Raw genomic sequence first — 270,321 nt, forward strand, 5'->3', positions numbered from 1 at the left:
AAACCCAGGTGGCGCTGTGTTTGCCTACTGGCACTGCCACCTGAGTGACTCACCGGAGGGACGGCCAGGTGCGAGCGGGAGAGAAGATGGGAGGAGGTGGACTGGGCCCGGCAGCGCTCTGACCCCAGGCTGTCAGGGTCGCTGTTGCTGCTTCCAAGTCCCTCTGGTTGTTGACCACCAGCTTTGCTGTCTCACCACCGACGCACCCCCCACCGGGTGCCCTTGTTGGGGGCCCCCGCCCCCCCCCCGCCTCCACGCCTCCTCTGGAGCCAGTGGACAGGCTGTTCGCTGGACAGCCCAGGGCTCAGGGAAGAGGCCAGGCCCCTCTGGCAGCCTGCCTGGCCCGGGACCCATGGGGACTGTCGTGTGCAGGCGCTTCGGGAGATCGCAGACCAGGAGCACAACATTGCCGAGCTGAAGCAGGCCATCAGGGACAAGGAGTTGCCTCTGAAGGTGGCGCAGACCCGCCTGTACCAGCGCTCGCAGCGGCCCAACGTGGAGCTGTGCCGCGATACCGCCCAGTTCAGGTGCAATCCTGGGCGAGCCAGGCCCCCGCCCCTACCCCCACCCAGGCGCTGCCCAGGCCCCCTCAGCCTCTGGGACCCCCATGAACACCCCTTCCCTATGCACACAGACCCGTAGATGAGTTCAGGAGACACTGGGGTCTCACACGGGCACAGCTCACGCAGGCAGACATTTGCACACCCCACTCCCTCCCAGCACAGCTGGACACTGCATGGGCCACGGAGGGGCACTGTGTCAGGACTTCGAGTGCCAGGGACCGCGGGGCACTTCCCCCTTCGCCCGGTGCAGAGCGATCTTCCCAGGGAGGAATCTTGGGGTCTCAGCGGCTGAGTCCTGCCTCGCAGACCAGTCCACACCTCTGGTGTCTCAGTGGACCCTCGTCCTGGGCTGGGGCCAAGGGTGGGACCATGCCTTTTGTTTTTTAACTTACTGAGCTGCCGTTGTGAGTAAAACCACCCCCACCCCACCCGCCTTGCTATTCCTCCCTCCCTGTTTTTTGATTTTGTTCAGAAAACTGGGGGCTTCATTCTGCTCCAAGGGTCCGTCCTGCTTCCAAACGTCAGGAATAGGAGCCTCAGGGAGGCTTCGGGCCTCTCACGGAGCCCTGGCCCCAGCCCATGCCCCAGCTCAGCGTGTGGGCTAACGTTTAGGACCTTTGAGGTCCTTTGATGGCCAAGCATCTTGGCCAGGACCACTCTCCAGGGTTTCCAGCCTTTGACTCTCAGGTCCTGCCCCTCCCAGCCCAAAGGCCTGGTGTTCTGGTGCCAGCCAAGCTCATACCTCCTTCCACCAAATCCCCTAGGCTGGTGAGTGAGGTGGAGGAGCTGAACAGGTCCCTCTCAGCACTGAAGGAGAAGCTTCTAGAAGCGGAGCAGTCGCTGCGCAACCTGGAGGACACACGCATGAGCCTGGAGAAGGATATCGCTGTCAAAACCAACAGCATCTTTATTGACAGCCAGAAGTGCATGACCCACCGCGCCCACTACCCCACCATCCTCCGACTGGCTGGCTACCAGTGACCAGGGCTGGCACCACAGCACAGCTCCCCAACTGTCCTTGGCCGGATTGGGGCAGGGACCCGCCCCCCCCGCCCCCCCGCCCCTCAAATAAAGAGCACGTTTGCTTTCTACTTGTGGCATGGAGCTCAGAGTGGGGCCTTCGCGAAGTCAGTTCCTCACGCCCAGGGCACGCCCGGTTACCACCCGGGGAGAGGGGTCAGCCAAGGAGGGGCTCCACCTCGTCACTCAAGCTGACCCCGTGAGGCCAGGCCCCTCCCCGGCTCCCAGCCAGAGCCCAGGCACAGATGGTTTCTCTGCCCACCGGGGCCACCTGCATGGTGCCTCTGAGTAAGGGTCATCTCTCGTCCCATGGAAGCCACACCTCTCGTCACAGCCTCTGGTCACTGCCACAGTGACCTGCTCTTTGTCCCCCACGGGCCCGGGATGCTGTCGTGCTGAGGCCGGCTGGCTCTCCCCTTGTTACCAGGAGGTGAACTGGGGCAGAGCTGTCGGGACACACTGCCAGCCTGCTCTCCCCTGAGTACTTGGCCCGGGGGCTGCTGGGGTCAGGGGTCCCCAAAGGTGTGGACGGAGTCAGCAAAGAAAGAATGACACGGAGACAGCATTCAGTTGATCAGCAGCCTAGCCAGGATCTCTAGCCAGGATCTCCAGCCAAGTTCTGGTCTGGATCTCCAGCGAAGTTCTGGTGTTTATTGTCTTGTTACATCCGTATTTATACCAGTTGATTGATTTTAATCCTGTCAATTTCTATTGCAAAGGTTAGGGCGTTTCTTATCTCCATTCCAGGGAGTAAAGATTATGTAGCTTAAGCGTGATTGTTTGTAGTTAAAGTGATTAACTACCCGCCTGGCACTTAGTTAAGGAGTTTTATCCCCTCCCTGACTTCAGGGAAAAATCCCTACCTGGGGAAACAACCTTTCTCGGAGAGGTGACCTTAGTTAAAACACACAGCGCTAAGGGGAGCAAACATATTAAGAACAGTATGCCATATACGCCAGGTCCCTTGAAACATATGCTGTGCAGATGTTTCTTTCCTGCAGCGACTGTGTCAAGCAGCAAGGATGGACCGGCTTCCGGCAGGGGGCTTTGGGCATCCATGCAGTGGCTCAACATCCCCGGGGAACCCCCGGCCAGGCCAGGCCAGCCAGTGACCTCCTGGGAAAACCCCTGCCACCCCCTCCTGGCACAGGGTGGGCACTGGGAGGCAGACCCTGAGCTGGGAGTGGGAAAGTCAAGGCTGTGGGTAGCCTCCATGCCCAGCCACCTCGGCCACCATTAGGGGGCCAGTCTCCTTGTCCAGCCCCCTCCTTAGCCAGCTAGTGTGTCAGGTGTGGGTGTGGGTGTGAGGAAATTGCAGGGCCCCTGCTGCCCGCCTGGTCCCACGCCTCCTGCACCCTGTGTCCACGGCTCTGGGCAGAACTGCAGTCCCCAGGGAGGGCCAGGCACTTTGTGGAGTGGGTGGTGGCAGTGAAGCCCCCTTGCTGTGCCCACAATGTCCCCCCACCCCCGGCTGCTGTCTCTTCCCCAGCGGCAGCTCATACACAGGACTCTCAGGGGCATGTCCATTAAGAGGCCGGGAGATAATAACTCCCACTGTGCAAACTGCTGCCACTCAGACCCCCATTATCATCCATGGCCAAGGCAATGTCCCCATCAGCACCGAGGGTCGTCTTGTCCTGCCTCCTGGAGGGTGGCAGCTGATGGGAGCTAAGTGAGGGGGGCTGTTTGAAGCTTATTAGCTCTACAGCCTGGTGGTGACACCAGGCAGGGAGGGTGGCAGGCGGAGTCCCGAGGCGGGGGGGGGGGGGGCGGGTGCTGTCTGGCTGGGTCCCATTGTCTGTAGTCCCCTGATGCCATCTGTGAGGCTGGAAATTTTGTCGCCTTGTAGAGACCAATGACCAGGCCCTGGGGCTGAGCCATGGCTCCAGGCCACACATCGAATGCCCGAGGCTTTCTGTGGGGCTTGGGGTGGGGATAGACAGCGAGGTCACCCCAGGCTGGCCAGTTGCCTCCAGCAGGCATTCAGCACCCCCCAGACCCTCTGTGGTCAGCTGACCCCGTGGGGCCACAACACGCAGCCACCTCTCGTTGTCACGGAGATGCGGGGCAGCATGTCCAAGCGATGGCTATTTCTGTCCGGGAGCCTCGTCCTCGTCCTGCCACCCGCTGAGTCACCCTTGGTGCTTGCTGACTCCCTCCGCTCAGAGCCTGGCCTGCCCGCCTGCTGCAGCCACACACCCCAGCTCGTGTCGCAGGGGCCTGACTCAGCCCAGGCCCACCCCCCACATGTCCTGCCCCCAGGGGACTCACAGTGAATGCCGTCACTTTTGGGGGGCTGCTCACCTGTTGGAGTCAGGGTGCAGGGAAGGCACGGGGAGGGACATCAGCCCTGCAGCGTGGTGAGGCCTCTGGCTTCACCCATGTCCATCTAGTACACTCCGGCCTCTCTGAGCCCATCGGTGCCATTTGCAGGCGGGGACATCAAGGCTCAGATGCAGAGCTCCAGGGCCCGCCTTTCTCTGGGAGCCTCAGAGGCCATACTTGGGTGGGCAGGGAAGAGCCCCAAGCCTGCCCTGGGCCCATCGACTCCACAGGGACTGGGTGATGAGAGGCAGGGGCCTAGGCCAGTGGCCGGCAAACTGCGGCTCGTGAGCCACATGCGGCTCTTTGGCCCCTTGAGTGTGGCTCTTTCACAAAATACCGACTTCTGCGCATGGGCCACGAAGTTTCAATCGCACTGTACATGCGCGTCCGCACGTGGTATTTTGTGGAAGAGCCACACTCAAGGGGCCAAAGAGCCGCATGTGGCTCACAAGCTGCAGTTTGCCAACCACTGGCCTACGCCACCCACCACCCTGAGGCCGCCGCTGAGCTGCCTCGAGTCTCAGAGCCAAACCACCGGGCACTGGGGCTGCAGGGGCTGCAGGGAGGGCGGCGAGCCATCGCTCAGGGTCTTGGGTCTTCACAGCCCCTCTGTCTGTGCCACCCTCCAGGTGAAGACAGCTGTCCCCAAAGGGAGTCCCTGGGCCTGCTGGAGTGAGCTGTCCTCTCCTTGGGGTGGGGCCAGTCTGGGAGCCAGCTCCAGCTGGTGTAGACCCGTCCGCACCCCTCACCAGCCACACTCACCCTCATCCTGCACAAGAAGCCCCCAACCGGTGGGGCACCTCAACCTCAACCTCCCCCATCCTTGCCCCTCCCTGTCATCAGTGAGGAGGGCTGGAGCAGCAGGACTGGGTGAGCTGCCCTGGCCGCCCACAGCCCGCCTGGTTCCCAGGCCACGGCTGGTGCCTCGCCCACAGGTGGCCGGCTTGGTGTGTGTGGGGGTGCACTTCCCAGGCATCGCATGTCCCCATGTTCAGAGGCCAAGGTGCAGGGTTCTGCACCTGGACCCAGTGTCCAGCTGTCCAGACCCAAAGCAGGGATGAGGCCAGGCTCTGGTGTGGGCTCAGCTTTAGGCTCACGGTGGGCCCAGCCCTGCCCGCCACTGCTTGGGGGGCCTTATGAGTCATTCCCAACAGTGGGCATAACAGGGACACAGCTTCAGTCACAGCAGGCTTCTCGCTCTGCTGGGCACCTTGACCTGGAAGGGTGCAGGGGAGGCCGGGGCCGACACCATGGGTCTGGCCGGACACTGCTCTCCTGGGCTCCATCCACCAGCCCCAGACCTCGCTTCCCAGCCAGAGACGGAAGGCTGTGACCGTTACCCGGAGGGCCCTGGTCTGCCCCAGCCCACGTTGGCTCCAGGCCCTCTGACCAGTCTCCTCCCAGCTGCGGCTGCAGCCTCCCCACCTCTCCCCTAAGTCACTGCACCCCAGATGGAGGAGGCAGCCAGCCCATGGCACCACCCCCCAACCCACCAGTCAGTTCCAAATGTTCCTGTACTGACACCGAGACCCACACGAGGGCACAGGGCTGGCAGGAGGACCCAGGAGCCCCTGTGGCAAGGCTATACACCCTTCGGCAGGTAGTCAGCTGGTGGGGGGCAGACTGATGGCAGGCGGCAGGGCCCGTGAGCTCCTGCAGAGGCTCTGAAGCTGGCCCAGGACCTGTTGGTCTTGGATGGCCCAGGGGAAGCCGTGGGCGCCTGGTGCGGGCATGAAAGGGCTCTTTCACCGGCTGCTGGGCAGTGACGCTGGAGGCAGCCAGGCAGGCAGCAGCACCGACGGTGAAATGGTAACAGGGAGCATGGGGGAGGGTGGGTATTCACAGCCGCCCAACCCAGGCTGGTCTTGCAGGGGTCTGTGCTCCCCCTGAGACCCCAGCAAGAAGGAGGCTCCAGCCCAGGCTGTCTTCTGGGCAGGCCAGGTGGCTAGGATGCCCAAGACCCCAGACTGCCAGCGGGGCGGGGTGGGGTCCCCTGGAGACACCCACTCCTGTCCGGTCCCTCCGTGGGAGGAATCCAGGAGGGTCTTGCAGGATCCAGTGAGGCTGGGAGGGCTAGTCAGGGTCTCCTGGGCGCTAGGGGAGGGTGGATAGAAGGGGGTCCCATCTGCCAGGGAAGCTAAGCCTGAAAGTGGGTCTCAGAAAGAGGAAGGACCTTACACTGGAATGCAGCCCCAGAGGGCTCCCTGGAGGAGGGTGCCTGGGTCTTTGCTCAGCAAGGTCGGGCTACAGAGAAGAGAGAAGACCCTTACCTCACTCGCCTGCCTGTGGCTGAGCTTCCCAGATGCAGCCTCTGGGGAGACCAGGGCCCACTTGCTGGGGGAACTGAGGCCCAGGTGCTTGTGGGACTCACCCAGGGGCCCCAGCAGCGGCTGGTTGAACCAGGAAGCGGTGCCCTACCTGGCACGGGTGCCCTACCAGGTGTCAGGCAGGGTTTCCTAAGGGAGGGTGTTAGGAGGCAGGAGGCCCAGGACTGGTGGGGGTTGAAGACCAACTTCTCCATCACAGAGTGGGGGACCACATGGGGCAGCCTTCCAACAAGCCCTCCTCCCCTCCCCTGGGAGCTTGGGGCTAGAGGGCTGCTCTCTGCCCCGCTAGGCAGCAGGAGGAAACTGCCCCACACAGGCCCCACCCAACCAGGACCCAGGCCCAGCCTCAGGGGCTGGGGACCTGCGCTTCCTCGAAGCTGCCCCCCGCCCCCCAGGGCTCTGCCTGCACAAGAGGGTGGGGGCTTTGGAGGGTGGAGTCAGAGCCCCACCTCCGCCATCTGCCAGGTGCAAGGTCCCCAGCCATGGGGGCTTTGGGCACCAGGACTCCCCGGCTGCAGGCACTTAGGGTGCCTGCTACAGCCCAGAGTTAAGGCCCTGGGAGGGTGGAGGTGTACAGGGGGAGCAGCCCCTGAGAAGGAGCCGGCAATACCAGCTCGGACTGGGCGGGGCTGCCTGGGCCACTTTGCCAGGGGCTCTGGAAGGGCCGGTGTGAGCTGTCCCCCGTGCAGGCCCTCAGATTGGTGGTGGCCCTGGTGGTGCTGTGTGAGGAGGATTCTGAGGCCACATCCAGGTCTGGGTGAAAGAGTGTGGGGACTGTGAATGATGTCTGTCAGGGGCGGGGGCTGAGAATCTGAGGAGGGCATGCAGGCCTCTGTCGGGTGCAGAAGGAGACTCTGGTCCTGCCCACTGTGGCATCTCAAGGGCCCCAACTGTGTACCCCTCACCGATCCCATCTGCTGGTTCCCCAGACAAGGGGGCACCGCCGGCTGCTGTGGGGTCTGGGGGCTCAGCTGGGTATCTCTTTCTCAGATGCCCTCCTCACCCTTCTCCTAGGCTCCAGCCCAGATGGCAGCCCCTGGCCTTCTGCTCCTCCTGGCGCTGCCTGCAGGGGCCTGGCCCAGGCTGGGGCCGCCCCATCAGCCATGTGTGCACTGCTGCCACCCGGCCTGGCCCCCGGCTGCCCCCGGCTCATACGCCCCTGAGGGTGAGGGGGAGAAGTGGGTGCAGCTGCCCCACGTGCGGCCCACCATCGACATCTCAATCCTCAAAGGTGAGTGTCACAGAGAGGTGGCCCCACCCTGGTCCCTGCCCGCACAGGGACACCACCCTGAGGCAGAGGAATGAAGGGGCAGGACAGAGCTCTGAGGCCCTGACTGAGCAGAGTGGATCTGGGAAGGCACCTGGGGCCCAGGTAGGACACCTTGTAATGGTCGTCAGCCCCCAGCCACCCCCTCAAGCGGGAAGCAAGGTGCTTGGAGAGGGGCTGTGAAGGGAGGGGAAACTGAGGTTCCCTTCAGTTTGCTCACCCACTCTGCATCGGCCCTCCCAGCCCAGCACCCACGGGGTGGGAGGGCTGGGGCCCCCTTGAAAGAAGGCAAGAGAGGCTAAGCTCAAGAGGGCCTCCTCCTGGGGTGGACAGCAGGCCACCAGAAGGTTGGACTTGGGTACCAATTTCCCAGCCTCCTCGTCTTTCAAAGCCCAGTTCAGCTGCCTGGACCCCCGTCATCCCCACTGCCCCTCCGTCCCCACGTGATCATCTGTACAGGCTCCAGAACAGCCACAACTTTGGGGTGCAGCCTCTCATTGCCCGGTGTGAGGGGTGGGTTAACACCCATCGTACGATCAGGAGACTGAGGTTCGGGGAAGTGAGGTCACCCACTAGGCCATGTGGCCAGCAAAGGGACCCCAAGCCTTGACCAGAGGCTTCTGCTTGCTCCCCTGCAGGTGAGAAGGGTGAGACGGGGGTCAGAGGCCGCTCCGGCAGGAGCGGGAAGGAGGGCCCACCGGGCTCCCCGGGCCTCCGGGGCCACAAGGGCCAGAAGGGGCAGGTGGGGCTGCCGGGCACCCCATGCCGGCGTGCCTATGCAGCCTTCTCGGTCGGTCGGCGCGAGGGGCTGCACAGCACCGACGCCTTCCAGGCTGTGCCCTTTGACACGGAGCTGGTGAACCTGGATGGCGCCTTCGACCTGGCGTCGGGCCGCTTCCTCTGCACGGTGCCTGGTGTGTACTTCCTGAGCCTCACCGTGCACACCTGGAATTACAAGGAAACCTACCTGCACATCATGTGCAACCAGCAGGCCACAGCCGTGCTGTACGCGCAGCCCAGCGAGCGCAGCGTCATGCAGACCCAGAGCCTGCTGCTGCCGCTGGCCGCAGGGGACGCCGCCTGGGTGCGCATGTTCAAGCGTGACCAAGACAACGCCATCTACGGTGAGCACGGCGACCTCTACATCACCTTCAGCGGCCACCTGGTCAAGCCTGCCACTGAGCTCTAGCACTTGATGGCACTCACTCCCCAGACCCCTCCCTCCCCCTCGAGCCTGACCTCGCCCTCGCAGCCGAGGCGGATGCCAGTATGTTCGCGCAGACTGTGTAGTGATTGAACACCAGTTGCATGCAGACGCTGAGCTGAGGGGTGTGGCGGGAGCAAGACAGGTCTGGGGGTCTGGCCTGGTGGGGGTGGGGACACCAAGTGTTCACACTGAGAAATTGAGATGGAGACTGTGGGAGTGGGTGTTGGGCAGGGTGGGCGGGGCGTCTCTACATGCTGTGGCGTTTGCCTCCTGGTCAAGCGATATTTTGCTTATTAAAGGCTGTGCCAGCACCACTGCCTTGGAGACATTCGTAAAACACCTACTGGGTGCCGGGCTGGACACAGGGGAGTCCAGAGAGCAAATGCAGACGTCAGCCCTCTCGGAGCTGATTCTAGCAGGAAACATGCTAATTCCATGGGTGTTAGAGGCTGGCAATTCGGCTGGGAGCGAGAGTTATGCCCACAGGAACATCACCAGGTCTGGTGAGCTGATTTTCTGGGGTTCCCGGCATCCCCTCGTTTCTCTGGAATGAGCTGGATGGTGGAGGAAGACCACACCTCGATGTGTACCAGGGCCTGCAGGAGCCCGGGGAGCCCCACCCCTCACCCTTAGATGTGGCTGAAGTTGGGATGGGGCAGTGATGGAGCAGTCACACCTCACTCCCTGCAGGCATGGGCCTAGGGCAGTGGTTGGCAAACCGCGGCTCTCGAGCCACATGCGGCTCTTTGGCCCTTTGGTGTGGCTCTTCCAGAAAATACCAGCTCTTCCACAAAATACCGACTTCTGCGCCTGGGCCACGAAGTTTCAATCGCACTGTATGTGCACGCCCGCACGTGGTATTTTGTGGAAGAGCCACACTCAAGGGGCCGCGGTTTGCCGACCATGGTCCTAGGGGAACAGAAGGGCTCCATCCATCCCCCAGGTTGGAGCCATCAGGCTGCCCCACCTTATACCCCCCTCTGAGTCTGCTTCTCTCCTGCCATGTGTCCCCTGGCCACGCAGAACCTTCTGCCCAGCCCTCTGACCCCATCACCGCTGCCTCCTCCATGGGGCCTTCCCTGGCGTCTCCTCCCGTGGCTGCTTCCTCCTGAGCAAGGATTCTGGGGGAATGAGGCCTCCAGGACCCTGGCAGGAGCCCCGTCTGGAATCACCAGAGCCTGGCGAGCTGGCTGAGGTCCTGAGTACGTGGAGGTGGCTGGAGTTGCAGGCTGGCCGGCTGAGCAGGAGATGCCGGGGCCTCATAGAAGGGGTACAGGAGGCGGTAGAAGGTGGCTGCTGAGAGCCCCAGGGCCCTCTCTCCCAAGGGTGCGCCAGGAGCAGGCTGCCTGCCAGGTGGCCTGGGGCCTCTTGGCTGCTGGGTGGGCACAGGCCTCCCTCAGTCCTCATCCACCTTTGGGGCGCAGCCTGGCTGGTCCTCCTCTCCCTCCACCCCTCCCATCAGGACCCCAGCCCATTATAAGATGAACCCCACATCCATCTGGCCCTGGGGCTGGAGAACCTTCTCAGGACAATGATCAACTGATGGGGGCGGGGGTAGAGGCAAGAAGAGGGTGGGGACCCCTCATCCCTTTTATAAACAGGCACCTCCTGCCCCTGCTCCGGGGAGGGGATGTGTGGGAACACGGCAGCCCTCCCCTGCCACCGTGGAGCTCCGTTATCTCACAGGACCATCAACCTCCAGCTGAGGCCGACAGGGACCTCCCCACCACCGGGGGGGGGGGGGGAGCACCGAGGGAGGGACGGGGTCACAAAGGCTAGACAAGTGGGGAAACGGAGGCGGGCAGGGGTCTGCAGAACCCCCAGGTGTATGCGGCGCTGGGAGCTGGCACTCTATCGGCTGGACTGTCCCCCCTAAGAGCGGCCTGGACAGGGGATGGGCGAGAGGTGGGGCCCCTTTGCTGTCCATGCAAGGGCTGTCTGAAAGTGGAGGGCTCCCTGCCAGCCACCCCCCTCCCCCCCAGCCCAGGCCTGCAGCCTCCGGAGCAGCGGGCCCCCCTCGGCACACCAGGGGGCCTGCCCCATGTGTCCCTTCTGGCCTACCGATGGGTGAGGAGGGCAGGGGCTCCTGGGGTCCCCACATTCAGGCCCTACAGCTCCATAAGGAAGCAGACCTGGATGGTGCGGTGACTCCAGACCCTTATTGCCAGTCCGGGCCCCCTGCTGGGCCCTGGGTTCAGACAAAACAGGACTCTGCCCTGAAAAGTCACAGATACAGAGGTCGGGACAGACAAGTGCCTGTGCCTGGAGACCCAGCCCCTCAAGGGGCTCAAAGGGGACCCCTGGCCTGGGAACCCAAGGCTGGACCAGACCCTGCCATGGTACATGGCAGGCAACAACAAAATTGGGGGGTTGGGGGGATTCTTACAGTCAAGGATGAAGGGCAGAACGTCATGGGCTGCTGCAGCTATGGCCCCACTACAGGAGGGGCCGCGGGGGCTGCGGGGCCCCAGGGCCGGAGTTGCCGAGCCTCAGGCTGGACTTTGTGTCCTTTTATGGCTGGAATCGCCGGAAACGCCCGGGGTGCTTGGCAACCTGTGGGCACATCAGGAGCGAGTACTCATGGGGGACAGCGTGGCAGACAGGGTTCTGCTGTGAGATAAAGGTGCCTGAGCAGGAATGGGGGCTGTGGGGGATTGGAAGGATCCCGCCTCCCTCAGGCCTCCTGGCACCTGCAGTCCCCTCCCACCCTGACCAGGAACCCCAGACCCGCTGTGTGTTGGGGGCCAGCCTGGCCAGGAGGGGCCGGGAGGGAAGCCCCTGTCGGCCAGCTGCAAACGAAGCCTGTGTTCTCTCCAGCCGCCTGCTGAGGGCCATGCCAGGGCCCCCAGAGCAGCAGAGGTGGGGTCTAGAGGCAGGGCCACGAGCGGCCATTGTGGGGCAGGAGAAGTCTGCAGGCCTGGCAGCCACGCTACCTCCTTTGAACCTCATGGCGTGAATCCGGCTGTTAGAGCAGCCGGACAGGTGGACACTGGGGCATCCGGGCCGAGCGTTGAGGGACAGGCCCTGCTCCGCTGCTGACGCAGGAGGGCAGAGTAGGTCAGGTGAGGAAGGGCGCCTGACAACCTCCAAGTGCCAAAGCGACCACGTCCTCAGAGACCCCGGGGGTGTGGCGGCGGGTCCCGAGCGAGGCCAAGACCCCACCGAGAGCCTCAGTACTTGTCAGGGAACCTGCCAGAGGGCACTGCCCATGAGTCTAGGATGAGAAGGCACCCCACAGCCTCCAGGTTTATTTATTACAAAACAAACAAACAAACAAAAAGTGACTGAGAACTGGGGGCAGGGTGGGGCCGGAGGGGTCAAGGTCACCATCTCTGCGAAGTGATGAAGGGCCCAGAGACACAAAGGTCAACGGGCCCAGCTGCCCTGACACCTAGAAGACGGACGAGGAGTTGACCCCAATCAGAACAGCCAGCGGGCAGCCGCCACAGTGTGCTTCGGTCGAAATCAGGAACGACACGCATACGCCGAGGGAAAAAAGCCGGAAAAACACTCGAATACCGGGACAGCCCGGCGACCTCTTGAGAGACAGGATCCTGTCCGGGAGCCAATTACCCATACTAGGTCTCTTCGTTTAGCGGAATTCCAATAAAACATCCATTTACAAAATTTAGGTGAAATTCATATAATGAAAGTTACCATTTTAAAGTGAACAACTTAATGGCATTTTGCACTTTCACAGTGTTGTGCAACTACCAGCTCTATCTACATCTAGAATATTCTCATGATCCCCAAGGAAACCCGGGACCCCATTAGCAGTCACTCCATAACCCCTCCCCCAAATATCAAGGAAGAGATCCTCTGATCGCCCCCAAGGCAGGGGTCATGGGAGGGAGGTTTGCTCAGGTGGAGCCCCTGCCCCCCCCCAACTTTGGGACCCATCCAGGCGCCCAAATGGCACCCTCAGACCTCCACCAGCACAAATCTGGCAAATTTATAGCTGCCACCGCATCTCCAGACACACAGCCTGAAGGAGGGGAGAAGAAGGGCCAGGCACAGGGGGAGCAAGGTGCCTGGAGTGTCATGAGTGTCCCAGGACAAGGAGGGGCGGGGGGCACCCCCTCAGGCTCCTGGGCAGTCTAGGACCCTCAAGGTAAGGTCCCCATCTGGGCAGAGACCCCTTCATTCAATGTCAGTTATTCATTCAACAAACACCTTTCAGAGCTGTGGTAGCTGGACCAGCCCTCAGGAGCTGGGGGATGGCATCGGCCCGTCTATACAGGGCAGGACAGTGCCCATGGGCCTGATGGAGAGGAGGTGGGGGGGGGGCTTGGGGAGGACCCCTCGACCCCAGCAGCCAAGGTGGAGGAGGGGTGGTGGGTCATGGATCCAGCTGTCTCTCCAGGTCCTCATCTCCATCCAGCCCTGGGCTCCGCGGTTCTGCGGGAGCCCTGATCAGTATCTTTCAGTCGCTAGGGCACCCCCCAAGGACATTACTGATCTCCGTGGCCCCGGGTTCCTGTGGCAAGTCCTTCCTGATGTCTCCCCTTCCTCCGCTTGTTTTTCTGCCCTGGACCCCACCCGGGGCACCCCGACATAGCTCCTGCTGATAGGGGTTGGGCCGGGAGTGCAGCCTCGGTTAACCACAGGGCAGATCGACCTTGGTTTCCCTCATGGTGAGGATGCAACACCTGCTCTGCGTGCGGGGCTATGCTGCCGTCGCACCACACGCCCACCCTGTGCCCAGCCCCGCCAGGCAAACAGAGCCCTCCTGCTCTGCACCCCACCCCCGAGGCAGCCGGATTTCCTGAGCAAGGTCATTGTGGAAGCCACTGGAGCCCATTGGCCAATAAAACCCATCGATGCAGAGAGAGAGCCCATAAAACAGGTCACCCTCCCCAGAGGGTACGTGCTCTGTGTCACCCCCACCCCACTCAGGGCTGGAGCCAGGACCTGCAAGCAGTGTGGCTCCGTCCGCAGCCTGTGCTGGGTGTGGGAGGGCAGCAGGGCTCCCACCAGCTCCCAGGGCTCATGCTCCCCTGGGGCACTCCTGCTCTGCCCCTCGCAGCCCTGGGGCAGGGTCCTCATTCCCTCCCACTCAGTGGCCCACCCTCACCCAGGCACCTGCAACTGTCCACACTGGCCAAGCCTCTCCTCACTCCCACAGACCCGGGGTCCACAGGCTGCCCGGAACCCCCTGGAACATCCCACAGGCTCCCCACCCTGGGTCCCTCAGGCCCCAGGCACAAACACACACATACACACACTCACACCCCCACACCCCCTCAGGCAGGAACAGATCAGGGTGCTGCTGGCATCTGTACACCCCACATGGTACTCTCAGCTGGCATGGCCTTGGGGAGGGAGCTCGTGCAGTTGAATCAATTGGGGGAAATTGATCTGGGCAAGATTTCCGAGCCATCTGCTCACTCCCAGAGTCATTTTGATCCCAGGGAGGCCTGATCATGGGGTGGGGACGGCAGGTTGGGCTGGCCTCAGGTTCTCCTGGGGCACCCACCCCTCCCCGGGATGCCGGTCCCTAGAGTGGGTGATGGTGGGTTTGGCCACCAGCTCCCAGTGATTCCAATCCCAGGCTCTGTGGACCCCACATGGAGGAGCCGCCCCCACTCCTTGGAACTGAGCCCAGGAGTGGGGGAGACTCAGCCTGGGTCCCTCAAGGCGGGCAGGTCCCCACACCCAACAACCATGAAGGAGCTGACCCCCAGCCCCCACCCTTAGAGGCCAAATTCAGATCCCGCCCCTCCCAGGAAGTGCGAGGGGCTGCCCCTGCCCAGCCCAAGGCAAAGGCCCATCAATTCTTTTAATCCCTATTCTTTACACCTTCCACGATGGCATCATCTAAGAGCCCACTGATCACTTCTGGCTGGTGTTTGCCCACCCCCGTCCTGCCTCCTCCGATCCACGAGCTCTGATTTGCATTGGCTTCTTGGCTCCGGCCACAATATTTGCTTTGGGAAAGAGTCAAACCTTTATTCTCTAATTTATTCAGGAGAGTGGTTGTCAAACACCAGCGCCCTCATTACACCGCCGTGTTTCCAGGGTTTGGCCTCTGTCTGGGATCGGTGTGGTCGGTGGGGAGGCCCAGCAGAGCTGTCTGGCCTTTCCCTGCCCAGCACAGCTCCCCCTGCCCCTGGTGCCCTCCTGAGGTTGGGTTCCTGCTCTGGGCTGGCAGGGCTGTCCCAGGCAGGGGTCTGCTGGTTGAGTCAGTCCTGTACCCTGGTCCTTTTCCTTCCAGCCTTGGATAGAGGCCAACGGCACCAGGACCCCAGCAAGGCTCGGGCAGTCCTCTCTGGGACCCCGTTGTGGGCCTGAGTAGGGGGAGTTGCTGGTACTTCTGGAGGGTGGATGGGGCCACTCTAGTCTGGGGGATGCGGAATTCCTCAGGGGCCTGGCATTTGCTGGCATTTGCATCTACCCACACAGCCTTTCTCCGCCGGCTGCTATTTGCACTGAGAGGCCGCTCCCCGCACTGCTGTCTGGATATTTCTCCTCTTCTGCTTTCATCCCCTGCCTCTCCAGCCCAAAGCCGCTGCTGTCCTCACTGGCCCCTCCCAGGACAGCCCCTCCCAGGTCCCCTGCACTGAGCCCCTCTGGACACCTGTGCCCCCACCCACAAACCCAGAAACCTGGGGGCTAACAGTGCACCCCCAACCTCGGCTCCTCCCTCTCCCTCTGTACTTGCTGCCTTCCCCACCCAACCCCACCATGGAAGCCATGGCTCCGCCCCTCGCTGCCCCCAGGGGACTGTGGGTAGCAGGAAGGGAGGTGCAGCAGCAGGAGTGGGCCAGCTGCTGAGTCTCCTCTGGCATCCATCACCCTTTGTCACTGCCTGGGGCATTTGCAGCTTCTGTTCTTCACACCTGCCATGTCCAACGTCAACAAGCTCCTAGAAGCCGGGAGCGGGGGGGGGGGGGGGGTACAGGCCAGAAGCCAGCACAGCGGAGTCTTTAATTTCATGGTGTAGCACTTGACGCTGACCAGGTGGCTGACCAGGTGGCACTGGGCTGACAAGAGGGTGGCGGCTGCAGGGGGGGCAGGTATCACCCTCTCACACTCATGACCACTCCCCTGGCCTGGGAGGCTGACACAGGCTGGGGCAAGACCAGAGGGTCGAGATGCCCTGACCATTGCCTGGAACCCCTGGGCCTCTGCCACCCACCCCCTCAGGCCCCGTGACCCCAGCTTGCCCAATAAGAACGGACAGGTGGAGTGACAGCTTGTCACGGCAGGACCACCCACAGCCTCATTCCAGACAGCTGCCCTCACGCCTCGGAGAGTATTTAGGCTGCTGGGGAGCACCTCAGCAGGTCCGAAAATCTCAGGGAAGGGCTCGGCCCAGCAGGAAACCCAGACCGGGCGGGGCAGGGGTGCCCGGCCTGGCCCATCAGCACCCCTCACAACCTACTGGTCTGCATGAGCCCGTTGGCCTCTGAGCTGCATGCAGCCAGCGTGGCCTCCTGTAGCCGGCTGCTCTTGTCGGGCCGCGGCTCCGTAGCATCCACGTCCTCGGTGCCATAGCCCTTTCGGAAGCACAGAACCTTCCGGAAGCTCTGGCGGAAGTTGTCAGAGAGGAAGCCATAGAGCACAGGGTTGGCACAGCTGTTGGCGTAGGACAGGATGACCACGAAGAAGTAGACACCCGCAGCGGCGGGCTCCTCGGGCAGGACAATGGCCAGGTTGACGATGTTGATGATGAAGAAGGGCAGCCAGCAGCCCACGAACACCAGCACCACCACCACCACCATGCGTGTCACCTTGCGCTCCGAGCGCCGCCGCGTGGAGCCCACGCGCACGCCGGACGCCTTCACCTTCACCACGATGAGCAGGTAGCACAGGCAGATGACCAGCAGCGGCCCGAAGAAGCCCAGGACGGACGTGTAGATGATGAAGACGGCGCCCCACAGGCCCACGGGCTCCGGCCAGCTGAGGTTGCAGGTGTCCCAGCCCTCCTGGATGTCCGCGAAGACCACCAGGGGCAGAGACATGAGCAGCGAGAAGGCCCAGACCGCGGCGCTGGCCAGCTTGGCCACCCGTGGGCGGCGCCACTGCGTGGAGCGGATGGGGTGCACCACGGCCAGGTAGCGGTCCACGCTCATGATGGTCAGGCAGAAGATGCTGGTGAACTGGTTGATGCCGTCCAGCGTCATCACCAGGCGGCACAGCACGGGGCCAAAGGGCCAGTAGGAGACGGCGTTCTGTGTGGCCAGGAAGGGCAGGCCCAGCATGAGGAGCACGTCGGCCACCGCCAGGTTGAGGATGTAGATGTTGGTGACGGTCTTCATCTTGGCGTGGCGCAGCACCACGTAGATGACCAGCGCGTTGCCGCCCAGCCCCACCACGCACACCAGCAGGTAGAGCACCGGCACCACCACCGCTCGGGCCCCTGGCGAGGACGCGGGCCCCGCCATCGTCCCGTTCTCCCCGCCGCCGCTGGTGGCTGCTGAGGTGTTCCAGCCGGCCGGTCTGGAGGTGGGGAACAGCAGCTCCATCGCCACCAAGGGCAGGGGACTGTCCTCTCTGCAGGAGCAGAAGGGAGGATGCTGGCAATTAATCGGACAGCCAGGCCCTTCCTCCCCCCGGCCCCGCCCGCCTGCCCCAGGAGGCGCAGGATTACCCCACGCCGCAGGGTAAACACGATTACTCATGTTCAACTTGGCTGGGAATCACATTAAGCAAATTGTTTGGAAAACAAGCTGGGAGAGGAAGGAGCAGGGAGATAGCTGCCGTGAGCGGAGACATTGACATGTCGTCCGATGATACTGCAATGACTCGCAGAGACCTCATCACCCCTACGCCCCCCACCTCCCTGGATGGTTCCCGGAGTCTGAGGCCAGCCCCTCTCCCTGCAGCAGCACCACGACCCCACCTCACAGGTAAGGGACTGAGTATGGCAGGTGTCACCTCCTCGAGGACTTTCAGGGACCCTCCTCCTCAGGGACAGAGGGAGTAATTAGCCAGCCCAGACATCGGCTGGGCACGGCAAGTCCCTCACACCCAACCGGTGCCACCTGGAAGTGCAGCAACGCCTGCCGAGCCCTGCTCTCCAGGGTGACCCCAAAGCTGAACTCTGGGTGACCTCCTGTGACCATCAGGAAGGTGCCAGGCCTCGCCTGTGGCCAAGAAGCCAGACCTTGGGCTGCAGAGGCTTTGCCAGTGTCCACCTGGCTCCCAGGAACACTGTCCTCTGGTAAGCAGCATCCGTGCCACCACGGCCCAAGAGGAGTTGGTTTCCCTGCCCCCACAGCTGCCAGCCAGCCCACTCGCTGCAGCACGGATGTCACTCTGCGAAGGAAATGACCCGAGAAACCGCTGTACAATGTGCTAGCATCGCGGCCGTGAGGGACACACTCCGCGTGCTCTGTGGTGGGCCCATCACCTCCACGGCAATGGCAGCATTTCCTCAGCCTCAGGCAGAGGCCGCCATGCTGGAGCAGGCAGAACGGACCCCCCCCCCACACCCCCACACACACACGTTGTAAATAGGGAACACACAGTGGACAGAGTACTAGTAAATACCGCTAATGATAGCTTGTGCCGCAGGGCAGGAGGAAATGCATGTGTGGGCGCGCAAGGCACATGTGTGTAAAGGAGAAGACAGAGAGAGCGAACAGGGAGAGAGAGTGTGAAAGGGGGCGATTCGGGGAGACTGCGTGGAAGGAAAGACTTCAGCTGTGTGATGGGTTTTGTAGAAAAAGAGCTGAGGCAAAGACGGGGAACATGAGGCCCTGCTGCTCAAGGTGATCAGCGCGTGCTGTTTGTTGTAGAGTTTCTGTATTTTTCTGTGTGTTTAGGGTAGTTCACAACAATGGTGATGATGACAAAATAAACACCTCCATTGACAAGAGGGAAAGGAGAAAGGGGACACAGGTATAGCGGATGTCTCAGGCCCCCAAGGGATGGGGAGTTAGCAGGGACCAGACAAGACCCCGAAAGGGGCTGGAAAAGGGCTATGATGACCCAGCCAGGGCCGCTCAGGCCCAGCAGCCCCCTGGAGCCTTGCTCAGCTAGCCCAGTGCCCCCGAGTCACCTCAGAACAGAGGATGCGCCCAGCAGCTGCTGATTCTGAGTTTGGGGAGGCGGCTGAAATCTGATAGACAAGTGTTGGGGGCAGGGCAAGCCCAGGATAATTAACATCGACAACGACAGAAAGAAACCCTGTTCTCTCGTGAGCAGCACACTAGCCTTGCCAAGTCCACTTGGCTGACCGACGCTAGGAAGCATGACCTAGAAGATCAACAGGGGGAAGCTGGCCCAGCAGATTCATTTCAGGTGAAATAATAATACTATGACTGAATAATCATGTCCAAACTGTGTTTGACATGTGTAGGATCCTCCATGAGGCCTGGATAAACATTGTGAAACAAATGTGGCTTCCAGTTAAGAAGCAAATGAACAAGTGTGCTAGGTATGTTCTTGAAAATGACAACTCTTGGATGTGGAAAATCATCGTTTTGGGGGGGGAAAAGTGTATCCAGTCTGGATACAGTTGAAGAGAGAATCGGGGAATTGGAAGAGGGGCTGAGGGAGTTCTTCAGGATGTGGTGCAGAGGGGAGGCGATGGCAGAGGGCTCTGAGCCCTAGGTGGGGGGGGGGGGAGGGGAGGGCACAGGACCATCATTCAGAGGATGGCTGGGCCCCTGTGGAACTGACCAAAGGCAAGAGTCCTGCTCAGAAGCACAGACCTGTCGGGAACAGAATAAAGTAAGTGTAAGATAGTGTCAGAGCGTTAAGGAGAAGGAGAAAATCCTGAAGAACGCCCATAGGGAGGCAAGAGGAAACCTCGAGGCGTGAGGACCAGGAGGGCTGTGCGGCTCAGGGGCCCCAGGAGCTGGCGGGAGAGGGAAGTGTCACCCGAATCCTGCACCAGGAGGGGAGAGAGACATTTTCTGTGTTTTGCTGGATTGGTTGCTCCTGGTGCTAAGCACCGCTTGCTGTGTGTTGTGCCCTGGTGGGAAGCATGTGACCAAAACTCTATGCAAAAAGGGCAAAAGTATGATGTTTGGGGACAACTGCGTTTCAAGACAAAGGGGTCCCTTGGGCGGTGCTCCGAGCCCTCCGTCAGAGGGTGCTGCCAGGTGGGGGGAGCCCACACTTCCCCGGGGTGTGCCCACCTGGGAGGAGGGTCTTTCAGACTCTCAGGGCTGCCTAAGGCGCGCTCCTGTAAGAAGGGACTCAGCCTGCTGAGGTTGGCTCCCCATGCCTGGCACAAAGGGCCCCTCCTCACATTTAAAAGAAATACCCAAGGGGCTTTGAGCCCATTCTACATGGGACCAAACGGGGCGCTGTGGGGAGAAGGAACCCCCCAAAGGTGTTCTGTTCACCCTGTCAGGGGGTGCGGGGCTCAGATGTATCTGGGGTCTGGGTCTCCAGGCTGCTGTGGCTGAGTGTGCCTTTGATTCTCAATCAGATACACATCTTGTCTTCACGAAGCTCTCAGCAGCTCGGGGCTCCTCTGAGGCTGCTGCCAGGTGCCCAGGCCGCCCAGAACCCAAAGTGGGCAGAGCAGACTGCCAGCCCCCCCACCACCACCCTCCCAAACACCCCACCTCCTGGTTAGACTCAAGAGCGATGCAGAACAAAATTAGGCCACTGTTACTGAGTCTGCCTCTTAGAACATTATTGCACAAGGGCCATTATTCAGAAGTTGCCATTTTAGTCACAGAAATTACACGCTCATGGAAAAATTGTCTCTGAGACCCCTTCTCCTGTGGATGGGGGACTCAATGGCGGGGAGGGGCTGTGGAACTGACCATGAACCAATGCTGGGGGCTGACTCAGACCTCCCACCAGGAAGGGAGCGCCCAACCCACTCATGTGGCACAGGGAACAAAGCGGTCCCTCCATCCCCCGCCCCAGTATACCCACCGCACTGCCCCAGCGATCCTGGGTAGTCATGCCCCTTCTCTGAGCCCTGGCTTCCTGTAGCAGGTGATCCTATAACATGCAATTTCGCTGAACAGAGTCAACACGCTCAGGTGTGCAGGATGCTGCCTGCAGTGGCGGCACACAGTGGGTTCTCCAGAATTGCTGCCACTCGCCTGCCCCAAACAGCCCAGCATCCCCTCCCCAATGTCAGGAAAGGTACCTGCCCAGAGCTCCTTGGAGAAGTGGGCAGAGCCTTCCCAGGGGCCTGGGCACAGAGATGGGCCTCAGAGCTTCAGCACTCCATGCCAGAGTGAGGTCCGGCCTGTGCCCGCCCCCCAGCCCCGCCCAGGCGGGCCCCTGACGAAGTCAGCCGCATCCTCCACGCGGCATGGAGAGCCCACGCTTCACCTGGGAGGTAGCAGATTCGCAGGCGCTGCCCCCCCCCCGCCCCCCCTCCCGCCCCATGAGGGCAAATGTGGGGACAGCTAGGCTAAGAGGAGGCCCCCGCCTCCTCCAGGAGGAGTTTCCAACCTCTGCTCCAACTTGTAGAGGGCGAGCTGATGACAGCCTGCCCCCACCCCGGAGGGCAGCCCGTGGCTCCTGCCCTCCTGCCCCCCACATGCTCCATCTGTCCTAAGGCAGCCTGAGGTCGGGGCCCAGATCCCTTCCTCATGGGAGGGGCACTGAGGCGGGGGTGGGGGGCTCGGCAGGGTCTGCACGCCCAGGACGGTCCCGCACGACGGTCCCGCACTACCTTCTGCTCCGGCACAGGGCACCGGGAATCTAGGTCATTACTTCACCAGGAGCCGACGGCGGGTCATGGTCCTTGGGGCTACCCACCTCCTGCTGCCTGGGAGGCTCCCAGTCCTTCCCGAAGGGACCGGCCACCCTGGGAACCTGTTTTCAGAAGAGTCTGAGCTGCAGCAAGAACCGCCTCAAACTCTGGGCAGTGCCAGCTCCTGGCTCTCGCCCTTGCTGAGGGCCCCAGGCTGGCGGGCTGGCCAGGGCAGCGGGCCAGCCAGGTGAGCAGGGGAGGGCACCCTGGTCCCTGGCGGGGGCGGGGGGGGGGGCCTGGGGGGCGAGGAGGCAGCACCCAGGTGGACTTCCAGGGCATGTGCTCCCTCTGGGGAGGGGCCAGGAGGGCTCCAGAGCACAGGTGCCCAGACCTGGAGGAGTGGGTGCTCCATTTCCAGTGGGCAGGGACGGCACCCCCTCCTCCCCCTCCCCTCCCCTCCCAGCGCAAAGCACCTGCTCTGCCTGAATCTTCCCACCAGGGGTGCCTCCTCTCCCCAGAGTGGCAGACCCCAACGCCACCGCCAGGGCCCCCCTCACACGCATTGGCTCCTGCTCCCTGTGTGTTCTGCTCTCCCCACCCACCCCCAGCCACAGCCTTGCAGGATCCGCCCGCCCTCCGCAGCCCCAGGGTGAGCCCACTGTGGTGAGATCAGGCCGGGAGAGGCTTGGTGGGCAACCTCCCTGGGGCCCTCTACCCGGCCTGGCCCGGGCACACCAGGTCCCAGGCCGGCAGACGGCGAGGGTGGGGAGTGAGGGAGTGGGTGGGGATGCGGCTGAGACTGGGAGGGAAGGGGAGAGGCTCCAGGCAAAGGTAAGTGAACCTCAGAGGTGCACAGGGGGCGCCTGGGGGGCAGGGGGAGCCACAGGTGGTGGGGGCGGTGCGATCCTGGGCGCAGGGTAATGAGACCCCCCCCCCCAGAGGATAAGTGATCTGTGCGGGACCCCTCCCCCCAGGATGGGGATGTGGGAGGGGCGGGCGGAGGCCGGGGGAGGGGCAGGGGCATGGCACTCACCAGCAGGGCGCCCTCTGGCCGGTGGAGCCCAGTGCCTGCTGCTGTGCCGTCAGGGCTTTGGGGCGCCAGCGGGAGGCAGGGTGGGCGGGGCCAGCAAGCAGGCAGGTTGGGGGGGGGGGGGTGGCGCGGGGCTGGTGCAGGATGGGGTGGGGGCTGGGGGCAGGCACTAAGCTCCCTGCAACACCAAGCCTTGTACATCTGTCCCTCTCTGTCTGTCCATCTGTCCATGCTCCTTCTTCAAGCCTTCGCATGTTATCCTGTAGTCCTGGTGCCTGTGGGGCAGCCATGTGGGATGAGGGTAGCAAGCAAGGGCCAGGATGCGTGTCCTCCCCAGCTGGGAAGGCGGCCTGCGTGTGCACACGCATGTGGCCTGTCACACACCCAGCTGATTCACACAAACCCTCTGGGTGTGTGTCAGTGGGACACTCACAGTTGCTGGCTTTCCCAGGTGCCCAGCCTGAGCTGGATGCTGCAGACGCTGCCGGGGACTAAAAGGAAAGCCCTATTCCAGGAGCTCTGGGAGCGGCAGAGAAGGTGATAAACCCAAAAGAATTTGTTGTTGTTGTTCATCCTGACCCGAGGATATTTTTTACCATTGATTTTTTTAAAGAGTGGAAGGGAGGAATGGGAGAGAGAGAGAGAGAGAGAGAGAGAGAGAGAGAGAGAGCTGGCACTGGGGCTGGGAATGAAACCCCAACCCAGGTATGTGCCCTTGACTGAGAATCAAACCCATAACCCTTTGGTTTGTGGGCCGACGCTCTACCACTGAGCCACACGGGCCACGGCAAACCAAAAAGAAGTGTTAACGGAGGTGCTTCCAGATTGTCATAAGTGCCGTGTGGTGAGAAGGATACTGAGGAAGAGAGAGCCATGGGGACAGGAAGGCCAGGCACAGCCCCTTAGGGAGGGGCCTGACTGCACTGAGGGTGGCCGGGGAAGGAAGACTCCGCGGAGGGACTAACAGACGCAGAGCAATGGGGCAGGAGTGAGCTCGGCGGCCCATGGGGCTGTGCGGTGGGCAATGGGGCAGCCGTGGGAAGGGGGCAGAACTGGTAGAGCCAGGCCAAGCAAGGGGTGTGACCTGACCTCGAACTGAGGAAGGGCCTTGGGGGTCTGAGCACACCGGGGACCACTGGACTTGTGTCCTGAGAAGGCCGTCTGGCCTGAGAGGTCCGCTCTGTCCTCCACGTGCACAGAGCTCAGAGTGTGTCGAGGTCGGGGAGTGGTGAGCCTGTGGAAGCTCTCACGTCGCCTGGGCGTCCACCTGTGGGCAGTGTCCGTGAGCTCTGGGTCCTTGGCCCTCTTGCCCTATACAGGGTTTGCCCCCTCCATGGTTTTGTCGGGATTCAGGGGGGACAGGAGCCAGTATGAAAGCCCAGGCCCATTTTTCTGGGGCCTGGTTCTGGGAGGCAACACACCCTGGTGGATTAAGCTGTGCCCTATTCCACACCCTGTCCCTTCTCATACTCCCCACTCCTCTCTCCTGCTTCCTGGGGTCGCCTCCCAAATCGCACCCCCAGACCCAGGCTCTGCCTTGGCAAGGCAGGCAAGTGAGCTTGCCACATGGCTGCCCAGGCAGGGGCTGGGCGGGGAAGCCTGGTGTGCACCCCTGAGCCAGGGGCTGTGCTGGCCCAGTCCCCACCCTCTGGATGCAGCGGCCCCATCCAGTTCCGGGGCTCCCTGAGCAGCTTCTGTGATCCCACCATCCGGGGGTGCGGGGTCCTATATGAGAGTGGGCGCCCCATGCTGTCCCTTGAATGGAGAAGCATTACAGGGGTGAGGAGGGGCAGGCATAGGCTGTCTTGTCCATAGGCCGTGTCTTTGCACGGCCCTGTGGGTGGGTGGGTGCTTGGTCCAGCCACAGCCCAGGATCAGGCCGGGGCACCCCAACACCCTAACACCAAAGTGGTCTCACCCAGGCCCTCTTTGACAAAGGAAGGAAGGTGCTCATTCAGGGGCCACCTTCCCCTGCTGCCCCAGGCCTCTGGCAAGAGCCCCCTCCCCTCTCAGCCCCGAGCCTGAGCCCCAGGAGGATCAAGGGAGGTGACGCCCGGGGACACTGCAGAGGTCACACCAGCGCTGGCGGGGAGGAGGGCGAGGATTAGTGGCAGCCAGGAGCCATGGCAACAGGACAGGTGGCCCGATGGGCTCCCCAGGGACGACCCCTGGACCCCTTGCCTGTGGACCCCCACCCTAGCTGTGAACTCTTCCCTGGCCTGGGGTCCCCCATTTTCAGAGGCTGAGGCCAGAGGCTGCTGGACAACGTCTGCCCCTCTCACAGCCACCCATGCCAGGCTCAGCCATGCTGTGAGGCTCCGTGATTATTCAAAAGCAACGGAGGCAGACTCCAGTCTACCTGGAACACCCAGAGGCCCCCTGTCTGTGTCCCCAGGGTCCCCAAGCTGGGGCGGGCCTTGGCAGCTGCGAGGCACTCTCTGTCCTCTGGCCAAGCTGGCCCTCCCCCCCCTCCACCGACGGGCATGCTGCCTCTCACCTTTGCCCTGGCTGTGCCCCTGCCTGGTGTCCCCCATCTCCCATTCCCCATTTAATGCACCTGTCCGTCTGCATGCCCCTCTCTCCAGGAAGCTCCTCAGGCTGCCCCACATGGGTTGTCTGCCCCTTGGCCACCCACTACTCCCAGACCACATCCCTTGGCAATGTCTGTCCTGGTTGCAGGTGTGAATGCTGGTGAGCAAATGTCTGCAAACGTCTCACTGTGGGTTCACAGGAGGCAGGGGCCTTCTGCAGGTGCCTGAGCCCCTGAGGGTCTGGGGGAGACAGGCTGGCCCTGGTCTTAAGGCTTCAGTGGGCACCTCCTTAAAACGGAGGCACATTAACATGCAGCTTCTCAGGCCGCCCGGCCTTCAGCATGGCAGGGCTTCACCCACGGGGCTCACTGGGCACTGGGCCAGGCTCCATCTGGGCCCAGGGGTGGAGGTGGGACCAGAGACCAGCCCCTGGTAAAGGGGCCACGAGTCTGCCTCAGCTGGGAGGGCAGGGGGGAAGGGAAGAAGGAGGGATTTGGGTAGACTGTACCCTGGAGACTTGGCATCCAGCACCACCACCTCCATTGCTGAGACCCCACCTGCCCCCCCCCAAAAAAAAACAAACAGCTCTTTCCTCACTGGCAGGCTGTGTACCACCCAGGGACACTCTCATGGGCTCAGGGCCTCTCAGGTGTGCACTCCCAGGTGAGTCCAGAATGTCTAGACAGCTGGAGCCCAATGGCCAAGCCCCAGGTAGAGAGCCTGTGGCATCAGACATGGGGCTTGTGAAGGAAGAGGGAGAGGCCAGACACCAGGTGGGGGCGCAGCCTAGGAATGGGAGAGGCAATTCCTAGATCTTCATTTGAAAATGGGGAAACTGAGGCTCCGAGAGGGCAGGAGCTGGGCTGGGCACAGAGCAAAGGTGGGCTGAATCTGAGTCTCTGGACCCCAGCCTGGGACCTGCTCAGGACACCCTGCTGTCCTCGAATAGAGGACCACTGCAGGAGCGGGGAGGGCACAGGCACAGCTGTCCTGTCCTAGGGGGGCTGGGGTGTCCTGGGTGTAGCTGTGCAGCCCAACTGGGACCAGGCTCATCCTAGAAGGAGAGCTCCTGGGAGCCCAGGCCTGGCCTCTGCTCTGGCAGGGCCTGGATTGTCCTGGGAGAGCCCTCTAGGAGAATTTGCAGCCCTCCCCCCATAAAGCAGAACTGATATTCCCCACCTCCCCACCGGCTATGCGTGGCCCTCAGGCCACTATTTCTAGGGGCTTTGGGCCTAGCCTGGGCAGGGTAGGTGGGGAGCCCTGTCTAGAGTACGCTGGATGTCCCAGGCCACTCTGAGCGTGGGAATCTTAATCAGGGTGTTAAGGCTAAGATGCTGTACGCAGTGCAAGGACACAGCACTCTATGCACTGCGCAAGCGTGCCCTTCTATAACCCAAAGGACTGAGGCCATCATTTGGAAGGAAGCCTCTTTTGTCTAAGTAGCAGGAAGCATGGTACTAACCAGCAGGTAGCTAGCTCAGATGATGGCTGGCGCGGCTGCTTGGTGAGGCCGTGGCTCTAAGGATGGCTCCCATATAACTAGCTTCTATGGAGGAGGCTACTGCTTTGTAGGAGAGATGTATTGTCACCAGGCCGGCGTGCGGCTACCTACTGTATGGGACTTCGCTTTGAAGAGCTGTTTTATCTAGTGGCTCCTTGTTAGCAATGGCTACTTGGCCACTGGCTCTCTTATACATCCAGGACTTCTCATGGCTTCTATGTCAAATACCCGGGGTCCAAGAAGGTCCAGCCCCTGGCAGAGGGACTTGGACCGACAGTTGGTGTAGTCGAGTAGAGGATGAAGGAACTGAGTTCCCAACTGTTAGTACAGCTAGCAGAGGAAGGAACTTGCTCTGACAGTCGGGAAGGCAACTCATTCATTTCCAGGCCTGCCCTCCCGCTCCCCTCCCCCCCCTCCCCCCCCTCCCCCGTGTGAGACACTGGCCCTCAGGCAGAGCACTTGGGCAGTGTGGCATCAGGACAGGCATTGGCCCTGACTCAGCATCGGGTGTGAAAACAGGACACGGGAGGGAGGAGGAAGGCGGCGAGCTTCCACATTCAGCCGTGACATGAAGTGGGGCTCTTACCGCCCCGTGTGCAGACAGCATCATTGATCCAGCAGAGACCTGCCAAGTGCCTGCCCTGAGCCTGAGCTGTTCCGAGGGCTGGGGCTTCAGGGACAACTGCAAGCGCTGCTCTCCTGGGCACACAGACAGGACCAGAGTGACTGTCCTTCCTCCTGAGGGCACTGGGAGCAGGTGGCAGAGATGGCGTCCAACCCTGCCCAATGCCAAAGTCCATGGGCTTCCTCTGGCCAAGGGGGTAGAGCAGCGGTTCTCAACCTGTGGGTCGCGGCCCCTTTGGCGGTCGAATGACCCTTTCACAGGGGTCACCTAAGACCATCCTGTATATCAGATATTTACATTAGGATTCATAACAGTAGCAACATTACAGTTATGAAGTAGCAGCGAAAATAATTTTATGGTTGGGTCACAAGATGAGGAACTGTATTTAAAGGGCCAGAAGGTTGAGAACCACTGTGGTAGAGGGAGGTGGAGGCGTGTAACCCAAGGTTTGGAGACCATGTGACAAGGAAAAAGCAGTGTTGTGACATGGAGGGGGACGACAGCCTGTTTGGAGATGCTGTGTCCCAGGGCCTGAGCCCCTCTGGGGAAGAGGCCAGGAGGTGGCTCCAGAACATTAGCTGTGGCCAGACAGAGCTGTGGCTCCCCGACCACTGCAGGCTGCAGGAGCCAGCGTGGGTGGGTCCGCGAGCGACTGGGTTGGTGGGTTTGGGTGGTGTCTACCTTTATCGCCCTGAATCCCCAGGGCAGGGACAGAAAATGCTCAGAGGGGGTGGCTGGGAGGGGCGCTCCAGGCACAGGGAGAAGCTGGTCGGCAGGGCCATTCTTCCAGGGCCTGGGGGTGGCCCGCTGGGGATAAGAGACGGGATATACACATGAACAGTGCCAGCCACGTGACAAGGGGACTCTGAGCCACAACATGCAGCAACCAGCCCAGGAAGCCAGACCACAGCCTCTGCCCAGAACGGTCAGGATGGTTCGGTGACAGCAGCTGTCTGTGTCCCCCCCATTTCCAACCCAGGGCCAGAGGAAGCCCGTGTGCTCCCCAAGCCCACCTCACAGGGCCCCGCTCTGTGAGAATTGCTCCTGCATTGGCCCTTCTTCCAGCTAACGCCTCCCCCTCCCAGCCCGACTTCAGTCTCTAGCAGGTGTGTTAACTGGCTGACCCCTGGCTATAGCAGCAGACCCGGTATTCAGGTGGGTCTATAGCTGGTTGGCCAGAAGCACAGGGAACCCCCTGGATGGCAGCTGGCCCTGAAGGTGCTTCCTGTCTGAGCTGTTGCCGGGGTCCAACCCCAGCAGGTCCAGGGGTCCCCAAAGGTGTGGACGGAGTCGGCGAAGAAGGAATGACACGGAGACAGCGTTCAGTTGATCAGCAGCCTAGCCAGGATCTCCAGCCAAGTTCTGGTCTCGATCTCCAGAGAGGTTCTGCTTAGGATCTCCAGCCAGGTTCTGTGTCCATGTTCTCTTGCTAGGTTCTCCAGATTCTCCAGCCAGGTTCTGTAGCCATGTTCCCTCGCTAGGTTCTCCAGCCAGGTTCTGTCCAGGTTCTCCAGCCAGGTTCAGTCACCAGGTTCTAGTCAGGTTCTCTTGCCAATTTCTGTAGTCAGGTTCAGTCCAGGATCTTTGGCCATGTTCTCTCGCTAGGTTCTGTCTCTAGGTTCTGAGGCCAGTTTCTGTCCAGGATCTTTTGCCATGTTCTCTCCAGCGAAGTTCTTCTGTCTCTAGAGAACGTTCTGTGTAGGTTCTGTGCCTAGGTTCTGTCTCTCTCTCTCTCTCCTAAGTTCTGTGTCTTGTTGTCTTGTTACAACTGTATTTATACCAGTTGATTCAATCCTATCAATCTCTATTACAAAGGTTAGGGCGTTTCTTATCTCCATTCTAGGGAGTAAAGATTATGTAGCTTAAGCATGATTGTTTGTAGTTAAAGTGATTAGTTACCCACCTGGCACTCAGTTAAGAGGTTTTATTCCCTCCCTAACTTCAGGGGAAAATCCCTACCTGGGGAAACAACCTTTCTCAGAGACCTTGGTTAAAAGACATTGTGCCAAGAAGGTGAGCAAACATATTAAGAACAGTATGCCATATATGCCAGGTCCCTTGAAACAGCAAGCATGGACCGGCTCCCGGCAAGCTGTCCCAGGGACCAAGCCTGACCCAGTGGGATCCAGCCACCCCCAGGGAGACAAGTCAGGTGAAGTGGTAGGGCTCCCAGCTAGTGCCTGAGACTTGCTCCAAGGTTTGGAGACGTGTAGCTACACCTGGTGCCTGAAGTGAAGCGTGGAGTGTGCTGAGAGCAGCGTGTTGCGGAGGAGAGTTTTCCCACCCAGCATGCAACCCTGTGGTCACCCCAGGCGCCTGGCTTGGCTGAATGCTCTGGTGTGGCCATTCAATATTTCTAATCATTTGACCTTTGTACCAGCGTTTTGTAAGCGAGTTTGATGGCACAGTGGTGAATGGGTGGGAGCAGGGGTGATGTGTGCGACATGCGTGCCCACCACACCCGTGAGCACGCAGCATTGGCGAGCACAGCCCTGAGCACACAGCTCTGGTGGGTCCAGCAGGCACGGAGTTCAAGATCAATAAGGTCTAAGGCACCCAGGCGGCCTGCCATGACAAAGGACCGCAAACTGGGGCCTTAGCACAGCAGAGATGTGGTCTCTCGCAGGCTGGAGGCCAGAAGTCTGAGGTCAAAGTGTTGGCGGGGCCTCATGCCCGCCGAGGCCCTAAAGGAGAATCAGTTCCTGGCCTCTTCCGGTTTCCGGTATTGAGGCAACCCTTACCTGGAGCCACATCATTCCCACCTCTGCCTCCCTCTTCACTCAGCCATCTCCTCTGTGTGTCCGTGTCTCTGAATGTCTGTGTGTCTCTCTGCGATCGCTTCTCATCTTATAAGGACGCCAGTCATTGGACATAGGACCCCCTAAGACCCAGGATGGTTTTATCTTGAGATCCTTAATTACATCAGCAAAGGCCCTATTTTCAAATAAGATCATATTCTGAGGTTCCAAGTGGACATGAATTTGGGGGGGGGGGGCGGACACTTTTTAACCCAGTACACAGGTGAGGGTGTTATGTCTACAGCTGAGTAAAGAGGCGGGGGGGGGGGGGGGCGGGCAGCTGACAGCCAGGGGCCACCATCTCTGTCTGAACCAGGCGTGCAGGAAGAGGACAGGGGTGTCCTAAGAAGCACGCGTGGCCCGGGACCCGTCACACCCTTTCTCACTCGTGTTGCTTCCTGTGGGAGCCAATCACACTGAAATGCTGACGCACCACAGTGCCCGGCCACCCAGGCCTTCCTCACTCGCCGAGGCCTCGGGCTGAAGGGCGTGCGAATGGAGTGAAATCAGAACAGCTGCGCTAGGCCTGTGCCATGTTTTCGCTAATCTGGTAACACAATACACGTGTGTCTACTCCCATGCAGCACAAATGGCGCAGTTTGGGCGATTTTACTGATGAGTGAAATGCTCCTGCAGTTGCATTTACAACTGGCATCATACAACATGGAGACACATGAGGAAATTCATAACTTCAATCTTTCGTTTTTCTTCCCTGAGAACAACATTAGATAACCGAATGAGAACACTGCAGCCGGGGGAGATGGCAGAAGAAAGGAAAACACCCTCCGTGTTAGGTCCACAGGTGGCACCTTTCCCTGAGCTTTGAACGAGGGCCCTGCGTTCTCACCTCACACAGGGCCCACAAACTGTGTAGCCAGTTAGTCCAGAGGAAGCTGAGAGTGAGGAGGGAGCAGGTCCCGGAGCAGGAGACATGCAAAGAAGACAGAAAGTGTAGACACATCTCCCAGCCTGGGCACTGCCTGGTACCTGCAGGCTCTTGACACGCCATGCAGAGCTAGCCTTCCTTACAAACCAAGACAAGCAAACAGGTAGAGGAATTAGCTCCAAAGTAGGATTCACACACCCCCTTATATGCCAACTGCCCCTGCCCAGTTAACTCAGTTAACAGACTCCATCCAGGGTGGACCTGTGCCAGTGGACACTAGCCACAGATGGCCTGGTGCCGCCTGTGGGTACCTTTCTCCCTGCACCGTGTCCTCAACCTCGCCCACAGCCTGGCTTATCTTGGAAGGAGACGCTGGACCAGGAGTGACCATCCCTCTCATGCAAGTTGGTGGCCTTGGCTAGACCAGTGGTCGGCAAACCCATTAGTCAACAGAGCCAAATATCAACAGTGCCACGATTGAAATTTCTTTTGGGAGCCAAATTTTTTAAACTTAAACTATATAGGTAGGTACATTGTTATTAACTTAATTAGGGTACACCTAAGGCTTAGGAAGAGCCACACTCAAGAGGCCAAAGAGCCGCATGTGGCTTGCAAGCCGCAGTTTGCAGACCACAGGGCTAGACCTCAGAGAGAGGGCAGAGCTGTTGGCTCCATGTCTGTGCCAACCAGATGGCCGGGCCAGTGTCTGGAGCAGGTATGACTGTCAGAGCACAGCTCCTTCTCTGCTAGGGGCAGTCGTAGGCACCTGGGAGAGACTTCATTGCAGACCAAGTAGCCATTGCCAACAAGGAGCCATCACACAAGAGAGTTCTTCAAAGTAGCCCCACAGAGCAGCCACATCAGCTGGTCAGTAACACATCTTTACACCAACTTAGACAAAAGAGGCGTCTTGCCAAATAGTCACGTCCACATTACAGGGACCCTGGGACCTCACAGAGGCCACAAACATATCCCACCACAGCAGGGGGCCTGGGGTCAGGCCCTGGAAGGGATGGGCTGCCGGAGAATGCCTGCTAATGGGTACACGCCCTGCAGCCAGCAATTCCAGGTGACAATGGAACCAGTTTTGTGCCCAGCCAGGTCCGAGTCACCGGTTAGCTCCACACATGGAGGCCACAGCCTCTCAAAGGTGACTAATGTCTTGCCCAGCTCAATGAGAACCCGAGTGGTGATTGGAGGCCCCAGCGAGGGCAGCCAGTGGGCAGAGGGCCCAGCTGCCCTGAGACGCCTCGGTGGCGGGAGTGAGAGGAGAAGCACCAGGTTGAAACCAGGCTTCCCCACCGGCCACGGCAAAGACCGAAAGGCACCTGGTAGGGCTCTGGCTCCAAGTGCCTTCCTGAATCTCAGTCACCCCGTGTCCAAGGGGCTAGATGGGGAAACCGAGGCTCTGGGGCTGCACACCTGCTCACAGTCACCTGTGTTACCTTCCCACAGCTGCTGTAACAAAGGGCCACAAACTGGGGCTGGAAACAACGGGACTCTATTCTCAGTTCTGGAAGCTGGAAGTCAAAATCAATATGGGGCAGGCCTGTGTGTGTGTGTGTGCAGGGGGTGGGGGTTGGGGTCCTTCCTGCCTCTCCCCTGGTGCGTGGCCTGTAGCTCTGTCACCCAGCATCACCTCTGCCTCTGTCGTCCCACGGCCATCTCCCCCTTCTTGCCAGGACACCCATCATTGGACTGGAGCCCACCTGCTCCAGTGTGGCCATGACTTACCTTGATCACAAAGACCTTATTTCCAATACGGTTACTGGGGTGAGGACTTAGACATATCATTTTGGGACCACGATTCAGCGCCCCTCCCCCTGGCTTCTGAGTACCAGGGCCTCTGGCTGCAGTTCCCCAGGGCTCAGGGCAGGTCTCTCCACCCCTCCCTGAAGGGACCACTGGAACACAAGGAGGCGGGTGGTACCAGCCAACCCCCAGTGGAGACGGAGCCCGGGACTGGGGCTGTGCCCACCCACCCCACCTGCCAAGCTGCTGGGCTCCTAGGGGGACTTCTCTGAGGGTCCCTCAGGAGAAGGGGTAACCCCTAAGTGCCAGGCCACTCAGCAAGAGTCAGGCCGTGGGCTGGTGGTTGTGAGTGAGCGGTGTCAGCTCCTCCGGGTGGCTGGGCAGCGTCCCTGGACGCTGATAAACAATTCATTTGCACATCAGCTGTGTGAGCCTGGAGCTTCCTGGGGGCGTTTAAGAGCCACTGTCTCTACTTCATTAGGGGAGCCTGGCCCAGAGGTGGCCTGGAAGCCGAGCCCTCCTGCAGGATGGGGCTGAGGACAGCAGTGGTCACGCGCCCCCTGCCCACCAGTACCCCAACCTGCCCCAGCTTTGGAGCCCTCCCCTCTCAGGTGGTCAGGCTTTGGGAGGGGTTTCTGGCTGCTGAAAAGTAACCATCAATGTCCCCAGGCCAAGGCACCCCTCACACCAAGCCCCTGGCAGAGACCGAGCAGCTGCCACCAGGACTTTGTCCGCTGCCCCTCCCTGGACAAGAGGGCAGAGGGGCGCATTCACAGACAGCAGCCCCCTCTCTTGGGGTTTCCGCTTTGAGCCCCTTCCCTTCTCCCCAGGCAGCCAGGGGAGTGGGTAGGCCCCCATGTAGAGCTGAGGGGCTCAAGCTCAGTAGGGAATGTTCTGAGCCGCCTAGAACCTGAGGCCCAGCCTGCGCCTCCACATGGGTCCGCAGAGCATCAGGTTGACATTGTGACAATTAGCTACAAAGACAAGTTAAGGCATTTAGCCGAGGACACATCAGAGGCTCTCCACACAGCTGGGAGGGAAGTGGGGTGGACCGATCGGAGCCCAGGTGATGAGGAAAGGGGGAAGGAAAGGGGATACAGACACAGGGGGTCAAAGGACCCTCTACCCCCATCCTCTTCTCCTCCCAACCCCCCCACTCAATCCAACTGGTGGGTGTAGGGCGTGAGCACCCCCTTGCCCCTCCTCTGCACCAATCCCCCATGGAAGGTCCTCTCCTGGGACCTCTATGTCCCCTCCATGTCCCCTCGATCTGTCCTGGACGCCAGGCCGTGGATGACCTCCCAGCTCTCCCCTTCCTCCCACTTCCCTCCCTCCCTGGACCCTCCCTGGCAGTGAATGGCAGCTTGTGAGGCAGGGACAGCAGAAGGAAAGGCAACAGGATGCTCAGGACCCACTCCCCCCCTCCTCGCCCCCCCCCCCCCCGGCTTCTGGGAGGAGTCAGCCCCCCTACTCTACCCGCCTGGAGGGGAACCGACACCCCTGCACAATCAGGGGATGCCAGAGCCAGGATCTGATCCCTGCTCCACAGGGCCCCTAGGCAGGGAGTGTCCCCCCGCCCCCCTGCTCGCACCCCTTCTCTCAACCCTCCCTCCACCACATCTCTCCCCTGCCAGGCCCTGGGGACAGGCCAGGGAGGGGTTGAAATCAGACACAGTGGGTGATCACACACCTGCCGGTCTCTGGCGACATCTGCTGGGCACCATGGTCACTGCGGAGCAGAGGGGCTGGGGCTGGGGGCTGCGTGGGCATTGATGGGCCACAGCTGCCCCTGCCACGGTCCTTCCTGAATGAGGTGATGGCAGGGTTAGGAGAATGAGGCCAAGGGCACCTGTGGCCCCTACAGTCCCTCCCACAGCCCCTCCCACAGCCCCTCCCACAGCCCAGTCCCCCACAGCCCCTCCCACAGCCCCTCCCACAGCCCAGTCCCCCACAGTCCCTCGCAGGGCCCCCGACCATGGCCAAAGCTCAGGCTCCCACAGTCCCATCACAGTCCCTCTCATGGCCCTGCCCATGGCCTGGCGAGGACTGGGTTCCCAGCAGCTCCGGCTGTGTGGCCTCAGCTGGTCACTCAACCTCTCTGAGCCTCAGTCTCATGGGCAACATGGGGTCATAATTACTGTCCCTCCTGCCCACTCCCCCGGAAGTTTCCCAGAGAGCCCTCCCCTGGGCCTGCCCCCAGGCCCAAGTCCGTCCCCTCTCAGACCTGCTGAAGTCTATGCTGGGGTCCCTGGGGGCCCCTTAGCTGAACAGTCCTTTCCCCAGGGCTCCCACAGCCCCCCTCCCTGCCCCACAGCCCTCTGTGGGTGAGCCAATCTCTTGGGGATCAGTGGCAAGAGCCTCAGCGCGCCCACCCCCACCAGGGTTCCAGTGGCGTAGACAGAACAGGCGAGGGGGATGGGGGCTTCCTTGAGGAGGGCACTCCTCTGCCCCCTCCTGGGGACCAGCTCACCATTCCTGCTTGAAGAACAGCTGGGGTCACCTGGGTTCTGGGTGCGCCCACAGGACAGGCCCGGGGCCATTAATACGCAGTAAAACCGCCCGGCCACGGCCAGAGGATGTGTAACGCCGGCTCCTGCCCGCTGCCCCCCGGGGCCCACTGCTACGCCCCCCTTCCTTCTCAGGTTTCCTGCTGGCACTGAGAACCTTGTCTTAAAGCCTGATTTAGGAACCCCTACCTGAGCCGGCCACTGCTCGGTCTGCTCCTCCACTTCAGCCCCCTAAGCCTGCCCCTAACACGGGAGAGTTCAGATCACTGGAAACAAAGCAAGTGCTGCCACTGGGGGGCGCCAGCAGTTCACAAATGCTCTGACACAACCAGGGGGTGTCCAGCCCCCGCTGAGACCCGACCATTCAGGGAAGGGGGTGTTCTCCCTGTGCTTCCTCCCCAATGGATGGCTAGTATTTCCCGTGTCGGATCGAGAACATGGGGCTTCAGGCCAAGACCCAGGTCTGGCCAACTGCCCTGGCCTGCCTCGGGGCCTGGAGGATCTGGGCTGCCCACTCTGCTCTGGCAGGGGGGGCGGTGGTGAACCACGTGGGGTGTCGGCCCTCCTGCAGCCCCCAGCCCAGTCCACCCTCTGCTGGCTTTGCTGCCTGGGCCAGTGGCCAGCACAGCCACCCCACACCCTCGAGCAGCTGGCTGGCGACCTTCCCGGTGGCGGGTGGACTTCGCTCAGCCAGCCTGGCCACACCTGCCACAGCAGCTGGTTCAAAATCCCCAAATTCTGCAAACCGGCCCCGCTTCCCCCAGCCAGGGAGTCCGGGGTCCTGACGGCTGGCCTGTCCTTCGCTGAACTGGCTGCCGGGGGCTGTGGCCAGGCAGGCAGGCGAGGCGGACGGCTCCCCAAGATGCCAAGGGCTGCAGGCAGGCCGGGCTGTGTTGACCCCGGACCCTTGGTGGGCAGGCGTGTCCCCACTGGAGTGAAGCAGGACAGTCTGCAGACTCACTTTTCAGCAAAAGGAGTAGCAGAGACTTTCACACACGTCTCACCACCGGGTTGCCCCGGATCCGAAGGAGGGGGAGTTGAGGTGTGATCCCTGTGCAGTCAGATGGCCACCGGGGAAGCCCCAGGTTGTGGCCGTGAGGGTCCCTGTGGTGGGAGGGGAGGGGCACAGCTCCCCAAGGCTCCAGGCACCCACCAGAGCCCGGTGGGGGTGCGTGCTGCCCTGACCTCTGTCATCTCAGGCTGCGGGAAGCAGGACGGGCACCCACGGGAGTACCTTTGTGTGGCTGTGCGGTCAGGGCCTTACCACACTAACGCCCAGTTGCTCCTGGAGCATTTGCTGAGCACCTGCATACGCCCGTGCATCCTGGCAAGCAGCACATGGGGCAGCCCCCTCCTGGTCCCACAGCTCCCGGCAGTGTCCCTCACCGAGGCCACATGGCCGCCACCTTGCCCCTGACCTGCTGACCCTCCTGGAGGCTCCAGGAGGCTGGTCTCATCAGGACAGGTCAGCCTTTGGAAAGGGTAGGGGCAGCTTCTGGGTGTCACTGTGACGCCCAGAGGGGTACCTGGACTGGGGACACCCTAGTCACTGAACAGAGGTTCCGAGCTGACCAGGGACGCTGGACATCATTCCTGTGAGCAGCATGACCCCGGGAGGGGGGGGGGGGGGGCAGCCCAGGAGGCCTGTCTAAGTGGCCTCCTACCCAGGGGAGCCCTAGTGCCACACCCAGGGGCTAGAGGCCAGGCGGGGGCTCACTGCGCTCTCCCTCACGCTGCTCTCCCTCCCCTGCTTCTCTCTCCCCTCCTACCCTTCTCTCCTCTCCTTCCCTGTCCCCCAGCATCTGCAGCCCCTGTAACTGATCCCAAGCAGGGCTGGCTTGGGCTCTGGGCTCTCCTGGCTCTGGAGCCTCCGGCCCAGCTGTTGCTGGGGAGGCCATGTCTGTCCTGGGGACCAACAGCTGCAGGCCCGGAAGCTCCCCACCCACCACAGAGCAGGTGTGCCCCAGGGCCCAACCCAGCCTGCCAAGGGCGAGTCCCAGGGCTCTGGGGGCCCCTTGTCCTCATCTGCTCAGCTTTGGGGGGTCCCTGGACCTGGCATTCAGCGTCCCCAGGCTCATGGCAGCAGAAGCCAGGGCCCCTGTGGCCAGCCTGTGGGCGAGGTCAGCCTCGTGCTCACGGAAGCCAGTGCCAAAAGGCCCTGCCAGCAGCCACGCCAGCCTGAGCCTGTGAGGCCGGCACCACAAACTCGGACAGGGGCCTTGTCTGAGGTCCCCAGAGCAGGGGGCAGGAAGGACAGGTCCTCTGAGCAGCGGTGATCAGCTCAGGGGGCGCACCCCTACCCCCCCATCCAGACTCAGCCTGGGTCCTCCGCCATGTGCTCCCCTCCCCCAGGCCCTGGTACTCAGTACCCTCCCTGGCCCTCGAGTCTGTCCCCCCTGGCCACTCTGATTCCAGGAGAGGGGGCCCCTGAGCTGTCAAGACCACTTGTGAACATTTGTCAAGGGGTGTCCCCCTGCCTTCGGGTGCCTCCAACAGGTGTCGGGCCCTGCTCCATGCAGCCCGTCTGCACGCTTCCTGAGCCGTCATCCATGGCCACGGCAACAGGAGTCTGAGGCTGCAAACCAGGACCACCCTGGATGCCCTCTCCCCTGACCCCGTGCCAGCTCTGGGCGCTGACTCCCCTGGGGCTTCTGCATCTGCCCCCAACACCCTGGACCTATGCTCTCTCTCTGGCTCTCTGAGCCCCTCCCCGACCTGTGTCAGGTCCACCGCCAGTGACACCTCTGAGGACAGGGAGCAGCTCCCAGTTAGGGTACAGGGCAGGACAGGGCCAGCTGGGGGATCCCTGAGGGCACCTGACCCACTCAGAGGAGGAATCCGAGAGGGGGCTCGCTCCCTGGGTGGGTGTGAGCCAGCTGGCTGCCCCCTAGTTCCTGTACTGGATTGGCTAGTGTCCCCCAAAATTCATGTCCACCCAGACCCTCAGCGTGTGAGCCTCTTTGTAGGTGGGATTAAGTTAAGAAAAGCTCAGACGGGATTAGAGTGGGCACTGAGTACAGTGAGTGGTGTCCTTAGAAGAGAGGGGAGAGGGCCTGGGGAACGGCCGTGTGACCATGGAGGCGGAGGCTGGACTGGTGCGGCCATGAGCCCCCAGGCGCTGGGTGAGGCAGGCAGGACCCTCCCCTGGAGCCTCCATAGCGAGGCCCTGCAGCTCCTGGGTTTCACGTTGGCCTCCAGAACTGTGGGGAATGCGCTTCTGTGGTTCGCGGCTCACCGCCTCCCACCCCCCGCCCCCCACTCCCACAGTCCCTTGTTATTCTGGCCCCGGGACACTGACATGGGCCCATTCCTGGATGTGGCCCGGGGTGCAGGAACTTCCTGAGCAGCTTCTGGGCTGTGGTCTAGCTGTGCTCTTGGTGGTGCCCAGTGCCCAGAAGGTGCCCGGCAGACCCACCTCTGGGCACCCCACCAGCCCTCCTGTACCCCTGACTTGGACATGTAGTGGCCTCAGCCTCGTCCCCCACGCCTGGGCCCTCCCCGACAGGGCTGAGCTCTGGACAAGGGGAGAGCGCACACAGCAGGCTCCAGGACAGGCCTCCCTGGAGAGGAGGAGGTGCGCCAGCCCCGAGGGGCTGCAGGGTCAGGACTGGCAGTGCTGGCACAGGGAGGTGAACTAGTGCCTCTCTCAGGCCAGAAACACCAGATCCCCGTGCTGCCTGGAGCGATCTGCCACAAAGGGCGTGGGGCCGTTTCTGCCAGAGTGCAGGGCTTGATTAGCGATGTCTGCCCTGGGCCCTGTATGGACAATAGTCTTGGGCATGCCAGGGTCTGCCATGCTGGCCGAGAGACACAGAATGAGCCAGGCAACCTCTAAAGCAGTGGTCCTCAACCTTCCTCATGCCGCGACCCTTTCATACAGTTCCTCATGTTGTGGTGACCCCCAATTTCCTTGTTACAAATGGAACATAATTAAAGCATAGTGATTCATCACAAAAACAATATGTAATTATATATGTGTTTTCCGATGGTCTTAGGCGACCCCTGTGAAAGGGTCGTTTGACCCCCAAAGGGGTCGCGACCCACAGGTTGAGAACCGCTGCTCTAAAGTCTTCCAACCAGCCCCCAACCAGAGCTGCTCGAGGTCTGACAGGGCTCCAGGCCACTCCCGGAAGCAGTTTCTTCCCGGTCACTGTCAGAAGTCCAGGCGGGAGTGGGCTGGTCAGGACCGGAGCTCTGCTGGTCTCCCCGGGCCGCCCGGCAGGAAGGGGACAGAGTGGGCATGCCGGCTTCCACAGCCTGGTCCTCTCCTGAGCCCCCCACGACAGGAAGCCTGGGCCAGACATCGCTGGCCAGGCAGACAGGGCCCCCAGACCCTTTCTGGGCCCCCGGCATTCCCAGCATCGCTTACTGTGGCTCCCTCCTCGGCACCCAATCCATCAGCTGCGCTGCAGGCACAGGCAGGGCCGGCCCGGCCGGCGCAGGGTGGCTGGCTGGCTTCACGCAGGTCATTCATCTGGGCCTCGTTTCTCCCCAGCATCTTCAAACGAACATCGGATGACTTTATTTCGATGGGGCGGCGATCCGCAGGGTCTGGATTTCCCATCTCCGGGAAACTTTTCCTTCTGAGAGCCTGGCGCTGTGGATGTTTATTTTATCACTTCTCCCCACGCAGGAGGTTAATAATTTAGCAGTGGGTCTGGGGGCAGCTCCTCCGAGCCATTTGCTTCCCCAGATCTCCCCTCTTTTCCAGACCCCCAAGTGTCTGCACCGGCTGGCCACATATCATGTTTTCTCTCTAAAGAAGTGGTTTTGCTATTAAGACCTTTATTTCAGCCAGATTGTTCTACCATCCCTCACCCTGGACCAGCTGTCCAGAGCCGGCGGCAGCTCCATGGGGCTTGGCCGCACCCCCTGGTGGGTCCCAAAACCGGTTGAGGTGCAGCTCAGGAGCCGGCTCAACGCTCAGGCCCAGGGCTCTCAGGAGCAAAACCTGGGCCTTCCGTGGGCCCCTGGGGTGTCTCACCACCCAGAAGAGCAGACCCCAGGCAGCGCTGTCCCACAGGCTACTCGGCTCTGGCCAGGCTGGTGCTTGCCAGGAAAGCTCCAAAGAAAGATGAGCAATCAGTAAGCACCTTCTGTGTGGTGTCTTACCTCTAAACGTGATTTTCGTGGCCTTTCCCTCGCAGATAGGGCGTGAGGCCCCGACTGGCAACATTATTTAACAAACTCTTAGTGCATTCCCTGTGCCAGACGCCAGCCAAAGAGCTGCATGAACCTGTGCTCTGTTCTCTACCCTGAAGTCTGACATAGACGGATTGGTATCCCATTCCCAGATGAGAAAACCAAATGAGCACCCATCCCGGGGCCCTGAGCTAGCGGGTTGGAGAAGCAGGGACCTGGCGCGCACCCGCTGAGCCCTCCAGGCACCACCTCCACAGTGTGTGTGCCCGGCGGGGTCGGGGGTAGGTTTTGTTGGAGCAGGTGACTTCAGGCAGACCCTCTGCAGAAGGCGGTTTGGGGCACCCGGGGGGCCAGGTCTGCCCCTCCTGGACATGCACGGCCTTGTGGGGCAGAGAAGGCTGGGGGGACTGTTTCCCTTGTAGATACCCCAGCTGCCAGCCTGTCCCTGTTCTGTGACATGCTTGACTACCATCAACGTCGACTCATAAAGCTCTAAGTATCAGGTCTCTGTGTACCTGGCTCAGCCCTTCTCAGGGAGGCTCCTTGATTTAATTCAATCTTGGGGTCAGGCTCCTGGCCCCCCTCGGAGCCCCCTGGACATATCTGAGGGGCCCTGGGATTGGATCTGGCCTCCCTCCTCCACCTGGCAGACTGGACCGCCAGCCTCATTGGAGCCGGAACCCCATGCAGGAACCCCCAGGATGTGGGGACCGGGGAGATGCATCCCAGTGGCCGAGGAGAACAGTTGTGGATGCTTAAGTCTCGGGCTCCATTGGCTCTTCCAGAGGCCGGAGTGAGGCCAGGCTTATCGGGGTGCCATGATGGGGACGCCCCCTCAGCCCTGCTGAGATAGCAGCAGCTGCAGCCTGTCTCTGGCACCCTGACAGCATCGGGCTCCACACCACGCGGACTCGGGCTGCGAGCCTGGGGAGTGACCTGCAGGGGCTGCAGCTCCGGGACCCTGGGCCGCTGGGGCGAACACGTCCTGACCCCTGGCCCCCACTTCCCGGACAGAATGCAGGTGGGAGGAGCCCCGCACAAAATGAAAATGTTCACAAATGGTTAAGAACCCGAAGAGGTGGCCCTGTGTCGCCCCCGCTGAGTCCCGCGGATAGTGAGTGCCAAGTCTCATCTCAGATGTGCACATGTCCCCAGGTCCCTCGACACACTGGCCCTCAGCCCCACAGATGCAGGTTCTCAGGCGTCGGGCTTGGGGACCTGCGTCAGCCCAGCCCACCTCCCTCGACCCTGGCTGCAGCCTGGGCTCAGTTCCCATCTTCTCTCACATCTGTGCGTGCAGCTGTGGCCCCGCCAGAGGAAATCCTTAGCTTTGCACAGCCCCAGGGGACACAGGGCTGCCCAGAACAGCTGGGAGGGGGCGGCTAAGGGGGACGCCGGGCTACTCTCCTGCTCCAGGAGGGCTGAGCCCCTGAGCCCCTGGGCCGGCTGTGCCCCAGCCTCTCGATGGCCCCGCACAGGGACAAAGTCCGCCTTCCTCAATCTGACGGCTGTCCCAGAACTACACCCAGAGGTTCTTTGCGGACCACCTCCCCCATAGGATGTGTCCACAGGCTGCCCTGGGCCACTGAAAGCAGCAGGACAATGCCCGGGGCGCCTTAGCACCCACAGCGCACCTCCCGCCACAACCTGGCCGTGAGGAGGCTGCGGTCCAGGGGCTGGGGTGAAGCCAGGCGTGGACGGCGGCACATGGCTGTGCTCAGCTCTCGGCTGCCCCAGATGCCTGAGGAAGGGACCCTGGGCACGGAACGCTCAGGCAGGACAAGCCCCCACCCCAGTGGGTGCTGGCACAGGAACGGCAGAGGGCTGGGGCACAGGGCCAGCACCACTCTGGCCCAAGGTGGGTTGAGCAGCCTGTTCGGCTCCATGCTGCCCAGTCAGGCAACCGCCCCATACAACGGAGCTCTGAGCCCGGGGTGGGCCGGGCAGCGCTGTCCACACGCCTGCCTGCCCGCCCGCCCGCTCACAAGGGCCCCATTGTGTGGCTGCGGCTGTGGGCAGCAGGTGGCTGCCCGGACCCACACGAGGAGGCCCTGCCGCCAGCCGCGCAAGCGGAGGAGGGCACGGCGGGCACCAGTGGGGTGGGGGGCCTGGGTGGGCCGGGCTGGGCTAGGGTGCGGCACACACAGAGCCGGGGCTGCAGCATGAAGGGGCCTATTCTCCCAGGCTTGGCCCTGCCCTCTCGGCCTGGACAGCATGTGGTGAGGTGGTCCTCACCCCACCATAGGCCCCACGCCAGTGCCTGGCCACGCCCAGGACTCAGATGCCGACACCGCGGCCTGGGCAGGAATTGGGGCTGGAAACACAAAGCTGGTTCTGAACAGGGCAGTCCGGGAGGCTTCCTGGAGGTAGTGAGACGAAGGAGGAGCAGGAAGTGGGCCCAGAGAGCCGAGTGGGCAACAAGAGGGCCGAGCATGAGAGGAAGGGTCCCCCGGGGCTGGCAGGACTTTCGGGCAGTAGGACAGGCTTTTGGGAGAGCACCGATTGTGCCTGGTCACGCTCCCACTCAGCTACCTAGAGTGCAGGCAGTGCACATCCCTCTGCGCACCCCCATCTGCAGAGGGAGGAAAGGTGGCAGGAGCTGACCCGTGGACAGGCCAGGCTGGGTAAGCTCCACACCAGGGCTGGTCAGCTGGTCCTCTCAGAGCCAACACACATGCTGCCAGAAGACCTCCGCAGCCTTCGAGCCCGCCCTGGCCCCCCAGCCCCCTCATGGGAAGCCCCTTCCTCAACTAGCTGGGCCTGCCCTGCAGCAGCTGACAGGGAGGGAAATGCAGACAGTCCCCGATTCTGCTCCCAGCCCTGCCCCTGGGCCTGGCCCCTGGACAGGCTACTCCGAAGAAGGAGACTCCCCGCTTGGCCCCCACCCCACACTGGTCCCAGCAATACACGTGGGGGCAGGCGCCCGGCCCCCTCCCCGCAGCAGCATTAGGGAAGGACAGTGGGAGCCAGCCCAGAACTGGACTGCCCAACCGTCAGGCAGACGTCTGCCAACCGGACACTGGGCGTTTCACAGCGGCTCCCTGGACGGCCTGGGGGTCCGTTCCGGCCCCACTCGCTGAACCAACAGTCAGAAGGGGAATGCCCTGTGCCCAGACCCGAAGACAGGCCGCCCTCCATCCCCGAGCCAACAGGGGCCTCGAGGCTGGTGTTGGCACGGTTGCTCCTCAAAACAAGGGTTTTGAGTTAATGCTGTTTTAATGTGCAGGATGTGACAGAAATAAAAGGTGGGACCAGTTGGCCCCAGTAACGGGATTTGAGTCAAAATAAAACTTGGCCCTGAGCCTGGCTCCCCTGGGACTGCGAGGGTGTGGATGCTAACTCATGCCTTCAGCCGCCCGGCTCCTGCCGTAGACATAGCCATAGGGAGTATGTGTCGGGGAGGGGGGAGGCGGGGAGGGCCGCGGGGATGTGGGTCAGGAAGGCCCCACAGCATGCCTGCGAGTGCCCACATGGGTAGGGGCTGCCTGCCCATGCGAGCTCCACACAATGGCCTTGGGAAGCTGAGCAGAGCCCAGTGGCCCCATTTCTCAGATGAGAAAACTGAAGCCAGAACCCACCGATGCCTCAGTGCTAGTGCTGACAGGGTTGGTACTGGATGGCCAGCGCTGGACCAGGCCTCCCTGCAGTTTCCTTGCAAGGAGGACACTCCTAGGGACCTAAACTTCAAAGTCGTCTTCCTGAGCCGCCCAAGGGGCCAAGGTCTCCACAGAGCATCCCTGCCTGCCAGCCTGAGCGAGGCGGGCAAACTGCTCGGCTCGGAAAGCCAACGCTCTGGTGCCTTTGCTTCCCCAGCATCTTGGCGGGGCCTCCTGTGGGCCCCCTGCTTGGCCGCCTGCCCCAGGGCCTCGGTGGCCAAGGAGGCGCCCTGGGGCTGGCACTCCTGAAGGGGCTCCCCACACAGGGCAGCCTGTTGGAGTGACTCCCTCGTGCTCAGGGAAGCCCAGTGTCAGGAAAGATGTTCCAGGGGACTGAGAGTACTCAGCCAGGCACGAGACGGTCGGGACACTACAGGGCTCATCGGGAAAGCACGTTTACTCCGCTGAAGCTGGAGCCAGACTCCCAAGCCAGGGACAGGCTCCCCACCAGGGCCTGGCCACCGAACTCCCTTGCTTCATGGCCCTGTCAAGGCCCTGCAGGTCTCACCTCCTGCCAGGTGTCCTTCCTTCCTCCTCGGCCTGCTCACCAAGCCCTGCCCATCCCCACGGGCACCAGCTCAGGGTCACCTCCTCCAGGAAGGCTGCCTTGGGCCACCCTCTCCTTCCCGTAACAGCTCCTAGCAGGGCTGTGCAAGAGCCCAGGAAAGGGGCCTGGGGCTGGAGCTGCCGGTCTGTCCCCACCTCGGCTCCCCTGTCTGGGGGACAGAGTGTCTTGACCAGGGTCCCTGGCCTCTGAGGTGTTCCTGTCCTCAGGGTACTCAGGCCAGGGCATCCAAGACCTGACACTGTGCTGGCAGGCAGACAGTCCCCATGTCATGAATGTCGCCCCCAGAGACTTTGGGGAGGGTGATAGGACCCCCAGGGGAAGGTCTCAACCACCACTTCTGGCTTCACCGCTCCTGGCACCAGCAGCTGGCCAGGAGTGCATGGGGAGGGTGGGGAGAGGGAGGATGGGGGAGAGGAACTGGACGGGGACTCCCCGCCCGCGATTGCCTGGATGTGGCACAAATCAATTCTCCCCCAATTTCTTTCTGGCCCAATCTGGAGCCGGATCAGACAAGGAATTCCACAGCCGTCGGAGTGGAGCCAGGCTTAATGCCGCACAAGCCCACCCCACCCCTCCAGAGCCCGAGTCACAGCCAGAGCCCAATTACCCTCTCCCGTCACGCTCTGTGGCTCCGAGGGGGCAGCCTGACGCTCCCAAGGCCTGAGGGTGCCTCAGCCCCACTGACCGCAGCTCCGTGGCCGGCCGCCCACTGTCTCTGTGCCCGGGAGAGGTGGGAGCTGGACCCCTGAACAGTGACCTCATTGTACCACTGTGGCCCGGCCCGGGCCCCTCCCTCAGGCAGGTCTTCGGACAGCTGCCCAGAGCCTCGCGCCCCAATCGCTGCGGGGCCACAGAGGGCGCCGTGCTGTCGTCAGCTCTAGGCGGACGGTGTGTGTCTGTGCAGACACAGTGTCCCCTGAAGGGTGGGGCTTCAGGGCTGCAGGGAGACACACGCTCTGGCTTGCCCCCAGTCCTCAAATTTAAAACATACTCTGTTGGGGGAAGGGTGGGTGCTGGGTTTGGCTTTCCAGGGAGAAGATTGGGTGAATGTCCTGGGCCAGACCATAGCCTTGGGAAACCACACATGACCGCGTCGTGCGCACATTACGGGCTGGGCTGGGGTCTGACAGAGCTGAGAACACCAGGCTCAGGTGGACTTCACTGGGCAGCTGGAGGGGCGCTGCTGGAGGCATCTCTGCTGGGGGGGGGGGGCAGGGGGTGCAGACTCAGAGAGCTGGCTGCCTTTGTCCCACTTCTGCCCTGTCTACAGGGGAGGACTTCTGGGCCAGCCCAGCCACACGTGGAAAGTAAAGGTGAACAGGCTCCCCAAACTCGCTGCCCTCCACACCCCTCACAGGGTGTCTGCTTCACGGGGTCGGCTCCTCTTGCTTTTCTGCAATCTCCTCCCCTCAAGCCACACGGGCCACGGCAAGACATGAAGCCGCAGGGCCTGGAACTTGCTCTCCTGGGATTTCTACACCCCAGGGCTTGCAGGCGTGCTCCGGTTTTGTCCATCAGATCCAGACAAAGAGGCCGCCTCCCCTGCCTCAGTCCGCTCAGGCTGCTCTAATGAACACACTGGGGGCTTCACACAACAAACATTGACGGCCTACAGTCCTGCAGGCTGGGAAGTCAGCGTCCCGGCGGAGTCGTGTCTAGTGAGAGCTCTCTTCTTGGTTCAAGAACGGCCAACCTCTTGCTGTGTCCAACTCCTAGAAGGGGTGAGGGAGCTCTGGGGGTCTCTTTTATAAGAATGCTGATCCGATTCATGGGGCTCATGACCGAACCACCTCCTGAGTCCCCACCTCCTAACACTATAACCTTGGGGGTTAGGATTTAATATTATAAATCTGGGGGGGGGGGGATGAACATTCAGTCTATAGCATGCTCTGAGAAGCCCCCGCTGACCATGTAATCTCCAAGCACTGTCCTTCATGGAAGTGACCTTGTGTGTGTATCTATCTGCCCTCCTGGTTGACCATCTCTGTCTTCTAGATTGTCTAGATCAGGGGCTCCATTCCCTGCCAATGGCCCTCAGAGCCTAGTCCAGTGCCTGAAACTACGAAGATGTTCAACACATATTGCCGAGTGAAATGGTGAATGACTAGTGATCAGAATCCCCCTTGCAAACTGAAAATAGAGAACCAGCCATTCAGTTACATGATCTGCCAACATCTGGCATGTGATTCTTTTCACTGAATTAACCAGCTGTTTTGGAGTCACGCATAAACAGGCTGATTAAATTCATTTCTGTAGGTTGACTGGAGTTGACAGGATGGCAGAGGTCAGTAACAGACCTCAAAAGTGGGAGAACTTAGCAAATTGGGCACCAGTGGAAGAAGAGCAGGGGCTCTACAATGACTGGTGTGGGGACAACTGTCTGCCTGTAAATACATGTACAGTCAGATCCCTACCTCACACCGTACACAGAATAAATTCCAGGTAGATGGAAGCTGTGAACACGGGCAGTAAAAACATCTGTGAGCTTGAAGATAGTAAGAGATAACATTGTAGTAAAATTGTGGTGGGGAATCTTGTGTGAGTCTGACACTACGACAAAAAATCAAGGAAAAGGCTGACATAGTTCATTCACAAATACATTAAATCTCTCAGGTACTACACAGCAACATATACTGGATAAAGTTAAAAATTAACAACAAATGATGGTGGGGTGATATCTTCCTCAGTAACAAAAGTTATAATGCAGGAAGGAGGGGTCTTAATTTGGAAGGTATGTGGGCAGGTGGATGAATAGATAAATAAAATGTGGTCCATCCATACAGTGGGATATTATTCACTCTCAAAGAAAAGGAATAAAATTCTGACACACACTACAACGTGAATGAACCTTGAGGATATTATGCTAAAGGACAGATACTGTGTGATTCCACTTCTACGAGGTTCCTAATTCATAGAGACAAAGTAGAATGGTGGGTGCCAGGGACTGGGGGAGGGGGACGCGGAGTTAGTGCTTAATGGGGTCAGAGAGGCAGTTTGGAAAGATGAACATGTTCTGAGATGATGGCAGCCAGAGCTAATGATGCCTGTTCATGTGCCAGGCCTGGTGGAGAAGTCTGCCTGGGGGCCCGGGGCAGGGAGACAGCCCAGGAAAGGAGCCTCAGAGGATAAAGGGAACCAGTAATGAGGGGCGGGGAGCCCTCAGGGAGAAAGTGGGGGCTTGGGGTTCTCAGGGAGGCGAGGGCTCAGGCTAGGTGGAGGAGCTGGGGTGGAAAGGCTCGAAGTCACAGGGAACCCAGGTCCGCAGGCCCCGTGGCTGAGCCACCCGCGCACTCGCTCCTTAGCTCGGGTGTCTGGTGGAAACACTCGGGGCTCGGCAGGGCGGCTGGCTGATGTCTTCTTTACGGCACCAGGGCTTCTGGGCCGCATGGTCCACCCAGGGCTCTGCGGTCCCCAGCTGAAAGCCCAATTCCCTAATTACACGTTGGGACCGCGGTGGGGCCAGCCTGGCGGCAGTTGCAGGCCTGGCTGTCGTCTCCACAGGCAGTTTCCAGCCTCGGGCCCCAGGAGACCCGATATTCTCCAGGCTCCTAAGTGGCTGTGGTGTCGAGCACGTACACAGCCCTTTGTAGAGTGGGAATGTCTGCGCCCACGAGGTCCCAAGGCCGGGCCCCATGGCACAGGCTGGGTCTCCTCTCTGAGTTATGTTTCCCTAAGACCCAACGATGGGAGCTTCACTGTTCTCGGTTAACAGACGGACTATTTAGATTTGGGTTCGATGTCTACACATCTCCTAGCTGTGCGACTTCGGCCAGGGCACTTCCCCTCTCTGAGCCCTGCTTCTGCATGTAAAATGGGAACGATAATACTCTCATCTCTGGGGGACAGCATGAGGATTGACAGCGAGGATGTGTGTGCAGCAATGGCCACATCACGTGGCTGAGTGCGCGGCTGCCACCAGGCCACCCTGCCCCACGCTGGTGAGGGCGTGTGGGCATCTCCGCACAGAAGGCCGGGATTCCACGTCCAACAGCAACGCCGCACACGCAGAGCCTTCCTCTGGATTCTCTTCAGCCTCTCCGTGATCCGCAGAGAAAGTCACGGTGGTAGTGGGGTGCCTGGCGCTCCGCCCCCCATCTTAGGGAGGAAGAGCAGGTCTCGGGCCCAGAGCCCCCCAGGACGTAGCAGCAGCTTTCATCGTGAGGTTCAACCTGCACAAATGTGGGGTGCTCCACACCCTCCAAAGGCCGTGCCAGGAGCTTCTTGGCGTAGTGAGGAGCTGAAGACTCCAGACTCACCGGCCGCCTGGTTTGAACCCTGCTCTGCTGCTTTCTGGTCCTGACACTGGGCACATCTGCCTCAGTTTCCATTTTGCTACGTGAGATACTCTAGTCAGTAAATGAATACATCCCACCTTCACTGATAGGAAAAGTGTCTGGAGGGACATGCACCCTGTTGCCCTCCCAGCACAGACGGGATCATCTCGTTAGTGCGTCACAGTAGAAATCTTTGCAGTTTCTCTGCTGCCACGGGCATGTTCTAAGGCAGTGATGGCAAACCTATGACACTCATTTTTTTTGGTTGATTTTTCTTTGTTAAATGGCATTTAAATACATAAAATAAATATCAAAAATGTAAGTCTTTGTTTTACTATGGTTGCAAATATCAAAAAATTTCTATATGTGACACGGCACCAGCATTAAGTTAGGGTTTTTCAAAATGCTGACACGCCGAGCTCAAAAGGTTCGCCATCACTGTTCTAAGGGTTTTGCAACAAGCATACCTGCTTGGTATAATGCTTTAAACTATGCAAAAGAGAAAGAAAGTGAGCAGGACCAGAGATTTCTGAGTCCCGACCTGGACGCTGGAGGCTGCCTGGCAGATCAGACCCCCACTCCTGGGGTCCCAGGGAAAGCGAGAGGAGATGGAGTGCAGGAGTGGGGCCCCACTGGATCGGGCCCCTGCCCACCGTGCGAACACGCCACAGGTGGGCACCGGCTGCTGCCCCCTTCACTGCTGAGTGAATCAGGGTGTTGTCTGCTGTCACCTGGACGCGTCCACCCACGGGAGTGTTGGCTGAGCCCTGCTCCCAGCAAAAGTCATGAACAGGAGGGAGAGGCTCAGCTTGGTGAAGGCTCAAGAGCCAGGTTTGGGGCTGGCAGGCTTGGGCTAAGCGTGGCTCCTCCTGCTGCAAGGACATCCTTCTCCCTGCAGCACAAAGCACGCCCCGCCCCGGGGTGCAGTGGGGCTGCACAAGGGGAAGTCTGTCACAGTCCAAGGGCACCACGACGGCAGAAGCAGAAGGCAGGCTGAACACACAGCAGGCTCACTCACCGTCCCCTGGCCCCACACAGAGGCTGTGCAAGGCCCGTTGCTACTGCCACCTCCACAGCCCCGAGGACCTCTGCCAGCTGCTGGCCATGCTCAGGGAGGACACAGGCGCCCACAGAGGTGACGGGGTTTGTTGAGGTCACCTTGCTGGTGGGGATGAAACAGGGGATGTCCTGGGCTGAGCCTCCACCAGCAGCAGAAACCGTGCGCATGAGGCCAAGGCCTGAACTGGGACCCTCTGTCGTGACGGACTCCAGTGCCATCCTGCCCCGGCCTCAGTCCCTTTTCGGTCGTGGCCAGAACTGACAGTTACCAAAGAAAAGCCACTGATGACATATGTAACTGTCCCAAACCTCAGAGCAGCAAATGCACAAACCACGCGTGAGGAAGGCTAGGCTGCCCTCGGGGGCATCTGTCTCCAGGCAGATCCCTCTCTCAGCTAGGGGATATGTCGGCTGGTCCCTCCGGGCCCCCCAAGATGCTGCAATGGCCGCCCTGCCAGAGGCATCCTGGGGGCTGGACCCTTGCCTTCCTGCCCCTCCTCGTTTAGGCACCTCCAGGATCCCCAGCTCTCATTCAGGAAGCCGCGCTGTTCCCGAAGATGACTGGCCCGGGGGCTTCCTTCGGAAGTTGCTGGCTGGAGCCTGAAGTTGGCGCAGGCGAGGGAGGGAGCCCTCCTAATTATGAGTGTGCAGAATCGCCGGGCCATCGGAAATGCGATGATTACATGCTGGGGGGGAAGGGGGGTGGGCCATGCTGGTAGATGAGCAATCTGAAATGAATTATGGCCACTGAGCGGCTTTCACCTTAAAATTTGGCTCTGGGGGTCCTCTCTGCGGGGGGGGGGGGGGTAGCTTCTGGACACACATCCCCTGGCCGCTGGGATCTGACAACCCCCTTCCCAGCCTGACCTGCTCCGCCTCAGCTTTGAGGTCCACAAGGGTCGGGGGGAGGGGGGACACTCCAACTGAGCTCAGGACAAAGCCCCATCTCTCACACCTCCCTGACGCGGCAGGTCCATGGGCAGGAGGGAGAGGAAAGCAAGGCTTCTAAGCCCCTTCTTGCCCCGAGACCCATGAGGAGCAGTCAGGCCGGTGACAGTGGGGACTCTCACTTGGCCTGTGAGCCTGCCAGTGAGGGCTCCAGAGTGGCGTCCGCTCCCCACCCAGAGTCAGACCCCAGACAAGGCCCAAGAGCCTGGAGTTTGTCTGCGGGGGCATGAGGAGGCAGAGCAGGGGCAGCGGGCATGGAGGGGCCCTTGGCACTGCATCTGGGGGGCCAGAAGCTGGATGTCCATGCACCAGCTCCTGGGGGCCTTCCAGCGTCCAGAGGGGACCCGGGTGGGCAGGCTGCAGGGGGAACTGGGCTGTGGCCCCTGGGGGTCCCCTGTGTAGGGAAGAGAATGTGGCCCCACACACAGAGCTAGGGGACAACTCCCAAGCAGCCAGCACACCGGAGGCACTTAATAAATGCAGACACCCTCCTGGGGGGGTGAAGCAAAGGGAAGGAGGGAACCCTGTTCCCCTCCCGGCACAGACGGTAAGAGCCTTGTGGAGACACCCCTTGTCCTGGGGACCTGGACCAAGCCCCAGCACAGGCCTGCCTGCACTGCGCACAGTAGGTGGTAAGCTAGGACCTACTGTGTGCCCAGGAGCACTGAGTGCCTTCTGTATGCTGGCTGCTGAGGAGTTGTCCTCTAGCCCTGTGTGTGGGGCCACGTTCTCTGCTCCTCCCAGACTCTGGCCCCAGCCTTAAGGGGTTAATGATAGGCAGGCCGACAAACCCTCACACTGGCCCCTCCTGATCCTTAGAGCTCTTTCCATCCCCCTCCCCCCGCCTCAGTGCCCACTCGTCCAGCTCCAAACAGGGCCCTGTTGTCCAGGGTGGCCCACGCTGGAGGGAGGAGGGGCGTCCGGCCACTGCCTGGAGCACATGTGTCCCTCCTGGCAGGGCTGCTGGGAGAGGCCGCTGCCTGCTCACTGCATCTGTAGGGCTGGGGGCCAGCATGGGAGCCTCCAGGACAGGGCTCCGGCTGGCCCGATTGCCCCCACCTCCTTGCTGGCCTCTGTCCACAGTGTCAGCAGGGGCCAGGCGAGAACGTGAGCCCCACCACTTACCACCTGTGTGGCACTGAGCCTCGGTCCACGCCCTCCCACCCCCCAGCCCTCAGGGAGCTTGGCAGCCTGAAGGGGTAATGTGGGCTGTGCTGGACAGGGCGAGCGCTCCCTACAGTCCCTTCCCTCCCCGTGTCTCTCCTGAAACCAGGGTCCCATTAGAAGCCAAGGCCCCCAGACTCCTAGCAGCTGCCTGTGGCCAACCCTGCCATCATGGCCCCAGACTGGCTCTCCAGCTACCCTGAGGATCACCTCCGTGGCCAGCGGCCTCAGACCATCCATGTCAGCTGGGAGAGGTGTCAAGCCGGGGTCAGAGGGTGTCGGTCACTGCGCCCTTGGCAGCATGCACTTGGGGCCAGGCCCCTCCAGGTCTCTATCCCGATGCCCCAGTCACGTGCCCTGCCGTGAAGCCAGTCCACCTGGGACCCGTGCCCTACTTGCTGGGTCGCCAAGGCCCTTGGTCAGCAGCCTGCCTTCCTCAGCAAGCCCAGGCAGGCCGCCAGGCCCCAGGCCCCTCCCTTCCCACCCAGGTGGGCACTGCACTAAAAGGCCCCTGCAAAGTCTGAACAGGTGGATGCTGGGGGCACAGGGAGCTGCCCACCTGGAACCCCAACCCCTTCACAGCCACCTCCTCAAGCCCTTCCATTTCTGCCCAGGCCACCCTGCCCAGCCTCTCTGTCCGCTCCTGCTCAAAGTCAGCAGCTTCCCCCACCCAGAGCGGGAGTATTCATGCTGCTCTAAACTGGAAACACGTCTCCACTCCAGTGACCGGAGCCAGCAGGTCCAGGTTCCCACCCGGACCCCACAGCTGTGGGCTGGGCCGCCTGTCTGGCAGCCGGCAGGAAGGCCAAGATCCCGGGCATGAGGATGGGCTGTGAGCAGCCAGGGGCCTGGCTGGCACTCACCTCTCCTCCCATTCATTACTCATGCAAGGTCAGACACACAGAGGATGGATGAGTGGATGAACAGATAGATGGACAGACAGGCAAATAGATAGTTGGATAGAGTAATGGGTGGATGGATGGGTGGAAGGATGGATGGATGGATGGAGTTAACAGAGCCTGGGAGGGCAAATGGAGCCTTCAACTCCCTTCTTTTGGCTGTTGGGGGCTCATGGGAGCACAACCACCAACTTGGTGGGTGGGGGTGGGGTGAGCCCAGCTTTAGTCCTCACCTTAGGGGCTCACAAAAACCCTGAATCACCCTGCCCCTGCCCTTTTAATTTGGTGGATAGTTCTAGATGTGGACACATCCTGTGTGATCCAAATGCTTGCTCTGGGCTTTTCTTGCAAAGACTTGAAGGTCATACAGCAACCTCTGTCCGGTGATGCTAAGGGGCGCCAGGGACAGGCCTCCAGCCAAGCTGCAAAGTCGCAGGTCGAGTCCAGTCCCAGTCATCTCGGGGACCGTCTGTGTGCCTGGCTGTGGTGGGCTGAAGAGTGCCCCCTCCCCCCCTAATTCATGCCCACCAGAACCTGTGAACATGACCATATTTGGAAAGGGGGTCTTCACAGATGTAACTAAATTAAGAATCTCTAGATGAGATCATCCTAGATTACTCAGGCGGACCCTAAGTTCAATGGCAAGTGTCCTTGTAAGAGACAGAAGAGAAACACAGACACAGGAGGAGGCACAGATCAGAGTGAGGCAGCCACAGGCCAGGGAACATCAAGGACTGCCAGCCACCCCAGGGAGCCACCCCTCCACCCGACGGTCTGCCCCCACCCCTGCGGGGGCCCCTGGGCACCTGGGCTCACCTTCCGGCCGCACTCGGACACCTGTCATGGGCCCCTCTGACCTCTCTGAGCCCCAGGCCACCAGCGCACCCCTCTCCCCTCTCTGCAGCTCCAGCCGAGGCGTGGCCATGGCAGCTGCTGCCTGCCCCTGCACGCCTCACCTCTCTTTGGGCCCCGCTGTGGGACACTCAGCACCCGCCTGTGTAAATGCCTGGGGAGGTGGTCTCCTTTCTGGCAGCTACTGACTCAGGGCCCTTGGTATCAGCATTGCCATCATTCTATTAAGCTGTTTGGCTCTCACCCTTGGCCCAGAGCTGCAGCTTCTGACCCCACTGTCCGCCCGACCTGAGTGACCACAGGTAGTCCCGCGGAGTCTATGAGCCTCGTCATGCCCCCGTGCCAGGCCCTGGCCAAGTCCTCCTGCTCCATGCGGCTGGTGCTCAGGTGTCCAAGTGGCGGGAGTGGAGCCCACCACCGGGCCCTGCCTCGCCTCCTCCCGGTTAGGCCTCCATCGGAGCCCAGGGTGAAGGGCCAAGCCACAGTGGCAAGGGGTCTCCTGATGAGCTGCGATGGGAGTGCCCCCTCACAGAACCCTGGGTCCCTGGGCACGTGCTCAGAGCAGTCTTCCCACTAGCACACCCCCAGCCCGGCCCCCCAGGACACCCTCTGAGCTCCCCCAAGCCTCCCGGCCACCCCACCCTCTGAGGTCATTTTCCACCCCGCCCACGCCTGCTGGAAAAAGAGACCAGGACACCTCATTGCCAAGCCAGGGGGGCCGTGGGGGTTGGGGCAGCGGGAACCCGGCCAGGCGGCAATTTAAAACAGGAGGCGCAGCTTGGCAGCCACCAGTGGAGTGGACTGTTGGGGCCAGTTGGGCACCCCTTGAGGAGAGGCCTTGCCCAGGCCAGGGGGCACCTGCAAGCACGAGGGGGGCTTTGTGGCAGATGGACGTCCAGCACCCATGTGGGTGACACCCTGCCAGTGCCAAGAGCAGCCCTTGCATCCTGAGCCCTCACCTTCATCCCGCCTTACACATGGTCACAGGGCCAGCATGGAGTGACCACAGCCAACCCAGTGGCCCGGACTGGGCTGGGGCCGGGGGAGGGGCCAGCCATGTGGACAGACCATGGGGTGGGGCTGGGCAGCATCTTAGTCCCGTGGCTGCCCTAACAAAGCACCACAGACAGATGGCCTGAAACAATAGAGACTCGTTCTCTTGAATCTGGAGGCCAGAGTGTGAAATGAAGGTGTCTCAGGCTGCACTCCCTCCGTGGCCTTAGGGCAGGGTCCCTCCCGCCTCTTCCGGCTCCTGCTGGAGCCTCCACTCTCTGGCTTGTGGCTGCATCGCTCCCATCCTTACCCGTCGTCACCTTCTGTTTTCTCCCCTGTGTGTCTGTGTCTCCATTTCCTCTTATAAGATGCCAGTCACTGGACTGAGGACCCATCCCCTTCCATCTGACCTCATCTTAATGTAATTCCATCTGCAAAGGCCCTGTTTCCAAATAAGGTCACTTTCTGAGGTCCTGGGTGGACGTGAATTTTAGGGGGACCCAGTACAGCATCCTAGGAGGTGCCAAGCCCTCGTGTCAAAACTGTGGGCAACATCTGGGGAATGAGGGGCCATCTACAGAGCACACGGAGGCACGAGGGAAGGTGGCACTGGGGTCCTGTGCAGGCAGAGGGGCCGTTGGAGGCTCTGGGACAGGCCTGGCTGGGGCGGGCTGGGGAGTGGGAGGGGGATGGGAGCCCTGGGCTGGGAGCCGGTTGGGGCTCTGCAGCTGGCCCACAGCAGTGTTGAGGAGGTGCTTGTGGAGTGGCCAGAAGGGACAGCAGGACCGTGGCAGGAGGAAGGTCCCAGGTGGGGAGAAATGGGATAGGACTCGGGCAGGTTAGGGGTCACGCGCTGGCCCAGAGGGGGGTTACAGAGAGCCTGGGGAGGAATAGACGCCCGCGGGGCCGGACACATGTCTGGGGGACATGTTGGCCACAGTTGGCTTTCCCTGGTGACAGATGTCCATGGTGCTGAGCAGAGATAAGCTGCATCCACCCTCCAGGCAGCCAGCAAGGAAGAGGCTGGGTGGGTTCCCCTGGGGGGGCGCGGGGGGGGGGGTGGTAACAAGAGGCCAGGGCCTCCCAGGGGCCTGTCTGGATGGGGGATCCAGGGGAGGGTCTGCTGAGAAGGCAGCTGTGCTTGGGGTGGGAATGCTGAGTGAATGTCTGGCGGGAAGGTGGGGCCTCGCAGACTTCCTTCCTGGGGCTGAGACATGCGCAGCAGCCGTGACTGGAAGCAGTTGTGTGTCTCGGAATGCAGAGTGGGGGTCCCGGCCTCCCCAGACCAGCGCAGAGCACTCTCCAGGCTCCCGGCCTTGGGCCCCGGAGGAAGAAGGGCCATCTGTTTTCTGTCAGGCGGACAGTCTGGGGCTTCCCCGCATGTGACCCAGGGACCCGCCTCCCAGGTGGGGTGTTCTGCAAACCAGCCAGCAGCTCTGATGTGCAGAAACAGGGAAATGACAGCGGCAGCTCGGCCAAGCGGCCTGCCCGTGCCTGACCTGGGTTGTCCCTGTTTTCCTTACTAAACCCACTGGGCAAGGAGGCCACACCTTCCAGAAGGTTCCAGGCTGTCAACAAGGCCCCCAGGTTCCCCGTGGCACGGCCCCTCACCTCTGCCCCCATGCCAGCCCATTGGCCCTCAGTCCTTCATCACAGCTGCAAGTCATTGCTCGGGGTATAGACATGATGCCCAGCACTGGGGCCCAGCCACGCAGCTCATGGCACATCCCCGGGACCGAGTTCAAGACACGGGAACGCTCTCTGGGACACGCATGAGAACTGGGGCAAGGAAGTCTGTATGACTGCATCCCCCCCCCCTTTTATGGTAAAATATACATAAATTTACCATTTTTAAGCGCACAGTTCAGTGACATTAAGCACATTGACATTGTGGTGCAGCCATCACCACCATCCGTCACCAGAATTTTTTCACCCTCCCAAACTGAAATTCCATAACAGATATATCCAAAATAGGACCATTGCAGCATGCAATTAATACAAACATTATGAATGAGCTATTTTACATTTTTTAAGCAGTTTTGTTGATGTGTCACTCACATACCACACAATTCCCGCATTTACGGTGGCTTTCAGTGTACTATGCAGAGTTGTGCAACCACCTGCAGAGTCAATTTTAGAATGTCTTCTGCCGAACCGGTTTGGCTCAGTGGATAGAGCGTCGGCCTGGGGACTGAAGGGTCCTGGGTTTGATTCCGGTCAAGGGCATGTACCTTGGTTGCAGGCACATCCCCAGTGAGGGGTGCGTGCAGGAGGCAGCTGATGGATCTTCCTCATTGATGTTTCTAACTCTCTATCCCTCTCCCTTCCTCTCTGTAAAAAACCAATAAAATATATTTTAAAAAAAAAAAGAATGTCTTCGTCCTCATTGGCAGTCACTCCCCAGTCCCTCTCTCCCCAGCTACTTTCTGTCCGTGTGGATTCACCTGTTCTGGACATTGCACATACATGGAGGGAGCATCATGGTTTCAGGGTCCATCCATGCTGCAGCTGGCGTCACTCCTGTTTAAGGCTGAGTAATATTCCATGACATGGGTCTCCCCCAGTACGTTCTTTTCTTAAGCCTTGGAGATCTGGCACGTATTTCACACTGATGGCTCATCTCGATTTGGACCAGCCACATTGCAGGGCCCTCGAGCCCCAGTGGCCCGCGCAGGCTGGAGGGCACTGGCCCCACCGAGCCCATCATCCCACAGCCAAGGCTGCCCCTTTGCAAGGTGGCACTGACATGAGGGAAAGTCAGTGGCTCTGACTTTTCAAAAAGGAAGAAAGGAGGCCGTCCTCTGAAGACGTTTTCCAACCAGCTCCTTGTGTTTGGTATTCTAATAGCGTGAGCTTCCATGTTGGGGTACGGGGCGGGGAGGGGAGGGAAGACCTGTCACATCCCCTTGGGTGATACAACAAGGACCACTGTGCAAGGAGCAGGGTCACAGGGACAGGCCATGTCCTCCAGCCACAGGCTCACGGTCCTGCTGCCCGCCCCACACCACCTGCCCCCTCTCCATCCTCACCGGCCCAATCCACCTCTGAGGGCGCCTTTTGTCCTGGGCAGTGGCCATCTCCATGGCGACGCCAGCTCAATGATGGCGGTGAAGGTGGCCTTCTCAGGGGTATCAGGCTTCCAGCCCCTGAGCTGCTTTTAGCTGTGCCCTCACCCCTGTGATCCATTTCACTTTCAGATGCCAGCTTCTCCTCCTGGTGCCCAGCCAGGAAGCGGAGACCCAGGGGAAGTGAGCTCAGCCATGGCCACTTCTCTGCTGACAATGTCCTGATGGTGTCAGGGGCAACTCCCCAGCCCCTTGAAGGCACTTGGACTTAGCAGTGCATGGCCACCAGGGAGAGACAGGGGCTGGCTCTCAGCATCCTTCTATTTTGTTGTTGTTAATCCTCACTCAGGATATTTTTCCATTGACTTTGACAGAGAGTGGAAGGGAGGAGGAGAGACAGAGAGAGACATCAATTGGTTGCCCCCCTGCACATGCCCCATCTGGACCTCGGGATTGAGCCTGTAATCGAGGCATGTGCTCTTGGCCAAAATTGAACCCAGGACCCTTCAGTCAGCAGGCCGACACTCTATCCATTGAGCCAAACTGGCTAGGGCTCAGTATCCTTCTAAATTGTAGACACTGCCCCTCTACAGATGGGGAAACAGGCTCAGAGGGACAGGCCATTTGTCACCCGCTGGGGATGTCTAACTCCTAATCCATGTCAGTGCTACAGCACTTATGGCCTGGGGAGGAGGACGGCTCATTCTGTCAGTCCCCCCAAGGTCCTCAGGCTGCAACTCCCAGCAGCTCCACAGCACCCAGCGCCCAGCGGCCAGTCGGCCAGTTGGCCAGTTGGCACCCTACACTTCACTGAGCTGATGCTCAGGTCTCTCCCTGCGGCTTGTCCATCAGGCTGGGCCTCAACTTCCCCGGGCCAAGGTGTGGGGTCAGCAGCCTCCAGCCCCAGGGGTGAGTGAAGAAGAAAGCACCTTATCTGAGCTGTCCTCCGACTCACACCCCTCAGGGCAGGACTGGGGCTCCTCCAGCTGCCTGCCCCCCAGGAAGCAGAAACCACCGGGAGAAGCTGCCTGATCGCGGCCCCGCCTTCCCACCCCAGCCCCAGCAGAGCCAAGCCCCCATGGGAATTCCACTCACGTGCCCAGCAGGGTGAGGCCGTGTTTGCTCCCTCTAGAAGCGGAAGGAATGTCCTGCAAAGGTAACTCGGCCCCCTGCCAAGCGGATTCCCACGGTGTTTTCCAGGCAAATCAGGAAGAAGGATCAGCCCTTCACCCAGTGCCCTGGGAGGGCCCCCAGCGCTGGCTCCCGATGGGGAGAGCAGACCCTTCCCAGTCTTCTCCTGGGAAAGAGAACCCCGTCCCCCTGCACCTGACTCAGAGGCCTCGGACCCAGTCCTTAGGCATCTGTGACTCTGGTCACTAATCCCACCGCACCAACCCCAGAGGGGCTTTGAGGGTATGGCTTTGTCCCCAATTGGTGTCTCTCTCTCTCTCTCTCTCTCTCTCTCTCTCTCTCTCTCTCTCTCTCTCTCTCTCTCCCCCTCCCTTCCACTCTCTGTCAAAGTCAATGGAAAAATATCCCTGAGTGAGGATTAACAACAACAAAATAGAAGGATGCTGAGAACCAGCCCCTGTCTCTCCCTGGGGGCCATGCACTGCTAAGTCCAAGTGCCTGACACCATCAGGACATTGTCAGCAGAGAAGCGGCCATGGCTGAGCTCACTTCCCCTGGGTCTCCGCTTCCTGGCTGGGCACCGGAGCTGAGGCTGGAGCCACGGGGAGGGCTGGAGGGGGGCAGAACTGGATTGTATGTCAGACCCGTGGGACACACAGACCCTGGGGGATGTGCAGAGACCCAGACCCCAATTCTGGGAAAGCATCAGTGCGGGGCAAGCTCCCCCTGGAATGGAGGACACGCCGTGGCCCTGGCCAGCTCGAGCTGCATTCTGGGATCCAGACAGGATGTGGAGGGCTCCAGGCAGCTGGGCACAACACCCACTGCTCATCCCTCACTGCAGACGGCCAGTCACTCCAGGCCACCTCCGCCAGCACAGCCCTGGGCCCCCAGAACCTCTGTCTGAACCCTGCGTCCAGCCAGGAAAACCCCGCTTTGCTGGGAATCACCCAGAAGCAGAAGTTTATTCAAATCACCTGAAACCTCCAGGAGGGTCACAGCGGGTGAGGGACAAGCAGCCGCTGACTCAAGCCTCCAAAGGGCCCCTGGGGGCAGAAGCCACCCACAGAAATTCGGGGAGCCCCAGTACTCTGGCTCACAAGAAAAACCCGGGGCCTCGATGGCATAGCCCCGTTTTCTTTCTGGGCGTGGGGAATGCCAGGCCACATGTGGCCGCGTTCCACCCCATGATGGAGGCCAGAGGAGGCGGTCAGCAGCCCCGGCCCCTGGCTTCCCGGTTCCCACATCAGCCAGCTGCCGACCCCAGCTAACTGGGATCCTCTCCCAACTTGGGAGCAGTGTCTGCTAGGTCCACCCTCCACTTCCCTGCCCCCCTGACCCCCCCACAACCACCACCACACACATACGTTAGTCTCTCAGTTCCTGGTGTGGGCTGGGACCAGGCACCCCTTCCCTGGCCCCAGCTGGGCTGTGTCTGTCTCCAAGCAGCAGAGGGACCAGTTGACAAGTTGAATGGAATCTTTGGGAGTTGATAACACAGCCCCTCCCAGGATGACCCTCCAAACACTGGAGCTGGGGCCAGAGTTCAAACTCATTAGCACACACAGGACGTCCTCAGCCCTGACCTCTCAACCTCTCGACCTCTGATCTCCAGCCTTTCACTCAGGGAAGGACGGACAGCCCTCCCCCCACTCCAGTGGCTGTGAGATCACCAGGCCCTGGTCTGCCTCCTCAGCAGCGTCCCCCGCTGGCTTTGTGTGGCACCTGGAGGAGAGCAGAGAAGGGGAACCACACGGTGGGAAGCGCCTCTCACCAGCTTTGTGGTCCCCAACAGATGGGGAAGCAGGGAAGAGGACCAGATGCCCAGGCTCCCCACTACCCAGCCCTCCCCGAGCCCCTGCCTTCTGCTTCCACCCAAAGTGCCTGAGAAGACCCCCGAGACCCCGGTTGGAGCAGCCCCACGTTCGCACACACGTGCACATGCCACAGGGGGAAAGCAGGGCTGCAAAGGCTTAAACATCCCTTTACTTCTTTGTATTAGTTCTTGGGGAACTAGGTTGTCATTCTGGGGCCGAGGACACCAGGACATGTGCGGAGATCCTGACAGAGCAGAGACACTGAGGCGGGGACCGCGGGGGCGGGGGGGGGGGGGGGGGACTTGCTTTGCTAGGAGGAAGGGCTGTGGCTTTCAGATGGTTTTTGCAGGGCAGCACCTGGCTGTGTGGGCTTCTCATACACAGAGAGGAGTGTGCCCCACCCCCTACCCCAGGCCTGTGATGTGTCCAAACACTGCGAGGGCAGGTGCTGGGCACATGGAGGACTTCCAGGGCATGTGGAGTCATGGCCACTGCCCCGGGAGGCTGCCAGGACACTTCCCTTTGACTATGTCTGCACAGCAGGCCCGCACCAGAACCAGGATGCTTCCCTGGACTCGGCACCATGGCAGCTCTGCCCGGTCCTCACATACCTGGACCACAAGTGACTCTGAGGACATGCCCTACGTGTCCACAGGGTGCACCTTGGCTGGGTTGCTGGTTCGATTCCCCGTCAGGGCACATACAAAACCAACCAATAAATGCATAAATAAGTGGAACAATAAATCAATGTTTTTCTCTCTCTTTCTCTCTCCACCAAACCCTGTCTCCTCCAACCAAACAGCCAAAGGTATCTCAGTAGCCCAACAAAGAGTGTTGGGGTCTCTAGAAATCCCAAAAAGGTTTGAGAGAGAGAGAGAGAGAGAGAGAGAGAGAGAGAGAGAGAGACCTGTGAGCGATTTGCAAAGCCCGGCTGCAAAAGTGAGGTACCAGGGAGGGAGGGCATGGCAGTGAGTGGCCGCAGCCCCGCCTGGTACCTTCCTCTGTGGGACGGAGATGGGTTTGCCGTTTAAGCAAGTGTGAATGGCAAAGGGCAGCAGGCCTGGGAGAATGGGAGAACCAAAGGGGCAGGGTGATGCCTGTGGGTGCAGCCTTCCTCTTGGGCTGTGGGTCGGAGACGCCAGTCCAGGGCAGACCATTGCTCTGCCTGTGGCCGGCTCTGTGGGGCGTGCCCTGCTCCAGGCTTCAGCTGCCCTGCCTGCTTGCTGATTTGTGGCCACCCTAATCCCACACTAATTAGATTTCTGCGTTGGTGGTGAAAGGGCCCCGTGCGTGCCAGCCTGCAGGCAGCCCAGCCCGCTGCTTGTTTTGCACAGAATTTTAATTGTTTCCAAATTAATCCATGGACTCGAGTGAGCTCAGTGCAGATAAGCTGATCGCAGGGAGGGGAGCCACTGTGTTCCCATCTTCCAGGCCCAGAGCTGGCCGCCCCTGCAGCGGCGTGAAAGGGGGGGTGGGCTGCTGGCCTTGGACATGACGCAATCACCCAGAAATGTCCAGGGCCTTCTCCTGCTCTCCCGCCTTCGAGTCCTCGGCCTCCAGACTCAGAGAGCTTTCCTTCTGTTTGCTCTTGGCTCAGCTTCTCTCCTAATCCTATTTTCACCAGTTTCTATCCAATTTAATACAGCTTCTGTAAGTCAGAATTAATTACCCGGTGTGCTTCAAGCCCTGCCACCTCTGCCCACCACTCATCATTCCGGGGACCGAGCCCAAAAAGTGGGGCTGCTAGGGAGGCAGGTAGAAGAGAGAAGACAATCCCACACATGGAGGGGGTTTGGGGGGTGGGTCTTGGTTCCACAGCAAGGAGCCCCTGGCAGGCTGAAGCTCCCAACCTGCTGCGTGAAGGACCCGCCTCTTCCGCCAGAAGGCTTTTCTGACCGCCTCCACCTATAACGACAGTCTGTGCCCAACCCTGGGTGCACCTTCCCACCACCCTGCTCACAAGGCCTTGCACTTTGCAAAAGGTGTCCATTACAGTCTGATAAAGTGAATAAAGATACCGAACGTACAGGCAACAGAAGAAAAAATCGATACTTTGGACTTCACCAAAGTTTAAAACTTTTGTTTCAGAAGGCCCTCAAGAAAGTGAAAAGACAACCCACAGAATGGGAGAAAATATTTGCAGATCATATACCTAATAAAGGACTAGTATCCAGAATATAGAAAGGACTCTCACAACTCAACAATAAAAGGACAAATAACTTTTAAAATGGGCCAAGGATCTGAGCAGATATTTCTCTAAAGAAGCTACACAAATGGCCCATAAGCACACAAAAAATGTTCTCCATCATTAGTCATCAGAGAAATGCAAATCAAAACCACAATTAGATACTGCTGCACACCATCAGGCTGTTATCAAAAAACAAACCAACAAAACCCCCCAAATAATGAGTGTTGGACAGGATATGGATGTGGAACCCCTGTGCCCTATGGCTGGGAATGTAAAATGGTTAGGCCGCTGCAAAAAACAGGTGGGTGGTTCCTCAAAATCTTAGAGATAAATTATCATATGATCCCTCAAGTCCACTTCTAGGTGCATAACCAAGAGAATTAAAATCTCTATTCACACGAACACTTGTACAAGCATATTAATAGATACAACATGAACGTCCATCAATGAATGAATGGGTGAACAAAATGTGGTTCATCCATACAATGAAATATTAATGGACATAAAAAAGGAATGAAGTTCTGACATACACTACAACATTACACTGAGTGAAATATGCCAGATGCTAAAAGACACATCCTGTATAATTGACCTTATATGAAATGTCCAAAATAAGCCCATCTACAGAGACAGCAAGTGGACTGGTGGTTGTCTAGGTCTGGCGGATTATGGAGTGATAGCTAAGGAGTACAGGGTTTCCTTTAAGGGTGATGACTGTTCTAAAATTGATTGTGATGCCCTAACTGGTTTGGCTCAGTGGATAGAGCGTCGGCCTGCGGACTGAAAGGTCCCAGGTTGGGTTCCGGTCAAGGGCATGTACCTTGGTTGCGGGCACATCCCCAGTAGGAGGTGTGCAGGAGGCAGCTGATCGATGTTTCTCTCTCATCGATGTTTCTAACTCTCTATCCCTCTCTCTTCCTCTCTGTAAAAAATCAATAAAATATATATTTTTTTAAAAATAAAATTGATTGTGATAATGGATGCACAACTCTAATATATTTAGTGGGTATAGTAAAAACGATTAAATTGTATACTTTAGAATGGCAAATTTTGCCCTGGTTGGGTAGCTCAGTTGGTTAGAGCATCATCCCAGTATGCCAAGGTTGTGGGTTCGATTCCCGATCAAGGCACATACAAAATCAACCAATGAATGCATAAATACGTGGAACAATAAGTCAGTGCTTTTTCTCTCTCTTTCTCTCCCTTCCTCGCTCTCTCTAAAATCAATAAATAAAAACTTAAAATGTCAAACCTTATAATATATAAATTATATCTAAGAAAAGAATTATTATTTAAAAAATGAATAATGAGTGGACAGGGGAAGAAGAAATGGAAAAAGAGAGCAACAAGTTCAGAGAGTGCCCAGAACCCCTAAGGTAGGTGGAGGTGGGTCGGCGTGGAGCTTCCTGGTAGGCAAAGCAAAGACAGAAAGAAACTCCCACACTTAGTGCCGAGCACATTCCAGGCACTTCTCATGTGTGAACTAAGTTCATCCCCATAAGTGTGGGCAGGAGGCAGGCTTGCCAGATAAGAAGATAGAGGCAGGCCCAGCTGGCAAAGGGCAGAGCCCAGGTGGCACCCTGGCTCTCCTCACCCCCCACTGCTTCCACTGCTGCCCACTTGTACCCACGGAGATGTGAGTGGTCACCACCAGCAAGAGCAGCCACACATCGCCTTTCCAAAAGTGGTGCTGTACCTGTGAGTGCAGGGTCCAGGGATGCCCCCACGGGGTGGTGCGCACCAGGACCCGCCCAGCGTCTCTTGCAGACAGAGGGCAGCCTATGGAAAACACTCAGGGCTCATCACAAAAGGACACTGGCCAGAGAGGGCCCTTCTGGTCACCACTATGAAGTTTAAACACGTCTCAAGCCATGAGGATCCTAGGAAAGCAAGGGCCACGCCCACATGAGTTTGGGAGCTTGTCGGTGCCCTGGATGGGGAGACCCTTGCACCCAAAGGTCGTCAGCCCCTGTGGTCCATGATGTGCACATAGAAGCACACGCCCAGGGGATTTGAGCAGCCTCTCCAGACCAGCCTGTCTCTCCAAGGCCTGGGAGCTGGAGAATTCTAGGGCTTGTGGTCTAGGGGACGTTTCCTTCCGCTTTTCCCTGGAATGAAGCCGGAACGCTGGAGCTGGCACCAGGAGACCACAGTTCCCCGTCAGTGCCCGCTCAGGGGCCTTCGCAGACCCGCTGGCCTCTGGGTCCCACCAAAGAGGAAGAGCCTGGGGGGCTTGGCCCAGCACTTGCTCCCGGAAGGCTTGCCCGGCTTCCTGAGTGTGAATGGAGATTCCCTACAGCCTGTATCTTACACACTTTTCTGGAATTTTCCACACTGGATTCTGCCCAATTCTTTTCTTTCTTCCTCTTTTTTTTTTTGAATCCTCACCCAAGGATATATTTGTATTGACTTTAGAGAGAGAAGGAGAAGGAGGAGGAGGAGGAGGAGGAGGAGGAAGGAGATTTGTATTCACCCCAACTGGGAATCGAACCTGCAACCTTTTGGTGTACAGGACGATGCTCCAACTAACTGGGCCACCCGACCAAGGTTCTGCCTGATTCTTAAACCCCAGCATCACAAGGGGCAATGAGCCAATCTTAGGCCTTCCAGGGGGAGGCTCAGCTCTGGGGCCCAGAGCCTCCGCCCTGCAAATCCTGAGGCCTTTTGCCAAAAGCATCAACATCACTGCCTGCACCCCCTTCTCTCTGCTGAACCCCCAGAGGAGGGGATGCTCAGGGCACAACCCACCCACCATATGAACCCTGGTTTCCACTTGCCCCTGCCTGGAGTTTGGACAAGTGGCCAGCCCTAGCCTACTTGGTAGAGGTCTGAACAAGCTCATTCCACCCTGACAAAGGGGCGCCCAGAGAAGATGGGAGTGTAGGGGTGTCCCCCACAGGTGCTGGATCTGCTCCAGGCCCCTCTCAAGGAGCTGGTGGCTCCCGGGCAGCCCCTCCCCAGTCTTCACAGGTGCCCTCCCTGTGCGCGCTGGGCCCTCCATCCCCCTTCTCATGAGGAACCATCCTGTCGGGTCAGGGCCCCTGACGCGGGCACCACCACATCTCACCTTCACTGACAGCTGCAGGGATCTTATTTCCCAACGAGATCAGAGTCAGACACACTGGGGGTCAACATGTCAACATACGAATTCTTGGGGATACAACTGAACCCACAACATACCAGGCCAGAAATTTTATCCTCACATTTTGTTTAAGGCCAATGTGTGTGCTGGGGCGTGGTCAAACCTGTTGGCCTGGGTGCAGTTTCTGGGCATGAGTGCGGGTTTCGGGGGCTTGGCTGGGGGAGAGGGCAGCAGCTTCTAGGGGTACCGAGGCCTGAGGGCTGTGCTGGCTCTGGGTCCTGCTGTGTGGGGCTCGGGTTCTACCACCTGCAAAGGGAAGAAAAGTGCAGGTGGAACTGAGTTTGCCAGTCGCTGGTCTGAGACGGGAGATGCTGGTGATGAAGGCGGCCCAGTGTTGTCACCGGTGTCCTCAGAAGCACAAAGACTTAAGGTGAGAACTGCCGGCCCTGCTGGGAGCTGGAGAGGGGCAATGAGCCAAGGAAGGTGCTGCCTCGTCTGGAAGCTGAAAGGCAGGAAACCCTTTCTCCCCGAGAGCCTCCAGAAGGAACCAGCCCTGCCCGCACCTGAGACCCGCGTCGGATTCCTGACCCCAGAACTGTGAGAGAATGAAATGTTACTCTTTTCAGGTGTGATTCAGTATGGCGGTGATGGGAAACTAATGCACGCCCATCCCCACGCCCCCGTGAGAACCGGGGTCCCCAGGAACAGGCCCAGAGCCCCATGCGTCCCATGTGAACCCAGCAAACTAGCCACCGCGGCTTTTGATCCAGGGCTGGTTGGGTGGCACGCAGGGCTCCACAGAGGGACACAGCACGGCCACGCCCACAGCAGGCCTCCAGCCTGGTGCCTCGAAAGTCCGCACCCCGCACTCCACCTCCACGGGCAGCGGCTTGGACGGGGTAACTGAGTTCGGGCCGAGTGGCCGCCTGGGGCCCCGGGGCTTGGGGGGGCCTGTGGGATCCCGGCAGTGCTCGGCGCGCCCGCCTGTCCCACCCCAGGCCCTGGAGGCCTCTGTCCTCCACCGACCCCAGCCTGAGCGGCCAGCCCAGCTGCTCTGAGCAGACTGGCCACAGAGAATGGGCCCAGCCCCAACACACACAGCCCCAGAGCTCTGGCCGGGAGCACCCTCCCAGAGGGAGCGGCTTCCAGCCGTCCGGGGCGTCATCTCTGTCTCGGAGACTAGTTGGGGTCACACCATCACCAAACACTGTCCTTAAGCTGGGGCCGGTGCCAGTGCGTGCTGCGCTCCATGCCACCCCACTGCTCAGAGGGGCCAGGGGCCACCAGCTCCAAGCCCATGCCTGGACCCCACCCTGAGGAGACAGCTCACCCACTCGGTTCTGCAGACAGAACCCAGGAAAGGCCCAAAGGAGACTCCACACCCCCTGGGCTCAGGCTGCCGCACCAGAGGAGGGGCAGTGGGAGCCCGACCCCCACCCCAGCCCCGGGCTGGGCTCCGCTAGGCTGGACTCTGTGCCCCACGCGCCTGGCCAGCTCCTCCTGCCGCCGTGACCCAGCACAGCCCAAGGCTTCAGCTCAGAATAACCCAGGGGAGCTGCTCAGCTGGTCCCACGCGGAGGGGCTGAGAGGAGGTGGGCATTCAGGCGGAAGACTCAGCACCCCGACCTGCTTCACAGGCAGATTCGTCAACAGAGAGGACACATATGAACTGGGCACGCTGGCCTGCAACCCACATCTGTGTGTGAGCACCACACATGTCTATATGTGTTCCCCATGCGTGTGCACACATGTTCGGCCATGTTCCCTGAGTGTGTGAGCACGGCAGTGTGTGTGTGCCTGTGTGGCTGTGTGCATGTATGTGCATCTAACTCGCGGGGGTGCTCCTGAGGGCTTTGGGAGCCACAGGGGCCCAGCCCTGCCCCAGGATCCTGTGGGCTGCAGCCATCTGGCCCGGGGTGGGGCTGAGCCTTCAGCACCTCAGACACCCCCTGACTGCTCTGTGACGTGGGGAGGGCATACCAGGCAGGGCCACAGCGGGGGCGGGGGCAGGAGGGAGGACCCAGCACACCGGTCCCCAGCACTGGGTGGTATGGGCTGTGAAGCCGGACAGCCCCGACCAGGAGACCGCCTGGGCTCATGCACCGCGGGACCCAGGGCGGCCCCGCCCAGCGCTCTGCAGCGACCCCGGCTGCCTTCCCAAATGTATGGATTTCAGAACAGCTGTTCGGCTATCGAATCGCCTTGGGAAACGCAGACAGACGCTGCCTGGCAGTGCCGGGTAATCCGCACCTTCCTGGGGACACGGGTGGCCACTGGGAGCTCTGAAGACAGATTTTCCACCCCATTTAACTGGCTTCTGTTTCCCCCAGCACAGCTCCTACTGTGGCCTCAGGGTGCCGGGGTCCAGAGCCGCCCTGAGCCTCGCCTTCCCCTGTGCCTGGCCCTGCCTGCCTTCAGGGGGCTCTTGGGTGTTAGCAGCTGAGGGGACACGGTGTGGCTCCCCCACTGCCCGGAAAATGGGCCACCTGAGGTCCTCCAGGTGGTTTCAGGGCCTCGGATGAGAGCCTTTCCTGCCGGCAGGACTGCGGCTTTGCTAAGATGCTCTGGGAAGAGACCCCACCAGCATCATAAATTCGCCAAAGGAGGTCTTTCAAAACAGACTTAAAGCTCAAAAAAATGGATTTACTTCGAAGAAAAATAGATTGCTGGTGGCACAGGTCGCCATGGGACCATCAAAGCAAACAGTGCTATGACCCACCCACCCCCATCCCCCGCCCCCAAAGTGTCAGCAAGAGAGATCAGGTTAATATGTGTCTCTTGGCTCCTACTGTGCACCCAGCTCTATGCTGCTGGCTGAATGGTTTCAAGTAGAGAAAAATGCATTGTAAGATAGGGGTTGTGATCCTATCAGGAGCATGGGCTATCTGACCCGAGGTGGGGACAAGGGAGGGGGGGGGAGGGGCCTGGCCAGAGTGGATTGGAGTCATGGTCTGGCCTCACCGGCACCTGGTGCATTTCCTAGGGCTTTCCCAGCCCTCAGACCCCACATTCCCCACTCAGTCCTCCCACCAGCTCCTCGCCCCTCCCCATGCCTGCAGATAAGGGTCAGGACAAAGTCAATGCCTTCAGGAGCCTCCCAACCCACATAGGACAGGACCGGCTGAGAATGTGACGTGGAGTCAGGCAGGGAACCTACGCTGGAGGCTGTCCGAGGGGTGCGGCCACCAGCCAGGAGTGCCAAGGACTGCTGGCACCCCCCCGCAGCTACAGAAACTAATGAGAATCAGGGCCCCGTAACACAGGGCCACACACTAGGGCAGGGGTCCTCAAACTTTTTAAACCGGGGCCAGTTCACTGTCCCTCAGACCGTTGGAGGGCCGGACTATAGTTTAAAAAAAAACTATGAACAAATCCCTATGCACACTGCACATATCTTATTTTGAAGTAAAAAAAAACAAAACAAGAACAAATACAATATTTGTATTTGCATGTGGCCCGCGGGCCGTAGTTTGAGGACCCCTGCACTAGGGACTTAAAACAACAGAAAGGAATTCTCTCGAGTTCTGGAGGCCAGAAGTTCTAAATCAAGGTGTCAGCGGGGCTCAGTCCTCCCTGAGGCTCCAGGGAAGGAATCGCCGCATGCCTGGACCTCAGAGCGCCAGCCTCACCTGTTTTCGTTTTTCTTCCTCTGGAGGGCCAAAGGTCTCCTGCCCACGGGTGAGGCCACATGGTCGCACAGCTGGTCACCCCAAGTGGAGGCAATTTGGCCTAGCGGTGTCATGGAAACCACCGGTGGCCAGCATGCTCGCCCCACACGTGTATGTCGGGGCTCCCCTCACACGTGGCCCGCCTGCCTGGTAGGCCATCTGGTTTCAGTGTCACAGCCCAGGCATGTTTCCATGACTGTCCCCCTTGTTGACAGGCAGCGGCTTTAATATGCGGTCCCTGCCGTCTGGCCGCCCGGCACCTCCCGTGTACAGTGGGAAGTCCTCCCAGGCCCTCGGCGCCCACCTCTGCCTCCATCCGGCCTTTTTTATGGCCTCGCATTCGAGACACTAGGGAGGCTGGTTGGGGAGGACACGCTGGACGGGGCGCAGGGCAGGGCGTCAGGGAGCCTGCAGGCGCAGAGCGGAGGCCAGGCTGCAGGCCAGCAGCTAGTCTGAAGCAGCTGCTGGCAAAGAAGCGCCCAAAGGGGCTGGAACAGGCCGGCCGGCCGGGTGCCAAGAGCAGCCCCACCATCAGTCCAGGCCCCCACCTGTGCAGCTCCCGCCCCCCTGTCTCACACAGGGCCTGGCTTCCTCATAAGCCATGAGACCGGCCTAGGCGACATTGTACCCCCTAGCCTGCCCTTTTGAGGGGCTGCGGGCCAGTCCCCATTGTCCCAGCCATGGGCTTGAGACCTGCGGAGTGTTCTAGAAGGACAGAGGCTGAGACAGCAGTAAGTTACTGAAGGCCTCCTGCCTTCCTCTGCCAGTGTCCTGCTGACATATCTGTCTTGTTCCCGCAAAGGCCTTTCTGTGGACATTCTCTGAACACCAACCGTGTGCGGCCTGCCCAGGCCGAGCCCCCACAGCCCGCAGACCAGCTGGGCACACTCCCTGCTCCAGGACTCGTCCTCTGTGCTTCCTAGCAGGCCCCCTTCCTCCTCCACGGGCCCAGTGACCTGCCATCATCCCGGGGAGAAGCTGAGATCTGAGGCCTCTTTCCTTGTTCACGTCTTTTATTAGAATCACAACCCACCTCTCAGAACATGGCCCTGAATTTTATTAACCAACCTCACCCCAATAAATTCAATTAAAAAGGGAGGGAAAAGAATGTGGCTCTGGGATTGCCCCTCAGAACGCCTCCTCCCCCCCGCTACCCCCCCACCCCCCAACACCAGGGGTGCCCCAGGAGGCCACCTCTTTCCTTGTCTGGCCAACTCCAGCTTCAGCTCCCTGGGCATCAGCCTCCAACCAGCTCATTCCCCTCAGCACCTGGGAGCTCCCTCTTGTCCACAGGTCCATGTGTCCTCCCACCCCCTACCCCCCATACCCCACCCCCTCATGCCCCCCCACCCCTTGCCCAGAGCAACCCCTACCCACTTTGGACCTGGCTATGCACCCGGAATTTAGCTGGAGCCCTAGCAGGTTTGGCTCAATGATTAGAGCACCGACCCAAGGACTGAAGGGTCTCGGGTTCGATTCCGGTCAAGGGCACATACCTCAGTTGCAGGTTCATGCCCCAGCCCCAGTCGGGGTGCATATGGGAGGCAACCAATCAACGTGTCTTTCTCACATCGATGTTTCTCTCTATCTCTTCACCTCCCTTCCACTCTCTCTAAAAATCAATGGAAAAAATATCCTCAGGTGAGGTTTAACAACGACAAAAAAAGAAGTCAGCCTGGGTCTGGGAGCTCCCCCACCTCTGGGCCTCAGCGGCCTGAGCTACAAATGGCACTGTACTGGGTTGATTAGCATCCCCTCAAATTCAGGTCCAACAGAACCCCAGAATGTGACCTTATTTGGAAATAGACTTCACAGATGTGATTAAGTCAGAATAGGTTATCCTGGACTAGGATGAACCCTCATCTAATGACACACGGTTTGTGTGTGTGTGTGTGTGTGTGTGTGTGTGTGTGTGTGCGTTTTTATAAGAGGAGACAAAGATGAGCACAGAGGGAAGACAGCCCTGTGACCACAGAGCCAGAGACTGGAGTGATGAACCCTGACTTCAAGCTTCTGGCCTCCAGACTGTCAGAATAAATTGCTACGGTTCTCAGCTGCCCAGTGTGTATGAAATGATGGTATGGTCCCCAAGACACTGACGCAGGCGCCTCATTACTGCCCCATCCCCTGTGGGGACTGAGAGTCCACCGGCTCCTGAGTCTCACCCTAAAGGACCGTCTGTGAGCACCGTCGATGACTTCCTGGCTTCCCCCGACCTGGCCGGGAGGCAGGGGGCAAGGGCAGGGTACCGACCAGGACATCCCGGCCAAGCTCTGGGTGACAAGGTCTGCGGGACCCGGCTAGAGGTCCCTGTTAAGACTTGGAAGGTCCGGTGGGAGAGGTGTCGGAGACCCGCAGAGCCTCACAGGTCCTGGGAGCCTCCTCGCCCGGGACCACGGGGAAGGAGGCAGTGGAGAGTTGCAGGAACTTGGGCCTGAGCTGCCAGCTTCTGCCTCAGGGCCTGGCAGGGCCTGGCAGGGCGGGGGAGAGGACATGAAGCCTCAGATAGGAGTGGGGACAGCTGGCTGTGCCCTGGCTTTGAGCCTGGGCCAGGGGGTAGTCCCCGGGCCAGCCTCTGGTTACCTGACCTGGCAGGGCTGCGTGCAAACTAGGGCATGTCCATCTTCAGGGCATCCATGCCCTCCCCTTGGTTCTGGACACCTCAAGAGCTGTTTCAGGTGCCTGATGGGGACTCAGCCCAGACAAGGCATGGCCCCCCCCACTGAACCCTTCCTGCCAGGCGCCCTGGCCTGCACGTCTTGGTGACTCATATCCGACGTTAGACTGCAGGCTTCTGAGTGCAGGGTGGCCTTAGTGGCGAGGAGTGCCCAGTGCCAGGTGTCCCACGGAGAGCAAGCAGCCAGGAGCTGTGCCTGGGAATGCTCCTCCAGCTGCCTTGGCAGCTGCCCTGGCCCTCACATAAGCATCTTTGCACATCTGTTCCCCACTAGACACAAGGCACCACCTGGAAGGTCTCCTGGTGGCCTGGGAGTTAACCTAGTGGAGAGGCCCTGTGGGTCCCAAGCCAGCCTCTGCCCCCTGCACCAAGGCGTGTTCCCACCCAGAAGAGGGGGATCAGCCCTGGCCGGCGTTGCTCAGTGACTGAAGCGTCTGCCCACGCACTGAAGGGTTGTGGATTCGATCCCCGAGAGAAAACCAATTGATGTGTCTCTCTCACATCGATATTTCTCTGTCTGTCTTTCTCCCTTCCACTCTCTCTATAAATCAATGGAAAAAATATCCTCAGATGAGGATTAAAAAAAAAAAGAAGAAGGAGGAGATCAGATGGCACCAGTGCCCTCAGGGTCTCCTTGGGGTCCCCATCAGCCTCCCCTCTTGCTCTGTGCCACTCTGCTCTGGGCCAGGGTCTCAAAGCCCCTGCCAAAGATTGAGCAAAGGCCCTGCGCAGCCCTGGGGGGGCCATCACCTGGAACGCTGGGACAATTCTGGGTGACAGTTTTGTGTGGGCAGGAGTAGGAGGGACCTCGTTGCCACCTGAGCTGTCCACACCCTGCTCAGGATGTGGCCGCTGTGGGAGGGCCAGACGCTGAGCCTGGCCTGGTGAGATGTGACCAAAGACCAGCCAAGGTCCTATGTCCCTTGGGGCTGGAGTGAGTTCTCATCAATGGTCCCAGGACCCCAAACCAGGTGGAGAAGGCAGGTCAGCACAGCCCCGAACCCCAAACAACCCCCCCCCCCCACACACACACACACACTTGCCAAAAAATCAAATCAGCACAAAATCTAGAACAGAGGTTCTCAACCTGTGGGTCGCGACCCCTTTGGGGGTCAAACAACCCTTTCACAGGGGTCGCCTAAGACCGTCGGAAAACACATATATAATTACATATTGTTTTTGTGATTCATCACTATGCTTTAATTATGTTCAATTTGTAACAATGAAATTGGGGGTCGCCACAACAGGAGGAACTGTATTAAAGGGTCGTGGCATCAGGAAGGTTGAGAACCACTGCTCTAGAACATAAAATTATCACTGCCCCTTTCAAACTGCAATTCCCTCCCTACCCTCTGATTACTGGTTACCAGAAAGTAAGTTTTACAAACGGTTTTCTGTCGAGAACTTGCTTTTGGTGAGTTTTTATAGCTACCTTTGTTACTATAAAGTCTGGAAGCCGCCTCCTGCGTGCTGGGCGCCTCCCCCTCAAACACTTAGGGGAGGCATTTCTGCATGAAGTACGGCTCCCATCGGCAGGGCCCTGCTCTGAAGCAAAAATGAGAGCAGTAAATTCTGAGGAAGAATTTGTTTAACCTCTCACCCCAAGCAGTGAGTGTGGCGCTGAGCATCCTGGCCCCGCTGATGTATTTTATAACACTCGGCAAAGCCACTTTGGAGACCGTAGAAAACCCACCAATCGGAGCCTTTGCAGGGGTGGGCTCGCTCGGCCCAGCTCCTCTCTCACAGAAAAAGTTCTGAAGGCAACCAGGTCTCTGCAGCAAACCCATTCATTCATTCATTCATTCATTCATTCACAGACAACCTCCCTCTCTAGCCAGGCTTGTTGCTGCTGGACAGAATCCTAAAAGATACTGCCCCAGCCCCTTCCCCCAGTCCCTGTCCACCCTACCATGGTTGAGCAGGTGCTGGTGAGTGGGGAGCTTAATCGCATGCCCAGCCCTGTGCCTCCCACCCCAGAAATTTGGAGAAACAGCTGCAGAAAAAGGAGGAATCAGAGAAGCTTTGCCACACTTCCAGCCATCCTACCAAGCAAGCAGGGGCCGCCTTCCCAGAGAGCGAGCTCCCATCTCTAGAGGTGAGCAAGGAACCCTGGGGAGCTGTTGGGTCTAGGACGCCCCAGAGAGCACACTGGGCCAGGGGAACCTGGGGCCAGGCCCAACAAGGTGGGAACTTGAACCCACATTCATTGGTCCCCATTAGAGACATGGCCCCTCGCTAAGGGAGGTCCAGTCCTGGGTTTTACGAGACTAATTTTTTTTAGCTCCAGCAAAGAATTCGGGCCTGGGTGACCATCCCCTGGAGAGATCATCCCTCCACAGCCATCAGTCACCAGGGGCTGCTGCAGGAGCAGAGTCTGGGCCCACCCAGCAGGGTACTCAAGGAACGGGCCCATCCTCAGACCAACGAGACGGGGACAGTCTTCAACATTCCTGGACACCCGCTGGAAACTGATGTTACATAAACTGAGTCTGAATTAAAATAAGCTAGGGAAGTTCTCCCCCATCTGGGTTTGGTAAAGCAAAGATATAGACCTACTATGTGGGTTGAGGGGAGGTGTACCCACACAAATGTCACAGCTTCCTCTTCAGCGCACAGCCCCCATCTCAGCACACAGCCCCCCTCTCTGTTCACAGCCCCCCTCTCTGCCCATAGCCCCCATCTCTGCCCCCAAACCTGAGACTTCCATCCACCCCAGGCCTGGGGCCTCTTGCAGCATCACACACACACACACACACACACACACACACACACACACAGCCGCCCTGCCTGCTCCCTCCACCATGGGGGCCCGGCCGCCGGCGCCACCTTCACTCTGCATCAATATTGACCCAGCCTGGGAGTGGGGGGCCCCAGTGGCCCACAGGGGGCCCACAGTGTTGCTCACACGCGCCTGCCTTACTCCCCAGACTCCTGAAATGTTTGTGGAGGGCTGGGAACCACCCCGGGCTCCATGCAGGGCGGACACATTTTCATGGGGAGAAATAACAGGGTTTTTCCTCTCCATGAAACGCTCATTAATGGCTTCTGGAGAGGAAAGAAGCCTTGGGATTAAAACCTCCCAGGAGCGTGAAACTCACCGTGTGCTGCCACGGCCTGGGCAGGCGTGGAGCCAGAGGCCGAACGCTCCGCGCGGCTTCTCTCGCGGCGGCGGTTTGCCTGGGGTTGCGACGCCAGCGTTCGGTTTAAGGGAGGGGCGGCTGGGAGACCAGCTGCCGTGTGTGTCCACGTCCTGCTTCCTGCAGGGAGACTCTGCACAGGTATCGAGGAACCCTTGGGCCTGTCCGTGGAAGGGACTGTGGGAGAGATGTCAAGGGGCACAGCACTTCTGGAACCCCTCCCAGCATGTGGCCAGGGGCTGCCTGACATCGCACTGCGCTCGACCTGCAAATATTTTAGCGGCTTTTGTTTGTTCGGGCTGCCACTCCAAACCTGGTGGCTTAAACAGCAGAACTGCATTTATTTGCTCCTAGTCCTGGAGTCTGGAAGTCCAAGATCAAGGTGTCAGCAGGGCTGGTTCCTCCTGAGGCCGTGGCTGGTAGAGGGCTGTCTCCTCGCTGTGTCCTCACATGGCCTTCCCTGGGCATGTCTGTGTCCTGATCTTCCAAAGACACCAGGCACATGGGGGGAGGGCTCACCCTAACTTCATGTTACCCTAATCACCTCTTTAAACCCCGCCCCCCAGTCTCCAAATGCAGTCACATTCTGAGGAACTGGGGAGTTAAGGCTTCAGCATAGGACTTTGGGGGTACCTGTTCGGCCGTAAGAGCTTCTCTATCTGGCAATTGCACAGGTGACAGTAAAAGGGAGACCCACCACCCAGGAGCTCAGAGCTCCTTATCCCCTTGACCCCATGGGAGGGGCAACAACTTTCTCCTTCATTTCCCAGGACCAAGGGCGGGGCATGCAGATGGGCACACAATTCTATAACCACGGGGGGGGGGGGGGCACAGAGGAAACACACTGGCTGTCCAGGCATCTTGGGTCTAGGCCAGCCGTGGGCAAACTACGGCCCGCGGGCCGGATCCGGCCCGTTTGAAATGAATAAAACTAAAAAAAAAAAGACCGTACCCTTTTATGTAATGATGTTTACTTTGAATTTATATTAGTTCACACAAACGCTCCATCCATGCTTTTGTTCCGGCCCTCCAGTCCAGTTTAAGAACCCACTGTGGCTCTCGAATCAAAAAGTTTGCCCACCCCTGATCTAGGCCCATGGGAACCCCAAGGGGCACGTAGGCCTGAAGGGTGGTGGGGAGAGGCTGGGAGAGGATTTTTAACTCACTCTCCCACCCCCAGGAGTCCAGGTACAGCACATGGGCCAGATGCATCATCTCTCCTAGCCTCAGTTTCCCCATCTGTAAAATGGATGCCACCGAGTCCCCACCTGGAGGCCATGTATGTGAGTTTCCTTTCCATGGCAGCCATGATTACGACCATCAACGTCACAGTCGCTGGTCCATGGAGCAAAGGTGGGCAAAGAGCATACAGCCCCTTGCCAGAGGCAGCACCCAGACAGGCCCCAGCGCCTCATGCCCTAGAGCAGCGGTTCTCAACCTGTGGGTCGCGACCCCTTTGGCGGTCAAACGACCCTTTCACAGGGGTCGCCTAAGACCATCCTGCATATCAGATATTTACATTTCGATTCATAACAGTAGCAACATGACAGTTATGAAGTAGCCACGAAAATAATTTTATGCTTGGGTCACAACATGGGGAACTGTATTTAAAGGGCCAGAAGGTTGAGAACCACTGCCCTAGAAGATCCTGCCTGAGATACCACAGCCTCTGGGGGCACCAGGGGCCACTGCCCAGGGCTGGCGCCATGCTAGGGACCAAGTCCACCAGCCTTTGGAGAAATGACTGGGCTGCCCGGCACTGACCGTTAATGAGGCCTGACAGCCAACGATAATGAAAAGGTTATTATGCCAGTGAACGCTCCCCAGAGGGGTGTTTGCCTTGTACAGCATCCAGGTGCTACTGTCTAGGGGGACTGCAGGGCGGGTGGGACTCTGGGCATCCAGTGACCACTCGAGCCCCTTCTGGGACCGCGTCTGGGCTCCCAGCCCAGCCAGGCACTGTGAAGGGCTCCTCCCAGACTTTAGCCACGGGCAGAACTTTCCATAGAGCCTGGAAAATCTCTTTGGGCCAGCTCTTTTCTCTGAGCGTGGTGTGTGACTGGGGCTGGGGTGGGGCGGCACTAGCCCCTGAGCCCCACGGGACTGCGTAGATGAGGATGGGCTGAGTGTATGGGGCACTGGTATGCACACAACACGTGGGGCCTGGATGTGGGGAGCCAAAGGGGTGCTGTGGATCCAGCCTCAGGCCCTCATTCTGAGCTGGAGTCTGGCTCTGGCAGGGTCTCCAGGAGGCTCCCTAGGCCAAGCCCATGCCCTAGGAGGCCACGCGCCCTCCTGCCATCTCTGCAGCATCCTTCTTCACACTGTCTTCTCCTGGGAAGGGCAAAGGCTGTCCCGGCTCCTGGCCCCACACCCCCAGTCTAGCCCCAGACCCTAGACCAGTGATGGCGAACCTTTTGAGCTCGGCATGTCAGCATTTTGAAAAACCCTAACTTAACTCTGGTGCCGTGTCACATATAGAATTTTTTTTGATATTTGCAACCATCGTAAAACAAAGACTTACATTTTTGATATTTATTTTATATATTTAAATGCCATTTAACAAAGAAAAATCAACCAAAAAGATGAGTTCGTGTGTCATCTCTGACACGCGTGTCATAGGTTCGCCATCACTGGCCTAGACCTCATCCTGCCAGCCCAGCCCTGACAAGGACTTTCATTCCTCCAAACTCAAATCTTGCCCCTGACCTAGAGGCCACGCCTGCGTCCACTGCCCACCTCCCGCATTGGATGGACGCCAGCCACCAAGCCCTCCCCTCTGCCTCCCGCCTTCCTGGCCCTCGGAACTTCACTTTGGCCCTCCAGCTTTTAAAAAAGGCCAGCTTTTAAGCGACCGCATGCAAATGGTCTGGATGAGTCATCGTCAACCTGAGTCATCCTGGCTGCTACGAATCTTTCTATTTTAATTTCTTTTCTTTACTGAGGTGAGAGTCACATAACAGAAAAGGAACCATTTTAAAGTGCACGATACTGCCCTAGCCGGTTTGGCTCAGTGGATAGAGCGTTGGCCTGTGGACTGAAGGGTCCCAGGTTCGATTCTGGCCAAGGGCACATGCCTGGGTTGCGGGCTTGATCCCTAGTAGGGGGCATACAGGAGGCAGCCGATCAATGATTCTCTCTCATCATTGATGTTTCTATCTCTCTATCCCTCTCTCTTCTTCTCTGAAATCAATAAAAATATATTTTAAAAAATAAATAAATAAAGTGCATGATACTGTGGCATTTAGTTCATTCACAATGGGGTGTGACCATCATTTCTATCCAGCTCTGGGACACTGTCTTCATCCTGAAAGAAAACCCTATATCTCCCACCCCTCCTCTTCCCCCAAGCCCCAGGCAGCCTCAGATCTGCTATCTCTGTGGATGTGCCTGTTCTAGACATTTCCTATAAATGGAATATACTCTGTGGCCTTCTGTGACGGGCTTCTCTCACTGAGCATGACATTTCCAAGGTTCATCCACGTCCCAGCTGTGTCAGTGTTCTGCTGCTGTTCATGGCTGAGTAATAGTCCACCGTGTGGATGGACGACACGTGTCTACCCTTCAGCCTGACCCTGGTCACTCTGTCCTCCCAGGAACACAAGAGTGAGCGCTTCTGAACCTCCGCGCTTATTCCCAGCCCATCTACCTGGCCACCGCACACTCGGGTATCAAGTTGTAGTGGTTCATCCTGGAGGAGTCACTGGGAGGCCAGGGGACAGGACTGTCCAAGGACAGTTTGGATGTCACTACATTTTTTTAAATATTTATTTTTAATTGATTTCAGAGAGGAAGGGAGAGGGAGAGAGAGATAGAAGCACCCATGATGAGAGAGAATCATTGATTGGCTGCCTCCTGCACACCCCCTACTGGGGATCGAGCCTGAGACCCCGGCACGTGCTCTGACTGGGAATGGAACCGTGACCTCCTGGTTCGCAGGGCGATGCTCCACCACGGAGCCATCCCAGTTAGGCCGGATGTTACTAATTCTAAACAGCCCAGGTGTGGTGTGTCGGGAGCCTGGGGGTCTGTACCAGCTGCCCCCTCTGTACAGAGACATTGGTTTCCTGTTCACGGAGATCACTTAAGTCTCCTGTCCCTTCTGAGGGCAGCTCCCCTCACCCCAAAAGCAGGCTCTAGTCCTGGCGTCAGGGGCTGCCTGTGTCCTGTAACCTGATCCCGGAGCCTTGCTGGAGGTGAGGAGTGGCCTCCCAGACAGGCTGGGAGACAGCAGAGCCGGGGGTCCATGGCCCGGAGCCTGCCCCAGCGCCCAAGCCGCCTCTGCCCACTCTCCGTTACCCGGCTTTCAACTGATTTTCCTGCTGGCATTTTGGGGAAAGCAGATCCCCGGGGGGCAAACGGCATCTGTCCAAACGAGCCTGCTTTAAAACACTTCGAAAAGCTCCAGGAGAGAAAATGTGGTTTTGATTTTCTGGAGCAGGCGTAGGCCCCTGGCCCCGCCCACACGGCCTGAGAGCCAGTCTCCCCGATTCGCACCCAGACAGCGCCAGGGAGCGTGTGGTCTAGGAGCCAGCCAGGCGGAGCTGCTGACAAGTGCCTCGGGCTCCTGTCTGAGGGTGCTGCTCCCTCCGGCCCTGGCCTCCCCTGGCCTTGGACAGAGCCAGCCTTCCGAGCGCAGACAGGCCACTTGTCAAGGTCACTAAGAGACTTGGGCAGGGGGCAAAGTTGGTCCCATGGGACCTCGGGAGCGATTTCAGCCCCCCTGGGAGTCACAGCTGCCCTTTCCCAATCCCTGTGGCCGAGTGACGAGGGGTATTGGGGGTCACCTCCCACCGGGGACTGTCTGACAAGCAGACAAAGGCCTCCAGAGAACATGGCCCATTGCTTGTCTCATCTCAGATCAGAAGTGTTGGTCATGCCCTGACCGGTTTGGCTCAGTGGATAGAGCGTCGGCCTGGGGACTGAAGGGTCCCAGGTTCGATTCCGGTCAAGGGCATGTACCTGGGTTGCGGGCACATCCCCAGTAGCGGATGTGCAGGAGGCAGCTGATCAATGTTTCTCTCTCATCAATGTTTCTAACTCTCTATCCCTCTCCCTTCCTCTCTGTAAAAAATCAATAAAATATATTAAAAAACAAAAAAGAAGTGTCGGTCATGCCTGCCTCTGCTGGGGTTCCGAAGCCCACAGGTAGCAGGGAGGGTCCTTGGCAAGCAGTCCCTTGGGGGGTCCTGCTGACTCTCCCAGACCAGGCTCTCAAAAGCCCTGGGGAGCACATCGGGGAGACCTGCCAACCTCCTGAGTCTGGGATCACAGGGAAAAGGGCCTCCTACTCCTGGGGGTCCCTGAAGGCCTGCACCCCTCCCCACCCTACCCCACTGTCTGAAGAATAGCCCAGGAAGCCTCACGGTCTCTGACATCTTATAACCCAGGAGGGCCCAGTCCCCATGGGCAGAATGGGGAGACCCCACCCAGCAGGGAGTCTAAGAAATATCATGTGGGACCCTGGCAAGTCCCCTGTGCTCAGCCTGGGGGCTGGGCCAGGGTACGACTGAGTGCCCGCACCCACAGTCCCCATTCTCCCTTCTGTTGCTTGAAGCCAACCGGCTGGTCACAGACACTGTTGGGTAGATCCATGTGCCTGGCTGAGGCGCTAGGGCGAACAATGAGCAGAGTGGGCCGCTGCTGCCCTCTCAGGGCTCACGTGCGTGGGCTGGGATGACTAGGACACATACAGTCCCACCCATTGTGGTGACTGCCAATGGTGACCTAGGCTTTAGGAGAAATAATCAGATGGGCTCATTGTGCAGGGAAGCCCAGGAAGGCTTCTTGGAGGAGGTGGCACATGAGCTGAGTGTAAGCGGCTGGGGAGGCATGTTGGGGACCAAGTGTACCCTGGGACATGAGGCAGTGGATACCACCTGCCCCTTCTCTCAGGAAGAGAGATGTCCCTTTACAGCCGCAACTTCCAGGGGCCACTCTCTATCCTCCCCACACTGGAGACGACCAATGATCCACTCCAGCCCCATCTGGCCTCATGGGAAGTGGCAAGTGCCCCTGCTCACTCGCTCTACCCAAGCCAGCTGTTGTCCTTCTTTCCTTTTGTCTCTCTTTTCAGTCTCGGGTGCAGGGAGCTGAGTGCTGCCCTAACCATCCTGGGCCCCCCAAACCGCCAGACTCGAGTACCTCATTAGCATTCTCCTTCCCTGCCCTCTCCTCTACCTACTCCCCCAGAGCTCTGGTCTAGGGGATCCCAGCTTCTCCCAGGGGTGTCTCCTTAAAGAACCAGCCATTTGCACACACAGTGCCCTGCCACCCACAGGCTCTGTCCTGTTGGACACCCACCCAGGAGCTAGGGAGCCAGCACCCATGTCTGGTAGCGCATTGCTTCCAACTGCTGCAAGGAGCCCCAGATTCCTCCCAGGGTGGCCCCCGAACTCCCCAGGGCTCCAGAGCTCGGAGCTTCCTGTGTGTGCCTCTGAGGGGCAGCGTCTCTGGGCAATACCTGAGATGCTAGCAGAGCACGGCCCCAGCACTCATCGCTCTGGCCTCTTCATCCTGTTGCTGAGGCTCCTCGAGACCCGGCCTCTTCTCATTTAAACGGAAGAGCTGCCGCTCCTTTCGGATCAACTCCCTAGCCCAGCCGTGGGCAAACTATGGCCCACGGGCCGGATCCAGCCCGTTTGAAATGAATAAAACTAAAAAAAAAAGACCGTACCCTTTTATGTAATGATGTTTACTTTGAATTTATATTAGTTCACACAAACACTCCATCCATGCTTTTGTTCCGGCCCTCCGGTCCAGTTTAAGAACCCATTGTGGCCCTCGAGTCAAAAAGTTTGCCCACCCCTGCCCTAGCCCCTCTGAGGGCCCCAGTCAGACAGCCCCCAGGTACCCATTTCCCAGATGAGTAAGCCGTGCCTGAGCCTCCCCTGATGTGCCTGGCGGAGTGTGACCAGCAGGACCCCTGGAAGCTGCCTCTAGCTGGGGCCCTCCACCCTCCTCACTCTGTGTCAGGGGAGCCAAGGCTGGGGGGCTGCACAGTGCATTTTGCAGACGAGCCTCAGGGACTCCGAATACAGGAGGACTCTTGTTGGGGACTCTCCTTGGGGACTCTCCAGGGCCTTCATGCAAATGAGCCTCCGCTGGGGCTGTTCTGCAAAAGGCAGGGAGCAGACATGCCCACACTCCGGATCTGCTGCGCCCCACCCCACCGCCTACGGACCCTGTGGAATTAGCTCGCAAATGGGAGGAACAGGTGACGGCACCCTCGAGAAGAGAGGCAGCCGCCCACCTCACCCTGGGGTGTGCGGGATGGGAGGCAGGAGCCAGGAGCCTGCGACCCCATTTTAGATTGAGATGTGATTTGTCTCCTTTCCAAAGCCACCGCACGGGCTGCATCCCTGCTCTGTAAGAAAATCACTTTCCTGCCTGATGAGAGCAGGACGCCCACCTCCCAGCAGCTCCCGCTTGTCTTCCTCCAGCCGCAGCGTCCGCTAACGCCCGACCCTGCTTGCATTCCTGAAACCATGAGAACCCCACTCATCCCGGCTGGCTGAGCCTGGGACATCCATTTGCCCGCAGTGGGGCTGGGGCTGGTGTGCATGGGAGGAAGTGCTCCAGCCAGCGCTTCCTGCTCAGGTGGCCTGGCGTCCCTGCAGCTCCCACCGGCTGGCAGTCATGGTGGCAGGGCCCAGGCCAGGCTTGGCATCCAAATCCTCAGCTAAGCACCTGCCCGTGTGCATCTGTGTCCCTGACACCATTCTTGGGGAGACGGGCATGTTCTTCCCATTTCACAGATGGACCACTGAGATCAGAGAGGCCGGTATCTTGTCCATGTCCGTGCTCCCTGGGGGACCCAAGTTCTGAGACACCAGGCACCAGGCTTCAGGGAGAACTTTTCCCTGCCTTGACACCCTCTCCCTACTGGGAAAAGCTAGAAGCCTCGGGTCTCTAGAGCCAGGGTCCCCTGGGCCCTTTATCCACCTTTGTGCCTCGCCCCCTCCGTCTCCTTCAGTGAACAAGTTCCTCAGAGGGCCTGAGTGACCCCACGACGGGAGGGAGAAGGGAGGGGAGGCTCCCCTCTCCAGGGATAGTGCCCTGTGTGTCCAGGCCTGCCTTCGTCTCACACCTGTGTTTGAGAAGGGACACACCCACAGCTGTCAGATGGCGAGCTGCAAAGCATTGACAGTGCTTCCCCGTGGTGTCCGGATGCCCTCCACCTGACAGACACTTGTTATCTGGAGACAGGTGTGCCCTCTTCTCCACTCCTCCCTGACTTGGGGTGGAGCCTCCAAGAGGGGCACCCAGCCCTTGCCCTCTGCCTGCACGAGGGGTGGTCCTCTGCACCGCGCAGCCCAGTCCTTGGCGAGGGGTCGCAGGGGCCCAGAAGCAATGCCTGGGACACAGCCTTGCCACCCAGCCCGGGTTCAAGTCCCGGAACAGGCTCTGCAAGGTGTCCCAATGGTGGTGTCATCTGTCCCTCAACATCCAGCCCAGAAAGGGTTGATGACTAGTTGACACACCCAGTGCAGGGGAGACCCCTCTCCCAAGCCTGCCTTGGGTTTCACACACACACACACACACACACACACACACACACACACGCCCATCCCTGGACAACACCCACAGGAGGGAACGGATAAGTCTCAAAGCTGCAGGAAAGGAAACCAGGGGGCCAGGGGCTCCAGGCCGGTTTCAAATCCAGCCCCCAGGGCGCTGCAGGGTCATAGGGATGGGACAAGCTGAGCCACCCACTGTCCAGAGCTGTAGGTAGTGGGCCCCACCATGTACTCCCAGTTCACAGGCTCTCTGATCTTGCTCTCCCCAGAGGAGTTCAGTTCCTCTGAGTGGGAGAACCGGATCTGTGGGTGGCACTTTTTTCCCCGGTGAAGTCTAAGTAACCATGACAGCAGAAGCTAAGGAGGGTGGGCCTAGCTCTGAGAAGTTCCTTCTGAGTCTTCAAATTCCTCTCCTGTCTCCCCCTCTCTCCTCCCCTGCTGTCCTCTTTTCTCTCTTGTTGTCTCCCCTCCTCTCCTCACCTATCTCTTATTTCCTCTCCTCTCCTTCTCTTTCCTCCCCTTTCTCCACCTCCTTTCTCCCTCCCCCTCCCCCTCGCCCCTTCCTCCCCTGCCCTCTGCTTCTCACAGCGTGGGGAGCACTCCCACTGCTGGCCTCTGTCCCCTGAGCTGGGAACGGGAGTCCAGGGGTCAGAACTCTTACCCGAACTCTCCTCTGCACCTAAATATTTACTTCTGTGTCTGCCCACAAAAATTAATACCCTGATTTTGTCGGGCGATTCCCACTGCCCACTTTGCCTCTGGAAAGTCATGCTGGCACTGGTTCGCTCCGGCTGGCCACAATGTCAGTGCCCACAATGCCCGCACAGAGGCCTCTGGTTGCGCATACAAAGCACCCAGCCAGCCATTATCATTCCGGAGCTGAAATCCACCCCAGCGTGCATCTCATCGGTCATTCAGCAGCCCTTAATGACTTGTCAGTTCCTTGCCCTGCCATTTTCTGTCTAATTAATTCTTTTATTGTGCACCGGATAAAGAAAGACAAAGGGCTCCCGGCAATAATGATTCATTAAAATGCAGCGCCTTCCCTGGAGCTCTTGGCCCTGTACCAGCCTGGCTGCTCTGCCCCGCCAGGCCTCGCGCCCCTTAACCCTTTGCAGGATCCTGGCTTGGGGTGCCAGCCTGCCTCAGCCTCTGGGGAGCGGGTGAGTGGGGCTCCTGCAGCCGCTGGTGGGCAGGGAAGAACCTGGCCTGAGCTGGTTAGAGAGCCTCCCAGGGCAGCCGCAGCTAGAGGAGCCCAGGTTCTGGCCCCCGCCCTCTGGGACAGATGGGCTAGGGAGAGCTGGGAGGTGCAGAGAGGGCTGCTGCTAGAGGTACATAGGAGCCTGCCCAGCACATCCTCGCCTGGGCAGGGGAGGCAGGGAGGCTGCCTGAGCCCCCAACTAGCCATCCGAGGGCCCAGCCAAGAGGGACCAAGCCAACAAGTCACCGTGAGGCTGGGGGAGAAACAGGGAGAGGAGTGAAATTCCCAGGAGTCCAGGGACGAGCCTACTAGCCGGATGGACCGGAAGAGTGCTTGTCACATGTGACGATATGCTGGCCTTGGCCACACCTGGTTAATCCTCGGGGCACCTCGGCAAGGCCATCGTCATCCCATGGTCATGAGGCACAGAGAGGCTAACCTGGCAAGGGGCAGAGCTCCCAGCCACTGGCTCAGTCAGCCTTCTTGTGGGGGAGCCCGAGGCCATCTCAGTGCCGAAGGAGCACCCCAGAGGCAGGGATGGGAGAGGTGGCATCGAGGCCTATTTCACTTTTACTTAATTTGCTTACCAGCAAACGCACCTTATGTTGCAAACGAGCAAAAAGAAGTATCATGTGATTGGAGGTAAAGTCGCAGCAGGCCCCAGTCTCACTGAGTTCCCCCCACACCAGGGTGGGGAACATTCTCATCTTACAGGTGGGCAAACCAAGCTCCCAGAGGACAGCCAGGTGCCCCAGAGACGCTGGACGAAACAAGACACAACAGCCCTCAGCGCCAGGCTTGGCCCTTCTCTGCTCCAGGATGGGCCTCATGTGAAGGTGGGACCCAAGCCCCAGGCATCTCCCCCTTTGCCCCTTCCCTCCCCAACTGTCCCCCTTTGAAGGTTCCTGCAGCCCCCCGTGAGCCCCACCCTGGGGAGATGTCATCTGCAGACCTGCTCCCTCCAGGATACAGAAGACTCCAAAAGTGGGCAGGCTTCTGCGGGAGTGAGACAGGAAGCGGGAAATGCAGACAGGGCGGTGATGTCCTCTCTTTCCCCGACGACTCGGAATGTAAGGGTTCCCAGAGTGACAGGGACCAGGTACGACCCTGCAGCTCCCAAGCACGTCCTGGCCAGGGACAGCAGGGGGTCAGGAGGCACAGCCCCTCACCTGCCTTCACCAGCTCAGCCGCCATGTCCTCAGGATGGGTCAGGGCTACAGCGCCGGCTGCAGGGAGCAGGGGCCTGGTCGGGGGCCGTGTCTGGGGGCACCCTACATCTACATACTCCTGGCCCTCTGAATGATTCCTTGGCTCGAGTGCCTGGTGGGGGCAGCCCCGTCTCCCTGTCTGGGGTCTGCACTGTCCTCCCGTGGGAGTGGGGCATTTGGCAATGCTGACTCGTGGCCCCGAGGCTGGGTCCTGGCTGACACAGGCTTTCCGTGAAGCCCGGTAGAATGAGTCCATGGAGGCTGTCCACACAGGTGGTGAGGACTTGTTGAGTGCCTGGGGGTTGTCATGTCGCCACTGGGAAACACATCCCCCCGTCCCGATGGACAGCAGCCCCCGCAAACCTGGTGAGCCAGCAACAGGGTTCACGAAAAAGCCAGGCCAGGACCCCAAGACTGTGACACCCATCCTGGGCGCTGTCCTCCTAAATGTGGCCTAAAGTAGAAGCATGCTGTGTGTGTCCCAAATCTGCCCCCCGGGTCAGGCCTGGTGATTGGGGGTGGCAGGCTCCTCCCAAAGTAGACAGTCCCTCAGCCGCGAACTGACACCCAAACAGAGGCTCCACTCCTGAAAGTCGATACCGTCCCAGGAAGGGCAATTATGCCCGGGACCAGAAGGGGCTTTTCTGGTCTATCAGAGCCGGGCTGCGTCTTAAATGCCGTTTCCCCTTTCTCTCTGAACAGGGCATTCTCTTTAGCTGAGGTCGAAGGCAACACACTCTTTTCTGGAAGAGGAAATAAAAAATGAGGAACTTTCCCACTAGCCCATCCCTGGGATGGGCTGCTCTGAGTGAGAACAGGGCTCTACACAAGTTTGGGCAAACACCCCCCTAGACTTGGAGCAAGGCAGGGCCGGGGCCGGGCCGGCCTTGTGAATAGTGTTACCAGCCAGGAGCTCCTGAAACACCCTCACCAGCCAGAGGGCCAGGGCAGTCCCCAGGGCAGTCCCTTCATAGAGGTCCTGACTCCCAGGGCGTCCACCTCAGCTCCCTGGGTATCACTGCGCGAGGCAGAGACCCCACGATCGCAGGGCCCTTGAGTGCCCGAGAATGCTCCTAGAGAGGAAGCCAGCAGCGGGGCCTCCAGGGAGGGGAGGGGGCCTGGGACAGGCAGGGGAAAGGGCAGGGCCTCTCGTCTTCATGCGCAGGCAGGGGCATGGCCTCCCCAGGATAGGGGTAAAACTAACTGTCCTCCTTCTCCCTGAAGCTTCATGAGCTCAGGGGTAGGGAACCCGTGGAAACCCATCCAGGACCCAGCGCCATGAGGCTTTTACACCAGGGTAGGTTGGGGGGGAAGGAGGGCCAGGCCCCCAGGAGTTAACACACAGGAGCCCTGCCAAGTCCAAACAAAACGGCAGAAAGTTCAGCCCTCGGGAGCCTGGCAAGGCCTGAGCGAGCCCAGAGCAGCAAAGGGGCGGCCTCATTCGCCTATCAGCGAGCTGGGTGACGGGATTCCTCCTTTTGGGGTGTCAATGGGAGGGCTCTGAGGGCCATATGGGCCTGGACAGCCCTTGGCTGGGCACAGGACGAGCTGGGCCAGTTCCATGCAGGCAGAGGGCTGTGAAAGTCCAGGGAGCCTGGCTTTCTGTAGCCCCCTCCCGTACCCCGCCTTGCCCTGGAGGCTTGGCACACCCTGGACCACACCAACCCTCATAAACCCGGACAGTTCTTCCCAAACACTGCTTTTGGCAAGCCCTGGACGTGGCTCCCCAGCATGGGGCGAGGGACGTGCCCTGGATTGCAGCCACGCAGGCGGCTGGGCTGGCGAGGGAAAGGGGGGAATACCCCCCTACCTGGGCCACCCCATTAAAATTGCAAAGGCAGCTGCCTCATGTATCTAGGTTCTCATGAGAAGCATAATCTTCCTCTTACCCCCCCAGCCCCGAGAGGCCCCCCGAACCAGCCGCGTGTGCCGGGGAGGCCCAGCCAGGGGGTGAGGCTGCCCCTTGCTTCTGTCACTCCCCACAACCATTTCTCCCCAGAAACACTTTCCGCCAACCAGACAGCCCTGCCTGGCTCCTGCAGGGCGGCTTTTATCCCGCTCCCAGCCTGGCCTTGTGCCAGCGCCCGAAAAATGCCGTCAACCACCCAGAAACCCACTCTGGGATTTGCCTGGGAGGAAACCACAGCCCCTGAATCTGGCCCATCTGGACCCGCTTTGCCTACTGAGGAGGCCCCCTAGGAAGGAAGATGCATCGCCAGCTTCCTGGAGGTTTCTGAGATTTGTCATGTTCAATTTCAGACACGGAGCCCAAAAGGGAGGGTGGTCTAGTCACCCCTCTGGGATGGAGAGGGGGCTCCACCTTGGGTTGGGGTCTGGCTGGGTCCAGGAGCTCTGATTGCCCGCGTCCTCCGAGGCTCAAAGAGCCCACCTCTGCCCTGGCCAAGTGCCTTCAAAATGGGGCCCGAGGGCCTTGGAGCCCAAAATCCCCAGGCTTAGGGAAAGCAACAAACAATGCAGCCCATGTAGATAGAAAGCATTTTTTTTTTTAATTTTATCAAATCAATCTGTACAAAAGTTAGCATGGCTTGGTCAGAAAGTAGTGAAACACCACAGCAGGTAAGTGAGAGCAAAAGTCCAAACTCAACACTGAAAAATAGATTGCATAAAAACGAGTGTGTTGTAGTTCCCCACCCCCACCCACAGAAAGAGATATGCAAAAAAGACTTCTCTAGAAAAAGGTAGGAAAGTAGAAAAAGTAAAAAGAAGCAACTTCTTCCATGTATTTAAATTTACAAAGTTTAAAGGCACGAGTTTCCATAAAATTGGCAGTTATCATAGCTCAGCGTACAGCGGAAGCAGTACAGGTAAGTCAGGTATTATTCAGCTAAAATGAAGAATCTAAAAACGCTTAGTGAAGAAGGTTTTAGTTTCACAGCTTGGAGGTGGCGCCTGGTTCCTAAGAGCCAAGATTAACGTGTTTCTGAAGCCACCACATCCCAGGAAATTCCCGTCTCTACCACTTAGCACAGTTGTGGGCAGGGATGAAACTCAAGGACGTCCCTGCCTCCTAAATCTCAAGTTCATACCTGGTGCCAGGAGCACCCCAACCTGATCAGAGACCCTACAAGGCAAATTCCTCCTCCCTCACAGTCCCAGCAGCCCCCAGGAAGCCTGGGCCCGACCCAGGGTCCCAACCCCACCTGCCCTCCTGGCCCAAGTCCTCAGCTCCCAGGCTTCCATTTTATCTTAAATTCTACTATCTGCACAAATTACTTCATTCATTAAAGATAAAATAATACAGGACATAAATACATCTTAACAGCTTTCAAAACAAATCAAACACGTTTGAGCTTCGAGAATTAAAAATTTAAAAAAAAAAATAAAATAAAAAGAGAGAAGTGTTAATCACAGCCAAACCTTCCTCGGAAGAGCCCTAACTACAAGGAACAGCTCGGAGCTAACAAGCTGGTCCCCAGAGACGCTCCTGCAGACACATCCGCCACGGTGCCCCTGCGGATGCATCCCTGCCCAACTGCTTCTGCGAACGCATCCCCACCAAGGCTGCGGGCGTGCCCTTTCGCCGCGGAATTATCATCCTTGGTCCTGGGAGTTCTTGGTGCTGAGATGGCCAGGACCTCAGAACGAAGGGGTCCTCTTCCCTCCTTTTGTCCTATGTACCGTGGCTCCATAAGGCGCTGGTACCAAATGGCCATCCTTCGTTTCGAAGTTGCCAGTCACCACAAAGAGAGAGGAGGGCAAGAGGGATCTGTCCATTAACGGATTTCGGAGATCTGGACGCAAAGCAAAGGGGTTCGGTTGGTCTCCTGCACACGTCAGCAGGCACTTGATAGAGCTGGGCACACACAGCTGCCTCTTCTCACCTCGCTGGCCCACACCTCCGGGGAGACCTCAGAGGCTCTGTCTTTTCAGAGATGAAGGTTCTCCTCTGCCCACGCCGGCCCCCTCCACTCAACCATGGTGCCTTCAGGGCCTGGTCAGGGTGGTATACACGGGCTGGTCCCAGTTACTGGGGGGGCTGTGGGCAGGTGGCACAGAGAGGCTGCTGAGCAGCGGTGAGGTATAGGGCCGGCGAGATGAGTGGAAGTAGGGGTACTGGTAGAGGCTGGACGGGTAGCCGGCGTATGGGTTGTAGTAGTTGGGGGCCTGCAGGTCGGTGTAGTCACACTGTGAGCTGGTGAAGGAGCTGGCAGCTGCTGCCGAGGCGGCCGTGGTGACATTGGCCTGGGCGCTGTAGGAGCTGTAGTCGGTACGGCCTGGAGAGCTGTGGGACTGGTCGCCGTAGTGGCCAGGGCTCAGCTGCTCCGTCTTGATGTGGGGCCGAGGGGGACCTGCTTCGGTGGGTGATGCGGAGGCCGATGGGGCTCCCTTGTGGGCCCACACGGGGGATGCGCCAATGCCCGCGGACCCGGAGTGTGAGTAGGAGGCACCCCCGTAAGAGCCAGAGGTGGAAGGCTGGCCCGGCTCTGTGGGCAGGGCCGAGTGGCCGTTGAGGGGCAGGTACTGGTCAAACTCGTGGACGTCGAAGGTGTCCATGTTGCCAATGACCTCACTGCTCAGCTCTGAGATGTCCACGTTACTGAAGTCGATGTTCTGGCGGCCACTGTCCACCAGGCGGCGGCCTTCCAGCTTCAGCTCTTGCTTGCCCCCTTGGTGCAGGTCCGTCTTGGGGGTGGTAGGTGGGGTGGGTGGCCCGTGGGTCTGCCCTAGGGTCAGAACACATTGCAGGGATGAATGCCCCTTCTGTGGGGTGGGGGGTGGGGCTGGCAGGGCCGGCAGGCTGGCGACATGCACACGGGAGGAAAACCAGCCCGCTAACAGCCGCAGGTAGGAATCAACAGCTTTTTGTTCCTGTACATTTCCCAGAAATTCCAGCAAAACCAGACCCAGACCTCACTCCCCGCCGGAGAAAATTCCGTTAGGCACTGTTCTATGGAAAGACCCGGGGCCAAGGAGGCCCCACGGTGAACACCGGAGTGGAGAAAGAAGAGGTGACCACGTTTAGGAAGCTCTCGAGGAGCGCCCAGCCCACGCACGTGATAGCAACACAATCCACCCAAAACCTGTCCATGGCTTTAGCCAGCTTCGGGGCCAAGACTGCACCCGGTCAGTGGGTTCCTGAAGCAGGGCTGCTGACCACCATGCTGGCAGCAGGAGTGAGTCCTGGATCAGAACCAGCAAACAGGCCAAGGGAGGCAAAGATGCCTTCGGTTAAGACAGAAGCCCTATGCCACAGGGTGCCAACCAGGCAACTGTGAGGCCCTCCAAGCTCAGAGGGGCTAAGCAGGGTACCCACTCACCCTCAGAGCACGCATGGGAAGCAGCTGCCACTGGGAGCTTTGGGGGGATACCCAAGGAAGGTTTGGCCCTCTTGTGGGTGCCTGCCCTGGGAGTGAGCCCCTGTTTCCCCCCTACCCCCCACCCGCCACTGCCCATCTCTGCCATGTCCAGACCCCCCACTTCTCCCGTTGGCGATTCTCAGACGCTGGGGGCCCCAGGAGCCAACCTGTATGGTCCCCATGGTGGTGTGCGTCGCCAAGGCCCGAGTCAGTCTTGTACACAGCACCGCTGGGGTGGTGGCCCAGTTCGGCGCCTGAGTCCGAGTCACTCTGGCCTGTCTTGACGCTCTTCCTCCGGCGCGGCTGGTACTTGTAATCGGGGTGGTCCTTCTTGTGCTGAACCCGCAGCCGCTCTGCCTCCTCCACGAAAGGGCGCTTCTCACTCTCACTCAGCAGGCTGCAGAGCCAAGGGCACAATCAGGATGGCAAGGGCGTCCAAGCCAGCACCCGTGTCCACGCTGCCTGGGAGCTGGACTGTGCCCAGATGAAGCACAAGAAGGGGACCCGGATGACCCTGACCAGGAAAGCATGCGTGTTCCCCCAACCTTGTGGGACACCAGGCAGTGCTCCCCCTCTCTGAGCCATGGGGCCAGTTGGTGAGATCTGTGTGCTCAATAATGTCACAGAAGGAGCGATAACAAGACCCAAATCTCATCTCCTTCTTCCTCTTCTGACTCCCCCAGCCCAGTCTGTGCTTGTCTCCTCCCTTATGGGCGCTCTAAGGCAGGCGGGGGAGGAGGGCAGGACCCAGCTGAGAATATGCTATGGACAAAGCGAGCTTTCCAGGATCTCAGGGGGGACTTCTCAGGCAGCCGGGCTTCTCGGACCTCCAAAAACTCGGACAAAATTCAGTGGTTCTCAATGAGGCTCAGACCACACACTGGCCTCTCAGATTCTTCCAGAAGCTCACTTGTCTGCAGTGAACTGCCTGCAGACAGGGCTTTGGGGCACAAGTCCACGATGCCCCAGACAGACAGATACAGGAGCACAGAAGACCAACATGCAAACGTTAATCACCCACTCACGAGGTGAGGGGCAGAAAACAGTGAACGGGTGCCCTGAACCCAAAGCCATTCATTTTTTAAAACCAAGTAGAGAGCATTTGGTGGGGTGGGCTGTCCTGAGCAGCAACTTTGTCACTGCTGCTGTCCAACTTTCGACAAAAGCCACCAGCCTCACCATGCCAAAGTGTGCAGCTGTGTGGGGAAGGTGCCAGCGGAGCAGACCTCCCTCTGCCCTTTCCAAGGAGTGGCACCTCCAGACACAGCATGCCGCCCACCGCTGTGTCCTGCTCCCCGACCGAGGCAGCCTTTCCTGGGGTAGAAATAGACTTCCAGGCTCTGAGGCCACATACCCCCACCCCCAACTCCGCACGCCAGCCACCACCTTAGGCAGGCTATTCCCACTCCAGGCTCCAGGAATGTGGCAAGGGTGCCACACTCCTGCTGCTGCCTTCTGTGGGCCCACACCCGGAGGGCCCGCGCCTGGTCCCTGCTGGCCAGAGGGTGTTTTTCCACTAGGGCTCGCCCTGGGAACAGCCACTGGGAGCAGGGCCGAGACCGGGCGTAGCGCCACCTCCCCGAGCCCCCCAGAACTCACTCGCAGCCCCTGCCCCCGGACTGGGGACACTCACCGCCACAGCTTGCCCAGCGTCTTGCTGAGCTCGGCGTTGTGCAGGTGCGGGTACTGGTCGGCCAGCTTACGGCGTGCCGCTTGCGCCCACACCATGAAGGCATTCATGGGCCGCTTCACGTGTGGCTTGGCCTTGAGCGCGCCTCCGCCGCCGCCGCGCACAGGCATGGGCACTAGGCTCCAGTCGTAGCCCTTGAGCACCTGCGACACGGCGTCGCGAATGCAGGCTGGGAAGCGTTCGTCCGCCGCCTCGGCCGAGTCGCCCCGGCCACTACCCCCCGTGCCCGCCGTGCGGCCCAGGCCCTCGGAACCCGAAGGCGACGGCGGCGCGTCCGAGTCCGAGTCCTCCACGTGCGACATGGAGCTGGCGGTGCCAGACGGGCTGCAGGGCGGCTGGGCGCGGGACTCGCTCATGTCCAGCATCTGGCCCGCACGCGGAGGGACGCGCACCGGGGATGCGCACCGGGTCCGATGCCCGGCTGCGCTGCGGCCGCTCTGGGACCCGAGGTCACCGAGGTAGCCCGACCTGCGTCCACGCCGCCGCAGCCACCCAGATCCTCCAGCCGTCGCCTCTGCCGCCGAAGCTCAGTCCCCGCGGAGGCACCCGCAACAAGTTTCTTTAAGCTGCGATCGCGAGGCTCCGCCCCTCCCGGCTCCCCATTGGCCGCCCGGCTCGGCCCGCGGCCCCCAGGGCGGAGTCTGGCCGCCTCCCGCCCCTCCCCCCACCTTAAAGAAAGAGCAGTGATTCCCGCTGTGCCCCCGCGCGTCCCGCCCGGCGCTGCACCACGTGGGTCCCAGTGTGCCCGCCAGCCGAGGACCCGAGCCCGGGCGGTGCAGCGGCCCGCCGACCTCCCCCGAACGCCGCGGGGCTCCCCTCCCGGAGGAGCAAGTAGGAAAAGAGGGTCCGAGATGCTCTGCACGCCCCGGGGGCTCTCCGCTCTGCTCCTTCACAGGGCGCGTGGCGGCTCTTGTGCACCCCTCCCCGGGTCCAGTCGCCCAGCCTTGGGTAGCGGGCTCCGAAAGTAGGCGGGTCCTCCAGAGCCTCCCCCCCACCCAGCCGGGTCTTAAGTCCTGACATCTCGCCCGCAGCCCAGAGGCGCCCGGGTCAGCCGCTGCCCGCTTGCGGCCCAGGGGAGATCTGCTCAGCCGCCTCGCCCCAAAGCCGGGCTCCCGCCCGCAGGGTCGGCGCAGGGTGCTGGAGCTTCTTGCGCGCCCCGAGTCTGCGAGCCCCGCACGTTCGGTCAAGGCGCACCCTGGAGCCAAGGCTCGGGGTGATCCCAGGTGCCCCGCCCCATCCGGGTTCGAGCTCGGAGAGCGCGGCGGGGACTGTCCCAGGAGCTAGGGCAGCCCGGTGGGGCGGGCGCGCGGGGCGGGGCCTGGGCTGACGCTCGCTGTTGAGTCCCCGGGGCCGGCCGGCGGATGGCGTGGCCGGACGCGGGGGCCCAGGGCCTTCCGGGCATGACCCGGGGGGTGGGGGTGAGGAGGCCGTCCGGCGGCGCGGTCCTGGGTGGTCCGGTGGAGGCGGAGGCCGCTCCGAGCTCCCGGAGGGGAGGAGGTGGGCGCACCCGCCGCGGAGAGGCGGTGGGCGGAGTGAGGGACGCTGGGGTCGGCGAAGGGACATTTCCCCGAGGATCATGCCGGGCCGTGGCTCCGAGTCCCCGCCCCAGGCCGCTCCCGCGAGTTGGCCTGGGGCCGACGGTCCCCAGGGCGGCACGGATTCTTTCGCCAAACCCATCGGGAGGTGACAGACCGGCCGTGAAGAGCCTCGCCATGCAGCCTCCCGGTCGGGTGTCCCCGTGCGTGTGGCCCGCGAGCCCCCGGTGGCCCTGAGCAAAGGCGCCGGGTTCGCCAGCTGCGCGCCTCCCGCCGAGTCACGGACGCCGGGGCGAGTAGCCGTTGGAACCGAAGGAGTGACGCCGTTTCTCTGGCAGCAGGAGGGGCTGGTCTGTCACCAGAAGAATTCAAATTGAAAGTCGGCGGGTGGTGCGGAAGCCTCGGACTGCACGGGACGCGCCTCCGGCCCTCACCCTGGCGCAGGAGACCGTGCCCCCAGCAGGTCCGCCCCGCCCGCGCCTGTCAATTCTTTAGAAACCGAGACGCCGCACTCAGAACTTAGAGCCCGTCCATCCCGACCATCCCAACCTCCCTTTCCTCACGGGCCCGCCCCCATCCTGCAGCCTTGCATTCCCTTGCATCTGGAATGCTCCGGCCCAGGTCTCCTGCCACCTGCGGGTGACTGGAAGGCCTCTTGTATTTGTTCTTGGACTAACCCGCTTGCCAAAGGTCAGTGAGCCCCACTTCCCACCTTGGGGGAACATGCCCCAGAGTGTGGGGGCAGCGCTTGCTCTTTAAGGCTGGCAGCGTGCTGAGAGGCCCCCAGCTGGTGGCTGGGGGAGAGCTGGCCTCCAGAGCGGCCTGTCCTCTGGCCTCCCTTCCGGCCACCTGCCTCCTTTTGCTCGGTCTGTAGTGGCCTCCTTTGGAGGTCCTGCCTTCCGCGGTGGGTCCCCACTCTGCAGTCAAGAGGACACCGTGGGACGGCCCGAGTGGGGGCTGCCTGGGGCCTCCACAGGACCCACACAAGTGAAAGCAGGGTTTAAGGCAGGAGGCATGGATGACAGACCTAGCCCAAATTGTCCTGCCTCTGGGGAGCAGGTCCCACCCCCTCCCTTCACCCAGTATGCCCTCTAGCGCCAGATCTGGGTTTTCAAGAATAACTTTCCCAGGGAAATGAGGCACAGCCTGCATTGCATGTACCGGGCAAGGCAGCTTCTCCCTGCTCCCCACCGACCCACAAGGGGTACCACACAGCCATGCCCGAGTCCCTAAGACACAGACAGGTGACTTTGGGGACACTTGGAGGGAAAGAGGAGAGTCCAGTGCCAGACCTAGTTCGCACAGTGGTGTGCTATGTGTGGTTCTAGGCCCTACTGGGCTGCATTGACCACCCCAGGACGGATGGGGGGCTGCTGGTGGGCAGCCTCTGTCGTATATGTACAAGCCATGCTCCAGTGGGATGGGTGGGCAGGGGCAGCTCCCCACCCGGGCTTGGCCCAGGCCACTGAAAGCAAATGCGTGCACTTCCAGGAGGGTGCAGTCCCCACACAGTCCAGGAGGGGCTGCTGACACTTGGGGCAGCACCCAGGCCGTCTCAGAGGCGTCTGAGTTTGCCATGTACTGTCCAGCCTCACCTCCCATTAGGGCTGATCTTGCTTCAGGTCTTCAGTCACTAGGCAGGCCCTGAATGGACACAGGACGTGGCCTTTGGAGAGCGAGCTGCTTGCAGTTGGTTCTTGTGTGTCACCGGAATTGATGAAGCCCTGCTTTGTACTAGGGGCTTTTCTGGGCAACACAGTACAGAACCACACTGCACGGTCCCTGTCTGGAAGATGCTGGAGTTGAAGAGGTGGCCAAGAGGCTGAGACACACCACATGGGGTGGGGAGGGGCTAGGAAGGCGGCTTTGAGGAAGCGACAGTTAGCTAAGACCTGAAGCTTCCAGTCTCTTGGAGAGAGAAGAAAGAGCACTCCGGGGGGGGGGGGGGGGGGATGGGGTCTTATGCAAAGGCCCTGAGGCAGCAGAAAGCACAGGGCATCCGAGAATAGTGAGTCACCGTGACTTAAAGCTTGAGGGACAACTGTTTGAACCCCGTCTCAGTCTGCCTTCTGGCCTCCCCTTCCCTCAGCGTTTCCTTCCTGCCCCCACCTGCCCCAGTTCACTTGACCTCACCTTCATTTCGGGGGCTTTGTGGTTCCAGGGAAGTGATCTGATTGGCAAAGTCTGCACCGTCAGCCCCGGGGTGTAGGAAAGCTGATGCACCCATCTCCTTTGGCACAGGTCCCAGGACACCTGCAAAGAAGGAGGTATGGGCTAGTCGGTACCCCCTGTGCCTATGAGACCTGAGGCCTGGCCAATCTTGACCTGGAGAGCTCTTCGAAACCTCTTCCAGGCACTGAGACGCCCATGTCTTCTAGGGGAGAGCCGGCCTAGGAAGCCCGCCTGTGCTGAGCACCGGACAGGCTGATGGGAAGGCAGGGGCTGCTGAGGGCTAAATGCCACCATGGAGGAGGGCGCCTAGCTGTCACTCCTTGCATTGCCCTGCTCTTCCTCTGCCTGGCCTGGTCTTGGACAGTCAGGGAGGCCATGTTGATAGTTTTTAGTCTTTAAGAGAAAGGTGTTGAGGGCAGGCCACGTGGGCCTGTGAGCCCCGAAGCCAGCATGTCCCCTGTGTCTGCAGCCCTGGCCTGGGCCTATCTATGAGCCAGCCTGACGAGGAGAGCATCACATCCCAGAAACTCTGGCTTGGCCTCGGAGATGAATGGATGCTTTTAATTGCTGGCCAATCTGCAGAAACCAAACATCCAGGGCAGAGATGGGCTAGAGGCCCTGAGCAGGAGCCTCATCATGCAGCCTCCTCCTGCCCTCCTGCGTCTCCAGGAAGAGGAGAGGGGCCCGCAGGAGTCCAGTGTCCCCTAGTAACAGACTCGGATCTCTGGGCCAAGCTTTTCGCTGAAACCCCTCCCAGACTTAGCGTGCCAGCTGACGCGGAATTTCTGGTTTGGGTTCAAAGCTGGCCCTTTGGTTGGGCTGATGCCCACTAAGAGCTGGCTGTGTCCGATCGTCGCCCTTCCATGCTTTCAGAGGACACGGGAAGATCGTGCGGGAGTCCTCCCCTCTCTGCCTGAAGGGCCAGGGTGTTCCAGGCCAGCCTGTGATGAGCGCTGGTCCCATGCACGGGACACGAGCCCCAATGTGATGGCCTGGTGTCATGTGGGTGTGCAGATGGGTCAGGAACAGCTGCGGTGTCAGCTCTGGCTTCCACTCACCCGCTGCTGGGAGCAGCCCCCGAGCTCCCGGCTGTGCCCATCCATCTCTCCCCAGGTTGTGGGCACTGACCCCACCCGCAGCCATTAGGTCTCGGCACATCCCTGACAGCAAGCAGAGATGCTTCTGCAGCCAAAAAACACCCTCAGGCAAGAGACCTGGGAATCTCAACATGCAGCGAGCTTTCCCTGGTAGAGAGAGCACCAGTGGTCAGGCCAGGCCCTAGGCCAGTGATGGCGAACCCGTGACACGCGTGTCAGAGGTGACATGCGAACTCATTTTTGTGGTTGATTTTTCTTTGTTAAATGGCATTTAAATATATAAAATAAATATCAAAAATATAAGTCTTTGTTTTACTATGATTGCAAATATCAAAAAATTTCTATATGTGACACGGCACCAGAGTTAAGTTAGGGTTTTTCCAAATGCTGACACGCCGAGCTCAAAAGGTTCGCCATCGCTGCCCTAGGACCATCTTCTGCTAAGGAGACGGAGTCTGCTGAGGTGTTAGAGACTTGGGATCAGGCTCTGCCTTGCTCTGGACATGTCCATCCCATAAGCCAATGAATTCCACCCCTTGTCCATGCAGAAGAGCTCTACAGGGCACCAGACTACTGATCCCTGGACTCCAGCCCTACCCCAAGCCCTCAGTCCCCTGGACCCCAGACTCCACCTTCATTATGGGCCTTAGGTACCCTGAACCCCAGCCTCATTTCAGACCCTCACTTTCTAGGACCTACAGATTCTAGCCTCATTCCAGATCCTCCTTTGGATCCCACTCTCATTCTGGACCTCTGCCCTTCACCATCCCCTGGGCCCCCGGTGCTATGCACCAAGCTCCTCTCTCTTGCGGGCTCTGAGCTCTGAATGGCCACAAGGGCCAAGAGACACTTTCTCAGCCCATGTGCAGGAGGGCAGCCAGGACGTCAAAGTCAGCTCTAGACAATCAGTGTTCTGAGCCCAAGTAGGTGCCGAGAGCTGCTCGTCCTTCCAAGCTCAGCTTTCAGATTGGATGAAGCTTTTTGTTTAAGATGTCCAAATGTGACCCCTCCGAAGCAGAGCCCTGTGTCCAGTGCCCATGGGAAAGGCATATGGGGGATGGAAATAAACACATCACAGAGGAAACCCTTCTTTTTGAGTGAAGTGCCCCAACCACCTCTAACAGACAGAAGGTTCCCGAGACGCATTAGTACCACGGGCAAATTAAAACACCTGTCAAAGATTTGTGCTGTCTTATTTTTTTTAGTGTTTATTTTTTGTCTTATTTTGCTGGTATTTATTTTTCTAAACGTGGTGAAGGAGGGTTTAATTAAGATGCCCCTCAGACAAGAACACTGGGCAAAGTTGAAGAAAACTGCATGGTTCTCCCGCAAAGCGAGGAGGTTGCGCTGGTAAAGGAGCTGGCATCCGGAAGTGTTGCCTCCCCAGGCTCTAGATTAGGAGCAGAGGGGCAGGAAGTTGTCAGGTCCTCTTTGCGTTGGTCTGTGAGGGCCTGACATGGAGCCGGCTCGTGCAGACCCAACTTTCTCAGCTGCAAACCCTCACGTCCCCTTCCTCATGGGACATGTTATGTGTAGGTAGGATCCAGCAGTCACCGGCCCCTGTGCCCCAAGACCTGAGGACTGCGGAATATGGGCCTATTTTGATGCTCAAATTGGTGGTTCCCCCGCAGTGACCTCCAGTGTCAGTGTGAGAAGAAATCGGCTCCTTGGTCAGGCAAGAGCAGGAGCCCCCATCGTCTCGGCCACATCCCTGGCTGGTCCTCAGAGAGGAGGGAGCTGGGACCTCAAGGGCAGTTAGATTGGAGTTTCCTAATGGTTGAGGGTGTGTAGCCTCTCCTCCGGCCGGTGCTGAGTGGGCTTTGCAGAGGTGGTCCTGAGTGTGCCTTGGAGTAATGATACAACCCAAGGGCATGAGAAGCACATTTCTGGTGGCTTTCAACATCATGTAGACCATCCTGAGTTAGAGAAAGCCCCTCACGCAGTCACTACCTGGGTCCATAACCTGAAATCCTGGAGGGTGTTTTCTATCCTGTAGCTTTTCCCGTAAACACTTTTGGAGCTTCTACACCAAGCCAGGGCTGCTGTGGTGCTGGGACAGCGGGTGAGGACCCACAGGGCCCTGCCCTCCAGAAGCTCAGGCTGGCAGAGCATTCTAGAAAGTATAAAACGAGGAGCCGTAGAGTGGTTTATCATTTGGGGCTGCCCACAGCCCTTGGGGTGTGGAAAGAGGTAGGAGGGAATTGTAGGCCTTCCCCCCCCCCCCCCCCGCCCAAGAAGGCTTTGGGGTCTGGAAAGGAGGGTGTTGAAGGTCATGGGACCTGTTGTCATCTTCTGTGGCCCTTTCACTTTGGGCAAGTTAAGGGGTTGCTATGGGCGGTAGAGGGGTCAGGAGTGCCTGTCCTGAGGGCACCACGGGCCTGTGTGGGTTGATGTGTGTAGAATGGCAGGCACGCAGCGGCCAACACCTGGTGTTTATTGTATTTTCTGTGCTTGTGAATTCATTACCATCTCCTACGGGTGGGCCCATCTGGGCATGCCTTCAAGGAGAACATGGAACAGGAAGGCCGCCCACTCTTTCCAGAAATGGATTGTGTGCTTTAATCACTGGGGGAGGGTCACAGGAAGGGAAGACTTGGTGATGGATGGCGCTGGGCACAAGCTTCCCCTCAGCACCCCTCCCCCACCAAGAAATAAGAGGTGTGGGCCAAATCAGTGGTCTTGGTCTTAAGTGGCTTCAGGAGCCAGGCAGAGAGGAGATGTGGAAGCTGCTGCAGGCGAGGTTGGAAGGAGTGGACCACCTCCTGGGGCCTGTGGACTGCTGGAGAGAGGCCCTAGTCATCCTAATGGCCAGCCAGGGCCCTGCTGCCACCCGGACCTCAGCTGACCACAGGTGCATGCCTGAGCCCAGCTCAGATGGGTAGCGTTGCTGGCAGACACAGGGACTTGTGATTTTGAGACTGTTTGTTACATGGCATTATTGTGGCAATCAATAACTGATACATCTCTGTGGGCAGGATTCAGCCCACAGGCCTCCTGTTAGTGACCACTGGCCTGGGCAATTCCCAAGACTCCTTCCAGTTTAGAATGTGACTGTAAGAGAAAAAGAAAATTTAACTCCACATTCTTCGCCCCCTTCCCCCACCCCGCCCCCCCCCCCCAAGAGCACTATAACCAGATAATGGAATTGCTTTCCACTCTGCTGAGCCATCATGGATCACCAGCTCATAGGGCCACATCTTCTGGGGTACAGGGCTCAGGGGCTGGAGCTGAGGGTGCTGGCAGAAGAGCCGGGTGAGCCAAGCAGAACAGCCGCCTGTGAGTGAGTCACAGTTCCAGAACAACCAGCAAATGGCCCAGCACCTGCTTGCCCACCCTCACCCGCACTTGCCAGCCTTACCAGAGAGTTTTGGCCGCTGGACAGTCATGGTGGGACGGGCCCAAACTGATGACCCTTCCAGAGAAAGTGACAGATGTTAGTAAGTGCCAGTGGGTCCTGCCCTCCCCATCAACAGATGTCCAGACATGAAAAATTAGGGTAAATGAAGGGTGCACGATTAGACTCGGGCCCAAGCTGGGTTCTCCTGGGTGCCAGAGACAGCTGCAGATGCACGTCAGAGACAATTGTCCTGATGTGGCAGTGGCTGCCAGGCCAGGGTGCCTAGGGACAGCTGGACGAGGTGCTGACATGGGGCTCATTCCTCTGTGAAGTCGTCTCTCAGCTGCTAGGAGCGCCGCCAGCCCTTGGGCTTGTGTGTGTCCCAGCTCCAGAGCTGAGCTGGAAGAGCTGTGGATGGGCCCCTCAGGGACATGGGCCCAGCTTGGGGCCCCAGCTTGTTGGTGGGTCTCCATGACACTAGCCCCCAGCTTGAGCTGGCAGCTCCTCTCAGGGGAGCCCTCCCTCTTCTCCCCTCTCCTTCTTCTCTCAGCCTTCTCTCTGGCTTGGCCGTGGGTCCTCCTATAACCAGCCCCAAGCAATCGGGCCTCATCTCAGCACCTCACAGCCCCTCTCTCCCATATCAGCTTGGCTTTTTCTCTTACAGTATTTTGCTTGAAAATATAGGTTCAGGAGTCCCTCCTCGTCCCCCCTCCCCCCCCCACCCCTCCCCCACTAGTCCCCTGGTGCTGGCAGAGACTGCTTGGTGGAGACTCCAGCGTGCCTGTGGTGCAGGCACTGAGCTGTTGGCTGAGAACAAAGCATCCTGCTGCCTCTGCAGCACAAGTCGCGCTCTGGGCACCGTGGCTGGCTGAAGGTTTGCAGAAAAGGTTTTCTTTGCTTTTAAGTGGAGCGCCTTCGGCATAAGACACACCCACATCTAAATATTATTATTCGAAAACTGTTCAATGCTCCCTGATGTAGATGAAGAGGTAGGTTTGGTGTAAATGATACAACCTATCCTGGCAGGTAAAAGCAGTGACTTCTAGGTGATTCTGAAGCAACACGAGGGCATATGTTTTTAAGTTGTTTTGAGGTGAAACTCACATAGTGTAAAACGAAGCATTTTTAAGTGTACAATTTAGTACATTCACAATATTGTGCCACCACCACCTCTATGAAGTTACTTAACATTTTCATCATCCCTCAAGGAAATCCTGTACCCATTAGCAGTCACTTCTCATCCCCCTCCCCCGGCTCCTAGGAACCATGGATCTACTTTGTCTCTGTGAATTTGCTTATTCTGGGCATTTCATATAAATGAAATCAGACAACATGTGGCCTTGTGTGTCTGGTTTCTCTCACTGTGATGCTTTTGCAGTTCCTCTATGTGGTAGCATGTGTCAATACTTCACACCTTTTTATGGCTGAGTGATACACCAGGGCACTTTTTATTAGATTCAGGCTGAATGGGCAAAAACTGAGCCCATCCTCCACCCAGGCCCTGTCAGTGGGGTCCGCTCCCTCAGATGAACTGGACCTCTTCGGTCAGGTCCCCGGAAGGAGGACCCTGGAGGAAACATGAGAACATGAGCTCCCGGCAGACCTCTTTGATGGCCTCTCCCACTCTGGGCAAACCCAAAGAGGGAGCCTGGAGCCCGGCAAGCTGGAGGCCAGACAAGGGGCCCCTTTCTGTTGTGCACAATGCTCCATTGTGCCGTCCTCTGGGGAGAACAATGCAGCCCCCGGACAGGGAAAGCTGAGGACAAAGGGCCCATTTGTAAGGACTGTCCCCACCTGAAAAGCAGCACCCAAGGTCACACCTGATGGCAGAGCTATCCTTCCTTGCCTTCTATCTCCGAGAAGCTCCTGCATCCGGACAGAGACCCAGGGAAGCAGGGCCAGCTTGGGCTGAGGGTGCTGGATTCTCCGTGCTCTCCCCAAACAGCTGTGCTGCCCCAAGTGCTGTGCCTGGACTACAGGGAGGAGACGTGCAGGTTTGGGGTTTTTGTGGGAGAAACTGGGAGCAGGGCATGGGCCAGGGCTAAAGTTCCCCTGATCCTCAAGGCTGTGAGCCCGCTGGGCACTTGCTCTCCTGCTGGGGGTTCACCAGGATGTGGAAGATGTTTGCACCGCCCACTGCAACATCTTTTACAGGTCCCACCGCAGGGACCCCAATGAAGGGTTTTTCATTGGAAAGAAAAGGAAACTTGGGGAAAAAATCACACTGTAAGATGCACTTACACGCTATTACTCCAACAATGGTTGGGGAGAGGGATGAGGGAAAGGCTGGGGAGAGGTTCCAGAAGTTGCTGGTCTGGCCTAGATTTGGGGGATTCTATGTCCAGAGCCAGTCCCTGATCTCATGGAGCTCACATTACAGGTGGTGAGGATACAATTAAGCAAAAAAGATTAATAATTTGACCACACAAGTATTGATAATTTATATGTCAAAACACTAGGAACAAGATTTTTAAAAAAACAACAACAAAAAAAAACAGGACAAATGCCGGAAGCTGGTCCATCCTTGCTGCTTGACACAGTCACTGCAGGGAAGAAACATCTGCACAGCATATGTTTCAAGGGACCTGGGGTATATGGCATACTGTTCTTAAGATGTTTGCTCCCCTTCTTAGCACTATGTGTTTTAACCAAGGTCACCTCTCCGGGAAAGGTTGTTTCCCCAGGTGGGGATTTTTCCCTGGAGATAGGGATTAATAGGACTAAGGAATAGAATCAGTAAAACCCCTTAACTAAGTGCCAAGCGGGTAATCACTTTAACTACAAACAATCACGCTTAAGCTACATAATCTTTACTTAGGATAATCTCCTTCAGTTACTTCCTTGTAGCTTAATAGAACAATAGAGTAGTGACCTTGGAATGGAAATAACAAACACCCTAACCTTTGGAATAGAATGGATAGGATTAAAATCAAATGGTATAAATACAGATGTAACAGGAGAATAAAGCAAGAACCTAGCTATGCTGATCAACTGAATGCTGTCTCCATGTCATTCCTTCTTCACTGACTCCGTCCACACCTTTGGTAACCCCTGGACTTGTTGGGGTTGGACCCCAACAGACAAACATTTGCAATATACACAAAATAACAAGATCTTCAAAATATAGAGAGCTCTGACAAATGAATAAAAACTCATACCTACCTCGATCATTTGCCTCCAAGTGTCCCACAGTTTACCCAATGACCCCTGGGGCTCTAATGCCTACTTTGTCCAGCACACCCCTTCTTTCTTCAAAGGAATGCCTATGACTCCATCCACTTGGAGCCACCTCTCCTGAGCACTGCCTGGACTGCTCTAGCCTCAGAATGTAGACCTGCTGGTGTCCTCACCGGGGTTCTGCTTGGGTCCTCCCACCATGGCTGGAGGTCCAGACTTGAGAGCCTGAAGAAGTTCTGCCTATCTAACAGTGGCTTTACTGACCTGAGCTAAATTTCAAGGCCTGCTCTGTCTCTCCCCAGCTATGTGACTTCCACCACAGCATCCTCCTTGGACAGCAAAGATGAGAAGTCCAGGAGGGGACACCTGCAATGCACCTGGCCACACACCCATCCTATATCATAAAAGGCTAATATGCAAATTGACTGAATGGCGGAATGACCAGTCGCTATGATGTGCACTGACCATCAGAGGGCAGATGCTCAACACAGGAGCTGTCCCCTAGTGGTCAGTGTGCTCCCACAGGGGGAGCATCACTTAGCCAGAAGCCCTGAGCGGGAGCCACTCCCACTTCCACAGCAGCGCTAAGGATGTCCGACTGATGGCTTAGGCCCGCTTCCTGTGGGGAGCAGGCCTAAGTCATCAGTTGGACATCCCCTGAGGGCTCCTGGACTGAGACAGGGTGTGGGCCGGGCTGAGGGACCCCCCACCCCCACCCCAGTGCACGAATTTCGTGCACTGGGGCCTCTAGTACAGGCAATTACAGCCTGGGGCCCTGGATTGAATCACTGTTCCAGCCTTTCCTCTGTGGGACTGCAACTCCACACACCCCATGAGCCACAGAGGGGGTGAAGTACCTGCCAGAGTATGCAGCTGCCCACAGCCCAGCTGTCCCGAATGATGACCCGCCCCTCAACCCCCCCTCCCATACTGGCCAGACACAACATTCCAATAGTCTCCTTCCCATTGCATTTCTATTTCTGGAGTGCCTTCTGCCCCCTCCCTAGAGTACAGGTCCTTGAGGGCTGCCGCCTAGGACAGGGAATGCACTGGGGGCCCTCTTCAATGTTGGGTGATGAATGAGTGAGTGAATGAATGAGTCAATGAATGGAGGAGGTCAACCCTTCCAAGTGGGGTGATGCTTATGGTTTCCTAGGTGCCCACCTCCTTGCCCTCACTGTTACAGTGCCCCGCACGGTCTGCTGGGGGCACGCACGCGCTCGGGCCTCGCGACCGCTCCCCGCACGTGGGCGTGTCCTCCCTGTCCGGCCCGACGGAGTGGGCGTGGTCTCTCCGCTGTGGGCGGTGTCCCGGCGCGCACCGCTCTCCGCGCATGCCCCGTGAGGGCCCCGCAATGGCGGCGCCCGGGGAGCAGCTTAGGAGGCGGAAGGCTGCGGACGCTGGCCAGGAGCCTGCGACTCCGCCGGGGCCAAGGCACGACCCCGCGGGCTGCCCGGCCCGCCTGCGCGCGGGCACCTTCTGGCTGACCAGGATCGTGCTCCTGAGGGCCCTCGCCTTCGTTTACTGTGAGTCCGCGGGGCCTGCGCTCCGTCGGTACCGCTCCTCCGCGCGCGCACGCGACTCCCGCCGGTGACTCTGCCTCGCCCCGTCCCCAGGCGGCTCCCCATAGGCGCCCCCACCACGCCACGGCCCGTGCACCCCACCGCGCGACTCCCTCCCCTCGGGTCGCGGGATCTGGCTGAGGTCTTGGGGAGCGGGGGTTGGGGGGGGGCGGTAGGTTTGGTCTTAGCAGGTGACTTCTTACCTGCGCCCACTTCGCCCTCCGTTGCCTGCCCCCCTCTTCCCCAGTCACACCCGCCGGCCGTCAGTTGCCGGGACCCAAGTCAGGACCCCAAATGGAGCAGGACTGCGCAGGGCCCCCTCGCAGGACCTCGGCCGGCCTGGGGCCGCGCTACGGAAACCCGAGTTCATTAGTCCGGTATGGGCTGGGGGCCGCGAGGACGTGGGTGCCCAGCGCCCTGGGCAGCACCCCTTTCCAGGACCCCGGAGCAGCCCAGCCGCAGAGAGCAGTGTCTGCACTCTGCGCGCCTCCGATTGCGCTCCGAGCGCATCCTGACCGGTGGGCAGCCCCTGTGGGACCCGGGGCCGCCGGGACTTTCATCACCCCCGAGGCCCAGCGGGTCCGAGGCGCACCCCACCCCACCCCACCCCACCCCCGCCTCCTCAGGTTCACCAGGGGTTTGTTGGCAGCTTTGAGACAGCAGCAGGCGAAGCATTCGCATTCCCTGGGGGCTGAGTGACACCCACATCTGAAAACCCGGCAGGCAGCAGTACGGGGCCTGCCCAGCCAGCCTGCGGAGCCCAGAGAAGTCAGTCTGCCCAGGACACCAGCCTCCGCCCTGGCGGCCAGCGCGGAGTTCGCCTCCCCCACCCCAGTCCCGACACTCAGAGGGGCGCAAAGGCCCTGAGCACTGAGCAGCAGGGAACACAAGTAGTACATGCTTCCTGAGCCCAAAATATAGTCATGACTAAAACCAAACTCTGAGATTCTTAAACCTATAAGTGAGGGGAGACCAGTGGGGATGGGGAAGGGTTCCAGGCTGAGTGGCCTGGGCTGGGTGAGTGGTCAGTTAACTTGCGTGCTGGTCCCTGGCAGTGATTGTGTGCTATTGGCACTGCAGGGCCCAGCTTCGTTTCTAAATCTCTTCCCTCACACGTGGGAGAAAGAGAATTGCCGCTCTTTGGACAGTGACCTCCCATAAATGGGCAGCGTCCCAGGCGGGTGAGGCTGCGGGTTCCCTTCCCCGGGATAACTCAGGCAGTCTCCTGGCACACAGTGGACGCGTGGTTGTCACTGCAAGGCTTCCTTGGGGGGACTCCATGTGTCACGGGGTTGCCAAATGGGCATTCAGCTCAGCCCTCTTTCTCTTTTAAGTTACATAAAAAAATAGTCCTTGCGGTGTTGCTTTATCCTCCACAGGATAAATACTCATTCTAAAGGTTTGAGCTGTCACTTAGCAACAGATGAAGTCAGGACTAAGTGAATCTGTGAGACTTTATTAGACCTTGGAAAAGGGAGCCTGTAACAGTGGAAAAACCCCAGGGGCTTCGCTTGCAGAGAGAGAGAGAGAGCACAACTTTATAAAACCTGGCCCTCCGCTTTCAAGTGAGCAGGCCGCCTTTGATCTCCACGGGGATTCTCTGTTCAATTCAAAAGGAAACAGTTTGGAGCCACAGGGTCAAGCAGATATAGTCTGTGCTGAGCACAGAATGCTTTGCTTTGACAGATGCTTTTTTTTTCCTGTCTTGCAAGTACGCTTGGGGTAAAATCGGTATTTTTCAGCTGTACGAAGGAGCCATTTCCCCATCTTTCAGGGACAGGTTGTCTGGCTGAGATGGCTCGGGGATCCTGCACTGCTCTCTCTCCAGTGGGTTCCAGATCTCCCGGGACTGTGAGCCACTTCAGAGTCCCTGAAGCCCCGGTGATTGTCCACGATGCCATAGGGCTCTTCACACATTTCACTTGATGTTTAATTTTATCGTTACTCTCATGGACTGCTAAGCCCACCGCAAGGCTGAATAATGGGCCCTTGCCCTGAGTCTCCTTCACTCTCTATGCGTTTAGAATTCTTAATGTTGCTAACGTACCAGTCTGTTCGTCCACCTGTGAGCTCCTTGCAGCATAGTCAGTGTTTTATTTAGACCCCGCTGTCTTCCAGGGATACCTCCTGCTCCGTAAAATTTCCTTGACTTTGCACACGGTCTTTATCATTGTTCCGTGCGACCACCGGCTACTCTTCCAACCATGTTTTCTTCCCCTCTCTTGCCTGCTCCTGCAATATCCTTAGTCCCTGGGTGTGAACAGTCAGTTCACAGACTGCACCCCTGCAAGGCCCCCGGGTCCTCCCTCCAGTTGTATTCACAATTCCTCAGATCTCAGTCTTCTTATTTCTTTGTTTATTCTCTCTTTTTGGTGGAATATACCCCCGGACAACTTTTAAGAAAGGATATGGCGAAGGTGACTTTGATGTCTTTCCTTGCGTGCATGGAAATTATCAGTTTGCCTGAGTCTACAAATCTTAGGCAAAGCAGTTTTCCTCAGGACTTCCTGGTGTTGAGAAGTCTTCACACAGTCTGACTCCTGCTCTTATGCAAGTGCCTAAAGGGAAACTCTTCTATTCACACACTTCTGACACCAAATGTGTGAGTTTTTTCCTCACATTAAACAATTCTGACAGTGACTGCCTGGCATTAACCAGACCCCACAGGCTGTCTCAGTCCCATAAGATCATTCCCACTTCAGACTCCAGTCCAGCGGTTCTCAGCCTGTGGATCGCGACCCCTTTGGGGGTCGAATGACCCTTTCACAGGGGTCACCTAAGACCATCGGAAAACACATATATAATTACATATTGTTTTTGTGGTTAATCACTATGCTTTAATTATGTTCAATTTGTAACAATAAAATTGGGGGTCACCACAACATGAGGAACTGTATTAAAGGGTCGCGGCATTAGGGAGGTTGACAACCACTGCTCTAGTCACAAGTTCAGGTTGTCACCTGTGCTTTTGACTGACCAGCGGTAAACCAGCGTTCCCATGAGCCCTGCTCGGGTTCCACAATGTGCTAAAAGGGCTCATAGAACTCAGGGAAACACTTATTTACTGCTCTGTTATAAGGATGCAACTCAGGCAGAGCAGATAGAAGAGGTGCTCTGGGAAGGTGCGGGAAGGGTGCAGAATTACCGGGCCCTCTCCGGGAGCACCACGTTCCCAGCACCTCTACGTGCTCAACAACCCAGAAGCTCTCCAAACCCCTTCATTTATGGTTTTTATGGAGGTTCCATTACACAGGCTGGTTGATTAAATCATTGGTCATTGGCTATTAGCTTAGTCACCTAGCCCCTCTCTCTTCAAGAAGTTTGGGGACAGGGCTGAGAGTTCCAGACCTGGTAACCAGCGCCCTCCTCCAAGGGTCACCTCATGGGAATGAATCCAGGTATCACTGAAAGGATTGTGCTAATGAATAGCAACAAATGCTCTTCTCACCCCATCACTAAGGAAATCCCAGAATTTTTAGGAACTCTGTGCCGGGACCAGAGATGAAGACCAAAGAAATATTTATTGTCTGACAATAACACAGGGACCTATTTTTCTCTCTGGAAGCTTTTAGAGCCTCCCATCCTTGCTCTGGTCCTTGTTATTTAGTGGCAGGTCTACGTGAGGTCCCTTCCTTGTTTCTTTTCAGGGGCCCTGGGGAATTCTCTGCCCTATTCTGGACGTTCTCTGGTCCCATGTAGTCTGCTGACTTGAGCCCGTGTCCCAGACACCCCTTTTGGGGACCACCGACCCAGCTCGCCTCCCTGTTTGGGTGGACCCTGCAAAGCCACTTCACAAAGCTAAATGAGGGTCTGGTGGAGAAGAAGATGGGCTCCTCGCAGGTCCTGGTATTGTGCCCCCATGCGGAACCCACCTCTGTGACCGCTGGGACCATCAGAGTAATGGTGACTGTGCTGTGAGCATTGGAGCCAGTGAAGGACTTTTGGCACATGAACAAAATTGCTTATCTCATCACATTGTTACCTCAGGGCCCCTGGGACAACATTCTTTAAAAATTCAACTTCGAAAGTATCTCAAAGCTAGTTTCCGGTCAGCTCTAATTTCTGGTTTGCTTATAGTACCTTTTTTTGGTTTAAACGCATCTTGTGAAACCATGCTTGTCATGTATATTTTGATTTCTTGCAATTACTCTCTCCTCTTTCTTTACATTACATATAGCAGAATTTTATTACCTTTCCCCCTCCATTAATACTCCTTGGTTGAGTACTGTGCTTGGAGGTGAATCTCAGTTGCACTTTCTAAAAGGGGTAGCTTGTTACACTTTTGGTTACGACAAATCAAGTCTCCTGGGATCTTGTGGCTCAGCCTGGCTCCCAGATGGCTCCCAGCGCAGGATTGAAGTAGCAGGGCAGAACCATTCACACCCACGTTTGCTAAACTCTTAGCTGTTCTTCGGAAATTTTGAGGGAAAAGTGGAACCAAAAGAATCCTTGAAATCTTGCCTCATTCTGTGTTGTTCTGAGCTTCTGAGAGTTTCTGGGACATTCCTTCTTGTTCTCCAGGCCACTCAAATTCTAATGAAACACTGCTTGGTTTTACAAGCTTCTCTGTAAAATGCTTCCCGTTTGTTTAAAAAACAAACCCCACTGCCCTACCTCTGAGCTCTCTGCAGCACAAGCCTTTAAAGAAAAAGTATCAGGCTCTTCTATCAAAGCCAGAATTTAACCACCGTCACTAAAAACTGCCTGGTGGAGAATGACATTTTAGGGATGATTCTGGTTCAATTTTATAGTGATTTATCTGAAAGAGAAAAGTCATTTTTTCTTTTTTCTTGACTTTATTGGGTGACATTGATGAATAAAATTTTGTAGGTTTCAGGTGTACAATTCTATAACATATCATCTGTATATTGTGTGTTCACTGTCCCAAGTCAAGTTCCTTCCATCACCATTTATCCCTCATTCCCTTTCTTTTTTATTTATATTTATTTTAATTCTCACCCAAGGATATGTTTTTATTGATTTTAGAGAGAGAGGAAAGGAGAGAGAGAGAAACATCTATCAGTTGTTTCCGTATGCATCCCAACTGGGGATTGAACCCACAAGTTTTTGGCGTACAGGATGATGTTCCAACCAGCTAAGCTACCTGGCCAGGGCTCTTTTTTATATTTAAAGAATATTTGCAGACATCGTGATAATGCATGTATAAGTATATAGATGGCCTGTTCACCTATCCTAGATCTCTCTCTGGGCTACCCCATAGGGAGCAGCTGAGAAAGTCTTCATGCCTCACCCCCACCTCTTCCTGGACTGGGGCTGGGGCTAACCAAGCCTTTCTAAGGTTGGTTGGTTAGTTTAGCTTTGAGATCCTATGATTTTTTTTTTATTATTATTTTTTTTATTTTTAAATTTATTATTTTTTTTTATTATTTTATTATTATTTTTTTTATTGCTTAAAGTATTACAAAGGGTATTACATATGTGTCCATTTTATCCCCCCGCCCTAGACAGTCCCCCAGCCTCCCCTATCCCCCAGTGTCTTATGTCCATTGGTTATGCTTATATGCATGCATACAAGTCCTTAGGTTCATCTCTTACCCCCCCCTACATCCTGCCCCCCAACCCTCCCCGGCCTTCCCGCTGCAGTTTGACAATCTGTTTGAGGCAGCTCTGCCTCTGTATCTATTATTGTTTAAAAGTTTATAATGGTCTCTATTATCCATGAATGAGTGAGATCATGTGGTATTTTTCCTTCATTGACTGGCTTATTTCACTTAGCATAATGCTTTCCAGTTCCATCCATGACGTTGCAAATGGTAAGAGTTCCTTCTTCTTTACAGCAGCATAGTATTCCATCGTGTAGATGTACCACTGTTTTCTAATCCATTCATCTACTGATGGGCACTTAGGCTGTTTCCAGATCTTAGCTATGGTGAATTGTGCTGCTATGAACATAGGGGTGCATATATCCTTTCTGATTGGTGTTTCTGGTTTCTTGGGATATATTCCTAGAAGTGGGATCACAGGGTCAAATGGGAGTTCCATTTTCAGTTTTTTAAGGAAACGCCATACTGTCTTCCATAGTGGCTGCACCAGTCTGCATTCCCACCAGCAGTGCACAAGTGTTCCTTTTTCTCCACATCCTCTCCAGCACTTGTCGTTTGTTGATTTGTTGATGATAGCCAGTCTGACAGGTGTGAGATGGTACCTCATTGTTGTTTTAATTTGCATCTCTCGGATGATTAGTGACTTTGAGCATGTTTTCATATGTCTCTTGGCTTTCTGAATGTCCTCTTTTGAAAGGTGTCTATTTAGGTCCTTTGCCCATTTTTTGATTGGATTGTTTATCTTCCTTTTGTTAAGTTGTATGAGTTCCCTATAAATTTTGGAGATTAGGCCCTTATCAGATATGACATTGGCAAATATGTTTTCCCACACAGTGGGTTTTCTCGTTGTTTTGTTGATGGTTTCTTTTGCTGTGCAGAAGCTTTTTATTTTGATGTAGTCCCATTTGTTCATTTTCTCTTTAGTTTCAAGTGCCCTAGGAGCTGTATCAGTGAAGAAATTGCTTCGGCATATGTCTGAAATTTTGTTGCCTTTGGATTCTTCTAGAATTTTTATGGTTTCCTGTCGTACATTTAAGTCCTTTATCCATTTTGAGTTTATTTTTGTGTATGGTGTAAGTTGGTGGTCTAGTTTCATTTTCTTGCATATATCTGTCCAATTTTCCCAACACCATTTATTGAAGAGACTATCTTGGCTCCATTGAATGTTCTTGCCTCCTTTGTCAAATATTAATTGAGCATATTGGTTCGGGCCGATTTCTGGGCTCTCTATTCTATTCCATTGATCTATATGCCTATTCTTGTGCCAGTACCAGGCTGTTTTGAGAACAGTGGCTTTGTAATACAACTTGATATCTGGTATTGAGATCCCACCTACTTTGTTCTTTTTCAGGATTGCTGCAGCTATTCGGGGTCTTTTTTTATTCCAGATGAATTTTTGGAGAGTTCGTTCTAGATCTCTGAAGTATGCCGTTGGTATTTTAATGGGAAGTGCGTTGAATTTATAGATTGCTTTGGGTAGTATGGACATTTTAATGATGTTGATTCTACCAATCCATGAACACGGTATGTTCTTCCATCTGTTTATGTCTTCCTCTATATCTTTTTTCAACGTCCTGTAGTTTTCTGAGTAGAGGTCTTTTACCTCTTTAGTTAAGTTTATTCCTAGGTAGCTTAATTTTTTTGGTGCGATGGTAAACGGGATTGTTTTTATAATCTCTCTTTCTGAAAGTTCACTATTGGTGTATAGAAATGCCTCAGATTTCTTGGGGTTAATTTTGTATCCTGCTACATTGCCAAATTCATGTATTAAGTCTAGTAGCTTTTTGATGGAGTCTCTAGGGTTTTGTATGTATAATATCATGTCGTCTGCAAATAAGGACAGTTTTACTTCCTCTTTTCCAATTTGGATGCCTTTTATTTCTTCTTCTTGCCGAATTGCAATGGCTAACACTTCCAGTACTATGTTGAACAGGAGTGGTGAGAGGGGGCATCCCTGTCTTGTTCCTGTTCTTAGGGGAAATGGTGTTAGTTTTTGTCCATTGAGTATGATGTTGGCTGTGGGCCTGTCATATATGGCTTTTATTATGTTGAGGTATGATCCATCTACTCCCACCTTGCTGAGAGTTTTTATCAAAAATGGGTGTTGAATTTTGTCAAATGCTTTTTCTGCATCAATTGATATGACCATGTGGTTTTTTTCTTTCAGTTTGTTTATGTGATGTATCACGTTTATTGATTTGCGGATATTGTACCATCCTTGCATCCCTGGGATAAATCCTACTTGGTCATGGTGTATGATCTTTCTGATGTACTGCTGGATCCGATTTGCTAAGATTTTGTTGAGGATTTTGGCATCTATGTTCATGAGGGATATTGGCCTGTAATTCTCTTTCATTGTGTTGTCTTTACCTGGTTTTGGTATTAGGGTGATGCTGGCTTCATAGAATGAGCTTGGAAGTGTTTCTTCCTCTTGAATTTTTTTTAGTAGTCTGAGGAGGATAGGTTTTAGTTCTTCCTTGAATGTTTGGTAAAACTCCCCTGTGAAGCCGTCTGGTCCTGGGCTTTTGTTTGATGGAAGCTTTTTGATGACTACTTCAATTTCTTCCATAGTTATTGGCCTGTTGAGATTTTTAGATTCTTCCTGATTGAGTTTTGGAATGTTGTATTTTTCTAGGAATTTGTCCATTTCCTCCAGGTTGTCTAGTTTGCTGGAGTAGAGCTGACCATAGTATTTTTTAACAATCATTTGTATTTCTGTGGGGTCTGTTGTTATTTCGCCTCTATCGTTTCTGATTTTGTTTATTTGGGTCCTCTCTCTTTGCTTCTTGGTGAGTCTGGCTAGAGGTTTGTCAATTTTGTTTATCCTTTCAAAGAACCAGCTCTTGGTTTCATTGATTTTCTGTATTGTTTTTTTGGTCTCTATGTCATTTATTTCTGCTTTAATCTTTATTATCTCCTTCCTTCTGCTCACTCTGGGGTTTTCTTGTTGCTCTCTTTCTAATTCTTTGAGTTGTAGAGTTAGCTGATTTACTACCATTTTTTCTTGTTTTTTGAGATAGGCCTGTAGAGCTATAAACTTCCCTCTCAGGACTGCTTTCATTGTGTCCCATAGGTTTTGGATTGTTGTGTTTTCATTGTCATTAGTTTCCAGGATGTTTTGAATTTCTTCTTTGATTTCATTGGTAATCCAATCAATATTTAATAGCTTGCTATTCAGCTTCCAGGTGTTTGAGTATTTTGGGTTGTTTTTATTGTAGTTTATTTCTAATATTATGCCATCGTGGTCTGAGAAGATGCTTTTTATGATTTCAATCTTCTTGAATTTGGGGATACTTTGCTTGTGACCCAATATATGGTCTATTTTTGAATATGTGTCATGAGCACTGGAGTAGAATGTATATTCCGTGGCACTGGGGTGAAGTGTTCTGAAGATGTCTATTAAGTCCATCTGATCTAGTGAGTCATTTAGGATTGCTGTATCTTTGCTGATTGTTTGTCTAGAGGACTTATCCAGTGCTGTCAGTGGTGTATTAATGTCCCCTACTATGATTGTATTGTTGTTGATCTCTCCTTTGATATCTTCCAGGAGTTTTTTTTATGAATTTGGGTGCTCCTGCATTGGGTGCATGTATGTTTACCAGGGTTATATCTTCTTGTTGAATTGATCCCTTTAGTATTATGAAGTGGCCTTCCCTATCTCTTGTTATGGCCTTCACTTTGAGGTCTATTTTGTCCGATATAAGTATTGCTACCCCAGCTTTCTTTTCCTTTCCATTTGCCTGAAAGATATTTTTCCATCCTTTCACTTTCAGTCTGTGTGAGTCCCTTCTAATGATGTGGGTTTCTTGTAGACAGCAGATGTATGGGTCATGTTTTTTTATCCATTCAGCCACTCGATGTCTTTTGTTTGGAGCATTTAGTCCGTTTACGTTTAAAGTTATTATTGAAAGGTACTTATTTGTAGCCATTTCTTTTTTTGTGTGTGTGGCTGTTTTCTTTCTGAGCTTTTTATTATTTTTATACCAGTCCCTTTAGCATTCCTTGCATTGCTGGCTTGGTGGTGATAAACTCCCTTAGCCTTTTTTTGTCTGTAAAGCTTCTTATTTCCCCTTCAAGTTTGAATGATAGCCTTGCTGGATAGAGTATTCTTGGATTCAGACCTTTGCTTTGCATCACTTTGTAAATTTCTGTCCATTCTTTTCTGGCCTGATGTGTTTCTGTTGAGAAATCATTTGACAATCTAATGGGAGATCCCTTGTATGTAACTTTCCGTCTCTCTCTTGCAGCCTGTAAGATTCTCTCTTTGTCCTGAACATTTGCCATGGTAATTAGGATGTGTCTTGGTGTGGGTCTTTTCGGGTTCACCTTGTTTGGGACTCTCTGGGCTTGTGTGACTTTTTTCTTCCCCACCTCAGGGAAGTTTTCTGATATTATTTCTTCTAATAGATTTTCTAATCCTTGTTCATCCTTCTGTTGTTCTGGTACCCCTATTATTCGTATGTTGTTTCGTTTCATGTTGTCCCAAAGCTCCCTTAGGCTCTCCTCCTGTCTTTTAATTTTTTTCTCCAATTGCAGTACATTTTGGGTGTGTTTTGCTTCCTTGTCTTCTAATTCACTAATTCGGTCCTCCGCTTCTCCTAGTCTACTGTTGATACTTTCAATGGAGTTTTTCATTGCAGCTATATCACTCTTCATTTCTTCTTGGGTCTTACTTAAGTTGTTGATTTTTTCATCTGTTTCTTCTAGCTTCTTCCATATGTTATCGATTTTTTCATCTGTTTCTTCTTGCTTCTTGCAGAGGATGTCGATTTTTTCCTCCATCCGGTTTATGCACTCTAGGACCCTTATTCTGAATTCTTTGTCTGTCATGTTGCATGCCTCTGTATTACTTAGCTGCTTTTCTGGAGAGTCCTCCTTCTCTTTCCTTTGGGGGTTTCTTTGCCTACCCATGTTTGATCTCACTGACATATCTAGACGTTGAGTCGTTCAGTGGTTGCTCCCTTGGTGGCAGTGACTCCTTGGTCTGTGGTTGCTCTTCGGGTGGTTGCGGTAGCAGCTGCTCTTCAGTTGGCAGCAGCTCCTCTGGTGTGTGCTGTTCACAGCTGAGGTGGCTCTTCTGGCTGGTGGGGCGAGGCTTCACATACAGCTGCTGTTCCTCAGCAGAGGGTGTGGAGCTCTGGAGGTTGCTGTAGTTTCGATCTGCTTTCCAGGGGAGTTCTGCTCTTCCCGGCTGCAAACTGTCTCACCAGCTGAGCAATTTCGCCAATTCGGGGTGGATGCTATTAGTTTCAGCTGCTCTCTCCATTTGCTCCGGGACAGGACCTGGGACGCGTCTGCCTATATCGCCGCCATCTTCTCTCTCCCAAGGATGGGGGGTGGGGGTGCCGGGGTCCCGTCCTCCTCCCGCTCCTCGGCGGCGGCCGGGCGGGTGGGCCGGGAGGCGACTCTGCGGGGCTGCCGCGGCTGGGGCTGTCCGCGGCTGGGGTCGGGGCTCACAGGACGGGACCGGTGGGCGCTGCTGCGCGGGCTGCGCGCTCGCTCCGAGCGGAGAGGCGGCCGAGGGAGGGACTGGAGGAATCCGCAGCCCGCACGGCAACAACTGCACTCTGATTTTTAAAAAAATATATTTTGTTGATTTTTTACAGAGAGGAAGGGAGAGGGATAGAGAGTTAGAAACATGGATGAGAGAGAAACATCGATCAGCTGCCTTCTGCACACCCCCAACTGGGGATGTGCCCGCAACCAAGGTACATGCCCTTGACCGGAATCGAACCTGGGACCTTTCAGATCACAGGCCGACACTCTATCCACTGAGCCAAACCGGTTAGGGTGAGATCCTATGATTTAAAAAAAATTTTGTTTATCCTTTCTACTTAATCATTTCTGTGACAGGAGTGGACATTGAAATAGTTTTATTTTTCTGAAGTTGGAATCCAGTCTGCCTTCTTCTTCTTTTATTTTTTATTTTTTCTGATAAATAAGCTAGGAAGTTTCCTATGCTTTTTGCCTTAGAATTACTTTTTAAACTATTTAATTGGTGAGACCGAATCTCATTTTCCTTCCAGAGCTTTGGAGTGTGAATTGTGGTTTGGGGGCGGAAGGACACCCAGCTGTGCAGCCATTGGTAATTAGGTCCCGTGTGGAAGAGCCCAGGTGGGTTCTGGAGTGTGTGGACCCGCCCGAGTCAGGAAAGGGACACACACACACACACTGGGTGGCAACGGCTGTGGGGAGCTCTCTGCTGCCCTCCCGCCCGACCTTCTGCCGTGTCACAGCCTCTACATCTGCTCTGTGTCTTTGTCAGGCTCTACGTTTCCTGCCCGTTCTCTGTCCTCTGGGAGCTGATCACGGAGTCCATCCCATGCTCCCAGCGAGGGGAGGACTCTGCCACCCTTTGGGGGAGGCATCTCCATTATTTGGAATTCCTCTATGAGGAAGATGTGTCTTCTCCCTGTTTATCCACCTTCAGAGTGAGTTTCTCTTGGGGTTGTGGTCCAATGCTGTTACTCATTGTGGTGTCAAATGTCTGGCTCTGGTTGGTGGTGGGTCTTCCCACTTGTGTCCTGTGTCCCTGTTCTTTATCATCCAGCACTTCCTTCCTTTTTGGTCCTACAGGATGCGACAGGCTCCTTTCATATTTCCTACTTAAAAACTGCCATTTCTCCAGAAGCACTGGTTCTTTTTATTAGAGTGTTAGACACTCACGTCTGGGTGTCCATTGCTACAGGTGTCGCTGCTTTCAGACCCTCTTAGTGGACAGAGCTAGGTGATATGTGTGTGTACACCCATGTATGGTTGCTTCTCTGCATATCCATCTGAATATATATGTTCAGGTAAATGTGAGATTGCCCTGGCATCTCCGAGTCTAACCCAGTGCACAGGTATGGGCGGCCTCCCATTCTTGCTTGTCTGCAACTTTCTTCTCCATCGGTGAGAAATCTTACCCCACTATCCACCACAGTTTGTTTATTTGCTCACCCCCAGTACACATGCCAAGCAGTTTCGGAATTGTTCACCTACCCCCGTGAGAAAAACCAACTAGACTCCAATGTTTATATACAGTTCCTTTTGTCTTTGTCCTTACAGTTTTCACTCGGAACATTTTCCAAAGTTACTTAGGCCAGCCCTCCCTTCACCCTCCCATTCCGTGTGGTCTGTTATACATTTGCAATAGAGTTCATTTGTCACAGTCTGCATTCCATCCTGGCATCCCCTGACCTTCTGGCTAGGTTGTTTTGATAGTTTGTATACATTAAGGTTCATTTTTTGTGATGTACAGTTAGTTCTATGGGTTTTGACAAATGCTTAGTTATCCATCATCCAGTATTTTGTAGTATAGTTCTATCCCCTGAAAATCCCCTTGTGCACATAGTCACCACTTCCCCCCGCCAGCTCCTGGCATGCTCTGATCTGTGCTCGATCCCTGTGGTTTTGCTGTTTCCAGTATGGCATCCTGCAATATGTAGACTTGGGGTCTGGAACCTTTTACTTAGCAAAATGCACTTAAGACTCATCCATGTTGCATGAATCAACAGTCCTGCATTTTTGTCTCTGAATATTATTGCATTGTATGAATGTATCACAGTTTGTTTATCCATCTCCATGTTGAGGGACAATGATGTTTGTTTTCCAGTTTTAGCAATTATGAACAAAGCTCCTATGAACATTTGCATGCAGGTTTTTGTGTAAATGTGTTTTCAGTTCACTTGGGTGAATACCCGAGGGCATAATTGCTGGATCATGTGGTAAATCTATGTTTAACTCTACAAGAAACTGCCAAATTCGTCCAGAATGGCATACCAATTTGCATTCCCACCAGCAATGAATGAGAGTTCCTGTTGTTCTGAATCCTCTGGAGCATTTGGAGTTTTCAGATTTTTGGATTTTGGCTGTTATGATAGGTGTGTGTTGATATTGCATTGTGGTTTTAATCGGCGTTTCCCCAGTAACAAATGATATTGAGCATCTTTTCATGTGTTTATTTGACATCTGTGTATCTTCTTTGTGTGAAACAATGCCTTCAATGTCCGTTCATATCTTTCGCCCATTTTAAAATTTGGGGTTTTGTTTTATTATTAAATTTTAAGGTTACTTTATTCTGTATACAAGTCCTTTATCAGATACGTGATTCGCAATATCTTTTACCAATCTGTGGCTTTTCTTTTTATTCTCTTAAAGTATTAATTACAGAACAAAAGTTTTTCATTTGATAAAGTACAAATTTATCAGTTTTTTTCTTTCATGGGTTATGCTTTTGGGTTGTATCTAAAAACTCATTGCCAGACGCAAGTCACATAGATTTACTTCCAGAAGTTCTATACTTCCATATTTTATATTGAGGGCTACTGTCCTTTTGGAGTAAATTTTTGTGTAAGATGTGAGGTGTGTGTCAAGGTTCATCTTTTTGTATATGGACATTCAATTGTTCCAGTACCATTTTTTGAAAAGATTGTCTTTGTACCTTTGTCATAAATCAGTTGACTGTATTTGTGGAGATCTATTTCTAGGCTCTCTTTTCTGGCCCATTGATTTATGTGTCTGTCTTTTTGCCAGTATCACACTGCCTTGATTACTGTAGCTTTGTAGTAAGTCTTGACATTGCATAATATGAGTCCTCCAACTTTGTTCTTTATCAGAATTATTTTGCCTAATCCAAGTTGTTTTTCCAAATAGACTTTAGAATCACAAAACATCTAGAGAAAACAAAACAAAAATCTAGAGAAAAGTTTGCTGGATATTTTGATTGAGATTACATTGAGTCTATAGGTCAAAGTGGGGAGAATTGACATGCTGACTCTTCAATCCATGAACACGATGTATCTCTCCATTTATTTATTTTCTTTCATCAATGTTTTGTAGTTTTCCACATACAGATTCTGTTAGAATCTGTTAGATTTTTACCTATGCACTTTTTGGTGCTATTGTCATATTGTCAACTATTATAAAATTCAGGTTATAGTCGTGCATTGTTGATATAGGAGGAATACAGTTGACTTTTTGTATTAATATCTTGTATTCTGTGACCTTCATAAACTCACTTATTCTAAGAGTTTGGGTGTTTTTTTAATAGATTCTTTGGGATCTTTTTATATAGACAATCATATCATCTGTTAATAAAGACAGTTTCATACCTTCCTTTCTAATCTATATGCCTTTTCTTTCTTTTGCTTGCCTCATTGCACTACCTAGGACTTCCCATACAATGTTGAATAGGAGTAGTGAGAGAGACATCCTTGCCTTGTTCCAAATCTTAGGAGGAAAATAGTTGTTCATCTTTAAGTATTTTGGATGTTTTTCATAGCTACCCTTTCTTGTTTTTCATAGCTACCGTTTATAAGTTGATGAAGTTTCTTTTTCTTCCTAATTTGTTGAACATTTTTATCATGAATGGATGTTGAATTTTGTCATGTGCTTTTTATGTGTGTGTTGATTGATATTACCATATGGGCTTTTTTTATTTAGTGTTAGTGTGGCGAACTACATTCATCAATTTTGAGTATTAAACCAGCCTTGCATTTCTGAAATGCAATTGTTGTGATATATTATCTTTTTTTCTTTTGTGAGTTTTAGTAGTTTGTCTTCCAAGTAATTGGTATATTTCATCAGAATTGTCAAATTTATGATCTTAGAGAGATTATAGTGTTCCTTTATTATCTTTTTAATGTCTGTGGGATCAGTAACAATGTTTCCCGTTTTTAAAAAAAATTGATTTCAGAGAGGAAGGGAGAGGGAGGGAGAATAGAAACATCAATGAAGAGGAAGAATCATTGATCGGCTGCTACCTGCACACCCCCTACAGCAGCGGTTCTCAACCTGTGGGTCGCGACCCCTTTGGAGGTCGAACGACCCTTTCACAGGGGTCGCCTATGATCATCGGAAAACACATATATAATTACATATTGTTTTTGTGATTAATCACTATGTTTTAATTATGTTCAATTTGTAACAATGAAAATACATCCTGCATATCAGATACTTACATTATGATTCATAACAGTAGCAAAATTACAGTTATGAAGTAGCAACGAAAATCATTTTATGGTTGGGGGTCACCACAACATGAGGCATTGTATTAAAGGGTCGCGGCATTAGGAAGGTTGAGAACCACTGCCCTACAGGGATCGAGCCCGCAATCCGGGCGTGTGCCCTTGACTGGAATCAAACTTGGGACCCTTCGGTTGGCAGGCCGACACTCTGTCCACTGAGTCAAACCAGCTAGGGCTAATGACTTGGTTTTTTAAAAATATGTTTTTATTGATTTTTAGAGAGAGAGGAAGGAAGAGGGAGAAGGAGAAACATCCATGTGAAAGCAGGGCATCTATTGGCTGCCTCCTGCTTGCCCCCTACCAGGGATCGAGCCTGAAATCCAAGCATGTGGATGGAGAATTGAACCAGCATACTGTGGCGTGTCTTAATGTTCCATGTATACTTGAAAATTACATATATATATGTTGCTGTTAAGTAGAGTGCTCTAAATATGTCATATAGTTGTGTCTTGCTTTTTTATACTGTCTAGCAATCTGTGTCAGTTGGGTCAAGTTAATACTAGTATGTGTAGAGAATATATACATATGTACTAGGTTAGTTCATTTTATTTATACATATGCTTTGTTGTTAGATTCATGCACATTTAGTATTAAATAGCCTTTTGTTGATCCCTTATCACTATGCAATGCCCTTTTTTGTCATTTCTTGCTTTTACATCTATTTTGTCTGATATTGATAAAGCCATCCAGCTTTCTTTGGATTAGCATTTGCATGATATCTTTTTCTGTGCCTTTACTTGTAACCAACCGACGTCTTTATATTTAAAGTGGATTTCATATAAGCAGAATAGACCTGGGTCCTGTTTTTTATTCAGTCTGACAATTTCTATGTTTGCTGATGTATTTAGAACATTTCCAGTTAAAGTGATGGATTAAAGTCTGCCATTTTGCTAGTTATTTTCTATTTGTTCCTCCTATCTTTGGTGCTTTTTCCCTGCTTTCTTTTTGCTTAAATGAGCATTTTTTTATGATTTTATTTTAGTATCTGCATTGATTTATTCCTTTAGAATTGTTTTAAACATTTTTTCTCTCTCCCACAGGATTTACAATATAATGCATTCTAAGTTAGCCTGAGTCTACCTTCACATACTAGTCTGCACTTTCTGTGGTCTGTGTAGTGTAAGGTCCTTCTAACAGCATATTTCCAGTATCTCCCTTCAGCCTGTGTGCTGTTTCTTGCCTATTTTGCTTCACTTATGCTGTAAACACACAGTTCATTGCTGCTGTGTGCTTTGGACCAGGGGTGCCCACTTTCCTGAAAGGGCAGGTGCTGACTGTTACACCTGTGAGCCTAACCCACCACCATGTTCTCCATCTCAGTCTCTGCTGCCTCGGATGCATTTTTATTCACTATCGAACGCAGTGTTGTTTAGCTTGACGCAAAGTGCAGCTTGTGCCTCCTTCGGTGAGTGTGTTCTCCACCCAGCGGTGTCTCAGTGTCACCCCAGCACTCTCTATGGAACTGCCTTTTACTTGCCTTTCCTCTCTTGGTGTCCCTGCTCTTCACGGTCACAAACAGGAGGGCTGCGCTCTCCCTGTAGCATCTCTGTGCAGAGCATCTCTGTGTCAACACTGAAGTCCAGAGGACGTGACTGTGCTCTCATAGGAGTGGGAGTTGTTAGAAACTAATTCAGAAACTTGTGGTTTGAATGGAGGGCAATCCTGACTTTCATGTGAACATTATCATAAGCTTCAAACACTGTGGGTAGTTCCAGGAGTAGCACCATTGATCAGACTCATGGGTTATTAGGATGTATTTGTGATGGGAATGCCTGTTGCTCCTTACCCTCTCCTATCCCTTCCTTGTTAAGAGGAATCTTGACCAGCTAGTGTCAGGGGTCACAGACCAGCATTCCCATCATAAATACATGTGTATATACACTGTATGTACACATATACAATGTGTATAAGTAGGTATATAGAGGTATATAAACATATACACATGACTTCTCCAGGTTGCGTCTTCCAAAATTTCCCCCAAAATTTTGAGAAATACTCAGACCCTGAGTTCATGCTTTGGTTCCAAACCATTAGTCAGACTCTGCCTCATCTTGCCCAGCTGAGTCCCCACACGTTGGAAAAGCACTCACTGGTGTCCACGGATGGTGTGTTCCTACTCATATTCCTTTTATCCTTTCCTTTTTCTTCCAGTTGTGGCATTCTTGGTGGCTTTTCATCAGAACAAGCAGCTGATTGGGGACAGAGGACTCCTGCCCTGCAGGGTGTACCTGAAGAGTGTGCAGCGGCACTTCCAGGGGCGGGTTGGCTGGGACGCCGTGAGCTATGCCCCCACCATCCTCTGGCTGCTGGACTGGTCACACATGGACTCCAACCTGGATGCCCTCGCACTGCTCGGGTTGGGCATCTCATCTTTCATCCTGGTTACCGGCTGTGCCAATATGGTTCTCATGACTGCGCTCTGGGTCCTCTACATGTCCCTGGTCAATGTGGGACAGATCTGGTAAGTGAGAAGAACTGGGATCACGTGAGCCAGGTGTGCTGTAACTCAGCATCTAGGGCAGTGGTTCTCAACTTTCCTAATGCCGCGACCCTTTAATACAGTTCCTCATGTTGTGGTGACCCCCAACCATAAAATGATTTTTGTTGCTACTTCATAACTGTAATTTTGCTACTGTTATGAATCATAATGTAAATATCTGATATGCAGGATGTATTTTCAAACGACCCCTGTGAGAGGGTCGTTCAACCGCCAAAGGGGTCACGACCCACAGGTTGAGAACCACTGATCTAGGGGATGTTACACGCTGCAGAGCAAACCACCACCTCCTGGCAGCTGGAGGGATTGAGCAGGCTTTCTTCTTACCTTAGTTCAGGAGAATATCATTATTTTAACAAGGCCATGGTAGCGACTGCTAATTGCCAAACAACCAAAATGCAGGAGCCTTTGTTCTTTGGGAGCAGTCAGTGATTCTGCTGGGAGTGGCATGGCTGCTCCGAGACTGCACGGCCAGCCTCCTGGCGCCAGCAGACCGTGAGATGGAAGTGGAAGTCACTGGGTGAGCTTCCGGTGACAGAGTGGAGTTGTTGCTCCTTACCCTCTCCTGTCCCTTCCTTGTTAAGAGGAATCTTGACCAGCTAGACCAGGGCTCACAGACCAGATCGGCCGCGTTGGGGAGAGTCGGCTTCAGTGCCGAAGGAACCAGAGGTGGTGATGGAGCTCCATGGAGGTGAGGAGAGAGGAGAAGTCGTGTGGGAATGCGCACAGGGCACATGGGCGTGGCAGGGCAGCCTGTGGCCTGGGTGAAGTCGGGCCCCTGGAGTGCTGTTTCAACTGGTCAGAGGAGGGGGATCCCGCTCTTCTTCCCAGTTCTGGGTTCCACAATAGGGAAGGTCACCTACCAGAGGACACACAGAACACTCTGGAAGATAAGACCAAGCCCTGACAGAAGGCTCTAGGAAAGGGGTGGGTGTCTGCCTAGACATGCAGGAGGTAGGTATGCAGGTTGGTGTGGGATGGGTTTCAGTGTACATGTGTAGGAGGTAGACATGGGGGTGGATGTGTAGACATACAGGAAATAGACATGGGGGTGGATGTCGGTGTAGACATGTTGGTGTCTGTGTAGATGTGCACGAAGGAGATGTAGGGTCAGTGTCTGTGTAGACATGTGGGAAGTAGATGTGGGGGTGGTTGGTTGTGTAGACATGTGGGAAGTAGATGTGGGGGTAGTTGGTTGTGTAGACATGTAGGAAGTAGATGTGGGGGTGGTTGGTTATGTAGACATGTGGGAAGTAGATGTGGGGGTGGTTGGTTGTGTAGACCTGTGGGAAGTAGATGTGGGGGTGGTTGGTTGTGTAGACATGTGGGAAGTAGATGTGGGGGTGGTTGGTTGTGTAGACATGTGGGAAGTAGATGTGGGGGTGGTTGGTTGTGTAGACATGTGGGAAGTAGATGTGGGGGTGGTTGGTTGTGTAGACATGTGGGAAGTAGATGTGGGGGTGGTTGGTTGTGTAGACATGTGGGAAGTAGATGTGGGGGTGGTTGGTTGTGTAGACATGTGGGAAGTAGATGTGGGGGTGGTTGGTTGTGTAGACATGTGGGAAGTAGATGTGGGGGTGGTTGGTTGTGTAGACATGTGGGAAGTAGATGTGGGGGTGGTTGGTTGTGTAGACATGTGGGAAGTAGATGTGGGGGTGGTTGGTTGTGTAGACATGTGGGAAGTAGATGTGGGGGTGGTTGGTTGTGTAGACATGTGGGAAGTAGATGTGGGGGTGGTTGGTTGTGTAGACATGTAGGAAGTAGATGTGGGGGTGGTTGGTTGTGTAGACATGTAGGAGGTTCAACACATCTGGGGCGGCTATTGGGATGGTCCTTCCAGGGCCCGTCTGTCCTCCGGGAGAAAGCTTTGTCCATTCTGGCAGTCTGTTCTGTGCTGGCCCAGGGTGGAGAGGGTCACTGGGTCCCGGATCATGACAGTGACGCTTCCCAGAGAGGGGTCTTTAACCAAGAAGGTCCAACTCCTGGGCGTGAGGAGCTGACCTTCAGTCCCCCTGTGGATTTATTTTGACTGGCCCCACAGCTGTAGCGTGGACTGTAGCGGCCATCCCCGCTGATCTCTGTCGTCTGTGCCTGGTCCCCAGTGCACATGCACACGGCTGTGAGAGGGCATCTGGGCTGGATCTTTCCACGCCTCTTCCTGCTGTGGGAAGTGCTGGTTTGTGCTGGGCTTGGGTCAGGGCCCGTGTGAATGAAACTCATTAGTGTGCAGAATGCGCTGCCCCCAAACTCAGCTTGTTAAAAATCTCAGCACCCATAATCCCCTCCACCCTGCCATCCATGGGGCCTCGTGTTGACGAGGTACTGTTGAGAGCAAGCCCCGTGGCAGTCAAAAGCTTGGGATTTAGGAAGAGACTTGGGGAAACTTCAGCACCTGCAACTGTGGCGTGAGTTGCATGCGTTGGAAAAAGACCAAGGGCTGTGCCACTGTTACTCAGCTGTGGGCATCTTTCTGAGTGTCCACAGTCACTGAGTGGCCGACAGCCTGCCATATGGCACCTGCACTGTGTTCAATTCCATACCGAAGCTGTGTTGGTTTCCTAGGGAGGTGGAGATATTAAATAGATTTATTGCATTTTCTGTTTATAAAGGACAAAGCAGTGACGGTGGAAATAGGGGCCGGTGCCCGGTAAGGTGTGCCTGGCTGTCTGAGGCGGGCCCTGAGCACAGTGATGCTTCCTTCACTGGCACCTGCTCCTTCCTGCATAGACTTCATGGTGCCGCCACTTCAGGGCATCTGACCCCCGTGGCGGCCACAGGTGGCTCCTGCCCGCCTGCGGTCTCCTGGTTAGTAGTTGTTTACCAGCGCCAGCGGCCTCTGGCTGGGTTTACTATGGTGTCCAAGGGGCTGCTATTTCTTGAGACCCATGAGTTTAATCCACCCTAGAGGGAGAAGTATCCTAGGTGCCTTTGTCCCAGAGATGGCATGCTCCATCTGTAACAGGTGGCACGGATCATGCCTTATTGTACCTGGCAGCCAAACCATATCAACTTTAAGTTTTACTTCAAAAGTATTTTGACTCATGTCTGGGATATACTGTCGGGTATGATTAACCCCATGCTTAAAAGTCTAAAAACGAGTCTGAGCACATTTGACCAAAAATACAGGCTTGTGTTTTTTCACTGGGAAAGATATTCTGCTCCCCTACCCTTGGGTATGTTACAAAATGTGATTCGAATTAATTGAAGCTCGCTAAAGCAAAATAAAACAAATGACGCCCAAGATGTTTTAGGTGGGAAATGTAAAAGAAGAAAACATTTGTCAACAGAGACCAGTGGTGTATTCACCATGTTCCTGATGCCAGATGTCCATGGTCACAGCTGAACTGTGGGGCAGGTTTGGCACAGGCTTGGGGGCTGTGGGGTGGGACTCCATGAGCACCAGGTGGGTGGTTAGCACAATTCAGGTGCCCTCGACCCTGACGGTGCCTGAGGTCAGCTTTTGACCCATGTTTTCCTGGGGGGTGATAGTTTTTGAGTTGTCAGAGTGTTATTGAGAGCTTACTGAGAGCGTGCAGACCACTTAGATGGAAAATGGGCTTGCTTTTTCTGATACCCTGAAATGAAAATTAGACACAGTCTGTTCCTTTCATGTCTCCTTCATTTTAAGTTGAGAGGAAAGAATATTTGTTTGGGATGAGATGCTCAGATAATAGACACCGTTGATGGAACGCCTTTCAAGTGTTGTCCAGCTGGCGTCCCGTGGCAGGGACAGGAAGCCCCCGTGGGGCGAGGAGGCGCCAGGCAGGTGCACATGGCGCTTCGCCGGCACTCGGCCCTGCATCGGGTTGCCCAGCTTTGCGGGGTGCATGCTGTGGCCACTGCTTCACTTTCTCTCCCTTCCTGACCAGACCAGTGCCATGACAGCTTCACAGTGCTGGAACGAATGTCTCAGCGCACGTGGGGATCCTAAACTGCTGCCAGGGGAGACAGGTAAAACCCTGTGCTCGGCGGTGCTTTGAGTTTCCAAGGCCAGTGTCCCGGGGCCATACATGACATCCTGCACATGCGTGAACCATGACTGCCCTTGCTTCGCTCTCCTGTCTGGATCCTGACACTTGCCGAGGCAAGTGGGAGCCTCATGAATGCACTTCATGATGGCAGTGGTTGAAAGGCTTCATTCTGGGGAGAGTGGCTTCAGTCATGCAGTCCGTGCTTCACAGGCTAATAACCCACATTCTTGGAGGCAGCCATCCCACGCCCCAGGAGAGCAGACCTTGTAGGGTCCAGGTTCAAGTAGATGGACTCAATGTAGGCCTGGGCAGTTCAGAGCTTGGGGATGGGTCAGAGAATCCCTGGGGTGGGAGGGAAAAGGAGGAGCAGATTCACATCCTTTGTGACATTTTCTTAGGCTCTGATTATGTTCTTGTTTGGTTGATGGAGGCACTCTCTGCCTTCCGAGGATGGGCTGTGGGAGACAGCTGGTCAGGACTTTCTAATATTGGTCCTTTCTTCTGGACATGGGAAAGGTGACAAGACAGGAAATATGAATGCGGCCCAGCGCCATGTGGCCAGACACTCCTTTATGTTGGCTGCTGGGGGCGGGCAGTTAGAACGCAACAAGGCTGTGGGCGCGGGTAGGGGTGCAGGGTGAGCCCGTGCGGAGACTCAGGGTTTCTGAGAACGCAGTGCCAGGTGGCTTTGGGGCCTCAGCTTCGTAGGAGCCCACTCTCTCTCGTTATCAGTCGAGTGTGACTGGAATAAGTTTTGATTGATAATGCTCAAGTACAGTAGTGATGACAGGTATCAAAGTCATCCTGAGGATAATGGGGGGGGGGCAGTTAAAGGACCACTCTTGGTTCCTTTTTATTTAAATAAGGAGGCCTTGTTAGGAGAAGGCACAGAATTGTGTCTGTTGGGATGGGAGACAGAGGCAGCCTGGGATTAGATCGGGCAACAAGGTGCCTCAGATTAGGAGGCAGGCACCCACTGCTATGGAACTTTAACCCTTTCTTCTCAGATGGGGTTGGACTGAGGTAGGGATGCCTTTGAGAACTCACCTTGGTTTCATTCTTCTTACTGAGAATTTGAGTCTGTCTGCCCAGAGATTGCCAAGAGCCCCCCAGATATTGCATCCAGTGGAAGGAAGTGTATACTGTCTTGACCTGGATGGCCAGTCCCTCCTGGGCCCCAGCCTGCACTCTGCTTTGGGTGCTGGTAAGGAATGGGCAAGGTTCGAGGCGGCTCTCCTGACAGGCACAGATGCTGGTGCTGTCTAGCCACCTTGACTTGTCTTTAATTTAATAAACTTCACTTTTTAGAACAGTTTTAGATTTATAGAATCATCACAGAAATAGTGCAGAGAGTGTCTCTGTACCCACTCCAATTTCCCCTATTTTTATTCTCTTTCATCGGATGGGACATTTGTCACACCTAATGAACCAGTCTCAACATAGTATTATTTATTCACATTTCCTCAGTTCCTTTCTAATGCCCTCTTTCTGTCCCAGAATCCTACCAAGACCCACATGTTTGGTCTTCATGTCCCCTTAGCTCAGTGGTTCTCAACCTTCCTAATGCCGCGACCCTTTAATACAGTTCCTCATGTTGTGGTGACCCCCAATTTCATTGTTACAAATTGAACATAATTAAAGCATAGTGATTCATCACAAAAACAATATGTAATTATATATGTGTTTTCCAATGGTCTTAGGCGACCCCTGTGAAAGGGTCGTTCGACCCCCAAAGGGGTCACGACCCACAGGTTGAGAACCGCTGCCTTAGCTCCTCTGGGCCCATGTCTCAGACTCTCCTGCTTTTGATCCGTCGGCCGTTTTGAGGAGCACTGGTCAGGTGTTCTGTTGAGTAGGCCTCTGTTGGGATGTGTCTGATGTTTTCTCGTCATTGGCTGGGTGTGGATTTGGGGAGAAGACCACAGAGGCACAGTGCTGTCGTCATCCATTATATCAAGTCTGTGCCATCGACATAACTCATCTCTATGATGCTGACCTGGTATCCAGCCAGGTCATGACTGTTAGGTGTCTCCACTGTGAACCTTCCTTTCCTCCCAAGTCTACTCCTTGTGTTACCTTTGGAGGCATCACTAGCACAGCCCACATCAGGACTCCTTGTGGGTGGAGCACCTGTCCTTTGCCCCCATGTTATTTATTTAATCATTGATCAGTATGGACTCCTGCATACATCTAAGTTCATCTATGTTGGTACTTCAGTATTTGTTCTATGTCTCTAGGAGTTTAAACATCTTGGGGATCGGTGGCATTTCAGAGAAAGAGGTAGAGTTTGGTAACTATTATTGCACTAGAGGCCCAGTGCACGAATTCGTGCACAGGTGGGGTCCAGCCAGCCCGGCCCCAATTGGGGCAGATTGGGGTCGGGCTTGTTGGGAGAAGGAGACAGCGGGAGGTTGGCCGGCCGGCCTGGCCTCCCCACCCCTGGGCCAGCTGTGGGGAGGGGCTGCAGGCGATTGGCCAGCGGGCCCCGCCCCTAATTGGGGTGGGGGGCAATGGGGGGGGTCAACAGCCAGGGGAAGGGCCAAGGGAGGTTTGCCGGCCAGCCCCACCCCCAATTGGTGTGGGGGGGCTGATCAGGGGTGGAACTGAGTGGGGGGAAGGGCCACAGGCTGATCGGAGTGGTGGGGGCCCATTGGGGGCAGGGACAGCCGGAGGGGAGGGGCCACAGGCAGTTGGCCAGCCAGCCCTGCCCCTGATTGGGGTGGGGGGTGCTGATCTGGGTTAGGGCTGGGCTGGGGGGAGGGGCTGTGGGAGGTTGGCTGGCTGGCCCCACCACCTGATCGGGCCAGTTCTGGCTGCAGCGGGCGTCATAGTGACCGGTTGTTCCAGTCGTTACAGTGTTCCAGTTGCTGGCTTTTTATATAGATACATAAAATGTAGGTGATCTTAAAGAAGGACTTAGCCACCATTAACACTGTGAGGCTCTGATTATGTTCTTGTTTGGTTGGTTGAGGTGCTCTCTGCCTTCTGAGGATGGGCTGTGGGAGACAGCTGGACAGGCCTTTCTAACACTGGTCCTTTCTTCTGGACGTCGGAAAGGTGGAACCTTATTGGAAATCCTAATTGTGACTTCCGCCCTAGTTTCTCCAGTTAATTTAGCATCAGCTTTTCCAAAAAGCTGGATTTGTGATCTTTTTGTCTCTGCTTTACTTTGGCAGTAATCCTAGAGGGCTTCTTTGTTGCTATTAAGGATAGCTGCATAACCATCCTTCTCTCTTCCCCACCTTCCTGGCCCCCCCAGAAAGAAGAAAGGATTATCTCTAGAAACTTGGACTGAGGTTGGGCGGCTCAGGAGGTCGCTTCCTGTGGAGGAAGCTGCCTCTGGCACGTCCCTCTGACACGGGACGGTATCGACTTCAAAGAGTGCCGAGCGCAGATGCCAGCAGGCCCAGGAGATGTGGAGGGGACCGGGGTCAGGCTCCGCTCTGACTATTGAGGATGAAACCCTGATTTTAGCTCTGAGCCTTAAATACAACACCGTTCCATGGCTGTCCCTGCCCTGGTTCATAGCCCATCACTTCCATCAGGTATAGATACATTTGATGCATAAAAATGAATTTCTCCTTCGGATTTATGAGGTTCCAGGAAGCAGAATGGTGCCATTTGCTTTGGTAATAAGGGTCAGGTACCCAGTGCCAGGCAGGGGCCCAGTCCCAGGTGGTGAGGGAGGAGGGAAGGGTTGTAGGCCCTTCCATTCTTGTCAGACAATTGTGCTCGCAAAGTCCAGCTATCTCAGAGCTTCCTCAGCTGGGCCCCAAGAAGACAGCCCTTCTCACCCACAGAGAGGCCCTTCTCGCTCCTGCACCTCGGCACTGAGATGGCCTTGATGGTGCTACGGGGCTTCACTCCCCATGGTCCTGTGACGAGTTTTTCCAGCAGAGGTTGGGGTTGGGGCAGGCTAGATGCCAACTGACTGCGTGGGCACATTGAGGACTGCTGTTTTAGTTCCTGCGGCATTTTCATCCTGAGCTGCTTCTGTTTGTCATCACCACACAACCAAGGGCTTCCCTGTGGATGACAAGATCAGCATAGAAATGCATCAGGAATCAGGGTGGCTTAGAAGAACAGGCTTTATTACTAATCCCTGTCTGCCTGCTTCCTGAGTGAGCCTTTGGGGGGCTCTGTGCTTGGCAAGAAAGTGGAGGGAATTCTTACAAATTCACAGCTTGCCTGTCCACAGCCAGGGTATGAGCAGAATCTGTATAAAAGCCTAAGCAACCAAACGACCAGTCGACCAGTCACTATGACATGCACTGACCACCAGGGGGCAGATGCTCAATGTGGGAGCTGCCCCCTGGTGGTCAGTGCACTCCCACACTGGGAGTGCTGACCGACAGGTGCCAGATGCCAGGCTCATGGCTGGCAAGCATAGCTGTGGCGGCACTAGCCTCTCCCACCTCCGCGGCAGTGCTACCAAGCAGTGGCAGGCGCGGCAGGGCCTGGATGAATGGGAGCAGCACTGCCTGGCCCAGGCTCAGGCTCCCCCCTAGCCGCCTGCTACTTCATGCACTACTACACCCTCGGGGGATGTCAGACTGCCGGTTTTGGTCCGATCCGCACAGGCCAGGCCCAATCAGGCCTAAACCGGCAGTCCAACATCCCCCCCCCCCACCCCCAGAGGTCCCAGATTGCTGGAGGGCACAGGCCAGGCTGAGGGACCTCACCGGTGCACGAATGCATGCACTGGGCCTCTAGTTTAACAAATATTTATCCATGAAGCCTTTTTACAGAACAAAACAGTGCTGGAGGCCTGATGTACTTTTCTAGTCAGAGGCCTTCTATGAAACTAGAAGCCTCATGCAGAAGTCACTGGGGTAGAATGAGCCCCAAGGGGCGTGGACAAAACCCGCTTTGTGTGGTGGGCAAGTGTTTTTTTTAGCCTGGATGTTGCAAGGCTCTGCCCCTTCACAGGAGACGGCCTTCCTCTGTATAGAGGCCCTGTCTCTAATAGGCAGGCAGGGGTACTGTGTTATTACAGACCATTTGGGAGCAAAATCCTCTCTTGGAAAAAGGAAGGGCTTGAGTTTCTTTAAAGAACAAAACAGTAGAAAAAGAAAAAAACAACAAACAGTAGAACGTCCCCAAAATAGCTCCATGGACAGCCATCTCCTAAAATAAGTTCCAGCTGTTAAAAAATATAATAAAAGCTATAAAAGTAATAAAGGCATTTTAGTTTTTCATGTAATTAGATATACTTACCTCTATTTAAAAATCTTATATTAGGCAGCCTTGAAATTCAAAATGTCAAAACAGGTGAAGTTACGAAAGAACACATTTTTTTAATACCCTCAGTAAATGTGATCGTGGTAACAGCGCAGGCCCGTGCCAGGTCTCCACGGGCACCGTGTCCTGTGGCCCAGGCTGCGAGGCCAGCTCTGACCTGACCACTTCCATCTCTTCTAATCAGTCCTGATAAAAATGGGAAGCATTTCATTCTTGGTGAGTTTGTGAAAATCAGCCCCTTCCCCTCTCCATCAACAAGGTGATTTATTGGGAGAAGTTGCTGGGTAAACGTGTTTCTTTCATTAGCCAGTGCAAACACTGGCTGTTTTAAAAGTTTGAACTATGGAAACTTAGAAACCTGTTCAAAAGTAGAGAGTATAATGCAAAGAACCCTCACACACACGTCCGTCCCCTCTCCTCCCAACTTGTCTTTTCTGGAGTAAAGAGCAAATCCCACCTTGTGTTATTTTACCTGTAAGGAGTGTGATTCTCTGATGGGCCAGGATTGTGAAAAGTACCATCGCTGCCAGGCCGCCAGCACCCCCAGCTCTGAGAGAATGGCCACCTGACAGCTCGTCCTCAATGCCCCATTGCTTCAGTGCCCTTCCGTGTATTACTCTTGCTCCTAGGTCTGCATCTGAACTTTCCACAGTGGAAACACACACACATTCAGAAGTGGGCGGTGTAGAGGGCCCTGGGACCTGCACCGGCTCTCCAGGCGCCCAGGGCTGACCCTTCTTCATCCTCCAGGGGTCCTGCCCACTCTTCACTGAGGGCTCTGTGCAAACCTCACCTGATCCCTTCTTTTATACATAGTTGTTTCATTAAACAGCTACTTTTTAAAGCATCTTTATTGAGGTATAATTTGCATACCATTAAATTTAACCAGTTGAAGTATACTTGTCAGTGGCTTTATATAGTCACAAAGTTTGCAACCCTCACTAAGGATAAAACGTTTTTGTCACCCCCTATAGAAACCCATATGCCCCCGTTCTCCTCACACACACCCATTTCTCCCCAGTCCCCGCACCACTGACCCACTTCTGTCGCTGTGGACGCACCTGTTCTGATGCTTCACATAAATGGAGTCTCACGCCGCGTGGCCTTCCGTGTCTGGCTTATCTCACACAGCATGGTGCTCTCAGGGTTCATTCACACTGTCGGGTGTGTCCGTTCCCCGTTGCCTTTTACTCCTAAAACATAGGCCATGATGTTTGTAAAGATGGGTGTGGTCTTTTTATCCAAGTGGTAGACCTTGTTAACTGGGCTGGAAGACAGGCCAGAGCTGCACAGGCGTGAGGGGTATTTGTTCCAAGGCCACATGCGATCCCCACCTTAGCTGTGTTCCATTACGTTGTAGGATTTACAGTCTATGATTTGGGCTCATGTGTCTCCCCTTCCCAAGGGTGCCAAGTGAGCCTGTATCACTGAAGCCTCGGGCCAGTGTGAGGACTCAGGGTTCTACTTAGATTCCAGATGAAGACAGACCTCAAGCCCTTAGAGAGGAGACAAGCCCCCAAATTCCTTTAATTTAGGGCCTTTTCTAATATGTGCTCAGGGTAATACCATCTTTTAAATTTTCAGATTCTAGGGTATGACATTCTTACATTGTTTGATTGCAATTGTTTACTGCAGGAAAACCAAGTATTACATTTACTCTTTTCCAAAATACTTTTTGATTGGCCTGTTGTGGGGTGGGGCTGGGCATGAAAAGGCTTTTATCCCCCCAGGGCAGCCTGGTGGGGCTCCACACCCCCACTCAGAGCAACTGAGGGCAGTTCTCCCCTCCACACTCATCTCCACTCAGCACCTGAGGACAGATCTCCCCTCCACTCAGCAACTAGGACAGGTCTCCCCTCCACACTCATCTCTACTCAGCACCTGAGGGCAGGTCTCCCCTCCACTCTCCCCTCCACTCAGCACCTGAGGACAAGTCTCCCCTCCACTCAGCACCTGAGGACAAGTCTCCCCTCCACTCTCCCCTCCACTCAGCACCTGAGGACAAGTCTCCCCTCCACTCAGCACCTGAGGACAAGTCTCCCCTCCACTCTCCCCTCCACTCAGCACCTGAGGACAAGTCTCCCCTCCACTCTCCCCTCCACTCAGCACCTGAGGACAGGTCTCCCCTCCACTCTCCCCTCCACTCAGCACCTGAGGACAGGTCTCCCCTCCACTCAGCACCTAAGGACACATCTTCCCCTACACTTCCTGCTGTATTTAATGCTCATAAGCTCTGTGCCCTGACCCGACACTGTCCTCGGGTCATGGACATGGGCTCTACTTAGTGGGGTAACACAATGCTTTAATCTTATACATTTTTTGGCAAATCATGCCAAATTTTAATACATTTTTCTCCTTTTGTTTTTCAGGTATTCATTTGGTAAGTGAAAATCATTTAGAAAAAACTCTGCGAGAGTTAACATTTTGTATTGGGGTATGTATCTTCCTGCCTTTTTTTCTGGCTTTCTCATTGCTTAGCATCTGTCATTAGCCTCAGGTTTCACCATGTTGTTCTGAGACCATGTTTGTTATCTAACCTGGACTCCCGCCCGCAGCCAGCCTCCTTGCCCAGAGTGGTGGACTGACACCGAGGAGGGACTCATGCAGTTTTAGGCTCATGCGTATGGAACCGTCTCTGTGTTACTGGGTAGAGTAGTCCCATAATAGTGACAACAGGTAGTGGTCCCATCGAATGTTATGGATCCATCCCCAACCCTGGATGAATGAAAAGGCCTATGACATGTGCGTTCCCCTCTCTAGGCCCCACTGAGTCCCCAGTGGACACAAGCCCATGGACACCCTACCCAGAGGAGGGGGAGGACTTCAGGTTCCCCCAGCTGTAGTCTAAGGGAAACGCTGCACCCAGAGTGAGCGTGCAGAGTAAGTAAGGTTTTTGTTCAGAGATGAATGGGCAGTGGGACCACGGCCGCTGTCTGGGGACAAGCAGAAGACAGCCCCTAAGTGAACAGGACTGGACAGGGCCAGCCATGGCATAGGTTACATTTGGGTCCCACCAGCTTACATGCCATTACAACAAAGACATCAGTGCTCTCCAGCATAACAGAACCCAGATAGCCCTCAGCTTGGCATCCTCATGTTCAGGACACAGTCCCCAACCACACAAGAAAGAGAGGACCGGGACATCAGGCCCATTCTGGAGAGAATAGGCAGTCGGCAGAGGCCAACCCCAAGATGACTAGATGCTGGGTTTTCAGACAGGGTCTGAGCAGCTGCCAACACTGTGTACCGAGGTGAGGGAAACCAGGCTCCTGAAGAAAAAAAAAAAACATGCCCTCACAGCAGAAAATCTAGAAAAGAACCGAGTGGAAATTTCAGAACTGAAAAATACAGTATCTGAAATAAGGAGTTCCCTAGGTGGGCTGGATAGTAGGGTGGAGGTGACAGGAATGAAAGATCAGTAGACATCGCCCAGGCTGAGACCAGAGCCCCAGGAGGGGACAGAGAATGGCTGAACAGTTTCCCAATGTGGTGGGACTCATAGGTGTACAGATGCAGGAAGATTGGTGAACCCCAAACAGCATAAATAAAAGAAAGCTGCCTGCCACATCATCTGAAATCAATATCAAAAACCAAAGGGGAACGGAGAATCTTGAAAGCAGCCAGAGAAGCTTACCATTGCCCTTGAAATGGTTGGACCCTGACACCCAGGAACAGTGGTGCTGAAAGATGGACACAGTCCGCCAGGATCCTGCACCCAGACTCTGCCCTCCAGGGACAGAGGTGAAATAAGGAGAAATGAGAGAATTCATTGCTGGCAGATGAGCACTACAGGAATGCCACAGGCAGCTCTCCAGGCTGAAGGAAGTAACAGGAGGTGAGAACGTGGGTCCCTGGGCAGGAGTACAGAACACAGAAAACAGTATATACATAGGTAAATGTGAAGATGGTTTTCCTTCATTTTCTTCCTTCAAAATACATGTAACTATTTAAAGTGAAATGAATCCTTTGTCTTCTGAGATTTGTAACGCACTCAGAGGGGAATACATGTGACAGGCATGACATGGAGCATGGCAGAAGGCGCAGATGGACCTGTGTGGCTGCAGTGTCCACATTTTATGTGAAGCGGCATAGTATTAACTTTAAGTAGATTCAAAAGCTAAAGATGCATATTGTGGTCCCTGGAACATGCACCAGGAAAATGTGGAGTAACAGTTAAAACTCTGATAGACACATTAAAGAGGTGATCTGAAAACATTTGAATGATCCAAAAAGGCAGGAAGGAGGAGCACAGATATAAAACTAAGGGTTTAATAGGAAATGAAAACTTAAGTGGTAAACCTAATACCGTATCAGTAATTACATTAAGTGTTAATGGACTAAACACTCCAGTTAAAAGACAGGAATCTACAGAACAACTTAAGAAAAAAGTAAGATGCAGCTATATTCTTCTAGAAGTAATGCACATTAAATGTAGAAATGCAGAAAGTTTGAAATGAAATGGATGGGAAAGGTACACTGGAGACAGTAGTCAGAAGGAGCAAGTATCCCTGGAGATTAAGGACGAGTCATCAGGCAGGAAGACATAACAAACCTCAAAGTACATGAGATTAAAAAAAAGTGACAACTAGCCCTGGCCCGTGGCTCAGTTGGTTGAAGCTTCGTCTGTACAGCAAAAGGCGTGGGTTCAATTCCCAGTTGGGGTGCATATGGGAGGCAATTGATCCATGTTTCTCACATCGATGTTTCTCTCTCCCTTTCTCTTAAGTCAATAAACATATCCTTGGATGAGGATTTTTTAAAAGGTGATAACTAAAGGGAGACAGAGAAGGAATTTCAATACCCCCTTTTCCTCAGTTGACAGAACAACTAGATGGAAAATTGGTAAAAGGATGGACCCACTGAACAGTGCTGCCTGGCACCCGGCTCTAATGGGTGTTTCTGAGAACACATGTTCTGTTCATGTGCACATGGTCTGTCCACCAGGAATACCAGTCATAGGTGAGGCTGAACACAGGATTACATTGAAAATGGGTTAAATCATTGAGATTCTGCTTTCCTGAGAGACTCTCCCATCCTAACAGTGAGCTGGGTATTCTGCATAAGCCAACTTTTTTGTACTCAACAAAGCAGCTCAATGGATCAAAATTCCTACCTCCCCTGACTGAGGAGGGATGGACCTATGACTGGCCTCACCTGCAGCAAAGTGAAAGAGGGAGAGGTTAAGGAGAAAGGCACCAACACACTGTTGAATTCTTAGGGAAACAGTTGTCACCAGACATGGAGTTCTTGCTGACTGAGTGTCATGGTCTGTAAGGCTTGTGAGAAAGATTGGGGCAGGTGGGGTGACTACATAGGGTTTCCTTGGTGGTGTCATGCAGGAGATGACTGGCCACTGACATACCCACCTCGCCCGGACTCTCCTTTTATAGGAAGCAGAAGCCTCGAACCACTCAGAAGGGGACATCAACCCTATGCACCGAGGTCCCTGAGAGAAGGGGATCTGTGAGAGGGGCCCCAGATTGTGTCTGATACAGAGCATGCTCTGCTACTGCTGGGGGTTGTTGGTGAGTGGAGTAGGGGGAGAATCGAGAGGAATTCTGAGAAGGCCCCACCCCAAGACTGCAAATGAGACTGGACCAGGAGCTGAGAGTCCCTCTCCCACCATCTGCCCAGCACCCAAGGAGAGGCAGCAGCTTGGGTGAGGCTGATCTGGCAGATGCACTGGAGCTGCTGCAAGTGAGGAACCCCAAGGCCCATGCTGAGCACAGCAGGTGACTGAAGCCTTCCCTAGGAAGTTGCAGCCTGTGGTCACTGAGGATCATGAGGAAACAACAAACTCAAAACCAGCTAATTTCCTGGCTAGATTGTCCCATCCCCCTCCCTCTCCCTCCCCAACAGCCTCACTGTACGTGCTCATTTTGGGATAAGTATGTTCACCTCAGGAGCTACCATGTTTCTACACACAATGTTTGACATAATTTAAAAAATCACTAGACAACACGGAAAAATAAAAATGGACTCACTAACTGGGGCTTGTTGAGGGATGCAGCAATCAGTAGAGATGACTCAGATGTTGGGGCTGTCAGATAGGGACCCTAACTGACAGTTGTGAACATGTCAGAGGTTCTAATGGAAAAGGTGGACAACCTACAAGAACAGATGAGCTGTTTCAGCAAACAGAGGGAAACTACAAATGAGCCAGATGGAAATGTGAGAAATAAACAATAGAGTTCGATCTGGGCTTCCTTTCATGGTTTGCAACAGAGCAGGACAGCTGAGGGGGGAAAATCAGCGAACTTAAAGATACTAAAAGTAAAACACAAGCGGGGGGAAAAAGAACAGAACAGAGCACCCGAGGGCTGATGGGCTTAACAAAAAGGTAACTAAAGAGAGAAAGGGTAGAAAAATATTTGAAGAAATAAGGGCCAGGAATTTTCCAAAATGAATAAGAGACAAAATGCCACAGATTCAAGAATTTTGGAAGTCACTAAGAAAACCACACTCACCACACACATTCCTAGATATGTTATAGTCAAACTGTCAGAAATCAATGAGAAAGAAAATCTTAAATGAAGACAGAGGTGGGAAAGACCGGTATAGAGGGACAAAGATAATAATTACAGCACACTATTTAGTTAGAAACTGTGCTAGCCAGAGGACAAGGGAATGACATCATAAAGTGCCAGCAAGGAGGGAAACCCGACTGTCAACCCAGAATTCCATACCCAGCAAAACTATCCTCAACAATGAAGGCAAAAATGAAGTATTTTTCAGAGGATCTGCACGTCAAAAATGTTAGAGGAATTTCTTCAGGCAAAGCATTGGCATTTGTTAAAATGAGAGTAAATTTTTTAAAATCCTGATTTTTAATTGCCTTAAAGGTAGGTAACAACAAAAATTTAAGTTTAAAATTTAAAGCAAAACAATCAGACTCTCACAAGCCAGTGTCACTCACCAACTTCTTAACCCTCCAAATAGCGCCGTCCAGTGATATGGTGTGTTGGAGCTGCCAGGACCTTGTGGTCTGAGGTGTTGACACTCTTTCCCTTTTCTCAGGTTTGCACTTTAAAAAAAAAAAAGCAAGAAGAAGCAAGCCATGGGGACTTATTTCAGGAAATATTCTCTTTCCCACTTGTAAATCTAGTGTGGCCTAATCATAACCGGTTCTATAACTGGTGAGTTAGGCGCAAAGGAAAGGAAACTTCCCGAAGTTTGGGAATGAGGTTAGACGCGAGAAAGAACTGGTCTTCCTGCACCTTCTGAATTAGGGTTTATTTGATATCAAAATTATCCTCAAAGAAACCTGCCTTATCCAACATTTAGATAAACCCTCTTGCCTTAGTAAACATTATTTTTTTGATTTATCCAAAACTGTAACAGTGTTCCTTTTCCCAGTTATTAGGACAAATAAAACCACCAGGCCCTAACTCCTATATAGGGTGGGAGAAGGCCCTGTGATTTGATGCAGTGAATTCTAAGCAATTACCATAAAATCAGCTTTTGTGGAGCAAATTAAGCACACACAGTGGGGCTTGTGAATGGACAGATACAGATAGCAGAGGCAGCAAAAAGTAACTAACCCTCAGATGCATGCTCTCGTGGCTTCCTGGCAGCCACCTTTGGGGTAGGGTCGCTGTTCTGTCTCAGGTGAGGCAACAGGATCACAAGACCAGTAGTGATGTGAGAGCTGAGATGGGGACCCGGGGTCTCCGATATGGAGCTGGTGCCCCTGCTGGAACTGGGCACCTCACAGAGAACAGCCTGCAGGCATGAATGCCGTTCCTTACGTCACGTGTTAATCTGAGAAAGGCTGCATGCTGAGGATGATTCAGCTCCCCTCCCCAACCCCCGACTGCTTGCCATAGCCCCAGACCTTCAGCCCCAGGTGGTGGTAGCACGTCAAACTGGCTCTGCTAACAGGACACTTAGGCTAAGAGCTACCTTTTGCTCTGGATTAAAGCAAGTCTGTCCTCCGTTTATGCTTCTGTTGGTATATCTGGTGCTCTTCACACGCTTAACTGCTTCTCTAGCCGCAGGCGATAATGCTGGAGAAGCCAGCATTTGATTTGCTACTGCATTTCCTCCTGAGGGGTCCTGAGTAGGACTGAATTTCATGTGCTGTCTTCTCTATAGCACTTGGTGGGCCACCCCCACTAAACGTCCACAAGCACAAATTCAGAAGACCCCTAAGCGTCAAGGCAGCTGGCTGGCCACTGGGTGACCGCCAAGCGTTTCTGCTGTTTCCACAGTTACTGTGGTGTCAGGTTCAGAACAACCAAACTGAAGGGACTTCGACCTTTTGGGAACTTTCCCAGCTTGTCTTATTTGGGGGTTGCCTGCGAGTAGTTAGTTTTCATAATGAGCAGGTCATCCTGCCCTCTTTTTACTCCTCTATGTTCTCATTAATGAACATGGATCTATAGACACAGACATATTAATGGACATAGAACTTAATTATATTTATTGTCTTTATTTTGCAAAATGGACTTGGATGACAATAAAGCAGCTCTGGATTACCTGCTGAGATACTAAGCTGCACCACAGAACAGCATTCCCCGAAAATAGTGCCGCCGGCTGACCTGAGCGAGGCTGCTCGAGCAACTGTTGAATACAGGCGTCTCCAGCCACTTGTGCTTTCTGGCTTAATTAAAATTAAATGAAATAAAGCTGGCGCTGCTGTCACACCTGTGGCACATCAAGCGCTCAGCCACGGTGGGCCAAGCCGATCGCGGACCATCTCCATCGCTAGAAGGTTCCGTGGACGGCTGGCCTGGGGATGTCCTCTGCTTAACACTTTCTTCTGGGGAGCTCAACCACCTCTCCAACCGCTTATTCGGCAGGTGTGAGTGTGCCCCCCTCGGTTTGGGAGCAGGGACACGTGGCGGGCCTCCTGCCTGAGGGAGACGCAGCCCAGACCTCTGGTTCTTTCCTTGGTTCCGTGACGAGGTGTTTCCAGGATTTCTGAGTTGGTGTGAGCATTTCTCCAGGGTCTTGAAGTCCCCTCTTCATTGTGGGTGTCACCTGCTGCCACCCTGCGGCCCTATGCCCTGGGGTCTTGCATTCCCGTTTGCGAGGGCGTGCCTGCTGGGTAAGGGGACCGCATGTGAACGGACGCCGTTTGCCCCAGGACACAGGAAAACCACAGCATCTGTGATAACCCAGCCTCGTCAGCTGCGTCTCTGCTGAAGCACTGACTGTGGCTGAGCTTTGAAATCTGCCGGCCTGGTAACTTTCACTTCAAAGAATGGGTCTAAAATGTGATTAATTCAGTGCCCCTCTACATGCTGTTTCCTGCTCCTCTGTAGGAAGTGAGCTTTTTGATATTTGTGAGCTTGGGGCTGGAGCCTTTTTTGAAACTTCATGTCGTCCTTGTGCATTTGAAAATAGTGCAGGACCTGGCAGGCGGCATAGGGTTCCGGCAAGGGCTTGCTGGTCTTTTCATGCCCTCCCGATGGCCTGCTGAGCCCCCCACCCTCCACCCCCGGCGGTGCACTTCAGCCTTCAAGGACCAAGCACTCTCGGAAGGGGGCTCCTGTCTGTCTGTGTCTGGTGAGGTTAGATTGAGCAAGGGCCACAGCAGTTGTTTTTTCGGGGCTGAGTCCTGTGACTTACATCCAAATGCTCCTGCAGTCTTCCCTCAGAGTTCAGCTCCTCCCAGGCGTGGGGCAACCCCGAGAGGCTCATTTTCAGGGGCCCTTCAACAATCACGGGCTATTCACACTGGTCCAGACAACTACACCCGAAGAGGTGGGCATCAAGGAAGGCAGCTAATGGCAGGAAGCTTCTACGGGATGGAGTCTGGACTTGTCCCTCTAATATATTCGTTCTGAATTGACCCCTCTAATATACTGTAATTGTTTCAATATAAAAAAGATGCAGAAGTCAGTAAAATTGAGCCTCAAGATTAGCTGCATCGAATCCATGGTTTGGGTTCTCAGTGCAATGCTGGGAACAGGGTGGGGTAGTGAGGCTGCAAGGTAGCCTGTGTGGAGGGGCCTGCGGGTGGGCTGGTGCTAAGGGGCCTGGAGGGGTGGGGACGCACAGGGGAACTGGCAGCGAGGACACGAGCACACTCCAGATGGATGGAGGGGTCTGGAGGGAATCCTAGGGGAGGATCCTGGGAGGAGAGCGTTCTGTGTTTTGCTGCAGGCCTATCAGGCTAAGAGTTGGATGATTTAGGGACCCCTCATTTCAATAAGAACCATAATCAGTGAATTCCTGCTTGATCCTAATGTGAAAGCCAAGTGTCAGCTAGTCCAGCGTCTTCCTCGGGGCTGGCAGGTACCAGCCAGTGCTGCCAGGAACAGTAGCCAGGGGGCAGGACCAGGAAGGGGGCTTGGGGCTGATCCAGATCATGCACTGCGAACTGTGAGCACATGGAGGTCTCCGTGAGAGATCCGCATCGTGGGCACAGGAATGAATGGCACACACCAAGGCTGCAGTGACAGGCCCGTGGGTGAACCTCGGGTGGGGCTGGCTGAGCGTCCCAGCCTGGGCTAGGGGAGCCTCCAGGGCAGTGCTGGGCGTGGCCCTGGACAGTCAGGTGTCTGGTTGGGAAGCTGGGCCACCTGTGCAAGCGTGGCAGGGCCTGCGCTGCGGGGACAGCATACAGGCTGCCTTTGAATGTTGTCACTGCACTGAGAGCAGCTTTTTGCTCTGTTCCTGTGGGACGCTTCGCTTCTGCCTTATTAAGTCTGTTTTCCAGGCAGGTCCGACTTGCGTCCTGGGCTTATGAGGCCTGGACACTTGAACCCGGTGTACTCAGTCACAGCAGCGCCTCCCACCAGACGTTGTGAATTAAATGCTCCCTGTGACCCCTCACCCTTGCTGCTCTTAAATTCATGCTTTAAAAACAGCTTAATGAGGGGTTTACTGGCCCAATTGGAAGTTTTTATTAAAACCTATTAGTGCTGGAGTGGAGCCTGCCTGCAGGAAGCGATTAGCTGCCTTGGAGCTCTGAGCCACCTCAGCCGCAGCAGGTCCCCCCCAAACCGTCTCCAGGTCCTCGCTTCGCCTGGTTCTCATATCCTCTGGTTTAATTATGGTTCGTCTGATTCTCTTCCCAGCCCCCATGTCCAAGAAAGCAGTTTCTTTTAATTAAATTATTCCCATAATCAGAGGCAGCCTCATCCGCCCGTGAGCTCGCCCACGGCTGCAGCCCTTTCTGGGGAGCCTCCGCTGCGGGAGCCCTCCCTCCTCCGCCCCAGCGGCCCTTCCACCTCTGGTCTGAGACCCTCGGTGCTCTGGGCTCTGGTGCTTCTCAGCCAGGGTCTCGGGGTCAGTCTTGATCCAGGGGTGGTGTTTCTGCCTCATTCTTCTCTGCTCCACACTGCACTTTCCTCTCAGGTCACTGGGCCACCAGAAGGTTTGAAGGGACCTGCCCAGGGTGTGACTTTCTGTTGCGGGTGGAGAAGGAGTGAGCAGGTGAGGGGTTGGCACTGGGGAAGAGACTAAAGGCGATGTACATCCCACAGGGAGAAGCTGGTGCTCCTGGCGGCCACCCAGTTTGGCACAGTTGTCCACGGGGCCTCACGAATCATCCGGGTTTCCAGACTGCCGGGGGTGCATGGCATTCGGACCAGGGTGTCCAAAGGGGAAAACTGGTTCTGGGGCACGGGAGCCCCTCAGAGTGTCTCTCGTGGTGTGGGTCCTACTTCCTTCATGTAGGTAGTGCCTGTCTTTAGTGTCACCTTTTTCATCTGATTTTGTCCCCCGGAGTTAACACCCACCTGACTGGCCTTGCCTGGCTTTGTGCCCACTCAGATCTGTGCACTGTGCACAAACATGGGCAGCACACAACACACTCGTGGCCACGGTCAGTGTCTGCCCAAAGGGGCTGTAGTCTGCATTTCTGCCACTCTCTTCTCATTTAGTAATGTCTGATGAAAATTACTTAGTCGAACCTAGAAGAAAGTATATTTTAAAGACCATTTTTTCTTATTCACATTATCATTAGCACTGTGCCTGCTTTAAGTTTCTCCCATCACCTCTAGTTACCTACTTGTGCTTCTAAAACATGCTTACCTTTTTAATATGCCGAATTCTAGTATATTGAAGAAGCATTTTGTTGCTGTAATTCATACTTTCAGTCCTGGATTCATTTGGATGGCATTTGTCTGGGATGCTTCTAAATTACCTTTTATTTTTATGGTGTTGATGTGTAAGTTTGACTAGCATTTGCTTTCAGTTTACAGGATAATTAACGATAGTATTGCAGCTGACTGTTGAGAGTTTCCTGGGTGCCAGCGCCCTAACAGTTAAAGAAGGTGGTTTTATCACCTAGGGCAGTGATGGCGAACCTTCTGAGCTCGGCGTGTCAGCATTTTGAAAAACCCTAACTTAACTCTGGTGCCGTGTCACATATAGAAATTTTTTGATATTTGCAACCATACTAAAACAAAGACTTATATTTTTGATATTTATTTTATATACTTAAATGCCATTTAACAAAGAAAAATCAACCAAAAACATGAGTTCGCGGGTCACCTCTGACACGCGTGTCATAGGTTCGCCATCACTGCCCTAGAGACTTGCTGTGAGCCTCTGCACGCGAGGGTCTGTCTGGCCTCGCATGCTCTTCCCCGCTGCCTCCGGGCCGTACACTGTTCAGAGTGGCCTCTGTACGTCCACCCCCAGCTCTAGGTCTCCTGACTCTCCTGTGTAATGCTAAGTACTGGTCTAAACAGCCATAGGCTGTTTTTGTCATGGGTCCCTTCAATCAAAGAAGCGGTTTTATTTATCAGATTTTTTAAAAAGTGTTCTAGCTCATTAATTTTTACCTTTTATAGGTTGCTTCCCTCCTCCCCCTTGAGAGGAAGGGGCTTATTATTTTCTAAGATCATGTGTTGATTGTTTAAGTCATTAATTTTCCATCTCCTTATCTGCCAATGAGAGCATGGAGGCAGGTGACCACTCCCGCTGACTGTGTTCCTGGCCCACCCCATCACTGAGACCCCAGGGTCTCCCTGGCAGTGGCAGATGGTATCGCTTATAACCCTCAGTGCCAATGCCTTTTTGGTCCAAGTGCTGTTAAAAGAAGAGCTTCAAAAATCTCAAGCCCTTAGGGCTTCATAGGCTATTTTTGTTGACCAATTTCTGGTTTTATCACACTCTGGCCAGATAATAAGGCCTGAAGGTCATTCCTTCAATTATCTAAGAAAACATAGACCTGTGCATGGATTAGAAAGTGAAACTGTAATACACAGCTTCTAGCAAACACAGCAGCACCTTTCACCTCTCCTCCCCTCTCCTGTTCCCAGAGTAGCGTCTTCATCTTCTCTCGCAGTCCTGGTATTTACCTCACGTTTCTCAGTGGGGTGTGTGGATTATTCTGGGTGTGTCACCTGTAGACATTGTCTGTATACTTTTGACTGCTAAGCCAATAATGAAGTGTAATTTTTTTTCCTAATAACTCTGTGTTTTTCTTGGAGTTAATAGTCGCCTCTCCTTTTTTGGTTTGCTTCGTTTCTCATCTCTGATCATGTTTCAATAATGTGTTCCAGATTCACCAGCACAACTGCTTGACCTTTCCCAATACTGCTTTTACTGAATCAACCCCATGAGGTAATGTTTCTTCTCCCTGCTCCATTGAGATTTCCGCTTGGGAGCTCTCCGTTACTGCCTGGAGTGGGTGCTCGCGAGGCCCCTGGAGCTGGAGCTTATGGGGCAGGTTACCCTTTGTCAGATTGGGTACCACTGACAAATCTGCCCTCTCCCCCTCCTAGGGATCCTTATTAGTTCATGGGCAGGTACCTCGTTGTGCTGGGTGAGGCTCAGAGACGCAGCCACTCTCCACCACCTTCCCCTACACGTTCCAGAGCAGTGTTCTTAGGGAGGGTCATTTTTAATCCTGTTTCCTTTTTCCTGACTTTTGTTTTTTTAGTATTTGTATCTACATCTTTATGTGAGATTGGATTCTCCAAACACTGGGACACCAGAGTAGAGAAGAGAAATTATCTGCACGTTGAGTATGGATGAGAGCTCTCCCCATTTCCTCCCCAAACTGAAATCCACATACTCTATCATTTTGCCCATCAATTCTAGAGGACAGCAGAAAACTGCCTTCATTCATAAATAATTAAAACATTATTTTTTATATTGCTATCCCTCAGCCACATCAAGTGTGTTCCCGACGCAGGGCCTTGGCGCTTGCTGTGCCCTCTGCCTGGAACTCTCTTCTCCCAGTTTGCTCATGGCCTCTGTTTGTCGTCATAGCATGTATCACCAACTAAATCCCACATGCAGTGTCTACTTGTTCTATTTGTTTATTGCCTGCCTCCACCAGCTCAAATACGTTTTCGTTTGAAGACAAGGACTCTACCTTGATTTGCTGCTGTGCCTCCAGCTCCTAGAGCAGTGATGGCGAACCTATGACACGCGTGTCAGAGGTGACACGCAAACTCATTTATTTGGTTGACTTTTCTTTGTTAAATGGCATTTAAGTATATAAATATCAAAAACATAAGTCTTTGTTTTACTATGGTTGCAAATATCAAAAAATTTCTATATGTGACACGGCACCAGAGTTAAGTTAGGGTTTTTCAAAATGCTGGCACACCGAACTCAAAAGGTTCGCCATCACTGTCCTAGATCAGTGCCAGGTGTATACTGGATACTCACTGTTTGTTGAGTGAGAGAGTGAGCACACAGAGGGTTATCCTCCAGGAGTTAGCCCTTTTCTTGGTCACACTTACATAACGACAGCTAAACGCGCTGGGTGAGGTGGTGCTTCTCCCCGCGTCTCCCGCGTTAGCAGCTGCCCATGTGAGGCCAGGCCAACCAGGCTGATTTTATTCGTGTTGCCCCAGTGCCGCTTCCCTGCCAGGTAAACACGCATGTGTCCTAAATTGCCGTGAGCACCAGAGGCCAGAGAAGGGCTTTTGCTCTCATCAGACACCAACACAGCCACTGGCTGGCCTGGAACCTCCAGAATCTGCCATGTGTCCCTGGAGCTTCCTGGCTCCAATGCCCCATTGTTGGATGCAAGAGGAATACAGCATCGGCAAGCCTGACCTTTGCCAACGCAAGTAACAGGGAGAGGCATTGTTAAGTGAGCCCTGGAGTAGCAGCTGTGTGCCAGTTTCTTTTGTAAATGCTTTGATATTTTAAAACAGAAATTTTAGACGAGGAGGCCATGCTTTGTTGCTATTACAATAGCAGCTCTTGTCTGTGTGGAGTCACTGAATGGAGACACAAATACCGGTGCAGCTTTAGTACTGTTAATGGTTCCTAAGTGCATAGAACAGATCTCTTCTTGATGTGTGTGTCCTCCTCTTATCAAGAATTTTACACCCCTCTTAAAGCAGTATCCCCTGTGTTTATTATGGGCACGTTGGCTGGTCTCACATTAATATTCCTTTAACAGTATAGTGTTACTGGTTTTCCGTTGGGTTTTGGTCTCAGTGAATGTCTTTGGAGCATTTAGAAGATTAACATGCAGACAGGATTCAGTGATAAATTTTTGTGTGATGTCCATTACCACTGATGGCCCCCATACTGGCTGTTCCCGCTGCCGGACATGGCCCCTGGGAGCTACATGTTCCTCACTTTCACCTCCCGCACCTGCACAGCTCCAGGCCCAGCTCCAGGCCCCGCTTGGTGGCTCTCCAGCTTGCCTCCTCTGACATGGATCTTGTATGTCAGTTTATCGTCTCTATACCTGCCCCTCCTCCCACCAGACTGTCAGCCCATGGGGGCCGGGGCTTGGCCCAACCCCTTCATCCCCATAGTGTGTAGAACAGGGAGGAACTCAATCACAGCTTGTCTGCACATGGAATCAAGGAACTCGGAGTCCACTTGCAGGTGTCACAAGACAGCAAATAGTCTAGTGGCCGCCACAGGCTCTTACGTCATCACTCTTAAAGGGGGCATCACACCTTCTTGAGGCCACCAACAGCTTGGAAGGCTATGCTTGATGGTGAGGGAACACACTGAATCGAGAAACCTGATTACTTGCCTTTGATTTTTAGTGAAACGTCTCCTGAACCCAGAACTGCTAGCACAGTTGCGGTGTGCATCCTGGTGTTTCTGAGAGAGGATATGCATAGCCCTCCTCGGGGATGTCCTTGGCCTTGCTGGCAGTCCACAGGTCTGGGAATATGGCCCATCCTCTCCCTTGGCACTGAGCCAGACATAGGAGACGCTCTGAGCAAAACATACACAGTCAGTAGCTTGAACCCAACCAAAGGCAACGCATGATGGAGCACAACCAGACTGCGGGCCGCAGAGCTCACATCAGCAGCTGCCTGCAGGATTGGCGGTGGCCACGCCATGCTTTGTTCCCCTGTTGCCAGGGTATGTGGTGTCTCCTATATAAGTGCTGCCTCCTCCTCATGGCAGTTAGATGTGTCCTCATGCTGAGGCCAGGCCAAGCCAGGCACTGCCCGAGGCCACAGCCGCACCTGGGAAAATGATGTTGGCAGCACTCGAGAAAGATGCTCTTGACAGTTACTGAGTAGCAAAGATAGACAGGGAGCCCCCATTGGCCTTCACCCAGCTTCCCCTAGTGTCCACATCTTACATAACCGTGTGGACACACCGAGGTGGCAGCATTGGCACGACTGTTGACCGAGCAGCAGACCTTTTTGGATCCCTCCAGCTTTCCCACCAGTGCTCTCTCCATCCAGGTCCCTCCCGGAGCCACGCTGCCCCCTGCTCTGTGGCAGTCTCCTAGACTTCCTGGCTTTTCATGACCTTGACAGTTTAGAGCAGTTCTGGTCATTCTACCTGGTGTTTGGTAGAATGTGCCTCAAATTGGGTCTGCCTGGTGTTTGATCATGATTAGATGTGTTAGGTGTCGTGGGGAGCACTTGAATTGGTGCGACCCCCCTGGAGGACAGTGTGGCCACGTGGTTACATGCCTGTTGGTCCCCAGCCCAGTTCCAGGTTTCCGACAGCAGGTTTGGGAATGTGCACAACGACTCAGATATAAGGATTCCATCGCCATGTTTATGGGAGAAGAAAATGGTTATACTTTAAAGGTTCAGCAATGGAGAATTAATTAAACAAATTTGTAACTCTTCTCTGTGGGTTACCATACAACTTGATGACTACAGTACTATTTAATGATGTTAAAATATTTTAATGATATGTTAAAATGGGTTTTAAATAGTATGTACTGTATTCTATTTTTTTTTTTAACTATTCTATCAAAACTTCTGAAATTCACGGCCAAGAGAGATTAACCATATTTATCTCTGGATGATTGGATCGGTTTTCTTTCTCATCTATAGTTCCAATTTATCTTCACTGAATGTTTTTGCCTATGATTAAAGATTAATAAATTAGTTTTGCCCTGGCCAGTGTTGCTCAGTGGTTAAGGTGTCAGCCCATGCACCAAAGGGTCGCAGGTTCAATTCCCAGTCAAGGGCATGTACGTGGGTTGCGGGTTCGCTCCCCACCTCCAGTCATGGTGTGTGTGGGAGGCAACCAATTGATGTGTCTCTCTCACATCAATGTTTCTCTCTCCCTCTTCCTCTACCCCTCACCCCTTCCACTCTCTCTGCAAAGCAATGAAAAAGATATATCCTCAGGTGAAGATTAACTAAATAAATAAATAACAATAAGTAAGTTTTAATAAAATGAAATAAAAGATAACAGATGTGAGCTGAGCTGGTGTTGACAGCAGGCGTCTAAGAGCCTGGATAGGGAAAGGGAGGGGAGGAAAAGGCTTTCGCTAAGGGGGCCCTACTGAGACAGAGGGCCTCACTGGTCCGGTGCGTCCAGCTGGAGCAGGGATGCCTTGGCCTGGTAGGAAGGCTTCTTTCCCAGGGTCTGGGACTAAACAGTCTGTCTGTGGAGGCAGGAGCAGGCAAGGTTCAGGGGGCAACCTGCCAATGCTGGGGATTTGGGAGGGGTGGACGTCTGCAGAGGGTGGCAGGGTGTCGAGCCTCTGAGAAGGGACTGGATCTGTCTCCAGCCAGTCCCAGGCTTGACCTGTTCTCTACACCACTGCCCAGCAGGAGGCGCTGGGCATGGAGATGGTTGGTGACTGAGAGTGCGGAGGGTGCAAGGAAGGGTCAGAGATGAGGTGGAGGCTGATTAGGTAAGGAAGGGCTGATCCTGATCAACCAGAAGAAATGATGGTCTTGAGGTTTGAGCTTCAGCGAAGCCAGTGACAGGCATGGAAGTGCGAGCCAGTGAGTCTGAGGAATGTAGAACGTGCAAAATACTTTGTAAACAATCTCTTCTTCTTTTGTGCCGAGAGCACTTTGGGGTGTGATGTAGAACTTGGAGTGGTAGATGTGGCGGCCTGTTCTGCTCACAGTGTGGTAATGGACCTGGCTAGGCCCTTGAAGCTTCATTACAGCCTGGTGAGTTTAATGTCCTCTACTCGCTATGTTGTGCTGTGTTTTGTAGTTTTTGAAGGCAAGACATCTCCTTTCATCTTAGTTAGAGCTGTTTGATCTGCCTTAGGAAAGGCAGCCAGAGCTTGTGACACAGGAAACAGAAACGTTGATTCTCGTTGCCCCAAATAGCTGTGAGTCCCCTGGAACTCTCCAGGCCTCAGAATCTTCTGGGCTCTCAATGGTCCAGGCCCGTTCTTCCTCAGTTGTAAGCGCCTGTGTGTCTGTGTGTGTAATTTTGTCAAGACTTACGTGAAGGTCATCAACGCATCATCAGGTTTTAGATTGGTGTCCAAGTGCTGCCTGTTACAGCGACAGAGGGAATGAGGGAATGGGTCACAGTGGCCCCCATTTACATAAGACAATGAGATCAGCGTTTCAAAGTAAACACTATTATGCAACCTTCCCTGATGAAATTTTGCCTCCCCATTTAGTCGCTTGGCTTCAGGACCTGGATTCCAGCTAGACAGTTAGTGCCATTAAATCCATTTGGTTCATCATCAATAAGTGGACAACTCTGTTTCTTTATTTCTCTTTTTAATTGTGCCCAAATGAGCAATTATAGTCATAATCCCCAATGAAATAACAGCTGGGAAGTATCAGAAGTGCAGGTAGCCAGCAGGTACACGTTAGGCGGTGACAGAGCAGAAGCCGTGGCTGGAGTGAGCAGTGAGGGAGTTTTGCATGTACATGTGGAGGCTCTCTGGTTTGGGAGCAGAACGTCCAGGGTGAACGTTCCCTCTTTCTTTTTTCTTTCTTTTTTTTAATTAAATCTTTATTGTTCAGATTATTAAAGTTGTTTCTCTTTTTTCCCCCCATAACTCCCCTCCACCCGGTTCCCACCCCACCCTCTGCCCTTACCCCCCCCCCCCGCCCCAGTCCTCATCCATAGGTGTATGATTTTTTTCCAGTCTCTTCCCGCACCCCCCACTCCCCTTTCCCCCTGAGAATTGTCAGTCCATTCCCTTTCTATGCCCCTGATTCTATTATATTCACCAGTTTATTCTGTTCATCAGATTATTTATTCACTTGATTTTTAGAATCACTTGTTGATAGATGTGTATTTGTTGTTCATAATTTGTATCTTTACCTTTTTCTTCTTCCTCTTCCTAAAGGATACGTTTCAGCATTTCATATAATACTGGTTTGGTGGTGATGAACTCCTTTAGCTTTTCCTTATCTGTGAAGCTCTTTATCTGACCTTCCATTCTGAATGATAGCTTCGCTGGGTAAAGTAATCTTGGTTGTAGGTTCAAAGTGATGAATATTTCTTGCCACTCCCTTCTGGCCTGCAAAGTTTCTGTTGAGAAATCAGCTGACAATCTTATGGGTACTCCCTTGTAGGTAACTGACTGTCTTTCTCTTGCTGCTTTTAAGATTCTCTCTGTCTTTTGCTCTTAGCATTTTAATTATGATGTGTCTTAGTGTGGTCCTCTTTGGATTCCTTTTGTTTGGAGTTCTCTGTGCTTCCTGGACTTGTAAGTCTATTTCTTTCACCAGGTAGGGGAAGTTTTCTGTCATTATTTCTTCAAATAGGTTTTCAATATCTTGCTCTCTCTCTTCTTCTGGCACCCCCATAATTCAGATGTTGGTATGCTTGAAATTGTCCCAGAGGCTCCTTACACTATCTTCATATTTTTGGATTCTTTTTACTTTTTGCTTTTCTGGTTGGGTGTTCTTTGCTTCTTCGTATTTCAAATCTTTGACTTGATTCTTGTGATCCTCCGGTCTGCTGTTGGATCTCTGTATAATATTCTTTATTTCAGTCAGTGTATGCTTAATTTCTAGTTGGTCTTTTTTCATATCTTCGAGGGTCTCACTAGATTTATCGAGGGTCTCACTAAATTTATCGGCGGTTTCTAGAAAATTCTTAAAAAATCTTATAACCATGGTTTTGAACTCTATATCCAGTAGTTTGCTTTCCTCCATTTCTGTCATTTGTGACCTGTTTCTTTGTCTCCGCATTTGGGCTGCTTCCCTGTGTTGATAGAGTGGCTTTGTGTGCTAGGTGTCCTATAGGGCCCAGTGGCTCAGCCTCCCCAATTACCTGAGGTGGACACTCTTGGTGCACCCCTTTGTGGGTTTTGTGCACAGTCTTGTTGTAGTTAAGCCTTGATTGTTGTAGGTATCACTGGGAGGAATTGACATCCAGGCCAATTGGCTGTGAGAATCAGCTGTGTCTACGGTGGGAGAACTTCTGTGCTGGAGACACCCTTATGGGGCAAGACTTGCTTCAGTGGGGCTTTGGTGCTCACTGAGTCTGCTTCCTGAGTGTGTCCCTTATGGATGTGAGGAGTTGTAATCTGGATGGTCCCACTCTGACCACTGGGTCCACTGGTACTTGGATCTCTAAGGGGGTGCTAATTTAGCCTCTGCCTGAGGCTACCCAACAGGAGCTACAGAGAGATCTGCAGATTCCTCTTCTTTGTTTGGGGTTTGGAGGTGCCCAGATGAGGCCCAGCTGTGAAACAATGCAAGCTCCTGTGGGGCCTTGTGCCTTCTTTTGGATGTTCTGGGTCTCTGACCCAGGTGCAGTTTGTTAGGTAATTTTAGATTGCAAAGGGCCAGGCCATTCACATGCAAAAGCCTCTGGGCACAGCTTGCGGGGGGAGGTCTCAGGGAATCAACAGGGCAGAGCAAACAGCTATGGCTGATCCTCAGTCCTACCCTAAGAGGCCCCGGGTCTCAGTGTCTGGCGGTAATTGCTGCAAGCACCTCTGAGAGAAAGCTGCCCTCGAGTTCCGCCCAATGCCAGACAGTCCAGTTTCTCCCGGTATGAGTCTGGGTCCCCAGAGCCTCGCCCGGAACTGGAGTTCAGAGCAATCGGGATCTGTGACTCCCTCCCGATTGAAAAAGACAACCTTGTCCTCAGTTGCCAGCCCTTTCCGTGTGTGCCTCCGTACCTCTGCACTTTACTTCCGCACCTCCTCTGAGTCTCAGTGTCCTTTTCTCTTCCCTTCTAGTTGTAGAATTTGCACTCAGCCAGCCTTCCTGTGGTTCTGGATGATGTTCGTTTTGTCTTTTAGTTGTATTTTCGAAGTGGTTGTGCGAGGCAGCAATTATGCCGCCATCTTGGTTTCTCCCCCGTTCCCTCTTTCTTATGTGAACACTGATCTAGAGCAAATCCTACAGTTTTCTCAGAGAATGTGGCCATGCACAGGACCCAGGATCCCTGCCTCTCTTCCCTCGGGCCCCACATAATGCCCTGCTCTCTTTGAGGGCTGCACTTCAGGGCAGTGGTCCCAGGCAGAGGTCCGGGGATGCAAGCCGCTGCAGGCTGGAAATGGTGACTCCAAATCAGAACACAGAGAAGATCCTCTCAGTCCCATTTCAGTCTCTAATTCTTAATCTGTTCGGGGAAATCAGGAACTGCAAATAGATCCCCTGTGTTGTTTTAGAAAAACATTTTTAATTGTTTTTAGAGTGAGACCTGAATAGTTTGATTAGACTCACCACTATAGGCAGCGGCATCCCAGCTCCTAGATATGCTGGCTTTCAGCTGTTCTAAAGACTTATTTCCATACTCACTATAAGTTTGGCTTCTAGAACAAATGGCACTTTAAAAAGTTGCATTTCACAATTTGTTACAGTTCATGAGAATTCCAATGGTCAGTTTTAAACATCCCAGGCAGAAGATGGGAGAGTTTCCTGCTTGTTTATTTTTCTTTAACTTTTGATTACGAAAATTTTCAAACAAATGCAAAAGTAAAGGGAATGGCATCGTGCGCCTCCATGTATCATCTCAGACTGTCAGTTCTCTAGCACATGCCTATCTTTTATTTCCCGACCTTCCCTCTGCTCTGTTGTTTAAAGTAAACCCAGGCATCCTGTTACTTATTTACAAATACTTCATTATAGACCTCTAAGAGATTGGGTCTTTGAAAACCATGTAACTATAGTACCATTATCACACCTAAAAAACTAGCATGAATTTTTATACCTGAACCGAATATAATATATCAACTATAATTGAAAAATAAATTTTTAATTTTATTTATTGATTTGATAGGGAAAAAAACATTGATTTGTTATACCACTTATTTATGCATTCATTGATTGCTGAAAAAATTTTAATTAAAAAAATTAGGGTGAATTATATCAGATATTTAGTGAGTGTTCCAGTGTTGCCAGTTGTCTCGTGAATAAATGCCTTTCTACAGCTGGTTTGTCCACGTAAAGATACAACACACTTGACGGATGTGCCCTTCTAGTCTCTTCAATGCTCCTCCTCCTTCATGTTCCCAGCCATGGATTTGCGGGCAGAGTCAGGGAGCAGTGGGCTCACCCTGTTCTGGCTTACAGCGGTTTAACTATAATGTGCCTACATGTGGCATTTGGGGAGACTGGGGGCTGGATATTATCCTGCTTCTGATTCTCTGTGGTGTTTGAATCTGTAATTTATGTTAACATTTTTGTTCTGCATGTCTCTGTTGTCTCCTTCTAGGATTCCAGTTGCATGTATATCAGACCTTTTGATGATGTTTCACCAGTTCCTGAGGGTCTGTTCTTTTGTTATTCTTTTCTTTTTAGGCTCTGTTCTTCAGATTGAATAACTTCCGTTGAACTATCTTTATATTCACTACCTTTTATTCTCTGTCCTCTATTCTGCTATTAAGCTCATTTAGTAAAATTTTACTTTCAGATACTTTATTTTTATTTAGTTCTGTCTCTGCTGAGTATTCCCATCTGTTAATGCCTTATGAGCATATTTTCCTTTACGTCCTTGGTTATGCTTATTATAGGTGCTTCACCTTGTCTGTCTGGAGCTTGTATGGTAGGTGCTGCATGAATGGAGAATGGGCATAGTGAGATATGAAGTATGTGGAGTGGTGAAAGTATAGTTAGGTAGGCAGTGCCAGGATGGACTGAGGCCTTGTTATAGATACTACATTCAGGAAAGGCCTCCCTGAGAAAGTGGCATCTGACCAGACACTTGACAAAGGGCCATAGGGCTGGGCACCGAGGGCAGAAACTTAAGGTGGGCCTGGGCTTCCAGCAAAGGAGAAGGTTCCAGGGCAGAGCAGATAGCAGGAGGACAAGGCAGGCACTGGTCAGCTTCATCCTTTCCCCGCAGGTCTGTGGTCCCTCACGTGCTCGTTTCCTGTGTTAATTCTTGTCAGCTCACTTAGCTGAAACCTGATCCTTCTAGATGCCTGAGGATGTCACTGCCCCTCCCCAAGTCGCTGAACCACCACCCAGGGCTCCTTTGAAAGGGACCTCCGAGCAAGATTATAACTCAGAAGTGCCCACCAGGTCCTGGTTTTTGTGGCTAAGATGCTCGGCCCTCTCTTCCCTGTCCCCGCGGGGTGCACACACTGCCCAGAGTGGGTCTGTGGGGTGGGCTGCCCTTCAGCCACCATCCCAGCCTCTGGGCCCAAGAGCTGCCTGTTATCACTGGCCTTGCTGGAGGGCCAGAGACAGCTCACTTTCAAAGGGGTGTGAGGTCGATCAGCAAGGTGCGTCCACTAATTAGAGCATGTGGATAAACAGATGTGTGGGGAGAGAAGAAGAATGCTGGTTTATCCACTGCGCTGACCCCCAGAGGAGACATTGTCTATGTGGGCCAGAGGCTAGAGGACCACCCTGACCTCTGACCTATGCACGTGCCAGGTGGAAGTGTCTGACTCCTACTTTACTGGTGAAGTGACCCTCCCCATTATTTCTTACAAATATGTGTGTTCATGTATTAACTGGATATGTGGCCTCTCCCATAAGCCAGGCCCCACCCTCTCATGTGACAAGGGTGTGCCCGTCCACAACATGGAGGATGCCCGGAAACCAGGTTCCCTAAGTGTGTGGGAGAAGCTGTGAGGGGAAACAGGTCATCCTCCAAGACTATGTGGGGTGAGGGTGACACCCACTTCTCGGGACATGGGGCCCTGTATGCTGACAGCCCACTAAGATGTGAGTGAGGGTAGCCCCTTCTGTGGTCACCAGGGTCTTTCATGCTGACAGTCCACTAAGATGTGGGGTGAGGGTGAAACCCACAGGCACTGGGCCCTGGGGGGTGACTGCCCACTCAAATGTGGGGTGAGGAATGAGGGTGACACTGACTGTGTGACCACTGCCTGCCTCGTCCACCTGGTATCTGCTCTGCCCTAGGATCTTCTCCTTTGCTGGAAGCCCAGGCCCAACTTAGCTCTCTGCCCCCAGTGCCCATTTCTGTGGGCACAAGAGCCCTCTGGGCATGGGGCAGGAGCTCCCAGCTGCCGTGCTGGAATAGACTGGCCCGCTCCACCCAGGGCCTGTGGACACAGTGCCTCTGAGCAGCCATGCCTCCGGGGATGACCTAGAGGAGGGCCAGGCCTGCCCTGTCCCCCTCAAGCTGAGTTTAAGACTCAGCAGCCTCCGTGTGGTCAGTGGACGCTGGACAGCACAGACAGAGCCAGAACGTTCCCGCTGTCAGCCCTGTGGGCAGAACTGACCGTCACATCATTGCATTCCGACAAGGCACTCTGAGGCAAGCTTTGGCTAATTTTTATGCACAAGAAACAAAAGACAAAGAAATGGTAATGTGCTGCACCCTTCAGCCTGATAAATGTTAAATATTTGGAATATATTAATCCTAAAAAATCCGTTGCTAAGTCTAATTTCCGTTGACAGGAAGCATTTTCATATTTATCTAAACCAATGAGCTAGCTAAGGTCATTACTATAGATTTTGTTCTGGGACTAGCTGGTGACACCTGCATACATCTAAGCAACAGGGGACACCTGGGGGTAGGAAGTCTGGTTGCCACAGCAACCGAGTATTAGCCCGCACCATGAAAAGTGCAGTGGACACGGAGGGTCACTGTGTGGGCGTGTGGGTTGCACGGGTCGCTTCCTGTTCCCTGCAGTGCCCGAGGACATCCTCAAAACATATATTAACAATTTGTTAAACGCCTCATAGTTCGGAGCATGCAATTTAAAATGATTTTATTTAAAGCGTGAAACCTTTAACCTGCTCTTTCAAAAATACCTTGCTAGAAAATGCGTTCTCATTTACGATCTGACCCCTGGCTGAAATGTGAAGTCCTCTGTGGCTGGCTGCTTGCCCAGCTCAGGCTGGTTCTAGAGATTCCTGGGCAGACCCTATTCTAAGGGGGTCCTGTGGACCAAGTGGGGACATAGGAGGCTCCAGACCAGGCGCAGCAGGAGTGAGTGGGGCCCAGGCTGGGAGGTGGGCAGGAGTAGGGCCTCGTCTCTGGAGGGGAGCCGACGTCAGCACCTCCCTGGCCCCTGAGGATAAAGGATGGCCCTCGCCTGTCCTCCTCAGGCAGGAGTGCTCTGCCACGTCACTCTGACAGCCAGAGGGGTGAGTGGGCCTGGGCAAAGCCCTGTAAACGGCGCCCTCCCTATAGGCACATGTGTGGTGCCTCTCGGCTGTGGCTGGTTGCCATGGTGAGTGTGTTGAGGGGAATGTAAGATGGAGGGAACTATGTGAGCCGTCCGAATATAGATTCCTGGCCTTGCTGGATAGGCTGGGCAGGTTGCTGGGTGGCCTTGTTCAGGTCAAGAAAAGACAAATGCATCTTCCCCATGACTTGCTAGACAGGCACTTGCTCACGGGATGCTATTTTTAAACGCTTTCAAATTTTGTCTTAGCCTCCCTTGTGGGCTTTTTTAACCTGATCTTGAGTTATATTTTGTCTCAGTGAAAGAGGGAAATGTTTTAGCCGATCGGCTGGCGGAGTGCGCCCCTCGCAACAGTGGTATTTGCAGCAGTAACTGGGCGGTCAGCAGCTCTTCCAGGTCCCGTCTGGGTGAACGCCTGGCAGGCGAACTGGTTCACGGACAGGATGAGGGACCTCCCTCTGCTTCCGGCTGCTGTGCAGTCCCAGCCACCCCAGGCCCGGCTCACAGGGAGACACACTGCAGCAGAACTGTCCTTTCCTCACTTATCCAAGGCTGCATACCCATGGAGTTGGGGCTCCAGCTGGCCCCCCACCACAGTGCACTCCGGGCCTGATCCTCTGCGGTGCTTCTGTGTAGCAGGGCCTCCACGCTTGACCACCACTCCACTTGCAAAATGCAACTTTCCTTAAGTGGCACTGCAGTCACGCATGTTGAGTGACAGTGATAAAAACTCTGAAATTTGGTTTGGAGGAATGGTCATGTCTTGGGAGCACACAAGCAGAAACAGCTTGGAGTGGTAGGATTTGTGAAGGCACAGCCTGAACCCTGGGCCAGCTGAGAAGAAAGGCTCCTCCCTCAACCGACCATGACTCTGTGTGCTGCTCAGAGCCTGCAAGACCTCCCAAGGCCGAGATGAGAGCCCACATCTTTGAAGGGAGCTTTCTGCTGCATTATCACAGAAGTTACTTTCCCCGGAGTCAGAGACACACAGAGAAGCAGGGCCCTTATGTGTTCATGACCACAGACAAGGTCAAAACATCCCCTGGGACTTGGGGCCAGTGCCTGCCTCCCTCATCATGGCACAGCCTGGGTGGCCAGGCCCTACATCTTGGGCAGACCCAGGTGGCCCTCTGTGCTTAGGGTCTGCAGAGGCTCCCACTGTCTGCAGTTCGCAGTCAGAGGGAGGACCAGGGATTGGAGTGAACAGCACCCCGTGTCGCCGTGCGTGAAGTCTGAGCTGCCCGCCTCATCCCACCATTTTGCTGACCAAGCTCTGCCTGCTCCCCTTGCCCAAACCTCCCCAGGAGCCATTGCCAGTCCTTCGAACCTCACTGTGTGCGGTGAGGCCAGCATGAGGGGGTGAGCAGAACCTAGAACCATCCGCCATCACAGAGGGGGCCAAAGACAGTGCTCCTTCGCTTGTGCCCCACCCACTGACCTGCATTCCCCATCTCGTGCGTCGGCTCCCAGAGCCTCCCTCCCCTTCCAGCAGGCTCTGCCCTTCTGCAGAAGCTGGTGCTGTGTGACAGAGCAAGGTGCCACCTCTGTGTAGGGAAGACAGGGTCACCTCATCTGCATCAGGGGTGCTTTCCTGTCCCCGAAACTCATTGCCATGTCAGTGACTGCAGACAAGATCTGGTATGCCACTCTGGAACTTTCCATCCTAGCATGCAGCCCATAAAGATTAAGGAAATAACTTTTAAGAGCTCGCGTGGTCTCCAGGGCATCATTAGGAGCCCCCGGCGGCCAAGGGCGGGGGCTCAGCACAGGAGTGACAGCCCGTCAGGAGGGAAGCGCTTTTCTCCATTTTCCCCGATTTTAACGTGAAGCTAATGGGTTCCTACTTCTAACATGGATGGTGGCTGTCATTTCTGAAGGATCCATATGTGCAAAATTTAATCACTCTTCCTAAGTAACTGTCATAGTTTCAGGGAAGGTAACGCAGCCTCAGTTGGTATTTCCTTCTGGAGTGGCCATGCCGCAGCTTCTGCCCACGAAGCATTGTTTTCGTTGCCTCCGCCTTGGCCAGCGGCGGCTCAGCCTGTTGGGTCTTGTCTTTGCTCCTGGGCGACCTCTGAGCCCCCAGCCCAGCGGCCCACTTGTTGGCAGGAGCGTGTCCGCTGGCTTCCCCACCTCTTCCTGTCCAGAGCACGGTCAGAGCCAGGGCAGTGCCCCGCTCACACTGCTCATCCTGAAGGCGCCACATCGCCCACCCATCTGCCAGGGCGCACGTTGCCACGCACAGGTCAGGCCTCTTGGTGGTGAACTTTCTGGATCTTCAATAGAAAACATCTTCACTTGCCCTGAGTAGATAGAAGAGAAACATCGGCACCATTTTTACGTCAGATTTATCGGAGAGCAGTTGCCCCAAGCTGGGCCAGAGGAGTGAGGGACCCCACAAGTCAGGACTTAGGCCTGGAGGCCGAGGGTCCAAGTTCAGCATGTTTTATGGGACCTTTCCTCAGACTTTGCGTGCAGCTGCCCTGGCAGACACAGGTTATGTGCCCCGTGCCAAGGAGTTTTATTTAAACTCACAAGCCAGTAGGAGAGCATCCAGCTGTTCTGACTGTTTGAGTCTACGCAGGCATGGCTGGTCCCAGCTAGCAGGACACCCAGGCTGCCCACAGACCACAAGATGAGGGGCTGTGGCCGCCCTCAGACCTGGATGCCATGGACGACGGCCGCCCTTGCGCTCTGGTCAACACTACGTCAAGGTTCACTAGCCCGTCAGGACCAGGCTGGGAAAACCCCCAGCTTACCCTGGTCTGGCTCATCCCCACTCCTGCTGCCTGTCCGGGACGTCCCTGGGAGACAGTGGGCAAGTTAGCTGTTCCTCGGAAAAGGGAGCATGCAGCACGGCCCACACCCAGTGGCCCCATGGCCACTGTGTCTGTCAGTGTCTGGGCTGGGCGCACCAGTTCCTCAGGCCCACAACTGGAGGTGTTTTCCCTTCAGTTTTATGTGGACATTTTCCAAACGTGGCTGGTTGAGGGCTGGTTGTGTTATTCAAAATGAGCCAGCAGCCGTAGAGGTGGAAGTTCCAGAAACAGGCAGGTGCAGCTCATGGCTTCCTTATGGGCATTTGCTAACCGTCACCACAAAAGCCCCTGGCAGGACCATCACCCCAATACATCCAATGGAACAGAACCTTCCAGGGCCACCATAATTGTGTTGCCAAGTGAACGGGCCAAATATGCTCCCCTCTCCCCCAAAGACTGAGCACAGGCTAAACGGCGCGTACACTGAGTGAGAAGCACCTAGTGGAGCCTGTGGACAGTCGTGAGCACGTCTCAGCCATGTGCTGTGTGCGGGGCCATCCGCAGGCGCACGGACAGCCTCTCCGCCACAGGAAGCCGCCACGGCAGCGCTCTGGGCATTTGTTTTTCTGAGGACGCCTCCCCACCACACTGACGCGGAGAACAATGGTGTTCCTTGTGCAGGCAGCACAGCTGCTGAAATTCGACTAGATCCAAGCAAAGAAAGCAGAAGCAGGTGGGTCTGCAGGCGACCCTTTCCTCCCCAGCCGTATCAGGGAGTGCTGATGGCCGGGGAGCCGGTGGCCAGCTCCAGTGAGGGGGGGGCAGGTGGGAGCAGAGGGGTCCTGCAGTAGGAAGCTGCACGCCTTGGCTTCTGGGTGTCCACTCTCCCAGGCACCCCAGCAGGGTGAGGCACGCTTCAGTAGGTGGCCCTCTGCTAGTACACGCACATCCCTAAGGTGACAGCGTGTCCCATCCCTTGCCTACCCTGTCACCTGCTTCCTGGCACTTAGACGGTCTCTGGGCTCTGCCATTTGCATATCACTTTGATTGGTGTCACTCAAACAGCATATTAAAATTCAGTTCATTACATCTGTGCAAAGTGAGGTGACAATTAGAGAAGGCAGGCCCGCACCCAGGGAAGGCTCTGCTCACCCACGTGGGCTCTCAGGGTTTGCAGGAGCGCGAGCGAGGCAGGCTTTGCACTGTGGAGGGGAGTGAGGACCTCACACTTGGGGTGGTGCATCAGCTCTTCTAGGTATCCTGGGGGGTGGGGGGTTCCAACCTGGCTTTCTCTCTGCTCAGAAGCCCCTGCTCTGCCCACAGGGCTGTGTGAGGCACGCGCTTCTCACCACCAAGTGGAGGAGGGAATGGGGGCCTTTGAGGTGTTTTCTCAAAAAGAGGGCATGTCCGTAAATAAGCAACTCCGAGCCGTGACTGTCGCCACTTCCACGTGCTGCGTATCCTTTGCTCATCCAATCACATGTATTACAAATGCACCCCAAGTGAAAGAAGTTCAAGTTTAAAGAAAATTATCTTGAGATAAAATTATAGAAATTGGCATATGTAACAAAGTTCGTTTTTTTTTCCTGGCTAAGAGAAGGGGAGTGTGAAGCAAGTTGTAATGCAAAGGTTTTCTAAAACCAAAATAAGCAATTGCTCTGTGTCTGAAATCTCATAAAACTAGTGTAGACACTTTCTGCACTTTCCCCTCTTGAACCTCTGAGGGAAGCCACTGTGTGTGTCCAATGCTGGGTGCAGTGCAGGGGGCCCCGGAGGGGCGGGACTGGGCCATATGGGCATCCCATGCATCAGTCTCCCCTTCCTGGCCTTGGCCAGAGCGCCCTGCGGCTCAGCTTTTCTCTCTATCAGCTGGCAGCGGTGCTATAGGACCCACCACGGCCGGTGGTGCTGTGCTCCGCCTGCCCACCTTGCCTTGGCCCCCAGCACTGTTCAGGCTTCTTTCTGCTTCTGGAATCATCTCCCCAGAGACCCTAGCAGCGGGCACATGGGCCCACTGACACCAGCTGCGCATCCAGGCGACCACCTGCCCCTCTGGGCGGTGACAGTCACTGTCAGCCTGTGTCAGGCATGCCGCACGCAGGCACTGCATTGCTGCAAAAGACCTGCTCTCTCAAAAGAACACGTGAGAGTAAGTGGAATCCTGCCACCCCGCATCTAACGAAAATTCCAAACTCCAGAGAGTGTCGAACAGCTGCACAGTGAAACCTATGCGCTCCCCGCCTGGACTCGGCGCTTTCTCGCTCTGCTGGCTTCGTCACATGTCTGTTCATTGCTCCATTCAATATTCAGTGCCCCTCAAAACAAGTTTCAGGCCGAAGACCTGTCCATCAGCCCTAGAACTAGGGTACAGGATTCGTATAGGTTTGTGTCTGAGGCAGAAATGATGCTCAGGCCCTAAGGTTCCTCTGGTGAGTCTCGGGGAGCACACTCCCTGACAGGCGCAGACCCCATGTCCCCCGGCCCGCCTCTCCAGGCAGCTGTGTTCCAATTTCTTTCACCTGCATCAGTTTTCCTCATTCTAGAACCTTCTATAAATGGAACCACAGAATATGTACAGAGTATGTAATGCAGCATAATATTTTATTAACAGGAACTTGTGCAATATGCAAAAAGCAGTGCATGTTCCTTTTGAAGAGCCCGGTTTACAGCCGCCTAAAGCTGTTCTGGGTTGGGTGACACTGAGCAGCTGTTTGCACAGTGGGACCAACTCAGTGAGTTGTTAGGACTTGGAATGCCATCTCCTCTGCGAGAACGCGCTTTCGGGTGCACTACACTCACCCGCATGTCTCACATGGGGCCCCAGCAGGAAGGATTAGCTAGCACCCCTCACATCGAACCTGTACAGCTGCTGCCATGACGGACTGAGCCCACGTGGGGCTGACGCGAGGCAGTTTCATCTGGAGCCACCATCACCTGCCCCTGCTTCTCCCCTGACTTCCTCCCTCACCTGGGGCAGACTGGGGCCATGTTACCTGTGCCTGTGACTCTCTCTGGCTTCTTCCCTCACTTGGGGAAGACGGGCTGTGTCACCTTACTTGTCCTGTGTCTCCTTATGACATCCCCACCTAGTGCAGGAGGAGGCCATGTCATCTGTACCTATCCTGTGTCTCTGGCTTCCTTCCTCGCCTGGGACAGATGAGGGCCACGTCACCTGCATCTCTGACTCCCTGTGGCTTCTTCCCTCACCTGGGGCAGACAGAGGCTGTCACCTATATCTGTCCCATGGCTTCCTTTGACTTTCTGTCTCACCTGGGGCAGACAGGCGCTATGTCATCTATACCTGTCTCATGTCTCCCTGGAACTTACTCCCTCACCTGGGGCAGACAGGGGCCATGTCACCTGTACCTGTGACTCCCCTGGCTTTCTCCCTCACCTGGGCCAGATGGGACTATGTCACTTCCACCTGTCTTGTGACTCCCCTGGCTTTCTCCCTCACCTGGGGCAGACAAGGGCCATGTTACGTGTACTTATCCTGTGTCTCCCTGTGACTTCCTCCCTCACCTGGGCAGACAGGGACCTGAGTCAGCTTTGCAGGTCTCTGGCCTCCTCGGTGCACATTGTCCATCCTCGTGAATGCTCCTCGGGGAAGAATGCATCCAGTCATGACTGCAAATGCAAGCCTATGAATGGAAGAGGCCTCTCCAGCCCCCGTTGGCAGTGTGTGCTCAGCATGAGGCCGTGTCGCATTTGCAGTGCCCTGAGGACAGGAGGCAGTGGTCTGAATGCAGGGGCTTGGCTCGGGCGCTGGGGCACAGGCCACAAGCTGCCACCGAGGTGCTTCTTGGCTGTGGGCTGGCACGTGCTTCTCGGTCATCCATCCACCCTGTGTTCAGGACTGTTCGGTTAGACAATTGGGTGGGACTGTTTCTGTAGAGCATGTTCCCCTGTGGCTAACATGGCCCTTTGTTCTTACTGTCACCGTCAGGATGGGAGTCCCAGCTTCTGGAAACAGGGTTCCTGGGGATTTTCCTGTGCCCTCTTTGGACTCTGTCTCGACTGCCCAGGAAGACCCCCACGTCCCGGATCGTTCTGTGGGGCTTTCGGTGGCTGATTTTCAGAATCATGCTCGGAGCAGTAAGTAGAACCCTTATTTGTAATATTTGGGGGGAAATGTACTGTCCTCCAGTCGGTCGGGCGTGGCCAGCTGGGCCCCTTCTCCCTCTTTCTGTGATGTCCAGTGCCTATCACTGAGCCCCGGAAACTCCATTGGCTTCCCTGGTCCTTCACACGACCGCTTTCTGTGCACAACAACCGCGCTCAGTCCGTTTCACAGACTCGGGTATGGCTTCTCAGTGCTTCTTTCTCACCAGCCTTCCCGAGTTCCCTGGAACGTCCGAAACATTTCCCATCACTTTAAATCAGTCAGAAGGGCACCAGGTCACCTGAATCCTCAACCGGAGACAGCCACGCTGGCTTCCCTCTGTCTCTGCCTGGCATTCTTAGCTTTTGGACGCCATGCTCATGGATTTGGGGGGTGGAAGGGGGTTCAGCTGTTCTCTTTACTCCAGTGTGGCCATTGGGGGCATTTGTGTTCTCTGTGCTGTGCTCAGCCGGCTGCTCGCCTGTGTTCACCTCTTACTCTCCCCTACTCAACCCTGGAAACTAGAGTTCCTTAGCTTCCACCGTCTACAGAGCCTCTGAGAGTGCATATCCCACTTTTCACTTCACCAGCAGTTGCCCTGAAGTTTTTGAGAAACATTATCTGAGCCTTAAAATGAGGAGCGCCGTGGTTCCTTCTGACTTCCAGCTGTAGGCAAGAGAATTTGGCAGTTTTCCCTTCTTTTTCACTCTCTCTTCTATTAAGTAAGTAAGGTCTTCATTTTTTATTAAAACATTATAAAATACTAAATTCTCTTACATTGGAAACCTTGCCCTGCAGATATGCTAAGTGTGTGTTGGCTTTAAGTTTTTCCTTGGGGGACAGTCACAAACGTGCAGAATTGTTGGGGGATGGGGCAGAGAGCTTGCTCCTGACCCACCTGAGCACAGGCTGCTCCATCCATAGGGACAGCTCGCTGTGTCCCCTCTGGTCCCGACGGTCCTCGGTCTCCCCGCTCTGTGACTCGACACTGCGCTGTCCGATGTGCCCTGACCAGCCCGAGGTGGGCATCCCTGCCAGGGGCCCTGCACGCCCCTCCTTGGGGCAGCACCCATCTGTCCCCTCACTGACTCCAGTGGCCCAGCTGGTCCTCTCGGTGTCACTTTTTCCCACAGTGTAATTAGTAAGCATTTTGTGGTGAGGCCTCTGAAATTATGTGCTGCCCCATTTCTCAGCAGATGTTCCGTTTCCTGGTACACTTTTGGCTGCACCCTGTGTTCAGCGCAGCCCTTCTACCTCACTGTGGCTGTCGCTCTGTGACGCCCTCGTTCCCTGTATCTGTTTTGTGCTCCGTCGCCCTCAAATCCTGACCAGTTGTTTCATGCCCTCAAGTCGGCTCCGACTCCTGGTGACCCTGTGAATGATTGATGGCCACAGTGTCCTGTCCTTAACAGCCCTGCTCAGCTCCTATAGACTCATACCCCTGGCTTCGTCTGTGGAGTCAGTCTACTCATATTCGGTCTTCCTCTTTCCCTGCTGCCTTCCATTCCCCGGCGTTACTGTCTTTCCAAAGAACCCTGCCTTCTCAGGATACGCTGCATAGTAGGACAGCTTCAGTTGTGTCATTTTTGCCACCAGCAAGGTTTCAGGCTTCATTTGCTCGAGGACCCACCTGTTCATCTTTCTGCTGGTCTAGGGCAGCGGTCGCCAACCTTTCAGACCTCCCAGACCACCAGCTGGCGACCGCTGCTCCAGAGGTTTTCTATAAACCAGCGGTCACCAACCTTTAGGACCTCGTGGACCACCAGTTGCGACCACTGGTCTAGGATATCCTTAAAGCTCCCCTCCAACACCGTAGTTCAAATGAGCCAGTCTTTCCTATCAGCCTTCTTCACTGTCAGCTTCCACGTCCGTACACAGGACCTGACCAATGCTAGCTCTTAACTAGCACCGACTGACATCAGCTCTGTGAAGGGACAACGTGCCAGTCATTGAGCGGGACCAGAGTCCTAAAGGCACACACCTCCCAGTTCTTCCTGTTACTATCAAGAGCCCACTCGCACACGCTTCAGATCCCCTCTTCGATAGCTTTCCTCATAGCACCATGGCCAGCCGTCTATAGTTTGGTTAACTGTGGCCGGGGCCCCCGGGGCACTGGAAGCAGCTGGATGCCAGGTGGGCAAGCTCCACCTGGGGCAGCAGGCCTGGGGCCAGGGCCCGTGTGACTGGTCACATCCACTTGGGTGCTGAGCAGGCCCCCGAGGCTGTGGCAGGGCCGGTTGTAGAAGCCTGGAGCACCCGTTAGGAGCAGGCATGGTTGGCAATGTTCCTGACCTGGGTCAATGTGATAGCTACAGATACTGGGAGACGCCATGCGTCTAGATTCCACACAATCCAGTTATGATGCTTTCTCTAAATTTACTTTCCCGTTTAATTAGAAAGATAGTCATTTTCTTTTTTTTAAATATATTTTATTGATATTTTACAGTAAGTAAGGGAGAGGGATAGAGAGTTAGAAACATCAACGAGAGAGAAACATCGATCAGCTGCCTCCTGCACATCCGCTACTGGGGATGTGCCTGCAACCAAGGTACATGCCCTTGACCGGAATCGAACCTGGGACCCTTCAGTCCGCAGGCCGACGCTCTATCCACTGAGCCAAACTGGTTAGGGCAAGATAGTCATTTTCATGGTTCCTTTGGATGAAACATTGAAATTATTAGTTGTCTATGGTTCCTTGTCCATCTAAGACTTGATTTTGGATTCTCTCCTTGGTATAAAGTACAAAAAATGTACGAAATGTGCCCTGGCCAGGTGGCTCAGATGATTGGAGCATTGTCCTGTGCACCAAAAGGTTTCGGGTTTAATTCCTGGTCCTAGGTTTCAGGTTTAATCTCCAGCTGGGGCTTGTACAAGAGGCAACCGATTGATATTTTTCTCTCTTTCTCTCCCTTCCTTTTCTCTAAAATCAATAAAAACATATCCTTAGGTGAGGATTAATTTTTTTTAAATGTATGAAATGTTTCAAGGACTTTATTGGGACCCATGGAATGACAGCTTCAATAGGTGGGACACATAAAGCAAGAGGCCCCCAGTGCAGGGCCAGCCCGGGCGTGGAAGCTCTGGGTGGCGGACCTGTCAGGCTGTTTTGTGCGTGGTGTGTGATGCCGAGAGTTGAACAAATCCCACCATGCCTGGCAGAGTGCAGTGGATCATTAGCACGTCCTAAAGCACCTTTTATGGCATTTGATTGATTGTTAGCGCCAGCTGGGTGAGAAATTATCAGGTGCACTAAAAGGTATAATTACTTGATTTAGTCTGTATGTTGGATATTATTAATCTTCCTTCAGTAGCAAGCAGAAAATAGAGTTGACTTGACAAAAAAGAGTGCCAGCAGCAAAATGTCCATCCCTCTGTGAGGTGGAGAAACCACAGCAGACCTGGTGACACTAAAATGACTGAATGAAGCCCCTGTTGACCCCCTGATCTGCTACTGGGTCAGAACCAGTGCCAAGAACTGGCTTAGAGGTAACTGTTCTGAACACTCAGAAACCGCTGTGCTCTGTCAGCGGGCAGTGGTTCAGATGCCCTGAAAGACGGAAGGGCTCGTGTAGAGCTCAGTCTCACAGGGAACCCCAAAGGCGTGTAGGTAAAAGTGCTGAGCAGAAGGAGAGGAAACCGCATGGTCTCTGTGCCCACAGAAGGCCCGCTCTTCCCGGGAGCCTGAGATGGTGTCAGCATGGCTCCTGCCCTTAAGGCTTCTGTGTACTGAGCCCTTCTGCCCCCTGCAGTGCTGGGGAGGGGGCTTGGGAGTATTGGTGGAGAGATGGCCCCCAGGCTACCTGCTCTCTGTGAGCACCTGGACCCGGACACACTGCGTGATGCAGCTGTTTTCATGTCGGACAACAGACAGTGTGGGACAGGGGTCCAGAGGGAGATGCATGCAGTGAGCCCCTTGACACCCTGGCTGTCTGTGGGGAGTCAGGAGGGAGGCAGGTAGAGGGGGAAGACCCAAGGAGGAAGGGGCAGGCAGAGGGGGGACCTTGCCCACTGCTGGGAGTGGAGGAGGGTGGGAGGCAGGAGGGCTTTCCGCAGCCCGAGTCCTTTTGGAACTCCAGGGCAGAGTACAGAGGAGAGGAGTCTGTGCGCCGAAGGAGCCCCAAGGGCACAGCATCACTTCCGTTGCAGCCTCACAAAAAGGCACTGCTCTGATCTCATCACAAGGACGCATCAGACAGACCCCACCGGAGGGTGCTCCTCAAAATCACCAACCAGGGTTTTCCAGTATCAGGATCATGGGATGCAATTAAAGCCTGAGGCATTGTCAGACTCAGGGGACGTGACAGTTAATGTGGCCCCTGGATTGTCCCTGGTACAGGAAGGACATTAATGGGAAAACTGGTGAAATCCAAGTAAAGTTGGTAGTGAATAGTATTGAATTAATAGCAACAGGTATACAGGAACTCCAGATGATTTTTACAGCTTTTCTGAAGTCAAAGAATTTTTCAAAATAAAAAGTTAAAGAGAAATAGTATGAACAACTTTATGCACATAGAGCAAGTGATTCAAGGAAATGGTTAAATTCCTTCAAAGACATAGGTTAGCAACACTAACAGAGGAAGAGACGGGAATGTATTTCTATAAATAGAGATCATGAACACAGACAGACCAAAAGCACCTTCCCACTGAGAAAACTCCAGGCCCAGAAGCCTTTCCTGATGAGTTCTATAAAATATTTATAGAATTTCTTCTTAAGGAAGAAACTATATGAATCCTATACACATTCAGAAAGCAGAGGAGAGGGAACCCTTCCCAATTCATTTTTCTGAGGTTGGCAAAGACAAGTCATGTCAAGAAAAGGAAATTACCAAGCAGATTTTTCAAGAGCAGACATGAAATTCTTAAGGAATTATTAGTAAACTAGAGGCCCAGTGCACAAATTTTGTGCACTGAGGGGGGGTTATCCCTCAGCCCAGCCTCTGAGGAGCAGGCCTAAGTCAGCAGTCGGACATCCTTAGTGCTGCTGCGGAGGTGGGAGAGGCTCCCGCCACCACCATTGCACTCACCAGCCGTGAGCCCGGCTTCTGGCTGAGCAGCACTCCCCCTGTGGGAACACACTGGCCACCTGGGGGCAGCTCCTGCACTGAGTGTCTACCCCTGGTGGTAAGTGCATGTCATAGCAACCAGTCGTTCTGCTGTTCAGTCAATTTGCATATTAGCCTTTTACTCTATAGGATGAGTCCAGCAGTACATGTAAAGTATAATGCATCCATTACCGTGCTGGGATTTTTCCCAGAACACAATATTGGCTGGACATGAATAAATTAATGTAATTCATTAAATACCAGATCAAGAGAGAAAGATATAAAATGATATGACCATCTGCCCTGACCAGTGTGGCTCAGTTGGTTGAACGTTGTGCTGTGCACAGAAGGGTTTCTGGTTCGATTTCTGGTCAGGGCACATGCCCAGGTTACAGATTCATTTCCTGGTTGGGGTTGTGAAGAAGTCAGCCAATCAATATTTCTCTATCACATCAATGTTTCTCTCTCTCCTCTCTTCCCTCTCCCTTTCTCTCTTTAAAATCAATAAAAAATAGTTTTTAAAGGCTATGATCATCTCAATGTGAGGAAAGTAGTAGACAAAATTAAACAGTTTTTTAAAAACCTCAGCAAACTAGGGGTACAAGGAAACATCCTCAACCCAATAAAATATAAGTATATAAACTACCTACAGCTAATAATGTACTTAATGGTGAAAGACAATGTTTTTCCCATAAGATTGGGAACAAGGCAGGGTTGTCCACTTTCATCACATCTATTTGACCGTGAAGATCTTAACTTGTGTAATAAATCCAGAAAAAGGAATAAAATTCCTGGAGAGTGGAATGGAAGACATAAAATCATCTATATTCATTGATGAAAAGTTCATATATATGGAAGATCATAAGGTTCCTTAGAACCAGTGAGTAAATTTAACTTGAGTGCAAGATTCATGGGCAGTATACAAAATAATATTCCTATATTCTAGCAAAATTTTGAAATTATAAAATCTATTATAATAAAAGCACAATATGCTAATTAGACTGGACATCCTTCCAGATGACATTCCAGATGAAGCTGGGCCTGCAAGGGAAGCCTGGGTCCCAGGTGCCAGAGGGAAGCTGGTGCCAGCAGCTGGGGGAAGGAAGGCCTACTTGCACGAATTTCATGCATCGGGCCTCTAGTATATTAATAACAACATCCCAAACCACAAACTACTCAGGAAGTTTTAACGGAAGTACAACTCTTAGACCTTGAAAGCTACCAAACATTGCTGAGAGAAATTAAAGAAACTTGGGCCATGTTTGTGAATCAAAAGTCTCAATATTGCTCAACTGTCAGTTGTCCCCAAATTGATCTATAGATTTTATGCGACCCCAAACGCAATCCTAGAAGGATTTCCTTCTTAGAAATTGATGAACTGCCAAGAACCTAGAATTGCCAGAACAATCTATAATAATAAAAGCATAATATGCTAATTAGACTGGACACCCTTCTAGATGAAGCTGGGGCTGCAAGGGAAGCCTGGGCCCTGGGTGCTGGAGGGAAGCCAGTGCTGGCAGCCGGGGGAAGGAAGGGCTACTCTTGCACGAATTTCGTGCATCAGGCGTCTAGTTTTGAATAAGAGTCAAGTTGTTCAAGACTTCCCAGAAGACATAGTCATCGAGACAATGTGGTGTAGGCACAGGATGGTAACTTTGAATGAAGTAGGTTAGATAGTCTAGAAATAGTGCCACATTGAAATCACAGTCAAATGACTTTTGGACGAGGCACAAAGTCAATTTAACCGAGAAAGGAAAGTCTTTTTAACAAATGGTGCTGGGATGCCTGGATATCTACATAGGGTGAAAAAAACCCCAACTGTTTTATCACAACAGACACAAAATTAGTTTGAGATGGACTGTAAAAATAAAACTTAAAATTATAGTACTTCTTGAAGATAACATGAAATAATATTTTTGCAGTCTTTGAGATAGGCAAAAATTTCTTAACAGCGCAGTGTAAGAACATTGACCATAAAAGAAAAAAATGGATAAATTGGACTTCATCAACATTAAAATCTTCTGTTCTTCAAAAGACAGCTTGATAATGGCAACTGATAGATTGGGAGAAAATATTCAAAATACCATTATACCTAAGAACCTCCACTGGGATATGTAAAGAAACAAACAAACAAACAAAAAGCCTCAATAATAAAGACAATTCAATACTTCACAAAGGAAGATGTACAAATGGCTATTATAAGCACTTGAAAAAATTGCTCAGCTTTATTGGCTGTTAGGGAGATGCTAGTAAATCTACAATGAGATACCATTGCATGCCCACAAGAATAGCTAAAATTAAAGATGGACAAAAGCAAATATTGGAATGTGCTTTCGTTTGCTGAGGCTGCTCTCACAAAATACCACAGACTGGGAGGCAGTTGCCTCTGGGATTCGGGGTGGGGATTGACTGGGGTTGCGGGGCACGTGGGAACTTTCGGGGTGATGAAAAAGTCCTGTGTGCTGATGGGATGAGGGCCCTACAGGCATGCACATCCACAAAGCTCCTCGGCCAGCCGCACGCTTCAGGGCAGGACAGATTATTTTTGAAACCTGGCAAGAGGTCAGCAGCTTCAGGGGAGATGACCCGGAGACCTCTCTTTGTGGGCAGGGCTGGAGAGCAGCAGACCCCAGCGAGCCAGCTTTTCCTCTCTGTTCCTCCCTGAGCAGCAGATAAAAGCCATGTGCCTTCAAGCCCTGGAAGACCATCCACCTGGCCAAAGGCCGCCACTCAAAGCAGGCCCACGGGGCGCAGCTCTGCCCGGCTCCCTGTGCCAACTGGGGGCCTGGGCTGAGTGGGGGCGGATATCCTGTTTCCTCTCTACTCGTTTTGGTGCCCACTGATGTGTAAGTGACGTGGTGGCCCCACACTGTCACCACATGGAGGCAAGGCGGTTACCCACTGTTGACATGATTGGATTGAAGCTGGAGTTCAAGCAACTTAGGCTCCGGGCAGCCTCAGTTGGGGCTCCATGCGTTTGCATCCTGAAGCCAGGTGTGGGCAGCATGGAGCCACCCGCCCCGCACCTGAGAAGGTGGAGCCTTCTTGTCTCCCTGTCCTCCTACCTCAAGTTGCTGGGAGGGCAGCGTGGAGTGGCTGTGGGGCCCAGGTGACCCCACCCAGCTTCCTTCCTCAGAGCAAAGTCACAGTCTGCTTAGGACTCACATCTGTGCCTTTCCTCTGGAACGGGGCACACGCAACACTAGATGACTTTCTGGGAGCACTCAGATCGTTTCTCAGATTTGGGGCTCAATTTCCTGTTCTGAATGCATAGATTTCCGTCATATTAGAGTGGAGAACTCTCACTTACAGACATGGGAAATGGCGTGAGTGTCTGAAGCACCGCGTTTAAGGCAGTAGGTTGCCTTGATGCTTTAAAAAAAAGTTTTCGCTTTTTCCTCAATCTCAGTTTTTGTCAAGACAGAATATATGTGTGTGTAACTGAGTTCATTCCGGCCAAAGTTTTTACCCGGAGCACGTCAGAAACCTGTCGCCGAAGCCTGGAGCCCTGTGCTCCTGACCCCGCGCTTCTAGGCGGAGCAGACAATGGCTTTTCCACACGGGGCTTTGGAGCCGGAGCTGTCCTCGATTATGTCACTCTGTCACAGGCTGATGAACTGTGTGTGCTGAGGGCTTAGAGCTCTCAGTTGCTAAAATTCTGGGAATTGAGCCAGTGCCCTTGTTGCTGGGAATTCTCAGACCTGGATAGTACCAAGGGGAGGCCATGCGGTTTCAGTTTGACCCCCACCCCCACCCCCAGAATTGAGAAACCGAAGCCCGCTCTCTTCTGCACCTCCCTCTTTCCAGCTCTCCGCCCCCTCTGCCTGGCCTCTGTCTGGGGCGTGTGTACAGGGCTGTCGGGTTTGGCGGCAGCAGATGTGCAGGGCTCTTTGCTGCCATCTCTCTCCTCCTGTAGGAACCTGCTTTGGCGTGAGCATTACCTTACAGAGAACGTGCAAACCTGAACAATGGCAAGTGAAAAAATACTTTTGGCTCTTCAGAGCCGTGGGAATAAGGACAGTAGGTGTGGGGAACCTGATTGCTGATGAATCCCGCTTCTGGGGATGCGCCTTCTAGCGCAGCGGCTCCTGCTCGCACTCAGTGTGCCAGCATGGCTTTTGTTTCCTGCGCTCTCTACAGTTCTTCCAACATCTTGTTCCACATTCCTCCTGATAGTACATTACTTTTATTATTGCTTGAAGACCTTTTAAGAGTTAAATACTTAGTACCCTCAACTCTTATTGAGCAAAATCACAGCTAAAATTAGCAGGTTTGTTTTTGTTTATATATTTTTTTAATATGTTTTTATTGATTTCAGAGAGGAAGGAAGAGGGAGACTGTAGGGAGCTGATATAGGGTTAAGCCTCGGACTGACCTGTGGGCAAAGTCACAAACAATTCCCAGCTTAGAGGGCACAGTCCTCTTAGCATAATTAGGCTTGACCTTATGAGGCTCCCTAGATCTTATCTGGGAATCTAATGGGCTGAGGAAGTGCCGGAAGTATAACCGTGGTGTAAACAAGTGAAACTCACAAGAACAGTGTAACTTTGGAAACCACTACCTTGTTTACCCCTCACTATAAAATAAAGGCTCAGCTTGCCTTGGGATCTCTCTCTGTGGCCTCAGCCAGGCACAGGAAGATCCACGGAGACCAAGGAAAGCTAGAGAGTTCTGAACGCTGTCTCCGTGTAAAACATTCTTCGCCGACTCCGTCCACACCTTTGGGAACCCCTGGACCCGCTGGGGCTGGCCCCCAGCAGGAGACAGCTAGAAACATCAATGATGAGAGACTCATTGATCGGCTGCCTCCTGCACACCCCACACTGGGGATGGAGCCCGCAACCCGGGCATTTGCCCTGACCGGTAATCGAACCATGACCTCCTGGTTCATAGGTCGACGCTCAACCACTGAGCCACATTGGCTGGGCTAAAATTAGCAGTTTTCATTCAAGTTGCATATTTGCTATGCTGGAGCAGATCATTTTTATATGGTGGAAGTGGAGGAATACAACCGTTGACATAAGTAATGTTTAAACCTGCAGAGAATTTCTATGAGAGTTTATTGGAGCCTAGCTGATGACCTATGCCAGGGAGCAAGATCTCAGATGCTCCAGTTTCTCAGTCCCTGTATGCATTTGAAATTTGGGAGGATGGCATGAGGGTGGGAGGAAGCAGGTGGGATTGAATTACAGGACAGTTAAAGAGATTATGTGCTCGTTTGAAGGGTTATATTCACTTCAAAGGTGTGTTAACCTAGAAACACAAACAATGGGCAGGGCTTGCTTAAGTCTGAGACAAACCTTTCACTAAAAGTTACATGCCTGGGACTTGACTGCCCCCTATGATTTGCTCGGTTAAGAATTTATGATCAGATCACCCTGTGAGGTTATTTTCCATAGAACCCCTTTTTCGTCCACACAGTATGAAAGGAGGAACAGAGGGTCAGGACCTGGTGAACTCGGGCGTGAACAAGAGCCTCTGACGCCTCTCAGAAGCTGACGTGAGGATTAGCGTTCCTGTCTGTACGTTTCGGTGACCCCCAAATAACCTACAGGCTGCAGAAAGCAGTGACAAGATGCACTTTCCATGTGGCTTCAAGTCCTTCGTCATTTATCAGCAGGGGCTTGACTGCTAAACACCTGTGCTGCTCGCGGCTCTGTGCTCACACCTGGCTGCAGCACCCACAGGGGGCCTTCTGAAGCTCCTTGTGTGCAGACTGTCCTACTGTCTTGTTAACACAAGAAAAAAAAAAGCTGTATCTGAAATGCAGAAAACACGGGCCCAGAGGACCTGTAGTTTTCAGGTCAGAATTCAGCAGAGCCGGGAGCCGCAGCCAGGCTGTGATTGAAGGGCACCGTGAGAAAACACTTTCCTCAAATAACTGGTAATTGCGTCCGAGATCCTGCCGTAAAGAGTCACCTGGGATATTCTGAAAGCTTTGGGCCAATAAATTCAACAATTTAGATGAAATGGACAAATGCGGCTCACCAAAACGGAGGCAAAAGGAAACAGGAAATCTAAGCGGCTCCAAACCTGTGAAATAAATTGAATTTGTAATCAAAAACCATTCCAGAAAGAAAAGCGCAGGCCCAGATGGCTTCACCAGTGGAATCTATCAAAGGCTTGAGGAGGAAATAATAGCAATCCTACACGCAGACTCTTTTGGAAAATAGCAGAGGAGGGAACACTTCCCAAGTTGTTTTATGTGACCAGCGGAACAATGATAGCAAAAGCTGATGAGGACATCAGCAAAAGGGAAGTAGAGACTGCTATCCCTCATGATCAAAGGCACAGAAACCCTCTGCAAAATATCAGCAAATCAGATCCGGCAATATCAAAAGGCATGCTCCATCTCAGGAGTGTGAGGTGGTTTTAACATTTGAAAGCCAATTAATGCAGTTCACTATAGTAACAGAATATAGATGAAGAAGTATCTTATCATCTCAAATGCAATAAAAAGCACATGATACAATTCAGCACCCACTCATGACAGAACTTCCTCAGCCTGACAAAGGCCTCTGTGACGCCTCAGCTCACACGGCTCTTCACGGTGAGGAGGAAGCTTTCACGTGCGGTTAGAAACCAGGCCCTGGCGTCTGGTCCTCATTCTGCTCTCAGCACTCTCCTGGAAGTCTCAGTGCAATCAGACAAGAAAAAGAAACGAAACTGTTACTCATAGATATGATTGTGTATGTGGAATATCCAGGGGAATCTAAAAGGCAGGTACTAAAATGAATACATGAATTTCACAAGGTTGCAGGGTAAAGGTCAATGAGAAAATAACTGTACTATACCATTAAGAAATCATTAGAAAATAAAACTGAGAATATAAAAATACTGAGAATACTGTCTACAATTGCATCAAAAGTACCCCCATAATAAATCTGATTAAGGAGGTCCAAGATGTGTACACTAAAGCTGCAAAACATTGCTGATAGGAATTTAAAAGACCTACATAAATGAAGAGATGTACCATGATCGTGGGTCAGAAGACTCACTGTTGTTAACATGTCTATTTTGCCCAAATTTATATGTAGACTCAAGGCAATTTCTATCAAACTCCCAGGGGGCCTTTTGGAGAAATTGACATGCCAATTATAAAGTTTACATGGAAATACAGAGAATCTTGAGAAAGAAGAACAAAGTTGGAGGACTTACACTTCCTGATTTTATAGCTTAATTTAAAACTGAAGTATTTGGCATTGATCTAAGCTGAAAAATCAGATCAGCAGAAGAGAATAGTCCAGAAACAGACCCAATCTCTATTGTTGATTGATATTACAGTATCAAATCCATGGGTAAAGAAAAGACATTTTTTAATAAATAATGTTAAAATCATTGGGTATCTGTATAGAAAAATAAAATGAGCTTTGACTGCAATTTCATTTATACTAAACTCTATTTTGAAAGACATCATGGACCTAAATATAAAAGCAAAACCTTAAAGTTCATAGAAGAAATCATAAAGAGTATCTCTTAGAAACACATTCACAAAGATACAGTCAATTGATTTTCAACCAAGACACTAAGTCAAAACAGTGAGGCAAGGAAAGTATTTTTTTTTTTTTTTTTTACAAACATGAACGCCAGAATTATAACCGTTTTCAAAGATAGCATAGTTACTTTGAGGTTGACCAAAATTTCTTAGGGCACAAAAAATCACTAAGCATTAAAGAAAAAAATATCGATATTAAAATTTTCCATAATCAAAAGACACCATTAAGAAAATGAATAGGCAAGCCAGAGACTGGGAAAAGCATTAGCAGTGCATAGTTCTAAACAAAAACATACAAATCACAATAACAGGACATAGGACCTGAACATACTTCACAAATGAAGATATAAGAAAGGAGACATGTGCATGAAAAGCTCTGAGACGGCATTTAACCCCCGAGGGGGTCATATCTGAAACACTGTCAGCGCCCCATGCTGGTGAGGTGCAGGCGACTGGAATGCCTAGTGGGTTTCATCACTAATGGGGTATAAGATGGCACAACCACCTTGAAGAACAGTTGGCAGTGTCCTACAAGGTGACACTGCCTGCTCTGTGAGCCAGTCTTCCACTACTGGGAATTTGCCCGAGAGAAGTGAAGACCGATGTCCACACAGAGGCCGCATACATCCACGGCAACCTCAGTCATGACTGCCAGACCTGGGAAGCAAGCACACGTCCCCTGGCCGGATGGGTACACTGTGATGCACTCACACCAGGGACGACACTCGGCTGCAGAAAGGAATCCAGTCCTGATGCAGCAACACACAGATGAACCCCAAAGCATGCGCAGCATGGCCCACCCGCACCCAGAGCCAGAGCGCCTGACGCCCGAGTCGGTCTGTGTGAGAGCCCAGAGCCAGGCAGAGCAGGGCCTGGCTGCACAGCTTTCAGGCGAGTGGGGCGTGGGATTACCTGGAGAGGCGTCCCAGGGACTGTTCTATGGGATGGAAACCTGTATCCCGTTTAAGATACTAGATACCTGATTACTCACGGTGGCCAGAACACATAGAACTGAACACTTAAAGATTGGTATGTATCCTTTCATGTAAATTGGAGGTCAGCCCTCAGACTTAATCATGAGTTTGCTTTTCACATATAATGACCACTGGTGAGATGCAGCCCATAAACTCTGCACACCGTGGGGATAATGCGGGAGCTAGCCATTGCTAATGTTGGGAGAGCCTTGCGGTCACCCCAGCCCTTGGGCACCTCAGCACCAGGGAGCGGGCAGCTGTGCAGACCGCTGACATTCTCTTCACAGGAGCAGTGTTGGAGTGCAGTCAGGAGTCAGCCCTGCGCAGGTTTTGGCTGGGGCTGGGGGAGGCTCTGATACCTGCTGGCAGAGTGGCGGTGAGTGCATGCTCATCCGTGTCTGCTTCGGGCTTCGCTGCGCGCTGCTGCAGAGTCCAAGCCACACCTGGATCTCAGGCTGGCCATCGGCCCCGCGTCCCCACCCTGAGGTTCAGGCATCTGTCTGATGAGAAGGATGTTCTCGGGCTGGGAGGAGGCTCCAACTAAGAAGTTCAGCGAGTTTGCACTTGGATCTCTGCTCTTACCCATGGAGGCCCTGGACTCGGAGTGACTGTTAGCATGCCTCACTTGTGCATGGCCCAGGAGGCCCTGAAAGGTTAGTGAAGAAAAGCAAGGACCTAAGTCGCTAAAGGAAAAATGAGAGTTTGGAGTCAGGAGCTCTTTCTGGGAATCATGTTGCCGCCAGTGAAATCGTATTACATGTAATGAAATAAATGTCGGAATGCAGCATGCCATGAAGACCCAATCAGCGGATGTCATCGTCATTTCCCTGGCCAGCCTGCCTGTCCTGGGATCCCCTCTCCCCAAGGAGAGCAATTACCCCAATTGGTTTTATTGCATTAGTGTGGGCAGAGCTGAAGAAAGGGGCTTTCTTCCTTCCTGCAGGAGCACCGGGAAGCCAGACCTCGGACTCCAGCCCGGGGGCAGCATGCGTGTTTCTGGGAAAAATATGTCTGCAATGATCTGGCCTATGGCCCCCAGCTACAGCCCCCGACCCCCCACTCGCACAGGCTCCCGGGCTCCTCGGCACCCTCTTTGTGCCTCTATTTCCAGCCACTTGCCTTGGAACCACCCTCGGCAGGAAGACAGCCGTTCCTGGGGGTCTAGAAAGTAAGCGGGTCCTAAACGCCTCCAGGACCTGTGACGGTCCTTCCGCCCACGCCACGCAGCCCCACTTCCAGGTCTGTCACAGGCAGGTGCCCCACGGCAAGTTTCAAAGGCTCAGCAAATGGCTGTAGAGGTGTCTCTCCCTAACCACAGGGTTCAGTCCACGCCATGTCCCGGACTGACTGGTACTTTCTGTATGCGCAATGCTCCGTGTGTGGCTCCAAACGGTATCATACCTTGGGGTCAGAAAGTATCAACACCATCAGACTGATGCTGGAGAGTTAAAAATGGGGCCCTTCAAATGCAAAGTGACCCTCAAATGCAGCCATCATCACATGCCTGAGACATGGGCCCCCCTCTGTCTGCTCACAGAGCACATGGGGTACCCCCACCTACTGAAGGTACTCATGGGGTCCTGTAGGCCTCCTCAGCTCCCACAGGAGAGAAACGGCATACTACTTAGGTCAGGGCAGAACCAGGGTGCCCAGGCCCCCACTGGCCCAACTTCCAGTCACCCGTGAGTGGTGCCCCAGACACCATGCCTGCTTGTGGGAGCAATGGTCTGTCCCCCCTCCCGCCCCCGCCACACATACACTTGTGAACCACTCGTCAGTGCTCAGGGCTCCAGGGTCCTCGCAGCTTCTCCCTCGTGGGAAAGGAGCCGGCAGAGACTCTGACGATGAGAGAACGGGGGTGTGTCAAAGCGAGGCACTGCAGACAGAGCTCTCCAGGGTGGTACAGGTGCCCTGATGAAAGGGGGCGCCTCCCCTCGCTCGCCACAGGCCTGCAAAGCGCCCCCCACCCCCTCACTCACCCCCCCGCCCCGGCCAGCGTGCAGGACTTGTGCAGCGTTACGGAAATATGGTGTGAGGCCCTGGAACCTCCCATTTCCCAATGGGAGTTTTGAAGATGAGTGTGCTCAGACCCTGGAGCTTCAGAGAGGAGCCCATCTGCACCCCACAGGCTCCTGCCTCCCACCAGTGCCGGTAAGGCCTAGGGCAGTGATGGCGAACCTATGACACTCATTTTTTTGGTTGATTTTTCTTTGTTAACTGGCATTTAAATATATAAAATAAATATCAAAAATATAAATCTTTGTTTTACTACGGTTGCAAATATCAAAAAATTTCTATTTGTGACACGGCACCAGAGTTAAGTTAGGGTTTTTCAAAATGCTGACACACCGAGCTCAAAAGGTCTGCCATCTCTGGCCTAGGGCTTTCTCAGCCACTGCGGAATGTTCCAGCATCCTGGCGCTCCCCCATCCCCGAGCAGAGAGCAGGGGTCGTATGGGCAGCTGTGGGTCACTCGCCTCTCTTTGAGTCTGCCTTGTTAGTGGCCTATCTGTGCCGTTTTTTGTGGCGGGGTTTTTTTTCTTTCCAGAATTAATTTTGGCCTGAAAACGACTCAAAGAAGGCTTTGTTCCTTTGACACTTATTCTGGAAGAAAAAAAATCTGTGGAAAATCTGACATCTGCATTGTAGGGAGAAGTCAGTAGATGGGGAGGAATATAATTACCTTCCGCTCCTGAAAGGATGTCTCAGATTTTTAAGTGTCTCATATCAGCTTAGAGTTTGAATGACATTTTAATTATTTTGTTTTTTTTCTTCTTCGCTGGTTTGAATCTCCAAAGATTCACCCTCAGATTCTGAGAGGATGCGGGGAGTGTAGCCGTGCTCACGGGGAGCCTCGCGTGACCGCGGCTGAGGTTTTCCACGGAACAAGGGGCGCGTTTCATCAGAAAGCAGCAGCTCTCCCATAGGCAGACGGGCTCGCTCAGATCTGGGTCGTCTGTTTTCACACAACGTAACTGTGTGTGGCCAAATTCAAACGAGGCGTCTCTCTGGCACTTTGTGATCTAAGCAAACCCAGTTTCCAGGAAGATGTGACTACTTTTCAAAGTGCTGCATTCAGAAGTCTGTATCCTTGGAGCACAGCTCCACGAAGGCGCCGCAGCCGGTGGCGGTGGGAGCAGCCGGCGGCGGGCCAGGCGGGCTCCGCCCCGCAGGTGTGAGGCCCCAGCAAGGTGGCTGCGGAAGCAGAAGTGGCTCCTCCAGAACCAACTTCAGAGTAGCCTTTGGGTCCCCGTGGAGCTGGGCGCGCTGAGTACTGCAGTCCCTGTGGAGTGCGTTGTAAACCACGGCTAGGGGCTCCCAGGTGCCTCAGTCCTCCCCACGCACACCTCAGAGCTCTGTCTTTCCGTTTCACTGCAGAAGCCGTGTGGCCACCGCACGTCACCACGTTTTTCCTCCTTAGGGTGTTGCTGAGCTCGTGCCGCCCACCAGGGGTCCCGGCCAGAGGTCTTGGCTGCTCCCCACCCCACACCTGCTCTGATCCCTCAGCCCATCCTGTGGGCTCCACATGTCTGGAATTGGACACATCCCACGTCCGGAACAGTCATTCTGCCTTGCTGGCTGCATGGCCACCAGAGGAGCCATCAGCTCACACTCTTGTCTCTGACTCAGAGCCCTCAGCTTTCCCAAAGTCTTCCCCAGGCACAGAGGTTTTTATGTGTCAGCCAGTTTTAGCCATCACCCCTAGTCATTCAGTCAAACCCCAATCTCATTGTTGCAGCAACAGTGTTTCACAGACGTGATTAAAGTTCACTATCAGCCCAACCGGTGTGGCTCAATGGTTAAGCGTTGACCTATGAGTGGTTGAGGTCACGGTTGGATTCCCCATCAGGACACAAGCCCGGGTTGTGGGCTTGATCCCCAGTAGGGGGCATGCAGGAGGCAGCCGATCAATGATTCTCATCATTGATGTTTCTATCTCTCTCTCCCTCCCTTCCTCTCTGAAATCAATACAGAAATATTTTTTTTTAAGTTCATGATCAGCCCGACTGGTGTGGCTCAGTGATTGAGCATCAAGTTATGAACTGGGAAGTCACGGTTCGATTCCCAGTCAGGGTACATGCCTGGGTTGTGGTCTCGATCCCCAGTGGGGGGTGTGCAGAAGGCAATCAATCAATGATTCTCTCTCATCATTGATGTTTCTATCTCTCTCTCCCTCTCCCTTCCTCTCTGAAATCAATAAAAATATATGTATTTTAAAGTTCATGATCATTTGACTTTAATGAGGAATACTATCCTGGACAACCTGGGTGGGTACATGGATGAATGTGTGGGTGCATGGTGGACGGGTGGGTGCGTGGTGGGTGGGCGGGTGCATGGTGGGTGGGCGGGTGCATGGTGGATGAGCGGGTGCGTGGTGGATGGGCGGGTGCGTGGTGGGTGGGCGGGTGCATGGTGGATGAGCGGGTGCGTGGTGGATGGGTGGGTGCATGGTGGGTGGGTGGGTGCATGGTGGATGGATGAAACTCAGGCAGTCATAGCTGCAGAAACCACCGACGCCAGAGAAAACTGAGCTGGATTAGGGTTGTGTCTTTATTGGTGCAGTGTCGTTCTCCCCTTCTAATCCGGCTATTGTGTAAGAGACAGAAATTGGAACTGCATCTCTGCATCTCAGGCAGAGTTTTTATTCCTGGTAGGGGAACCGTTGGTTTCTGACCTTCGAAGGAGTCATGTGGAGAAAGTGGGGCTGCATCTGACAGGCATGTGAGCTGTCCTCCCGGTGACTGCAGACCAGCCACGATGTGGACTCCGCATGGCGTCCTGGAAGCTGCGCAGGGTTGCGGGGCAGCCAGCTGTGCCGGGGCGGCTGGCAGCGCCCGGAAGCTGGCCCACAGGCTGGTCAGCAGAGTCCCCTCTCCCTGAAGCCACTTTCCCAGGGGACCGGGCGGCAAAGCGGCTCCCTGTAGGCACCCGGGCCTGCGCCCGGGCAGGGTCCTGAGTGCCTTGAAACAGCAGTGCCCATTCGAGGAGACGGGTGGAGGTTTCGTCCAGCCACCTGAGCTGCTGCATGGTGTGTCACTGTAGCAAGTGCGACGTCCCTTTGACACCCTCCTAGGCATCTATCGAAGTATAAGTAAGGTTGTGTGTGTGTGTAGCTTTGCAAAGTTGTCCAGTTTTAAAGCCTCACAGTTGTATTGCTGTGATGATGCTCACAGTCTAAAAACTGAGTTTTAAAGAAAGGGCAGAAGGAAGCCGGTTATAACAAGGAAGCAGTGTTTCTTTTCCCTGCAGCAGTTGCTGGCTTTTCGTCATTGAAGCCTTTGTGAAACTTCCTTTAAGTCTTACCCTCACGTCCCTTCAGGGGTCCCGGCAAGTGTTCCTCCAGCGCGGGCTCTTCCCCGGCGGGCTTCCCCATCCGAGGGCTCCTCGCCGTTCTGGGGAGGTGGCTCACGCTGCTCTTCCTGCTTCTTGCCTTGGCAGGGCCTGATCAAGATCCGGGGGGACCAGTGCTGGCGAGACCTCACCTGCATGGACTTCCACTATGAGGTGAGCAGCGGTGACCGTGCTGTGCTGTGATGTGATGGCGCAGACTACAGCTCGTGTGGGAGCCCTCTCTGCTTCCCTTCTCTTGGGGCAGAGTGGGGCGTCTGGCCACTGTGGTTCTGGGCCTGGTGGTTCATTCTGGTTTGGGGCAGCGAGTCCCTCTGCTGCTGCCCACAGCCTTCCCAGGCCCTGGGTGTCAGGCCGGGCTCCCTCCCTCCTACAGGCTGAGCTGGCCCTTTCTGCCTACACCGAGCTCCCAGCCTCGGTGGATGTGGGTACAGGGGTGTCCCGGCTCCCCCAGGGACAGGCTCCAGTCCTGTGTTCAGATCCCCCGAGCCCCCTCTCTACCTTGGCCCAGGGCTTTGGGCAGAGTCCCCGATCCCTGGACCAGGCCCTGGTCAGAGCCCCTCCAGACATCCCTGTCTCTGCTGACTGCTAGCCTGTTCGGTGGGGAGCTGGGGTCACCTTTCCTTATGAATTAATTCGAGGGCATTTGGCATTGAAGTGTCCTTCGTCGTCTCGGTGCTGTTGGCTCATTCGCACACAGAGTGCATGCCTGTCGGGTGCCGGTTCTCACGTTGGGCTCGTGTTGCTTTTATTGGCAGTGAGAGCCTGGACACGCCTAGAGCACCACCCGTCAGAGAGCTGTCGCCCTGTTCCCTGCTCGTTGCTTGTGGCTCAGATACAGGAGAGTGGTTTTTATCTGCTCGTCTTCTGAAAGGCGGCTTGTAGACCATCTTATGCCTTCTGTGGCTTTCAGTCCCACGTGTGTTCAGTCCTGGATGTCACCTCTGAGTCCTGGGGGCCCGCCCCCTCACTGCTGTCACCTCTGAGTCCTGGGGGCCCGCCCCCTCACTGCTGTGCCTGTGTGTTAGCGATTAAGCAGCCCGGGCCGGGTCATCCTCTGTGTGCTGTATTTAAGAAGTCAGGCTTTATCTTTAGGGCCTGGAGGTCAGCCCATGTCCCACCTAGCATGTCTCGGAATGTCCCCCCCTCCTGCTCAAGGACCCCTGCGGCCCACCCTTGGCCCTAGAGCTGCCCTTTCCAAACGTGCCAGCAACGAAATGCTCCCGGCTTGGCAGGAGGGAGCATGGGACCCCATGGACTGGGCCGCGGGTCTCCTGCTCTGTCCTGGGCCCGTCCACAGCCCCCTCAGCCACCTCGTCAGCACTGGCCTGCTGTGTGTCCCCATGAAGGGCATCAGGGCACGGTAAACAGGCAGCGCCTGTCAGTCCCCAGGATGCGAATGCCCGTGCTCGCTGTGCCTGTAGCTCTCTGGCCAGGATGGAGGCAGCTCTAGGACTCCTGCGTTAGGACAATGGAAGGAGCTGTGGCGAGTGGAGGGTAGGGATGGGTGAGCGTCCCCACAAGGGCATGGAGTTGGCACACACCAGGGCCTGCCTGGGAGTGGGGCAGGCAACGGGAATGTGGCCACATTAGCGCTGGCTCGTGAACTAAGTCCTGGGACAGGCTGCCAGCAGGCATGGCATTGGTGTGTGTGAGGCCGGGGCCACTTGGAATCGACGTTCTAGGACAGGCTAAGTTGAGGCTCATCAGGATCCAGGAATGTGATGACCAGCGATCCCCTGGGACCCAGGGCTGAACCGAGCAGTGCTCCGAGGCCCTGGGAGCTCAGTGCTGCCGTCATGAGGAATCAGCCCATGGCATCCAAGGCAGGCCCTTTGGAGGGACTGAACCCCGTCGCTCTCTGTAGCTGCAGAGCCTTTCCTCAGCAAAGCTTGTTTCAACACCCGCTTTGTATGGGGGATTGGAGGGAGGACACTGACTGACATCTCCTTAGGAGCCAGGCTGTGCTGTGTGCTGACTGCAGGCCATCAGTTCATCCCTTTGTATTATCTGTGCCCCTGGGACAGGATGGTGGGCCACGTGGCCTGTCCTCTGCGACCTGGACTCCTCCAGTCCCTGGCCAGGGGCAGCAGGGCCCCAGGTAGTGGTGGGGCCCGGGTAACGGAGAGAGGGCGCCTCATTCACTGTCATGGCTCCACTGGCAGAGGCCTCACAGAGGGACCCTCTTCTAGGGGAGTCTGCCAAGCCAGTGGGGGTCAGGAGCAGCCTGGGCAACAGGGAGGGGCTCCCAGGATGACAAGAGCTCAGGCCCTCTCATCATTATTTCTATTTCACCTTGAACTTGGCTGTTACTAGGGATGCCCTTTTGCATGGGGCTACCACAGTGAGGCCTGGTGATGGTCAGGACATCAGGAGGGCACAGAGCTGAGCCCGGGCATGTGAATTCCCCCCAGCATCCCGACCCTGTGATGAAGTGGGCACTGAGCTCCGCTCACCCAGACCCAGCCAGTGAGTGGAGGGCTGGTGGGAGATGTGCCAACACCCTGCCCGCCTGCCTCTTGGGCAGAGCTCATCTCATAACGGGATTTCTGTGTGCGGCCCGAGGTCCTTGTGCAGTTTTCTACACCCTCATCAGCTGGACAAGGCGTCAGGGTCAGGGACACACCGTCCCTGCCCCTTGTGTCTAGACACCTGGAGCACTTGGCAGGCGCCTGGTGACACTTGCATCTGATGTCTTTCAGCAGCACAGGGGGCGAGATGAGCAGCATTGCCATCCGACTCATTGCTCAGGTCCAGCTGCACCCTGTTGGGTAGGACAGACCCTCCCCTGCCATGCAGCTTTGGCCCAAATGGTCCCATGTGCCTACTCAGCCCCTTGTCTTTCCATCTACTGGTAACTAAGAGGTGGTTGTTGGTGAGTTCAGCCAGTCGATATCGGAAGAACGCCTTCGAGCACAAACCGTCAGTCCAGCAAGAGAAAAGGCAGGCAGCCTCCATGTGATGCTCCACCGCTGAGCGCAGTGCCTGCAGATCTGGTGATGGCCACGCCTGCACTCACACAAAGCCAGTGTCACTGAGCACATCCAGGGCAGAATAACATTCTGAAAGCCTCCATCCACAAACTGACGGGCTCTGCTCCAACACCCGTGAAACCATCCACAGGAAATGCCCACAGGCGCACCTCGGCTGTCAGACACTAAAGGAAAGGGAGAAAAACAGACACAGCTTACCTGCTAGCAGTTTTATGTCTTATCCAATTACCTTTAAAATATGCAGCATTCCCCTTGGAACAGCAAGAAAATGCTCTTAGCGGCAAACTTGCATTTCTGTGTACCACTCTGCTCTCTAATGTCAACTGAGGGTCGTTGGTGCCAATTCCGTGCCAACAGGAACCTCCAGTTTGGGGTGTGATGAAGAAGGAAACTTTGTTCAGTGTGATGCAGCAGAGCTGTGAAAGCAGCACGGCTGTGAGACCGCCCCGGGCCAGGCGCCTCTCTGGCTAGACAGCTCTGCTCCATACTGGTCTGCTTTATGCTACACTGGTCTGCGCCCTCTGCTGTGGTCTGCCCCATTTGGGACCAGTCTGCTCGGGCCTGCACTGGTGTGCTCCACTCTGCACTGGAGAGACATCTTCGGTATTTTAGCTCAGCCAAGGAAACACAATTTTCCATCTTAGGTGGAAAGGTGAATTGCACTCCCAAAGGCAGAGAGGAGCTGGCTTATATAGGCAGAAGTCCCAGCCCCTGATCCCTGATTGGTCTATCCTCATGCAAATGAAGATTCTAAATCTTCACAGTTTGATTGGTCCAAAAGGCACTGTCCTGATTGGTCAGGATAGAGCCTCTCTGGTTGGTCGGAACCGCACAGCTATTGGAGAGGGAAAGCCTCAGTCCTATTGGTTGGAAAAAAGGGCTGGCTCAGATAGCAGATACACCCTGCAGGCAGGCAACTCAGTGCAGGTTTCTCCATGAAGTGCAGTTTGCATGAGAGACCCCTACATGGAAATGGCGTGTTCTTTTTGTTTTATTACAGCCCCATTAGCCACCAGGAACCCTTTTTAGTGGGTATCTTCTGTCTCAGTGCCCACAATACAGATTAATCAAATTTGAACATTTTAACTTTGATATACTTTGATTTACACAAATGTATTCCTTAAATTCCTTTGTATTGGACATATCACTCACATAAATTGCCTTCACCTTACAGCTTGGTGATTCACAGGCCGCTGAGCTGTCAGAGGGGTCCTAGCCTCACTGGGTCCCTCCGCCCACGTGGGTCCCGCCTGCAGCCCCTCTGAGTCCCTCTGTGCTTGAGCCGGTGCAGATCTTCTTTCCGTGTTTCTCCCCGACCCCCAGGAATACATGAATGAGTCCAAACAAGTTTACACTTGTTTTACTCCAGAGTCCTGCATGCAGAGCTGACCTTCAATCCAGGAATATAATTCACGTTCCACTCCTATTATTTGTAAAGTCCCGCAGCCTCACAGCACATAACAGAGGCCTTGTGTCACGGCAGATGAGTTTTGAAGCTAGCGTGTCAAGCCCACGGTAGGAACCGCTCACTCATAGGCACCTCCAGGATCCATCCGGAGCCGAGCTGTTGGAGCAGAACCTTCATGTGCAACTAGACGGGAACCTTGTGACTGGGTGTGCTCCCTCCTGCCACTCCTCCAGGTGCACATGGGCGGCCCACGATGCTCACCCCTGAGGGTCCGCTGAACCCCTGCGAGTTGCTTGAGACACACTTCCTGCGACTCTGCTCTCCGGGACGTGAGAGTGAGGGCGCCTCCTGCTGGCCATTCCGGGAGAAGCTTTTCCTCTTTCTCGAGATCAGGAAGGTCACTGCCTGTCTAGGTCGTGTCTTCACATGTGACAAGGTGGGAAACGGCCTGGTCCCAGGACCTCTCAGCTCAGGACGGGGTTGCTGTGGCTCCCTGGCCCTGGACACTGTTCATCTCTCCACACGCTGTGGTCATTCTCAGCACACTGACCCCGGGACAGGCCAGGCACTCCTTCCCCGTGGCAGAGACCTTGGCAGCCATGCCAAGGTGCTCCTGGGGGTGAGCACTGTGGGCTGAGTCCCATGGACAGGCCCTGCTGCCCAGGCCGGCAGTGCCACTGGGATTCTCCAGTCCCTTCCAGCACCTTCCCCACCTCCCAGGCGGCCAGTTGCCCTCCTGGTAATGGGCGTTGTCAAGGAAGGCTGCTCACTAAATGCTGACTCAACCTCTGGGTGAGCTGCAGTAATCCACCTGCGAACACTGGTCCACCCCAGCCACCTGTGACCAGTGTGTTTCACGGTCCCCGAGCCCTGGCCACAGCCGTGAGCGGGCACAGTCGGCTGCCTTGCTGATCCCCTGCAAGCACAGCACAGCCGCCATCCCCCTGCGCTGCAGACCCGCTCCAGCACGGTGGCTTCTGTCTGCGTCTCAGGCCAGTGGGTCCTACTTTTGATTGCCACCCTGGGACCTGGGCTACCAGCTGTTTTGTACCGTAATTGGATGGGGATCACCAAGCACCCTTAGATACAGGGGCCTACCAATCTGGAAATAATTTGAATCAAGGTTGACATGACCGTGAAAGCTGTAAATGTTAACTTGCTAGGAGCTGTGACTGAGTTACTGGCAGTAGGTTGGGAGTTGTGGCTTATTTGCTTTGTCCACTGGCAGTTTTATTGATCTTGTAAGAAGAGGATGTTTTATGTGTGTATTGGGGACTGGAGAGGGGGAGAGGTGTTGGGCTTAGGTAATGTCAGGGCTGGCAGGGTGACCTGCCTGGCTGGGTGACTGACCTCAGGGGGGTTTTGGTGGGGCCCATGCCCTGGGAACACCAGACCAAGGCCAAGACCATGAAAGGCGAGGGTGCAGCCTCGGGGTCAGCGATGGCCATTGCTGTTAGAGCAGAGAGCTCCGGAATGGTAGCATCCAAACTTGAACCCAGGTCCAAGTTTGGATGCTGTGCTCTGCCCTCTCTCACCCACTCTGACTTGTGAGTGGGTGCTTCCTGAGCAAGTTACCTAACTGGTCATAGTCTGTTTCCCTAACTTTAAATTGATAACAACTTCAGGGTTGTCCTGTGAATTGAGCGACATACTAGACACTGGAATGTAAAATCCATGAAGGCTAGTTAGAGTGTGTAGCTGAGTTTACAGATGTGAGAATTTTCCAGCCATCTTTCTGTAATTGATATCTAATATAATTCCTTTATTGTCAGAGAATATACAGAATGGGACTTGAATCTTTAATTCATTCAGACTTGTTTTGTGGCCCAGAATATGGTCTATCTTAGTGAATGTTCCATGCGAGCCTAAAAAGGAGTGTGCGTTCTGTGTTCTATAATGTCCATCAATTCACGTTGGTCCGCAGTGTTTTTCAGGTCTTCTGTATCCTCACTTGCTTTTTGTCTATTTGTCCTATCAGGTGTTAAGACGGGGGATTAAAACCTCTGACTGGGATGGTGGATTTGTCTATTTCTACTTGCACTTCTATCCGTTTCTGCTTTGTGTGTTTGGAAGCCTGTTATCGGTGCGTCAATGTTGGAGAGTGTGAGCTCCCGATGAGCGCACCCGGTTATGAAATGACCTTGTATTCCTGATGGTATTACTTGCTCTGACGTTTCTTGGCCTGATGTTCATATAGTGACTCTTGTTTCCTTTTGACGAGTGTCTGGATGGTATGCATTTTTCCAAGCTTTAACTTTGAAGCTACATGTGTCTTCATATTTGAAGTGTGTCTTTTATGGGCAGCATGTAGTTGGGTCTTGTTTCTTTATTAAGCCTGACAAATTCTGCCTTTTAATTGCATATTTAGATCATTTGCATTGAATGTGACCATTCAGTTTCAGTCCTTATTTCTTTTTCATCTTTTCCTGCTGCTGTTGGATTAGTTGAATTTTTTATGACTCCTTTTTATTTCCCTTCTTGGCTTATTAGCTGTAACTCTCTGTTGTTTTACTTTTTGTGGCTGTTTTAGGGTTTATTGTATAAATCTCTAATTCACCACAGCTTGCCTGCAAGTGATAACTCGACTTAGTTCATAAACGGTAAAAGAACTGACAGTGATGTTCTCCCCCTTTTCCCTCCTGCGTCTTTCTGCTAGTGTTGTCATACAAGCCATGTACCATGTTATTATTTTTGTGTAAATAGCCAATTTACTCTTTAAAGAATTCAGTTAGATTAGAAAGGTAACCCCACATGCTGACTGTTCCCAGGTTTCTCCGCCCTGGGCGTGGCCCGGGTCTTTCTGCCACCTCCAGTGTGCAGGGGAGCAGGGGAGGAGTCCTTCCCGCTTTCTTCCCGCGCTGGTTTTGAAAGAGACGTTCGGAAGAGTGGAATGCGAGGCTAACAGGGTTGTTTCCGTGCCTTAAGGATGCTGCTCACTGTCATCTCCTGGGACCCAGGCTTTCTGTGAGGCAGGTGGGTTTGTACAGTGGGGCCTGGTGGATGGCCGCTCTCGAGGAGCCACCACGATGAATGATCCTGACGCACATCGTCCACTTTCCTTCAGTGTTTCCGTTGTCCCCGGCCTGTGTGTACTATTTATCTCCACATTTATAACTCATTATTTTTTCCATTCCCATCGCCTTGGTGGGAGGTGGGAAGCAGCTGTGGGGAGGCTCACGTTCACAAGGTGAGCAGAAGGGGGACACTGGGCACATCAGCTGTGCCTTGTGGGGAGAGGCCTTCAGCCCCAACACTGGGCCAGCTGCCAGCTGCATGTGAGAACCCATAGTAGGTCTTACCTTTTTTTCCTAAGACCCTCGCCTGACAGGTATATGGTATGCCCCCTTCCCCTCCCATGGGGGAGCCACCAACATACAGACACACATCAGCACCTCCAGTGTCCGAGGGAGGCACCCCACCCGGAAAACCTCGCCTGCTGGCTCTGCAAGGGACAGGGGTCCTGGGTCGGGGGAGGGGTACGACCCACAGGGGTTCTGTTAAAGTGGAACAAGTAGAACTTGCAGGTTTAAGAAGCTCATTCTTCAGACAAGAATCCCATGTGGTGTGTTCCCTTCTCATTAAAACCCCAGACACATGATTTACGGTCCCTGAAAGGGAAACTGGCTGAAAAAAAACATTTCTGTTCTTGGACTTCTCACTGAGGGACGGAGGCGGGTGTCAGAGGAGAGTACTGGTCCCCCACAGGAAGTGACATTGTTCTCCCCAAAGATTTGTTACCTTCTAAATCCCTAAACGGTTTTCATCACTCTTCATATTTTCATCATGGTTTCCTTATTTAAAGCTGTCTCTTTAGGGGAACCTCTTGTAAAATGTTGCGAGGGTTTGGGCGTTGCGCCGGGGCTGGGCTGTGCTCGGGACACATCGCCCTGTAAGTGAGCGTGGCCAGCGGCCGTCACAGGAGCGCTGGGCACTCCTTCCATGCTTTATGGGGTGTGATGCTCCAGTCGCCACTTCCACGGTTTACAACCAAATTTTACGACATGGTGGTTTTTTTCCAGCTCAGTGCAAACAGAAATAAAACTGTCCTGGGCTTGCAGGAGAAGGGAGGCCTTGGGCCCTCCCAGCGGGGCAGCCCGGACCAGCGGGGCTCAGTGTCTTTAGGGGTCAGCACGCAGAGCAGGCCCCGCCCGCACACCCGCCTCCTGGCAGGTCATAAATCCACACAAGGAGCCGCACGTGGTGCTCCCAGGGAGCAGGGCTCTGGGAAAATAGAGCCTTCCTTTCAAGGAATTCCATGTTGTCAGGGACTGCGAATGTCACAGTCACCGTATTTATTCTCATTTACGTGGCGCAGTGAAGCCCCATGTGGGCTGAGGGCGCAGGGCCCACCTTGGGGCTCCCACCTGCAGGATCGAGTCCATACTCCCAGGAGTGGGGAGCGCCTGGTCCTCCAGCCCCCCCGACCGCGCCCAGACACCATCAGTCAGCACTTCCATGGAGCACGTTCTCCTTCCAGCACCTCACCTGTGGGAGCTAAGAAAAGGCACATAAATCTGAATAACATGAACGTGCAGCAGCTGCCCCAGCTCATTAAATGGGGTCATGTCCTTCCCCTGTTCAAACCTGATGTGCCCCCTTCGCCCGCATTCACGTCCTCCGTCCAGGCTCCCGAGGCACAGGCCCAGAGGCCCCGGGGCTTCCGTGAGGACACCCAGTGACGCACGCAGCCTGGGAAGTGTCCGTCCCTGTGATGCGACTCCTCGAGGGCCGGGCTCACACGGAACCTGCGTTTATGTTCAGGAATGACAAGCACTGGAGCCCCAGCTGGGGAGCCCCAGGCACCCTGCCTGAGTGACAGGACGGGCCGTGGGGCCTTCGTGGGGTAAGGAGTGCTGCCCTGAGGGGCGCCGGGCGCTGTGAGGACCTGCAGCCACTCGGCTGGGGCAGGTTCTGTTTGCTGGGCCGTGGGCACTGCTCAGTGATTTACTCTTTTTAAACCCAGGCTGTTTATTTCTTTTGGAAACACTTAGGGGATGTCGTTAAGCCTGATCTCTGCCGCCGGCGCCCCACTTCTCTGCTGCTGTTCCCTCCGAAGACGGGGCGTGTGCAGGCGCCTCCCCTCCTGCCTCACTCAGTAAAGGGTCTGGCTTCTTCCCCAGCTCGGAGCGAGCAACAAGCACACTGTTTATTTTTCTCATTTTTATACGGCCGTACAAGTAGCAGGGCTGCCCATCGGGGAGGCGCCCGTGGGACTTCCACGCGGGCTCCTTGAGAAACCCCCCCAGGATGCAGGGGCCCCCGGCCGCTGGAAGGAACCGCTTCAGGATGCTCAGCCGTGGCTGCTCCGGGGGTCACGCAGAGGCACGTTCTCTCCCCGTCGCTGGTTTATTCCCCTCGCGGATGCTTCTCTGCTGTTTGTTCTCACCAGCTGGACACCGAGTGAGGAGGCCCCGACGCAGGTCCCCCATGTGGCTGCTCAGATAAGCTCCGCTGGCCTCTCTCACACCTGGTGCCAAGTCCTTTGTGCTCGTCGGTCCCCCCTCGTCAGACTGCTCTGAGGGTGAGGGGCATGGGGCCTCCGTGCAGGGGACCCGAGGGCAGTCAGGGCCAGGCGAAGTGAGCAGGGAGCCATGCTCCGCGAGCCCTCCTGTGTGCCTGCCACCGGCGGGAGAGGGCCTTTGCCTTCCAGCTCACCCGAGTATCAGGCCCTCCTGGGTGCCGGGGCTGGGGGCTGGGCATAGGAGAAACCCCAGGAGAGACAAAACAAGGCCCACAGGCAGCATGGACAGGTAGGCCCTGTGCACTTCCGGCCTCCACCTCTGGGCCCAGCACTGAGCTGGGTGGTGCTCATGGCTGGCCCTGTGGGCGTCTCCAGGACTCAGGGGACAAGCAGGATGGTCAGGGACATTTCTGCTCAAAGTCTGTGTCTCCCTACTCGCTGGCAGCTGGGGCCACTCTCAGCCCCAGGCCCCCGAATCCTTGTGTGTGGCCCCATCTCCCAGCCAGCGAAGCTCCCTGCCCTCATATGGGCAATGCCTGCCCTCAGGCCAGTCCCCAACTGGATTTATAAAGTCCAGTCTCTCTAGCCTAGGAATATGGTGCCCTTTTCAACAAGGGCCCAGGGGGGTGAGAAGAGAAGGTCCTCAGACCCACATCTGTGCCGCTTGAGACCTGGGCTGGCCACCTCCCCATGGGTGGGACTTGGGGTGTCCACTCCACCCAGATAAGTGGGTCAGGGCCAGCTCAGCCTGGAGCCAGTGACGATGCTAACGAAGCCATGGCTGCAGTCATACCATCCCGCCTGCTTTAACCACGCCCTCCTGTGCTTGTGGGGTGGGGGGGGTGCAGAGGGCCCTGGGCCTCTACCTTCTCGCTATATCTGGTGGCTGTGGGTGGAGGAGGCTGTGTTGATGACAGGAGCCCATGGGGAAGCTGGGGTGAATGAGGGGCTCCCGTTTCAGCCTCCCCTCGCCGTGGGCAAGACACAGCAATCTTGTCAAAACTCACTCTCCCTGCCTGGCTGCATCTGTTGGTAAAAGCAGGGCCTTTTACCAACAGCGAAGTAAGCAGGATCCACTGTCTTTCTGCCAAAACCAGGGCCAAGCATCCTGCTGCCCTTACCTGTGTGGCCACTGAGAGTTAGTCCATGGCCAGGCCGCTTTCTGAAACTGAGCCCTGAAATGTAACCAGGGGGCTCACCCTGACTTGGGGAACAAGGAGTGGTTGTTCTGTCACCATGTGCCAGCCTTCTTCCTGGTGCTGCCGGAGAGAACAGGCCTGTGCAGCAGGTCCCCTCTCCTGACGTCTCCTGCAGGGAGCCCGCCCCGCCTGCAAACAAGCACACTCACCTGTGGTCCCTCTGGCCCCACCGACACGCCTGGTACGCATTCCTGTCCAGGGGCCATGGGCACCTTGCGGTGGGCTTGCACATTCACACGTGTGCGTACACACGTACTGTATCCAGAGAGAGCTCTGCTGTTTAAAAAAAAAAAAAAAAAAGCTGAAACATTTGGAACTAATTTTGATGGCTTTTTCTGGTGTTGCGTGAAACTGCTGTTAACCACCAGAATATCTGCAACTTTAGGACCGTGGGGGTTTCACGCGGCTCAGACACTACCTGGCATGTAGCGCATCTGTGATCCGAAAGCGCAGGCCTCTGAGCAGACACACCCCGCGTCTGTCCCACCCCTGTGTCTCCCCTTCCCCAGAAGGGCCTGCCCCTCCATCTTACCCTCCCTCCACATGCACAAGTGAGAACAGGCCTTAGTTGCTTAGAGCCCCTGGGGCCAAAGCTGGGAGAGGCCTGCTGCGCGCTCCCCAGGCTGCAGAAACCCACTCAGCACAGTTAAACGCCGAGATCGATGAGCTAGATTGACATGGACTCAGGGTCTGCTGAGCAGCCCAGACACAGCAGTGCCCAATCAGAAGGACCAGCTCCGGGAAGACACGCTGTGCCCAGGGCAGGGCAAGGAGGGGTTCAGGCGATCCTGGAGCATGTTTAGTGCCAGGAAGTAGGAAAATGCTTAGAAAGTGGTGTGGACCGTCAGAACTAACCCGCTGGATGAAATAACTCCCACGTCCACACTGGCACCAGTACATGGGGGAGAGGCAGGGCAGCCTCTCCTTGCGGTGGCCGCCACGCGAGGAGGAAGGCCCACCGCTGACAGCAGCATGTTCCTGAGGCCTGCTGTGATCACTGCGTGCACAGGAGAGAACGCCCTTCTCTGGGGAAATGCACACTGAAGTACTTAGGGTCCAGGCGTCGTGTTTCAATGACTCTCAAATGGCGCAGAAGACATACCTGTGGGGAGAGGAGGAAGGGGGTGGTAGAATGGAAACATTGAAGGTTCAGGGACTTTCTTTACTATTCTTGTATCTTCTCTGTAAGTCAAAAGCATGTCCAAATGAAACGTTAGCAGAAAAGCACTTTCCCAGAGGGGACAGCGACCCTGCCACAGCTGCCGTCCTACCTCTGAGCTGCGGGTGGCCAGCAAGCCAGGGGCGTCACCGTTTTCATAACTTCCTCCCGCTGCCTCTCACTCATTCCCGCCACTCTGAGTGTCAGGCTTCAGGGCGCACAGGCTGTTGCGCTTTGGCCAGCGTCTCCTTACAGTCAGCAGCCACCTCCCTGTGCCCATCGCACAGTAGGCGACCAACAGGCCAGGGACTTCCTTGTGTCCACAGCAAATCTGAGAGGACGCGTGCCCAGGGCCGAGGTAGGAGCCAGGCTGCAAACGCACCAGTGCTGGGGTCCCTGAGGGGCAGGGGCCGGAGGACCAGGGGAGAGGGGAGCAGCCAGGCCACGGGGCTGGGGCGGCACTGCGGTGGCAGCTGCGCTTCTTTCCTCTGGGACCTAAACCACGTGTGACAAGGTCAAGTCCATTTAATATTATCAGGAACATCTTTAAGTTTCAAAATTGGAGCCATATTGGCACAACAGGTACTGCCCATTTGTCTGTTGGGCCCAGCCTTTTCCTGACAGTGGCTATGGGTGTGTGGGGCGTGTACCTGTGAACACAAGTCCCCAGGAGTGAGAAGGGCACCTGTGTGTGTTTGGAAGCGTGAGGAGGCCCAGGCCTTGGGGAGGGGAGGGAGGTGTACAACAGACCTCACCACACCCTTCAGGTCCCACCACACTCTCCACAGACGGGAAAGGGAGCCGGCTCATGTTAGAGCTGGTGTCCCGTCAGCTCGGAGGGGCCCTGTGCACAGTGAGGGCGTGCCTTCACCAACAGCTGAGTGTCAGCCTGGGGCCTCCGTGATGGGGCCATGAGCCCAGTGCAAGGCGTGTCCAGACCATCGTGGGCAGGGACGTACCCAGCTCCACACCGTGTTGGCACAGTTGGCTCCTCTGAACGCTGACGGCCACGTGGCCTGCTCCCAGCCTCAGCTACAGATGGGGGTGGGAGAGCACAGGGCTTGTGGTCAGAGGCACAGAGCTGTCAGGTCGGCCCTGGGGTGGCCGCACCACGGCTGAGTCAACACGCAAGCCTCCTGGGTTGCATTGTGCCCACCCACTTTCAACATGTGTGTTCCCAGGAACACACACTCGGGGCCGGGACCCTGTTCCCCAGCCTTCGCTGCCCTTTAAGCAGAAATCAAACCGCATGTGAGTATTCGCCTGAGGCAGGCTCCCACAGCTCTGCCCCTCCCCCGGCACCCTGTCCTCCCTCCCCCCGCATGGGGCTCTCTAGTGCCCGGGGCTACTAAGGGCTCTCACCACTGACTGCCCAGCATCTGAGCTCCCAGTCACCAGACCGGTGCAGGCAGGCTGGGTCCTGTGGGGTGACGCGCAGGGTGTAGCTCACGGGTCTCCTGTCCCGCAGACGCAGCCGGTGCCCAACCCCATGGCCTACTTCCTGCACCGCTCCCCATGGTGGGTCCACCGCTTCGAGACCCTCAGCAACCACTTCCTGGAGCTCGTGGTGCCCTTCTTCCTCTTCCTCGGACGGCGGATGTGCATCCTCCACGGCGCCTTACAGATCCTCTTCCAGGTGAGCCGCTGCAGACCCTGCGATCTGAGCACCGCCTGCCAGTTCCCAAGGAAAACACTGTCCCGCTCGCTGTTGGTTTGCATTGAGCGTAGCCTGCATGCTGGCATAGAGGCGCCCTCGTGACTTCGCTCGCCGAGCTCCTGTCTTTTCCCTTGTGGTCCGGGGTCTGTGCCGTGAGGGGTGGCAGGTTCAGTGGGCAGCAGGAGAGGCCCCCTGGCCTGGTGAGCGTGACTGTGGGCTGTTGGTCTGGTTGGTGGGTTTTGGTGGCTGCCTTTATCAAGCTCTCTTCTATTTCTAGTTCACTAGGAAGTTTTGTTTGTGGTTTTTGTTTGGGGTATTTTTAATTAATCATGAATGTTGAATTTTTAAAAATACATTTTTATTGATTTCAGAGAGGAAAGGGGAGGGAGAGAGAGAGATAGAAACATCAATGATAAGAGAGAATCATTGATCGGCTGCCTCCTGCACAGTGACTACTAGGGATCGAGCCTGCAGCCAGGCATGTGCCCTGTCAGGGAATCGAACAGCAACCTCCTAGTTCATAGGTTGACACCGTGGAGCCGTACCAGCTGGGCTAAATGTTGAATTTTAACAAATGTTGAATTTTCTCTACCAGTTGTGAGGTCACTTTTTCTTTCTCTTTAATCTGTAAACGTGGTGAATTGCATTAATACTGCTAATGTTGAACCAATTTTACATCCCTAAGATAAACTCAGCTTAGTCATGCTGTGTATATCAATGTTACTGGGCATGATTTGCTAATACTTTGTTTTGGATTGCGCATGGTTGTCAGTGAATGAGACCGGTCTGTAATTTTCCACCTTGCACTGGCCTTACCTGGCTCTGCTCAGGTTTCACTGTCACTGCAGAGCTCATCGAGGGCTGGCCCCCTTCTCTGAATGAGCTCACGGGACAGGCAGTGCTCCTGCGCGAGCCCCCGGCCTCGGGTTCTCCGTGACCACTGATGAACGCCTTTGGTGACTGTCAGACACACAGGGTTTTCATTTCTTCTGAAGGCAGCTTTAGTGGCAGACGTTTTCCTGGGAATTTGTCCATTTCATCTGTTTTCAAATTTATTAGTCAAAAAAAGTCATATTCTCTTATATTTGCAGAGTCTGGATTTGTGACCTTCTCTTTTCAGCCTGGGTCCTTCTCTCCAGCGCAGCTCTGAGCACAGAGCAAGATTCTTTTCAAACTGAGGCCGACCTTCAGTCTCTCACATAACAAGTCCATGCAGCTCGGCTGCTGTCTGCGTTCATTTCCATATCTTTGTTTTTTTCTTTTTGTCCCTTTTAGCTTTCTTTAGAGGTTTTTCTCTTTCCATTATTCTCCCCTCCTAATTAGTAAGTTATACACTCTATTTCTTTCAAGTGAGTACATACTTAGTTAACTGAAAGTCTAAATTGAATCCCTGTCTTTGCACCGGCAAGGCCTAAAGCCTTAGAATGCTTTACCTGTCTCTGTCCCTTCCTGCTCATTTGCTGTCACGGCCCCAGTATTTTCGCTCCGTTTTTTGTTTTTCAATTAATAGACTGTCTTAGAACCGTTTCAGATTTACAGAAAACTGAGCAGAGTGCATAGAGGATTCCCGTCTCCCCCTCTCCCCGCAGTTTCCCCATCATGACCATCTTGTGATAGGCTAGTTGTAGCTGGTGAGCCAACACTGGTACTTCATCAGTAACTGAAGTTCCGTTTACACTGCAGGCCGCTCGGGTGCTGTACTTTCTGTGGGTTTGGACACATGTACATGCCATGTAGCCGTCATTGTCGTATGGACGGAGAGCAGTGTCACTGCCCTCAGAGTCCCCTGTGTCCTCGAGGCTCCTTCCTCCCCCTGCCCCCCAGCCCCTGTCAACCACTGGTCTCTTTACTGTCTCATAGTTTTACCTTTCCCAGAGTGTCATGTAGTTAGAATTATGAAGGAGGTAGTGTTTCAGGCTGGCTTCTCTACGCGGTAATATGCATTTGAGGTTCCTCTTGTCTTTTTGTGGCTTGAGAGCGCATTTCTTTTCCTTGCTGAATAATATTCCACTGTCTGGATGTACCACAGTTTATCCATAAACTGTCCAGAGCTGGCTGAATGCAGAGCCCTGGCTGGCCAGTGACCCTTGCCAGCAGCCAAGGCATTCTGCTCTCTCCCCACTCCATGCGCCATGAGGCCCCCCCCCCCCCATGGCCCTGTGGTCTCAAGCCGGTGGACAAGGCTCCAGGTAGAGGCTTGAGCATCCACCAGCATGGGCGCCAGCTCATGCCGGACCGTCCCCTGTTGCCTGAGGATGCCCAGCCCGTGGCTCGCGCCTTCCCCTCCCAGTGGAGAACATAGGTCCGGTTCTGAGGCAGCCAGAGGCCGCTGCCTAGCACAGCCTCCAGAGGAGTGAGGCCTGCTATGACTTCATGGCGACCAGGTGACCGAGACCCACTCTTGGGGCTCAGGGCATTAATTAGTCACTGCTTTTGCTGCTTTTATAAGTGTTGAATCAGTGGGACCCTCTGAGGGCTATAAACTCAACTGGGCCTGTGGGGACCCTTCAGGCATCCCTCAGGCTACACTGACTGGCTTTCTGTTCCACTCAGCTGCAGCTGGCTTTGACAAGCGCTAATGAAAAACAAGTTGTCGTATTACCTAAAAAAAATAATTGAACAAAGTTTGGTTACTGGTGCGTGTGTAAATCAGATCCGGGAAGATCCTCCCATTGGCCACTGAGCCAGGGGCCTCGAATGCCCTTGTTTGTTCACAGTGCACTTGGCTCGAGTCTCACAGTGGGTCAGGGCAAGGACCAGCTATCTGGACCTGGCCTGGCGGTGTGTCTGAATCCTGGCCCAGCCAGGGCACCCGACACCCAGGCGGGGAAGGGGGATGGGTGGTGGCCCCAGGGCTCAGGTATAAATGACTCCCAGCAGCCTCAGGCCAAATGGCTGGGTCTTGACTCAGTTCTGGGTTCTATCGCCCGGGTGGACAGTGGTGGACCATAGTGGCCCAGAAGCACTGGGCAGGAGAGGGCCAGAGCAGACCTTGAAGGGCCTTGCTACCGACCCACCGCTCTGGACATTATCCCAGAAGACCAGCCCGCATATTTGCCTTCCACCCCCTGAAGGTCCTGGGAGCCCCTGGTCCAAGCATGCCCCCGTGTTGTCCTCTCCAGCCCCACGCCCTGCCCAGGACAAGGCAGGAGAACCCCAGAGCTGGGGCTCTTCTCCGAGTCTGGTCTGTCGCGCCTTCAGGAGTCAGGCCTAAGGTGTCCAGAGCAGAGAGGACGAATGGCCAGCTGGCGCAGCTGCAGCGTGTCCAGCCCCTGGCAGGCAGTGTGGGGTCTCAGGTTGGGGGCCACAGGCTGCAGGCTCCTGGCAGGTGTTCAGCTCTCCATGGGGCTGCTGCACCGGCCTGGGCGTGTCAGTCACTTCGGGGAGTGGCCTGTGTTAGGTGCACCACATGGGTTTATGAGGGACCCTGACAGGGGCCAAGCTCCGGTCTCTGCCTGAGACCCCAAGAGGCGTTTCTGGTTCTGTTTGTTTCCGTCCAGTCCTTTGGGAGAGGATTGAGGATATGAGCACCTCACCTCCTCCCACGCTGAGTTTACACAGCTGTTCCGGAGGATTCTGCAAGGCCATTGTCTGCTAGAGAGGTGCACCAGCCCAGCCTCAGCCCCCTGCTCTAATGCCAAGCCACAGGCCTGAGGGAGAGACCCTGGGGGGGCAGTCGGCTTCCACCGTGGGGCTGGGCAGGCAGCCCAACCGAGCACAGGACGGGCATTCGCCAGGCAACGCTCCTGGTCAGTGCAGACCAAATTCTTGGATCCCAGGCCAGATTCTCCTTCACCTCCCACCACGTCCTGCTCTTTCTAATCTCTGACTTTGGCTGGAGTCCTGGAGCTGTCTCACGGTGGGCCATCCCCATGGCTGTGGGCACAGAGAGCTGCCTCCACCGGCCTGAGTTCCTTGCCCAGATTGGGGTCTCGGGATAGCTGTCCCTGGACTCCTGGTTGCAGGAAGTCTCCTGCAAGTATGCATGTGTCCTCTGCACGGCCGTGCAAGCTGAGAGCCCAGCAGGGAGTTCCAGAAGCCCATCCCTCCCTCCTCGGGGTCGTGTTGTGTCATCCTGGAACATCTGCTGCGGCGTCTCCTGGGCCTGAGATTCCAGCGCTCACCACTCATCTTCCTGCCCACGGTCCTGCTCCAGCCGCCCCAGCACAGGCCTTGGTCCACTGCCCCATTCGGGTCTCCTACGGGCTGCATGGTGCACTGAGGGTGCAATTAAGGCTCCACCGACCAGTGTAAACACAGATGGACAGTGTGATGGAGTCATTTCCCTCAGAGGAGACGCTGCAGCAAAGCCAAGAAAGATCGCAGACCCCTCCGCACACTGGGGCCACGCACGTGACGCCAGGCTCCATTTTTCCTCTTAAAAACAGGGCCGTCCAGCTGGATGGGGCAGGTGAAGGGGGATGGGCCGGATGGGGACCCACGGCCGGTGTGTGCCTGACAAGGGCTCTGCGCACAGCCAGGTGATGTCCCCATGGTTCTGCTGCTTTATTAGAAACGGGGTTTCATCCCCAAACTGTTGAATCCTAGGTCTCTAGGTCAGGGCCACCCAGCTGCACTCACGTTAGAATAACCGGGGGAGTTCTTTGGAAATATGCTTGTGCGGGGGCCACCCCACCCGGACCCACTAAGACAGCAACCCCAGGAGGCCAGGCACCGCTCAGAGGTCATTAGAGTCATGTGGCCATGCCTTTCGAAGTGCACTCCTGCGTTCTCACCCAGAGAAACCTGTCAGGCCTTGAGGGTCCTGTTGTACCAGACCAGTCTGGATCATGGCCATGTGGGCCAGGCACCAGGTGGGCTGATGCTCCTGCCCCTGTACAGAGAAATGACCCTCCCAGGGCGGGCTCCACACGGCTCCTGCTCCCAGGTCTGCAGCAGAGCTGAAGGCCCCCGGCAGAGAGCTGAGGCTGGGCTAACATGGCCTCTTCAGGAGCTGGACTGGTGCCACCATCAAGATAGTGGTGCCACATGGACAGCAGTGCCACCCAGAACCTCAGGAAAAAGGCTTGACTCCCGGGAGGTGTCTTGGCCATGGCCTCGCTGGGTGGCCCAGGCTGATGTCTACCACAGCATCAGACGGCCAGGCTGGAAGCACCAGGGCTGCAGGGACATGGACCGCTCTCTGGTGCTTATGTGGGGCTGTTGGGTAGCTGGTTGTTTTTCCAATTCCTTTTTTCACAGACTGAAGAAGACCGCACGTGGGTCCCACCCCTGCCCGTGCTGAGCAGCTCGACCCCCTCCCCTGGGAGTCTGTCACTCACTGAGGGCCCTGGTCAGGCCTGCCCTGTTGGCCACCACCAGATCCCCCTATTCACATGGGTGGGTGGAATTGGGGAGCATCAGGGGTAGCCTGGGCTGTCTGCCCCCCAGGAAGACTCGGGTTACAGCTAGCAGATGACAGGTTCCAAATCAAAGCCAGGAAAAGCCCCCTGGAGCCTCTGCAGCATCACCAATCGCAGGAGCCATGGCGGCATCTCAGGGCCGCTGTTCATGCCACTGGGGTATGGCCCTCACGTGTCTGGAGTGGACAGCGAACCATAGGGGCACCAAGAGTCCCCCTTGGTACTTTTATTACTGACTATATTCCCTATGCTGTAATTCATATCCTCGTGACTGTTTGTAACTACCAATTTATACTTGTTAATCCCGTCACCTTTTTCACCCAGTCTCCCGGCCCTTCCTCCCATCTGGTAACCATCAGTTTATTTTCTGTATGTCTTTTTCATTTGTTTTGGGAGTTTTTTTAGATTCCATATATAGTGAAACCATACAGTGTTTGTCTTTCAGTCTGATTCACTTCACTTAGCATAATATCCTCTAAGTCATCTGTGTTGATGTAAATGGTAAGATTTTGTTTTTTTCTATGACCAAGTTATATTCCATTGTATATATGTACCGCATCTTCTTTATCCAGTCGTCTGTTAATGGACTGCGTAGGTTGCTTCCGTATCTTGGCTATTGTAAAGTATGTAGCAATGAACATGAGGATTCGTGTATCTTTTCGAATTAGTGTTTTAGATTTCTTTTATACTCAAACTTGGAATGGCTGAGTCATAAGTTGGTTCTATTTTTAATTTATTGAGGAACCTCCATACTGTTTTCCATAGTGGCTGCACCAATTTGTAATCCGACCAACCATGCACAAGGGTTTCCTTTTCTCCAAATCCTCACCAAAACTTTTTGTTGCTTTGTTGATGATAGCCTTTCTGACAAGTGTGAGGTGGTATGTGGTCTTCGTATGCATTTCTCTGATGATTAGTGACGCTGAGCATGTTCTCATTTGTTTATTGGCCTTCTGTATGTCCTCTTTGGAGAAATGTCTGTTTGGTTCCTCTGCCCATTTTTAATTGGATTTTTGTGGGTTTTTGGTGTTGTGTGGATTCTGTATAAATTTTGGATATTAACCCCTTATCAATGTATCATTGGCCAATATCTTCTCCCATGTGGTAGGTTGTGTTTCTGTTTTGTTGATGGTTTCCTTTGCTTTGCAAAACATTTTAGTTTGATGTAGTCTCGTTTATTTATTTTGTTTTATTTCCCTTACCTGAGGAGATATGTCCAAAAAAAAAATTACTAAGAGCAATGTCAAAGAGTTTACTGCCTAAGTTTTCTTCTAGGAGTTTTATGGTTTCAGGTCTTACATTTAAATCTTTAATCCATTTTGAGTTAATTCTTGTACATGGTGTAAGAAGGAGTCTAGTTTTATTTTTTTGCATGTCTGACCAGTTTCCAACACCATTATTGAAGAGACTGTCTTTACCCCATTGTATATTCTTACATCCTTTGTCATAGATTACTTAACCATATAAGCGTGGCTTTATTTCTGGGCTCTCTATTCTGTCCCATTGATCTATGTGTCTTTTTTATGCCAGTACCACATGGTTTGATTACTATAGCCTTGTAGTATAACAGGTAACATTATGCCTTCAACTTTGTTCTTCTTCTTTTTTTTTTAAATATATTTTATTGATTTTTTACAGAGAAGAAGGGAGAGGGATAGAGAGTTAGAAACATCGATGAGAGAGAAACATCGATCAGCTGCCTCCTGCACACCCCCCACTGGGGATGTGCCCGCAACCCAGGTACATGCCCTTGACCAGAATCGAACCTAGGACCTTTCAGTCCGCAGGCCGACACTCTCTCCACTGAGCCAAACCGGTTAGGGCCAACTTTGTTCTTCTTTCTCGAGATTTTTGTGGCTCCTCGGGGTCTTGTAGCTCCATATAAATTTTGGGATTATTTGTTCTAGTTCTGTGAAAAATGACATTGGTATCTTAGTGGGGGTTGTACTGAATATAGGTTGCTTTGGGTAGTATGGAAATTACAATGACAGTTTTACTTCTTCCTTTCCAATTTGGATACCTGTTATTTTTTCTTCTTGTCTGATTGCTGTGGCTAGGACTTCCAGTACTATCCTACATAATAAAAGCATAATGTGCAAATCGACCGAATGGCAGAATGACCAGTCAGCGGGGGGGCGGAGCTGGTCAGCAGGCCAGCCAAGATGAGTGCTAGTGGGCAGAGGGAGGGGATGGCAGTGGGGGTAAGAGGAGCGGTGGCAGAGGGCTGATGGGGGGGCGGGGCCGGCCACTTGCTGGCCGGCGCCATTCCCTGATCAGCCAGCCCACCTGGTTGCCTCCCACAAAGGGACATCCCACAGAGGGACATAAGCTGTCAGTCGGACATCCCCTGAGGGCTCCCGGACTGCAAGAGGGCACAAGCCAGGCTGAGGGACCCCCACCTCCCCAGTGCACAAATTTTCGTGCACCGGGCCTCTAGTGTTGAATAAGAGTGGTGAAAGTGGATATTCCTGTCTGGTTCCTGATCTTAAGGGAAATGCGTTTAGTTCTTCCCCATTGAGTGTGATGTTAGCTGTGGGTTTATCAGATATGGTATGATCCCTCTTTGTCACTTTGCTGAGAGTTTTTATCATAAATGGATGCTAGATTTTGTCAGATGCTTTTTCTGCATCTATTGATATGATCATATGATTTTTATCCTTTATTTTGTTTATGGTGTATCACATTAATTGATTTGTGGATATTGAACCAACCTGAACCCCAGGAATAAATCCCATTTGATCATGGTATATGATCTTTTTAATGTATTGCTGAATTTAGTTTGTTTATATTTTGTTGAAGATTTTTGCAGCTATGTTTGCAGGGGTACTTGCCTATAATTTTAGTTTTTTGTAATGTTTTTGTCTGGTTTTAAAATCATAATAATGCTAGCCTCATAAAATGAGCTTGGAAGCCTTCCCTCTTGAATTTTTTGGAATAGTTTGAGAAGGATAGGTGTTAGTTCTTTGACTATTTGGTAAAATTCACTTGTGAAACCATTCAGCCCAGGACTTTTGTTGGGAGTTTTTTAATTATTGACTCAATTTCATTAGTAGTTATTAGTTTGTCCAGATGTTCTCTTTCTTCTGGGAAGATTGTATGTTTCTAGGAATTTATTTATTTCTTCCAGATTGTCCAGTTTGTTGGCATATAATTGTCTGTAGTATTTTCTTATAATCCTTCGTATTTCTGTGGTGTCAGTTGTTTCTTCTCGTCTTTCATTTCTGATTTTATTTTTTTGGGTCCTCTTTTTTTTGAGTCTTGTTAAAGGTTTATCAATTTTGTTTATCTTTTCAAAGAACCAGCTCTTGGTTTCATTAAACTTTTGTAATTTTTTAAGACTCTATTTCATTTATTTCTGCTCTGATCTGTATTATTTCCTTCCTTCTACTCACTTTGGGCTTTGTTCTTTTTCTAGTTCCTTTAGGTGTAGGTTAGATTGTTTGAGATGTTTCTTGTTTCTTGAGATAGGCCTATAATGCTGTGATGTTCCTGTTTTCACTGTGTCCCATACATTTGGGATCACTGTGTTTTCATTTTCTTTTTTTAATATGTTTTTTATTTGGTTTGGTTTTTATAGAGAGATGAGGGGAGAAGGATGTAGAGATAGAAACATCAAGAAGAGAAGAACATCATAGATGGGCTGCCTCCTGCACGCCCCCTACTAGGGATCAGGCCCACAACCCAGGCATGTGCCCTGACCAGGAATCAAATAGGTAACTTTGTAGTTCCTCAGTTGATGCTCAACCACTGAGCCACACTGGTTTGGCTGTGTTTTTATTTTCATTTGTCTCAAGCCATCTTTTTCTTTCTTTCTTAACCTCATTGTTAACCCATTCATTGTTTAGTAGCATGTATTTTAGCCTCCATGTGTTTGCATGTTTTCAGTTTTCTTGTCATTGATTTCTAGTTTCAGACCATTGTGATCGAAGACGATGCTTGATATGATTTCAGTCTTTTTAAATTTATTGAAACTTGTTTTGTGGACTAACATGTGGTCTGTCCTGAAAAATGTTCCATGTGTGCTCGAAAAGAATGTATATTTCTGCTGCTTTGGGGTGAAATGCTCTAAAATATCAATTAAATCCATCTGGTCTAATGTGTCATTTAAGGCCACTGTTTCCTTGCTGATTTTCAGTCTGGATGATCTATCCATTGATGTCAATGGAGTGTTGAAGTCCCCTACTATCCCTGTATTACTGTTGCCCCCTCCCTTTATGTTCATCAACATTTGCTTTATGTATTTAGATGCTCCTATTTTGGGTGCCTTATAAATGTTTATAAGGGTTATAGCCTCTTGCTGGATTGATCCCTTTATTATTATGCAATATCATTCTTTGTCTCTAATTATACCCTTTGTTTTAAAATCTCCTTTGTCTGTTAGAAGTATTGCTATCCCAGCTTTTTTGTTGTTGTTGTTTCCATTTGTATGAAATACATGTTTTTACTTTCAGTCTGTGTGTCTTTCAACCTGAAATGGATCTCTTGAAGATGGCATATATATGAATCTTGTTTTCTTATCCATTCAGCCACCCTCTGTCTGTTGAAAAATAAGCTGACAGTCCTATGAGAACTTCCTTGTAGGTATCTAACTGCTTTTCACTTGCTGCTTTTAAGATTCTCTCTTTGTCTTTAATCTTTGCCATTCTATATAATAAAAGGCTAATATGCAAATCGACCGAACAGCGGAACAAGCAGTCACTATGATGCACACTAACCACCAGGGGGCAGACGCTCAATGCAGGAGCTGCCCCCTAGTGGTCCGTGCCTTCCCATAAGGGGAGTGCCACTCAGCCAGAAGCCAGGCTCACGGCTGGTGAGCACAGCGGCAGTGGCAGGAGCCTCTCCCACCTCCGCAGCAGCACTAAGCCATCAGTCAGACATCCCCCGAGGGCTTCTGGACTGCGAGAGGGCACAGGCTGGGCTGAGGGACACCCCCGCCCCGTGCACGAATTTCGTGCACCGGGCCTCTAGTTTTTATTATAATGTGTCTTGGTGTAGGCCTCTTTGGGTTCATCTTATTTGGGACTCTCTCTGATTTCTTTCTTAACCTCATTGTTAATCCATTCATTGTTTAGTAGCATTGTTTTCAACAACCATAACCATCATACACAAGTCTCTATGTTTCCTGGACTTGCATGTCTATTTCCTTCACTAGGTTAGGGAAGTTTTTCATCACTATTTCTTCAAATAGGTTTTCAATCCCTTGCTCTATCTTTTCTCCTTCTGGTACCTCTATGATGCAAATATTGGTGTGTCTGATGTTATCCCAGAGGTCCCTTGAACTATTCTCTCTTTTTTTTTCTTTTTTTTCTGTTTTGATTGGGTGCAACCAAGGCTGACTGTCACCTGTGCTGGGCCTGGGCCACTCAGCAAGAGACATATGACACACTGAGTCCAATTACCACCTGCCTAGGGCTTTAAAAATGTCCAAGACAGTTTTTTTGTTTGTTTTTAATATATTTCTATTGATTTCAGAGAGGAAGGAAGAGGGAGAGAGAGATGGAAATATCAATGATGAGAGAGAATCATTTTTCAGCTGCCTCCTGCCTTCCCCACAATGGGGATCGAGCCCACAACCCAGGCATATGCCCTGACAGAGAATCAAACTGTGACCTCCTGGTTCATAGGTCGACACTCAACCACTGAGCCACACTGGCCGGGCAACAGTTTTTAAGAAGGTCTGCAGCGTGGGCCGAGGCTGTGGGAGAGAGTTCTGTCACAGAAGTGCACAGGCCATGATCACAGCTACACAGCATCTGTGTGGTTGTTTTCGCTTGCCAGTATAATCTTTACAACCATTGTTCTCAACAACCATAACCATCATACACAGATTTTTTAAATAAATAATTATGTTCAGGAAAAATTTTAAAGATTTTTTCAGATATTTAGTAGTAATCCACATGTTCACCATTTTCGACACCTTGCTTTCCTCTGTGCAGACCCAGGTCTCCACAGAAATCAGGTTCCTGCTGCTGGAAGAATGTTCCATTGTTTTTTAACGTGTCTTCGTGGAGGCTGCTGATGGATGTCTACTTCCACCACCATCTTCTAAGGGTCTTTCAGTGAAGACCCGTCTGTTATTTTTGCCCAAATACTTGTCCTCTGTCCTAGTTTGTCATGCAACTTCCTCTCTGGCTGCTTCATATCTTTCTCTTTTTTACTGGTTTTCAGCAGTTTGACTTGATGTGCCATGGTGTGAATTTCTCTGTGTTTGTCCTGTTCATGGTTTCCTAGGCTTCTCTGATCTCTGCATTTATAGTTTTCATCAAATTAGGAGGCTGTGTGGACATGATGTCTTCATTATTGTTTCTGCTGGCCTTCCCTTTCTGGGACACAAACCACACATGTTTTAGAACAGAGTGCGTGTCCCCCGGGTCCCTGAGGGGCCACTCAGCTCTGGTGCACTCTGTGCTGCAGTTGAGAAAGTTCTCACTCAGCCACCTCTTTCTTTGTGTCAGTTTTGTCTGAAGCCTCTCCATTTCATACGTTACCTTTAAAAATCTCGAATTAACCGGGTGGCTCCGTTGGTTGGAGCATCGTCCTGTAACCGGAAAGGTTACAGGTTTGGTCCCCAGTCAGGAGTGGACCAGAGGCAACTGACCCACACTTCTCTCTCATATCCATGTGTCGCGCCTTCTCCCTCTGTGCCTCTCAAAAAGAAAAAAGTCTTGAATTACTTCTTGTTTCTTCTTTATCATGTTCCTGTTTCTCTTAGTTATGACCATGTTTTCTTTTAAGTCCTTTAATTTGTTGAAGGTAGCTGTTTTAGCGTTCTCATCCGCTTGCTCCAGATCATCTCCTGTTTCTGACTCTGCTTCGTGAACCTGTCCTTTTCTCCAGCTGTGGCTTCCAGCTGCTACTGACTTGCCCACCTGTTAACTGTTGACTGGATACTGGCCATTGTGTTGGGTGTTGAATTCTCTCCTGACAAGCAGCTGATTTACTTGCAGATCAGTTTCACCCTCTTGACGCCCATCTTCACATCCTCCGAGTGGGTCTGAAACAGCCTTCACTGCAGGCTCAGTCCGCCTGCTCGCAGGACGGCGCTGGGGTCCCTGCTGCACAGCTGGCTTCCCACGAGGCCTCTCCCCGTGGGTTCATCAGAGCTCCACGTCGCCCACACCTGTGTGCCCTGGGCACCTGCAGCCCTTTGGGCAGTGCTCTCTCCCTGGCCCTGTGGCGGCTCCTGTGTGCCTGTGAGCACAGTGGTTGGCAGAGACTCACGGGGACGCGCTGATTCCTACAGCTCCCTGTTTGCCTGCTGCCTCCTGTGTCGCGAGCTCCAGCCCTCGACCTACCCACCTCAAGCTCTGCCTTCCCGGGCTCCCTCCTGTGTGCGTGCTGAACGCCTCCGCTGGGGCCGTCACAGGTCTGTTTGTTTCCCTTCTCTCTCGAGTCAGAGTCCTGCCGCGCCGAAGCCACATGTCACACAACAGTTGCTTCATCTGTTTTGTTCAGTATCCAGTTGTTTGTGTTGGCGGCGGAGGTTCCAGTACTACTTCCTCCCTCTTGGCCTGGAGCAGAAATCTCTGGTGGAGTTTTAACCTTGAACACTCTCATCCCTGGAATGTGAAGTCAGAGCCAGGGGGCAGAATTGGATGGCACAGACTTGGGCCCTGCTTCTGGGGGTAAAGGAGGGTGGAGGTGGTGTGCACGGCTGCCGCTCCTCTGTGTGGTTGTGGGACAACCTGAGTCCTTTTCTGACCAGCTGTGCTCCACACGGTGGAAGGAAGTGCACGCCTGGGAGCGTGACCCCGAGTGGTTTCCGGGAAGCAGGCAGGATGGAGGCGCGGGAGAGGGCGCTGGTGCGGGGTGTCTCTGGGACTGTCCTCTCGGTCCTGGTCCCCAGTAGTAGGTGTTTAAAGATGGAACGGGGTGGACACGGCCACGTTGTTCAGTTCTCAGCTGGGAGCCAGACTTGGAGGCTGTGTCCTGATTATCCTTCCAAACATTCCCGTTGCTGCCAAGAAGTCCCATGACTGCACAGATGCGCCTGCCCCCGCCCGCCATGCCCAGCCGACGTCCACAAGAGGCGAGTGGGCAGCCTGTGCGAGACCCTGTCTGTGCCCTCACCAGGGGCCCGCACGTGGGCAGACCTAGAACAGAGCGAGGTCCTTCGCCCGGCGCGCCAGCCCTGCTCCGGGCCTTGTTTTCCAGTTTTCAGGCGAGAGGCTTGACCCTCCTTGGACTGCCTTTCCCATGTTTTCCGTCTTGGCTTTTTTATTCATTTTTTATATTTTCAGTCTAAATGTTTGTATTGTTTTTACTCCGATTCATCCTTGGAAACGAGAAGCTGCCAGACCGCGAGGGCCGCGTCGCGCTCCTGGGACCCGCCCTGTACCCGAGGCCGGCGGCTCCTGCGTCGGGAACCTCCGTTCTGTCTCTTCTCATCATTCTTCTCCTGGAAGGCTGATCACAAAGCCAGCGACGTGGCTGGACCTGTATCATCTCCCCCATCAGGTCTCCGTTTCTGCACCCATTCAGGCGGGATTTCTCAAGTCACCTTTCCGAACCACTGGCTCAGACGTCAGCAGTTCCCACTCCGCTCTGCACTTGTTACAGTTCTTCTACTACAGCGGGTGTCGATGAGTAGCGCCATTTACTGAGCAGGGTTCTTTCATGTCAGCGGTGTTTCGGCCTGGGTTTCTCTGCACGCCTCTCCCTGCACCGGGCCTTCTGGGTCTCAGAGGAGCCGTGATTGGCCAGAAGGCGAGACTGTGCCTCAGTGCATGTGCTGAGGGGCCAGGCCAGCAGCCCACAGGGGGCTCTCTGGGCGGTCAGCACCCAGCCCGCCCCCCGCCCGCCCTGCTGAGGGGCCAGGCCAGCGGGCCACAGGGGGCTCTCTGGGCGGTCAGCACCCAGCCCGCCCCCCGCCCGCCCTGCTGAGGGGCCAGGCCAGCGGCCCACGGGGGGCTCTCTGGGCGGTCAGCACCCGGTCAGCCACCCACCCGCCCTGCTGAGGGGCCAGGCCAGCAGCCCACAGGGGGCTCTCTGGGCGGTCAGCACCCAGTCAGCCCCCCGCCCACCCTGCTGAGGGGCCAGGCCAGCGGGCCCACAGGGGGCTCTCCGGGCGGTCAGCACCCAGCCAGCCCCCCGCCTGCCCTGCTGAGGGGCCAGGCCAGCAGCCCACAGGGGGCTCTCCGGGCGGTCAGCACCCAGCCAGCCCCCCGCCCACCCTGCTGAGTCTCCCAGGCCATGGCGGCCCTGTCTGCTGGTGGGCCAAGCGTGGATGGAGGGCGTGTGGCCCAGGCAAGCCCTCAGGGTGGAGGTGGGTGCACTTCTCCCAGAGGACAGGGCGCCACAGGGCAAGAGGGCTCAGCAGGTGGGGAGTGTGAGGACGGGCAGCTGCCCGAATCCATCAGCTTCCTGCAGGGCCTGCTCTGAGGGCAGGTGTGAGGTTGTTCCCCCAGGCCTGTACCCCGTCACCCTCCCAGCACAGGACAGTGTCCCGGCTGGGCCAGAGGGGAGCTTCTGGAGCCAGGCCTCCCTGAGGCCTTGGGCACCAAGGGCAGGAGCTGGTTGTCCGCCCTCCATCTCCCTCTTGCAGCATCTTCACTGAGGCCCTGAGGGGCATCCGTGTAGCATTTCTAGTGGAAGGGAAGCCCTGCTCTGGGTCTCCTTGGCTTTGGCGGCCATCTCAGCTGTGAACTGAGCAAGGAAGGACCATCGTTGCTTTCTCACCACGTGCCCCCAGACCGCAGCCCCTCAGGGTAGTGGCTGTCCTGTCCTGACCCACTGCGCAGTGGGCCTTAGCTACACGGCTGAGCCACAGAGAGGGGACTCCAGATGCAGCAGCCCCACTGTCCTCTGAGCCACACCGACAGTGTGAGGCATTTACCAGAAGGTGCAGAGCCACTGGGCAGCTAGCACATGAGCAGCCAAGATGCCAGAGAGGGGAGCTTCTGTGACATCGTCCCCGCAAGTCGCCAGCACAGCTGGGAGAGGTCTGTGGGGATGAAAACTGGAGGTCGGACCCACAGGAGGAGGGCCAGTGAGAGGGATGCTCTCGTCCCATCCTGGGCGAGTTTGGCGCAGACCGACCACAAGGGGAGTGTGAAAGAGGCTGGTGCGGGAGTGGCCCCAGGGCTCCGGGCATCCTGCCACAGCACCCAAAGGGCTCAGTCCCAGCCCCTCACCTTGCCCCATGGTGGAAGATTCCTGCAATAGCCACAGTATCGGCGCCCGATGCCCAAGCTGTCGGGAGCCTGTGGCGCTCCACAGACTTCAGGAAGCAGCTCGCCAGCCCAGAGCAGGTACAGGCTAGGGTTAGGCCATGTTTCTGGCATGGGGTTTATTAATATAGACAGAGAAGAAGAAGAAATAATTTTTGGGCTCGGAGCCAGGAAAACTAGTTTTCCAGATTAATGCCGGGAGAGCTGTGAATCCAGTCCCTCATGTCACACATCATAAAACTCCATCGTGACCCATAAAACTGACAAGACCCATCGAAAGCCTGGCTCCTCCGCAGACCCTCATTAGGCCGTCGTCTGTGACCTCGTGTTCCTCCAGGCTGCTGGGATCAGGACCAGCCTTAGTTACCATTCAGAGAGTAAGGGGCGGGGCATCAGCCGCGATTCGCTCAGCCTTGGAGAAGGGCTAAGGCGACTGGGGCTGCGCCACACGGAGATGACAGGTCCCTGCTGCCATCCAAGGAGGAGTGCCCTTGGTGCAGGTGGGCAGCCGTCACCCCCGCGTCGTCATCTCACCTCCTCCTGTGGCTGCTCCCTCTCCGCGTGTTCCTGCAGTGACAGCACAGACCCGCTGTCTGCGCTCCGGGATTCAGTCTCGCCTGTCAAGTCACCGGTGGGGCGGCGGTGGCTGTCTGTTTAGTGCCTGCTGGCTTGTTAGGGTCTTGTTTCTTTCGAAATGGGTTCATTGTGTCGGTGTGCGGATATTTACACGTTGAACTTCATGAAATTCCCTGTTGATTTGTTCTTGTTTCATCTTTTCTCAAAGCCCCTTCGGAAGTGTGTCCATCTGGCCGCTCTCCTCACGTGACCCGTGCCCGTGCTCTCATTCGGTTCCGCTCCTGTCTGTCCGTTGTTTCGGGTGTGGGTTGCTGGCCCACTGCGGCTCCTCCAGCTCCAGGCTCTTATTTCCTCTTTCTGAGGCCGGGCAGCTCATCTCCCTGCAAACACTGTGTGCCCACCGTGGACGGTCCACCCCTCAACTCCAGCACCCGACTCTGCTCCCTCCGTAGCCCGTCATCCTGGACTCCTGACCCGTCCTGGCTGCTCCCACTCCTTGCTACTCCTGGGAGGCGCAGCCACTTTCCTGCTCTTCCTCGGACTTGGGACTCGCACTATAGACCTGGCCGTGTTCGCCCTCACACTTTCTCTCCCCCTGAGCGGTTCCTGGGCCTGAAAGGGAGCTGGCGGGTTGAATCCATACTGAGTCTCCACAGGAGAGAGGAGTTCTGAACTTCACCTCCCACCACGCGTGGAAAACCAACTCAAATGGGTCAGAGTTCCAGCCTGGCCGGGTGGCTCCCTTGGTTGGCCCGTTCTCGTACACTGTAAGGTTGTGTGTTCGGTTCCTGGTTGGGGCCTGTGCGGGAGGCATCCAGTTGATGTTTCTCTCTCCCTTCCTCTCTCTCTAAAATCAAACATATCCTCAGGTGAGGATTTTTTGTTAATGGATCAGAGCTCCACCTATGAACCTTTTAGAAGATCTTTGTAACCTTGGGGTAGGCCAACATTTCTTAGGTGGGACACAAAAGCACTAACTGTAAAGTTTTTTAAAAATTGGTAACTTGGACTTCACAAAAAAGTAAAACATCAACCTCTTCCAAAGATACCATAACGAAAATAAAAGGGCAGCCACACCAGCTGGCAGAGAACAGTCACAATATAGCACATCGGACAGAGGACCCCTACGGCCCAAGGAATCGGCCAGTTGTTTGTTTTTTAAATGGGGAGAAACTTCAACAAGCACTTCACAGAGAACATGTGAAGGCCAGCGAGCACAGGCGGAGACTCTCAAGGTCACTGCCAACAGGAAACAGCAGGTAAGATCAGCCAGCTTCTGTCACAGTCCCAGGCAGAGGGCAGGGCTCAGGCGTCAGACTGCCACATGACCCCAAACTTGCCAACACTTCTGCATAAATATTCATGTAGACTTGACTCACGGCAGTCAAGACAGGAAGACACCCGCATGTGCCCCTCTGAGGGGTGTGGGATGCCCTCAAGTGAAGACCATTCACACTCCCTACTCCCCACCGCCCAGCAACAGGGCATACAAAGGTGCTCTCTTCAAGACAGCTCTTGCAGGAGGAACTTCCGGGAGTTCTGGCTGGGAGGCGCTCCAGGATGCGGCCTTGTGACAGCTGGGCGTGGGGAAACCCCGTGCTGTCAGCACCTCATCCATTCATGACCCTTTAGTTCTTGGGCAGGAGCCTCAGGCTTTTGGGGTGGTTCTGATTGGAAAGCCTCTGGGTCACTGAGTTAGTGCCATGCCAGGGAGATGAACCCGCGGGTCCGGGACACAGAGCAGCCTCACCTCCCTGGTCACCATTTCAGTGGAATTTAGGGGACATGCCAGTTTCTCCCCAAGCATATTTGGGCTTCCTGGACCTTGCGTCATCCAGGTTCACCACGGAGCTGGCATCAGATGCAGCTGGGCAGCACGAGGCCTCTGGGGAGGAGCAGTGACCCCCCTCTCCGACGGCTGCCCAGCAGACAGCCCAGGCCTGGCCCTTTCCTGTGGCCACTGGGAAAGTACAGGAAGTTGGGCTCCATCTAAGCCATGTCCAAGGGCAGCGCAACTCACAGCCCGCTAGGAGCCTGCCACACCCATCCCAGGGTGCCCAGGCCCTGCACATGGTCACCAGGCTGTGGAGGACAAGGCTGCAGATAGGCGAGTGCACCCCCACTTCCCCCAACCCTGATAGGGAGCACAGCGAACCCCACCCACCTCCCACATGACCCAGGCACAGTCCTGACGTCAGAGCCCCTCCCTGGGGAGGAGCACAGGCTGTGGGGCCCTACCCTGAGCCTGTATTGATTAATTATCACTGTGGCAACTGCACCAAACACAAACCACAGCATCAAACAATACAGATGCGTGACTGCGCAGTCCTGGAGGTCAGACATCTGGGCGGCCGTGGCTGTGGCCTCAAGTAGAGTCCCAGAGGCTGGCATGGAGGTGTCAGCAGACGGCCCTCGCTGGAGGCGCTGGGAAGGGTCTGCCTTCATGGTCGTTTGGGGCATGGTCATCCTCGGGCCAGAGGGCTAGGGAGGCCAGGTGTGCAGCCCGTTGCGGGGGAGCAGGGCCAGGACCATGGCCGCCTGCCACGCTGGTCTCTTGGGAAATAGCATAGGCACCCACGTGTGCTTCCGGGAAGAAACTGGGACCCCTCCGCCCCAGCACCTCTGGGTTGCTGGGACTCTGTGAGTTGCTGGGTCCTGGTGGAGTCGGTGGGGCACAGGCGGCTGGAGGGCACAGCCAGGCTGCCGCCAGCACAAGGCAGGGCAGCTGTCCTCGGTCTCGCTCAGCTGGGGCTGAGGCACTGCTCCGTCCCTCAGGTGGTCCTCATCGTCAGTGGGAACCTGAGCTTCCTGAACTGGCTGACCATCGTGCCCAGCATCGCCTGCTTCGATGACGCCACCCTGGGGTTCTTATTTCCCTCCGGGCCTGGCAGCCTCAAGGACCGAGTCCTCAAGATGCAGAAGGAGGAAGCCCGGGAGGCCGGGCCCACGCCGACGTACGGTGGGTGGACTCCTGGGGACGTGGACAGAGGCCTTTATTCCCGACCCAGCATAGCCGGTCCCCAGAGGTGCTGGCCATTCTTACTGAGCGACTCCAGGCCCTCCCCACGAGGGCAGTTGTCATGACTCAGTTTCCACATCAGCCTCAGAAAGTGTCCTTGGCTGGGGGAGATGGGAGCTGTGGGCAGAGGCCCTTCCCAGACTCCCAGGCGGGGGGCCAGCAGCACCACCCTCAGCTTCTGTGAGCCCAGAGGGGCCGGACAGAGGCCAGGGTCTGGAGGGCCCACTGACGGGGCAGGGGACAGCCTCAGCTCCTCCCTGTGGTTGGGGCCCCGGCCCAGGGGGCAGAAGCTTACCCACTGTCCCTCTCTCCGAGCCCAGGCTGCATGGTGCGGCAGGCGGCCAACCTGGCACTGGGTGTCCTGGTCGCCTGGCTCAGCATCCCCGTGGTCCTCAACTTGCTGAGCCCCAAGCAGGTCATGAACAGCTCCTTCAACCCCCTCAGGATCGTCAACACATACGGAGCCTTCGGAAGGTACTGTGCATGCCTGGGGGGCCGTCTCGGCTGCCTGTCCGGCCTGGGTGTGGTCTCTCCTCTCCATCCACACATGGGAGACCCCTGGTCAGGGAGGCCCGGCCCTGACCAGCCAGGTGGGCACTCTTGGCCAGGGTGGGGTTGAGGGGTCTGCTCTCCCTCCCCCGAGGCCAGCCCCCACCTGCTCCTGCTCGGTCCACAGCTCCAGCCCCCCCGGTCTGCTCTGGGTGTAGAGGCAGCCGCCGCCTGCAATTACACAGAGCCCCACCCGCCCTGACTTGGTCTCCCCGACAGCATCACCAGGGAGCGAACAGAGGTCATCCTGCAGGGCACGGCCAGCCCCAACGCCAGCGCTCCAGACGCTGTGTGGGAGGACTACGAGTTCAAGTGCAAGCCGGGTGACCTGAGGAGACGGCCATGCCTCATCTCCCCCTACCACCACCGCCTCGACTGGCTCATGTGGTTCGCAGCCTTCCAGGTAAGGCCCTCTCCTCCCGCTCCACCATCTCCCCCAAGTGCCCATGTCCAGTGCTCATTGTGGACTCAGGCTCCGGTCACTCCAGCGTCCCCAAGGCTATGTGCCCTCCCGTAGAGTCTCAGAGGCTATAATGGAGGTGTCAGCAGGCTGGGCCCTCCATGGGTACACGGGCCCCTACAGGGCAGGTGGGGGGATATCAGACCCCGCTGGAAGCAGTGTCATAGACCGACCTCTCACACTCAGCCATGGGTGCCCCTGCAGCCCCGACTCTGACCAGCCTTACACCACCCACCTGGGCCTGTGGGGACATGGGAGGTTGGGCTGGATTCCTGGTGTGGCGTCAACTATGGAGCAGCTTCATCCACTCCCCACCCCAGCCCCAGAGGCAGGGCCCACCTCGCTGTCAGCCCTGAGATCGGGGCCCGGGCCTGAGGCCAGGCGGTAGCACGTACAACACGCTCCCGGCTCCCACCCTCCTGGGGCAGGGTCTTCCCCCTGAGCAGCCCGGACCCGGGCAAGCATCTGGCTGCGCGGGAGTCAGAGGCCAGGCTTCCTTCCGGTCTCTCCCTGAGTTCTGCTGCACACGCAGGCCCTGCCTCTGCACAGCGGTGGTCCCCTAGGCACGGGTCCCCAGGGCCTCTCTCAGATGCCCTTGCACAAGGACCAGGCGCCACAGCCGGCTTCTCAGAGCGCCTTCACCACAAAAGACAAGACAGGCGTTAGCTCAGGCCAGAGAGCCTGGAGGAGCCGCATCTCCTCTGACCCGTCTCGCCCAGGTGACAGCCCAGAGCTCCCAGGTGGCAAAGCCCAGAGGTGAGCTGGTCTGGCTGGGCCTGTGCCTGCTGCATCCGAGTTACTCAAGCACAGGACGGGGCAGGGGACCGGCACACGAAGGAACGGCTCACACACAGCCGGCTGACGGATGAGAACAGAAGCTGGCAGCCCCTCTGTGGGGGAACCTAAGCCAAAGCAATGGGGTGTGGGCCCAGGGCAGCCACTGACCACCCTGCAGTGAGACACACCCAGGACAACAGCCTGATGGAGTGACCGACCGGCCAGGGCCCTCTGGAGGGTGGGAGGGAGCAGGAGCATGCCCTCTCCTGAGGGTTCTTGGGTGCCACACGCCCCCAGTGCCTGCCCACAACAGGGCTCAGGCTGGTGGCTGGTCCTGCGGGCGCCCAGTGCCGACCCAGGGGCAGCGGCCCAAGCACCCCTCCTCTTCTTGCCCCCAGACCTACGAGCAGCACGAGTGGGTCATCCACCTGGCGGGCAGGCTCCTGGCCAACGACGCCGAGGTCCTGTCCCTGCTGGCCTTTAACCCCTTTGCGGACAAGGCCCCCCCCAGGTAAGAATCTCTCCCAGACGGGACCCCCACCCACAGTGCCTACTGCCTCTCAGCGCTACTCCCCCAAATGCAGTATGTGCTCTGGGGCCAGGCCCCACCCCTGGAAATGTGCCAGGTGCAGAGACCCATAGGCGCTCAGGCAACCCCCTTCCCCCAGCACCGCTCACCTGCTGAAAGGACCCCCGCTTCCGGGGGAGGGGGTGGCCTCCTATAGCGAGTCCCAGCCTCCATCCTGGTGGCTCTGGAAGCTGCCGCCCAGCACTCAGCCTTCCTGGAGGCTAAACACGGCCCCTGGTCCAGGGCCTGGTTGTGATGGGGGCTCCTCTGGCTCCCTGAGCAGCCTCTCCCCACCAGGGAGCCCCTGGACAGACACACAGCCCCTCCTGAAGGGCGAACCTGGGCCCCCTGGGGACTGCTGCGCTGGGCGGAGCTGCAGGCTGACGCTCCCCTCCCCGCAGGTGGGTCAGGGGCGAGCACTACAGGTACAAGTTCAGCCGCCCCGGGGGCCTGCACGCCGCAGACGGCAAGTGGTGGATCCGGAAGAGGATCGGCCCCTACTTCCCTCCACTCAGCCTCCGGAACCTGAAGGGCTACTTCATGTCACGGGAGTGGCCGTACCCAGCACCGGAATAGAGGGACCCAGGGCCTGTCCACCAAGAAATAAAGTGGGAAGACATTAGCACCCCTGCACCGCCACCTGCACCCAGATGTCCAGGAAAATAAACCAGGGGGTGGCATTGGGGGAGGTGCTGGGGTTGCGGGTGGCCATCTGTGCTTTCCTTATCCCTCACAGGGGGTTCCCAGGCACCCTGGTCACCTCCCTGGTCACCAGGCCCCCAGCCATGGGCGTCCAAGGGAGCTGTGGTGGGTCCAGGACCACCAGCACCCACTACACGGAGCCTCGGTTCCTCCATTGGCCATGGCCTGGCCAGGGGTCTCCCTCCGGGTCCTAGGCACCTGGGGTGCCGGTCCACAGCCAGGCCCTTACCCCCAGTGGCCAAGCCCCTGTTGTGTACCTGGTGTGGCTGTGAGGAAGTCCTCACTCCCTGCCTCTCCTCCACCGCCCCCGGGGTGGGCTCCCACCACATCCAGAACAGACTGAGGCGGAGAAGCCAAGACTCCCAATCCCCCCTCATGCCCACCCTCCTCAGAACCCCCCCAGGCTCCACACGCACCCCTCAAGGCTGGTCTGGGCCCTGCCTTCCTCCCCAGTGACCAGCGTCCAGAAGCCCTTTGTCCCCCACCCCATCCGGTGAGCGAGCGCATCCTCATGCTCCCCTGTGACTGCGTCTCCACAGCCACACACCCTGGCGCCTCCTGCTGCTGACCGGCGGGTGGGGGGACAGCAGAGCCGTCAGCCCCAGCCTGGGTGCTGGGGTGGCAGGGTCCCCACGGTGCAATTCTGAGGCCTAGTTGTCAGAAGTTAGTGGACTGATTATGTTTTGCTTGGCAATCGAGGACCCCGTGGCAGTGAGAACTGGGTGCAGCCCAGGATCTTTGCTGCCTGTCGTGAGTTGTGAGTGAACAGGGTAGGGTCCTGCCAGACAAATAAGCTGGCACCCAGTGGTGCCACCCCAGCCCCGCTCAGCCAGGGCACAGAGGCCAGGGGGATGCTGCCAGCCCTCCCTTCTCCCCTTCCTCCCGCCACCCCCCCCCCAATCCAGGGCACTGGCCATACTGTGGGGAGCCCCGGAGAGGTGGTGCCGGCCAAGAGGCTGGAAGAGGTGGGTACAAGTACAGGTCTGTGTGGAGCAGCCTCCCGACCGCCTGGGGGGCCGGCCCAGGTGCCAACAGAGAGGCCGTGTTCCTGCTCACAGGGAAACAGGCGCCCTGTGTCTGTAGCGGACAGACAGGGCCTCAGACAGGGAGCCTGGAGCCAGCAAGTCTGCCTGCGGCAGCCAAGCGCCAGCCACAGCCCGGCAGCCCTTCCTGGGGGGTCGTCCTGGGGGCTCTGCCAATGGGTGGGGGCACCAGGGGGCCTGAGGAGACCCTGCATCTTGGCTCCGATGGTTCTCCATACCCCCTGCCCAGACGTCAGGGGGCCTCCCTGCCAGGGGCCATGGTGGTTCCCCACCTCCCCCCAGCCCTTCCCACCCGCTCTGGGCTCGTTGCCACCCGGGGCTGGACAAGGGAGCCCTAGGACCCCGCACTGCTGACTCTAGACCCCCATGCAGCCATGCCCCCCAAGCCTCCAGGACCCCCTAAGACACACACAGGAGGTGATGTTTAGGCGGGGGCAGGGCTGGAGCCAGTGACCAAGTGTCAGAGGAGGCCCCTGGGCTCGGGCCCCCAGGAACCAGGCAGCCCCGTCCCCGTCCTGGGACAGAACAAACCACTCACCTGGGCATCACAGGTGACTCCAGGTCCAGGCTGTGGGGGCGCAGTGGCCGGAGCGAGGCTCTGCCTTCTGACCTGGGAGGACCCATCAGACCTGTTTCTCCCACAGCCTCTCCTCCCAGGCTCGGTGCCCCCCACCCACCCCCCCACCCACCTGTCTGTCCCAGCCTTTGGAGCCTCTCCTAAGGCCACTCCCTCCCATCAGAGGGCATCCGCTAGACCCTTCCTCCACTCAGAACCCTCCCACTGCCCCACCTCCTGGGCATGAATCAGGGGTCACTGCCCATTACCCCAGCCACACCTGCGTCCTCTTCATTCCCCACACCTGCCGTGGATCAGGCCTTGGGGGCCCACACCCCTCGGGCCGGCCTTCACTGGACCCCATGCTGCTCCTGATCATGCTCTAGGCTGGTGGGGATCTAGGCCTGGTGCCCCAGTGCCAAGTGGCACCCAATACAGGTCTGCGGGGTAAACCATCCACCTGCTGTCTGAAAAAGGCCCAAACACTTCACTCCTGCTCCACCTGGCACTGCCCTCTCTCCAGCCTCATGAGGATCTGCCGTTTCTTAGCTCAGAAGAAACTTCGGGGGGAGGGGTGCTCAGGGACATGAGGCCGGGAGCGTTAGCGCCCCTTCCCTCCAGCAGCTGAGTCTGAGAGAATGGGGGCATAGCCTTCCCCCCTCGCTCTCCCCTCTGAAAACTCTGCCTGGGTAGAGGGGCCTGTAGGTGAGATCTCTCTGCCCCACCTGACAGCACAGCACCTGGTGGAGACTGAATGTGCATCAAACTCGGGTGAACACGTCAGAGTAGCCACAGGGGGGACCACCTGTGCCACTGCCTCCTCCGGGGCATGAGACTTGGGACTCTAGACACCCAGGCATCGCCCATCAGACTGTGCTCCGATGGCCCCCTGGGCTGGCTGTTAGCCCGTCCAGAGCAGCAGGCTTAGCCAGGGGCCGGGTGCAGGGAGGACTCACCCTGCCTCCCCTCTTGCTCTAACAACCAGGCGAGGGGCGAGGGGCACAGCTCCCATTGCACGTGAGGCAGGGTGTGTGCGAGCCGTCACCAAGCCAAAGGGTTTCTCACTCACTCAAAGGTGATAAAGTGCATTTGTGGCACCTGCTAAGGCCAAGCATGTGCTCCCCTCAACCTCGCTCAGATGAGACATTCTTCCTCAGGGATTAAGTTCCGGCGCCGCTAGGTAAGACGGAACGCAGTATAGCAGCCAGCCAACCTCAAAACTGCTAACGTGCTCAACAAAACCGGCACATCTTTAACTTGACTGATCAAGAGAAGATTCAGATAACATTTTTTAAAGTGAGGGTATTACTACTGACCTTACAGAAATAAAAATAACAGTACTATGAACAAGTATATGCCAACAAGTGAGATAACTCAGATGAGTGGACAAATTCCTAGAGACACACAAACTACGAAAAGTAACTCAGGAAGAAGCAGAAAATCTGAAAGGATCTATAACAAGTAAGGAGCTTGAGTCAATAATCCAAAGACCTCCCAACAGAGAAAAATAGCTGGGCCAGAAGGCCTCATTCCTGAGTTCTACCAAGAATTTAAGGAATTAACACCAATCCTCAAACCCTTCCATAGACTTAGAAGAAGAGGGAACACCGAACTCATCCTACGAGGCCTGTGTTACCCTGATAAATACAAAGATACCAATATCCTTTGAGAATATAGATGCAAAAATTCTCAACAAAAGAACTAGCAAAACAAACCTAACATATTAAAAAGATCATACACCATGACCAAGTGGGAACTACCCTAGGAATGTCAGAGTGTTCGACATAAAGTCGGTTGACACAGTACACCACATTAACAGAGTACAGAGTGGAGGAAACCACATGACCATCTCAATTGATGCAGAAAGCATTTGACAAAATCCAACATGCTTTCATGATAAAAATCACTCATAAAACTAGGAATAGAAGGGAATTACTCAACATTAAAGGCATTTATGAAAAATCCACAGCTAACATCATAATGGTGAAAAAAAACAGGACCAAGACAACGATGCCCACTGTTATTCACCAGGAGCAAAATTATCTCTAATGACATGGCATGATCCTATGTACGGTCACATATTTTGTTGTTACATGGCCATCTTAGAGTGTACTCACACAAACCTAGACGGCATAGCCCACTACACACCTATTGCTTCTAGGCTACAAACCTGGATAGCACGTTACTATACAAAATAACCAGAGATTAAATCAAGCTCAGGACAGAATGATGCAATCAAGAGACTGACAAAGTGTATGAGGTTTACTGTTTTCCCACAGTATAGGGAAAACTGCTATAGGCTGGTGGGGAACATTTTTTTTTTAGAGTGGAAGAAAGGGAAAGACAGGAATATCGATGTGAGAGAAACATCCATTGGTTGCCTCCTGCATGAGCCCTGATCAGGACCTGGACGGGGAGGAGCTTGCAACCAAGGTATGTGACCTTGACCGGAATCAAACCCTGGACCCTTCGGTCCACAGGCCAATGCTCTATCCACTGAGCCAAACCAGCTAGGGACAGCCAACTTTTTATTTTATGTCAAAAGAATACACCCTAATGATAAAATGTATAGTATAGTAAGTACATAAACCAGGAACATAGTCATTTATTATTATTATCAAGTATTAAGGCCCTCGCTGGTTTGGCTCAGTGGATAGAGCGTCAGCCTGTGGACTGAAGGGTCCCAGGTTTGATTCCAGTCAAGGGCACATGCCCGGGTTGTGGGCTCGATCCCCAGTGGGGGATGTGCAGGAGGCAGCCAATCAATGATTCTCTCATCATTGATGTTTCTATCTCTCCCTCTTCTTTCCTCTCTAAAATCAATAAAAATATTTTTTAAAGTATTATGTACCTGATATAGTTGTTTCTGCCATACTTTTTCTAAAATACATTTTATTGATTTTTTACAGAGAGGAAGGGAGAGGGATAGAGAGTTAGAAACATCGATGAGAGAGAAACATCGATCAGCTGCCTCCTGCACACCCCCTACTGGGGATGTGCCTGCAACCAAGGTGCATGCCCTTGACTGGAATCGAACCACCAGCCGATGCTCTATCCACTGAGCCAAACCGGTTAGGGCATCTGCCATACTTTTATATGCCTGTCAATACCACGAACAGTATGGTGTCGCACATGACATTACCAGGTGGTGGGAATTTCTCATCTCCATTATAAACTTTTGGGACCACCATCATAGATTTGGTCCATCATTGACTGAAACCTTATTATGTAGTGAATGACTATAGAAAGTTCCACATTAGTTAATAAACTAATTCAGCAAAGTTGCAAGGTACAAGATCAACACAAAAATCAGATGTGTTTCTATACGCCAGCAATGAACAATCACAGAAGGAAAGGAAACAATTTCACTCACAGTAGCATCCAAAAGAATAAAATACCTAGGAATAAATCTAACCAAGGAGGTGAAAGACTTTTACTCTTAAAAACTACAAAACATTGCAAAAAGAAAATTTAAGATGACCTAAATAAATGGAAAGGCATCTGTGTTCATGTGTTTGATGACGTAATACTGTTCAGATGACACTACCCAAAGTGGTCTACAAAGTCAATGAAATCTCTATCGAAATTTCAGTGGCTGTTTGTGTAAAAATAGAAACAAATTCATATGGAATTGCAAGGGCCCCAAATAATGAAAATAATCTTGGGGGGTGGGGGGAGTTGAAGGACTATCACTTCCTGATTTCAAAACTTGGTACAAAGCTACAGTAATCAAAACTATGGTACTGCATAAGAACAGACTTATAGACCAATGGAATAAAGTGGAAAACCTAGAAATAAACGCTCACATATATGGTCAAATGATTTCTGACAAGGGTGCCAAGACAATTAAATGGGGAAAGGAGTCTTTTCAACAAATGGGGAGGGGGAGAGGGAATGGATCTAAACATTAAAGAATGAAGTTGAACCCTTACCTCACACAATATTCAAAATTAACTTAAATGGATGAAAGACCCAAACATAAGGGCTAATACAAAACTCTTGAAGGAAACAGGTAAATCTTCATGACCTTGGATTTGGCAATGGATTCTTAGATGTGATACCAAAGGCAGGAGAAACAAAAGAAAAATTAGACTTCATCAAAATTTAAAACTTAAGTGCATCTAAGAATGTTATGAAGAAAGGACAACCAACAGAATGGGAGAAAATATTTGCAAGTCATATATCTTATAAGAGTCTAGTGTTCACAATATCTAAGGAATGCTTACAATTAAGCAACAAAAAGGCAAACACCCCAATTTAAAAGAACTTGAACAGACATTTCTCCAAGGAATACGTACAGATGGCCAACAAGTACATGAAAAGATGCTCAGCGCTCTCAGTCACTAGGGAAATGCACATGGAAACCACAATGAGATACCACTTCACGCCCCCCAGGACGGCTTTCATTTTCTAAATAGAGAATAACAAGAGCTGGTGAGGATGTGGAGAAATTGGAACCTTTGTACACTGCATGTGGCAATGTAAAATGGTATAGGCACTGTGGAAAACAGAAAGTTAAACATAGAATTACCATATGATTCATCAATACTTCTGGGTATATGTCCAAAAAATTGAAAACAGGGACTCAAGCAGATATTTCTTCACAACAGTATTATTAGTAAGACCCAAAAGTTGGAAACAACCCAAATATCCACTAACAAGTGAATGGATGAACAGAATGTGATCTATCCATGCAATGGAATATTATTCAGCCACAAAAAGGAATAAAATATTGACACATGCTACAATTTGGGTAAACCTTGAAAACTATGTTCAGTAAAAGAAGCCAGACATGAAAGGTCACCTATTATATGATTCCACTTACATAAAATATCTAGAATAGACACATCCATAAAGATGGGAAGAAGATTAGTGATTGCCAGAGGCTGGGGGGAGAGGAGAATGGGGAGTAACTGCTAATGGGCACAGGGTTTCCTTTGGAGGGGATGAAATATTTTGGAACTAGATTGTACAACACTGATGTACTAAATGCTGCTGATTATTCACTTCTCAAATGGTTAATTTTATGTTAATGTCAACTTCAAAGAAATGAAAGGAAAGAATAACAAAACCAAAAAAAGAAGGAATAATCTGGGTGCAATAAAAGAAGAGAAGCTGGAAACCAGATTGGTGCATCCCAGGCTGAAAGGAAGAAGTACTTTATCCTTATGACTCTGGATAAACCTCTGATTTGTAGTATGTTTTTTTAAACCTCTATGATTGGTGTACTCCCACTGAGTCCAAAGACCTTTGCATAAAACTAGAACCCTTTCAGGGCTAAAACATTAAGAGAACAAAATGAAACTCAATCTGTGTGTGTGGTTTTTTTTAAAATATCAATAAAATGGGTAAACCTCCAGCTACAATAATCAAGCAAAAGGAGAGAAAACACAAATTACCACTATTGAGAAGGGAAGAGGGGACATCACTACAGATCCTATCAACACTGAAAGGGTAGAGACTATTGTGAACGGCAATTCTAATAGATTTGACACCCTAGAAATGGAAATAAAACTGCATGAAAGATACAAATTACTAAAACTGACTCATGAAGAGAGAGAAAGCCCAACTAGCCCTATAACAATTTTTAAAAATTAAATTCATAATTTAAAATCTCACAAAGAACATTTCAGGCCAAGATGGCTTGCTTGGTGAGTTCTGGCCAACATTTAATGAAGAAATTATATCATGCTGTATAAACTTTCAGAAAATGAAAAAGGAAACCTCGTTCACTATTGATCATAATATAACAAAGTACAACACTGGAAAACAGTTGGTCATTTTTGAAAACATTAAACATGTACTACCATTCAATCCAGCCATTTCTCCTTGGTATCTACCCAAGAGAAATGAAAGCAAAGAGACCTGTAAGTGATGTTACTAGCAGATTTGTTCATAAGAGCCAAAAAATGAAACAGTCCAGGAGTCCATCAGCAGGGGAGTGGATGATTCCATTGTGTTGTGTCCACACAACAAATTCTCCTTAGCAATAAAGATATCAAATTGGGGGGGTCAGTCAGGGGAAAAGGAGACATAGGTAATACTTTAAACCAGCAGTCACCAACATGGACCACCAGTTGGCGACCGCTGCTTTAAACAATAAAAAAAAGAGATCAAGTTACTGATACACAGCAACACGTGTAAACCTCTAAAACATGCTTAGCTAATGAATCCAGAGACAAAAGAATACACAACATGTGATTCCATTTATACAGAATTCTAGGAGGCAAACAGTCTCAACTACAGTGACAGAAAACCGGCCCTTGGTTACCTGGGGTTGGGGAGGAACTGACTGGGACATAGAACAAGGGAACAGTAGGGGAGGGGGCTGGAAATGCTCTGTATCTCTCTTCTGTGGTAAGTACTTTGGTGTACACATTTGTCAAAAACCACCAAGCTGAACACTTAAAATAGGTGCATTTTATGCATATTATAACTGACTCTGGATAAAGCCCTGATTTGTAGTGTCTTTAATGTCTGTGATGGAAGTACTCCCACTGAGTCTGATTCAAGCTATAGCAGGGGTGGGCAACCTTTTTGTGAGTGCGTGCCAAAACCAGCAAAATCTCTGACTCAAAATTCTTCTGCGTGCCAACCCTAATTTTTTGAGAACAGGTTACGCCTACTTGATATCTCTTAAGGTGTATGTATGTGAAGAACCTTGAAGAAATAATAAAATTCATTCGACAAAAACACAGTATATGATGATGAAAAATACATTTATTTTTTAATGTATACATGTACACTGATAGTTCGACAGAAAACTTTATGACTCCGTTTGATATTATCAGTGACACTTTTGCTGCTGCATCACTGATGACAGATTTTACATCAGGTTTATATTTCGTGACCTTCAGAGATATGCACGAGCTACTACTTTCATCCGTCAGGCTACTCCTATTACGAGACTTAACAAAATTCATCACTGAGAACAAAGATTCACAAGCATATGTGGATGAAACCAAAACACTGGTCTTATCTAGGAAGGCAGGGAGAGTTAAGGCAGAAGCATAGAAATTGCTCTTCCCCTCTCTTGTCAATCATGTCTATGGTCTTTAAGATAACTTATTATGTAAAATTATTTATTTATCTAAGATGCACCTACACTGAATTTATCTGAAAAATAAAAAAGTCGATACTAAGAAAAAAAATTGTCAATGGAAGATTATAAGAGAGGGTTTCGCGTGCCAGCCAAAGTTACTGGTGTGCCATGTTTGGCACACGTGCCAGGGGTTGCCCACCCCTGAGCTGTAGAGTGTCATCGCTCAGCACAGAGCTGGAAAGGATGTACATGCTTGCGTCTTGTGCAGTGGAACAAGCCAGCACCAGGACGCCACCACTTACACCTTAATTGAGATGATTTTGAAAACAAAGGAAAAACACAGAAATACCACTACTCTGGGCTGAAATAAGTAAAACGGGCAATGCCAGTGCTAACACTGCAGAGGGCAATGGAAGTGCTGGTCAGCATCTAAGTTGGTCAGCATCTACCAAACTGTAAATGCCCAGGACCCAGCAGCCCGCCCCTGGGGGTGTGCACAACACGCAGGGACAGATGTCCCCAGGAGGCATGTGCTGAAGTTCACAGCAGCCTGTTCATCGAGACAAAAACAGCAAACAACCCAAAGTCCATCAAGAGTAGGATGGACAGTTGGTTGGGGCCTCATCCCATACACCAAAAGAGTAGGATGGACAAGCGATCAAATGACATTCATGTGCTTCCTTGATGGAATATCTTACAGCCCAGAGAATCAACCATCTACACACGTGGAAAATGGGTGAATGTCCCTCCCAGACGTGCAGCCGCGCTAAAGGTGAGACGCAATAGAAATCAAATCATCGACACAAGGACATGTGTGCCACATGATGTCACCCAGCACCTAGCAGGCATACAGGACCAGACTGGCGCTACAGGCCAGGATTGTGGTTCTGGGGACACACAAGGGGCCACAGGGTTGGAGTTCTTGGGCTGGTGGTGGTCACGCCGACTTTGAGATGGTGAACATTTGCTGAGCTCACACATCGTGTGCACTTGTTTGTATATGTTCTGATTCACAACAGAAATGTTTTAAAGCAGAAAAATCTGTTTCGTTGTCGAATGTTAGATCCTACTTCCTTTCCGATGCGTTTATTATAAAGAGCCTTGAGCTGGGTCTGTCTTTGCAGGCATGTGTAGGAAAGTGTGTCCACTGAAACCCCAGATGTGACCCAGATTTCATCCAACTTATTTTGTGTTTTGACTGCATGTTCCTGGTTATTGCAGCCCCTCCCCACCCTCCCTATTCACTCTTTGGAAATGTTTTCTTTTTTTTAATATTTTTTTACACCTTAATAGAGAGTTAGAAACATCGATGAGAGAGAAACATCAATCAGCTGCCTCCTGCACACCCCCCACTGGGGATATGCCCGCAACCAAGGTACATGCCCTTGACCGGAATCGAACCTGGGACCCCTTAGTCCCCTAGGCCGATACTCTATCCACTGAGCCAAACCGGTCAGGGCTGGAAATGTTTTCTGTCCCTGAGTTTTTAAGTCTGGCCTGCTGGGGCCCAGGTGGGGTCCCCCGGACCTCTGCTCAGGCTGGCGCTGTTTCTCCTGTGAGTGTAGCTGCTAAAGTCCTAAAGTCGTTTGAACCCAGCGACGTGAGCGAGCCTCACAAACCCTCACTCACAGGAGTGGAGGCCACACTCACCCCTCGTCCACCTGGAGGGACACCTTATTTTCAAGGCTAAAAGCCATGAAAGTCTTGACGGCAAAGTCAACAAGAAAAGATGATGCCTCTCTCCTCTCCTTTCCTCCTGTCAAGGGGTAAACCAACCCCATTTGTCCTCAGGGAGGGTCGGCCACAAGTCACCTCCTCCTTGGCTGGCTCTGGCCAGGCACTGCACCTGGGCCCGAGGGCATTCAGCGCCAGCCCTGCAGCTGCAGGCCTTTCAGTGGTGGGCGCGCATTTGCATCTCAATAACCCCTGATTAATATTTAAGGAGCCAGCTGTCTGAGCCACATGAAAAAAATGGGGAAAAAACACGCCTTGTTCCTTTAAGGGGTGGGCTCCAGGCTCTTCATCAAGTGGCCTCATCTCCCCACTCGGTTTTCACACACAATTCTTCTAAATGGAAAAAAAAAAAATATGAAGCGCTATTAGCAAGTTATCAGGGACCAACTGTGTCCCCATCAATGCCCCTCAGTCCATTGTGGCCGCCGTGCAGCTGCAGGGCTAGCGCTGAGCAAGCCGCCGGGCTGGGCTCCATCCCGCAGTCTGTCCGAGGTCATCGGGCACCGCATCCACCGGGCCCTTTCCCTGAGCCGCCAACGGAAGTGGATACCGCGTTCAGAGCTCATGCACAGGCCGAGGGGACGAGCCCAGCCAACACCACCCCCTCACGCAGAGAGCCCCTCACTGCTGTCCCTCCTGGCTGGCTGCACAGCCCCCAGGGGTCCTGATCCTCCCCCAACCTGTCCCAGGCCGGCTACCCGGGGGAGGACGGGTGGTTCTTGTCAATCAAGTCAGGCCACCCGGGCAGAACCCCCCCCCCCCCCCTCACTGACCACCCTGGCAGGGTGGCTCCTCATCCCCTGGGTCTCAGCTCACAGCTCCTCCTGAGAGGCCTGCTCCGGCCACCCCAGGGCATCCTTCCACTGCCCTTCCCCGGGCAGGTGTCACGGGCCCGGTGCTGCCTGCTGCCTCGGCCCCCTCATAGAGCATCGGCTCCACCAGGGAGGGCCTGTGGGTCAGTTGTAGTGGGTTGAATAGTGTCCCCCAGTTCACATCCACCCTGAACCTCAGCACGGGACCTTTGGAATGTAACCACGTCAGAGGTCATGCGGGATAAGGGTGGGACCTAAATCCAACGTCCTTATAAGAGGAGACACAGAGGCACCAGGAAAAGCCATGTGACAACAGGCAGAGACTGGGATGATACCGCCACAGCCCACGAGATGCAGAGCCACCGGGAGCTGGAAGGCAGGGGACCTCCCCCTGGAGCCTCAGAGGGAGCGAGGCCCGGAGACACCTTGATCTGAGCCTCCGGCCTCCAGTGAGGGTGCCTTCCTGTTTTCTCAGCTCCCTCCTGGTCCTGCGCTACTGGCCCCCAGACCACTCACCCCACAGGAGGGGAGGCAGCCACTCCGATTTGGGGAGCCTTGCCTGCCTGGTTCTGGCTGTGCAGAGTGTGTAGGGGGGCAGGTGGCTGGGTGCCTCCTGGGGCAGTGGCCCCACCTGAGAGGATCAGGGGTGCAAGGCAGCCAGGACCCCCGTCAGCCACACAGCACCCCCAAACACTGTCTGGACTCGATGCTCACGTGGCCCTGGGAGTCCTGGCTCCCCCTTCGAACGCTTCACGCCCAGCCAGAGCCACTGGGTCCCGCAGCACCTGCCTGGAGCGTGTTGTCCTCACTGCACGTGGATCGCTGCTGTAATGAGTTCCTAGAGGAGGGTGGACACTGACGGCCCAAGGGACCAGCCTCTACCTGGGGACGGGGAGGACCCCAGACCCCCAGCACCTCCCTGCCCTGGTCCTGTGCTCACGGACGGCAGGATTCTGCTCTCAGAACCAACAAAGGGCAGGTCTAGAGAGAGGACTTCATTAAATTTCCCCAGAGCATCCCAGAGGTGGGAGCGCCCCCAGCCAGTCTGGCACCTGCCCCCACAGTGTCTTGCTGACCTGTCCTCACGTTCTCTCCAAGGACTCCTGGCAGCGCTGTGTCTACCAGCCCCTCTCAGGAGCCAAGACGGCACCAGGAGGACACCATCTGGCTACAGGGTCGCCAGGCCCCTGCTCACAGCTGCGGCAGGTCCTGCAGGAGCCCCTGCCCCGCCTGGAGCTGCGTGGACTGGCCTACCAGGGCAGCTGTGACGGCAGTGAGCCGAGGCAGGAGCCCAGGACCCACTGCATGCAGCCCGCTGGCCCATCCCACACTGGCTGGTGTCACAGGGTCCTGGTGGTGGGACACAGTTACCAAGGGGGACTCCCCTCTGTTGTCCTTGAGAGCTGGGGCTGGATAGCGGCAAAGCCTAGAGGGCCTCCAGGTGGAGGCAGCAACTCTGCAGGCCTCAGACAGCTCTGTCAGCTGCCTCCCCTGAGACAGCAGTTTCGTATTTCCCTCCTCATGTCCCAGGGCTGGTGAAGGGGGCCTTGGAGGGACTCTGAGCTCCTGAGTCAGCTCTCCCAGGCCCGCCTGGCCCTACAGGCCAAGGGGGCAGAGCTGCCACAAGAGCGGATTTGGGCCACTCAGACCACGGGGCACCTCCTCTGCCTGGGCCAACAGAAGATGCCGGGGTCCCTGGACTCAGTGGAATACACCTTTCTGGGGACCAGGTCTCCGCTCAGGTCCTGAGGGAATAAGATGTAAATGGAACTTGTCTTCCCAGGCAGGCTGGCGGGGCGGCGGGAGAGCAAGGAGCTGGCACGCAGCTGCCCCTCTGTACGGGGCGAGCCTGGCAGGCGAGGGTTAAGCGCAGCGAGAGGGACAACACCCCACCCCAGGGCCCAGGACAGCTGGCCCGTCACCTGTCAGGGCTCAGGCACCACAGCTGTGCCGACAGCAAGAGCCCAGACTCTGATCCAGGAGAACAAAGTGCCCACGCTGTGCTCGGAATTCCAATCGGTGCCACACGCTGCTGGCAAGAGCCAGAGGCAGGCCTCCAGGCGGCACGGCTGGCGGCGCCCACCCTGGCCCGGGGCGGACACCAGGAGCTCCTATGGGCCCCCACACGGCGGGGGCTCCGAGCCCAGGTCCCTGCAGCCCCGTCCCTTCCTGAGTGGCGCCTGGAGACCCCACCACCCAGCGCAGCCTCTGGGACCCCCGTGAAAGCGGGAAAAGAGCCCTGACACAGGTGATGGCCTACGCAGACGGGTCAGTGCTGAGCTGGTGCTCACCAGCCTGTGGGTGGGAAGCCGAGCCCACCTCCCAGATGGGCCGGGAGCTGGTGGCCCTGCAGCCAGAACCAGTGAGCTGCCCCGCGGGTTCGGAGAGCTGCCAGCTCTGCCCTTTCGGAGTCCAAATTGGGCCAGGAAGGGGAGGCACCCCCGTTCCAACGTTAGCCGCGTGCACTCCACAGAGAGCAGCCCTCGGGACCGGGCAGCAGGAGGCCGCGACCAGGGGGCTCAGCAGTGCACCCCAAAGATGTGTCCCTGTCCCGATTCCCAAAACCTGTGGGTATGACCTTATTTAGGAATTTGCATTTAATCAAATTAAGGATCTTGCGATGAGATCCTCCTGGCTTACCAGGATTGGCCCTCAATCCAACGACAAGCGTCCTTACAGGAGACCGAAGAGGAGAGAGACAGACACAGAAGCCGCATGCAATGGAGGCAGGGACTGGGGCGATGCAGCCACAACCCAAGGGAGGCTACAGAAGCTGGGACTGGAGCCTCAGGGCGAGCACAGCCCTGAGCACCTTGATCTCAGACCTCTGCCCCCCAAAGGGAGAAAGGACATTTCAGTTGTTTTAAGCTGGCCAGTGGGTGCCGGTTATGCGGTCACAGCACACAACACGCCCGCCGCCCCGCAGTCACATGGGTGGGCGCCATGGGAGCGGCCCCACGGCACAGGCCTCCTCCGACCCCTCTGTCAGCCCTGATGGCGCACCTGCTCCTCGCGGCCCCATCAAGGCTCCCCCGAGGCCTCTGGCTGCACTGGACACCCCCAACGTCAGATGCAGAAACATCCCCCCGATAACTCAGAGGAGACGGACCAGATCCTCAGAACCCCAAACACCACACTCTCCTGAAATGTGGTCGGGACCGAGTCCCATCACCATCAGACATTGAATTTACAGTGAAACGTGTGAGAGGAACGTCCATGCGCAGGCGGTTTACTGGTGACACCTACCCAGCATTTAAAGAAGTCACACCGCTCAGCCCGGCCTCCTCCGGGAAGGGGGCAGGGAGGCGCACTCCCCAAGCAGTGCTTCCCAACGTCACCCCAAGACCAACCAGGAAGTGACAGCACAAGCCAACTGCCTCCCTCCTGAGCAGACAGGAAACCTCACGGCAAATGGGTCAGCAGCAGCACATACAAGGAGTTCGACACCGTGACCAGGCGTCACCCAGGAATGCAAGCCGACTTCAAATTCCAAAACCAATTGAAGGGCTAAATAAGAAAAACCATCTGATCATATCAATAGATACAGGGGGGAAAATTCAACATGCATTTATAATTTTTGTTTAAACTCTGTAAATTAGATAGAAGGGAACTTCCTTAACCTGACAAAGGCACGTGCGAAAGCCCACAGCTGTCTTCACAGGTCATGGGGCAGGACTGACAGCTTCCGGTAAGACTGAAGCAAGCCGAGGCCACTGCGCCCACCACCTGCGCCCCGCCACCTGCGCTTGCCACCCGCGCTGGGCCATCCGCACTCGCCACTGCTGTCAGCACCAGGCGGGAGCTCAGAGCAACCAGGGGAGAAAAGGGAACCAAAGCAACAGGGCCGAGGTCACAGGCATCGCGCTGAGTGAGACACAGGCTGCCGGTCCCACTCACCGCAGTTGTAGAACAGGTGGGTGTAATCCAGGGGGGCTCCTCCAGGCTCACGGAGGGGCTGGCGGAACTTCCAGGTAATGGGACAGACATGCAGGATCACTACTGAGGGGCCATTTGTCCAAAGCCACCAAATTGTAGCGTAATTGCTTCCTGATGAGCAAGACACCTTGGTTACTTTTAGGAGCAAGCAGAGCAGGCGTGTGGGGGCCTCCGCTGTCTCCGGTCCTCTGTCAGCCTCAGTTTCCTCATGAGGGCACAGCCCAGGTGAGCGCTGAGGCCTTGAGAGTCCCACCCCATAGCCTGACCCCTCACCCTTCACGTAATTATCTGTGAAGACCCTGTCTCCCTGGCCCCTGCTGTGCCCTGGCTGCCCATGTTGCAGCACCACCCAACCCTGCATATTCACACACAACCTGTGACCCCAGGGCACCCCCCGGCCAACCCCTCATTATGCCCCTCTGGGAACGCCCTCACCATGGGGACAGGGCCTCTGACTCCGAACTTTCCCCATCCACCCTCTCCCCTTGTGCTCACAAGGTCACCCTGATAGGCACCCCCAGCCGTGTGTCCCACCCAAGGTCTCAGGCGCATGTGGCTGGGCTCCCATCCAGGTGACCTCCCGAGCTCATAGGCACATGCCCAGGGGCTGGAGGACAGTACCATCTGGCCACACAGTAACAGGCTGGGAACTGAGGAGCTGGGGCAGGAGGGTCAGACAGTCCAGGAAAGGCAGGACGGCCATCACCCCAGGAGGGAGAGAATGGCAGATGCGCACCATGTCCCGGAGTGTCACACGGGCCACCCACAGCCCTGTGTCCCTTGGTCCACTACTGAGTAGGGCCTGCAGGTGACTCCTTCCCCCCCCCCACCAACCCCGCCGGGTCCTCAGAGCCCAGAGCTAAAGAGGCTGCAGTCCCCACTGTGGTCTCCCCGATCCAGGCTCAGCCAAGTAAGGACTCTTGGTTTGGGGACCCTCAGAGGGACATCACCACATGGGCATGATTTAGGGGGACCATCATCCATCCAAGAGAGGCTGGCCTAGATCCCAAGGCCCCTTGACTGGCTGGTTAGGCTGCAAGGCTCTGACCAGGCGGCCTCCTCATGTGTCAGTCTAACATTTTTTAAAAATATTTTTTTATTGATTTCAGAGAGGAAGGGAGAGGGAGAGAAAGATAGAAACATCAATGATGAGAGAGAATCATTGATTGGCTGCCTCCTGCATGCCCCCTACTGGGGACCGAGCCCATAACCCAGGCATGTGCCCTGATCAGAATTGAACCCAGGACTCTTTAGTTCACAGGACCTATCCACTGGGCCAAACCGGCAAGGGCCAGTCTAGCATTTTGACATTTTTGCAGAGATTTTAGTCCTTGTAAAAGGCACAACCTTGACAAGGCCTGTGCCTCACACAGGGTGTCCCCTAGAGCCACCCCACCAGAAGGGCCTTGGCCAGCTCAGACCATGGCCTCACCAGGGACTACCGCCTGCCCCCACGGGCAGCACTCGCGGGCAGAGCTTTCCCGAGAGCACTGGCCTCCCCTGGCCTAAGGAGCTGCCGGCCCAGCTCCTGGCCTGACAGTCCTTAAACGGTTAGTACAGTCACCGCGAAGCTGCCCAGGCCTGGGCAGATGTGTAAACTACCCTGTGGTAGATTTATAACTTACTCCTTTAATCTCTCTATTCCTACAGGTCTGCTCAGGTTGTCTATTTCTTCTTGAGTCAGTTTTGGTCATTGTCTCTCTGGGGATGACCCATTTCATCTGCTATCTCGTCTGCTGGCCTGCAGTTCTCACCGCAGTCCGTGTGAGCCCTGCTGATTTCCCAACGTGGCAGTGACACAGGGCTGACAGCCACCAGGACAACAGTCCCAGAGACCAGAGAGGAGGTGCCTGGCCTGTTCGTAGTCTCTTTTTCTTTTTAAAATAATTCTTTATTGTTGAAAGTATTGCATATGTCCTGCGTTTTCCCCCATTGGCCCTCTCTAGACCACCCCTGCCCCTACCCCCACCCCAGACCCTCACTGCCTCATTGTCTGTCCATGGGCCATGCATATATGAATGCAAGGTCTTGGTTGATTACCTCCCACCCGGCCACCCTCCCCCACTTCCCTCTGAGATTCCGCACTCTGTTCCATGCTTCCATGTCTCTCGATCCACTCTGTTCATCAGTTTGTTACTTAGATTCCACATATGAGTGAGATCATGTGATCCTTGTCTTTCTCTGACTTATTTCACTTAGCATGATACTCTTCAGGTTTCGCCATGCTGTCTCAAAGGGTAAGAGATCCTTCTTTTTTACTGCTGCATAGTATTCCGTGGTGTAAATGTACCACAGCTTTTTTATCCACTCATCTACTGATGGGCACTTGAGCTGTTTCCAGATCTTAGCTATTGTAAATTGTGCTATTATGAACTTAGGGGTACATACATTCTTTCTGATTGGTGTTTCAGATTTCTTAGGATAGATTTTTAGAAGTGGGATAACTGGGTCAAACGGCAGTTTCATGTTTAATTTTTTGAGGAAACTCCATACTGTTCTCCACAGTGGCTGCACCAGTCTGCATTCCCACCAGCAGTGCATGAGGGTTCCTTTTTCTCTGCATCCTCGCCAGCACTTGTCATTTGTTGATTTGTTGATGGTAGCCATTCTGACAGGTGTGAGATGGTACTTCACTGTTGTTTTGATTTGCATCTCTCAGATGATCAGTGACTTTGAGCATTTTTTCATATGTCTCTTGGCCATCTGTATGTCCTCTTTGGAGAAGTGTCTATTTAAGTCCTTTGCCCATTTATTTATTAGATTGTTTGTCTTCCTTTTGTTAAGTTGTATGAGTTCCTTATATATTTTGGATATTAACCCTTAATCAGATGTATCCTTGCCAGATATCTTCTCCCATACAGTGGGCTCCCTTTTCGTTTTGTTGGTTTCTTTTGCTGTGTAGGTAGAGCTCTTTATTTTGATGTAGTCACATTTGCTTATTTTCTCCTTAGTTTGCTTTGCCCTAGGAGATATATCCGTAAACATGTCGCTATGAGAGATGTCTGAAATTTTGTTGCCTATGGTTTCTTCTAGGATTTTTGTGGTTTCACGACTTACATTTAAGTCTTTTATCTATTTTGAGTTTATTCTGGTGTTTAGTGTAAGTCAGTGGTCTAATTTCATTTTTTTTTGCATGTATCTGTGTAATCCATACGCCACTTATTTAAGAGACTCTCTTGACTCCATTGTGTGCTCTTAGCTCCTTTCTCAAGTATTAATTGAGCATAATGGCTTGAGTCGATTTCTGGGGTCTCTGTTCTGTTCCATTGGTCTATATGCCTGTTCTTGTGCCAGTACCAGGCTGTTTTGATTATGGTGGCTTTGTAGTATAACTTGAAATCTGGTATTGTGATTCCTCCGACTTTTTCTTTCTCAAAATTACTGTAGTTATTCGGGGTCTTTTTAGATTTCATATAAATTTTTGGAGTATTTGTTCTAGCTCTGTGAAATACGCCATTGACATTTTTTTTTTAATATTTTTTTATTGATTTTTTACAGAGAGGAAGGGAGAGAGATAGAGAGTTAGAAACATCGATGAGAGAGAATCATCGATCAGCTGCCTCCTGCACATCCCCCACTGGGGATATGCCCGCAACCCAGGTACATACATGCCCTTGACCGGAATCGAACCTGGGACCTCTCAGTCCGCAGGCCGACGCTCTATCCACTGAGCCAAACCGGTTTCGGCGCCATTGACATTTTAATAGGGATTCTGTGTTTAGTCTTACAGCAAGGGAAGTTCAGTTTCCACTATCACATGTGACGTCAGATACGCAATTTTTGTGACACACCCACTTCAAATTAATGACATGCCATTTCCAATTCTCTAAGCATTTTTATCATAAATTGGTGTTTATAGTTAATTTATCTTTCTCCAACTGGCTTATTTCACTTAGCACAGTGGTTCTCAATCTTCCTAATGCCGCGACCCTTTAATAGAGTTCTTCATGTTGTGGTGACCCCAACCATAAAATTATTTTCGTTGCTACTTCATAACTGTAATTTTGCTACTGTTATGAATCGTAATGTAAATATCTGATATGCAGGATGTATTTTCATTGTTACAAATTGAACATAATTAAAGCATAGTGATTAATCACAAAAACAAGATGTAATTATATATGTGTTTTCCAATGGTCTTAGGCGACCCCTGTGAAAGGGTCATTCGACCCCCAAAGGGGTCGCGACCCACAGGTTGAGAACTGCTGGCTTAGCATAATGCTCTCCAGTTCCATACATGCTGCTGCAAATTGTAAAAGTTCCTTCTTTTTTAGTGGAGTAGTATTCCATTGTACCAAAGTTTTTTAATACATCATCTGCTGTTTGGCACTTAGGCTGTTTCCAAATCTTAGCTATTGTAAATTGTGCTGCTATGAACATAGGGGTGCATATATCCTTTCTCAATGGTGTTTCTGGTTTCTTGGGGCATAGTTCTAGAAGTGGGATTACTGGATCAAATGGGAGATCCATTTTTAGTTTTTTGAAGAAACTCCATACTGTTTTCCATAGTGTGTACTCATTTATTTTTAAATCATTTTTTTTATTTTTTAAGTACAGTTGACATACGGTATTATATTAGTTTCAGTGTACAACCCAGCAATTAGACATTAGATAACTTACTAAGTGATCATCCCAATAAAATTCTAACCCACCTGACACCATACATAGTCATTAGAATATTATGGACTAGCCCTGGCCGAGTGGTTCAGTTGATTGGAGCATCATCCTATATACCAAAACGTTGTGGGTTCAATTCTCAGTCAAGGCACATACCCAGGTTGTGGGTTCAATCCCTGGTCAGGGTGCATAAGGGCGTCAACTGATTGATGTTTCTCTCTCACGTTGATTCTCTCTCTTTCTCTCTCTTTTTCTCTCTCTCAAAATCAATGAAAACATATCCTCAGGTGAGGATTTAAAAAAAAAAGAATATGCCCTGGCTGGTGTTACTCAACGGTTAGAATGTCAGCCCACACACCAAAGAGTCATGAGTTTGATTCCGGGTCAAAGGCATGTACCTGGGTTGCAGGTTCAATCCTTGGCCCTGATCAGGGCATATGTGGGAGGCAACCAAACAATGTGTCTCTGTCACATCTCTCTCTCTCTCTCTCTCTCTCTCTCTCTCTCTCTCTCTCTCCCTTCCTCCCTCCCTCCTCTCTCCATCCCTTCCAGTCTCTCTAAAAATCAATGGAAAAATATCCTTGGGGAGAATTAACAAAAACAAAAAAAGAATATTATTGACTTAATAACTATATTCCTATAATGTATTTTACATCCCCATGACTATTCTGTAACAACCAATTTATACATTTTTTGAAATGTTTTTATTGATTTTTAGAGAGAGGGGGAGATGGATAGAGAGATAGAAACATCAATGAGAAAGGAACATCATTGATTGACTGCCTCCTATTGGGGATTAAGCTTGAACCCAGGCATGTGACCTGACCAGGGATCAAGCCAGTGACCTCATGGTTCCTGGGTCAGTGCTCAACCACTAGCCACACTGGCTGGCCAAGCTAATTTGTACTTCTTAATCCCTTCACCTTTTTCACCCATCCCCCCAAACCACCTCCCATCTAGCAACCATCAAAATGTTCTCTGTATCTGAGTCTGTTTCCTTTCTGCTTGTTTATTGTTTTTTAGATTCAATTACTGATAATATGTATTTTACCACCATTTTATTGTTCATGTTCTTTCTTCTTCTTCTTCTTCTCCTTCTTCTTCTTCTTCTCCTTCTCCTCCTCCTCCTTCTCCTCGACCCTTTAACATTTCATATAATACTGGTTTGGTGGTGACTAACTCCTTTAGCTTTTTCTTGTCTGGAAAGATCTTTATATGTCCTTTTATTCTAAATGATAACTTTGCTGGGTAGAGTAATCTTGGTTGTAGGTCCTTGTTCATGACTTTGAATATTTCTTGCCAGTCCCTTCTGGCCCGCAAAGTTTCTGTTGAGAAATCAGCTGACAGTCTGATGGGAGCTGCCTTCTCTGGTAACTAACTGTTTTTCTCTTACTGCTTTTAAGATTCTCTCTTTGTCTTTAACCCTTGGCATTTTAATTATGATGTGTGTTGGTGTCAGCCTCTTTGGGTTCCTCTTGTTTGGGACTCTCTGTACTTCTTAGACTTGTATGTCTGTTTCCTTCACCAAGTTAGGGAAGTTTTCTGTTTGTTTTTTCAAGTAGGTTTTCAATTTCTCCTCTCCTTCTTGTACCCCCATGATGTGAGTGTTGGTGCACTTGAAGTTGTCCCAGAAGTTCCTTATGCTACCCTCATTTTTCGTTTATTCTTTTTCCTTTTTGTTGTTCTGATTTGGTGTTTTTTGTTCCCTTATATTCCAAATCATTAATTCTCAACTTCATCTACTCTGCTGTTGATTCCCTGTAAATTATTCTTCATTTCAGTTAGTGTATCTTTCACTTCTGACTGGTCCTTTTTTATGCTGTTGAAATTTCCACTAAGTTCATTGAGTATCCTTAAATCAGTGTTCTGAACTCTACATCTAGTAAATTGCTTGTTTCCATTTTGTTTAGTTCTTTTTCTGCAGTTCTGTCTGTCTTTCATTTGTGACATGTTTTTTTGTCTCCTCATTTTGGCAGCCTCCCTGTGTTTGTTTCTATGTATTAGGTAGAGCTGCTGCGTTTCCCAGGCTTGGTGGAGTGGCCTGATGTAATAGGTGTCCTGCAGGGTCCAGTGGCACAGCCTCTCCTTTCACCCAAACTGGGTACTCCAGGTGTGCCCCCTGCCCTGCCAGCCCCCGTGTGGGCTATGTACAGCTTCCTCCTGTAGTTGAGCTTTGATTGTTGTTGGCACATCAATGGAATGGATTTACCCCCAGGCTGACCAGCTTCAAGGACTAGCTATGACCATCGATCACCAATCTCTGACCACCCTAGAGGATCAACTGTGCAGGGACCCACCCCAAATAGCAGGACTTACTTCAGCAGGACTCTGGTGCCCCCTTAGTCCACTCCTTAAGTATGTTGCTTGTGGAGGTGGTTGGGTGCATTGATGTGCTAGCTCTGAAGCTGTCCACTGGGTGTGCTGGCTCTGGGGCCTCCTGGGAAGTGCAGGCCAAGGTCAGCCATTGCCTATGTTCCACCCAGGGCCACTCGCCATGAGCTACAAAGCAATCTGCAGATGGCTGCTACTTATCCTGGACCTGGAGGTACCCAGAAGAGGCCAAGCTGTGAACCAAGGCTGGCTGCTGCTAGTGCTGGGACTGGGACCACATAATGAGAGGTACAGGGCACACTAAAGGCAGATGCTTCTTGTTTGAGAGATTTTAGGAAGCTTGAGCCAAGACAGGCCATTTGTATGGTAAAACCATTGGAAACAGCTTAGGTGGGCCTGAAAGTTGGGTGGAGCAGGGACTCAGGGAATCACCAGGGCAGAACAAACAGTGTTAGCCAGGTTGACAGAGACTCAGATATGGCACCCACCTGCTAGCTCTGTGGGGGGAGAGTTTATCAAAGGGGGGAGAGTTTATCAAAGGAACAATGGCCTCTGCCAGGACTTCTGTCTGGGAGAAAGTTGCCTCCCCTCTGCTCTCACTTGATGCCAGATAATTCAGTTCCACCCCCCTTATGTCTCTGGTGTCTTTTGAGCTGTTGCCCCAGCACTGAAGCTCAGAGGGAGTGAGTCCAAGTAAGTCCCTGAGTGGGCCCTTTAAGAGGAACTGCCTGGGTCTCCAACAGCCCTCCATCTACTTCAGCCTCAATCCCTGCTGGTTTTTGCTGCTAGAAGTTATGAGGACTTCTCTTCCTGGTACTGGAACCCTGGGCTGGGAGGCCTAGGATGGGGCTGGGACCCCTCTCTCCTCAGGGGGGGACCTCCACAGCCAAGATATCCCCCCCAATTTTTATCCACCAAACGTTCCATGTCTCCACCCCTTCCTATGAGTCTTGATGTAGCTTCTTCAATTCCCTAGTTGTAGGACTTCCATTCAGCCAAATGTTGGGTGTTTCTGAATGATGGTTGTTCTGTAGTTTAGTTATAATTTTGATGTGGTTATGGGAGGATTCGAGTATTACATTTACCTATGCCGCCATCTTTTTTTTTTTTTTAATCCTCACCTGAGGATATTTTTTCTATTAATTTTTAGAGAGCATAGACGGGAGGGAAGAGTGGGGAGTAGGGGAGAGAGAGAGAGAGAAACATCAACGTGAAAGAGACACATCCACTGGTTGCCTCTCCCACATGCCCCAACTAGGGAAGGGATTGAACCTGCAACAGAGGTACATGCCCTTGACCAGGAATTGAACCCACGACCCTTGGGTCTGAGGGCCAACACTCTAACCCAAGCATGTCAAACTCACAGCCAGCGCCAGCCGTGTTTTACATGCTTGCTCTAACCACTGAGCACCTGCCAGGGTCATTGCCACCATCTTGACCAGAGGCAGTACTAATCGATTTTTTATATAAAACTACATTGTGAAATCCCTGAAATAACAACTTATTAAATGATGATATGCATATTTATAAATTCACATTTCTAAATTATAAATATTTATACATAAAATTGAGTTTATTAAGAATGGCATTCTGGTTTTCTTTATCTTTGCTTACTTTTCTCTGCCTGTTCTCTCAGCTTCTTAGAGGGGCGTGTTCAAATCCCCAAGGACATTCCCACTCTGCCATCCATCTCGCCCTGTTCCCATGGTAACCTGCCACAAGGCGCGGGCGGGGGGGGGGGGATGCAAATGAGCTGAGCCAGCAGCCCCAGCTGTGCCATCTTGTCAGATTCTTAAGACACTGCAGGCAGCACAGGTGGTATCTCCCCTTCTAGGCTGTCACTCCGGGAAAGGCAGCAACATACCGGCAGTTTACACATACAAACTGGGCCATCTCGCCCTAGGCCCTGCTTCGAATATATTTATCCATTTCCTTATTTCTAGTGTTTTACTAATTTTTTTTTTTTAAAATTTTCAAGGCAGTATGTGCTAGCGTGGAGAAGTTGGAAAGCCCAGGAAATGCAGAGGAGTTGCATCTGAGTCTGGCACCAGGGCGACAGGTATTTCAGAGAAAGAGTGGCGGGCATTCGTTTCCGCTGGGGGGGCAGCCCCCACCATCTCGGGAAGACCAGCTCAGCCCTGTCCCCAGGATCAAGGAGCTCAGGAAGCAGGAACCGCGGGTTCCAGGGGGAGAGAGCTCACGGGAGGAGGACGCACCTACACAGGTGGGGCCGCTCACCTCATCCTCAAGCCAAAGTGGGCTTCTGACAGTGAGAAAAGACAGGTAAAAATAGCAAAGCCCACACAGATGCAAGCCTCCTGCGGCAGCTCCTGGTCTGGCCGCGCGGAGAGAAGGCAGTGCCCCTTCCTGGCTGTGACTCAAACATCCTCTCTCCCCGGTGAAGTCGCCCCAAACCGATGTGGGAGCAGGGCTTTGCAGCAAGGACTTCACTGGCCCCTCTCCAGAGCCGGCTCGCTGCTCGTGGCAACGGGGGTGCATGTCTGTCCTGCTGGGGACACCTCCCAACCGGGAAGGTCGCCAGTGCCAGGCTGATTGCTGTGTGCGGTCACCCCTGGGAAGAGGCCGTTGATGGCTCCCTGGGGGTGCAGTCTAATGACCAATGGGGCCCCACAGGCACCCCAGGGGTGAACCCACACTCCACATCCGGCAACCAGTCAGGGCCCCCTCGGCTCCTGCAGAGGCCTGGAGCCCGCAGCAGCAACTTTCCGGACAGAAGAAACGCCCCCCAGCCCCCACGCCCAGCTGGGCTCTGAACCCAGGCTCCCGGAGGCCTGAGCCCATGTGGCGCCGGGAGTGGCCGGCCCCCGCCCCGCAGGCGGATCCCCTCCTGCCGACACACCCAGCTGCCCAGTGGCCCCTCCACATCACATCCAAATGCCCGACACCCAGTCCCCCCGCTCTTCCCTCACCCACAACCATCTCCCTAGCTGCCACAGACTCCACCACAACGCGCACCCCCGGCCTCAGCTTCCGCCGCCCCACCGGCCCCCACGGTCTCCAGGGCCATTTAGAGAAAGACCAGCCCTGCTCCCCTGGCCCCACCCACCTCATCCCCCCACCGCCTGTGGCACCCCGAAAACACTGCCCTCGTTCCTCCTCGGCCTCTGCCCGAAGCCCCTGCTACCCTGGACCCCCTACTCACCACGTCGGCTTCTGGGGAGCCTTCCCCACACCTGTCGGCACAGAGGCCCTTGAATTCACAGGGTTCACCGTTTTCCTCAGTTCAGGAGACACTGAAGCGCAGTGTCCGCCGCGCGGAATAATGGCCGCCGAGGCCACAGGAGGGCCAATCAGGTCACCGCACAGGTGTTCCCTGTGTGAGCCTCTCACTCCAACACGGGGAGCTCAGCCAGGGCTGTGCCCGCCACCGGGCAACACCGGGCACAGGCGCAGGTTGGGGTGGGGGGTGGGGGGTAGGCTGAGCAGGGGGTCAGCAGGTGGGAAGTGGGTATGAGATGGGGTTCCAGAGGAGGGAGGATGAGCTCCTACTAATTGCAGCCCAGGCCCCACCCAACCGGCGGGCTGCAGCGCCCCCTGGTGCCCACTCAGCTCAGGGCCACCCCCAAGCCCTGGTCACTCCTGGTGCCCAGGAGCAGCACCAACCCCCGCTCAGAGCTGGGGGGACCCAGCTGAAGCCCCCCTCCCCCGCCGTGTCCTCCTGCCCAGCACGTCTACCCCACACACCCTGAAGCCCCATCCGCCGCACACACATGCCTGGCCACAGCCCCTGCCCCGGCCTCCTGGCTCCGGACAAGCCTCACCCTGTAGAAGGAAAACAGTACCCCGTGAACAAGGGGGATTTGTTCCAAGATTCCAAGGTTGCTTCGCTTTAGGAAATCCATTCATAAATTCCACCACGTGAACAGATCTAAGGAGGAAAATCATATGCTTCTCTCCATCAGTGCAGAAAAAGCCTTTGACAAAAACCCAACGTCAATTCCTGATAAGAATATAAACAGTAAGGAAAATAGGAATTGATAAATATTGTCTTGTTTTATTGATTTTTTACAGAGAAGAAGGGAGAGGGATAGAGAGTCAGAAACATCGATGAGAGAGAAACATCGATCAGCTGCCTCCTGCACACCCCCCACTGGGGTCGTGCCCACGACCAAGGTACATGCCCTTGACCGGAATCGAACCTGGGACCCTTCAGTCTGCAGGCCGACGCTCTATCCACTGAGCCAAACCGGTTAGGGCAGTGGTTCTCAACCGTGGCTGCACAGTAGAATCACCTGGGACTCTTTTTAAAATCCTGATTTCTGGGCCTCATCCTCCGGAAATGCTGTTTCTTTGTTATGGGGTGGGGCCACAACATTAGTAACAAAGAAACAGAATTTCCGGAGGAGGAGGCCCAGAAATCAGGATTTTAAAAAGATTCCCAGGTGATTCTAATGTGCAGCCAACGTTGAGAATCACTGGGTAAGGGCGATAGACATTGTCTTGATGTAATAAACTGCGCATGCCTTTCCCTAAGCCCACCACCTCGCTGCAGTAGGAAGCGCTGGCGTCATTCCCCCTAACGTCAAGACCAGGGCAAGGCCGCCTGCGTCCACGCCACGCCTCCCTGTGCCGGAGGCCTCGGCACTGGGTCCGACAGGGAACCGGTGAGGGTCACAGGCTGGGAAAGAAGCAAAACTGCCCCCGTTTGCAGAGGCCACGATGCCATCCCCGGGGCCGTCCTGTGAGGCTAGTGATGACAGACACGTCCCAGAGCCCCCGTGTCCAGCACAGGCCCAGCCCACGCGGCCGCTGGGCGTTAAGTGGGCTCACGTGCTTTTCCGATCTCATCTGTGGTGGGATCCCGCCGAGATGCAGTTTCCTGAAACCCTTATGGGGAGACCATCGCTTTCCAGGTCAGCCCTCGGATCCGACAGCAAATGTAAAGAACAAGATCCGGGATCAGCGAGGAAGGCCTCCTGGTGACGCCGGGAAGACGGACAGACGGACTTGCCTGCCTGCAGCATTCAGAAGGAGCCCACTCGTCACCGTGCTGAGACTTCGGGGTGCTGAGGAAGGAGGAAGTCTTACCCCACGACGCGCAGGAGAAAGGAGGGTAAGCTGGCTGCCCTGACATACTGCACAGGGGGCGAGAATGGCAGAATCAGTCGCCTTCGCTGCGAGTTTGGTCTTTTTTTTCCTTGTTTGTTTTTTGAGGAGGTTGGGCTGTTGCTGTTTTTTTCATATATTTTTGTTGATTTCAGAGAAAGGAAGGGAAAGGGAGAAAGAGAAACATCAATGATGAGACTCATCCACCAGCTGCCTCCTACACGCCCCCCGTGGGGGATGGAGCCCGCAGCTGGGCCATGTGCCCTGACGAGGACTCGAACCGTGACCTCCTGGTTCGTCGTGGGTCATACTCGACCAGAGCCACAGGGCCCGGGGCCGTCGGGAGTTTCTATGGCCAGCCACTGTGGCAGGTGGCTTTGTGGCAAATGCTGTCTGACCTATTGCTTCAACAAGCCAGAAGACAAGTAATTGTATGTGGGTTAATTAAATACATCAACTAACAAAATAAATAATTGTTAAAGGGGCTCATGTGACTGCGGAGCGGAGCGTTTGGATCCATTTCCTTCTGTTTTATGTGCATAAACGGGGCAGCCGCGTTAGACAGCAAGCCCAGCCCTCGAGGCTCAATGAGGGGAACGGGAACTCAAACAACAAATGAAAAAGTACGAAATTCACACGCAAAAGCCAGGAGCCTCGATGTGCACACACAGCAAGGAGTGTGAGGATGGGACGGAGAGAAACCACCACCAACCACGGAAACCAGGGAGATCAAACACGGGAATGAAGCGACAGGAAGTGTGCAAAAGTCAAAAACGGGACCAACGTGGAAATCGGAAGAGGCGCGCAGGGCAGAGGCCACGCGGCGCTGAGTCGATGCTGGTGTCGGGCGCGCCCTCCACCGCGGCCGCAGGAGGGCGTCCGTGTCTGGGAAACACGCGGGACATGTTCAGGGTGAGGAGCACCCTCCCGCGCCCTCGCCTCGAAGGGGCAAAGCAAGCATGCCAACGTGCTGGCCGCGGGGCGCTCGGGGAGAAGGGGTGCGGGTACCCGGTGAACTATTTTTGCAGCTTTTCTCCAAATGTGAGATTATTTCAAAATGGAAGATGAGAGGATAGATTCGTGGTGCCTGTGTCCTGTGAGCTGGCACCTTCCTCCCCGGGACTGGGAGTGGGGCTCCTACAGACACCGTGTGCTTCCAGCCTTGGCCACTCGGTCCTTCTAAAGGCCGGCCCACAGCTCTATTTCCTACCTCCATGCCATGGCCTGGCAGGACGCACCCACAGTGAGAGCCGGGCAGGTCCCAGTGCGCTGACGTCGAGTCCCCGCGTGTGGCTGGGCGAAGAAGACCGACAAAGGTGCAGGGAGAGGGCGGACGTGTGTGCCAGGGGCCCGCAGAGCATCCCGGGCGCCCAGGAGGCGTGAGATAGCCGTCTCGGGTGGAGCTGCAAGCATTGAGGTGGGAAAAGTCGTGTTTCGGTGCCTCTCTCTAAAAGTTAACTTTTAAAACGTAAATGGCTTTTGAAACTGTCAAATACACAATGATAAACAGCTGGGACCCTGTTGTGGATTGAACTGTGTCCCCACAAAGACATGTGGGAGTTCTGACACCCAGTGTCTCCAAGTGTGGCCTGATGTGGAACGGGGTCCATTCACTGCAGGTTAATTAGTCAAAATGAGGTCATCTTGGAGCGGGGGTTGGGGGGGGGGACTGACTCCAATAGCTGGCGTCCCCATAAGAAGAGGAGACACAGAAGAGCAGCCAGTGACCACGGAGGCAGGAATGGGGGTGATGAGGCCACTCGCCCCGGAGCGCAGGGCTGCTGGGAGGAGCAGGCAGCCCGCCCACAGGTCTGAGTGGGGCCCTGGCACCTCGGTTTGGGCCTCCTGGGCTCTGGGCAGCGAGGGGACGGATGGCTCTGTGTTGGAGCGGCCCCAGGAGAGTCACACTGACCCCATAAACAAGCCCAGGCGCCCAAGTGCCAGGCGGGCACAGGGACTGGGTGCAGTCAGTGGGACCGACCGCCCTCCTCGTCCCCTCACCAGAGGTGGAGCCTGCCAACCCCAGCAGCGCGGAACCACCTCTGCGTCCAGTGCCAACGTGGATTCTTCCCAGTGCTCATCGGGATGCCCCGGAGGCTCCAGAAAAGAACATGAACGATAGGAGGCAGCAAGGCCTGTGCCTGAAAGGAAAGGGAGGTGAAGAGCCTGGAAGGGCGACTGGAAGGGAGACGGGAGGCTCAGAGGCTGCGGCTGCCAGAGGGCCTGCCGGGCAGTGCCGCGCCCACGTGCCCAGCGCGACTGCAGACCCCGCACACGGGGCAAACCCGAGCGTTTGCTGGCCAGTGAGCTCAGCAACGAGGGCAGCAGGTGCGAGGACAGCTGGCACCGCAGGCGGAAGCCTGTAGGAGCTGGTCCGGAGGGAGGGGCTCACACGCTGGCCTGTTCCCCGGAGCCCACCACGCACCCATCGAGGCCTGCCTGTCCCCTCGTGGTGGGCGTGGGGTGCCGACCTGCCTGGCGCCTCCTTCCCCAGAGGACCTGCAGCACAGACTAACTTCCATGTTGCCTAGTTTCTCCCAGAACTTGTGACCCTCCTCCTGGCATAGGGACGCCTCTCAGTCCGCTCAGGTGTCCTGGCCCAGAGGAAGGGCCCCCATGCCCTTCGTGCTCAAGGCAAGAGCGTGGCTCTCAGAGGCCGGGCGCACAGCACCGGTGGTCGGGGGCAGGGCGAGTTCAGGGCTGGTCTGCGGTCAGGCCCTGACCCTCTCCCGGAGGAAGAGCAGGTTCTGGGGGGACTGTCCTCCCTCTCTCCCCGGCCACCCGCCTTGCCCACAGCGGGCGCTTCTCACGGTGTTTTCTGGGAAGCGGTTCCTCCGTACTCTCGCGGATTCCGGTGGCGTCAAACAGGACCCCTGAGACCCCCTCACCCTTGCTGCGGCCAGAGCGGGGCAAGGACTTCCCAGCCCGCGGTGCCAACCAAAAGACTGTGCCCCTAACGGTTAGGGCCTAACCCCTGACCACCGCACAGCCTGGCTGCCCGTGGGGACGGCCCTGCCGGCCAGGCTGGCTTCCAGGAGCAGGTGCTGGGCTCCTCCCGGGACCGGCCCCACCCCAGGCTCCTCCTGCTGCCTGGCCCGCAGCTGCCTGGTGAGATACCAACTCGCTTCTCTCCGTGATCTGTATTTTCTCTGGAGCCGACCCATGGGCTTTTCTGCATTCTCTTTGAGATAAAAATCAAAACCCAATCTTGAAAGGCCATCTCCAAAAACCGCAGAATGGCTGGAATTAAACAAAAATAAAGCTGCGGCTTTCCTCACGGGCACTTCCTGCTCCTCTGAAACGCCGGAGTCAGCACAGCCGGAGCCCAGGGCCGGGCCGGGGCCTCCGCTCCCGACGGGTCAGGCCCGCAGGCCGCGGGGGGAGCCCCGGCCAGGCCACAGGCAGCAAAACCGAATTCTCCTGCCCCTGGAGGCGCTTCCTAACGAGGTCTCCACACATCCCCTCGGCCGAGAGGAACGCACCCCACAGCCGACACTCGGGGGCCAGTTACCAAGGCCAGGCTCGTCCTCCCCTCGTGGGCCCAAGTTCCTCCTCCTCCTGATGTTTGGGGCCCAAGCCTTCGCCTCCTCCCCACTCACAGCCTCACTGAGTGAGGAGGGAGGCAGGGCGTGAGTTTACTCCCCGCCCTTCTGATACCAAACCGGCCACCAACCACCTCCCTGACTAGACACCAACTGGGTCCCTGCTACTAAACTCAATTCTGGCAGAGACTGCCCGCACACAGGCCCGCGGCTGAGGGCTCGGCCCCACCGGCTCATTCCCACTCAGGCCCAGTCACAGTGCACGTGGTCACCTGCGCTTCGGACTGAGCCGCTGCAAACCTGGGTCCCGTGCCCCCTCCCCGGGCCCCACGTGGGCTCAGGGAAACACTGGTGCCTACTGGTCTGTTACACAGGATGCCACTAGGGGACAGCAATAGAAGAGGTGCCCGGGAAGGCGGAAGGGTGCGGGCTCCCGTGCCCTCTCCGGGAGCACCCCGCTCAGCACCCCCAGCTCGCCAGCCCACGTCTCTGCCCCCCTCCTTCAGGGTTTCATGGAGGTTCCCTGCACGGCTGGTGAAGCCATGGGCCATGGGTGGTCAACTCAGGCTCCAGCCCCTCTTGGGTCGCGGGGGTCAGAGGTGGGGCTGTAAGGTCCAACCCTCCACTCATGCCTGGGTCCTTCTGGGCCCCGGCCCGGCCTGGAGCCTGGGAGCCCCTTGCCCCCCACTCATTGGCGCACAAGAGCCTCCCGTCCCCAGGGAGCCCGGGGCTTGAGGAGTGGGTGCCAGAACCAGGACAAAGACCGAAAACATATTGTATCTACAGGCCCCTTCCCCGAACACCATGCTGCGTCTGTGAGAGCCGGTCCGTGAACATTGTGCATCTACAGGGGGGGGGGGGGCGTGCACCCCAACAGAGACGTGCGCAAATGCTCCGCCTACGGTCCTTCCCGCAGACGCTCCGCCTGGAACTGCGGCCTGAGCCCCGCCACCTCCCGGCGCCCGGACCGCGTGGTGCGGCCTCTCCATCGCCCAAGAGTGGGCACCCTCGTTTCACAGAAGGGGCTCCTCGCAGAGTCAAACACAGACTTGCCACGTGGCCCAGCACGTCTGCTCCTGGGACCCGGGTGACACGCAGTCGTGTCCACCGCAGCCAGGGTCACGGCACAGCAGCCGGGGTCACGGCACAGCAGCCGGGCGCCCCCCGCACAGTGTGGGAGTCAGTCCCCACTGTGAGGAGAGGGGACCCCACACAGGCAGCACCGGGCTGACCCCTGAGGTGCTCGGGAAAACGAGGAGACACAGAGGAACAGCCCTGCAGGCTCCCTTCTGTGAGGTCCCTCGCACAGTCAGATCCGCAGGGTCAGGGAGCAGATTGGAGGTCCCAGGGGCTGGGGGGGAGGGGGGACTGCTAATGAACTTGGGGTTTCATGTGGGGGGTGAAATGTTCTGGAACTAGACATAGGGGCTGGTTGCACAACGTTGTGAGTGTAACATACAGGTGATGTGTTACAGGATTGTACACCTGAAACCTAAATACTTTTATGAATGTCACCCTGATAAACTCCATAGAAATGCAAAAATAAATAAACAAACCAAAAAAGCACACTGTGAATGTACTAAACGCTGCTGAGAGAGACCGGGCCCGCCCAGCCCGGACAGAGCCTCCCAGCAGACAGACAGGCTCCCTGGCCCGCGGCCCACGGCCTCCCAGCAAACAGACAGGCTCCCCGGCCCGCGGCCCGCGCCCCCATCAGTGACCCCGCGGACCCCAGCCTCCTCCCACGCTGTGCCCTGTGCAGCCCGTTTACCTCTCTTCTTTAAAAAAAAAAATATATATATATATATATATATTTTATTGATTTTTTACAGAGAGGAGGGAGAGAGATAGAGAGTTAGAAACATCGATGAGAGAGAAACATCGATCAGCCTCCTCCTGCACATCTCCTACTGGGGATGTGCCCGCAACCCAGGTACATGCCCTTGACCGGAATCGAACCTGGGACCCTTCAGTCCACAGGCCGACGCTCTATCCACTGAGCCAAACTGGTTTTGGCGCCTCTCTTCTTTTTTTAAAAGAAATTTTATTTTATTATTTTTGTTGTTGTTGTTCATCCTCAGCCGAGGGTGTTTTTCCATTGATTTTTAGAGAGAGTGGAGGGGCTGGGGGAGACAGAGAGAAACATCCATGTGAGAGAGACACATGGATCGGCTGCCTCCTGCACATGCCCAACTGGGGCTGGGGATCCAGCCTGCAACCAAGGTCCATGCCCTTGACCGGACTCGAACCGCAGGCTGATGCTCTATCCACTGAGCCAACTGGCTAGGGCTCTTCTACTTTCCTTACACTCCCCTCCCCGCACTGCACACCCCAACTGGCACCATGTAAGGCTGGGCCTGGCCCCACCCCCGGGATGTGGGGTGCCAGCCCCTTCAGGTGAAAGATAAGGTCGCAGGCGCCGGAAACACCCAGGCCCCTTCCCTGCTCTCAGCCGGGGGCCGGGAAAGTGAATTCTGGATCCGTCTTATCCTAACGGTCCTGGCATTTAATCTGCCTTTTAAAGGCCTCCTGTGGGCAGGGGCCTCGCTCTGCACTTGAGCCAGGTTTTGGCTTCTGTCCCCCGAGCCCCAGGCATGTCACTCGTGGGGCATTAACGCATCTGGCTTTCCAGGCCGTGGGTGGGGCTCCGTGTGTTAGGCTCTCAGGCGAAAGGCAAGGTTTCCTCGAGGGACTGGAGGGGGTTGCGGGAGAGGAGCGGGAGCCGGCCTCGGAGAGAAACGAAGCGAGTGCCCCACGCCCCGCCCCCGCCCCGGGCACAGACCTCAAAGAGCAAAGGCAGGTGCCAGACAACGCCTTCTGCCCCACGTTCACCGCAGCGTGACCCGCAAAAGGCGCAGGCCACCAGTGCCCATCGGCGGAGGACCAGTGAACAGACGTGCTCGTCCGCACGCTGCAGTGTCACTGCCAGAAAAAGGAACGGATGACATCTTTTTAAAAAGCAAACTCTTCCATTTAAGACAGGCAGAGGCCCTAAATGGACATTTCTCCAAAGGGGACATTCCGTTACGCATGAAAAGATGCTCCCCTCACTCATCACAGGGAAATGCACATCGAGACCACAGTGCGGGGAGCGGCCTCCCCCTGCCCGACTCGCACCCTAACCAGCGGCTTCAGGGGCCGCGCAGGACGAGGAAGCAGCACCCGCTGCTCCCTGCCTCTCTCTCAGGGGTTTCCCCGGAGCCAAAGGTGCTCAGCCTCGGCAGGGCCCTGAGCACCGGCCTCGGCCCCTCCTCTCTCAGGAGAACTGGAGCTGGAGTGTGAGACGGACATTCCTATGGAGCCCAGGACCTTCGGGGCGCCAGGTGACCCTCTCTTGGCGCCAGAGGCAATTCCTCGTATGGAAAAAAGGCCAGATGTGATATCACCTCACACCTGTCAGAATGGCCACCATCAGTGAGTCAGCAAACACGTGCTGCAGGCTGTGGGGGAAGGAGCCCAGGCACTGTTGGTGGGACTGTAAATTGGTGCAGCCACCACAGAAAACAGTATGGCAGTCCTTCAAAAAATTAAAAATAGACCCAACTTATGATCCAGCCATTCCGCTTCTGGGTATTTATTCAAAGAAAATAAACACACCGATTCGATAGATGCACCCTTATGTTCATTTCAGCATCGCTAATAATAGCCAGGACAGGGAAGCAGCCCAGGTGTCCAGCGATAGATGAATGTCACACACACACACAATGGAATATGACTCAGCCATAGAAAAGAATGAAATCTTACCATTTGTGACGACGTGGATGGACCTAGAGCAGTGGTTCTCAACCTTCCTAATGCCACGACCCTTTCATACAGCTCCTCATGTTGTGGTGACCCCCAACCATAAAATTATTTTCGCTGCTACTTCATAACTGTAATGTTGCTACTGTGATGAATCGTCATGTACATATCTGATAGCAGGATGTATTTTCATTGTTCGCGACCCACAGGTTGAGAACCGCTGACCTAGAGGGTATTAAGTGAAATAAGTCAGACAGAGAAAGACAAACACCATATGGCTTCACTTATATGTGGAATCTAAAAAAACAAAATGGAAACAGACACACAGATACAGTGAACAAGCTGCTGTTTGCCAAGGGGAGGGCGTGAACCACTGAAACACGCTACAACACAGATGCCCCCTGAACACGTGATGCTGAGCCACATAGCATGTGACTGACTCGTCCAGAACAGGCAAATCCGCCGACAGGGGGTGCACAGTGCTGGCTGGGGCGGGGGTTGGTGCTAATGCAGGGGTGGGCAAACTTTTTGACTCGAAGGCCACAATGGGTTCTTAAACTGGACCGGAGGGCCGGAACAAAAGCATGGATGGAGTGTTTGTGTGAACTAATATAAATTCAAAGTAAACATCATTACATAAAAGGGTACAGTCTTTTTTTTTTTTTAGTTTTATTCATTTCAAACGGGCCAGATCCGGCCCGCGGGTCATAGTTTGCCCACGGCTGTGCTAATGGGTTCGCAGTGTCTGGGGATGAGGAAAATATTCTGGAATTAGATGGTGGTGGCGGGTGCATCACATTCTAAATGTGCTAAATGCCACTGGGTGGTTGAATTTTAAATGGTTAATTTTACGGTGTGTGCATTTCATCTCAATTTTTTTTTAAAAGAAAAGAACCTGGTAAAATCCATTTGTTTTGAATCATGAAAAAGTGGCAGCAGAGGGAGGTGGGGGTGGCGCGGGGCTGGTGTGTCTCCCGTGCCCCCTGCGGTCCCTGTGCTGGGAAGGAGGCCCCGCGGGGGAAGGTGCCCTCGCCCCACACAGGTTCCCCCCCTGCGGGCAGGCTCTCAGGACACGCCTGACTCAGACCATCTGGACAGGGGCAGGCCCCTCTGCCCTGAGAGGCTGCAAGTCTCCCTCCCTGCCCCTCCCTGCCCAGGCGTCCGCGGGAAGCCGGCCTGTCCTGACTGTGACGGGGCAGGCGCGCGAGGGTCCGGGGAAGGCACTCGGAGAGGAATGAAGGGCTCGGGGGCGCTCGGGTGTGGGTGTCTGTGCATGTGCTCACGGTGTGCATGTCTGTGTGTTCACATTCATGTGCACGTGTTTGCGTGTGACTGCGTGCATGTGTGCTCCCAGAAGGTGGGCTGGTCCAGAGGAAATACGTCGCGGGCCACAGTTCTCCTTTAAGCTTTCCAGTAGCCACACACTCAACGAGTAAAAGGAAACAGGTGAAAGAACCCTAATAATGCATTTCATTTCAGGCGACGTACCTAAAGCGTGACCGTCCGCCCGTGAGGAAGAGAAAACGTATTAACTCGCTATCATTTTTGTGCTCAGTCTTCTCGTCGGGTGTGTGATTTGCACTCAGGGCGCCTCCGTCCGCACCAGCTGCGTCTCTGGGGCTCGGTGGCTGGGAGCGGCCAGTGGTGCCGTGGGGGCAGCGTGGCTCCGGGAGGCAGCCCGCCACGCTCACTGCCGTGTGCCCAGCTCCTCCTGGCGTGCCTGGCACAGGGGAGAGTGAATCAGCAAGTCGACCGACAGCCCAACGAGTCAGCCCGCGGCCAGCACTGGCCCCGAAGGTGACGGCACCGTGAACGACAAATAACTGTGCAAACGGCCGCCATGGCTCTGGGCAGGCGTCCTCATGAGCCACATCCTCTGAGCCCGTGTGGCAACCCCTGAGGCGGCAGGGAAGACAGGGCGACCTGGGAGTCCAATACGCCCTTAAGGGCACCCGGCTGCCGGGCGATGATCGAAAGGCCTCCCTGTGGGGGCGCCGAGGCGGGCCCCAAGCAGGAGCCGCAGATCCGCACGCCCCGCGGGGAGGCTGTGGCGCTGATGGGCAGGACTCCGTGATGCGCAAGGCCATCGAGGGCCTCGGGGAGCAGCGGCTCTGGAGGAACTGCTGCCTCCTCCTCCCGGGAAGGCGGGCTGCGTGGCCACCAAGGGGACCTCACTGACATCAGGGACACGCTGCCGGCCAATGAGGTGTCAGCTGCCACCCGTGCTGGTGTCATCGCCCCGGGAGTCCTGCGCAGCCCTGACACTGGACAGACCGAGCAGGCTCCTCCTCGCAGGCCTTAGGGCACCATTGAAACCCCAGTGACGAGTGCCGTGCAGCTGATCACGCCTGGGGACGAAGCCACGCCACCGGCCGTGCTGAGAGCGCCCCTCTCCTTGGGCGGATCATGACCATGGCGGCGTCACAGCGGAAGAGCCTGGCATCTCAGGGGAATCCCGCTTCCTGGAGGCGCCTGCCACGTTGCCAACGAGTCTGCCGATTGGTGATCCAGCTGTGGCATCGGTGCCCCATTCTATCGTCAGTGGGTACACGGGCCCTGGCTTTGTCTGTGGAGACGGATCACACCTTCCACTGGCGGCCGCGGTCAGGCCTTCCTGGCGGATCCGTCTGCATCTGTGCAGCTGCTCGCGCTGCCGCCGCCGCCCCGGCCAAGGTTGAAGCAAAGGAAGGGTCGGGGGAGATGGACAAGGATAAGGGACTTGGCCTCTGACTAATCCCAGAAAGCAACCCGTTCAGCCAGCTTTACTTGTGAAACAAGGAAATAAAATGTTATTTCTCTTTAAAGTAAAAAAAAAAAAAAAGAAAGAAAGAAAGGAATGGCCGTCATGGTCTCACCCCGAGCCCCTGGGGCAGCCAGGCCGACCACACATCACTTGCCAAGTTCCTCGGTCCAGGCCTCTGCCCCTGGGGCTTCCCTGGTGTCTCCTGCGCCCAAAAATGTCTACGGTATTTGGGCAGCAGCACCAAGAAACCAACGAAACTGCCCATTAACTTTCCTCCCGCTGCCAAGCGACACCCTTTGGGACATTAACGTTCGGGGAGGGGGTGGAAGGAGCGCCTTCGCGGGGCGTCTGTGTCTGCAGCCGTGGCCAGCCGCGCCGCAGGAAGAAGACGGCGCAGAGAGAACCGACAGGGTCTCCATCCCTGGGAAAGTCAGCTCGTTTGTGACCAGGTCGTCTGGCCACGATGCGCCCCGACCACACATTCCTCTCGACTCCAGGGGACCATGCACTCAGATCTGCCTGCAGAGGCGTCTGCCACCATCAGAACACAGCACAGAAACCGCCCTGCAGCCGCCGTCCGAACACAGCACAGAGACCGCCTGCAGCCGCCATCAGAACACAGCACAGAGACCGCCCTGCAGCCGCCGTCCGGACACAGCACAGAGACCGCCCTGCAGCCGGCCGTCCACACACAGCACAGAGACCGCCCTGCAGCCGCCGTCCGAACACAGCACAGAGACCGCCCTGCAGCCGCCGGCTCCTCCTGCCTGTGGATGCTGAGCTTTAAACGTGATTCATCTAAGCTGCTGTGACATATGGGGGCGAGGCTGTCTGAAATTTGCTTACGGTTTCTGCTGCATTCCACATGGAAGTTAATTTAAAGACACGGCGGCTCTGGCATCCACTGCAGCCAGCAGTCTCCCCCAAGGGACCTGAGCCCGTTTTCACGCAGCGACATCTTTCCTCTCTTGCCATGACGCAGTAAGAAGTAACAACTGCCTGCACAGCAAAGGAAACCATCAGCAACACAACTAGAGAGCCCGCTGCCTGGGAGACCATATTTGCCAATGTCATCTCCATAAGGGTTTAATCTCCAACATTCACAGGGAACTCATACAACTTAGCAAAAGGAAGATAAACAACCCAATCAAACATGGGCAACGGACCTAAATAGATACTTTTCAAAAGAGGACATACAGAAGGCTAAGAGACATATGAAAATATGCTCAAAGTCACTAATGCACATCAAAATGATAATGAGATACCACCTCACACCTGTCAGAATGGCTATCATCAACAAATTGACAAATGACAAGTGCTGGCGAGGATGTGGAGAAAAAGGAACCCTCCTGCACTGCTGGTGGGAATGCAGACTGGTGCAGCCACTGTGGAGAACAGTATGGGGTTTCCTCCAAAAGTTAAAAACGGAACTCCCATTTAACCCAGTGATCCCACTTCTAGGACTATATCCCTAGAAATCAGAAATACCTATCAGAAAGGATATATGCACTCCTATGGTCATAGCAGCACAATGTACAATAGCTAAGATTTCAAACAGCCTAAGTGCCCATCAGTGGATGAATGGATTAGAAAACTGTGGTACATCTACACAATGGAATACTACACTGTGGTTAAAAAAGAAGGAACTCTTACCATTCACAACAGCATGGATGGACCTGGAGAGTGTTATGCTAAGTGAAATCAGCCAGTGGGAGAAAGATAAATATCACATGATCTCACTCATTTGTGGAATATAACAAACAACATAAACCGATGAACAAAAATAGATCCAGAGACATAGAAGCATCGAATAGACCATCCAACCTCAGAGGGAAGGCCAGGGCGGGGGGGTGGGAGGGGTGGGGTGAGAGGGAAGGGGTAAGAGATCAACCAAAGGACTTGTGTGCCTACATATGAGCATAACCAATGGACACAGACAGTAGGGCATGTGCTTGGGGGTGGGGTTGGCCAGGAGAGGTCAATGGGGGGAAAAGAAGACATATGTAATACTTCAAACAATAAAGAATTTAAATTTTAAAAAATCATAATAAATAAAAATTAAAAACAGGACTTTATTGTTTGAAAAAAAAAAAAGAAGAAAAAGAAGCAATAACAACTGTTTTAAAATTCAGGATCCACGCACAGTGGCAGGAGACAGCCGCCTATCAAAAACAGGCTTTGCTAAAATGTGGCTGGTTGGAGACAAACTTAATTCTTATCTAGATACAAGGAACAGCCCGTTAACTCTGCAAAGAAGAGTGAGAACTTGGGAGACACCGGAAGAGACAGATTCATGTCTTTTGTTCTACCAGCTTTACAGCCGCAAATCCTAACAAGCTCTGGGGAGAACAGAAAACCACACACCCAGACGCAGAGCCCGGGCCCAAAGCTGTCCTGACTTGAAAGTGGGAGCGCAGTCACACGTGCAATCAGAGCAGAGGCTCAGGAGGCAGGAGCACATCACGGCCTTCAGCGCGTGAGCAGCGCCGGTGCCGGTGCCGGGAGCGGGCCACGTGAGGCTGCGGAGCAGAGCAGGCGGGGTGGGCGGGGGGCTGAGAGGCATCTAATGTTATCTGGCTCCTTTCCAACAAGAAAATCGAATCCATCATTTTCTCCGGGTGAAAGCTCTTAATGAAAATGTAGAGCGTGTGACTGAAATGTAGGCTTCCCCGGGGACTCTGCCGGGAAGATGTCTGCAGCCTCGCTGAGCTCACTCCAGCCGAACCCGCCGAGAGCAGGGCTGCGTGTGCCGCCGTGAGGTCGCAGGATGGCTCTTGTCGTCGCAAGAAACATCCCTGAAAAACAGGCCAAGATGCACTCACGGTTACGTCTCCCGGCATCCTCCTGGCCTGGGGAGGAGGGGGTCTCCTCCAAAACCCCACTTTACAACTCTCAGTCCGAGGAGCCAGGTGGGAAGGGGGGACAGAGAGAGGCAAATCCTTGGCTTGGCCCCTCAAAGCCACACACTGTCACGGCGACACCACCGTCAGCATCATCACTCGAAGGTGGGGAAGGAGGCTTGCTCCTCTCTGATGTGTGAATACGTCTATCGAACCACCCCTTCTACCTAGTTCCAAACATTCCCACCCATGAGCCCATTCGCAGGCCCTCCATTCCCCTCCCCCAGCCTCTGGGAACCACTGGCATACTTGCATCTCCATGGAGTGGCCTGTTCTGGACATTTCATATAAGTGGACTCAGACAAATATTGGCCCTTTGTGTCTGGATTATTTCACTTAAAATAATGTTTTCAAGGTCCGTCCACATCGTAGCATGTCAGTGCTTCTTTCCCCGCTGAATAATATTCCACATCCTGCTCGTCCATTCCTCCATCTAGAGACACTCGGGCTGTGTCTGCCTTTAGCAGCTGCCAACAATGCTGAAATGAACAGGGGCTCCCAAGTACCTGTTCAAGCCCCTGTCTTCAATCCTCTCGGGTGCACATCTACACGCGGAATTGCTGGATCATATGGTAACTCCCCGTTTAGCTTCTGTAGGAACTGCCAGACTGTGTTCCACCGAGCGGCTGTTTCGCATTCCCACCCGGGGTTCACTTCTCCGTGTCCTCCCCAGCACTTGTGATGTTGCATGTTGTGTTACAATCACCACAGTGGGTGTGAAGTGGTGTCTTGTGATGGTCTTGATTTGCATTTGCTGAGTGTCTTTTTTTCTAAATATATTTTTATTGATTTCCGAGAGGACGGGAGACGGAGAGAGATAGAAACATCAATGATGAGAGAGAATCACTGATCAGCTGCCTCCTGCACACCCCACACCGGAAACCGAGCCTACAACCTGGGCATGTGCCCTTGACCGGAATCGAACCTGGGACCCCTCAGTTCACAGGCCAACGCTCTATCCACTGAGCCAAACCAGCCAGGGCAGCTGCGGAGTGTCTTTTCAGGTGCTTGTTGGCCAGCTGTCTATCTTCTTCAGGGAACTGTCTGTTCAAGTCCTTGGTGAAGTTTCTAACTGGGGTGCTGGTCTTTCCATTGTTTCCACTCGTCTTCCTTGAGCCCCTGAAAAGCACAGGCTCCGGCGGCCCCTCCAGGGTCCGGATGTGGGGGGACCTCAGAGGTCAGTGGGAGGCTCACAGGGCCCCCACACAGCCCACCCCGGGAGGACGGCCGGCTGCCTGAGGGCACCAACCTTTGGTGGGCGTTTGAAAACCGATGGGAGGGGGCGACCTCGGCCTTTTCATGTTCTCTCGGGCGCCCCCTTGTTAAGATCATTTGATCAAAGGACATTATTGTCCAGGACGTTTTATTTCTGAGAAAAGGGCCCCAGTCATCACAGAACGTAAGGAAGGACCTGGCGGCCAGGTCGAGACCTCGAGCCGGTAAAACAGCGCCAGCGAGTGCTTCCCACCCGTCAGAACGCAAGCCCACCGCAACCTTAAAACCCTGGGGAGGGTTTAAGAACCAACATGCACCCTCATGCGGAGGGAGGAAGGTCACGGCCTACGCCAGGCAATGGGGCGACACCAGACGTCACCAGTACACAAAACAGAGGCAAACGGCAAAAGCAAAGGACGCCTTCGCCCGTTTCAAGGTCGAGACACCACGTCTGTTCCCCGCATGGCGGGCTCACTGTTGCTTTAATTTTCTGCCCGGGGTTAAACAGGCCATTTTGGACTCATGACCACAAAAGCAGGGCCCACGTAATGCTCAACAGATGCCCTCTCGGCAGGCGAGACGTTAAAGAGCCGCGTCAAACACTTTGCATTTTATTTTTTTAAATATATTTTTATTGATTTCAGAGAGGAAGGAAGGAGAGACAGAAACATCATTGATGAGAGAGAATCATTAATCGGCCGCCTCCTGGACACCCCCTACTGGGGATCGAGCCCGCAACCTGGGCATGTGCCCTTGACTGGAATCAAACCTGGGACCTTTCCGTCCACAGGCCGACGCTCTATCCACTGAGCCAAACCAGCTGGGGCAAACACTTTTGCATTTTAAATCTAAAGTGTCTCTCCCTGAAAAGCCAGCCTGATTTCCAAGGAGCTACCCAAGATTCAGAAACCTTGTTTTTCTGTATCTACATGGAAATACGGGTTCCTCACCATAGCGACCTAAAAACCAAGCTTCTAATGATAGAGCCCTGTCAGCACACCTCCATCCGTACAGAGTGCAGCCTGCGGCCAGCAGGAGGCGCAAGAGGCGGCCTGTGTGCAGGGCTCCAACCTGCAGCTCCCTGAGGCCTGGCCTCTGAGGGGGGGGGGGGGGGGGCCCAGGCAATGAAGCCCAGGTTCATGCTTCTCTCTGAGAACCAAGGAGCTGACAAGTGTGGATGCCGTCTGGCACACAGCACGCTCCCACCCCCCTTCATTTCCTGCGTGGGACATTTGAACCCAACTAATACCAAAAACAAGAAAAAACTAATAAAAAAAAAACCTTTTGTCCTCTATCTGGAGCGACGGAAGACCATGATGAGTCGCCTGCCCCAGGGACGGGTCCTGTCCCCCCTCCAGAGGCGCCCTCTCCCCTTCACTGGGGCCTCTTTCTCACTCACCGTCACATGACAATGCTTCTTTCCTGATGAAAAGCACCATTTCCTCTCCCGGGGACGCCCCCTGGAGGGAGAGCCTGGTTCCATCACGTCTCCTCAGGCCCTGTTAGTTCCAGGTTCCGTCAGGTTCTGTCTGGTTCCATCAGAGAACAGAACAATTGCATCAGCTGAAGAAATTTCCAAATTTCACCCTTCCCAACCTCCGCAGCCCTTGTGTATTTGGGACCCTGATTGTCCCTCCCACCCCAAATCCTCGCAGGAGAAACACCTGCCCCTCCTCCCCGCCCTCCGCAGCTCCCTAACCCTCAAGCACCTGGGGCCAGACCGCCGGCAGGAGGTAGGCAGCACTGCCACTCATTCCGGTGAGTTTTACGAACACGATGTCACACATTGGGGAGCAGGGACAGATGGAGGGTGTGGAGGACCTCCAGCCCCACTCCCTCCACCCCCATCCCATCACCCACCTCCATTTCTAGCAGGTCGGGAGCCTCCGTGATGAAAGAGGGCTATGGGGAAGAAAAATCTTTTCCTATACCCTCTTAGGTTCAGTGACGGGGCCTGTGGATTAAGCAGACAAGCAACAAATTAACAGAAGAAAAAAGTTTATTCATAGGCACATGGTAGCCAACAAAAGTAGCTGGCTGAGTAAATGGTTTCAATTAGATGCTTATATATATACATTATCAGGGGGAGGGGAAGGGAGGAGAGGGTTCTTATGGAGAAAACAAATGCTTTTCTTTAGGAAAGACAAGTAAGTGTTAGGAGAACAACAGAGGCCTAAGAAAGTTGTGATAATGTTCGCCTGCACCGGTGTGAGGGGTCTTCCCACCTCCTTCAGGGCCACACGACTTCCCCAGAGGAGGGATCTGCGATGGGTTCGTTTCCGGCCCTCCACTGGGCGGGGACTCGCTGAGAAGGAACTTGCACCAGCCTGCTTCCCAGAAGTTCTGCTTTCCGTCACACAGCGAAGCTCCAAAAAGGTTTCTTTCTGCATCTGTGGATTCTCAATTGCCTTCAGCTCTAAATAACCCTCACGCCAAAGTGATGTATTTCGGGGCGTCAGATCCTGATGACACGTTCACCCCACTACCCAGCGCTGTCACCAACTCCTCCTGGCCACCAGAAGTCGCTGTTGGGTGGACGCCCTCCGCTCTTTCCTCCGAGACCAGACCCTCAGTGACAGTCACAAGAGCATCCCCTGATTGAAGCTGCTCCGCTGACGGCCTCCTGGAGCCCCAGCCCACGATGGCATTCAACATCCCGTCGCCACGAGCTGCCTTCCCTCCCCAGCTCCCCAGCTCCCCAGCTTCACTCTTTTTCTAATCTTCACCTGAGGATGTGTTTTATTGATTCTTAGAGAAAGGAATGAAGAGAGAGAGAGAGAGAGAGAGAGAGAGAGAGAGAGACATGAATCAGTTGCCTCCCATACACGCCGCAACCGGGGCTCGAACCCACAACCTTTTGGTGCACTGGACAACGCTCCAACCAACTGAGCCACCCGGCCAGGGCTTGGTTCGCTCAGTGAAACCCTGGTTGTGTTTAGGGCACCTGACAAATTATCGTCACATTAACAAGAGTCACTATTTCTGTCCTGACACACCCAGTTCTTCCACTTGGAAGAAGGTCAATAAATGCCCCCACCCCCACCCCGCCCACTTCCGAAAAATGCAGGCCCATCCCTGGAACACCAGACCGTTGGTGAGCCCCACTCCCAGGCACAGGAGGTGCACGGTGCGAGGTGAGCAGGGGCATCCTGCTTCCTGCCTCTTACTCGCGCCCCACCCCCACCCCCACCCCCGTGCCTTACACAGGAGCTCAGAGCCCCGGGCAGAGCTCGCGGGCAGTGAAATGGAGGCCCGAGTCTTGTACAGAGAAGCTCCCGCCCCCACGGGGAGGAAGAAAGGAGGTGGGGGGTGGGGGTGAAATGGGAAGATCTGGCTATTCGTCCGTAGATGAAGCAATCCACAAGACCCCCACTCAACATTTGGTTTGCTTTTCTGAAGACAAACCACAAAAGTTCGATTCCTGGGGAGCAGGGCCCTGTTTCTGCTTTCAGTGTTCAGGAAACCTCCGCTGGGGAGGCCGTGGGGCACGGGGCGCAGGAAGGCGGAGTCTGGAGCAGGCTGTGACTTGACAGAAATGAAGGGTCAAGACACGCTCTCACCAAACGCTGCGAGAACGCTGTGCTCACAGCCCACCAGGCCCGCGAAGGCGCCTGGCTGTAGGTCCTGCAGACGGGCTGTAAAGACATCCCTCAGCCGCTGTCTGAGGGACAACAGGAAACAGAGGCTCATTAGGAACATCTATTAAAAGCCAGGAACCTCCACCGTCACTCGGCTGAAGATATGTCGGCGGCAGCGGAACCAAACGGACTTTTTCTGGGAATAAAACAGCTTTTCACAAACCAGCGGCAGCAGCAGCAGGAGCAGCGAGATGTCAGGCCCAGGTGGCCAGGGGGTTCCAGGCTGCTCCCCGCCAAGTGCTAAGCAGGCAAAGGGGCTGGCCCGGAAGTGGGTTCCAAAAGTGTCAGGTCTCCCTGCACCTCCCCCACCTCCAGGGCCAACTCAAGCCACTCAGCCCAGAGTGTCACTGGTCCCTGCACTACACCCCCTCCCTTCCGCCTCCTGCTCCTGCCGAGCCAGTCGCCCTGCGCAGCAGTGCCCGTGGGCAGAGTCGCCCTGCGCTGGCTCTGCACCAGCAGAATCAGGGTCCTCACCCTCACCTGGGTCCTGAGAGGTCGAGCAGGTGAAAGCCGCACCTCGAGGCCCTGAGAAACGCCCACAGCAAGCGTGAAGCCCCTAGAAAAGCCAAAGGATTCTGGGGAGACGGGGGACTGAACGCACATTCGCATGAGCTCAGCCAAAGAGCAAGCCCAGTGGGAGATGGCGGCTGGCGGGGTGCCCACTGGATCCCGAGGGACTGATGGGCTGAGCCCTGGCCGCAGGGCCTGGACAGTCCTTGCTAAAGCAGAGCCTCTGCTCCCCCTGAGATGAGGCCCCAGGCTGGCAGGGGCTACAGAGCTCCCCTCCAGGTGCTCCCTCCAGGTGCTCCCACCAGCGGCTTCTAGCCAGGTTCGCTCCGGAGGCTCTGCCATCAGGGCTCCCACCAGGGGCTGAGGATGTCGGGCCCATTTCCCTCAGCCTTACTTTGTCGTTGCTGCTTCTGTGTCACCACGTGCTCCCCCACCGGGCTGCTGGCCCTGCACTGGCTCCTCTACTCTCTCCTTCTCCTCTCCAGGACAGAAAGGGCCACTGCCCCTCCCCAGCCCCGCTCCCGCTCAGGGGAGGGAAGCAGGACCTACAGAAAGGTCATGGTCCAAGAAGCAGTCACCATCCCCCCACTGACCTGGAGAAAACCACTTCACAAACCCAACCAAGGGGCAGCCTGCAGACACCCTGGCCAGCACACCCCAGAACAGGCAAGGCCGAGGGACATGGCCCCAGCCCGGAGGAGACGGGAGGGCCAAACATCCTGTGCGTCCTGGGACAGAGAGGACACTGGGTAAAAACTAAAGCGATCTGGACCAAGTGCCAGCTGTAGTTAGTAGCACCTCAGTGCCAGGTCATTCGTTGTGACAAATGTACCGCCGCCTGCACATGGTTAGCAGGGCAGGGAATTAGGGGAAACTGTCCTCACTGTTCAGTTTTCCTGCAAACCTAAAACTTCTCTAAAAAATAAGTCTACTAATCATTTTTTAAAAGCAGTAAGATTGCCCATACTCATACCAGCGAGTATGAGCACACACTCTCACAGACCCCCACAGGTAAAAGGCCGAGACCTTGGTGACTGGTCCGCAAGTCCCTCTCTCAAGACGCTCTGCGGCCTGCCCCGGACTTCCTGCAGGACTCTAGCGCAGCTCCCAGGTCAGCCCAGCTCAGCCGCGTGCCTCCGGGGTTCCTCCAGTGTTTGCTGGGACTCCTGAACAACCTGGGCCTCGGCAGACTGACGGGCAGCTTCGGAATGTAACCTTGACTACAAATCCCGTTTCCGCCAGCTCTTTCCCCCCCACAGAATTATAGGAAATACTTTACATCTGACCCTCCATGTCTTCAGCAAAGGGCATCCCATCAGTGTGGACAGAACCACAAAAAAGGGCTCGAGACGGCCCCGCTGGGTCTCCAGGTGGGTCTGGGAGAGGGAGGTCTGGGGGCCGCAATGGTCTTCAGAGGCTGCTCTCCCCTCCTTCTGAAAGCGTCCCTGCTCCCAGGCACCAGGCGGCACCAGGCAGCGTAGTGACAGACCGAAGGCAGAAGAGCGCAGAAGGCAGCCCTTCCTGTAAGAGGCCTACACACGGCAAATGATGCCTGTACATGGGCTAAGGGAAAAGATGGCTGTTTGTGTTAAAATGTGATTTCACGTGGAGTGGACTTCTGATTCTGGCTTTAAGTGAAAAGTGGAAATGTAACAGGTTTCTCCATTTTCATTCCTAGCACAGCAAGTGCCCTTGATGTCACCGCATCACAGGAGCTTGAAATGTGTAGGAGAGTTAAGGGCCCGGAATTTCACCGCCAATGGCTGCAGCCCTTCCAAGCCGGAGCCGTGCCGTGTGGGCCTGCGGCGCCACCTAGAGGCCAGAGCAGGCCTGGGGCACCAGTTGATGGCAGACAGCATCCATCACACCACCTTCCGGCTTGTTTTCGCCCAAGTAAATGAGTGCCCAGAGAAAGTTCTCAAGAAGTGCCTTTGGGGGTACAGGTGAACCCAAATGCCGTCCTGACAGGGCTGCTGGGACCCTCCTCCAAGATCCGCCCTGCACTCCTAGGCCCGAGGCCTTGCTCAGGGTCCTGCAGACATTGGGGAGAGCATTTTCCACCCTGAGCTGCTGTTGGCGCTTCTGCCCCTTACACAGGGATCCCCAGAAGATGGGACGTGCACATCCTGCCTCGCACAGGGCTGGGCCGGGGATCAAGGCGGGAGGGAAGGCACGCCGACAGGTGGGGACAGCAGCCCAGCCTCCACCCACTGGATGCAGAAGCACCTCCGTCATGAGAGGCTCTGAGAGATGCATGCTGACATTGCCCAGGGTCCCCTGTAGGCCAGATCACCAGCGACGCCGTGGCAGACGGTGGTGGGGCAGGATGGGACGTGGGTCAGGGAGACCAGGCTACACAGGGTGCAAATGCCACAGCACCCTTTCTTGTGCCTGACGAGGCCCTTCTGTCTCCAAGCCGCCCCTCCCCGCCTGCCCCCACACCTGCCCCCACACCCGCCTCCTCGGACCCTCAGGGACATCGCCTGGATCCTTGGATGGTGTCATGTTGGAAGACAAGCTTTGCCTTCTGCCACCCACCTGTCCAGCCTGGAATTGTGCACGGGGGGCCTGATGTCTCTGAGGCAGACCTCCCAAACATTGTGAGCAATAACTATGCAGCTCGCTTAGGTTTCTAGAACACTCCTTTAGGAGAACAGAGTGCTCATGGCTTTGCCGCTGGAGAGGCAGCATGGGGTGAGATTTGGGGTGAGGGGACCCGAGTGAGGAGGCCTGGGGTGGGGACACCTGGATGAGGAGACCTGAGACCTGGGGTGGAGGAACCTGGAGTGAGGGATTCTGAGTGAGGAGACCTGGTCTGAGGAGACCTGTGGTGGGAACCTGGGGTGGGGACACCTGAGTGAGGAGGCCTGGGGTGGGGACACCTGTGTGAGGACACCTGGGTGAGGAGGCCTGTGGTGGGAACCTGGGGTGGGGACACTTGAGTGAGGAGGCCTGGGGTGGGGACACCTGGGTGAGGAGACCTGTGGTGGGAACCTGGGGAGGGGACACCTGAGTGAGGAGACCTGGGGTGGGGACACCTGGGTGAGGAGGCCTGGGGTGGGGACCTGAGGTGGGGACACCTGAGCGGGAGAGCTGGGTGTGGCCTTGCCCAGCTGTCACCTATCTCCAACACAGCCCTGTTTTATGTGGAGTCCCAGCCCAGCTTGCCCACCAAGGCCACTAGTGGGGTGTCTGGCCCCCTCAAAGGTCATTTGCCAAAATTTGCAGCGTGGGCGGAGCCACACAGACCCTTTGCCTCCCACTTCTCCAGCGCTGGCCCCTCTTTTCTAAATATCCGCTAGCTGGAGCGGGCTGGGCCTGTTGTAGTTCGGCCTGTGAGCTGGTTTTTACATCTGTAGAGGGTGGTGTTGACAGTAACTGGAGAAAGAAGATACCCACTAAAAAGGGCTCCCATGGCCGGCTGGGCTCACACTGTTTAAATGGAGCCTAGCAGCCATTTCTACACAGGAGCCTCCCGTGCAAACATGCAAACGGCAGGGCAGGGTTAAGCCCGCCCTGACCCGCCTGCCTGCCCTGCCGTTCTCCATCTGAGCCAGCCCTCACGAAGGAGTTCCTGGAACCCGCCTCAGCCAACAGGATGGAGGCCTTCCCCATCCATCAGCGCTGTATAGCTGTGTTTCCCCACCCCACCCAATCAGCTTCTTCACCTACCAGAGTGGCTCCATTCGGCCAATCAGGACAGTGCCTTTTGGACACTGGTCAGCTTCATTCCCTCCTCTGTCAGACAGACCCACCCCTGGGAGATTTAAGTGGGGGAGGATGCAGAGGGGGGGATGATGTCCAGATTCCTGTAAACCTAGTGTCTGCCTCTGAGACCAAGCTCTGCACCCAGGAAGGCAGCAGACAGGGTCCAGGCAGGCGGAGGGAGCCCCACACTGAACCCAGGCCCAGGCTGGGGTGGGGGTGAAAGTCCATGGTCCCCATAGAGACCCCTGACCCTGGCAGAGAACAGGAGTCCTGCACTTGGGGGTCTAAGAGCTTAAACTGTTTTTGCAAATCATTTTCAAACTTTCAAAGATAACGTAGAAACTGTCTATAGTTTTCATGAGCTGTTTAACCAGGTGGGGTGGCGC

The 270,321-nt window shown here is 54.5% G+C and overlaps 5 protein-coding genes across 8 annotated transcripts in view; 3 read left to right on the forward strand and 2 right to left on the reverse strand.

Annotated features, from left to right (window-relative positions):
* The window catches only part of TEKT4 (tektin 4), a 5,880-nt gene extending 4,227 nt beyond the window's left edge, over positions 1–1,653 (forward strand). Inside the window, exons 5-6 of the mRNA XM_081090099.1 lie at positions 373–527; positions 1,328–1,653. Coding sequence (XP_080946225.1) covers positions 373–527; positions 1,328–1,544 — 372 coding nt within the window. The 3' untranslated portion in view covers positions 1,545–1,653. The remainder of the gene's footprint in view (positions 1–372; positions 528–1,327) is intronic.
* Positions 1,654–7,255: 5,602 nt separating this feature from the next.
* Positions 7,256–8,691, forward strand: C1QTNF8 (C1q and TNF related 8; the record flags this gene model as incomplete). The annotated part of the gene is made up of 2 exons (XM_081090129.1): positions 7,256–7,466; positions 8,141–8,691. The coding sequence occupies exons 1-2, from the start codon at positions 7,262–7,264 to the stop codon at positions 8,689–8,691; spliced, it is 756 nt and encodes a 251-aa protein (XP_080946255.1). The 5' UTR covers positions 7,256–7,261.
* A 7,391-nt stretch (positions 8,692–16,082) lies between these two features.
* On the reverse strand, positions 16,083–17,177 carry SSTR5 (somatostatin receptor 5; the record flags this gene model as incomplete). The annotated part of the gene is made up of 1 exon (XM_081090407.1): positions 16,083–17,177. The coding sequence occupies one exon, from the start codon at positions 17,175–17,177 to the stop codon at positions 16,083–16,085; it is 1,095 nt and encodes a 364-aa protein (XP_080946533.1).
* Positions 17,178–88,691: 71,514 nt separating this feature from the next.
* Positions 88,692–93,737, reverse strand: SOX8 (SRY-box transcription factor 8). Its single transcript, XM_081088593.1, has 3 exons — positions 93,158–93,737; positions 91,692–91,921; positions 88,692–90,891 (listed from the first exon to the last, which is right to left on the reverse strand). The coding sequence occupies exons 1-3, from the start codon at positions 93,577–93,579 to the stop codon at positions 90,152–90,154; spliced, it is 1,392 nt and encodes a 463-aa protein (XP_080944719.1). The 5' UTR covers positions 93,580–93,737; the 3' UTR covers positions 88,692–90,151.
* Positions 93,738–105,827: 12,090 nt separating this feature from the next.
* On the forward strand, positions 105,828–220,723 carry LMF1 (lipase maturation factor 1). Of its 4 annotated transcripts, none has more exons than XM_081089524.1 (10): positions 105,828–106,058; positions 123,817–124,130; positions 165,722–165,870; positions 184,828–184,893; positions 198,426–198,593; positions 217,501–217,684; positions 218,065–218,218; positions 218,513–218,696; positions 219,929–220,041; positions 220,500–220,723. In XM_081089524.1, the coding sequence occupies exons 3-10, from the start codon at positions 165,859–165,861 to the stop codon at positions 220,672–220,674; spliced, it is 1,056 nt and encodes a 351-aa protein (XP_080945650.1). In that variant the 5' UTR covers positions 105,828–106,058; positions 123,817–124,130; positions 165,722–165,858; the 3' UTR covers positions 220,675–220,723. The 4 variants fall into 4 exon arrangements, with proteins under 4 accessions (XP_080945650.1, XP_080945653.1, XP_080945652.1 ...); XM_081089525.1 differs by lacking the exon at positions 105,828–106,058 and adding an exon at positions 135,744–135,808 and having other exon boundaries at positions 123,821–124,126; XM_081089527.1 differs by lacking the exon at positions 184,828–184,893 and having other exon boundaries at positions 105,864–106,058.
* The last annotated feature ends 49,598 nt before the right edge of the window (positions 220,724–270,321 follow it).

Source organism: Myotis nattereri, assembly GCF_964212035.1.
Source record: "Myotis nattereri genome assembly, chromosome: 4".
In the NCBI taxonomy this organism is placed as follows: domain Eukaryota; kingdom Metazoa; phylum Chordata; class Mammalia; order Chiroptera; family Vespertilionidae; genus Myotis; species Myotis nattereri.

Coding starts and splice junctions, on each gene's coding strand:
- SOX8 (XM_081088593.1), bottom strand. CDS start 93,579: ATGCTGGACATGAGCGAGTCCCGCGCCCAGCCGCCCTGCAGCCCGTCT. Junction 91,922..93,157: donor ACGCTGGGCAAGCTGTGGCG/GTGAGTGTCCCC, acceptor TTGGCTCTGCAG/CCTGCTGAGTGAGAGTGAGA. Junction 90,892..91,691: donor CCACCATGGGGACCATACAG/GTTGGCTCCTGG, acceptor TTCTGACCCTAG/GGCAGACCCACGGGCCACCC.
- LMF1 (XM_081089524.1), top strand. Junction 218,697..219,928: donor TGTGGTTCGCAGCCTTCCAG/GTAAGGCCCTCT, acceptor TCTTGCCCCCAG/ACCTACGAGCAGCACGAGTG. Junction 220,042..220,499: donor GCGGACAAGGCCCCCCCCAG/GTAAGAATCTCT, acceptor CCCTCCCCGCAG/GTGGGTCAGGGGCGAGCACT.